The following is a 211,555-nucleotide window of genomic DNA, read 5'->3' on the forward strand; positions in this document are numbered from 1 at the left end:
AGCGGCTCAGGGCAAGCCAGGGGCTTCCTGCCTCCACCCCTCACCTGCATCCGCCTCGCCTAAGTATATAGAGAATGAGCTGCAGCAAGGTCTTTCCAGGGAGAAGCTGGGAAGTCAGGCTTTATCTTCCTCTGGTTTATATTCTACGTTGATGTTTTTCCTGCTGTCAGATCCGATTTAGGACATCCACCTTCTGCGTTATGATTATCACAGATGATGCTGTGGCCCTGCTTTACCAGAGAGCGGCCACGATACATCCCAGTTCTGTAGCTTAAATGCTCCACATCTGTAGATGTCTGTCAGCTGAGTCGGCCTCAGAAAATCCGTGTCCTTCTGTCCTGACTGGCTCCTGGACTCACTCAGCACACCTCAGGGTAGGGAGGAGTCAGGGTTTTTGCTGTGAGAGTCATCTTTCCCCGCTCAGAGGCTGAGTAAAAGGAGGACACTCTTGAATGTTCGAGTCATAAAATCTCATGTTCGATTTTATGTGGAAATTGATTCAGTAAAAATACACAGATGATGACATGATATTTTAAAGAGAGAATAATCTCCTCTAAGGTTATTCAAGAATTAGTCACCACCGAATCCTGTAAAACATACTACTTTATGTCACCTGCTGTCCAGAAATGACTTTGAGAAAATCTTCCTTGACATACACAATACTTTGTGTATTTTCTATTCTTTACTTGCTTGTAAATCTGAAGGGATGCCGTTTCTAAAACAAGAGGTTGGGGCCACCATGTCATGGGGGTTGGCTTGCTTGTTCCTTGGCTAGTTTTTCCGTATGGAAGAGGATATGTAAACCCAGCTTGCATCGGATATAAGAAAAATAGGAAACAAAAAAGATAGGCGGAAAAGAGTTAATTGTTTTATTGGTGCAAAGCAATGTCCCTTGAGTTCTCACAGTGCCCTCTCCCCCCCGAGAGGCTCATGACCTGCCAGGGGCAGTTCCAATCTGGGTCTCTTTGGGGGTATTTTCTCTGCAGTGCACTAACCAGGAATATTAGGCCCCACATGGCATCAGAGTTAACAGGAAGGTCAAAGGCAGAGTTGGAGGACAGAGAAAAATGCAAACCTGGCACAGCCCCAGGAGAAAGCCTCCTCTCCTGTCCACCCTGCAATGCACCCACGTTGCAGCTTAAAATACTGCACCTAAAAAGTACTCTAACCAGATCTTTACATATTCACAAACAACAGAGAGCTCCAACCAGAAGAGTAAACAGAAAAACTCATTTAGCTGAATTGTCTACATTCTAATTCTACTTTCATGTTCCTAAGCTCACATCTCTTGCTTTTTAATTCTCCTTTTTAAGCTGGGTATGGCAGCGCACTCTTGCAATCCCAGTGTCTGGGAGGCTAAGATAGGAGGATTGTGGATTCTCGGCCAGCCTCAGCTACTTACTGAAACCCTCCACTACTTAGTGAGACTCTGTTTCAAAATAATGAGTAAAATAGAGATGAGGGTGTAGCTTAGAGGTAGAATACCGCTGCATTCAGTCCTCAGTAACACACACGCAGACACACACACACACACACACACACACACACACACACACACATTCTCCTTTTTATGTTTGCAGTTCTTATAGAAAGGGCACATTCTTTAAGAAGAAATTGTTGAGCTGGGGGTATAGCTTAGCGTGTGAGGCCCTGGGTTCGATCCCCAGTGCTAAAATAAATAAATAAATAAATAAATAGGCAGTGTGGATTTAACTTGTACAACTAATTGCTCCAAAGGTAAGTTGTGCAAGGATATCGTCTTTTCAATACTCTAGGTCTTATTGCTTCATTCGGATTGAGTGTTTTCTATATGCTTGTCCACATAATCTCTGTCCTATTTTATATGAGGCAAGGATCACATCTCTTCCAATTATCAAGTTTTCCCATCTCAGCCTGCTGTGCCAGGGCTGCTGCTGGTCCACAGGAGACCCCCCCACCGTGATACTGCCTGGTGAGTTTCCCGACAGGGAGGCCGTTCACCATGTGAGAGGTGACTCCCACTTCCAGTCTTCTGGAAGGCTGCAGAGCCAGGCACTGAGGCAGACGTCCAGCCCCCAAACACGGGAGATGTCCAAGCTCCTAGCTAGAAGTCAAAGGCCGTGATGACCTGATGCAAATCACTGACGGAACCCATGTAGAAGCGAATCCTCCTGAGTTCCAAAAGAACTTATGTCGGGAGTGAGGCACAGTTCCCAAACACACTGAACAACTGAGTCATGTTTCCAAAAACGAATTGCTTAGTTTTCATCTTTTGTCAAATCGTGCAAAATTCAGGTTTTGCAAATGTACTTGGACACTGGAGATTGGAGGTGCATGACTACGGAGGGTCAGTGGCTATTACTCGTGACATTGAGAGTTACGGGACAATGAATGGTTGAATGAGTCATTCTGGGTTGCGATCACAACTCACCTGTTTGAAAATTACATACTCTAAGTTTTAAATATTGTTTGGGGATATAAAAGAGACAATTCATACATCTAAGATGGGAATTGGTACATTGTAATTATGGGAGGCCCCGCTTGAAAGTAACTGGTATTCAGAGAAGACTGTCAATGTAATCCATCTCATATTAGGACTGAAAACTTACTTTATGGGAATCGATAACAAGCTACTAGGCAAAAAGAATAAAATTATAATTGAGATTATAAAATAGTTTATAGATAAGATTACTTAGAGTATAACTATTAACAAGTCCGTGCTCCAATCCCCTGTGTAGATGGCCCAGGGGACAGGAAGCAGATAGGAGCAGCAGGTTGCTACTGCCCAATCCCAGACTCTCCACTTGCATGGAGATCAGGCAGACCCACAACAGCATGGCAAAGGTGAAAACCAAACTGATATTGCAACCACTATCCCCAAAATGAGAGACGGCTTATGGTCTGGACCTTCCTACAGATTTACCCAAGAACATGTAGTCAAATTGCTATCAAGTCAATGCCTTCATTGTTACAAGACATTCAGACTTGCTATCTAGAAAAATCTCCTGTTGATGGGGAAAGAGCATCCCTTTGACCGTAGTTAAGATTGTCTGCTAGGCAAATGGTTACTGCTTGAATATGGGCAATTCATAAAAAGAAATAACTTGTCAGATGTGATGCATTAAAATTATCATATAACGCTGGCGAGGAAAGGTTCTGCTATGTAAAATCAACTTGAGACCATCTTGTGAATTAACAATTGATTTCACAGAATACTCTCTGTAGAGTAGGGTAAAAATAAAAATTTATTATGCCTCATAGCTACAATATTACACAGCCATGATGGGAGACCATGAATGATAACTTTTTCTTAATGATATGTGAGAGGCACCAGCAAACCTCCTCTCAGGGTATATAATTCATTGTCCCTCCTCTCGGGGTATACAATTTAATAAACTTTACTTAATAAAAACTTCTCAGCAATTAGTGTCAATTGAATCAAGTTACAATCTCTACCTAAAAGTAAATTGAAGTAGAAGCATAATCTATCTAATTATAATCTGTCTATACCAACATAAATTTAGACAATAATCAGGACTTGTCTTTTTAGGTGAAAAACTTTTTGCTAATAATAATAGAGTAATTCTAATCTAAAAGTTCAAGTTAGTACTTGGTAACCTAATATGTGGACAGGCTCCTTCTAGGTATTTTGGAAACTTGGTTCTTAATAAGTAGCCAAATTGAGACATATAAAGATTCCTATTTTTTTCAGAAGAGTTGGAAAATGAATCTTGTTTATTTGTATGTAAATGTAGGCTGATGTGATAGAATAATCATTTTTAAAATTTTAAAAACACCTTTCAGATCCTGTGGTCTTAGTTTTATAGACTAACAATATGTTTTTATATGTAATAAACTTGATGATATTAACTTAATGATATTTTCTCAACTAAGTCATTAGCTAAAGCTTTCAGATGAGATGGATAACAGAAATCTACAGACTTGGTAACTCAGACAGACTCGCACCCCTCTGTCCTGGGTGAATACTGAGAAACCACTGGGATCTCAGAATAGCAATGGCTGCTTGACAGCTTCTCAGAATTCCCCCCTACCCCAGGATCAGGAATTGCAGCATTAATGAACTCAGGGAAAGCATGGGGATTAACCCAAAGAATAAGAAACACCCCGAACAGCTCAGCAATGACTGCATGGGGAAATGAGTACTTACTAAGCATGAACTGAGGTTTGGTAGTCAAGGCCAGACAAGTAGTGAATAGGAGAAACGAGATTTATGGCCAATACACTCCTTCAAAGCTGCGCAATCGTTCTGGCACATGGGCAGAGAACATACTCAGGAAACAGAATAGCAAGGCCAGAAGCAGACCTATCGACTTGCAAACTCTTATCATCTTCTTTTTATACCAGTAAGGAAAGAATGGTCTATTTACAGAAGTTGGCCTGGACACGTTTTCTTCAATATGAAATAAATGAAATTAGACTCCTTTCCCCACATCATACATAAAAATTACTTCCAAATATGAATTAGAAAGCTTTTAGAACATCTTCATGAGTATGGTGTTCAAGAGGATTTCTTAAGATCCACACCAAAAAAAAAGCCCATAAGCGATTAGATTAGCCACTGGCAAAATTAAAATTGCAATTTCCAACTTATCCAAAGATTTTATAAAAAGTAGTGGGGTAGAAGAACCTACAAAATGAAGATAGACCCTTCAAGTTCTCGTTTTATTCATTGTTCCAAAAAACAAATCTTCAGTTTCTCCTCCACATAAAACAAGAAAACTATGGTGTATAATAGTAATTCACATTTATATTATGAGTTAGAGAATAGTTCATAAATGCTATTTTATTGGATTTTCACAAATCTCCTGCAAGACTAAACAAAAGTCAGGGGTGGGCTTACTGTTCTTATTTTCACAGATAAAGAAACTGAATTGCTACGTCATTGTTCAACAGCCAGTATGTGCTAAATCCAGAGGAGAAATTGGGACTTGAAATTGCATCAATTTAAAAAAAATAACAAACAATGAACTAAAAAGATTAAAAAGAGTTGGAAATTCAAACAACTGCATTCAAACCCTGGTTCCATCAAGAACTCCTCATAGGATTGTTAGAAGAGAGTAGATAAAAAAAAAACTGTTTAAGAAAGGACTTAATTATAAGTCACTATAAGAGCAGCTATTAAATTTTTCCAGAATGGTTCTGAATTTGACAGATAAGTATTAAGTACTAGAAAGTAGAAGTTGTCTGTTTCTTTTATATTTCTCATAAAATAGTGCCGAACACCTATGGGCAGCTTAATAGGGGACAAATAGATATATATTTGCTTATGGAGAGCAGTTATGATATTAATAAGATGACAAAATGTTTTAAAGAAAAATAGGAACAAAAATTAAAGAAAAGGACAAGAAGAAACAAAGAAGGAGACACTGAGGGTTGTGCAGGGCTGAAGTGCTAATGAAAATGTCTGGCTCCCAATCAGATTCATTTAGCCTTTTGGGATGCCATAATCTCAGTACTCGGGAGCCTGAGGCAGGAGGATCACAGGTTTGAGGCCAGTCTCAGCAATGTAGGAAGACTCTCAGAAATCTAACAAGATCCTGTTTCAAAATAATAAATAAAAAGAGCTAGGAGTGTAACTCAGAGGTAGAACTCCCTTGAGCTCAATCGTCTGTACTATCAAAAAAAGAAAATAAGAAAAAAGTGGACTGTGATCCTGGATCAAAATGTCAATTGTACTAATTTCTCCCAATTCTCATATTTACTTACACAAAGACTCAGCCAATTAAGTGTTAAGCGTGCAAAGTGCTTAAGAACAAGGAAGATGGTTCACAGTCACAGACACAGAGAGAATAATAGACCACCCCAGACAAAATGTCTCCCATCTTAATGCCAACATACATGAGCACTCGTGTTGAACGGGCAAGATCCCCAATGCCCCCTCTGCGACGTAGCCAGGCGGCAAATGCAATTCCCATTCTCCAGTGAGCACAGTAACGGAGTCAGCTGAGCAGTCTTACTTGAACTTCATAGCTGTTACATTTTATTTCTGTGTAGTTCACAGGGAGATCAGAAATATTAAGTCCTCACTTAATGCTTTCCTAATTTACACAAAATAAAACCTGGGGATCACCAGTCAACAGAGAGAGCTCGGCAACTGTGATTTGTTGCTGGGGGAGCACCAGGCCACATATACTGTGCGAATGGCAGCCCTCTGGCTGTTAGATTCATCTGCCTCCATGGGGCCTGTGGCTCGGGTAAAGGACAGTCATTGCTCTGATCAAAGATGACTCCTTAGGATATAATAGCATCTGAAAATTAATCAGCTGGTGCTTGAGGGTATTCTGGCCACTTCAAGAAAAGAGCACAAGTCTGGGAGTCCCTAGCCTTGATCTCAGAGGAGAAATGTACCAATGAGAAAATGGGGACACAGATCTGTGTCCACTCTAGACAATGCTCCGGTTCCTGCCTCCCCGGCTGGACTGGTCCTGGCTTCCCCCAGCCTCTCTATTGCCTGCTGGGCTTGCTCACTCCTGCACTTCCCATGGCTTTGCCCTGGCCTCTTCCCAGCCGCACAGATTTCCCCCACTATTGGCATTTCTCTTCCCGCTGTTGAACTGCTGATTACTGTGGGAGGAAACTTCTTTTGTTGCTGTTGTGCTGGGGATTGAGCCCAGGGGCGTTCTACCTCCAACCCTTTTAAGTTTTTATTTGGAAACAGGATCTCACTAAGTTGCTGAGGCTGGCTTTGAACCTGTGATTCTCCTGTCTCAGCTTCTCAAGAACTGGGATAACAGGTGTGTGCCACCAGTGCCCGGCTGGAGGAAACGTGTTAACCCATGGTTGGGTTTTATCCAGCTGCTGCGCTGCCACCCTTCCCTTGTTACAAACCCCTTCTCTTCTCTACGAGTCCTCCTGCACAGCCACATGAGTACACACTCTTGCACATGAACACGCACATACACAAACACACCATCCCAGTGTAGACCTGGATGGAACAGTATTAGACTGGATTGGCCACCTGTTAACACTTAATGTTTATCTCTCCATTACAGCGCTCTCCGTCTTTTACTCTCTGAGTCTTCTGTGGCATGTCTCTGAAGATTCATAGAACCCGTCCAGGCCAGCAGTGCCCATGTGCTCAAGACACCCGGGTGCCTTCTCTTGAATCCAGGCCCCGCTCCTTCCTCATCTCCCTGTCTCTTGTCCAATCATCCATCCATTCGCCACACAGAACTTACCTGAGACCGAAGCATCCAAGATGGGAGAATAAGCCAATTTGTTGGTCTCTGCCTTTGACAAGACACACTCTAATTCAACAGGCTGAGAGCAGGTATGAAAGGTACAATGAAAGAAGAAAAAGTTCCTGTGCCTCAGAGTTGTTCTGAGAGCATTTGTGGAATACCAGTGGCACAGGGCATATCATATGGGCCTAATATGTGCCATGGTTTTTCAAAGACAGATTGGCACTTGGTTTTCAGTAACTCATCTTCCATTGGCTCATTTTGCTTGCTCTGATAAAAGCCTTTCTGTCCTCCTCCTCCTCCTCCTCCTCCTCCTCCTCCTCCTCCTCCTCCTCTTCCTCTTCCTCCTCCTCCTCCTTCTCTTCCTCCTCCTCCTCCTCTTCCTCCTACTAAACTGGGGACTGCACCCAGGTGGTTCTATCTCCAAGGGAAACACCCAGCTCTTTTAATTTTTCAGTTTGAAACAGGGCTTGCTAAGTTGCTGAGTATCTAAGTTGTTGAGGCTGGCCTTGAACCTGTAACCCTCCTGTCTTAGCCTCCCACATACTAGAATTACAGGCATGTAGCACTGTGTCCAGCTATCTTCTTCTTTTAATAGTTACACTATTTGATTTAAATTAGCTAATTTTTCTTCTTTTCCACCCTTTCATTTTAAAGCTATCTGTGACCTTGGATGAAACAGAAACCATCCCAGTGTTTGTAAACACACACAAAGCGAAATAATCCATTTTATAAACATTTTTGGACGGTGTTATTTATATGGATGTGTGTGCGTAATTTTAGAAACACTTGGTGAGAGTAATAATAAAGCATTTCTGTTATAGTATTTTAGGAATTTTTCTGAGCTGTTTTGAAGAAATACTCTAATCGGATCTGGTCCTTAGAAGATCTTTGTTTTGTTTTTTATCTTTTGGTGGTACTGGGGTTCCTGGAAGCCCTTCTACCTCCGGGCTACACTCCCAGACCTATTTTATATTTTATTTGGAAACAGGGTCTCTTAAGCCAGCGAGGCTGACTCCAAACCAGTCCGATCCTCCTGTCTCCGCCTCCCGAACGCGGGGATTACAAGCGTGTGCCACCACGCCCAGCCATGTAAGATCTTTGTAGATTGGCTGTGTTAGAAACTGTGTATGAAAGTTGGTTTGGACTTAAATTCATGATCTGAAGCCGTACTGAGTGGATGAATTGAGAGCACTGCTTTCACACCTCAGTACTGTGTGGGGAAAGAGGTACTCTCCACCAACACGTAGTCCTTAAGTGGGCTCTTTGGATGGGTGTGGGAATCCTATTAATAATAGAGCTAATTGACAAGAAAGAAAGCATAAATGTTATGTTAATTTTATATGTACTTGGTCATCTTCCTAAGAGAGTAAAGCCTGAAGAAAAGATTAAAGCATCCTGCTTTTATACTTTTTAGATAAACTAATAAATGTGTAAGGAATAAAAGGACAAATGAGACTATTAATTAAGATAGAAAATTTTAGAAATGTTTATAAAATGAATTATTTCGCTTTGTGTGTGTTTACAAACACTGGGATGGTTTCTGTTTCATCCAAGGTCACAGATAGCTTTAAAATGAAAGGGTGGAAAAGAAGAAAAATTAGCTAATTTAAATTAAATAGTTTAATTATTAAAATTGCTAAGAGATACATACAGGAGTGTTTAACACTCCTATAAAATAATGGCTACTTTTCTGAGTTTGTTTATTCAAGTTAATCACAGCCCTAATTATCATTCTCTAGTGATCATATTTTTCAAACTTGATATAAGAGTAATACATCTTCCAAAAGACATGTAGGGAATGGTTCTTTCTGACATTGCAGTTTCTCAGATGATTTCAGTGTGAAATAATCAATATCCCCACTTGCTTTATTTTGAGATGACTTAGCTCCTTCGATGTCATTTGCTCTAGTCAGCTTCTTCATTGACATGACTAAAATACCCGACAAGCACAACTTAGATGAGGAGAAAGGTTCATTTGGTTCACAGTTTCAAAAGTTCAGTCCAGGGGCCGGGATGTAGCGCAGTGGCAAAGTGCCTGCTTTGCAGGTGTGGCGCTCTGGGTTCGATCCCCGGTTCCAAAAAAAGACAGAAAAAAAAAAAAAAAAGCTAAAAGTTCAGTCCATAGTTGGCTGGTTCCGAGGCAGAGACATCTCCAGGTCTGGAGGAGGATGGCTACCTGGTTCATGGCAACCAGGAAGGTGAGGGAGGGAGGGAAGAGAAGAGAAGAGAAGAGAAGAGAAGAGAAGAGAAGAGAAGAGAAGGAAGAGAGAAGAGAGGAGAGAAAGTGAGAAGAGAGAGAGAGAGAGAGAGAGAGAGAAGAGAGAGGAGAGAGAATGGACAGATATAGTCCAAGGCATGCCCTCCCATCCAGTGACCTACTTTCCCCAGCCACACCCTGCCTGCTACAGTTTCCACTAAGTCTATTTAAACTATTAATCCATCAATGGGTTTATCTGCTGAGGTGGTTAGAGCCCAGATTCAGTTATTTGACCTCTAAATATTTTTGTGTTGCTAACACATGAGCTTTTCTAGAAGACATTCTATGTCTACATCATTATAGCAACAAATAAGTACTTTAAAATGGTTAGGGTCCTATGAAGAAAATATTTTTATTAGGGACATCTGGTTATATAGTAGACCCGTCTGAATTTACTTACACATTCTTTCCTTATTTTTCTTTACTTCTGCTTCTAATTTAGTCTCATGTATGAATTTAATGCATTAGTGTTCTTTTCTTCTACATTATTTAGTTAAAAAATTGGCAGTTTACTAAAGATTGTCCATATTTAAAAGTTCTTATTGTCATTTGATCAGATAATGGACAAGTACGTGAGGAGATAATGACTCATAATTTATTACTGTCTAGTTTATCTCAGAATACTGGATTTGAAGTGATTTTAAAAATTGCAGCTTTGGCTGGGTGTGGGGGCACTTGGAGGGTGTGGCAGGAATATCGTAAGTGTGAAGCCATCCTGGGCAACTTAGTAAGATTTTGTCTACAAATAAAAATAAAACAGCCTGGGGATGTAGCTTAGTGGTAAAGCACCTTGAGTTCAATCTCCAGTATCATAATGTCAAGTATTGTTAAAGGTTCATTTTTAAATAAATGAGACAATAGTAATTCTATCTAGTAATAGTAATAGAATTCCTATTGTATCATTGCAGATCTTTAGCTGCAACAACGTCTGAAAAGAAGTCTAATGATTTCCTAGATGAAATTTCATTTTAAATATTTAATTGTCATGTCAAACTCAGAAATAATGTTTGAATATCTCTGTCACTTTTTGAATTAAATCAAGTATAGGGAGCATCCTTGTCTGAGAATCTTAGAAAGTATTGAAGATAATAATACTTTGATTTCTCCTGTGAAGAAGATAGTGATCTTCATTTTTCAGCTATAAAACTGAGATACAGAGAAACAATCCTGCCCGATGTTTATGGGGTTGGAGGTAGAATGCCCCTGGGTTCAGCCCCCAGCAAAATAGCAACAAAGAGGTTTCCTAGGAAAGAGAATGGAAGTCTATCTTTTTTTTGGCATTTATTTATTTTTATTGGTGTATTGTCTTCATACATCTTAATGGGGTACAAGACGGTAGAGACATACCTGCACACATCACTCATTTATCCCTTCCCCAATTCCCACCCCATTCCCTCCCTCTCCCTCCTTCTCATGTTTGGCGTAGTGATTGACATGTTTGTTAATGTGCATTAAGGAGTTCCCCTCTTCCCCCTCTCATCCCCCTCAGCTAGGTGCCTTATTTGCTCATCGATGGTTTCTCCTTCTCCTCTAGAGCTCCTCCTATGACCCGTTTTCTCCCTGGCTTCCACATGTTGGGAAGAGCATCCAATTTTCACTTTTTGTGACTAATCTCACTTAGCATAATGTTCTCCAGTTCCATCCATTTCCCTGAAAATGACATAATTTTGTTCTTCTTGATAGCCGAGTAAAATTCCATTGTGTCCATACCCCATAGTTTTGTAGAGAATGGATAGACAACTTTAGTTTTGCAAGTTGAGAGAAGTCTTGTGGATGGATGGTGGTGATGCTGGCCCGATATGAACACACACTTGACACTGTTGTGTGAACTCAAAAAGAGTTCTTGTGAATTTGATGTTACGAGGATTTTCCCACAACCATCTTTGAAGGCAATCAACCATTCTGGCACATTGGCACCCTCCATTTCTTATCCGAAGTATTGTCTATTAAAAAATAGTATCCAAATCCCAAAATATTGCCATTGGAATGTATTAGTTAAGCCAGGCGTGGTGGGATACACCTGTAAGCCTAGCACTAGGGAGGCTGAGATAGGAAGATGACAGGTTCAAAGGCCAGCCTCAGCAACTTAGCATGACCCACAGCAACTTAGTGAGACCTTGTTTCAAAACATAATGATAATAAATAAATAAAAAAGAATGTATCACTTAGGCAACTTTCATAATAAGACAAGTCTTCCACACATCCCAGATTTTATAAAGTATACTGTGTATAAGTTACCACTCACTCCTGGGGCTACCACCACTTACATACTGCCTTTAATTAATTATACTTAACCTTTCTTAGCCTTAGTTTACCCACCTGTAAAGTGGGAATATGAATTTCTTTCTAGTAGTGCTCTTGTATCAGTTAAATACAGTGCAAAAATCCAGTAGGCACATGGCAGAAAGTCAGTGCTCACTCAGAACCTTCGTTTCCTTCTATAGATAGACTCCTTAAAGTGGCAATTGATTGCATCTGAGTGTCATGACTACAAGGATCAGAAGACAGGCCGACAGGAGGGAGTGGGGTGGGAGTAGAGGGGTCCTGTCCTTGTCTTGAGTATGATGGAGACTTTGTGGCTTTGCAGAATATAGATGTACCTTTCAGCCTTAACTTTGGGGTGTTTAAAGAAGCTTCATTTCTCTAGAGAACACTATGCTAGGTGAGATGGGCCAGTCTCAGAAAATAAAGTCACTCTCGTTCTCTCATAGGTGAAAGCTATAAAGAAAGTAGGGGGAAAGGAGTTGGATTAAATGAGGAGAGAGAACAGTCGAATAGTGGAAGGGGATTGGGGGAGGGAGGTGGGGAAGGGAAACTGAGGCTTGAGGAAGGAAAGAGTTCAAATACCGCGATGTCCATATATTAAGGTATCATTACCAATCTCACTAACATGTAGCAGAAGGAAGGGAGGACGGGAGGAGGGGGAGTACACAGGTGAATATAGACCAGTGTTAATCTGGGTCCTCTATTGGGACGGAGGGACATGGGGAGGGGGCACCAAGAGCGTGTGCATGGATGTCATTGTCAACATGATTTACACTATGACGTGAGTCCGTAGTGCACCAATAAAAGCACAAAATATAAAATAAAATACATTTTTAAGGAAGTATAATACAACACTTCTCAATATTCCCCACCCCCCACCCGTCCACCCTTCTAATCTGGATTCTGCCAGAACCGACAACTGGGGAAATCCCTACAAAGGGACAAGGCGCTAAAATTATTTGCTAATTTGCATTGCATGGAGCGTGGTCTGTGCCTGTTTTCAAGCACTATTCACCCAAAGCCCAAGGGTTTAAAAATTACATTCTTGCTGGGCTTAGGTAGAATAAAAAACAATCTATTGTTATCTCTGAAAAAGTTTTCTAACGTCAAGATTTCCTGCAAATGTGGATTTTGCTTTTCATTTATTTCATTTACATAGCTGCTTTTCCTGCTTTTCAAAGCTATCTGGTGCAGAATCTACCACCCGCATTACACTAATTGGCAATGTAAATATTTTAACAAACTCCGTGGGATTACCTTACCCTCAGCTTTAGGTAAATGTATAATTGAACACTACCAAGCCAACTTACACTGCTCCATCGATGCCTCTCAGCCTCCAGCGAATTAATTACATGGCAAAGAATTTTGCAAAACTTCTGTCAGCCCCATGAACCCTCAGAAAGAAATTTCATTGAGATTTTCGTTGGCATTTGCTTAAATCAAAGGGAACAAAATTCTTCCACAGATGAACATGCTCTGAACACTTGGCCTGTTAATTAACCATTGTGACCATGAAGAAGGATAATTACGTTGCTAATCTGAAGATCACCCTGAACCAAGACTGTTCAAAAAACTCTATTTCACGGTCATTAAACGACCCTGTGAAGTCTCTCTCCGCACTTCTGATAGTTCCAAAGGAAGCTTACTGTAAATGGGATATGCACAAATTATTTTCTCTGTTGATATATCCTTCCCTCCTTCTTTCCTTCTTGTTTTCCTCTATTCCTCCTGCCCTAAAATTGCAGTATTTATCAAAGTCAGTTTTAGCAGTAAAACTAGCAAACAAGAAAGAAATATGCAATGGTTTTATAAGAGTGGTTGCTTTCATTTATTCCATAAATACCTGTAAGAACTCAAATTGCTCCTCATTAACACCTATCAGTTTGGGTTTGAAATCCGGGGCTATTTTTCTGGGGCTCCAGCCTGTCTTTGAGTTTTGATGGCATCCGTTATAGGACTGTGATGCAGCTGGCGTCGCCCACATGGAGACTGTCTGACCTGCTCCTGTAGAACTGGAGTCTGAGGCTGTCTTTAGTAGCAGAGCCAGACCCCAAAGTGTGTTAGCACCGAACAGGAGCCAGGCAGCTGCTACATGGATTTTTTATTTTAGTGCATGTAGCATCTATCCCCGGAAGACAGGATTCATTGACTCAATTCAGAATTCCATTCAAGGCAAGCATATGACCCACATCAAATGATAGAGTCTCAGACACCACAGACACATTCTTATTTTGATTTCTGCGGAATACTCGATGCTGGGCAATTAAACAGGGAAATTATTCTATTTTTTTATTCCATATAACGGGCAGAGTTTGTTATCAAAAAACGTTAGTTAGTAGGTTTTGTTTTGTTAGTACTAGAGGCTAAACTCAGGGGCATTCTACCTCTGAGCTACATCCCTTAGCCCTATTTATTTATTTATTTATTTATTTATTTATTTTGCAGTACTGGGGATGGAACCCAGGGGCATTCTACCTCGGAGCTAAACCCAGCCCTAATTTTTAGTCCGTTTTATGTTTAAAACAGGGTCTCACTGAGTTGCGGAGGGCCTCACTAAGTAGTAGCTGAGTCCATCCATGAACCGCCATCCTCCCGTCTCTGCCTCCCGAATGCTGGGATTACAAGTGTGCACAACCACATCCGGCTTAAGTATGTACTATCACAGAAAGCACAAAATCCTTTTGACAGGAACTTTAAATTTTCTTTAAAATGTATCTTGAGCTGGGCGTGGTGGCGCACGCTTGTAATCCCCGCGCTTGGGAGGCAGAGACAGGAGGATCGGCAGGTTCGAAGCCAGCCGCGGTGGCTTAAGAGACCCTGTTTCCAAATATAAAAATGTAAAAAATAGGTATGGGAGTGTAGCCCAGAGGTAGAAGGGCATCCAGGAACCCCAGTACCACAGTAAATAAATAAATAAATAAATAAAGTATCTCGAGCACTGTTTAAAATTCCAGTTGCCAATAGGCTATATTTTTAAAGGAAAAGGCTTTTAAATGAAGTCTGAGATAGCTAGTCAGTACTGCCGAGAGCAGTTTAGAACTAACGGAAGGAGAATGCTAACTAAAGCTGTACGTGGCTAAGCAGCCTTGGTAGTTGAGTTCTTAGTTCTTATCAGCTGAACGTGTGCTCCATTGTTTTGGATATAAGACACTAATCTATTTTTTTGGCATTTTCCAGAAATAGCTTGATAATCCCTAGTAGAAATTTTGTTTGCTGTAGCAAGAGGTCTTGTGGTGACAATCCTCGGACTACTTCTAGGTTGAATTTGCGTGCCTGTGGTTTTGATTGGTGGTTTAAAAGCTGGATGGAGTGCGGAAGCAACACCTGTCAGCCGTCCATCATACCTTTATCTTATACCTGGCTTTACATCAATCATGGTGGAATCTCCAAAAACCCTCCCATCTTTGCTTAATAAGGTTTTCCACGTCTGCAGCTTATATTGATAGTAACAATACATATATACTTTCTTGTGCTATATACCACATATTTTAAGATATTTCCACTTTGTGCAAATTATAACATATAAGAATCACATGTTTGCAGAAACCCAAACACAGCCACCCAAGTGTCAAGGAGGTGGTGTAAAGTCAGAGAGTCTTGTGAGTATAAAAATGATTCGGCTGAGCAGGAGATAATATCATCTTTCATCAGCAAGCAATATTTTCTGGACTAAACATACTTTGCCCTGTTCAAAGGAGTAGTTGTACGTCCAGTAAGAAGACTGCATTACTGAAACGTTGCTCGTCTGTAACTTTAAGAAGTTACAGGTGTTGGTACAAGTTCTGGGCCGGAAATGCCATCATGGATGCGTCTAACTGGTGGAGATCCACTTTTACCTAAGGAGTTCATACAACCGGTTGTGGTTGTGTCTTCCCGTGCCTGCAAGTGAAGGTGGTCCTGTTTCCATCATGCAGTGAAGAGTCACTAAATGAACAAGGTCGTGAAGCCATAGAGGCGGAAAACTCCCCATTAAAAACCCAAGTAAAATCGAGGCATCTCCTGGCTTTGAGATGTGGGGGAATTCAGCAGCATTAGTTCGGATCTCAGCCTGGGTACCTGGGGTTCCATGGCGAAGGATGGCATCATACTGGTGGTAACTGTGCTTATCTGGGGACATTCCCAACCTAACATTCTATTCTAAAGTGGTATCGCAGGGGGTATATTTCTATCAGTTGTGATCGCCAATGTCCCTTTTTGCAAAAGCATATAGTTATCATAGGTTTTTCTTAAAAGGGAAAACAGCTAACAAATTATTATTTATTGAATCAACAATGTTTAGTCCCTTACATATTATCTTGTATAGTATCCATAACCTCCTTGAATTTAAGTAGTGACATCTCGCTGAAGGAATTCAGAGTGCCTATCTTGTTGTACAAAGAGAGAAAAATCAAGGTTCAGAGAAATTAAAACAATTGTGCAAAATTCATATCGTTGGTAATCGAATGAATCTCGGTGATAATAAAGGTCATTCTCTTTCCAAGGAGGTTACCGGTTTTCTTGATTGAAATAATTGGTATATTGGAAACAAGAGAGAGTTTTGTGGTAAGAGCCCTGTAGTCCTTTTGTGAAAGAATGATGATAATTATAACGATGGCACAACAGTAATAATTATAGCTAATATACACCAATTACACGGTACATACCATGCAATGTCCTGAGCCCTTATAATGACAATTTTATTTAATCCTCAAAATAACACTATGATGTAGACAATATTCTCTCATTATTCACTATTTTCTACAGGAGTAAATTGAGGCACAGATGTTTTAAAATACGTTCATTTTAACATAGCACGTAAGCAGTGAAGATAAAGATCAACTGACAATAAATTAAATTTAATTTATGCATATAGTATATTTTTTCTTTTTCTTGACAATTTAAAATAGGGGTTATGGTAGTTCATTTTTAATGTATACACTTCACTAGATGAAGAGTTGCCCAGTCCTGGTAAAACATTATTTCTAGGTGTGTCTGTGAGTGTGTAACTAGCCCCATATTTGAGTCAAGAGGACCCAGCCCCACCCATATGATCAGGTATCATCCAGCCCATTAAGGGCTCAAGCAGAACCAAGCTGGAGGGAAGCTGAATTCCATCTCTTAGCTGGAGCTGGGACGCCCATCTTCTTTGGGCCCTAGACTTCTCATCTTCTGGTTCTCTGGGCTTAGCATTTGGACTGGAGCATACGCCATTGGCTCCCCTAATTTTCAGGGCCTTTGGGCTTGGCCTGGAACTATATCACTGGTTTTGCTGGGTCTCCAGCTTGCAGATGGCAGATTGGGAATTTATCAGCCTCTGTAATTGCATGAACCAACCCCTCACAGTAAACCCCTTTCTCTGTATTTATGTATATCTTATAGGTTGTGTTTCTCTAACAGTCTTAAGTGATACAAGTTTCACAGAGGAAAAAAGAAAAGCCCAAGTAAGCTAATCAACTCTATTGAAATGTAAACAATGCGGAAAGAACTGGAGAGCTAAAATCTAGTAGGCAGTGTAGCGCCTAGAGGGTAGGCGTGAAGCATCCCCATAAATCCGGAGCACTCTCACAACATTCGGATATTTCTATTCTCTTCCAACCTTGTTATCATACTCCTGCCAGACTTCCAGCTAAGGGTCTTTCATACTTGAGACATTTGGTTGCCTGCCTGCTGTCGCCCAAGTGTGCGCAGAATTCCTAGAGATGATGGACACTGTCATGTTGTCAACAGGGCACAAAATCCCATGTAAATGGGGGCCAGAAAATCCCTCCCACCATGAGGCCTGCTCATGCAAAGTTTGCATACTTTGTATGCAAATGCTTAGTTAGTGTAATAAATAACAATGTTAGTTTCTACCTGGATTATCAGCTCTTATAGAAGGCCGTTCTGAATATTAGTTAAATAGGACAAATGTTGGCTTCAAATGCAATGCCTGAAACAGTTCTAGGGCTCAAAGCACTTACAAACTACTTTCTGAGTGATGGATAAAACACGGAGGGATGGGATTCCCTAGCCGGTGCCCTCTGTGTTTATTATTCGTATTCTGGCAAATGCTCTTCCCTAGGAAGGAAACAATCAAATACATCACAACTGAGATTATAAAAGTTTGGTAAGAGCCAGGTACAGTGGCGCACTCCCAATCCCAGTCCTTCGGAGGCTGAGACAGAAGGATGGCAGGTTCGAGGCCAGCTTCAGCAACCTAGCAAGACCCTATTTCACAATAAAAACAAAAAAGGCTAGAGGTGCAGCTCGGAGTTAGAAGGCCCCTGAGTTCAACACCCAGTACAGAAAGAAAGAAAGAAAGAAAGAAAGAAAGAAAGAAAGAAAGAAAGAAAGAAAGAAAGAAAAGAAAAGAAAGAAGAAAGAGAACAAAAAGGGGTTGGTAGAAGAGAGTAGGTACCCAGTATGCATAGCCGAGGAAGAGAAAGGTCCCTAGAAGTCTTTCAACCACAGCAAAATCATTAGAAAGCCAGTGAACGGTGTCTGGATCTTTTGGGGATGGAACCCAGGAGCATTCTACCTCTGAGCTACACCCCCAGCCCTATTTTTTATTCTTTCTTTTGAAACAGGGTCTCGCTGAGTTGCAGAGGGCCTCACTAAGGAGCTGAGGCTGGCCCTGAACCATGATCCTCCTGCCTCAGTCTCCCAAGTGCTGGGTTTGTAAGCGTGCCCAACTTTGGATCATTTGAAGTAGCACAATTTCATTCCTAATACATCTGATAGCATCACACTGTAATCTGAGTATTTACAGGGGTGGGAGCTTTTGGAATTTATTATTTTGAAAAGATTATAAAGATTGTGACATTTGAAAAGTCATTTATTCTGTATTTCAGTGTCCTTATTAGGAGATACAACTATCTTACGGATATTTTTATTAGAGGGCAGTATTGTACATGCACAATGAGACCAGGCGCTTGAAGAATGTTTGCACATTTAAAAGGGAGAGAACTCTTAGACCTACTGATGTTTCACTACATCTGCTTATCTGAGAGTCTCTGCCCAAGTGTACATACAAAGGGCGTGGGTAATATACCCAAGGATTTAACTTCTAAAGTTAAGAGGGCAGGCCAAAACGGATTAAATACTTTAGGATAGTAAAAACTTAAGGTGATATCGGTGGAATAGAAGGAAGATAAATATGCAATTAAAATGAACCTTGAACAATGCAGAAGTTAGGGCCTCTCAGCCCCAGTACAATAAAAAATACACAGATAACTTTGACTCCCCATAATATCAAAAGGGGGTGGCTATTAAATTATTATGATAGTATAATATGTACTGCAGTTGATTTTATGCAGTTTTGACTTAGTATCTTTACATTTGTTTACATTTTCTCACCGACAAATAGTGCCATGTGCAATCCGTAAATGTTTGCACAGGTAAGGTTTTATAAATTTTAACTTTTAAGAATAGATTCTTAGTTGGGTGTCGTGGTTCAGGCCTCCAATTCCAGTACGAAGGGAGGAGAGGGGAGCGGTGGGTCTGGAGGGAAACAAGTGACCTGTGCGTGTAACCAGTATCACTTGGAACCTCACCATGATGTCTAATTACAGTATAACTACAGTGCACCAATAAATTTTTGTATGGAATTTTTTTTTCCATACTGGGGATTGAACCCAAGGACATTCTACCTTCGAGCTACACCCCCCAGCCATATTTTTTATTTTTTTGTTATTTTTTATTTTGAAACAGGGTCTCAATGAGTTGCAGAGGGCCTCACTAAGTAGATGAGGATGGCCGCCAACCTATGATCCTCCTGTCTCAGCCTCCCAAGTACTGGGATTACAAGCGTGTGTCACCACACCCAGCTTAAAGCATATATATATTTTTAAACATTTGTTGTGCTTTGTTTTTTTTTAAAAAAAATAACTCAAGCTGGGCGTGGTGGTGCACACTTGTAATACCCTCGCTTGGGAGGCGGAGACAGGAGGATCTCGCTGGTTCAAAGCCAGCCTCGCTGGCTTAACAGACCCTGTTTCCAAATTTAAAAAAGTATAAAATAGGTCTGGGAGTGTAGCCCAGTGGTAGAAGGGTTTCTAGGAACTCCAGTACCAAAAAAAAAAAAACCCAAAAAATACTTTAAATTTTGAAGCTGTTTCTAATTAATTCAATTATTCTCCGTATTAATAATCCACTCTCCAATATCTAGATTTTAAAATTATTTTATGAGGAGAGGGTCTGGCTGTGCCAAATGACATTTGGCATCTATTCAAATAATCATATAGCCGGGCGTGGCGGCCATGCTTGGAATCCCAGCACTTGGGAGTTTAAGACAGGAGGATTGCAGTTCGCAGACAGCCTCAGCTACGTAGCCCTTTGCAACTCAGTGAGACCCTGTTTTAAAAATAAAGACTAAAAATAGGGCTGGGGGTATAGCTCAAAGGTAGAATGCCATGGGGTTCCATCCCCCATACCACAAAAAAAAAAAAAAAAAAAGGTGCACACTGATTAGACCTCTTTCTGGTCTTTTTAAATTCTTCTCTTTTTGACAGGATCGACAAACCCATTTAGATTATTAACAGATTCAAGGGACATTTTGATTGTGAATCTCACCTTTGGAAGGGAAGAAGCCAAGGACCCCAAATGTCCCTGGAGATTGAAGGAAATCTCGCTAGCCTGGACAACCTCCTCCAGGTGAGGTCTGTTTATCGGGACACAATAAATTAATTGAGCAGGGTACAGACTTCTAATCCCAATATTTGGGAGGCTGAAACAGGAGGATCAAGGTTCACAGACAGCCTCAACTACTAGGTAGTGAGGCCTTTTGCAACTCAGTGAGACCCTGTTTCAAAATAAAGAATGAAAAAACTAGGGCTGGGGGTGTAGCTCGGGGTAAAAGCCGCGGGGTTCCACCCCCAGTACTTCCAAAAAAAAAAAAAAAAAAAAAAAAGGAAAAAAGAAAAGAAAGAATTGGGCCCAGCAGTGAAGGAGGAAGCTGGCCAGTAACAGGTTCCCTTACAGAGAAAGTTCTGCTTCAACTTGTGGGATCCCAGCTCCCTAGCAGGCTGCCGAAGCCTGGGGCCCCGAGCCCTGGGTTGCTCTTTTAGCCACTTTGTCTAGCAGCCTGAACAGGTGCGTGCTTTCGGGGTCCCCACCCGCTGCCATCACGGTGGCCCCCCTGCGTATTTGGAGCCAGCTGCTTGGGGGTTAGTCACGGCGCATAGAGTTGGAGGAGGAGTCCTGAGACCTGGGGGCGCTCGGGGCCGGCCCCCTTTCCTGGGCGCCTGGCCAGGGGCGCGCCGTAGTCCTGGGGCGGCGATGGCTGCGGGCTGCGAGCTGGCAACCCCGGCCTGCGAGCTGGCAACCCCGGCCTGCGGCCCGCCAGGGTCGGGGAGGGGGGGGACCGCACCTCGGGCCACCGCGCCAGCGCCCCCAGCCCAGGACCGAGCCGCCCGCTGGGATCCCAGGAAAGGCGGGCGGCGGCGGGACAGACCAGGGGACTTTTTATCGGGGGTGACGGCATGTAAGGGCTGAGCTCTGGCGAGGACCCAGGAACCTGTGGCACCGCCCCGAGCGCACCCGGAGTCTGCCCACCGAGGGTGATCTCTCCAGGAGCAGGCGGCGGGCTGGGGTCCCCGCGCCACCGAGGTACCTGCAAAGGGGTTTTCCGTGTAAGAAGTGGGAAAGCTACAAGAGAGGTGTGGTTTGCGTTATAGAGAAAGAGAGAAATCTTGCCAGAACAGGGCCGCATTCCAAACTGCCCCGCGCTCTGCTAAAATTACTCCTTGAGAATTTTTTAGAAAAAAAAAAAAAGAAAGAAACAATTTTGGGGTAGTTATTGGCCATGCCTTGAAATAGCCGCATTGTAATGACACCAAAAATTGTAAGGAGTGTTTTTTAAAGTTAATTTAATTTAATATTATGGTGGGCCCGGGGATGGAGCCCAGGGGAGCTCCAGCATTGAGCTGCACCCCTGTGCTTTCTGCTTTATGTTTTGAAAACAGTCTTCCCAAATTAACCAGGCTGGCCTGAATTTATGATCCTCTTTCAGCCTCCCAAGTACTGGGATTACAGGTGTATGGCACGCACCTGGCTCTTAAAAAAAAAAGAAGGGGGGGGCTGTCAAAATCCAAGGCATCTTCATGTGTTTTCTTGCAATTTCTGCAGTTTTCTGAGTGAATTAATGGATTGTACAAATGCTCTGAAATCCTTTTTACAATTCACGTCAAGCCAAAAGCTTTAGAGTTGTTTTAGGCCAACGCAGGAAGTGAAGAGTTTTGTGTGAACTGCAGGAAGAAGTTACAGTCTTGTCTAAAATATTTCTAAGTTCAACTTGTGCGTTCTCTCCCCAGGTGCTGGATGCTCATCCCTCTAAAGCCACGGTTGCGGGGGCATCCTTTTGTCTCACAGGCCACGGCACAGCGCATCCTGGGCCCCGATTACTCTGTTCTTCGGCGTACAAATATCAGTATGCATTACCCTCAAGCTCTGCTAAAGGTAGGTGATAAACTTGACGAGTTTTCTAGATTTGTCAGAACCTAAGTACCAAGCTCTGACAGATGAGCGAGGGTGCATGCCATTCATGCTATACTGACTTTTATTTCATTATAAAAGAGAGCTGGTTCAGAATGGGAACAGTTAGAGCTGTGCACGCTTTCAAAGATAACTTGTTCTTTAGGAATAAATTGATGTGATGTCTAGCATGTGAAAAATGACTCTTATCTGTCTCAGTCCCTTTTATTATTGTTCTTGGGGACAAAAAGGCAAAGGAAAGGATTGAATTTGGTGATCTTTAATATGTTCATTTTGTGCATGTATGTGTGCGTGTGTGTGTGTGTGTGTGTGTGTGTCCAGGTATATGTTTATTTGGGTCAATAATTGCTTCAACTGTTCACATTTTTAAATTTGTAAAATTTATATCAATTCATATATATATATGCACACATGTACATATATATTTAGAAAGAGAGTTGATTCTATTCACATCACATAATACAATACCATCATCCTATCCTTCCTTTTTACACTGCATTTTTACACCCTTATATTTTTATGGCTATATTACTTGAAAAAATAACTTCCATGTAAAATATTTAAAGGTTTGTGAGTTGTTACTCATAGTTTTGATAAATATTTGAAACCTCAAATATACTTTAGACTGTGTAGTCCTTTTATGTAAATTATAAAGGCTTGATATAAAATGTTTACTATTTTAATAATTTATTCATTGCCATTTATAACCTTTTTTATGCAATGATCCCTTCCTTAATTGTTTTTATGAACTAATAATTTGAAAGATGATATTTACCAAACAAACTCCCTTTCCCTGCAAATAGGAAACAGCTAATCATTAGAGGTAAGTAGATTTCCGTGAGGTTTCCAAACTAATTTACAGAGGACCGTGTTTCAATTAGGGGGCACCTGGGGAATCCGGAGCCTCAGATGGAAACGCCTTACTCTTTTGAGCTGATCTGTTGCTGAACACCTTATTTCTTATTTCTTTGGCTTGGTTTGTTTCTTGACTCTAGCAATTCCAAGCATTATGACCTTCAAAACTTTCAAATCCTCAGTCCTCTTTTCTGTCATTAAAGTGACACTGAGATCTTTCTAAAAAGTTGGCATAATGCATATAAAACTATAAGCACACTAAGTAACCTGGAATATAGGAGCCTACAGAAAAAGGCTGGCCACTGTCATTCTCCGTTATTTTCTCTATCTGAAGGCACTTAACATTTGGAGGCAGGCTTGTGTTTATTGCCTGTAGTTGGTAAAGGCGTATGTAGAAGTGATGGACTGATAGCTTAAAAGCTGAATGTTTATTTGGATAGGTTCAGCACTTAAAAATAATTGATTTACTTACCTGCATTTTCAAGTTGGTGAAATTTGCCTAAATTCGCAGAGTCCTAGCTTTTTCTGAAAAATCAGGATGGGGTTTCCTGCTCTGAGTGGGGCACACAATCTCCAACTCACTGTGGTGTGGTCACTGCTGGTTTATTTACTCAGGACCAGTTTCGCTCGTGTATTTTGTCCTCTTTCTTGTTCCTGCAGACATTGGGATCTATGAGTTCTGACTCTGGAAACATCCCTTTCTAACTTGAACAATTGTGTCGCCAAAACTGTTACTTGACTTTCAACCTTTAAAAAGAGAAAGAGGGCAATCCCGTATTATCACTTACAAAGCATTTTCTTATAAATCTCAGGTGACACATGAACTCAGGATTTCTTCAGCAATGGATTATTAGCCCATTTTACAGAGGTGGACATTGACTCCTCGTGTTATACTGATCATTAAAATAATGATACAGAGACTTAAAGTTTTTTGGGTTCTGAGTAGGGACAACTTTTAAAGATGGAGATGTTTTTCTAAGAAATGATAGCCTTTCTTAGAGTTCCAGTGTTTATTTTAAGCAAGTATTTTTGCCCAATAATTACCAAGAGGGAAAATGAGTAGTGGAGAACAGGACACATACATCAATGCATGTAAGTAGACTGTTCCTCCCTTCTCCAAAAAATTTTTAAGCAAATAGAAGGGAATAAAACATGGTTTGTGGCTCACTTAAAACAGACCATGCACATAACTGGAAAAGTCTTCTTTTAAACTGTACTTTATTGCCCATTCTGTCGGGAAGCTAGGAGGAGGTGTGTTTAGTTCACTGGGTTTCTATTTAAACTAGACCAGTGACTTCTGGGGGGGCTGTGCTTTCTGAGAGAAAGAAGATACCTGAAACTCATTCGGCGATTCAGTCCGATGTTTGCTTTGTCAAATTTATATTTTTTAGGCTATTTTTTTAAACTAGGGAGGCTTTATTACTTTTATAACTAGACCAGGAGAGTAATCTGTACAATAAGTTAGAATAAGAGATGCTTAACATAGGTAACTGTGCATGATCTGACGATATGTGTCAATGTGAGAGAATTTCAATCCAGTCTTCCAGAACTTGGGAAAACTCTGGGTAAAGGTAACAGCAGGTCCTGAGGCAGGAGAGGGCTTCCCGTGGGTCTTGTGAAGCCAATCAGAAGGCAAATATGGCTGAAGTGTCTGTAGGGGTAAGGAGCATTGGAGGAGGGAGGGGAGGTCAGAAATGGCCAGATTATTCAAGTTCCAGAGGATATGCTAAGACTGTGGATTTTGGAAGATTTTAACCGGAAAATAAACCAATCTGGTTTCTGCATCCTTCTGCCTTAAAACATATCTTGCCTAATACTGATCTGGGCACATTACTTTGTTTTGTTTAGTATTTATATTCTACCATTATTTTATTTCTAAAATTTGTAGGTTTTTTGTTGTTGTTGATTCTTTAAGCCTACAAATACCAATTTCCACTTTCCAGTTTTCTTTTTTTTGTTTTGTTTTGTTTCAACTTTTGACTTTTCGTTGATGAGTTGGTCCATTAACAATTATTGAGATTACTGATATATTTATAATTATTTCCACAGATACTGTATGCTACAGCTCTCTGGAGATCATTCTAGCTGCTCCTTGGAGAGGCAGGTTCAGTGTCTGACCCGCTGACCTCCCAGTGTGTCTGTCTGTTCTATCACAGGCAAGAGCTTCTTCCGAGTCAAACTACAGAGTATCCGAGGCGGTTTACGCAGCTTGGCAGAAGTAGATTCATAGAGAAGGGTCTTCAAATAACACGCTACAGGAAATACATAATGAATTTTTATGAAAGTGAAGTCGTAGCGTTCAAATACCGCTTGGTTTTGCAGAAAGCTGGCTCCTGCTTTTATAGCACGCTTCAAAACATCAAACAACTTGAATTTTCATTGAAAAATTACATTCTCAGCAGGTGTCTTAGAAAAGTTAACAGCTAAATCGACTGATATTTGTACTAGGTTAGGAAGGTAAATGTGCTTATGTTTATTTTTGGAGCAGTTATTCCTAAATTGGGTTTTAAGGCCCTTCTATTGATGAATTTTGGATCATTACATAGGACATATTGAGATAGTTGGAGAGAGTGATATTTTGAGGGTTAATTTATATAGGCTTCTAGATGTTGTATAAGCCAAGGATTGTCTAGTGTTAGAGTATCAAGGTCCATTAATATAACCATTTCAAGAGAATGGCTTTTATTTTTCTTTTATAATATTTTTAGGAAAGTGTTCATTTAATCTATTTTTAAGTATATGTCAATAAGATATACAATTATATGTTTGGTCTTTATTCTAATTTGCTGGCCTTTTCATCTTTAATATTGATAATCTATACTTTCTTGTTTGTTCAATCTTGACAGAAATTTGTCGATTTTTTAAAAATTATCTTCAAAGAATTATTGAATTTATCAGTCTTGTAATCTTACTCTCTCTTTAAATTAACTTTCTTTAATTTCTAGTCCGGTCTTCCTTTTTTCTACATTCTTTGACTTTGTTGCTATATAATTTATAGTCTTCTTTTCTTACTAGAAAATTTTAGGCTATATATTTTCCTCTGTGTACTGCTTTAGCTGCATGCCATAAAAAAATTTTTTTTTGGAACTGGGGCACTCTACCTCCAAGCTACACCCCCAGCCCTACTTTTATTCTTTATTTTGAAACAGGGTCTCACTGAGTTGCAAAAGGCCTCACTAAGTAGCTGAGGCTGTCCATGAACTGCAATCCTCCTGTCTCAGCCTCCCAAATGCTGAGATTACAAGTGTGTGCCACCACGCCTGGCTGCATGCCATAAATTTTAATAAGTGCTTTTTCATTATTATTCAATTCTAAGTCTGTTTAAAATATTCATTATGTTCTTTCTTTGATTTTTTAATTGTTTAGTAGTGTCTTTTTGTAGTATCTGATTGTATAGTTTCTAAAAATTTATCTTTTAGTTTTTCAATTTTATTGCAATCATATATGCTCATAAATAATATATCTATCTTTTAAAAATACATGTTAATTTTTAAAATTTCACTTATTTATGAATTGTGTGTCCATTTAATAAAAATTCTGAGATGATATATTAAAACCTCCCAGTACAATTATAAATTTCTGAATTCTTTCTTTTCTTTCCATTTAATTTTTTATCTTCTGTAGCTCTCTTTGAGATTTTGTGTTTTTATGATGAGTTAAGTCTAATTATAAGATAGTGATCATTTCTTACTGCTAATAAATGTTTGCCTTAAAATATACTGTCTATATATTGTCTAATATTGATCTAGGCACATCATTTTATTTTTTTTAGTACTTACATTGTATCATTTTATTTCTGATATTTGTCTGTAGGATTTATATTGATCTCTTTAAAATAGCCTGTAACTATCAATTTCCACCTTTTATTTTTTGTTTCAACTTTTGTCTTTTAATTGGTGAGTTGGTCCACTAACAATTATAGTGATTACTGATATATTTATAATTATATATTTATAATTATTTCCACAAAAAATTATATTATTTCAACAGAGATGTTTTATGCTTTTTATTTCTGCTGCTTTTTATCTTTTTATGTTTCCTTTATTATCCTTTTCTGAGTTTTTGATTGAGTTTTTTTAATGTTTTTCATCAGATGTTTTGGAAGTTACACATGACATTTTAAGGTTCTGGTATTTAGTAGTAATATTTGACATGAATATCAATCTTTGTGTGTCGGGGGTACTGGGGGTGGAACCCAGAGTCTTTCTACCTCTGGGCTATACTCCCAGACCTATTTTATACTTTATTTAGAAACAGGGTCTCACTAAGCTGCTGAGAGCCTCACTCAGTAGCTGAGGCTGGCTTCAAACCTGTGCGATCCTCCGGTCTCCGCCTCCCAAGCTCTGGGATTACAAGTGTCTGCCACCACGCCTTGCTAAATTTCTGCCAAGCATACTTGCAATCCCCACGCTTGGGAGGCAGAGACAGGAGAATCGCGCTGGTTCAGAGCCAGGTGCGCTGGCTTAAGAGACCCTGTTTCCAAATAAAAAATATAAAATAAGGTCTGGGAGTGTAGCCCGGAGGTAGAGGGGCTTCCAGGAACCCCAGTATCACAAAAAAAACACTAAAATTTATAAATGCTTCCAAATAGAATACTTTAATAATAATATTTCTGCACTTTTGATTATTACCGTTCAATATTGTCATGCATCGGCCATTAATGCATCCTGTAGTCAGTGTTCTCTTAGCTTTAACACACACATGCTTAGCAATTTTATTTGCTGTTTTGGGTAATTTAAACTTTCCTCATGGAACCACTGTCATTACTGAAGGACATTTTTAGAAGTTCTCTTTCTTAGAGGGCACTGTTGTTAAACCCAAGGAATTTTTTTAGGAAGGAAATACCTTTATTTGCCTTTGATCTTGAGATATACTTATGTGAGTACTTTTATTGGCTACTAACCAGTTATTTCATCATTTCAATGTATTCTACTTCTATCTTTCATTTTTAAAGTAGCCACTATTCTAATTATTTTTCTCTGTAATAACTCTTTTCTGGCTGGTTGGTGTTGAGTTTCTCATTGTTCTTGTTATTCAATTGTTTTATTCTGGGGTGTATAAGTGAGGATTTTCTTTTCTTTTCTTACTAAATTTGATTCAGGAACACCCTCAGTCATTACTGATTCCTTTTCTCCATTCTCTGTATTCTCTCTCTCTCTCAAATCCTGATTACATGTATGATGGACACATCGGCCATGAAAACAGAATTAATGTCACATAGTTAAACAGAAGGAATTTAGTATAGGAAAACAGTTATAAGTGTTTTGGGCACATCTGAAAGTCAAAGAGGAGATAGGCAATTTAAAAGCTTAAAAAATGAACTAGGAGTGGTGACACATCCTGTAATCCCAGCTACTCAGAAGGCTGAGGCAGAAGGATCACAAGTTCCAGGGCAGCTTGGTCAACTTAGACTATCTCTCAAAATACGAAAGAAAGAAAGAAAGAAAGAAAGAAAGAAAGAAAGAAAGAAAGAAAGAAAGAAAGAAAGAAAGAAAGAGAAAGAAAGAAAGAAAAAAGAAAGAAGTGGCTGGGGATACTGCTCAGTGGTAAAGAGCCCCTGGATTCTATCATCAGTTTTGCAAAAATAAAATAAATACGAGGGTTCTGGCCTTCTCACACTATTAATCCCATTGATGGAATAATAACCCAAATGCATTCCTGGGTGGTAACTGCAGGCAGGTGGTATGTGACTGGAGGGAGTAGGTCACTGGGGAGCGGGGTGGGGGGCATGACATTGGAGACTGAATCTGTCATCTCTTCTCCCTCTCCTTCTCTCTCTTCTCCTCTTCTTCCCTCTCTCTCTCCCTCTCCCTCTGCTTCCTGGCTGCTATGAGCTGAAGAGCCTTCTTCCACCATCATGTTTCTGCTTTGGAGCCATCTGAGCATGGACTGATCTCTGAAACCATGAGCCAAAACAAACCAAAATAACCGTTTCCTCCTCGAAGTTGCTCTCGCTAGATGACTAGTCCATCAAAAGGATCGATACAGTGATAAGGTCAGAACCCTCGTAATCCAGTCATTTCGTCTCTGAACTTTGCTGCATTGAAGATCACTCTTTCAATACACGAGCTTCAGGGGATGTTCCAGATCAAGTGTTTGCCTGCTCTTTTTCTTTCTTTGATAATTTATTCTTTTATGGCCACAAGTTCCACTGTTTGCACTTCATCCTGTAAGTTTTGCTACCTTGTATTTTTATTTGTCCAAGACATTTTCTAATTTCCCCTGTGGTTTTTCTCTATGACTTATCCTTTAATCACCTTCTGTTTAATGTCTACATGTTTGTAAATTTTCTAGTTTTTCTTCTACTCTGATTTCTAGTTTTATCCCATTTTGACCAGAAATGATACTTTACACGTTTTTAGTCTTAAAAATTTAAGACTTTTTTTTCCTAACATATGGTCTGTCCTAGAGAATAGTATTTATGCACCTGAAGAAATATGTGTATTCTGTTGTAATCAACTGAGTGTTAGTGTAGAATGGCTGATTTCTCCTTTTAATTCAGTCAATGTTTGTTCATAAATTTTGGAGTTCTGATGTTTGATACATATATGCTTATTATTATTATTTTGCCTTGATGAATTCACTATTTCATCATTATATGATGTCCTTCTTTGTATCTTTTAAGTTTTTAGCTTACAGTCTATTTTGTTTGATATTAATATAGCTACCTTCTTTATTTCTTTTTTTTTTCTTTTTAGTGGTCCTGGGGGTGGAACCCAGAGGCTTTCTACCTCCAGGCTACACTCCCAGACCTATTTTATACTTTATTTGGAAACAGGGTCTCACTAAGTAGCTGAGGCTGGCTTTGAACCCTTGCAATTGATCCTCCTGTCTCAGCCTCCCAAGCATGGGGATTACAAGCGTGCGCCACCACGCCAGGCTGACCTTGCTTATTTCTATTCAGTTTTCAGCATATACTTTTCAAGCCCCTACTTTGTCAGGCATAGTTGTACAGTCTTAGGCATATTAGTGAGCAAATTGGACCCGAAAATTCAGCCTTCATGAGACCTACATTCTAATAGGGCATAAAAATAATATAAAACATGATAATGAGAAATGTCTTGGCTTAGGAGATTATAGATAGAGGTGTCAAGGTAGAGTGGGGTAAAAGAGACAAGGAGTTGGGGGCAGGATGAGGTAGAGGAGGGCAGGTTGATATTTAAATAGTATGACCAGGATAGGACTTACTGGGAAGGCGAGGACTGAAGGATGTCTTGAAGGAAGTGGAGCGGATTGTGTGTGTATCTGGAGAAAGAGCCTGCAGAGCAGAGGGAGCAGACAGCCCAGTGGGGGAACGGCCCTGATCAGTTTTACAATGAGCATGAGAGAGTTTGGTTATTTTTTTAAAGAATAATTAAGTGAAGGTTTATAAAAGCCAGCAGAATAGTTATTGATATGATATTAAGATATTAAGGTTCTGTGGAAGATACTTTTGTTCACCGTGGTAAGATACTTGTTTCACTATATATGTATATGTATATATATATATATATATATATATATATATATATATATATATATGTGTGTGTGTGTGTGTGTGTGTGTGTGTGTGTGTGTGTGTGTGTGTGTGTATATATATATATTTTTTTTTTTTGGTGTGTGTGTGTGTGTGTGTGTGTGTGTGTGTATATATATATATTTTTTTTTTTTTTGCGGGTCTGGGGATGGAACCCAGGGGCATTCGACCTCCAAGCTACACCCCCTGCCCTATTTTTATTCTTTATTTGGAAACAGGGTCTCACTAAGCAGCTGAGGCTGGCCGTAAACTGCGACCCTCCGGTCTCAGCCTTCCAAATGCTTGGATTACAAGTGTGAGCCACCATACCTGGCTTTTTTTCACTGTTTTATGATCTATTTTTTCTATCTTGGATAAAAACCCAAAAGTGCAATATACAACACATAAATTTAAAAGGATGTCTTCTTTTTAAATGTAGCTTTGTGAGTACCTTCTTGAAATTATATCAAATATATAACAAAATATATTATATATATGTTGAAAATAATTCTTTGGCTTGTGTGATCATATAATTAAAAACTTATATGTTTTCAATTTTATGGGATAGAAATTATTTTTTATTCCATGAGTACTAAACAGCTAGACAACACGCAGGAACCGCCATTGTTATGTAGAATGCAATTTACCATAGTATTTTAGTAATTAGTCGTTTACTAAACTGTGACATCTTACTTTACTCTTAAGGAATATATAATTTGGTAGTAGAAAAAGTATAATTTAGAAGTCAGAATATTTTCCTCTAGTCTCACTATTGAAATTCCTTAATATATTATTTAGAAGAAATAATTTTAAATGGCTTTTTTGACCTACTTGTTGGGAGTTACATTCATTGGTTTCAAATATGATTTAACTAGATGTATTCTGTTTCCAAAATCCTGTGTCTTCTTGTTATCCATGATTATTATTTTGTGATATTTTATAATATAGCGATGTACTGCTTCAAATATTTACCTGACTGAATACTGACTGTTAGGGAGAAAAAAAATCACATTTGTAGATTAGCTCCTGCTCATTTTTAGTTTCCAACTCAAATACTGTTTACTTTATGTCTATTTCTGATCACTTCAAAATTAATTACTTCTTCATTTGATCCACTGTGGCACTTTATGCGCATCTATTCCCACTTTCATTATATGTTATAGTTACATGCTTATTAACCTACCTTTGAGTTGCCTGCCTTTTTATCTTCACAATTCATTAAAACGATTTGTACGTGAAGCATTTTCTTGCTGAACTTTTGTACCTGTATATTGAAAAACAACAACAGTTAATTCCTAATAGCTACTATCTCAGAAATAAAAGTTGTGTCAATAACACTACTGCTTGAGAGGCAGTATTGCGTGTAATGGATGTTTCTTCTGGTTGAAAACTCCTATTTCAAACATTTAACAAGATGTAATTGGTCTCTTGATCTAACACTTACATTATATAGATGGCATAAATGCATATTTGCATGACTCAGACAGATAGGTGTAAGAAGTAGTTATTTTGTCACTGATTATGAAATCATTAAAGAGGATGATTATTCCTGATTACCTCTTTGCATTTTGGATCAAAAGCATAAATTTCATAAAGATGAAGTGTTCTAAGAACCATTGAGAGTGTCCTTTTATGCAGTGCTAGGATTTTTAGCAGGCATTCAGAGCCCTTTACGGCATGATGTGCCCGTAAGTATAATTAATCAGAATAGGATCCTTATTATGTTTTGTATTTCCATATTCTTTTCAGTTCTCCGTAATCCTTATTTTTCCCCCAACTTTAAAAATCTTTCTTTTTGGAGAACCATATTTATTTATTTATTCATTCATTCAATATCTATATACTTACCATCGACTATGTGCCAGGGAGAGAGTTAAGCATTATTAGATTTAGAAGTGAACAAGATAGATGGAATCTCTGCTGTTATAATTAACATATAAATAAACTTTTACTCATTCAACTTATATACACTGATTACCTACCGTGTTCTAGCCATTGTTCTAAAAATCATGAATATAGTCATAAAAATAACAAAATACATATACTCAAGTAGATTACATTCTAATAGAAGAATGACCGAGTAAGAGAGGAAGGCTAACTTTATGAAGGTTGATCGGAAAATGGCTTTCTAAGAAGGTCATAGTTGAATTGAAAACTAAAAAATGAAATAGAACCAAAGAGAAAGACCAGTTGAGGTCAAACAACAATTTCAGAGGGTAGGAATGAACTCACTGTACTTGACGGGCATTGGTTTATAGTTTTTGAGATGAGATGATTAAGGGATTTCTTACAGATTCCACTTTATTTTCAATTAGTAATGAATTGGGGGTGAAGTTTTGTGCGAGGAAGTAGACAGCAAAGAAGGAACAATTTGAGAAGTGATTTTGTTTTAAGTAGAAACTCCAGAGAAAAGAGAATATTTGAGCCAGGGGAGTGAAATAGGACTGCGAGTCAGTCTGGAAGATCAACGTATAGGCTTGTTGGTCAACATAGCGGTGCGGGTTTTTACCATCTACATGTGTGGGTGTGAAGAAGGGCTTAACGAGAGTTAGTCTAGTCGCCCCCCACCTTGGATACCATGGTGGGGAAAGAGATAAGAACGTGGAGGGCATTTGAAATAATACAAGCCGTAAGTCTTCTGGGGAAGGAGAAAGACCACGACAATAATTTATGAATCTAATAAAAGTGGAACACTGGTGGATTGGTGGTATAGATGAAAGGTGTGGGAATTCAGCCAAGTGAATTTCAGGGCTAATATTATGGGATACTAATACATATCTATTAGTAGATATGTTTCTATGTGCCTATGCAAACAAATACAACTGCGGTCAAATCTTTTTTTATTTTTTATTTTTGGTGGTACTGGGGTTCCTGGAAGCCCTTCTACCTCTGGGCTACACTCCCAGACCTATTTTATACTTTTTTTTTTGGAAACAGGGTCTCTTAATGGCTTCGAACCTGCGCGATCCTCCTGTCTCCGCCTCCCAAGTGCGGGGATTACAAGCGTGCGCCACCATGCCCGGCTAGGTCAAATCTTTAACGCTGCAAAGCCTCTGATTTTATATAGATAATTGAGAAAGTGTTGAGAGCACTTTCCTTTTTATTTTTGCCCCTCCCTGTTAAGTTCATAAAATAGTTGAGTAAAATATAGGGAGAACTTGTTCGCTAAGAGCATTTTTTTAGACATCACGAAATCTGGGATCTTACCTATAAAATCTCCATTATGAGATCACTTGACCCCATGGATCATATTTCCTTTCTTCATTGACTAATTAATTATTTCGACACTCTCCCAGATGCTAGGCTTCAGGGATGATAAGTTATCACTTATGTAAATAATATCTGTTGTCAGAAATGATATCTGATATGACTACAAGTACAGAAATGAGATCAGATTATTGATAATGATGTCAACAAATGGCCACAATGAGCATATTTGAGTTAGTTAATTAATAGGTAATCATCTTAGCCTCTGCAGGTGTTGGGCATGCTGGAATGATGTCAGATGGCAGAGCAGAGCGCTGGTAGGGCGCAGAGGTCAGGGAGCAACTCAAATAGGTCGGAGGGGCCCCTATCCGGAGGAATGACCTCGCAGCTGAGACGTCAAAGATCAGTAGGGGCTGGAATTTCACAAAGAAGCCACAGGAAGAGGTTGGAGGGAGACTGTAGAAGGATACCCTCAGGCAAGCAACCAGGGGCCTGGTAGATCCAGCATAGCTGAATCACAGTGTACAGAGAAGAGATGTTGAGAGGAGGCTGGGAAATTCAGCAGCAGCCATTTTCTAAAGGACCTGATAGACCATGGTAAGAAAATCTCACCCTGAGAGAAATGAGAGGACCATTATTGGGTTTTACAACAGAAAAGTGATATAAAACACGATCGCTTGTAAAGTGTAGAAAGTTGCTCACGTGAGGAAATTGAATTTTACCAACTCTGAGGTTATTAAAATTTTTTTGATTCACTGTAATACTTCAGTATAAAGAAATAAATCAAAGTGGTATGAATATATGTCTTTTATTTTACTCTGAAAAGAATTTGTAACAATTAATATGAGACTACGTTAAACAGAGATAAAGCTTTGCTTGCAAATCTTTATTAAACTCATACTGATCTGTTTGCAAAGGAGAAATTAAAGTTTTCGTTGACTCTGAAGTATGTTTGGTTTCTCTTGTATATTTTCCATTGTCTCGGTGAAGATATTAATTTCCCATGAGCCTATGTGAGCCATTTAATATCAAGTAGAGATGAAACTACTTTTTTTCTCTAGTGATCTAAACCTTTGAGATGCTTCCATTAATTGGAAAAACAATCATCTTCGATAACTTTCCCGATCCTTCTGATACATGGGAAATCACGGAAACAATCGGAAAAGGAACTTATGGGAAAGTTTTTAAAGTATTGAATAAGAAAAATGGCCAAAAGGCAGCTGTCAAGATTCTGGATCCAATTCTTGTAAGTCATTCTGGGCTCCCCCCCCCACCCAATTAACTTTATTTTTATCTCTATAAAACAGTTAAAATCTGTGAGTATCTTAGGTTGATTTATTTATCATAATGTTTATCCTGAAACCATTTTAAGAATGCAAAAGTTCACTTGTTTGATTTTCATAGTTTATGCAAATTGCCTATATACCAAGGCACAAAAATATTTGATACGTAAATGAAGAAGTGCTTAAGTCCATAAATAAATGCATCTTAGAGATTCATTCTGCATTGTTTTAGACTTAAAAAATAACCTGTAAAAATATAAACTAACAGGTCTCAAAATAACCTTAAAATATCATCTCAACCACAGCTCTTATTCCTGCATTTATTTATGATTCAGGCAGAATTTCTCCCAAGACAAACTGAAAAGAATTGATTCCTTCCTTCCTTCCTTCTAAATTGAATGCAGGGGCATTCTACCTCTAAGTTATACCCCAGTCCTATTCTATTTTTTTTCTTTTGTGCTATTGAGGATTAAACTCAGGGACATTCTACCTCCAAGTTACATTCCCCAGCATTATTTTTTATTCTTTATTTCAAAACAGGGTCTCACTAAGTTGCAGAGAGCCTAAGTAGCTGGGGCTGGCCACTGTAATCATCCTGTTTCAGCCTCCCAATACTAGGGTTACAAGTGTGCATGCGCCACTACGCCCAGGTTATTTTTTTAATTTGAAAAAGATTCTCACTAAGTTGTTGAGGGTTTTACTAAATTGCTGAGGCTGGGCTCAAACCCGTGATCCTCCTGCCTCAGCCTCCCAAGTACTGGGATTCTAGGTATGTGCGGATATAGACTCTAGGGTGGGGGAGTCTATTTTAAAGTCAAATTAGACAAACTGGAGGAAAAACATGAGAAGCACTGTGCCCAGTCTTAACTGATCCAGAATGTCTTTGTATTTCTCTGTTGGACATTTTTTATACCATGTAAACACAAGAAAGAGAGGCACAATTACGCAGTATCAGAACGTCTCTACCTCTTTCTCTCCTCTGGCCTTCGTTATTAAGGGTTGGGATTCTGGCAGCAAGAGACTTCCAACTTATTCCAATGTCTGGCCCCATAATTAGTGTATTCCTTTCCTCTTGATGGGGAAGAACTGTGTAGTACATGTAACCATGGTTTTTCATAATTTCTTTACATGTGGTATACTTGCAAAATTTATAAATCATATTCTCTACTACTGTTTTAATTAAACATTACTACAATATAGTACTCCGCTGCCTTTATTCTTATCACTGTAAATATTTTTTCTGAGAATTACTTATTTACTCTTCATTCATTATGTCAAAAGTCAAATAAAAATATTTATAACCGAGTGAGTCTAATCTTAAATGAATTTAAATACATCTACACATTTCGTGGGCTGGCTTTTAAAAAAAAAAGTGAGTGGAGCTGGATGTGGGAGTACTTGGGAGACTGAGACAAGAGGTTCCCAGGTTTGAGGCCAGCCTCAGCAATTTAGCCAGACCTTCAGCAACTTAGTGAGATCCTATTTCAAAATAAAATAAAATAAAATAAAATAGGGCTGGGGGTATAGCTCAGGGGTATCAGGGGTAGATTGCCCTGGGTTCAATCCTCAGGGCCAATAAACAATTAGGTGCTACTATTAAACATATTTAATTAGGAATATTCTCTGGAAGAGAAGGACAGAATGAGCAGGATTAGACGACAGGAGGTTGGAGCTGGACGTGTGGCACACGCTTATAATCCCAGCATTTGGGAGGCTGAGCCAGGAGGATCATGGTTTGCGGAAGCCTCAGCTACTTAGTGAGGCTCTTTGCAATTCAGTGAGGCCCTGTTCCAAAAAAAGAAAGAAAGAAAGAAAATAATAAGGAGCCAGGTGTGGTGGCGCACGCTTGTAATCCCCACGCTTAGGAGGCTGAGACAGGAGGATCGCACAGGTTCGAAGCCAGCCTCAGCTACTTAGTGAGGCTCTCAGCAACTTAGTGAGACCCTGTTTCCAAATAAAATATAAAATAGGTCTGGGAGTATAGGCCAGAGGTAGAAAGCCTCTGAGTTCCACCCCTAGTACCACTAAATAAATAAATAGAATAAAAAATAGGGCTGGGAATTGAGCTCGAAGTTAGAAGCCCCTGCGTCCCATCCCCATTACCACCAAAAAATAAAAATAGCCAAATAAGAAGACAGGAGGTTGAAAGTCCAGACCTGGATTTTACACAGAACATCTCTGACTCTAATTTTCCGAGCTTGACTTTCTTCCTTCACAGTTACAGCTCTGGTCTAAAGTTCTTTCTACCTTTGTGATTCCATGATTCTGCAGGGGAAAAAATGAGTCGCCTAAAATGAACCAATTTTATATTCCTAGAATTTTTTTTATCTCAAATCAATGTTGTAGTCACTGTAACCAAGTTACTAACACAAAGAAGGCAAAATGCAGGGATTAGCTCTCCAACTGTGTATAAATAACTTTCGTGTATTCCTTTTTAAGTTCAATTAAATTAGTATAATTTGAGATGCACTTCATTAGCATAAAAATCACAATCTTTCTTCTTAACGTAGTGAACTTTTATCCATAGTATTTAGCACAAGCAAAAGCTATTATAATTTTTCTCTGGCAAAGCTAAATTCCATACTTGCAAGTCTGTTTCTTTGACATCATCTATGTTTTTCTCACAGTCTTCTTGTTATTTTTGAAACTAGGATATTGATGAGGAGATCGAAGCGGAGTATAACATTTTAAAAGCTCTTTCTGACCACCCGAATGTTGTCAAATTCTATGGAATTTACTTTAAGAAGGATAAAATAAATGGAGATAAGCTATGGCTGGTTCTCGAGGTAAGTGTCCGGCCTCATTTCTGCCAGTGGAAATGTGAAATGTGGCCCTAGAATGACGTCATGCTCATGTAATGGACACCATGAAACTCTTCTAGTATATTCCCCACTTATGTGTCCCGGGCTGGGTGCTGTGTCCCGTGCTCCTTGTCATTTTAAGATACACATCCAGAAATTAAAAACCTACAAAAACTTCTAAAGGTTCAAAAGAAATAAAAGAAGTCCATAAAAAAAATACATTACTTTTCCTGCAGAAAAGCAATAATAAATAGGTCTGGGAGTATAGCCCAGAGGTAGAAAGCCCCTGGGTTCCACCCCCAGTACCCCCCCCCCCACACACACACACACACTGGGCTTCACTGTAATAGTTATTTATTCATCTACATTTTGTTCAGTTATTGTATAGCCAACACCGTGTACCAGGTGGTGGAGTATAAGAGAAAATTAATGTTCAGTGAAGCTTCATTAGACTAAAATAGTTCCATTTTCTTCTTTTGTCTTTATTGAGTGCTAATGTGAAACTAAAGAACCAGCTATTTGCATTTACAGAAAAGAAAATTTACTAAATATGGTGCCAATATTGAATACACCTCCCCAAATAGAATGTTTTTAAGAACCTTGTCATCGTTGAAAGCTGCATTTTATAAAGTTTTAAGCATCTTAAATAATCATTTATGTCCTTTCAAATTTGACAATTTGCTTCTGATTTCAAAATTATTTTATATTTCTCTAATTTAAGATAGATTTATATTTTTAATAAAATTACATACAGAACAAAGCTAAACTTTTACTCAGTTTAATGACCCAGGTAACAGAATACAAATTATTAACATAAACCATTTTATCTTACATTTATGGAGTTTGTGTTTCTGTATTTAAGATATAATGCTGTGAAAATTCTTAATGTCATCCTGATTAAATTTTTGCATATTCCTCAAAACAATTTTAATAATGCATTTTTAATTTTTATTCCATGTAGAGTAATGGAAAAATTAGCATTTAAATAGAAATTCAGGTCTGGCTAATGCAGTCCTAAATGGACAAACAAGGAAACAAGGTATAAATCTTTGCCCAGAGCTTTAAAATATCGAGTGAAATCAATCATTATCTTTTAGCCTATTCCTGTCCTGATTGTATTGTCATTTCTCAGTATTAGCCTTCGGAATTAGTAAGAGTTGGTGAATTCTAATCATAAGTTAGCTTTTTGTTGTTTGTTGCTGAGAGAGAGAAGGGGAAAGGGAGGGGGGGGAAGGGAGAGAGAGAGAGAGAGAGAGAGAGAGAGAGAGAGAGAGATTGATTAAAATGGTTTTGGAACTTCCAGTATAAATAAAGTGGCATTTTGATACAATGAATCAGTAGAGACTTCACAGTTTCTTTTAACTTCATCCTTATATTTTATAATCATTTAAAAAATACTGAAAATGTTCCCAAATGGCTTGGGAAAAACAAGTGTGGTCTAATAAGATGGTATTTCAGAAATCTAACCTCTACGACATGAAGTAGGGAAGGGGCTCAAGAAAGCAAGAAGTTGGCAAACTGCGTACAGGCTTGCTGATTTGCATATGTAAATTAGAGCAATTACACATACACCTAAGTGGCTAGAGTACAATTATCTGATTTATAAACGTGAATGGTGCAGGTGCTGCATTAGAGGCACTTTCTGGAAATTGGCTTGTGGCATCAATAGTTTGTGCTACAAAATGACTGTTAATTACACCTCTTCTCATAATAAAGTCCAAATAGATTATTTTGCATGACTGTATTAAAAGTGTGGCCGGAGAGGGGGTGATATTCCCCGGAGAGTCGTGCTAAGTGGGCTAGGCTTCCAGTGTGACTCTGCTTGAACAAGGGGCGCACCGGAAAGTGTTTTGGAGCCGACGGTGGCAGCTTCCATGATATGCCCGGCCCACGAGACTCTGCCTGGCAGCTTTTCACCGAGGAATAGCATTTTTCCTATATCCCAATCAAGAATTGAAATTGTAATAATGGGTTCCCAAATCTTGCTAGAAAGTCTAGTTTCTGTTGTAGTTTTTAAGTCTTCTTTATACTTTTGTTTGCAATTTTTCTCCTCCTGTATTTGCCCTTCGTTTTGTTTCTCTGTTAGTGTTTAGTGTGAGTGATGATGTTAAGATTCCGCTTAGTAGTATTTCCTTTCTTAGCTCTTTATATGTTTGTTTATAGGTTGTAAACGTTGCCTGGGTTTAGTAAAAGGAGCACCAATTGTCGGCCTTTGGAAATTCCAGTTACACACTGGAATGAAACTATTTTATGAGAGAAGGGGAAGACTGTTTTTTGCTGCAGTTGCTGATTTGTTTTTTTTTTTTTTACAGATGTCTAGGGGAATTCTTATTCTTATTGTCACATATGATTTTAGATTTCTTTAATGGCCTAGGGGGGAGGGAACGAGGGAGGGAGGGAGGGAGACAAAGAGAGAGAGAGAGAGAGAGAGGTGATCCAGTGTTTTCTGTTTTTATTAATGTTTCATTTTGATATCTCTTACATTTCTTTCTACCTGTTGACGCTACATCACTTGACTGATATACATAATAGGATGTAGGTGCTATTTTTGACGTGGTAGTTCCTTTAACTCGTAGTGTTTAGGAGTCAGTATCAAAGATGAGGATAGGTTGGGGCTAGAAAGATACGGGTTGGAATGAGTTTGTGAAAAATCTGAGCCGGAAGGCCAGAGAGCAGACTCTCCCCGTACATGACTACAGAGGGAAGAAGTGAGATCTACCTGTAATTTTCTCCTTCTTGGTTGGTTGAACAGCCACATTTGAACAATGTAAGGAAATCCAGACTTCTCTCTCAGGAGCTGTTTGCCTGGTATTTCTTCAGCCATAATAGAGCCAGAATTCAGAGTTAGGACATCCTTCTGTTAAAAGGCCCTTTCCCTCATAATCCACTCCTATCTCTAATTGCTCCTTACATGGTGAGGCTACTGAATACAGTCTGTGATTCATCTGAATTGGCCCTGATTCGATCACTCCTAATGCTGACATTACTTTCTCTCATTGCTTTCCAATTATAGCAATTTTTCTCTTTGAAATTATATCCCTTTCAGGAGATCAAAGATTGGCAATTACAGGTGGTAGCTAAAAGCACAAAAAATTAGCAAATAATCAGAAAGCCTCTCAACTGCACATTTTAGGTCGTCGAAGTGTTTTTCACAAGCATACACCACTACTTTCACGTGTCAGGTAGTATTTTGGTTATCCTGTTTCTCATACTCACAGCTAGTAATCTAGTAAGTAATAGAAAGCCTGCCATGAGGGAGAAAAAGATAAGACGAGTGAGGGTCAGCAGTGAACCCTTTCATGTGAGGTCCACAGAAGGGGCGGTCCTGTGTCTGTGTCCCTGGTGCGGGGACAGGCAGGATGGGAGCTAGGCTTCTGTGTCCTGGGGGAGCTTGGGGTTGTTCTTTACCCCCTTTGGCCACTCGTAATTACGAAGGAATAGCAGACTTACAGCGTGATTCCTTTTATGCGTTTAGGGCTGGAACCACCAATCCCATTTCTCATATAAAAGACTGTGATTTGGTGTGTTCGCAACAGAATAGATGGCCAATTATCAAGAGTCATTTTCCTTTAGATTTGTTTAAGGGGCAAGGTAAATAAATGGTCCAAATGTACTTCCTTATACTCTTTACCCTAGGAAATTTTGTATATGTGTTTGTGTGTGTGTGTGTGTAAAGAAATCTTACATATATGTGTATATAGACACACACACACACACAAACACACACATAAAACATGCCCTTTTGCTCTGCCAGTGTCCTCCAGACCACTCTGATAAGGATCTAATACCATCTTGAACTCACTAAATTAAATACCCCAAAGGATGAGGTTTTAGGAACTGTTATTTTTATTTTTTATTTATGTATTTATTTACTTATTTATGGCACTGGAGATTGAACCCATGGACATTCTACCTCTGATTTTCACTCCCAGCCCTATTTATTTTAATTCTTTATTTTGAAACAGGATCTCATTAAGTTGCAGAAGGCTTCGCTAAGTAGCTGAGGCTGGCCACGAACCTGCGATCCTCCTGTCTCAGCCTCTCAAGTATGGGGATTACAAGTGTGTGCCACCATGCCAGGTTTCTGTGTTATTTTTAAAAACACATACTCGAGTGAGTGATTCTTGTCAGAAGAAAGTTTGTGAAGCATTGTCAGGGATCCTCAAATTTCAGCTCTGCCTGAGACAGGATAGGTATGCCTATTTTTTTTTTTTTTTTTTTTTTTGGTCTCTGGAAAACTGAACAGAAGCACACCACTTTTCAAACACTGTGAAAGAGAGAGCTCAGGACTCTGGCATCAAGGAAAGGAAACCAAGAGGGTTAATAATAGAACCACCTCGTCTTTATCCTTAGAGGCAATTTCCAGACCACAGGCACAAGGACAACATCTCCGAGGAAATCAGAGCAATCTTGCTGAATGGAAAAAATTGGAAGGCGCAGCTGGCTGGAACTTCCAGAGGAGAGGGAGTATGCAGGGGGAAGGGGAATCTACATAAAGATGACTTGTATAATTGGAATAAAGACATAAAGGTCTTTCACTAAAAACCAAGCTACATTTATGGAAAGCAAGATTTCAGGCATTGGAGAAAGAATAACTGCCAGAAGAGAATTAATGTAGGGCTGTAATCAGCACAACTAGTAGGGTTTGTGAAAAGTGGAGAGATGCTTGAGTTCCGACCAATCAAAATGGGGCAACTTCATTGAATACTGAGATATTTAGTAAAGTGTAGGAGGAATTAAAGGGATAAAAAGACACTTTGCTGTGTAATGTACATGTCATATTTAAAAGTGAGCACTCATTTGTAATCCAGTGCAGTGGTATCATACCTTTGAATCATTGATAGTGAAATACCCTCAACTTAGAATTCTATCATTCCTATTATAGAATTCTGTGTCCGGTTAAAATTATATTCATAAATGAAGACAAAATAAGAACTGAAATTTTTATTCAGTGAACAAAATACATTATCATCAGAAATGTTCTATGAAAAATGTCAACGAACATTTTCAGGCTGAAGGACATTGATTTTAGGTGAGAATTCTGACTTCAGAAAAGGGTAAAGAGCAACAATGGTAAACATATGATTCAATATGAAGTTTTCTACTTTATGTTTTTAGTCTTTAAATCCACAATTTTAACTGTATGTTTAGGGTTCTAACATATGTAGAACTAAAGTGTCTGGCAATAATAACAAAACAGCAGAAGAGGAAAATGTGAAGCATAGAGTTTCAAGTATCTTGTATGTATAGTGGCAAGTTAAAGATGCCTATTATGAATTCACAAGTAACTGATACAGAATAAAACAAAGTATAGTGAATAAGCTAGTAGAGTGCAAAATGGAACGCTAAAATTGTTCAAACCAAAGAAAGTGAGAGAAGAGAGAAAGGAGAACAAGGAACACTTAAGGCAAATAGAAAACAAGTAGCAAGCTGGGAGATTTAAACCCAGCCATATTTCTCAACATTAAATGGAAATGCTTTAGATCCTACAACTCGAGTGTAGAAATTGAGGTTGGACCCTATCATCGAAGCACTTCCCCAGAGCCCCACTCTGAACACTGCTGTTTCAGGGACCGATTCTTCAACACATGAGAGTTTGGGGACATGCTAGATTCAAACCATATCAAATGTCAACTTCGAAATTCTTTCCTCAGTAGTTAAGAGCAAGTACAAAAGTATTAGTAATATAGAAGATATGACTATTTTATACCACAGAACAAATCTGGCAAGGTAGGTCCGCTAGCAACGAGTTTCCTCACCCTTCCTTACCAAGGAAGTCTCTATTTCTCCTTTGTTTTGGAAAGACAGCTTTGGTAGAGAGAAGAGTCTTGGTGAGCAGTGTCTTTTCTTCCTCACAGCACCTCTATCGCTGCATCCTCTGCCTTCTGACCCACATTGCTTCGGATGAGAAGTCAGCTGTTAATCTTATTAGCATCCTCTTACATGGGGCAATTTGTTTGGTTTTATGACTTTAAAAATTTACTTTCTGTCTTGGTCTGGCACCATTTCTACTATTATGTGACTCACTGAATCATTTATTCTGCATGAATTCCTTGAGCTTCTTTTTTTTTGGTGGTGGTACTAGAGATGGAACCCAGGGGCCTTCTACCTCCGGGCTATACTCCCAGACCTATTTTATATTATTTTCATTTGGAAACAGGGTCTCTTAAGCCAGCTGAGGCTGGCTTCGAACCTGCGGGATCCTCCTGTCTCCGCCTCCCAAGCATGGGATTACAAGCATGCGCCACCACGCCCGGATCATTGAGCTTCTTGAATGTATAGATTAATATGTTTCAGCAAATTAGAAAGTTTCAGCTATTACTTCTTCAGAGAAAGCTGTTTTGCCCCTGTGGCTCGTGTTGTCTCTTTTTCTCTGCTCCTGCCTTTACTTGTGTGCTAGTATGATTTTATTTCCCCAATTCTTCCATTTATTTTCATTCTTTCTTCTCTTTTTTCTTTATATTCCATGATTTTATCAATCTGCCTTCAAGTTTGCTGATTCTTTCTTCTGCCCTTTTACTCTTTTTTTTTTTTTTCTTTTCCAATACCGGGGATGGAACCCAGGGGCATTCTACTTCTGAGCTACACCCACACCCCTATTTTTAATTCTTTATTTTGGTTCAGGGTCTCACTGAGTTGAAAGGACCTCACTAAGCAGCTGAGGCTGGCCATGAACCACGATTCTCCTGTCTCAGCCTCCCGAATGATAGGATTATAAACATGCACCATTTGAGTAATTTGGACATATTTATAATCATTGCTTGCAAATCTTTCCTAAATCCAGCATCTGGGCCCTTTCACATGGGGTGTCTGTTGGCTACTTCTTTATTTTTTCATGTGTATAAATGTAGTCTCTTGGGGTATTGTGTTTGTTTGTTTGTTTGTTTTGTATGTCACATATATTTTTTTGGTTGCAACGCCTATGTATATAGTGGCCAGGCTGCACTCTTTTAATGACATCTATTTCCTCTCATGTCACTCACACCTCATAGTGCGTAGCTTAGAAATATACACAGTTACCCTGGAACGATTCTGGCGTTACAGGGTTTTCCTTGCGTCTTTCCTGGATCCTTCTGTTCAGCCAGTCTACCTGCCTGTGTTGGACTCACCCCTAGCTGTTAGGGTCCACCATGCATCTGCTGATTTCTTTATTATTTACAATAATGCCCTGGGCCACAAGGTGCTTCACAGTCTGATCCAGTTAAACCCAGGTCTTCTCACAGGGATGTTTCTGTGGCTAGTCTTTGAGGTTTGTTCTAACTTTGAGATAACAAACATTAGTTCTTTCTGTTACTCTGTCTTTTAAACTAGCTGCTCTATGGTTATCTTGTTGTTCTTACAGACTTACCAGTCTTTTTGTAATTACCAAAATCTCCACTGTTTCCGAGAGCCCTCTTATGCTTGACTTACCCCACAATTCTTTTCAAATAAAGTCAGGAACATGTTAAATGTTGGCACACATTTTTAGATTTTTTTTTAAATTGGATTCCATTAATGCATTTATAGTGCAGTGAATCATTAATGTTTTAACAAACTTATTTTAATGTTTAATATACTTTCATCCCCAGAATAAGCCCTGCTCAGTTATGATGTATTAACATCTTTACGTTTGTGGATTTAGTTTGTTAATATTTATTGTGAAGGATCTTTGCATAGATTTCACGTAGAATGTTAGACTCAAGTTTTCTTGTAATGTCTTTTTTTTTAGTGTGATGTTGGCCTCTTAAAATGAGTTAGAAAAACTAATTCAATATCCATATGTCATAAACACTCTCAATAGAGTGGGAATAATAAAAACTTTCCAAATAAAGTACATACATTCAATTCAAAAATAAATGAGGAAAAAATTTGGAAATGTTACAAAGTCAGATATATATATATGGTTTTGTATAATCTCTCTTATAGATATTCAGTGTTTTTAATCTTTGGAGAAATTTAAATTAAAACTATAGTTAGATACTATCACACACCTGCAAATGGAGTTAAAAAGGATGATGACACTGAGTATTGGTGAGATTGTGAAAAAATGTGTTCACTCATTTCTTATAGAAGTGCAAAATGGTGCAATTCGTTTGGAAATGTGTGGCGATGTCTTACAACTTTATACACACACCTAACATGTGACCTAGGAGTTTCACTTGTAGGTATTTGTTAAAGATGAATATCTAAAAAGGACTAACACTTGAATGTTGATAGTATTTTATAAAATGAACAAAGTAAAAACAAGAATGAGTGTTAGAAAATAAGAGCCTCTGCTTTTGAAGCCCCATGTAGAACGTGGTCAGACTAAGTGAATGACCTTTAAAGATTCTTTGAGAAAATCATAGTTTAAAAACATCAAAAGGGCCAGGCATGGTGGCGCACGCTTGTAATCCCCACGCTTGGGAGGCAGAGACAGGAGGATCGCGAAGGTTCGTAGCCAGCCGCGCTGGCTTAAAAGACCCTGTTTCAAAAATATAAAATAGGTTTGGGAGTGTAGCCCGGAGGTAGGAGGGCTTCCAGGAACCCCAGTACCACCAAAAATAAAAAATTAAAAAAATTAAAAAAAAATAAAAACATCAAAAGTTGCCAGGCATGGTGGCATATGCTTATAAGCCAGTACTTGGGAGGCTGAAACGGGAGGATCACGGATCACAGGTTCACGGCCAGCCTCAGCTACTTAGTGAGGCCCTCTGAAACTTAGTGAGGCCCTGTTTCAAAATAAAAAAATAAAATAGGGCTGAGGATATAACTTGAAGGTAAAATGCCCCAGGGTTCAATCCCTAGTACTTAAAAAAAGGCCCAGCAAAAATGAGACATTCTAACTATATATGTTGGCAATCCTTTTTCAAAAATTGAAGTATAACTCTCATATTTTTATCTTAGTACAATAAAGGCAGAATACATTAATAGAACTTAAAAGCCTGTCTTTGGAAGTTAATTGCAATAATTTGTTTATGGAACATTTTGACTTGGGGTTTTTTTTGGGGGGGGGCATTTAAAAAAATATTTGTCTACGCCACGGGAGAGAATTCATTTTTCATACTGCTCTGTTATGTAATTAGAGTAGCTTTGATTTAGGAAAATTGTACACAAATTTTGTCCAATTAAAGAACATTAAGGCTCTGTTTTAGCATTGTATTGCAAAGCTATATTTTAAGGGTTTTTTGGTCTCCTACTCCAAATTCCTTTGTAGTTTATCTTTGTGATTTAAAAATTGCATAGGCTAAAAATGCCATCGATTTACCTGAATACTATTATTTTTAAAGAGATTCATCAAGTAATTTTCATCTCTTATGATCTGTTGCCCAATTAAATAATATTTACATTTCACTCACTATACTTTAATCCTTCATATTCATTGAGAACAAGTTAATTCTTCAAATATAAGACACGTTAAAAGTAATTTTATGCTTTTGAGCACAAGTGAATTTCACCCAAACCATATTTAAAATTTTACAATTTCTCAGTAATGAATTATGGGGTTCCTGGCATGATCGTATCTAAAGTCTCTTTAGGAAGATATTCAGCCATGGAGTAATTGGTGATTTATTGAGTTTTATACCTAGTGTCAGTTTAATAACTTTTCTGTTTCCATATTTGCCTTCTCCTTCCCTTTGCTTTACATTTTTAACCCTACTCTTAAAGTTTCATTCAGAAGACGTTTCTCTATTCTGAAAATTCAACCACTGGTCCTGCTGGGCTGATGCTCAGAGAAATGAATTTCTTGCCCAGAAAGAGGACGAGCGGGGTGAGGCAGAGGCAGAAAGGAGGGAATTATTAAGAACTTAGGTTCCTGCTGGCCAGGGTCCATGTAAAGCCTCACCCAATGACTTTGCCTGGTGATTTCCTCCAATGATTTTCCCCAGTTATTTCCCTCAATTTCTCCTCCCCTTCTGTTATATATATATATATATATATATATATATATATATATATATGTGTGTGTGTGTGTGTGTGTGTGTGTGTGTGTGTGTGTGTGTGTTTAATTTTTTTTTTTTTAGTACTGAGGATTGAACCCAGTGGCATTCTACTTCTGAGCTACACCTCCAGCCCTATTTTGCTTTTTATTTTGAAGCAAAGTCTTGCTATATTGCTGAGGCTGGCTTCAAACTTGATATCCTCCTGTCTTAGCCTCCCAAGTGTAAGGCTTAAAGTATACACCGCCACACTTGGCTGAAAATACTTTACTTTAAAAATAGTTTGTCGCCAAGCGTGGTGGCGCACACTTGTAATCCCCGCACTTGGGAGGTAGAGACAGGAGGATCGTGCAGGTTCGAAGCCAGCGGCACGAGCTGGCTTAGGAGACCCTGTTTCCAAAAAAACCCGTAAAAATAGGTCTGGGAGTGTAGCCCGGAGGTAGAAGGGCTTCCAGGAACCCCAGTACCACCAAAAAAAAATAAAATAAAATAAAAATAAATAAATAAAAATAGTTTGTCATTTGTGATTTTTTTCTGTCACTAGTCTCTTAATAATTAACATAATTGGGATGTTCTTTTTTCACTATAACTTAAGAAATAATATGAAGGAATGAATAAACCCACATGTCTCTCAGCCACAGGTTTTATTCTCTCTGAAAAATGAAATCTAGGTTTACACTGACGTTTTAACATTTAGAACCCTAAATATAAAAGTTTAAACATCTTAATGTTTATTCTTTATAAAAATAGATGAGGAAAAAAGGAGTTTCCCATTCTTTTTAAATTTTTTTATTGGTGCATTGGAGTACATGCATACACATATCACCCAATTAGCCCTTACCCAGTTCCTGCACCATTTCCTCCCTCTGCCTCCTCCTCCTGTTTGGCTTAATGATCCACTTTGACGTGTTTGTGAATGTGCATCATGTACATGAGAGAGTTTCCCTTTCCACTGTTCCATCACCCTCACTTAGGTCTCCCTATTTGTTCACCTGTAGTTTCTCCTTCTTTATCTAGAGTTCCTCCTATGACCCATTTTCTCCCTAACTTCTGCATATTGAGGAGAGCATTCAATTTCTTATTTTTTGTGACTGAATAATCTCACTTAGATTAATGTTCTCCAGTTCCATCCATTCCCCTATAAATGATATAATTTTGTTCTTCTTTATGGCTGAGTAAAATTCCATTGTGTATATATCCCTTAGTTTTATAATCCATTCATCTGTTGATGGACATCTTGTCTGGTTCCATAGTTTGGCAGTTGTGAGTTGTGTGTCTATGAACATAGATATCCATGCATGTCGTTTTGTATCTATTCTCTTAGGTAGATACCCAGAAATGGTATTGCTGAATCATGTGGTAAGGTCGTTCCCATCTTCTGAGGATCCTCCATACTCTTTTCCAAAGTGGTTGCACTAATTTGCAACTAATTTGCAATCCCACCAACAATGTATTAGAGTTCCCACTTCTCCACATCCTTACCATCATTTGTTGTTTGTGTTTTTAATGATTGCCATTCTATTTGGAGTTAGGTGAAATCTCAGGGTAGTTTTGATTTGCATCTCTCTGATTGCTAATGATGTTGAACATTTTTTATACATTTATTGGCCATTTAGTTCCCTTGCCCTTTTTTTGATTGGGTTATTTTTCTTGAGTTCTCTGTATATTCTAGATATTAGTTCTCTATTGAAGGAATAGTTGGCAAAATTTTTTCTCCCATTCTGTTAGCTCTCTGTTGAGGTTCTTGAATAGTTTCCTTTGCTTTACAGATGCTCTTCAGTTTAATGTAATCCCATGTATTGATCTGCCTTTAGTTTCTTGTGCCTTTAGGGTCTTGTTGAGAAAGTTTTTACCTGTGCCTATGTATTGCAGTGTTGGACCTATGCCCTCTTCAAGGAGCTTCACGGTCTCTGGTCTAATTTCCAAGTCTTTGATCCATCTTGAATTGACTCTTGTGCAGGGTGAGAAAGGAAACTTTATTTTCATTTTTCTGTATATCGTTAACCGGTTTTGTCAACACTATTTGTTGAACAGGCTATCTTTTTTCTGGTGTTTTTGGCCCCTTTGTCAAAAATTAATTGGCTGTAAGTGTGTAGATTTGCTTCTGAGTCTTCTATTCTGCTCCATTGGTCTACGTATCTATTTTGTGCCAGTACCATGATGTTTTTATTACTATGGCTTTGTAGTATAGTTCGAAGTCAGGTATTGTGATGCCTCCTTCATTGTTTTTGTTGCTGAGAACTACTTTGGCTATTCTGTTTTTTTTTTTTTTTTTGGTGTTTCAAATGAATTTAAGGACTGAGTTTTCTATGTCTGTGAGGAATGACCTTGGTAATCTAATGGGTGTTGTGTTGAATCTATAGATCACTTTTGGAAGTATGGCCATTTTGTTGATGATATTCATTCATCAAAATGGCCATACTTCCAAAAGTGATCTTTCCATCTTATAAGGTCTTCTTCAATTCCTTTTTTCAAGGTTTTATAATTTTCTTTGTATAGGTTTTTTACTCCTTCGTTAAGTTAATTCCTAAGTATTTTATTTTGGGGGGATATCCTCAGTGGAAATGTTTTCTGGATTTCTTTTTCAGTGGACTTATGGTTTGTATACAAAAAGCTTCTGATTTTTTAAATATTAATTTTGTATCCAGACACTTTGCTGAAATTATTGATCAGTTCTATAAGCCTTTTGTTTGAGTTTTTTGGGTCTTCTAAATATAGTATCATGTCATCGCAAATAGCAAAAGTTTGAGTTCTTTTCCTACTTTGATTTCCTTTTCTTGCCTTATTTTTCTGGGTAGAGTCTCAAGTACTGTACTGAAAAGAAGTAGTGATAATGGACATCCTTGTCTTGTTCCTGTTTTTAGGGGGAATTCTTGCAGTTTTTCTCCATTTAATTTGATGTTGGCTGAGGGCCTCTTGTATATTGACTTTATGATGTTGAGGTATATTCCTTCTATTCCAATTCTCTGTAGTGTTTTTAGCATAAATGGGCTTTGGATTTTATCAAATGCTTTTTCAGCATCTATTGAATGATCATGTGATTTTTGTCTTTGATTCTGTTTATGCAATGAATTTCATGGATTGATTTTTATATGTTGAACCAGCCTTGCATCCCTGGGATGAACCCTACTTGGTCATGGTGTATAATTTTCTTGATGTGGTTGTGAATGCATGTTGCTAGTATTTTGTTTTGCAGGTGGTTTTTTTTTTTTTTGTTTGTTTGTTTGTTTGTTTGTTTGTTTGTTTTTGTCCAAGTTCATCAAAGATAAAGACCTGTAGTTTTCCTTCCTTTAACTGTCTTTATTTGTATTAATTTGATGTTGGCTTCATAGAATGTATGTGAGAGAGCCTTGTTTCTCTCTCACAAAATAGATTGAGGGGTATTGGGATTCACCCTTCTGTAAAAGTTTTATAAAATTCACTTGGGAAACCACCTGGTCCTGGGCTTTTGTTTAATGGTAGGCTCTTTATTGTTGCCTCAGTCTCTTTGATTGCTATTGATTGGTTTAAATTTTCTGTATCTTCTTGACTCAGTTTAGGAAGGTTATATTTAACTAGAAAGTTGTCAGTTTCTTTCAGGTTTTCCATTTTGCTGGAGTATAGTTTTTAATGTAGTTTCTGATAATCCTCTAGCTCTCTACACCATTGGTGTGGAAGCTTTTATTTCCCCATCAAATTTTAAAGATGGTTTTGCTAGGTAGAAAATTTTTAGCTGCAAGGTCTTTTCTTTCAGAGTTTGGAATATTTTATTCTTGGCCCTCCTGGCTTTCATGACTTAGTTTGGAAAGTCTGGAGCGATTCTAATTGCTTTGCTTATGAATGTCATTTGGTCTTTTGTTTTTGTTGCCTTTAATATTTTATCCTTGGCTTCTACCTTGGTCAGTTTTACTAGTATGTGGCGTGGGGAACCTTTTCTCTGATCTTGTCTAAAGGGGATCCTATAAGTTTACTGTTCCTGTGTATCAACCTCTTGTTCTATATTTGGAAATTTTTTATATATTACTTCTTTGAAAAGATTGTCAATCTTTTTAGTTTTACCTTCTATTCCCTCTTCTATGGCTATTATTCTTAGGTTAGCTCTTTTAAGATGGGCCCATATATCTTAAGTGTCCAATTCATGCTGTCGAATTATTTTTTTCTAAATTATATATTATGTGTTTGTTCTTGGAGTAGTCATCCTCTAAGAGCAAGATGCTATTCTCCATGTGGTCTAATCTACTTTTTATAGTTTGAATTGATGCCTTAACTTCAATGATTTTATTCTTTATTTCTTTCAGACTCTCTCTTAATTTTTTTCAAAAGTCCTGTATAGGCAGGCATTGTGGCTCATGCTTGTAATCCCCGCGCTTGGGAGGCTGAGACAGGAAGATCACACAGGTTCAAAGCCAGCCTCAGCTACTTAGTGAGGCTCTCAGAAACTTAGTGAGACCCTGTTTCCAAATAAAATATAAAATAGGTCTGGGAGTATAGTCCAGAGGTAGAAAGCCCCTGGGTTCCACCCCCAGTACCACACACACAAAAAAGTCCTGTATAATTCCTACAGTTACATTCCTAATTTGTCCTTCTGGGGATCTCTGCAATTCTATTTTGTCAGGTTCTGTTATAGAGGGGTTGTGGGAGCTCATTGTGTTTTTGTTATTCCTCCAAGGGGAAGTTGTGTTGTATTCAACAGTGAAGGTTGAGTGAGAAAGAATGCAAGAATAGGGAAAAGCCACTGATAGGGTCAAATAGAATGAGAGCATGAGTATGGTAAGGTAATATATAGTATAGATTAGAGACAGTGAATATGTTGTATTCTAGTAACCAATGTAGATTATTTCAGATAGTGATATAAAGTGGATTTAATACAAGACAAAGAAAGGAAAAAAAATGAAAAGTGATGGAGAGAGAGAGTAGGTATGTACAAGGAAAAGGCTTTTGAAAGGGGTGGGTAAGAGAGCAAACAAGCATACACAAACAAAAAAAACCCAAAAACAACAAGAAAAATAATACAACCCTACAAATATATGAATACTCAGCAGACTTGGCCTCTGCAGTCTCTCTGTGTGCAGATGCCAAGTGCCACCTCCACCTTTTCTGCTGCAAGCCTGGCTCTCTGGGTTTTTCTCAGTCTAGGAAGATGGTCAGTATCAATGGGGCAAGATCCAGTGTTACATGTCGGTCACCTTCCATGCTTTCTACAGATGTAGAGCCAGAGTCTTTTCCTGCCTGCATAAGCAGCAGGTGTCTCTGGGACCAAATCCAGGGTATACGTATGAGTCTCTGTTCTCCACACCTAGGGCTGGGCTGGTGTGACTTCTCCCCATTCACCACGATTGGGTGGTCTGCGGTGATCCAAGAGTTCCTACTAGTTGGATCTAGCATTAAGCATAGGTCTCCCACACACACACACACACACACACACACACACACTTTGCACTGATGCAGAGGCTAAATCTCCCTGAGTCTCTGCTTAGACCAATATCAGACTCCATCCCCACCTCACCAGGTTGAACCACAAAGTCTCATACCCAAGGAGTTTATCGCCTGGGGGCGCCATGCTGTGTGGTCTCCCACAGGGATGGCAGCTTCACTTATGGTGTTGCTGAGCACTGCTCTGGATCTCTAGAGGGTGTGGTGAGCTCAGGCACCACTGCTGCAAGTTGTAGCCAGTGCTTGTGCAGGTGGAAATGATGACTTACAACTCCAATGATCTGCAGCTGCTTACTACAAGTCCTTGGTTTTTTTCCTGTTCTTCTCCAGAGTCAGGTGTAGTTAGGCAAGATGGTGGTGCTGTGGCGCCCACAGCCGCAAGGCGGGTGGGTTTCTTTTCTGGTGTTGTTGAGCACTGGTCTGGATCTCTGGAGTGTGTGGTGAGCTCGGCCTCCACTGCTAGAAGTTGTAGCCTGTGTTTGCACAGGAGGAACTGATGGCTTACAATTCCAATGAGCTGTAGCTGCTTACTTTTAAGTCGTTGGTTGTTTTCCTGTGGGTCTTTGGCAGTTGGATTGGGTGAGGCAAGATGGCGCCACTGCAGTGCTCCCGGCCGCAGCTATTGGAGGCGAGCAGGGTCCTTTTATGCTCCCTGGTCAGCCTTCTAGCTTTTGTGTGTGTGTGTGTGTGTGTGTGTGCTCTTTTAAATTTATGGTGCTTTCTTTCCTTTGTCAGAACACTGTTGTTATGGCATTGAAGACCAAACATCAGCAGGACTGATATGCGCTGCTTCCCTCGGTCACCATCTTCCTGGAAGTCAAGTTTTCCTTTCTCCTTGTCTTTTGTTGTTGTTGTTGTTTGTTTGTTTGTTGGTTGGTTGGTTGGTGATTTTTTGGTGTGTGTGATGGCGGTCTCACTATGTTGCCTAGGCAGGTCTGGAGTTCCCAAGCTCAGGAGCTCCTCCATCCTCAGCTTCCCCAGTAGCTGGGGCTACAGGTGTGCATCAACATGCCTGGTTTCTCTCTCCTTTCTCTTTGTTACTCCTCTCACTACTGTTTATAGATAGAGGAAGAGATCTCCTGCTGAGATATCATGCAGGGGTGTCTTCTGATTTGGGGGAAAAGGGTAGGAAGGTTTTGTCTAATTTCAGTGTTACTGTCTCTTGGTAATTTTATATAGTTTTTGTTTTTTACCCTCAAACATGTAGTTTTTATGAATTATTTTTAATTTTAGAACATATAAAACAAATAGTATAATAGAAATCATTAAAGAAAAAGGCTTCTGATACTTTCAAAGAAAATTTGCATATCTGATTTTCATAACTTACACCAGTCCTTGTATATACAAAGCTCAGAATATGATTTTGAGTTTGTGTTAAAAGTGCCTTTTGTCTTGAAAAAGCAAAAGACTGTGTCTATTGGAAATAGGAATGAAGTTATATACCTCCTAATATTGTACTTCATCATTTGTAAGAAATATTTAGATAAGCAGGGTGGCACATGCCTGTAATCCCAGTACTTGGGAGGCTGAGACAGGAGAATCTCAGGGTTGTGGTCAGCCTTACGTACTTAGACTCTTTGCAATTTAATGAGGCCCTGTTTCAAAATTTAAAACAACAATAATAATAAAATAAGGCTTGGAGTATACAGCTCAGAGGTATAGCCCTTCTTTGTTCAATTATCAGCACCAAAAAATAAAAATAAAATAAAATAAAATAAGGCTTAGAGTACATCTCAGAGATAGAATGACCCTGGGTTCAATCCCCAATACACACACACACACACACACACAGAGAGAGAGAGAGAGAGAGAGAGAGAGAGAGAGAGAGAGAGAGAGAGAGAGAGGGAAAGAAATGCTTATAATAGTAAATTAGAATAGAAGCTAATTATAGAGCATATGTAGGACTTTACTTTCTTAATTGAATGGCTTAGGTCACTTTTAGGTAGTTTGTAAGGTACTTTCATAGGGAATTTATCAGGTATAATCTAAGCAACCAAATTTAAATATAATGGGAAAAGACTGTTTTTTGCCCTCCAATCTCTGGACTCCACTTTCCAGCTAGGTTTGTGATTTTACGCCTTTGATGAGAAGGTAACTGTTCGCACTGCTGACATGGGCCTATTATTCTGTGGTCTCCTGCTTACCACTTCACTGCCTGGAAATGTTTGTACTTTTTCCACGTTTACTTAGATCTATAAAATAGAAGATTATAGAATCATTTGTTCTCTTTTATTTTAATGCCACTAGCTTCATGGACTTACAGAATTGATATCATGTCTCACATCACAGTTTTGTGTGGCTATAATTGTCCTCTCTTTCTGAAGAAAGCCACATCTCAGAACAGCTGAAACCTGTGTTTCAGTGCACGATCAACTCTGAGGTTCTACCTTCTGCTCTACAAGCCAATGCAATGGCTTCAGCAATTAAAGTATAGTGTCCATGGTTATTAGAATGAGTGACTTAAAAAAAAAACATTAAAATGCTTCCTGCTACCAGGTGTATTGACACAGGACTGCAATCCTAGTACTTAAGAGGCTGAGACAGGAAGATCACAGGTTCAAAGCCAGCCTCAAGAGCTTAGAAAGATTCTCAGACCCTGCTTCTATAAAGGACATTCGCCTAGCAGGGTGTGGTGGCACACATTTGCAATCCCAGCACTTTGGAAGCTGAAACAGGAAGATTGCAAGTTCATGGCTAGCCTCGGGAACCTACTGAGGCCTTCTGAAATTTGGTAAGACCTTGTTTCAAAATAAAATTCAATAAATAAATTATGGTTGAGGGTATAGCTCAGCAGCAGAATGCTCCTGAGTTTAATCCCCAGTACCACAAATAAGCAAACAAACAAACAAGCAACAAACTAAGTATTCCCCTTCAGACAAAAATGCAGGTGTTCAAAGACTAGGCTGTGCACATTTCTGTATAAGCAGAAAGAAGTTTTTTTTTTTTTAAAGTGAAGAAAATCTCCAATTGTCAATGTGCTTCCGTCTCTTCCTCTTTAATGTGAAGATGATAATAACTACTTCAGAGAGAGTGAGGCTTAGAGATAATTCATGTAAATGGGTTAGAACTGTGCCTGGCATCAAGTAAAGTGCTCGGCGCCTCTCAGCTCTCACCACCCAATCCATAATGTGCCAGGAGGCTTCTGGCATCTAGGAACATTTAATTATCACACCAGAAAGAGGATTTGGGAAAATCTATTCACTGTTTCAAAGTAGAATGCTAAAAATATACTTAATCTCATCTTCTTTCTCTACCTGCACTGAGTTAGAAGAAGGTCAGGAAGATGAGGTTCATTTAATTGCAGGCATGGGTGGGTGGGTACCAAAGACAGCTGGACATGGAGGTCCAGGAAATCCAGATGAGGCGCAGAGACCAACGAGAGCCCTGGGAGGAGGGCCATGGCTGAAGGCAAAGTCTAGGTGATCAGACATCAGCTGGTTAAGACTGGTGGGTCCAGGACCATTTATTTAGTTACCTCCCATCTCCTGTTCACTGCTAATCTTGGTGTTAATCTGTTCCGTAAACAATGTAGCTTCTTTGATAGTTTATTTGGGGGGGGATTTAATGTCACTTAACTTTGAAGGGCCCAGATGTTAAAAATTCCCCCTACCATATTCATCTTTCTTGCTTTTTATTTAAGTTTTCCATGCTTTTAGAGAATAGGGAGGTAAGATAGGAAACATGATATTTTAAACATCTGTAAAATATTATTTGTAATTCTCGCTTTAATGTATGCTGACATTTTGCCAAAAAAGAGGTAATTTTTTTTCTTAAATTACTGCACAGAGCTGGGTGCAGTGGTGCACACCTGTAATTCCAGTACTTAGGAGGCCGAGACAGAGGATCACAGGTTTAAGTCAGCCATAGCAATTTGACAAAACCCTCAGAAACTTAGCAAGCCCGAGTTTCAAAATATATATATATTAAAAGGGGTTAGGAGTGTAACTTGGAGGTAGAATGCCTCTGTGTTCAATCCCTAGTATTAAAAACATGGTGCACATATAAAATGGTATATAGCTGTGTGCTGAGGCATAGACTCTCTGACAGTATCACATAAACTATCAGAAATCACTGTAACTTTTAAGCTATGAATCATGAAATTTTGAAATAATCTGTAGAATCATCATTTTTTCCTCTTCTATAAAAATTAACCCCAGTGCTTCTCCAAATTCTCTCCTAAAATTAATTTATATGCAAACTATAGTGCAATAAGCAGTGGAAAACAGGTACAAGTTTCTATGTTCATTTCATTTGTGAATCCATAAAGGTGATGAAGACAGTAAAACCAAAAATTGGGACAATTTTTTAAAAGCTGGTTTTAGGATAGCTTTTTATAACAAGAATTTAAAGCACTATATTCATTTTAATATTTGAAATATTCCTTTGTAGCTGTGCAACGGGGGATCAGTGACGGATCTCGTGAAGGGATTTCTGAAGAGCGGCGAAAGAATGAGTGAGCCCATAATTGCGTATATTTTGCGTGAAGCACTAATGGTAAGGCGCTTTTAATTCTGGGCACATCAATTATGAGGCGGTTCTAATTAAATAAAAATGTGGATTCTATTTTTAGAAAAATATCACTGCATTAGTATTTGTTGATGCAAGACTATATGCGAAGTCTGAAATGTCGAGGGCAGCTAATTCCTGCTATTAGAAATCCACTTCCCTCGCATCAACGGGATCCTGAATTCGTATCTCTTTAGTGTGCTTCTCAGTCTTCTTAACGATGACGGTAGAAAATGTATTTTTTTCGGAACAGGTTATTAGTTGCCAGTATCTTAAAATAATTATATACAATGGTTTAGTGGAAATGCACTTTGTTTTGGCATACTGATACTACACTTAATCTTAGCCAAAAGTTGGAGAAGCCATGATTTGGCTAACTGCTAAACATGAGTGTCACAATGTTGATTTTTCTTCATGTCTTTGCTATTAATTTTACATGCATGCATCCTCTGAAAAATGGGTTTTTTATTTGTTTGGTTGGTTGGTTGTTTGGTTTGACTCTTTCTCTAAGTCATTGCAATTCCCCAACTTCTAGGGTCTACAGCATCTACACAACAACAAAGCCATCCACCGTGATGTGAAAGGAAACAACATTCTGCTGACCACTGACGGTGGGGTCAAGCTGGTGGATTTCGGTAGGTCTCGTTTCGCTGCACGAACCTGAGCTGCATCATGAAGTGGTGTGATATCATCTGATCGTTTGCCAATAGTCTTGATTTTTCTAGACACTGAAAATAGGGAAAAACCTGGCATCTCTTGAGATAAGAAGTACAGAGATAATCTGACAGATGAGAGATTCCCTAAATAGAAAATTTTGGCAAATGAGCGATTCTCAGCTTCTAGGCCACCCAGCTTAGCTTTTCATAACCATATAATAACAACATGTGTAGTTTATCCTCCAAAGTAGACAGCATCCCACATAATTACCCTATGCCTGTGATTTTAGTAACTTCCTGGCCCCTACTAGTGATTGCTTTATAGATGAGCACACGTCCAAATCCAGGATTCTGAGATGTGAAGGGAAATCTTCAAGGCTCACTAGGTAATGTTTTCTCCCGCCTAAGAAGGGAAAGATGGTCTCTTTCTTCCTTGACACCTTGTGTGTCTCATGGCAATACCTGAGACTGGTGTGGTCCTCTTGTGACTAAAGCTCCCTGTCCTCTGAAGGGCAGAGCTAAGAGAAGGAAGAGTGGGGGTCCTTGCCAAAATTGAGCCGCTAAGTCAATCAACTTTGAAGCCTGATCTTTCCTTGAACTTTTTGTCGGGTGAGATACATACTTACTAAACAAATACTTATTTAAACGAATACTTACTAAACCAATTTGGGATTTCTGTGCAACAGCCAAAGGCTTCCTAGCTGGTAAACCTGCCCTTCATCTGGGTGGTTGATTTTCAATTATTTAAAAATATTCATTGGTGTGCCTATATTATACGTCATAGTGACATTTAAAGTGATTCATTCATACAGTGCACACATCACCTGGTGTATTTCACTCCACATTCTGCCCTCCTTCCCCCTCCTCGTACATGTTAGTAAGACTGGTAGTGATACCGTCATATATCTGGTCTTCTGCTCGCTCTCCTAGCATGCCTCTCTCTCTCTCTCTCTCTCTCTCTCTCTCTCTCTCTCTCTCTCTCTCTCTCCCTCCCTCCCTCCCTCCCTCCCTCCCTCCCCATTTTATTCAAGACCCTTTGGTTTCTGAATTTCTCTCTGGCTCCTATATTTGAGAGAAAACATATAACCCTTGACTTTCTGAGACTGACTGATCTCACTTAGCATGATATTATCTGGCCCCATTCATTTTCCTGCAAATGACATAATTTGATTCTTCTTGATGGCTCAATAGAGTCCTATAGTGTGTTTGCCCCACATTTTTCCCCATTCCTCTGTTGATGGACACCTAGGTTGGTGCCACAATTTGGCTGTTATGAATCCTGCTGCTATAAACACGGATATGCAGGTATCACTAAAGCATCTGGCTTTAGTTCTTTTGGAAGGATTCCAAGGAGTGGGATAGCTGGGTCATGTGGTTCCATTCCTAGTGTTTGGAGAAACCTCCACCCTGAACTCCCACACTTTCTCTGGTTTGATTCCTACCAATACAGTCCTGTGAGAGCAGGTAACAGTATCCCGGGTCATCTCGGCACCCTTCAGACATTCTTCTGTTCCCTTTTCCTGCACTAAAAAAGTTTCCCATTTTGTGCTTCTATACCATTTGTATGCTTTTCTGTTTTTAAATTTATCACAGCGTTATATGATATTCTTGGTCTTTGTAGAGAAACAAAGAAACTTAGAGATACGAATGGACAGGCTGAGTTTTTGAGAATCGGGCTGTTCTTGGTCAGCTTTGTAGACCTAGAGCCTTGGGGGCAGCAGTTCATTGAGTGTAGGTTGAATGAACAACCCTTCCCTTTTTTGCATTATAGAAAATGAAGTCCAGAAGATGTAACTGATTCACTTTAGATTAATTTTAAATTGTTTTAATATTCAAATGTATAGCACACTCATATTTTGGCTTAGCCCAGAAGTGGATTTCAGAGACCCCTCAGAGAGAAATGAACGAGTAGCAGGTCCTTCCAATACACAGCACATGTACATTGATTTTCTGACCAAACTGTTCAAATAGCAACGAGTTTGGCCACAAATACTTGGTTCTCAACTGGAGTACAGCCAGTCAGTGTTGCTAGTTGAGTTCAGAGCCGTATGCTTGAACAATCAGGCTGGGTTAGAATATGAATAAGGATTCTGCTTGAAATTAAAACAGCAGTAACAACGACCACAGAGCAGTCTTCAATGCTCCATGGGCAGGGCGGTTACTCTTCCCAGAGAAGATTTTTGGCTCTATGCTAAGACAGATACTTAATGTTCAAATGAAGAATATGATATTTAATTTAAGATCTCATAATTCTCTTGCTCTAAAACATGGCTGCAGTGAATGCAGACTAGATTGAAAACTCTTCAAACAAGTATAAATGAGTATCTTTTCCAGACATTAAAAAAAAAAACTTTGGCAAACAAGTAGCTTTGAGAAATTGACTTCCTGGGATATCTTCCATAATAAATTAGATTAAAAATGATGCCTAGATAATAAATAAGGTGACCTTCTATTATATACTTATTTTTATAAAATTGTCATAAGTTATATACAGCTACAATACACCAAAAAAGTTGTCATAAATTGAATGGCTAAAAAAATAAGAGCACTGACTTTAATTACTTGTTTATTTTTGTGTATGGTACTAGGTATTAAAATTGGGGGCATTCTACCTCTAAGATACAACCCCAGCCTAATTTTATTTTTTGTTTTGAAGCAAGTTTCACTAGGTTGCTGAGAGTCCCAGTACTTGCTAAGGCTGTCCACAAACCTATGATCCTCCTATCTCAGCCTCCCAAGTACTGGGATTACAGGCGTGTGCCACCATGTCTGACTGAGCATTGGCTTTAAGTTAGTTGACTTGTAGATTTTCTTTTCAGCAATAATTGGAAAAAAGAGCCAGTTTCCCTCTTAAATGCATTCCTGGTATCTAGTACCAAAATGTTATTCTTCATATGAGATAATCCTTCTATTTCTTTCTCTATGGTAAAAGGACAGGGATCTAATGGGTTTTTGTATGAATTAAAAACTGAAGATGAGGCCAGGCGTGGTGGCACACGCTTATAATCCCAGCATTCAGGGGGCAAAGACTGGAGGACTGCGGTTTGGGAACAGCCTCAGCTACTTATTGAGGCCTTTCACAACTCAGCGAGACTCTGTTTAAAAAATAAAAAGATTAAGGCTGGGATTAGAGCCCACCGTGAGGCAAGGCCGGTGCTGGGGCCTCCGAGGCCGGGATCAGAGCCTGCTGAGGGGTTAGGCTGGTGCCGGGGCCAGTGAGGCCAGTATCAGGGCCTGCCATGAGGCAAGGCCAGTGCTGGAGCCAGCGAGGCCGGGATTAGAGTCTTCCAGGTGGCCAGGCCAGTGCCGCGGCCATCAAGAATGGGATCGGAACTGGCAATGCGGCATACCCAGAGAAATATCACAGAAAATGAAAAAACAGATGCTTTTCCTAATATGCAAAAGCTAGGAAAAAATAGGTAATAGTAGGAGATCTAGTTGAAGAGAGGACTCTATAGAGGAGCAATTAAGGTGACCAATCAGAGGGAATGGGATGGGGGAGGATGGAATCTCTTTTAAACTCTTTATGTACGTAAACAAATGTATCAAAGTTAATCACCAATCAAGCATGGGATCGAGGGAGGGGGAAGGAATGGGATGGGGATAGGATAAAGGCTAATTGGATGATGTGTGCTTATATATCCTCACAAGTCTTGTATTCCATTGTGATGTTTGACTACAATGTATATATATATATATATATATATATATATATATATATATATATATATATATATATATATATAATAAAAAGATTAAAATATAGGGCTGGGGGTATAGCTTAGAGGTAGATGCCTCTGGATTCCATCCCCAGTACTGAAAAATAAAAAACAACTGAAGATAGCAGATGTATGAATGTTTACTGAATCTTATTAAGGGCAGAAGGAACAAGATGTGGTAAACCACAAACCACAGAATCTAATTTAAAAAATCAATGCCCATTTTATGTTTAAATCAGATTTTCAGAATAGACTACTGCTAGAGGTAAAGCATTTTTTAAAAAATTATATTTTAATTTCTCATCTCGTAAAATAGACCACAAGCTCATTATGGGATGCTGAGTATCTTAGCTGGCTGTCAGGCACCACATACTCAAAATTTCAACAATGGAATTCTTTCCCTCATCCATCCCCCAAATCTGCTATGCAGCGAGTTCCCCATCTTAGAAAAGTCACCTGTAACTACAAGTCAGGAATCCTGGGCTCTTCTTCTCATCTTTGCCCGTCATCAGCTAGACCCGGCTGTCACATCTTGGTGGGCCTCTGGCCACCTCTATTGAATTCCTCATCTACTCCCCTTCCCCGCTCACACTGCAGTGACAGGAACACCGGAAACATGCCTTGCACGCCACTTTTCTGATTCAATGGTTTCCTCTAGTGACATAAGATAAGCTCTTTATTATTATTATTTATTTTAATTTTTTTTCGGTACTGAGGATGGAACCCGGGGCATTCTACTGCCAAGCGACACCCCCAGCCCTATATATATTTTCTTTTTCGTCCTTTTTATTTTTTGGAAACAGGGTCTCACTGAGTTGCAAGGGCTTTGCTAAGTAGCTGAGGCTGTCTGTGAACCACGATCCTCTGGCCTCCACCTCCCAAATGCTGGGTACAGTATGATTACATGTTACAATATGTACACATGTACATGTGTACGTTACATGTGTACAATATGTAATATGGTCAAAGTGGCTAACATTTTTCTCTCCTTGAACATTTTCTAAAATGTTTTAATGTGTAATAATTGTCCACATTAGTGTGGCTCTGTGTGCTTTTTCAGTACCTATATATAACCGGTATCACTTGAATCAGGGTAACTAGCGTCTCCGTCTGCTTATTGTTACCTTGAATCGGGAGCCTTTAATATTCTAATTAAGACATATAATCGGTTGTCGTGAACTGTAGTCCCTTCTATGTGCTATACACAACACCTGAACTTATTTCTGCCTTACTGTGTTTTAATACTTGCTATCCTGCCAGGCGTGGTGGCACACGCTTATAATCCCAGCACCTGGGAGGCTGAGACACGAGGATTTCACAGGTTCGAAGCCAGCCTTAGCTACTTCTTGAGGGTCTCAGCAACTTAGTGAGACCCTGTTTCAAAATTAAAAAAAAATATATAATCCAGGCATGGTGGCGCATGCTTGTAATCCCAGCGCTTGGGAGGCTGAGTAGGAAGATTGCGCGAGTTCGAAGCCAGCCTCGCTGGTTTAGGAGACCCTGTTTCCAAATAAAAAAATATAAAAAATAGGTCTGGGAGTGTAGCCCGGAAGTAGAAGGGTTTCCAGGAACCCCAGTACCATATATATATATATATATATATATATATATATATATATATATATATATATTATAAGCCGGGTAGCATGGTGCACACTTGTAATCCCAGCACTTGGGAGGCTAAGACAGGAGGATTGCACAGGTTCAAAGCCAGCCTCAGCTACTTGGTGAGGCTCTCAACAACTTGGTGAGATCCTGTTTCCAAATAAAGTATAAAATAGGTCTGGGGTATAGCCTGGAAGTAGAAAGCCTCTGGGTTCCATCCCCAGTACACCCAAAATAAAATAATAATACTTGCTATCCCAACTCCCTCTCTTCCTCCTACTTTCTCAGCCTCTAGAATTTATTACTATACATTCTTATAACTATGATGGAAACATTCTTTGTATGTCTTCCTGCACCTACATAATGGCCTCCAGTCCCATCCATTTTGCTGCGGTCCAGAGGGTGCTCACCTTGTCCTTGTCCATCTGCGAGTGGAGAGTGAGTAGGCAGAGGAAAGACTCCAGCAAGGTTACCCCCGAAACCTTTCCTTCTAGTTTGCACAGACCCAAAAGTAACCGAGAATCTAACTGGAGCATGTCTAGCGGGGGTTCTCGGGGGACACAGTGCTGTGTGGCGAGGCCCAGGGCATGTGGCTGGGCCAGATCGGAAGGAATCAGAGGTGTGACCAGAGCTCAGGGTATTTATTCTCAGCACCTACTGGAGCCACGCTGAGCAACACTGTCTCAGGAGGCCCCCTCTGCAGAGGCCAGCAGGGGAGGCCAGTAGAAGGACAAAAGCAGACGGCCCCAGAGGCGAGAGGCTACCGTGCCCAAGGACCCTGCTCTCCAGACGGCCCCAGAGGCCAGGGCCCACCGTGCCTGAGGACCCTACCTCTCCTCCCGGCCACAAGGTGTTGTAGGGGAAGGAAGGACACCACTGGAGAAAGGTAGCAAGTATCCAAAAGAGACTAAACTCTGTGTGAAAGGACCTGGAGGTTCCCTGGGCCTGACAGGCTTTACTTCCGGCCCAGACAATGGGTGGAGACTTGAGTCAAAGCAGCAATAGAGTCACAGTGAAGAAATGGTGATTTCTGCCTGGATTCAAGAGTAGGGATTGGAGTTTTGACCATTTGTGGACATGCTACTACCTCTGTTTAGAAGCCTTCCCTTACCCCGCACCTCGCTAGCTTCTGTGAGCCGCTTTAGTGCACCCCCAACCCCTGCATTTCATCTAGCCAACCAGTTGTCAGACTTTGTTGTAACCATGTTTTACGTGGCTGCTGCCCTGCTAAGCTCTCGGCCGCACCATAACACAAGCTCTTTCTGTCCAGTCTGCCGCTTGGTCCCCAGAAGCCAGCGTGGCCTGCCATGTTGAACGTGCTTGATAAGAACTGCCGAGTAACACAGTGTGGCAGGGAGGAGTTCCCACGCCAATGTCTTTATCATCAGCATGGACCTCGATCTGTTCACCTATCAGCATGAAGAAGGATAGTTTCTACCCCATAAGGATGGTGCTGTACAGAGCAAATAGCGGGTAGAGAAAAGCTACTTAGCTATTTACGGACACGTGATAATTCAGAAAATCTAACTTATTATCACTGCCGCAAGATACTATTTCCACACGGCCTACTACTCAGTGCTCTACCTGGTAGGTCTATGATAAATAAATAATGAAAATCTGAAGTCCCGGTGCCTCTTTATGCTTAAAAATAAACAAGCTTGTAACCTGTTCACCAGCCACAAAGAAGAACAATATTATGTCATTTGCAGGAAAATGGGGGGAGCTAGAGCGTAGGATGCTAAGAGAGACTAGCCAAACACGGAGAGTGCGGGGATGTAGGTTGTCTCTCAAACATGGAAGCCAGAGAGAAACCGAGAAGCCAAAGAGACCCTCAATAAACGGGAAGAAGGGGACATGGAGTGGGAGGCGGGTGAGGAAGGAGGAGACCCATCGAGGGGATCCGTTCAAAACATCCTGTGTGCACCCGAGAAGCGATCAGTACCAAGTTCAATATTAGGCTGGGGGAGGGAGTGGGGCGGGGTCCCGAGAGGAGCACACCGGGTGCTGGGTGCTGTGGGTTTCGTTCATGCTGAACCCCAGCGTGATGTTTTCAAATAGTCCCCATAGCTTAATAAATACTGTTTCTCGATGGAATTCCAAATTTAATTACCTATCTAATTTTCCAAGCTTTAATTCCTTATCAGGTGTTTAATACTATTTGGGAAGCTACTTGCATTTTTTTTTTTTTGGTGGTACTGGGGTTCCTGGAAGCCCTTCTACCTCCGGGCTACACTCCCAGACCTATTTTATATTTTTGAAACAGGGTCTCTTATGCCAGCGCGGCTGGCTTCGAACCTGTGCGATCCTCCTGTCTCCGCCTCCCAAGCGCGGGGATTACAAGCGTGCGCCACCACGCCCGGCTAAGCTACTTGCATTTTAATGTAAGTATGGCATTCATATATCTGTATGATGTTATAATACAACAACCAATGAAAAGTAATAAACAGACCCGTGCTAGAACTGATTCAGTATCACCTTAAATATCAAGTAAATTAATTACAGCAAGATTCAGTCTGCTAACGCTAGTGTTGAATACAGCCTTTAAGAAAACCTCTTATTTTTTGTTGGGTGGGATCAAATTTTATAGAAAACCACCAGATACCTCCGAGAGCAAAGGGCAAGTGAGCTTGTAAACATTATTAATGAAATGCATTATCAGTCACCGGTACATGATCAGTCAATAAATAATATGACCTCCCAGGAGATAAACCCCTTTAGGCAAGTCACCGAGTGTCTAGAAAAGCAGCCCTTATCTTAAATAGAAAATCTAAGAGAGGCTGAAATTAAAGGGCAGCCCTCAGTCCTCGTTTCTATGGGTTTCTCCCTGGGGAGCCTCATTTCTAATAGGAGAGTTAACACTTCAATACAGAAGTACAGAGTGTACTTTTTGTGATTTATTTAGACATGGTTCTTATGACAGCATATTTTATGGCTTGAAATCTCTTATTACCCATGCACCCCATTTTAGACCAAATCCCCAATGCATCATGTAGGTCAAAGAAAAGTTGTGACTCATGCATTAATAACCCACTTTTGGGCATCCAGGGCCAGCTGCACCTGAATAGGAACACAAAGAAGTTATTCCTTCCTTTCTTGCTGAACGATTCAGTACTCAAGCCATTAGTGGGACAAGCAAGTGGGGGTACAGGGGGAGCAGCTCAGCAAACAGTTTGGAACCCGGCAGGGTGTGAAAGAGGTCGTGCTGGGGGGGGGGGGGGTCTTGGGTCCCCAAGTAGGGTGAGAAAGAGCATCCTCCTGGGGTGCCAGGGGTGATCCCAGGCAGGTCATGGGAGCCGTGTAAGGTGAGGGTGACTTCAGCATAGAGATTCGGCTGGAGGTGTAAAGTTGGGGTCTTCATGCTCTCAAGAAATAGACTCGGATCCTGAGAGCCAGGCTTTTACTCTTAGAAAAAAGAATTCGAAATATAAAAAGGGAGAAAACTGAACCCAGTGATGTCGGGTCAGAATTGGAGGTGCAATGTCAAATCACGGTTTTCAGTTTGTATAAACATAAATGTGGTATGTGCAGGCCATGTGTCTGTGTATACAGATTCCCTGGCTGTTTCTATCATGAGGCCTTGGGCATTGACATCCCAAGACAAAGCACACCAGCACTTAGCTCTTGGGGTAGAAATGCACCTCTCGACTAAAAATAAGCAAGGATTCTCGGGGGAAGGCTGATTTTTAGACTACATAAGACAGCCTGGAACTTCATTTTTGCCCAGAAAGTTAAAAAATACTCAAAGAATCATAAAGATTTGTCAAAGGACAGATACCAACTTCAAACAATTCTTGCGGACCAGATATGAGACACTTTGAACGTCAAAATAACGATTATGGTTATGGCAATGATGCTAACTTATTGAACAAAATAAAAATCCACTAATCCATTAATTCATACTGATTTATATATACATTTATACATACAAATATATATGTGTGTATTCATATATATGTGTGTATTCATATATATTCATATATCTGTTATATTCATATATAAACACATGAATGAAAGGAAGCATTCTTTTTCCTCAAAAAAGAATGCTAGTTATAAAGGTAAAAGAAATAATAAAATTTTAATTGTCACTATTTATAGGCAGCCATCAAAGAAATAATTAATTTGCCCCAAATGTTAACGGATACTAACACTAGTAGGTTAAGTTTTTATTAGATATAGGATAGTCTTATAGTCATAAATTACCTACCCATAATATTTATTAATTACAAAAGAAAACCTGGCAGGCAACCATTAATTGAGTAGCCAAAGTGAACTTAACCAGTAATGGGACAAGTGAAAGCCACATCACCTGGCAAGTTGAATGAGAAGGCTCAGGATTGTCCACAATATTCCCATCAAAAACAAAACATGAAAGATATCCACCAAACCCAAATTGGGCAACAGTTATAAAATAACTGGCCTGAAAGTTTAAAAAAAGGCCAACGTCATGAAATTCAAGAAGGAATTGAAGATTAAAGAGACAGGACAAGTAAAGACAATATGAATGTTGGGTCGATTTTGTGGTGGTTGTTGCTATTGTTGTAAAGGACACATTTGAGATAATCAGTGGGATCTGAATAGGTCTGTAGATTGGATAATAGAAATGTATCGGTATTGGACTTTCTGGTTCGATAGTTGTGTAGAGGAATGTCTTTGTTTGCAAACTATTCAGTGGTGAAGGGTCATCTCGCAGGCCACCTACTACCAAAGGATTCAGGGGGGAAAGTACTTTGCCTTTTTGTTTGCCAACTTTTCTGTAAGGTTGAAATGACACCATCTACAACTGAGGTCCCGATTAGGAGCATGGCTCTACAGAACTAAACGGTGCGGCTCGTAGGTAGAGCACTTGTCTAGCAAGTGCAAGGCCCTGGACTTTTCCATTGCATCCATTGCATGGTGGGGGGAATTAAATGGTATAGACAGCTCTAGGCACATAATTCATATGCCCAACTCCAAAGAGCAGGCAGCAAGCAGATCTTGACCTGTTTAGAAAAGGCACGGTGCTTTCTCCCACACAAGGCTGAGCCCCATTTCCTACACACAAGCACACTCTCTACCACTGAGTCACAGCCAAGCCCGAGTTAAGTCTTAAAGAAAGGGGGAGATCTAGAGCCAAGTGGGCTGGATCCAGGATGGATTTTCAAGGGAAATCATGCAGGGAGAGGTGGTGGGAATGAGCCAGCACCCTGAGTCATCTCATGTACTCACTGAGTATTAAAGCTGCAGGAAACTTAGCATATCATTTGATATGTTAAGTACAGGAATGGCAGAAAAATTTTAATCCCCTTCGGATGTTCATAAAATAGGAATTTGAACATCCTAGTGACAAAGGGTATAGTCTTCATGAGATGCACAGAGTAATGTTTGACCCAACAGTAATAATTATTGATTTATTCCAGTCTTCTCAATTAGTAATGAAGGAACAAAGGTTAGAGAAAGAAAAGAATTTGTTTAAAGGCACATTTTAATAATCAGTTTACTAGCGACGAACAGTGGTTTTGAAATATATTAACTTGAGCATTTTACGTGTTTACCAAATACTATTTAAATAAGATTCTCAGATATTGCATTCTGTTTATATATCAAAAGTGGCTATTTCTATACTTCCCTTACATCATTAAATAAAACAACACCTTCACATAAACATCCAGAATAATGTTTGACTGAATATGTACTGTGGTCCTGCCAAGTGGACACAAAATATTAACCATCCTAATATCTTAAACCCATCAACACAATGATTAGATGGTGCCATATGTTTTATGAACTCTTCATATTGACACAATTCTATATGTTTATCATTTCAATTCTCATTCCCATAGTGTTTTGTTTTAAAGAGTTTTTCTGTATAGATTTTAGGAAATTAGAATCTCTAAAGTTGTCTTAGAAACCAGGTATTTAATATTTCTGCCCTCTCCCTAAGGCCCCACGTGCACAGAAGCTGCATACTCCTCTCCCTAGAAGCAGGTTATGGAATAGGGAAGAGGGTGGCTGCACAGCCACCAAACGGCCCAGGAAGCCTTGCTGGACTGGCCTGAAATAGTCTGAACCTTCCCTAGCATGGCCAAAGGCTGAGGAGCCTTAACTGGAGCCTCTGTAATGCCCCGTGGCTTGGGCTTTTACTGACTGTTGCCCTCTCTTCTGGCCTGTTCTCTGTTCATCCTGATCTCTTTTGGGGCCTCCTGTTCTTTTCCATATCCTCTCCCTATCCCAACTTTCTGCCTGGAATTTTCCACCCGTCAGCATCTTGTCTCCTGAGATGATTATGTAACTACTTATTTGGTGACTTATTCTATTAGTTACTCTCTGGACGAAATGATTTCCCTAATCTTTCCTACTTCCTAAGGCTACCGAACTCATCCGTTGGATCCCTGTGGCTTTTAAAAGTCATTGACGTCAATCATTTTCAATCGAGTTTTGCATTTCTCCAGCTGCTTAGCTATTTTTCTTGTGGGAATTTATGCAAAGTAAAAATGCCATTTGTCCTCAAGAAAGTGGCTTTTCTCTCAGATTAATTTTATTAACCTGAAAGTGTACAAGTTACCATTTCAAGTCACCACTTACCTCTGAATCAATTTGGTCATGTTGGTAAAGAGAGCTTGAGGTCTAACAGGTGTTGCAGAAGCACCTAAAAAATAAGGAATTCAGAAAATGCCTTCTTTTGTCACACTTATCAAGTTGGATACGTGTCCTGCTTTGATTGTGATAATCATCTAATGTCCTAAAAATATTTCTTACCCTACCTGCTTGCACTCTTCACTTAATTTGGGTTTTTAAGTTTTCCTTCTTCACATCTGGGCTGAATGTTTCTTTCTGTCCTTCCATTTACTCCCACATTCGTCATCTTTTACACCAAGTGGTGTCTGAGGCTCCAGAGGTGTTTTAATCCATCACCCCAGCACCTTCTAGGCCAGTGGTCTTTGAAGGGAGCATCAGTACCAGGCTGTGTGCAAAGCACCACTGGCGTTCAGAAAGAAACGCTGATACCTCTACTAGGTTATTATTTTAATCTCTTCCTTTAAAATTATTGTCATTAATCATTGACAGCCAGGTATTTCTTGATGGCCAAGCATGGGGGCGCATGTCTGAAATTCTAACACTTGGGAGGCTGAGACGGGAGGATCACGGGATTAAAGCTAGCCTCAGCAACTTAGTGAGACCCTGTTTCAAAATAAAAATAAATAAAATAAAAATAAATAAAATAAAATAGCTTGAAGGTAGAATGCCTTTGGGTTCCATCCCCCCAATACCACAAAAAAGTTTCTTAATGTATATCTCTATGTTGGTCGATAATATTGGTCTATAATTGTATATATGAGTATGTCTGTTTTGCCTTACGGTATATGTACTCAAGAGGTTCTTATTGTTCAGGATGTTTGATTAAAGATCTTGAAGGACAGATGTTTGCTTTAAAACAATTTTAATCTTATATTAATATAAATCTGTAAATATAATTCAACCTCAATAAATATCAAGCCCAGTGACTTTCAGCCTTTATAAACTCATGCTTGGCTATTGCCCTTGTTAATTGACTCTTTTAGATGTCAAGTCCCCGAGGCTTTAAGTTCATGGTTCTTTGGCTTTAATAAGTGAAAAGAATTCTGAACAGCTTAGATAAGGCTCCTGCAAATGGCGCTGGTGGCCCACAAGATCAAGAGGAAAGCTGTGGATCTGTCCTGCTGAGCACAGAGGTCCCGTGGGCCTGGACTCCGGGGCGTCCCCCTCCCCACCCCAGGGCCTCGCTTCCCCTAACTTAGCTCTAGCTGCTTCCATCCATCCTTGAGTGTCTCCACTCAAAATGTGTATTTCCAAGAAACAGAGCGACAGTCTGCTTTGGGCACCGTGCCACACACCTAGAAATCTACTGTTGGCATTTTCTCTCGTGTATCTTCTGTGGAATGTGGAAAAAAAGATCCTTCCCATCCACGAGAGTCTGTAAATCATGACACCAGAACATGACTACTTGTCGAAAAATGTCAGTTCTAGTGATGTAATCTTCATCTTTAGGAAGAAGAAAAAAAATGATTCGTTTAAAATGTCACTTTTCTGCCAGGAGTGAAATTTAATTTTTATTCGGTTGTCAAGGTTTTCTGGTTCTCTTTTTATCTCATTTAAATGACATCAGAATTCTGAAATTATCTTTATAAAATTGAAACAAAAAATAGTCACCAGGGGTCAAATATAATTTAATATTTTTCAGAAGTTATTGAAAAGCCTAGAATAAATTTTAGAAAGTTTAAACCAAATTTATATTAAATTTTCTTTTAAAATCCATTTATTTCTCCCCTTTATATCAACAAATTGCTATACTTTGATATTAACATAAAAATCCAAGTTTTCTCACTTTGCTTTTAGTTCATAGGGGAAAAATAGCCAAAATATTTTACTATTTTTGCGTGAAATGCCTGGACTGGAAGTATAGGGTATGTTTTGAAAAAGAATGATATAAAGTACCCAGAGTTCTTCTTCAGGTACTCTGTTAGAAAATATTTAAGGGAGGGGCTTCAAACACTGGTTAAATATTGCCTGTGAAATGGAAAAATGACATTATAAAGATGTTTTATCTTTCAAGTAACAAACTTTGTGTGTGTGTGTGTGTGTGTGTGCAGTACTGGGGGTTGAACCCAGAGGCATTCTACCTTCACGTTACGCCCCCCAGCCCGATGTTATTTCTTATTTGGAAACAGGGTCTCGCTAGGTTGATGAGAGTCTCATTACTTGCTGTGGCTGTCCTTGAACTTGCGAACCTTTTTCCCTACTGAGCTTAACAGATAAGCAAATGTGCCATCTGGGAGCTATTTGGCAATGCAGAGAAGCCAGGAAGTAAAGAGTCATAGCTGGGGTCTCAGCCATCGAGTCCAGAGCAGGTGAAGTGCAGGAGCACTGGCACCCAGAGGTAGCCAGACCCCTGGCATGAGGACGAGAGTGTGGAAATGGGGAGGAGGCTCTTTATTCCAAATTCTCTTGAGGGAAGGGATGACTGCGTCTAACAAGGTAGAAGCCATGGGATGACTGGTGGGGATATTTGGTTACACAAACATCACTGTAGCCCTTCAGTTTGCAAACACTGAAGGGAAAAGACCGGCCCTAGATAGCGGTGGGAAGCCGATGTGTGATTACAGGGGTGGGACGCTCTCAGGTGACTGTAGATAAAGGTAACAGGCGGTGTATTTTGAAAAGCTAGAAGAAATGATTGTGAATGCTTTCACCATAAAGAAATGTTTGAAGAGACAAATATGCTTACCCTGATTTGAATGTTATGCAATGTGTGCTTGTATTGAAACATCGCACGATTCCTCATCAGTATGTATAATTTTTATGTTTCTATGAGTCAGTTAAAAATAATCTTAAATAACAAAACTGATTCTATTAATAATGTTGGTTTAAATAGATATGGTTAATTTGAAATTCCAATTAGATCACATGTGATTTGTCCATGGTTGAAAGATGGAAAATGCTTTTGTGCATACTTATAGCTCACCTACTAAAACATTCTCAGATATACTGGAATTCGTCATTGGAAGAGAGAGGAAAATACACACTAATCAAGTAACCATTTCATCCGAAAGTATTTAACATACCTTAGAAAAAGTAGTTTCAAATTGTAGGACATCAGAGGAAATGGAGATTCAAAGGCAACTTGGGGAAACTTGAATTGTGGTCTAAGGCATGGGCAGGATCTTAGTATAAAAATACAAAATAAAGGGCCGGGCGTGGTGGCGCACGCTTGTAATCCCCGCGCTTGGGAGCCTCGCTGGTTTAAGAGACCCTGTTTCCAAATAAAAAAATATTTTAAAAAATAGGTCCGGGAGTGTAACCCAGAGGTAGAAGGGTTTCCAGAAACCCCAGTACCACCAATAATAATAATAATAATAATAATAATAATAATAATAATAATACAAAATAAAACCGGACATGGTGGCACATAACTGTAATCCCGGTACTTAGGAGGATGAGACAGGAGGATCCAGGTTCAAGGTCAGTCTCAACAAGTAGTGAGACTCATCAGTCTAGCGAGACCCTGTTTCAAAATAAAAATAAAAAAGGCTGGGGTGTACCTTGGAGGTAGAATGACCCTGAGTTCAATCCCCAGTAACACACACACATGCACACACACACACACACACACACACACCAGAGAGAGAGAGAGAGAGAGAGAGAGAGAGAGAGAGAGAGAGAGAGAGAGAGAGAGAGAGAATAGAAAATAAGAGACCATTTGGTACTTTGACTTACAGAAAGATCCTTTAAATTAAAGCTCAAGTCCAGTAGAAACCTTGAGGGAACAGGATCTTAATATTCTTCTGGAAGAGGTTTGATAGCATTGGAATCTCTTTACTTGAGGAATAGATTCAAAACGGAATCTTTTCTCTTCCTTCCAGGTGTGTCTGCACAGCTGACCAGCACCCGGCACCGGCGAAATACGTCCGTGGGAACGCCATTCTGGATGGCTCCTGAGGTCAGACGGAATTTCCCCAGAAACAGCTTTCTGACTTTTCTTTTCATGTGTACTCTGTCTCGAAAAGTGTTTTGGAAAATGTCAGTTGTGTTTTTTTTTTTGTTTGTTTGTTTGTTTGTTTGTCTGTTTGCAGTACTGGGGATTGAACCCAGGGGCATTCCACCTCTGAGCTACACCCTAGTTCTTTTTTTATTTTTTACTTTGAAACAGGGTCTCACTGAGTTGTAGAGGGCCTCACTAAGTAGCTGAGGCTGCCCTTGAACCTATAACCCTCCTGTCTCAGCCTCCCAAATATTGGTTTTATAAGTGTGAGCCACCATGCCTGGCCAGTTGTGTTATTTTAATGTGAGATGTTTCTGTGTATGAGGAGAAACACAAGAGGATTCCTTTAATGGGCTGTGAATGAATGTATGTACCACTGGAAGGTGGACCGGGCATGGAGGCCCAGGCTGAAACCCCGTTACTTGGGCGGCTGAGACAGGGGGACTGCAGGTTTGAGACTAGCCTCAGCAGTTTAGCAAGGTCCTCAGCAACTGAGTGAGACCCAGTTTCAAAATAAAAAGTAAAACAGGGCTGGCAGGCTAGCTCAGAGGAAGAATCCACCAGAGTTCAATCCCCAGCACAATAAAACAAAACAAAAAATTAAAAGTAGAATGAGCTAGAGTAAGCAAGATGATATAAAGACATTACTTGCAGTTTTAATTTTTCATTAAATTTACTTGTAGTTGCTTAGTGTATCTGTGTTATATATATTCACATTTGTTTTTAAAAACTGTAATAGAAAAACTACGAGAACGCTGAGCTTTGTTAAATCAGATTTTAGCCCATCAACCTAGGTGACGCATTTTCACTTTAAGCCGCCCACCTTGGACCCAGGGTCAGCTTTCCTAGGCTCTTTCCACAATACATTAGAGAATCTGTAGATAAACTGCCAAAATCGTTAAGGGAAAACGATCTCAAGAATCACAGTTTCCCCACACAGGCGCTATTGAATGCTTTTAATCCTTTTAATTATGCTTATCAATACAAAATATTTATTTTTTAAAAATCTCTCTGCAGCCCTCGGAAGAAGTTCTGCTATTTATCTATAATCGTCTAGGGAGATAAAGGAGAAGTCATTCAAATACTATATTAATACTGCAAAATCTTCTAATTAAATTTATTTGAAGATTAAATCCTGGTGCACTTTATCTATTTGAATACTAATTCAATTATTACTTGTTAAAAAGTTAAAATGTAAACTTAATATGAAATGTGGAGAGAGAATAAATTACTTTAATAAACTTTCTAAAAATCCAATAGATTAAAAACTTCTCTCGTCTAAGAATAAAAGAGGGATGCAGTGTAGCTTGAAGGCTCCTGAGTTCCATCCCCAGGACCACAAAAGAAAAAAAGAAGTTTTAAAAATGTCTTCTAGGGACTAGATCTTAGAATAAAAATAGGAAATCACATAAGCAAGAACAAAACCAACCAAGAGATTCACAAATGAGTTTTAGACTTTGCTATATCACTAGTGGTTTGAAAACTTACAAAAAATTTACATAAATGAAAAGTTAGTAAAAATATAGTTCTATGCAGTTATATGCCAAATATTGCATCTTGTCTTCATGTATTAATAATTAATATGATTCATCCTATGATAATTATTCTATTTTTATAATAAATAGCCTGGATATATGTTTTATGTTAATTTACAGTCATAAAGCCATTATATATTTAATTTGCTATTTAGTAAAAATAACTTTTAATATGAAATTATTGGACAGTAATTATTTTATGTTATTATTAATAATTTTTTTTTTGGTGGTACTGGGGTTCCTGGAAACCCTTCTCCAGGCTACACTCCCAGACCTATTTTATATTTTTATTTGAAAACAGGGTCTCTTAAGCCAGCGAGGCTAGCATTCAAACTGGTGCGATCCTCCTGTCTCCTCCCGAGTGTGGAGATTACAAGCATGCGCCACTATGCCCGGCTTATTATTAATAAATTTAAGTTAGCACAAATAGTTCTTGAAAGATCTTTTCTGACTAGCAAACTAATAGATATTATAGAGAAGAAAAAAATGCTCATTGCAGGTTTTTCAAGTTGTTATATAAATACCTGCTCAAGAGTCTGTGCATATTATATCCATATCTCTGTAGTAAGTACTTTCTAATCCTAAAGAACATCTTTTTAATAACTATCTTTAAGATATCTTGTATATACCACCCCTGTGCCATCAATGATCTGCTTCTAAGGAGTCAAAATCAATAGATAAACAAATATAAGTATAGTCACCATAATAACAAGTAGGTCGGTGTTTTTAGGGCCTTGGAGGCAAGCCTGGTGAGATCATTTGTCAATTGAAAAGCAAGACCCTTGATTTGACTTTTTAAAATTTAAGTCTGCACCCAAGGCAGCATATCAATATGAAGCCGTCCTTTCCAAATTGGAGTGTATGTATGCCAAGATAAAGGAGTCACAATTAATGGAGACTGTGGCTGGTGACCACACGGCTTACTGTGGGAATCAGGACGTCTTGGGAATGCCCTGGGGTGGTATTTATGAAGATTCCAGATCAGCAAACACAAACCAGGAAAGTCCCAGGCAAACTGGGACCTACGTGCACCCGAACCTGTGAGGAGATGCTCTCAGACCCCATGCGTAAAGCCGCAAAAAAAATCAATTGACTTTTTACTAGAAAGAAAAAAATAAGGTTGGCGACATAAGTCAAAGATAGGTAACCGAATGGAAAGTTCCTATGTATGTACTTTTACATTTGCAATGGCTCTGTAGAGATAAAATGTGCGGTCCTCCCATCTCAGCCCCAAGTGCTGAGATTCTAGACATGTGCCGCCATGCCCAGCGGCTTCCTTCACTTTTAACTCTTTAGAGATGCACACTTCCTCTCTGCCCAGGTGGATATCTCCATTCTCTCATTAGCCTTCCCTGAGTGACTACCAACATGCCTGTGACCCCCTCCTCTTCCATTTGGGACACTTCTTCTTTCCACTTTTAGCTTTACATTTTCAAAACAAATCCTTTTCTTGGACTTCTTCCCTTATATTTGCAAACCTGTCGGGTTGGTTCTGTTCTCAGAACAAAATCGCTGCTGTCCGTCACAATTTGACCTCTTCTCTTTCTCCCGTAGCGCTACCTTTTTTTATTGTCGCTATCATATGTGCCCTGTTTGAATGCTTCGGCTTAGTTCTCAGCCTTGTGCCCGGGCTTCTTAAAGTCACACACTTCACCTCCCGCCTGCTCTGTCTAGGTGATTGCATGTGAGCAGCAATTGGACACCACCTATGATGCCAGATGTGACACTTGGTCCCTGGGTATCACGGCCATCGAGCTGGGCGATGGGGATCCTCCACTAGCCGACCTGCACCCCATGAGAGCGCTCTTCAAGATACCAAGGTCGGTCCGCAAACACTAGTCCCCGTCTCTGCAGCTCATTCTGCTCCCTCTGGCTTCTCCTCCTCCTCCTCCTGGAAATGGTCCCCTGGGTCTCAGCAGGTTGGGAGCAGAGGGCAAGTTCGGGATTTGCTTCACCTGCCGATCTAGAAAGTGTTGACTAATTGCTAAGACTTTTCTTTGTTCAGAACTTTAGCATGATATTAAGAAAGTGATAGATGAAATGTACTGGTAAAATAGCAATCATTTAAAATATGTCAATATAAAATAATATTTAAGTGCATACCCTTAGGGTTTTTTGTTGTTTGTTTGTTTGGGTTATTTGTTTTGTTTTTGAGGCACTGGGGATTAAACACAGTGGCATTCTACCTCCAAGTTACACCCCCAGCCCTTTTTTATTTTTTGAAAAGGGGTCTTGCTGGGCTGGGGGTGGGGGTGGCACATTTTTGTAATCCCAGCATTTGGGAGACTGAGACAGAAGGATCACAGTTCACACCAGCCTCAGATACTTAGTGAGGCCCTTTGCAACTCAGTGAGACCCTGTTTCAAAATAAAGAATGAAAAATAAAGAATAGGGCTGAGGTTATAGTTTAGAGGTAGAATGCCCCTGGGTTCCATCCCCAGTACTGCAAGAGAAAGAAAGAAAGAACGAAAGAACAAAAGAATGAACGAATGAAAGAAAGAGAGGGAGGGAGGGAGGGAGGGCCTTGCAAAGTTGCTAAGGTTGATCTCTAACCTGCGATCCTTCTATCTCAGCCTCCCAAGTACTGGAATTACAGGCGTGCACCACCTTGCCCAGCTAAGAACACCCATTTTGGAGGCAAGAAAATAATTTGCTATCTATGTAGACCTCTCCCATCCAGTGTGTGTATCAACAAACTTCCTTCTGCTTATCCTATTATTAATTTATTTAAATGCTATTTTATATATGTGTTGGTTAGTTTTAGATATTTCAAAAAATAAATGTGAGAAGATAAATTGATGATGTGTCATTTTTGAAGACCTTAAGGACTTTGCCTGGTACCTTAATCCTAATGGAATGCACACATATAGCCTGCAATGCCAGGCTCCATGGTAGAGTGGGCCAGGATAGGGTAATATATTACAATTTGTTATTATGTTCTCCATTAAACAAATTGTGTGACCTGTACACCTGAAGACACAGAATCGTAAGTACAAAGCCCTGGGGAGGAGTGTTCTAGCCCTAGAAAAATAAAGCCAGTGTGCTATATTCATTCCCAAATGGATCCATTTGGGATATTTGACAGGTAACTCAATTACGATGACAGTAAAGCATTTGAACTCATTACCCTTGAATTTTCTATCTATAGGCTCTGAAATATTACACTTTAGATATACATCATCATTTACATAAGTTTCATGTCTTGCTGTTTGTAAAATATATTACTTATCTGGTAAGTGAGGTGAAGGGATTATGGAAAAACCTTCCATATAACAGCTCCAAGACATTTTGTTAAATTTAAAGAAAACAGGAGAAAATGTATATTTCCTGACCTCTGTTGTCATTCGGCACTTAGAGATGAATCTCTGTACCTCCTGGGCCGTTTTTATTGTGAATTGAACTATCGCATGTAGCCTCATGTGATTATTATTCTTGGTGATCAGCCACGTGTAGGAAAGATGGCAGTTACTGTTCCCATGTGTATAGAGTTGCTGATAGCTCAGAGATACGCAGCATGCCCGTGACTCCACATGGTGTCATGTGAGTTCTTTCTTCTTTTCCTATCACAGTCTGTCTCCAAGCTGGAACTCTGAGAATGTTGATGATAGAGGTGTGTAGAAAACAGGAATCTGAACAGCTGTGAAATCATCAAAACATTGGGACAGGCCGGGCGTGGTGGCGCATGCTTCTCATCCCAGTACTTGGGAGGCTGAGACGGGAGGATTCCAAGTTCACGGCCAGCCTCAGCTACTTAGTGAGGACCTCTACAACTTAGTGAGACAGTGTGTCAAAATAAAGAATAAAAAATAGGGCTGGGGATGTAGCTCAGAGGTAAAATGCCTCTGGGTTCAATCCTCAGTACCATAAAAAAGAAAATGTTTGTGACACTCAAAGCAAGCCAATAAATTTCATACAAGGAAATGTTTAAAACCAGAAAAGAAAACAAGATGGTTGGTAAAAACAAACAAAAAAAAAGAACTACTTTTTAAATGTGCAAATCAGCAATCTTCAAATAGTCCTAAGGATCAGGAAATGAGCTTGTGTATGATCTAGGGTTGATGAGTAGCTGTGCTTTTCTTTAATGAACCTGTGCAAACTGTCCATTAATTTTATGATAAGCTATTTAAGGAGTAATGCAGAGCTGGACACAGTGTATTTCCATCCACTAATGAAAACAAAGGGCTGTTGGAATGAACACAAAACGGCGTTTCAGCAAATTCCGCTCTCGTGGCTGATCAATGCTGCCTGATTACAGAGTTAGATCAGCCTCATTTTCAAGCCACATTCTTTTGTATTTACGGGACCTGCCAAAAAAGATTTGTTCGGCTTCAAAAGGAAAAGAATTAATAACAGGATCTTTTAAGTGGCACTCAGAGCTTTGCAGCTAATAATATTTTCCAGTTCCTTGCTTTTGTGAGCCTTTGTAACACTTGTCTCCTGGCATGTATGCGGCAGCAGAACAAGAATTTATATATAAAGGTATTCTGTGTGCCCCTCACTGCAGCAGTCTCTGGGCAATGCCCAGAGACTTCTGCAAGATTCATAGGAAACAAAACAAAACAAAAAAAACATTACTCCAGCAGTCATTGTTTACAGTCTGTTAAGTATTGATGTTTTCTCTAAGGGCTCTCAGGTGAAAGCAGAAAGATTCTTCAAAGGAAAGAATTTGCAGTTGCAAAAATTGCTTCATATATTTAAATGCCTTCAGAGTAACCTGTCATTGAATATTGAGAATAATGAGTAACTAATTCTCTTTCTTTGGATTGGAAAACCGTGGCAATCTTTGATTCTACTGGCAGAAGCCATGGTTGCAGTAATACATCAGACTGTCTGAGTGTGCTTCTCCCAGGGTACTGACTGATCGCTACGCACAACCCAACCCTGATTCTTAATTTTCTAGGAATCCACCCCCCAAACTGAGGCAACCTGAGCTGTGGTCCGCGGAATTCAATGACTTCATTAGCAAGTGAGTAACAATAGTCTTTAAAAAAAAAAAAAAGCAAGTGATACCATCCTGCAGAAACTTTGAACTGTGCCTTTGCCAGCAGGGTCACTGGGCTTCTCTTGTGGTCAGGAGCTCCAGAGGTTTGCGATATTCTCTTCCAAAGAAGCACCATAGTGTCTTCTGAATGTTCAGTGAACTTGTCCTTACTCGACTATCGCTCTCAGGCTCTGTTTCTTCGCACGTCTTCAGCTCTGCTCCTGTGGACCTTCCCGAGCGCTCCCACCTGTGCCCTCCATCCACTGAGCCACTTGTTTAGCCTTCGTCTATCTGCACCACTACTTCTCATTACAGTCAGAACATTTTCATTGCAATCAGTGAATCATAAAATTATATTTAAAGAAAGCTTATGCATTTGAGAACCTGGGGACATTTTTAATTTGACAAATAGCACAGTGCGGTGCCTTCATCCAAGCACATAGGCACTGCAAATCAGCCATTTATTAAAATCTGTCCCACAAGCATGCATCTTTCATGATTTTACTGTGTCTCCACCTTCATCAGATAAGATAAAGCTGAACCCTGGTTGTAAAGGGGACAGAAGGGACATTAATATTTGGTGTGCTGCCCAGCATGGTGGTACACACCTGTAACCCCAGGATATGGATGGCTGAGATAGGAGGTCACAAGTTTGAGACCAGCCTCAGCAACTTAGTGAGACCTGTTTCAAAATTAAAAATAATAAAAAGTAAATAAATAATTGGCTGGGGTATAGCTCAGAGGTAGGATGCCCCTGGGTTAAATTGTCAGTGCTAAATAACAACAAAAGATAAACTCAGAAAATGTAAAACTGGCAAAGGAAGCAGAGGGACCAGCCCTATTCATATATACTACTACCAATATTTTTTCTACTAAGCGTATTTGCTTCTTCTAAAGGCAAGAGACTTACATATGAGTTATGAGGGCACAAGATGGATTGATAATCTTTTTTTAAGTTTTCACTGACCAGATATCATCCCTAAGCACATGCTTGGCACTACTTCTATTTAGTAAACTATAAATACATTTCTCAAATCTTTAGAAGAGTCTCTGTTAACTTTGAAGGGCCCCCACGATCCATATATTCTGCCTTCTATCCAGACCTTCAGTGGAACTTGGTTTCTTTGACATATTTCTTGTGGTTTCTCCCCTAAGAAACACTTCCTGAGTGATCATCTTCTAGGAGCAAGATTCTATTCTCCCTGTGGTCTAATCAATTGTTTATACTTTGAATTGAGGCCTTTACTTCAATGATTGCATCCTTTATTTCTTTTAAATTCTCTCTAAATTCTTTTTGAAGGTCCTGTATTATTTCTACAGTTATATTCCTGATTTGATCTTCTGGAGATATCTGAATTTCTGTGTTATCAGGTTCTGATGTTGTGAGGTTGTGGGCATTCATTGTTCCATTGTTATTCCTCTTTCCCATGATTTCAGAAGTTTGTGCCTTCTCTGGATTCTTCCCTGAGTCTCCACAGCTTCATGTAGGGTGCTCTGGATCTCGAGTCTGTGGTAATCTCAGTCACCACTACTCCTTTACTGGGTTGTATCACAAAGTCTCAGACCCAGGGAGTTAATCAAGACTGCACGAGACCATGGGAGTTTCAGGCTGGGTGTTTTCCCATGGGGAGCTGTGACTAGGGTGTGGTATCTCTGCCACTGCTACACCTTCACTAAGTTGGACTGCAAAATTTCAGACCCAGGGAGATTATCAAAGCTGATAAAGTCCCTGGGGATGTGGCACTGGGATTTCTCTTTTAGGGGCCACAATTTCACTTACAGTTGTTGTGTGTACTGATCTGGAGCTGTTGCAGGTGTGATGAACTCACCACCGCCACTGGCAATATGGTGCCGCTGCCACGCCCTCGGCCGTGAGGCTGGCATATTTCTTTTCTGGTTTTGAGCTCCATTCTGAGTCCCTGGAGGGCGTGATGAGCTTGGCCACTGAGAGTTTTAGACATTCTTCTCACTGAAAGAACTGCTGAATTATACCTGAATGATCCACAGTTGCTCACTTCAGGTCCTGGATTACCTTTCCTCTCTGGAGCCTGGTGCTGTGAGGCAAGATGGTGCCGGCGGGGCTCCATGCCACAATGTGGACTGGTTTCTTTTCTGGTCTCTGGTTGTTCTTCTAGTCTTCTTTTTCTCTGTACCTTGTATTTACATCTTTTATTTCTCTGCTGATAGTGTTTTCTGGCTATAAAAAAGCACTGATTTTGTAGCAATAGAGATTGAGTGTTAGCAGGACTCATAAACGCTGCTTTTCTTGGTTGCCATCTTCCCGGAAGTACCTTTTGTTGTTTTATTTATTTGTTTATGTTCAGTTTTTTCCTTATAATTCTAGAGCTGTGTGTGTGTGTGTGTGTGTGTGTGTGTGTGTGTGTGTGTTGTGTGTGTATGTGTTTTACTGGGTATTGAGCCCAGGGGTATTCTGTCCCAAGCTACACTTCCAGCCCTATTTTATTTTATTTTATTTGAATTTTAAAATAAGGTCTTGCTTAGTTGCTAAGAGCATCACTAAACTGCTGTGGTGGCTTAAAGCTGTGATCCTCTTATCTCAGTCTCCCAACTACTGGGATTGGAGGTTTGTACCACCACATTCAAATCTCTCTAACTTCTTTTTGTCAGCTTTGGAAGGGACTTGGAAAGTTGTCAAGCTCAAAATCATATCTGGAGCTTAAATCCTTCCTGAACATGTACACTGACTGACCATTTAGTCAGTAATTATCATGCTTCCCAAAGCAGCTAGTCCACCCTCATAAAGCTTTCTCAAAATTTTCTTCTTTATACTTACCTGAAAGCTGTTTTTGTCTTGATTCTACCAACCAATCCCAGGGTTTTTGCCCCTTTGAACTACTGAGTGCTAGTCAAATCCCTCTACCAAATATTTGAAGACAGCTGCCAGGGCTGTCAAACGTGGCAGTTTTGTTCAAATGCTCTTCCTGTGCTCTCCTTGAATGCAGTACACTCTCACCAGTCTTCTGAGTTGTGCTCTGATCACACCTACCAACAGGTGTGACATGCACTAGCACATCTCCTGTCAGAGTTCGCAAAACACCTGCTGATGAGGAGCACGAACATCCTTAGCAGCCTAACTTCTCAAATGGGTTGGCAGTTTTGTCCCTGGAAAGGAATAAATAGAGTGAGAAGCCATTAAAAAGCATTCATGACAGGTAGCTGCAATGTTTATGCTCATATTAGATAAGGCTTATGTCTCTAATGATGTCATGGTTGTTTATCGTTAGTTACTGAGACTTCAGTGAAGATAGAGCTTAGTTATCACAATGCTGTTGGTCATTTTGGCTGGAATTCTAGAGAAGTGGTATTGATCTGAGAGCTGGTACAATGACAGCATCACTCCTAGGCGTGTGGACTGTCAAATGTTCACTCCTCGGGGTGACGTGTAATGTTCTGGGGGATGTCCTTGGGCTGAACATTTGTGACAAGCATCGCTCTCTTAAGAGTAGGTTTTAGGAAGATTGTCATTGTTTCAAAGCTCTAACAACTAATAACTATGTTCATCTTTGCCAGTGCAGGTGCTTGACGAAAGATTATGAAAAGCGTCCAACAGTGTCCGACCTATTACAGCATAAGTTCCTCACTCAAATCGAGGGCAAGGATGTGATGCTACAGAAACAGCTGATGAAATTCATCGACATTCATCAATGCAAGGGAGGCTCAGAAAAGGCCAGGTAATCACCTCATGTCCTGCGTCTCAAATTCTAAAGATTATCTAAAGACCTTGCACTATTTCACCATGCAGTCGTCGCTAAGGCAAAAAAACCCAAGAGTCATTTTAGTCTCTGGTTGTGATTTGAAGCAATGGGCTTCACGCACGGAAAGAAAATGTCCCTTATTGAGTTGTAGCCCGATACTGATGCGTTAATAGCAGCTTAGCTTAGCTACTTACTTCAGCAGAACAACAACAAAGTAAACTTCAATAGATGATATAGATGATTAATATTGGTATATATTTTATTTTGTTTTCTGGTCTTCTATAAAATATCTTAGATGTGGGATTTTAAAAAAACACAAATTTACATAAAAGAACATTTTTTTTAAGTACTAGGGTTAAAACCCAGGAGCTCCTGCCTGCTAGGCAACTCACTGAGCTATATCTCTATCCCAAAGAGGAACATAAATCTCAAAAGACTTTTTGGCACTAGTTGTATCATTTTCTCTTGTTAAATTATATTTTAAATTCATTCATATCTTTCTTCTTATTTCCTACATGACTTTAGTAGCATGATTATTTTTTAGTAGCATCATTATTTTAGTGAATTTAGAACATATGCAGAAATGCACAACATAAAAATCAAGTATAACAATTTATAAGCTTTTAGTATGTTTGTGAATGAATATACACTTGCAAAACAAAATTGGAATACCATTTATAAGTCTTCTTTCACTGAATAGTAAATATTCGTGTCATTAAATGTTCTCTATGACACATTATTTAGTGACTGCATGGTATTCTTTTGTCTGATTATTCAATGACTGATTGAAATCATCTACTATGATGAGACATTTAAGTTGTCGCTAATTGTACCTTAACAAGTAACGCTAAGTAAGACCATAAGGACAGAGTTGTGCAGGTCTTATTGTTTCCATAAATTTCTATAGAAGGGGCTGTTAAGTCGAAAAGTCATCTTTTATAATTTAGATTTGTTCTTAAGAACTCTGTTAGCTTCATCTCAGAAGGGTATCAGTACTTGGGAAGTTAGGAGAAAATGGCATATGCCTTATTTGAATTCCTATTGTGAGATTACCTATTTCATTCCTATTGTTTCATGCCAACTAGGTGACAAATACAGTGTTATGACTTTATCTTATCTCGTGTGTTTTTACAACCACCCAGAGAAAAATATTTTATGATACCCCATTTTCACAGCTAATAAAAACTGAAGTTTATAGAGGTTAATTCACTTGTACAAGGCTACATGGGTAATGAATGACTGAATCCCAGAATCCAAGCTTTATCCATGAGTAAAAGGTGTAACAATTGTGGATAATATCATGCAATAATAATTCTTGCCCGTGTGAGCTTATAGTCTTGAGGCAGAGGCAGAATACATCTTTGATGAGTAAAATTTAAAGAAATGGATGAAATTAAATGACTAAAGGAAAGCAAGATGGGTGTAGTTTAGGGTGAGGAGGTAGCGGTGGGCCATTCTTTCATCCAGTCCTACCTACCAATTTCCAGGATTCCCACAACTCCATCCTTCCAAAAATGAGCAAAAAGCAAACAAACAGAAATTGAAGTGTACCAATATTGGGTGTTCGAGGTCAAGAACTTGGAATTACCAAAGACTTTTAGATTAGACTACTTGCAAACTAACAAGTTGGCCTTCCAGTTTTATGGATGCTAACAGAAGACACAAGGCTCCTGGACCAGAGACAAAGGACGTGACTGCTCAAAGGGCAGCCCTGGAAGCATGCATTCATTCTGTGTTCACACTGGTTGCCCTTGCCCCTGCAATCCCTGGGAGAATGTCAAACTCTCTATGTGGATTCCGTACACACTGTGGACTCCCTCATAGCTGGAGAACCCTGAGTTTGGGAGATTCTAACCTTTTAAAAGTTTGCTAGTATATCTGCCTAATTTTTCCCCTGGAGGAAACATTATCTTTACTATTCTGTTCAACAAATAAAACTTTCATCTGTCCTAGAGAACTTCCTAGGCTCTTTGCTAAACAAACATAGAAATTATAGTCTGGAACAAAAGATATTGAAAGAGAATTTTCTTCTATCATTCAAGTGTAGTAAGAATATTGAATCAACTATACTGTATTTAGATTCTATGTCTGGTGTTCTAAGTTCTAGTGATAGAAATATTTTTAAAATTTATTTAAAACTGTAATACATTAGACATTGTGTTAGGCTCAATATTTCTGACTCTGAATCACAAGACATGTTTTTATTTCTCCTGTTAGGAAGAGAATACACTTTCAATATTAGGACTCATGCCTTATTCAATTATGAAAGTTTTTCAGTTATTATTTTTCAAAAACTAGTCCCCTCTTACTCTTGTTATTTTTATTTACTAGAGACAAATGTTAAAATTTCTGACTTTACCATACTATGTATCTTGTAATTTCTCTTTCACATCTGTTATCTATTTATTAATCTCTCCTACATTCTGGATGAGCTATTCAGAATTATTTTCCAGTTGTCAAATTTTCTCTTAGAACCAAGCCTAGTCTATAACTTATCATATATATTATTTTTTTGCTATTTGTTGATAATTATATCTATATTTTTTGTTTCTAGAATTTCTCTCAGTTTTATTATTTTAATAATTTATGCTTTAGTCATATCTAACTTTTAAAGTCTGGCTAATTAGCTATTCATATATGACTATTTGACTATATTTCTCTTTGTTGTGAATATAACTCTGTTCTTTTTTACCACCAGGCATGGTGGTATATGCCTTTCATCCCAGTTCTTGAGAGGTTGAGACTGGAGTATTGCAAGTTCAAAGCCAATGTCAGCAACTTAGTGAGCCCTTTAACAACTTAGCAATACCTTGTTTCTAAATAATAATTTAAAAAATTTAAAATAAGGCTGGGTTTATAACTCAGAAGCAAAATACCCCTAAATTCAATCTCCAGTAACACACCCACACCCACACATACGCACGCACACATGCACACACAACAAAAAAAAGAAAAAAACTAAAAGAGACAATGAATGAAAGTGACTGTGTGTGTACGAGAGAGAGAGAGAGAGAGAGAGAGAGAGAGAGAGAGAGAGAGAGAGAGAGAGACAGACAGACAGACAGACAGACAGAGAGACAGAGACCGCGGATTAAGCCCTGAGGTGTTCTGTCTCTGAGCTACACCCTAGCTCTATTTTATTTTGAAACAAGGTCTCCCTAGGTTGATGAACATCTTACTACTTGCTGCAACAGTCCTGGAGATTGTCCTGTCTCAGGCCCCTAAGTACTGGACTACAGGTGGGCACCACCATGCCCCACTCTGTTTTGCTTCTTCTTTCTACATTATCTTCTACTTGGAAAGGTTTAGCCTCGCCATAATCTGCCCTCCCAGTGTCCCTGTGCAGAGCTCTTCTACTTGTCATAAGTTGAAGGGTATTGCAGGTATGATCACTGAGCTCTAGGCAAAAGCTCAGGGTGTGGAACACTTGACCCCACCTCGCTAGCAGTTTCTAGTGAGGGCCAGAGTCCTACTTCCCAAGAATTTTGGAATTTCTTCCCATATTGGAAGGTATTTTGTGCTGTGGAAGTAGTAGATAGTTATCCATTATATAAAATATTTAGCTAGGCGTGGTGGTGAACACTTGTAATTCCAGCATTCAGCAGGCAGACACCTGAGGATCATGGTTTACAGACAGCCTCAGCTACTTAGTGAGGCCCTTTACAACTCAATGAGACCCTGTTTCAAAAAACAAAAAAAGGCTAAAATATAGGGCTGGGGTATAGCTTGGAGGTACAATGCCCCTGGGTTCCATCCCCAGTACTGCAAAAAAAAATAAATAAATAAATAGATAAATAAATAAATAAATAAATAATAAATAAATTAAATTAAATATTTAAATAGGCTCCCAAAACTTTCTTTTATGTATATTTAATATATACATAAAATTATTTAAACTATGATTTATATTCTTTGTAAATAAAAGAAAAATCTAATACAACATCTACTTGAATAAAAAAATTTAATTTAATTTTTATAGCAGTTGAATTATTAACATGCTTATTTTTATTTTTATATTTATTTACAAAGAAAAGCAGAATAGCTTTGATATTTTACTGGATACCATTTGTATGCTGATGATTATTAATACTGATATGTTTTATAAAAATCACTAAGTTTTAACTACAATTTCATAGAGCAAAAGGGAAATACTTACAATAACTTAATTACTCAAATGGAGTTTTTTCTTAGACCAAAATACTGTGTTTGCAGCACTGTTGCAATCTCTCTTGATTTGCCGTATGTATGTATATATGGCTTTCAAGGCAGAATACAAACCGACTTTGATCTCAAATAATTAAAAGGGAAAGTCAAACAGCAGAATTCTTCAGCCAGTCAGTGTTAAAAGTGCTTGGCTCAAGTTGCCAGTTGTTTATTAGGTGTGAGACCGTGCAATGTAAATTCTCTCAAATGGGATTTTTATTTTACAAAATGGAACAATTAAAGGAGAAAGCAGAAAATCAATAGAAACTAATAAAAGGGTTCTTTCGGTGCAGTACAATGCTTGACTCCATTTTACATTCTGTTTTCTAGGCAAGATCATTTTTTTAAATGGCTTTGAAGATGTTGTGAGAATTATTCCCTCTTTGGCACATTTACCCGTTCTTTTAACATATGAGACTTTTAATGCTATCCTACCTGCTGCTCTTATAACAGCTATCTTTCCTATTCCCGCCTCTATGTGAATGTTTGAGAATTCAAACTCAAAGTCTCCAAAATTGAGCTTAAGTTACTCCACCCCAAATTATTTCTTTGTTCCATTTCTTAATAATGGAACCCACTTATCCTGTTATTCCAACTAGAAATGTAGGGATCATCTTGACTATTCATTTTATCTACTATTCATTTTTAATCCAAAACAAGATTGAATTTCATAGGTCTCCATTCAACCTAATGACAACTTTAATAAAATCTTTACTACCATAGGAATCATGAATTGAGATGACATCCATTTCATCTCAGTATTTATCGAGGCCATAGTGTAAAGCTCTGGAAAAACGTTCTACATAGAATCCTGAAAGCTAAAGCCTTTATAGATTCTGTGCCTGTGGGCGTACTTTTTAGTAAAATGAATAAAACCAGCATGTATAAGTAGCCATTATACAAAGTAGAGAGTTTTAATCCCACAGAAGGGATACAAAAAATGTCTTCCAAGAGTTCAAAAGGAGGATAGCGGTGACAGAGGAGCTTTTGATCAACAATGTAAGGATAAACTGGACCCAATCATGGGAAAGTAGAGTTACCATGAGCTGAACATTATTGATGGAGAGAACAGCCTGAGGGAAATGGGAAAAGTAAGGAGATATGCTGGGGGAAAGACACGCATTTGATCAGAGTTGTGAGGGGAAAGCTCAGTGGGATTGGAGAGCGATGCGGACACCACACCATGGACAGTGTTGCAGAGAGGTTTTTACTATAGATTTCCCTAAAAAAAATGTGTGTGTAAGTGTGTGTGTGTGTGTGTGTGTGTGTGTGCAATTATCCTTCAACACCCATCCTAGGGGATTTATTCCAGGACACACACACACACACACACACACACACACACACACACACAAGAGAAGGAGTTCTGTGAATGAACAACGCCGTTGACACCTTTAGTGGGTGGTAGGGACGATGGATCTGTCACTCCAGTTGTTGCCAGAGTTGATCTGGTCACCTGGTTGGCCAAGCTGGTGTGTTCTGTCTTCTCTACCATCTTGGCCAAAGGGGTCAAATTGCAGGTAAGTAAGAACTGGTTTTCCAGGACACCTGTGAGCTTCTGTATTCCTGTGACTGCCACCAGTTGTCTTTGTTACTGAAATTTAGAGATGGATAAGGAAACGTACACAAAAATATAAATGAGATTTGTGTTTAGCAAAGGATTTCTAGTCCACCCCAGTGGCTCCTGAATCACCTTAGATGATAGAGCTTGATATTTACACAAGTATTTTTAACCAAAGCAAAAGCAAATAAAGCTGTTCTATTACGATAGTACAACTAAATAGCAAGGATGACAATTTAACATCAGGCAAGCATTTCTTTTTTCTGTGTGTAGAACTAAAATACAAGTGAAGCTATTATAGCTACCCCTAAGGGTATTTATGACCTTTGACAACACAGAAAGAAAATATTTAGAGTCCAAAGCTATGTTTCTCTGGTATTACAGAGTAAATGGAAAATGGGATCTGGTTGACAAACTGTGCTTTTCACAAGGGGATGAAAATCTTACAGCTGGATTCTAATTTTTCTTCCTCTAAGTCTTACATAAAACAAACATTTAATAAAGTAAGAAGTATGTTAACCAATTCTGTATAACAAATGTCAAAGGAAAATAATAAGAATGTAACATTACCTCAAAATCTCCCTCTCTATATATGTGTGTGTGTATATATATATATATATGTGTGTGTGTGTGTGTGTGTGTGCGTGTATATATATACATATATATGTATATATATAATATACACGTATCTTTCATATATATATGGTATATATATACATATATGTATATATATGTGTATATATACATATATGTATATATATATATATATACATATATGTTTATTTCTTTGGGCATTTTATTTGTTCATGACCAGAGTTAAAAAAATAAAGATACAGCAGGGCATGGTGGCATACGCTTGTAATCCCAGCGCTTGAAAAGTGGAGACAGGAGGATCCCGCAGGTTTGAAGCCAGCCATGCTGGATTAAGAGACCCTGTTTCCAAATAAAAATATAAAAAATTAGGTCTGGGAGTATAGCCCAAAGGTAGAAGGGTTTCCAGGAACCCCAATACTACAAAAAAAAAGATACATTTATCATGGTCTCATAGTATAAGAACAGTTAGTAAATAAAAATATTCACTTCTAGAAATATAATTTTGAGCGCCTGCCATTTGCCTTACTCTGATCTAGGAGTATGAGGTATGTTTGTTAGCAAACTAAAACAAAACAAACAAACAGAATGCTACCCTTGTGGGGCTTACATGCCTATGGGAAGATGCAGACAACACACATAATACATTAGTAAGAGAAATAGGGTATTTGATAGTGATGCATGTACAGGGAACTCGAGAAGGCCAGGAAGATTGGGCGCCCTAAGGATGGCAGGTGGGGGAATTCCAATGTTAAAAACAGCTCAGCTGGGTGCAGTGGGACACGCCCATCATCCCAGTACTTGGAAGGCTGAGACAGGAGGCTTGCTTGTTCAGGACAGCTTCAGAAATGTAGTGAGACCTTGTTTCAAAATAAAAATAACTGGGGGTATAGCTCAAAGGTACAATGCCCCTGGGCTCAGTTTCCAGTACCAAAATAAAAAAGGTCAACTCAGACCTCCCAACTTAGGGTGGTACTCTCATCTCGTGGCTCTCCATCTGGCCATACAGAAGAGTCAGGGCAGAGCCTGGGAAGCGGCAGGATGTTGTACAGTAGAGACACTTCCAGGAGGAAGCCACTGGGCTGAGGAGTAAACAGAAACACAATGTTAGGAGATAAGGTGGGGACAGACAGTGGAGTGGGGCAGCATCAGACACGCCACCTTGCTTTAAACGGCATAGGTGTGGTACTCATGAGAGGTGGCATTTTTGTGTGGGGGGGTCTGGGGATGGAACCCAGGGGCATTCAACCTCCAAGCTATAACCCCTACTCTATTTTTGTTCTTTGCTTTTTGAAACAGGGTCTCACTAAGTTACGGAGAGCTTCACTAGGTAGCTGAGGCTGTTCACAAACTGCTATCCTCCAATCTCAGCCTCCCAAATGCTAGGATTACAAGCGTGCGCCACCACGCCCGGCAGAGGTGACATTTTTGATTCATGTTCCCAACCTACCATTCTCACTGTTTGCAATTGTCAAAAAATAGTTTCTACCTTCAAGCTTCCAAAATCTATTTGCCTTTTCTTCGATAGAAAAACAAACACACTTTCAACTGTGTTTATTTTCCCCATCTACTTCAAAATGAAAATGCATTTTCACCTAAACTCTTAGATGTGGAACTGGAGAAGGGCTAAGTGAGTGATGTGGACATGAATGTCTCTACTGTCTTGTACCACATTAATATATATGACTACAGTACACCAATTAAAAAAAAAAAGGCATGCAGCCAGGCGTGGTGGCACACGCTTGTAATCCCAGCACTTGGGAGGCTGAGACAGGAGGTTCTCACAGGTTCAAAGCCAACCTCAGCTACTTAGTGAGGTTCTTAGCAACTTAGTGAGACCCTGTTTTCAAATAAAGTATAAAATAGGTCTGGGAATATAGCCCGGAGGTAGAAAAGCCCGTGGGTTCTACCCCCAGTGCCACAACAAAAAATATATAGATTAAAAAGAAGACATGCATAAATAAATAATAAATAAATATATGAATAAATATTCTTGTGAAAATACAAGTGTACTTAGTCATTTTAAGAAATGTTCAATATTATACTGGGGAAAAAACACTTGAAGATTTTTTATTCTACCCAAATCTCAAAACATTCAGTTTGTTTCAGGCAAACATGTCTATCATATTAAGGGGATTATGAAGATTCAAGGCACCAACTGTGTGTTACACCTTTGTTTCCAGGAACAAAATTACAGAAAAAAAGTTAGTTTGGGCCCACATTATAGACCTAAATATGTAGCTTCTTGGCTTGTGGTGTATTCTCTCTGGAAAGTCCATCAGTTCAGATGGAACTGAACACAGAGCCTGGAGTCCTTGACCTACTGGGAGACGTTCTGTACAGAGCTCACGGGTAGTGATGAAGGGCCCTGCAGGGCTATGAAGGCCTTGGATTGCAGGCCAAGAAAATTCTATGTTGTGCCATAGAAAATGAGGAGTCACCCAGTAACTTAATCACTTAACTTTAACTTTTAATCACCACAGTAACCAAATCTTTGTTGAATTTTTGACAACTAAAACCAAAGGCCTTGTTTAAGATGACTTTACACAAGGAAGAGGAGGGTCCCCGCCAAGGAAATGTTGACCTCCACATTCCTCACTGTATACTTCCTGTCCTTCCTCTGGAAACTTCCCTAGCTGCCAATTAACCATAAAGGCATATAAAAAAAAAAAAATTCCGGGCCCCTCACTTCTGATAAATGGATCACTGGATTTCTTTCTCTATTTTCTTAAAAGGAGTATATCAAAAGAATTGTATGTGCATGGATCTCTTTGAAAAGAGGAGAATAAGTAAAATGATACCTGTTCAATTCAGCAAATGCAGAAACCAGCTGTGTACATCTTAGGCTAGAGTGAGGAAGTTTATGCAAGTAATGGGGGGAGGAACAAACAAACATGAATAAAGTAACAAAACAAGTTACAAAAACTAACAAATAAATCAAAGACAAAAACAAAAGAAAAAATTAGAAAGAAAAGAAAGGACAAAAATAGAACAAAATGAACTATCAGTAGTGAGAGAAAAACAAAACAAAACAACAAAAAGCAGTCCTGCTAATTTATGTGTATAGGGCCCAGCCTGTATAATATCTGTATATCTCTTCACTGTGTTAGATTCTGGAATATATTCCAATGTCTTTCATTTGCTCCATACCCTATTGTCAGCCTTTGGACCCTCTTTTTGAGTGTTTATGCCCCTCTTGCACCTCTCACAGCTTTGTGTTTAGGTGTTAGGGTGTCAGGTGTCACTGTTAATGAGTTCCGTGTAAGTTCAGGGTTCTGAACAGGGTGCTGGTCACTTAAAATGTTGTAACTCTGCGGCTACTTTCTGCACTTCAAGATCTTGGATTATTTGTCAGTATTTCTTGGGCTGCAGCACCAAAGCCATGCTAAAGCTGGTATTCATGGTTCGGGCCAGTGGCCTGAGATGGCACTGGTGACCACACCAGGTCAGTTGCATGCTCGAGTTTTTTGCAGTGGGTCTTGCATTCAGAGTATTGTGGTTCCCATTTGTGTTTTGATTTATATCTTCCACTGCTTTGTTTATTTTGTCAAGACATTGGCTTCTCGGTAGTTGAACTTTATTTGTTCCAGCTACTGAGGTGCGCTGTGTCCCTCAGTCACCATTTTGAATCGGAAAGGCATGATTTCTATCATTAGACACAAGTCCTTCATAGGTATGTGATTTGCAAATATTTTTCCACCTGCTTTTTTTTTAACAGTGTCTTTCACAGAGCAAAAATTTTGAATTTAGTGACATCTAATTTATTAACTGTTTATTTTATGGATGATGATATTGGTTTTGCATTTAAAAAATTATTGCCAAATACAAATATATCTATACCTTCTTCTGCATATGTTATCCTTTATGAATTTTCTATTTGAAATGTGGGCTATATTGAGTTAACCTTTGTGCAAAGGTAAAGCCAATGTTCTGAATCTTTTTTCCCCCCTTGTTTTATAAGGCTGCCCAATTGTCCCAGCACCATATGTTGAAGGGACATTACTATCCTAGAAAATGTACCATCTTGCAACCTGGTAAAAGGACTAAGACCAGAACACACATGAGTGGCCCAGATGACTAAGACTAGATCACACTTGAGTGGCCGAAATGACTTACCCAAAATATTTATCATGAAGGATGATTAGAATTATCCCAGGAGGTTAAAAGTGGTGATAGGTGAGGTGGACTATAAAAAATGAAGTTTTATCACACAGCTGGAGCTGAAGAGGAAATAAAAACAAAGGGCCACGTTGACCCAACCCTGGCCATCACATGGGAGAGGTAAGCCTCTACCACTGAGCTACATCCGCAGCCACAGAAGATTTAATTTTTAAGCAACAAGTCAACATTAAAGTTTTCTGAAGGAAAAACTGGGAATGGATCAACCACATGATCCAGCTCTACCCCTCCTGGGTTTCTTTACAAAGGGACTGAAATCAGAAAATACAACAGTATTTGCATATCCATGTTCATAGCAACACAATTCACAATAGCTAGATTATGGTACCAATCTAGGTGTACAGCAACAGATGAATGGATTACAAAATTATGGGATATCCACACAATGGAATTCTACTCAGCAAGAAAGAACAAAATTTTGTCATTTGCAGGAAAATGATGGGCCTAGAAAACGTTATGCTATGTGAGATTATCCAGTCGCAGAAAGCAAAGGGTCAAATGTTTTCTCTCATATACAGAACCTAGGGAGTAATTAGGATTCAGATAATGAAGGAGAAACCCCAGAGGAGCTAGGGCAGTGGTCTAGGAGAAGAGGGAAAGGGAAAGGGAAGATTAATGATGGAATCACTTCCATCTTCATCGACATTACATGTATGTGTGAGAATACCAATGCTGATCTTAATACCCTGATGGGGAAGGAGAGGAGAGAGGAGGGAGTGAGGGAAAGCCCACTAAGTGCTGTGTGCCTGTGTGTCAGTATCACTACGACCTGCATTATAATGTGAGACTATAATGCACCAATCAATGCATGATAATAAAATACATAAAACTATAAAAACAAAATAGAAAAACAATTCTGAAGGAATGCCATGGTTCCTAGTACTCCTCATAATCTATTTATTCTTCCCCATTTATGCCAATGGAAAAATCCAGATGCTTAAAATATACCCCAAAATAAGCACCAAAAATATGATCCTTCTCAAAATAAACTGGATATCCAGAAAAGTTTAAGCGAACCGTCTCATTTATCTTAGCAACTTTTCTAGCCTTTGGGCTGTGTCAAGATCTGTGTCAAGATCTTTTTGAAAGTAAGTGAAATGTTCCACTTTGAAAATGAACTTTATGACACCTGAAATCAATTTTTGCGCCCATTTAGTCTTTGGAAAATTATAATGTGGTATATTTAAATTATTTTGCTGGATTATAATTTTAAATCTCGCCATACTTGGACCCCCAGTGACCTAACACTACCACAGACAAAACTGGAAATATAATAAATTTGAGTCCTTCAGACTTATCACTTCGTAACAGATTGAATTAGAGACAGGGGGATTTAAATCTTTATGCAATTAAGGATAGTTCTTGAGAGAAGTTGTGGCCCTTGGATCATTCATAAAAAATGTTTTCTGTGTCACATTTTTCCCAATGGAGAAGAAGCAACAAAGAGTGAAAAGGAAACTTGTTAGGATGCTCCCTGGGATGCTGTCACTGAATTAGTGAACGGTGTCATAGGGGTTCTGGGTCTTGGGTATACTTCTGCTCTGATCAGCAGCAAGTTCTTAAATCAGAAATGGTTTTGCTCCACAGACATGAACGTATTCACACCAAGAAAGGTAACTTCAACAGATCGCTAATGTCCTATCTGAAGGATGTGGATGACTTGGCAACCCTAGAAGTTTTGGATGAGGTAAGAATTAAGTTTCATTATAATTATGGATTCTAGACTTTATTTGTATTTTTAGAAGCAAAGTGAACAGGGGATTTTTTTAATGTGTGTGTGTGTGTGTTGTGTGTGTGTGTGTGTGTGTTGTGTGTGTGTGTGTGTCTGTGTGTGTGTGTGTGTGTGTGTGTGTTGCTAAGAAATGAACAACCCAGGGACATTCCACCTCTGAACTATACCCCAGCCCTTTTTATTTTTTATTTGAAAACAGGACCCCACTAAGTTGCTAAAGCTGGCTTTGAATGTGCAATCTCCTGTCTCAGCCTGTCAAGTCCTGGGATTTCAGGCATGCACCTCCACGTCCGGCTCTGAATAGCATTTGTAAGTCTTATTTTAGCTCTGTCTCTTAACTTCCTGATTATCTCTTTCATTTTAAATTTTAGGAACTAGAACTAAGATTTTGAGATCTTTCCAGCCTAATGACATTTTTTGATGCTCAAATAACAAACCAATCATGAGTTGTTAGACCACAGGTTTTTAAAATATATATATATATATATAGTGTGTAAACAACTCAAGTGCTTCAACAAAATAATCTCTCTGAAACATCAACATCTTAGAATCAAATAGCATGTTTATTTTATCTTTTTATTTTCATTTTTATTTTTTGCGGGTATGGGGATGGAATCCAGGGGCATTTGACCTCCGAGCTACACCCCCTGCCCTCTTTTTTATTCTTCATTTTGAAATAGGGTCTCACCAAGTTGCAAAAGGAGCTGTTTAAATTCAGACATTGCCAATACCTTTCTGAATCCTTGCATATCAAATTTTTCAGCTAGGTGTGGTGGTACACGTCTGTAATTCCAGTACTTGGGAGGCTGAGACAGGAAGATTGCAGGTTTGAAATCGGCTCCACCAACTTCACAAGAGCCTGTTTCCAAATAAAAAATAGGAGTGAGGGTGTAGCTCAGAGGTGGGATGCCCCTAGGTTCAATCCCTAGCACCACAAAAAAAAAAAAAAAAAAATTAGTGATTTAAATTCCTAGGCTTGTGGATCATAAAGTTTCATTGGTTATGTTGCTAATCAATATATTAATGTATTAAATACTATATGTTTCTTTTTATTATCTGTGTCATATTTCTGTTTCTTTTTTCATATATTAAAAATGATTTTTGGTATTAAAATTAATGCATAAACTCACATGACTTATCAACTATGGAAGTTCTCTAAATTTTTCACTCTACCTCATAGGGCCAAATATCTAAACAAAAGATGAGGATAGTCCACAAAATCATCAAATCACTTTGATTTAGAATAAATACATATTTGTCATATTTTCTCTGCTGTTTTCTAGTGTTCTTTAACTCCATTAATTGCATGTGCTTGTTGCATTGAGAGCTCTATCACAAACATATTACACATTATACATTAGTGAATATACTAAGCATACAATATGTGACAATATATATATATGTTATATGCTGTTACAGTATATTGTTATAACACTATATCACACAGGTTATATGCACACCATGCCTACATTCATATGTAATAATGTATACATACATTATGCATGTCTGTTATATAATGCTATGGGTTGTGTTTTATATGGTGGGTGTGGCATACAATAGATAGCACACAAATATTACTTTGGAAAATGCAGCTCACAACAGTGACGTTCTGTGGCTCTCAAAGACCAGAGCAAGTGCCACTGCGTGAGCGACAAAAGATCTGAGGCCGCAGTGCTTGTTCTCAGTGTTTCTAACTACTCCTTAGTCCAGATTCCAGGTGTTTTATTTCTTACTATTTATTTTTGAACTGCATTTGACCACAAATGATTTTAAGACAAAGAAGTTACTTTTAGCCGGGCATGGTGGCACACGCACACTTACAATCCCTGCGCTTGGGAGGCAGAGACAGGAGGATCGCGCAGGTTCGAAGCCAGCCGCGCTGGCTTAAGAGACCCTATTTCCAAATAAAAATATAAAAAATAGGTGTCTGGGAGTGTAGCCTGGAGGTAGAAGGGCTTCCAGGAACCCCAGTACCACCAAAAAAAAGAAAAGAAGAAGTTGCTTTTACTTTGTTGCAGAATACAGTCTCGGAGCAGCTGGAGAAGTGTTACTCCAGAGATCAGATCTATATCTACGTGGGAGACATACTCCTTGCTCTCAACCCTTTTCAGAATCTGGGTCTCTATTCTACAAAGGTATGTATTGTAGCTTGTATTCGCTGACTTTGTACAAAGAGCTGTACTCTTCAGATTTTTATTTGAATGGATGCCAATAAAAAATTTGCACAGCACTTTGAATAAAGGTATATGGTGATTGTTAAAGCATAGGAAAAGTAGATGAATTGGTGCATTATAATCACACGTCTTGATGCAGTTCAGATCACAGAGGCAGGCGTGAACAGAGTCCTCAGTGAGTCCTGCCCGGTTCCCACCCCGCGCCCGCTCCCGCCTGACCTTCCTGTGCGCAACACAGACTGGCTCCCATAAGTTTGTGCGTGTACATCATGTCTAGTTGCAGTGTTTGGTTTTACTTTTCCAAAAAGCGTGTGTCAGAATGTCAGTGGCATCCACTTACAGCAGTACATAGCGGATCACTAACCAGGTGTCCAAAGTAACCTGTGTACTTAATGTCTGCCTCTGAACCATGCACTGAAGAGTCAAATTAAAACTACATTGTTTCTACATGTAATACATACTCAGTGGCTGCAAAACTTGTCGTCATGAGTTTAAGGTTTCCTTTTGACGTATTTATTAGCTTTATTACTATCACACAATGTGTGTTTTATGAGTATTTAATTATCAATTATCCAACCCCCTGATGGATTAAATATAGAATTAAACTCTGTTGTTTTTCATTTTTAATTGGACCCCTTCTGCTTTTGGTCTTCATGTACACTAGAAAATTTTTGACATTATACCTAATAGTTGTTTTTATAAGTGAAAAGTCTATATCTGTGACCTTCGATCACCAAGATGTATAAGCCTTGACTAGGTTACAGAAGAAGTCTGAGGGTAGTATCATTTCTCTTCCAATTAACTGAGTGATCTCGTACAAATCAAACAAGAAAATATAGGGTAAATGAGGTAAAAGGAAAAATGGAATAGGCAACATGTCAGATGTTGTTATACCCAAGGAGTAATCAACAAAATGATACCTGTCTCATTTATAAAACATTTTTATTATTGCCGGGCGTGGTGGCGCACGCTTGTAATCCCCGCGCTTGGGAGGCAGAGACAGGAGGATCGCGCAGGTTCGAAGCCAGCCGCGCGCGCTTCGCTTATGAGACCCTGTTTCCAAATAAAAAAATATAAAAAATAGGTCTGGGAGTGTAGCCCGGAGGTAGAAGGGCTACCAGGAACCCCAGTACCACCAAAAAAAAAAAAAAAAATTTTATTTAAACAAAAATAATATTTTGAAGCCTTAAACTCTGCTTTAGAATGATATGCTCAGTCTCTTCAATATTACTGCCCATAATATTGATATTATATCATCTTATGTCATACCATATTCCTGGGGTATTTAATGTCAGGTTTTTATTTTACACAATCATGCGTGACTTGTGTATGTGTGTAATGTTTTATTGGCATGACATGGTATTTTGATTTGTATTTTGCATTAAAAATTAGAATGATGTCTGTAAGTAATCTAGTCCTTAAATAAAAAGCAGAAAATAAAGCTAAAGAATTTCCTAAAAACCTATTTTTTAAGCTTAAGCAATTTTATTATTACAAAGATGGAAAGATATAAATAGATTAAAGCATTGCATTAAAGGAATAAATGCATGTTGTAAATAGGAAATAAGTTACTGAAGTTTTTGGACATAGAACAGTTTTTATACCAATAATCTTCTGACCCAATTAGATCCACCTATTTCATTGTCCTTCAGCACTCTAGACTCTACATTGGAGCTCGGAGGACTGCCAACCCTCCTCACGTGTTTGCGATGGCCGACGTGGGCTATCAGTCTATGGTCACATACAATTCAGACCAGGTGAGGCGAGTCTCATCACACTCGGAAGCTCCCGCCTTAGTTTCTCCTGTGCTGTGTGAGTCTCGTTGGACGCAGTGCCCTCAGTTTCCATTTCCCCCTCTGCAGTGCATCATTATTTCTGGAGAAAGTGGTGCCGGGAAGACGGAGAGCGCCCATCTTTTAGTTCAACAGCTGACTGTGCTTGGAAAGGTACACTTCATTTTTCCCCTGTTCTAACAAGTATTTATGTTCCAGAACCTTGTATAACTGGTTAGATTAACACTCACTAATTTCCACATTTAATAATGTCCAGAAAATGGGACACAGTTATGATCTTTGGAGAATAAAATAGAGGATATCTCTTTTCTCCATTTTCTCACTCTTATTAGATGAGCATTCATAAATGTGAATTTCACATTTATAGCACGTTAAAATAGAATCACAAAATTTTTAGCGATTTAAAGTAGTCATTGTACAAAAATCAGGTATATTCATATATGCATATGTTAGCGATTATTAATTACAAATTGAAGCTTAAAAAGTACCACTTACAAAAGCCTCAAAAATACATGATCTATACAAGATCTCGCTGAATATGGTGGTGCACACTTGTAATCTCCTCATTTGGGAGGCTAAGACAGGAAGATCAGGAATCATGGACTGCCTCAGCTACTTAGTGGGGCCCTCTGCAACTCAGTGAGACCCTGTTTTCAAATAAAAAATAAAAAATAGACCTGGGGGTGTAGCTCAGAGGTAGAATGCCCCTGGGTTCAACCCCCAGTACTGAAAAAATAATACATGATCTAGATAGATTTAAATCTAACAAAATATATGCAGGGTTTATATCCTGAAAACTTGAAAAAATGGTTTAAAAAAATCTAAGAACTAGTAAATATAGAGATATATCATATCTATGGATTAAACTACTCACTATTAGTAAGGTGTCACTATTACACAAATTGATCGATGCAATTTCAGTAAAAATCTCAGAAGGATGTTGCTTGGTCAGTAAATAAGAAAATAATCTTAACAAATTGCTGGTGCTCATACCAAAAAAATGAACTTTGATATAGATCTCAGGCATAAAAAATAGGGGAAAAAAAAACCTCAAAATGGATCATAGGTCTAAATATAAAAACAACAATTCTAAAACTTCCTTCCATGAGGCAAGGCCGCTACTGAGGCCTCCGAGGCTGCCTAGGGGTTAGGAGCCTGCCGAGGGGTTAGGCCGGTGCTGTGGCCAGCGAGGCTGGGATCGGAGCCTGCCGTGAGGTAAGGTCAGTGCTGGGGCCTCCGAGGCCGGGATCGGAGCCAGCCGAGGGGTTAGGCCAGTGTGGGGGCCAGTGAGGCCAGAATCGGGGCCTCCCATGAGGCAAGGCCACTGCTTGAGCCAGCGAGGTCTGGATCAGTCCACCAGGTAGCCAGGCCACTACTGGGGCTGTCAAGAGTGGGATCGGGCCGGGCATGGTGGCGCACGCTTGTAATCCCTGCACTTCGGAGACAGACAGGAGGATCGCGCAGGTTCAAAGCCAGCTTTGCTGGCTTAAGAGACCCTGTTTCCACATAAAAAAGTAAAAAAAATAGGTCTGGGAGTGTAGCCCGTGGGAGTGTAGCCCGGAGGTAGATAGAAGGGCTTCCAGGAACCCCAGTACCACCCCAAAAAAAAGAGTGGCATTGGTACTTGCAACGCGGAATGCACAGAGAAATATTTCAGAAAATAAAAACCAGATGCTTCCCCTAATCAGCAATAACTAGGAGGAAAGGGGCAACAGGAAGAGGTCGAGCTATAGAAAGGGCCCTATCAGAGGGTATGGAATAGGGGAGGATGAAGCCTCTTTAAAAAGCAGGAGGTACATAAACATATGTATCAAAGTTAATCACCAAACAAGCATGGGATCAAGGGAGGGGGAGGGGCTGGATGAGGGCTAATTGGATGATGTGTGCTTGTATATCCTCTCAAGTCTTGTATTCCAATGTGATATATGATTACAATGCACCAATAAAAATAAATTTAAAAAAGACTTGAAAAAAGTTCTAAAACTTCTAGAAGAAAACCTAGCAAAAGTTCTAGGTGATCCTGACTTAGTCAAAGAATTGTTAGATGCAGCACAATACACAGAATTCATAGAAGGGAAAATGGGATTTGAGCAAAACCAAGAATTTCTCATCTCAAATGTCACTGACAAGCAAGTGAACGGAGGAGCCATGGCCTCGGAGGGAAGGTTTGCAGGTCGCAAAGCTAGTTAAGTTGTCTCTACAGTATATGGGGAAAGCACTTAAACTCAATATTAATAAACCCAAAGGCAGGAAATGGACAAAAAATGTGAATAGGAACTTCACCAAAGATATGTCGATGGCAAAGAAGTGGAAAGTTTTCAACCTAAGTAGACATGTGGGAAATGCAAATTAAAAGCATGGTTAAACACCATTATACACTAATTAAACTATGTAAAAATTGATTTTAAAATCCAGACACAGTGCTAGAAAGAATAAGAAACACTTGGGATTCTCATGTATTACTACTAAGAAGGCAAAGTGGTGCAAACACTTTGAAAAACAGTTTGGATGTTTCTTCTAAAGTTAAACTACATTTACCATACAGCTTAGCCATCTTATTATTTTTCCATAAAAAATGAAACCCATGTTTACACAAAAGCCTGTAGATACATATTTATAGGGACTTCATTAATAAGTTATAGACAGTAGGAACTATAAAACTAGAGCAGAAACAAACTATAGTAGATCCATAAAATGGAATATTACTTAGCAATAAAAAAGTAAAACTTTAACACAAATGAGGAATCTCAGGGGATCAACCTCAGATGCATTATAGTAAGTCAAAGAAGCCAGATTCAAAAGACTAACATACTATAAAACTTAATTTATATGCCATTCTTACAATTTAAAATGATAGGAACACACAAAAAAATCCAGTTCACTAATTACCAGGAACTGGAAATAAAAGAAGAGGTTGATCACCAAAGGCCAAAAGATAATTTTCAAGGTTGAATGAATTGTTCTATGTGTAGATTATTGTGGAGATTAATTAATTGTATTTTTAAAATTAAAAGAGTTTTTGAAGACTCTCAGAGCCCTATACTATAAAGAGTGAATCTTACTGTATGTAAATTATACATTAACTTTTATAAAAGAAAAAATCTAAGATACTTTGATTTTCTAATAAAGCCCTTAAAATAAGAATATTCTCTCATTAAACTAATTGCTAAAAAATAATATGCAACTTATTCTTGTAAAAAATTATTATAATCTATCTAGTTATAATTAGAGATGTGTTAAAAACTTTTACCAACACTGTGATTACGGGAATCATGAGTTATGAGTTGCTGGTGGGTACAAAGCCAGGTCCATTCTCTCTATAAAAGGGCGAGGGTTGCTGGGTGTGGTGGTGCACACCGTAATCCCAGTACTTGGGAGGTTGGGACAGGAAGATCACAGATTAGTGGCCAGCCTCAGCAATTTAGTGAGACCCCGTTTCAAAATAAAAAATAAGGTAGGGCTGCAGTGATAAGTTAAAAGAAGTACGTCCTTTCGTTCAATCCCCATACCACCAAAATATAATAATAAAAAAAGATAGGGTGGCTGAATGTAAAACCACTACTTAATTGAGTCTAATTCATTTCCAAAATGATACCATAGAATGAACAGAGAAAGCCCGTGTTCTTTTTACAAGAGTTGGCTGGTTTTAATGTCTTCTATTAGCTGTGTTGGTAGGCAGTAGAAGTTGGCTTTGCTGACTGGGTTGATATATCCTCGACTTGCTGGGCCGATGGCCCTGGGGGACTGGATGAGCCTAAAGAGGCCAGGAAGATGTCGCTGCCCCAAGGCCAGCAGCCTTTCTTGCCCATCAACTCCCTCTCCGTTTTTCTAGGATATATATGAGTCTAAAAGGTTGAAGTTTTTAATAAGATGTAATTTGGTATAGGCAGTTCTCCGCTGTTACTTAGTGGGTCCCTGGTGTTTAGTAAAGTTGGATGGAGGTGTCATCTCACCTTTGCATGCAGAACCAGCCCAAACAACATTTTAGAAGAACCAGCGTTGTTCTCCTATGCTCTCCTCTCCTCTCTTGCCTCTGTCAGAAGACGCTCGAGGTCCTTAGAGAGCTTCCAAGCCTCACCGATTTTTCCCTCTAGTCCATTCAAATTCTAGAGTAGACCATGTTCCAGAAATAGCCACTGTGCCTTCCCCCATGTTACAGTGTCCATACTTTGGCACCGCTGACCTCAGTGAGACAGTACAGTCTGAGCCCGACAGCAATCTCCTTGGGAAAATTACTGCCAAGAGGTAAAGGCCTGGGAGCAGGAGGGTGGACGAGCCTTTCTAAAAGTTGCTGCCTGTTAACCCCAGGACCCTCTCACTTGGTAGGATTTCAGGTAACATGGTAAAGAAGAGAAACAAACCCCCAAGGCTTGTTGGAAGGGGTAGGAAAACAAAGGAGCCATGTATGGGCTCGTGGCCTAGACTGGAGTCCATCCTTTCTAGCCACAATTCTGAACCACTTTGGGTCACAATTCCCTCCACTTCTGAATTCTTTTACTGTCTTAGTTTTGGGTTTGGCAGCTTCTGGGGAAACCAGGGAAGTGGTTCTAGTTTTAGGGAAGATTTGGATGGGAGCCTGGAACAGTAGAATAGAAAGAACAAAATTAAATGTACCTTGGTACACATAGATGGCTTGTAGGTTGAATTGGTAAGCCAGGCATCGCGCAGAACTGTATTTGAATAGAAAAGTATAGAATATCTCTTCATCCCGTTTATATCTTTTTTTCCTACTAATTTTTAAAAACTTTTTATCAGTGCATTGTAGTCATATATCTTATTTACCTCTTTTTTTTTTTTTTTTTTTTTTTAGAAAGAAAGTGAGTAAAGGCACTATGGGAGGGAGAATATAGACCAGCTTCTAACATCTGGCACACTACCAAGAATATGCTCTTGGAATCTGTTTTTTGTTTTATTGTTTTGTGGTGTGTGTGTGTGTGTGTGTGTGTGTGTGTGTGTGTGTGTGTGTTACTGGGAACTGGACCCAAGGTATTCTACTAGCTTTACCTCCAGCCCTATTTTATTTTTTATTTTTGAAACAGGGCCTCACTAAATTAAGGAGGGTCTCACTAAATCAAAGAGGATCTCACTAAGTTAAGTACGGTCTCACTAAGTTACTGTGCTCTACGATTTTTGTGTCTACATAAAGTACTTGTCAAAGAACAGATATTATTGAAAAACTTACTTTTTATGCTTTTAAAATATATTTTCACATCTTTCTCCTTAGGCTAATAACAGAACCCTACAAGAAAAAATTTTACAAGTGAACAACTTGGTAGAAGCCTTTGGCAATGCCTGTACCATTATAAATGACAATTCTAGCCGATTTGGAAAATACTTAGAAATGAAATTTACCTCTTCTGGAGTTGTAGTGGGAGCACAGATTTCTGAATACCTCCTGGAGAAATCCCGAGTTATCCACCAAGCTATGTAAGTTCGAGTCGGATGTCTTCTACTGCTATTTTAATGGTGAAAGGTCTTTCTCCTTCAATGAGATTTCGTTGATAGCCTGCCGTGAGCAGGGTCCTTGATGTGATATCTACTACTTAGGTCTTGTGTTTACAGATGTCCTCTGGAGTTCTTACTTGTTTTAATATTTGCTATTATAAGCAATTGTTCATCATCACCACAAAATATCCCTTGGCTTTTCACGTGTGTATGTGTGTGGTGCTAGAGATTGAACCCAGGGGCATTCTGCCTCTGAGCTACAGCCCCCTAGCCTAATCTTGTATTCTTTATTTTGAAACAGGGTCTCACGAAGTTGCAGAGGGCTTCACTAAGTAGCTGAGGCTGTCTGCAAACCCGGATCCTCCTGTCTCAGCCTCCTAAGTACTGAGATTACAAGCATGTGATATCATAGCAGGCTCTGGCTTGTGTGTGTGTGTGTGTGTGTGTGTGTGTGTGTGTGTGTGTGTGTGTAACTAGAGATCGAACCCAGGGACATTCTACTTCTGAGCTATACCCCCAGCCCTTTGTATTTGGGGTTTGGAAACAGGATTTTGCTAGGTTGCTGAAAGTCCCAATATGTTGTTAAACCTGCAGTCCTCCTGCCTCCCAAGTACTGATTACAGGTGTGCGCCACCATGCCTGACCCCTTGTGGGATCCTAAAGAGCCTTATGGGACCCCTAGAGATGCTGCGCCCTGGTGTGCATGTGACTGGAACCCGTCTATTTCATGTCTGTTTACCTCAGTTTCTCATCTTTAAGATGTGAATAGCCTTAGCACTACCTAACAAGGAAATGCTGTGGTAAAGCATTCAGCACAATGAGTAAAGGACCCCGTAAGTTTAACCCATAAGAACAGTGTCGATGGTTGTAAAAATAGAAGTAACATCTAGCACAGACCTGGACCACAGAAGATGCTCATTGACGGCTTCTATTACTGATGTGTCAGGACCCCAAACCCAAGGGATATTGAGTGTCCTTGTCGTCCATACCTACAGGGACCTTGGGGGCTTAGGCAGATGGAGAGAATCAACTGGTCCCCAAAACTACTTGTTCTGCTCTCAAAGTCGTGTGAACCTCTCAGACTTCTGGGGGAAGGATGACCTAGAATAGCCTACTCGTATCTAGATGGGATCACCACCTTCCAGTGTCAAGGGACATTGCTCACAGCATGTTCTGCGGAGTGAACATCACTCAATAGAGTATTGTGTACACGGTAACCTCCAGAGTCATGCAGGCTGGGGTGGGTTTGCAGACACACACACACACACACACACACACACACACACACACAGCTCTTGACTATTGAAATACTGCAGAACATATTCTTAAAAAGAGCACAAAATTCAGTGTGGGTGATCCTCAAAAGAATGGGAATGAACCCATCAAATAAGCCAGCCATACCCACTCCAGGGTATCTACCTAAAGGGACTGAAACCAGACTACTACAGTAAGACTACTGTGTTTAAAGGATTATATTTAAGGCATAGTTTGCATTAAGCTTTTCCCCTGGATAACTAAGGAACTATTTTTTGTTTTGCTACACTGTTTATTGGGAGGAAAATAATCCAAGTCCCAAATTCACAATCAGGTTAAAACACAAGCCAGTTATAACTTGAGCACAACAGATACCTGATCATTGGTAATAAAACAATTTTTTCCATTTCTACATCTATTTTTTCTTTTACTTAATTCAAATTGCCTTTTTTCATTCTAGAGAAGCTGATTATGACCTTTGTCAATGCAAATACCAGACACGCAGTCATTATCCGTAGCCACAGTTTTAAAAATTATATATTTAAATGGACTGTATCAATCAGGGTTATTACTAAAGAAAGGAACAAGTTCAAAGGGTTTAACTGAAAAACCTATTTGCCAAGGTAGATTGGACATCAAAGAATCCAGAATGAATGGTAAAATGCCCCCGCACCAGATAGATGAGAAATCATTTGTACTCACAGGGCTACAGGACAGAGTGGGGACACCCCCAGAGGCTGCGAGGGCTGCCGCTGGCCAGGGCTGGCCTGTCTGTCCTTTGCCTTAGAGAAAGGCAGCATCTGAGGGTAAAGGATGGAGGCAGACACCCCACTCTCCCCTCCTCCTCCCTCCAGGCCCTCCATGTGCTTCCTAGAGACAAGGCCAAGAGGAAACCAGAGAGCGGCAGAGCTCGGATGCAAAGTCTAAGGCAGAGCAAGGATGAAAACACTGGAGGATGGATCTAGGACAGGAGGAACACGAGCAGACACATTTTTATGAATTTATACTCTTTTAAGAGAGGCGATGCTTTTCTTGTCCAGCTGCCCCTTGTCCATCCCATCCCACTGCGGTCTCTGACCCCACTTATTTTTCGATGATCTCTCTCATGGCGGCGCCGTTACAACTGAAGATTTCCATAATTTTCTAAATGTAGGTGATTTCAAAGAAGAAACATTCCTAAAGAGGCTACTTCATTTCGAGAAGAAAGTGAGCGTACTGAAGGCGATCCTGGCTAATTCTCGTAAACGTAAATTATAGCTGTTTCTGCGGCCGTTTTGTCCTGTTACGAGCACGTAGTTGGGCGAGCATTGATTGCGTTTCTGTCCCTTACCAGCCCTCACAGCTCTCAGAGTCATAAACAAAGTGGCAGGCACGGTGCTCTCTACTGCAAAGGGAAGGGAAATATATTTATGGAACAATTACCCCATGTCAAGCACTGTGCTAAACACCTTATGGCTGTTATGATTTTTAATCCTTATGGTTGGGCAACAGGGTCTTATCCACGAGGAGACTAAGAGAATTGTATTAAGTTGCCTTCATGTCAAAAAGCTAGCAAGTGGCTGGGCTGGAGTTGACATCCTCGTCTCTCTGGTGCCGTAGCCCAGCATTTATTCACCCGTGCATTCCTCCATTTGACAAATTGTGTGGCTACTGTGTGCAGAGTGCAGGTGTAGAGCCAGACTAGAGAGCTCCCTGGGCAAAGCACCCGGAGTCTCCTAAGAAGCCTGCGTGCGCACCCCGCCGCAAAGCTCACGCATCACTCGCCAGTCTCCAGTCTCTTAGGAAAGCAGGAAAAGAGTCTGGCTGCTAAGAATGAGCAGGTGGGTGTCAAAGAGAGGGATTGGGAGAGCCAGTCTAGGAGGAGGGAGCTATAGTTAAAAACAAAAACAGAAGCACCATTTCATGAGAACCCTCTGGAGCTCTAAGAATTCCAAGCCGCAGCCAGGAGTGGGGTGCACGCCTGTACTCTCGATACTTGGGAGACTAAGACAGGAGGATTGCAAGCTCGAGGCAAGCCTCAGCAATGTAACAAGACCCTCCGCAACTTAACAAGACCCTGTTTCAAAATAATAAAAAAATAAAACAAGGCTGATGTTGGAGCTTAAGTAGAATGCCCCTAGATTCAATCCCTACTACCACAAAGAAAAAAGAATACAACACTTCATCATTAGCCTTCTACTACCACAAAGAAAAAAGAATACAACACTTCATCATTAGCCTTCCTGGGCTGTCTCATCCCTGGCCACTTTGACAAAGGTTCAGAGGGTTCAGAAGTGAGTAAGATGCACCTTGCAAGCACTTTGCCACAGTTTCACAGTTGGCCCCAGGGTTAAAGCCAAGAGGACACTCCTGAAGCCACCGTGGAGCATTCCTGCAAGAAGCTGAGTGGAACTGTCAAGAGGTATTAGGGAATCCACACGTAGTTCCTGGGGCCTGAGCCAGAGGAAGACAACTTGGTAACTTGCTGAGACCCCGAATCTGCCCCCAGATAGTCACACTAATGTCTGTGGGATGCTGTGACACTGTCTTCTTTTTCCTTCGTTTTTTTTTTTTTTTTTTTTTTTTTTTTGTAGTAATGGGGTTTAAACCCAGGCACATTCTGCCTCCAAGCTACCTCTCTAGCCCTTTTTATTATTTTTGTTTTGAAGCAGGGTCTCACTAAGTTGCTGAAAGTCTCACTACTTGTCGAGGCTGTCCTTGAACCGACGACCCTCCCATCCTAGCCTCCCAGGTAGTGGGTTCCAGGAGTGTGCCGCCATGCTGTTCTCTCTTGCAGCCTCGAGATGGGGGATGTTTGGAGGTGATGGCCTTTCTCATTGTTTAAACTTGCCAGTTGTTTTCTCCACTGAAGGTCAGTAGATTTCCCAGAGTACCCCCGGGTCTCATCAAATTATCCTCCTCGGCAAATGAAAGCTGATGGTTAGAGAGAGATCCACTAATTTCATGTGTCTACATCGATGAGTCACGTCGCTAATTGCACGCCACATCACGTAGGTGTTAGCGATGGAGCAATCAAAGTGATTCCACTGGAACAAAGCTAACTAAATTATATGCTGTGCTAGTCGTGGAGGACTGTCGGGATCCCGTGCTGAGCAAAGCCGACAGCAAACTAAACGTGGAGCTCTTTGCTAACCGTGCTTGTGTGCACTGTGAATGTCTGCAGGAGTCTCGTGAGTGGCCGCAGTGAGGTTGGGGTTGGAGGGAGGATGTGCTGGGATGTCTTCACATCAGCATCTAGTTCATGGACCACCTCTTTATTTCTTGTGGTACCGGGGATGGAACCCAGGGGCATTCTGCTTCAAAGCTAGTCCCTACAGTCTTATTTTATTTTTTATTTTGAAACAGGGTTTCACTAAGTTGAGGAGGGCCTCACTAAGTTGCTGGTGCTGGCTGCGATCCTGTGATACTACTGTCTCAGCCTACCAAGTACTAGGATTACAGATGTGCACCACCACGTTCAGCTTGGACCGTGTGTGTGTGTGTGTGTGTGTGTGTGTGTGTGTGTGTGTGTGTTACTGGGGATTGAATCCAGGGGGATTCTACTTCCGAGCTATACCCCAGCCCTAATTTTTTATTCTTTACTTTTGAAACATTTTGAAACAGGTTCTCACTAAATTGCAAAGGGCCTCACTAAGTAGCCGAGGCCAGCTGGGAACCTGCGATCCTCCTGTCTCAGCCTCCCAAGTACTGGGATTATAGACATGTGCCACCGTGCCTGGCAGGACCGTCGTCTCTTTTTTAAAACCTCACTTTTTTTGGTTCGTGACTGGCTTCTTTTAATTTTTTTCTTACCTCTGAAGTTTTCTTCTCTGAAGAAAATCCATCCATTCTTAAAATGGGTATTTATCAAGATTTATCCCATATTTTCTTTTGACATCATGACCTCAAGAGAGTACTCCTTGAGATCAACCCCCAAAGATGTGCTTCTTTCTCTCCTAAATTTACCTCCTCCATTTCCAGCCACCCATCCAGCCTGCCACCATCTCCAGTTCAACTGGATTCACATCCAAACCTGTGCCTCCTCCTGCAGTTCCTGGCTTCTGCCCTCCTCTTGCCCTGGAAGACCTAGCTCACCTTCGCTGTCCACAGAAGTGTTTGTGGAGCATGCAGGGCGCATCTCTCCTCTCGCTGTTTTGTTTTTTCTCTGCTCTCTCTTCCTGAGTGGCTGCTTTACCCTCTTCCTCTGACCTGACACTTGAAAGATCTGGGTTTCCTGGTCACTTGAACCCTTCCAAGTGATAGCACTCTATCTCTTCCAAGGAAGTCATCGTCATTCCAAGTGATAGCCTTCCAGACCCAGGGCAGAACTCAACCCAGAAGCGGCACCCATCAATGACACTTTGAACTTTCACTTTTTAAAAATGCCTGACTTTCTTCCAAATCCCAAAAAGGAGAACAGAGATCCTCTTATTCACTCCATCGGGTTCTGTACGTTCATATTAAGCACTTTCACTTGTCAACTTTCAGGAAAGACCATGGCGTACCTGAAGAGCCATTGGTGCGGCACAGATATCAAGTCCTCAGTCATGATATTTTAAACCTACACGAACTGTGTGTTACATCTCCAAGTATGCTGCTATAAAAATTATTCTTGTGATGGTTTGGGAAAGAATCTTGAACCAACACTAGAGATTATAAAATAAAGCCACAGATGTTCTAAAACTCCAGACATGTTTAACTGTGTCACTGGGACAGTAAATCTTTGTGGATATGTTTAGTTTACCGTTGACTCTGAGGAAAACTTGTGCATACTGAAAGAATAAGTCATTTCTAACAAGACAAAAGGAAAAGTCTCTATCTCCACTGAGAGGATGCGATATAACAGGCAGGAGGGGGGGCTCCAGGAAAGCTTCAGAATCCTTTCTGATACATATATGTTGGTGGTACTGGGGTTCCTGGAAGCCCTTCTACCGCTGGGATACACTCCCAGACCTATTTTTATATTTTTTTATTTGGAAACAGGGTCTCTTAAGCCAGCGCGGCTGGCTCAGAACCAGCATGATCCTCCTGTCTCCGCCTCCCAAGCCCGGGGATAACAAGCCTGCGCCACCACGCCCGGCCCTTTTTGATATTTTAAGGAAGAGAATTTGTGTAGAACTATAAACATTATCACATGTGCTTTCAAAGACTTCCCTGTGCAAGTAAAAATATCGACATAATAGTAATCATTCCCTTTCTGACAATGTTCTGTGGGCCCCTGAGCTCATGGATACAGGCTCTGAAAGAAGTGGGGAAGGTGCTGGGTACCAGCGAGGAGCAGCTGCCCTGGAGTGAGGGGAGAAAGGGGAGGAACCCAAGCCCAGCTCCGCCATGGCCAAGGGCGGCAGAGAGGAGAGAATCCACAGCACCCAGGTAGGGTCTCGTTCCCCCCATCCCCATGTAACACCTGAAAGAGGATAAATAACAGAAAGAAATGAAGACAGCAAAGCCTTAGAGTTGGAGATTTATAATTAACTTAAACCTTGTAAGTAAAAGCCTCCCCTACCCCAACTCTAGTCATGAGCTGGGCGATAATGGAGAGCTTAGTCCAGTGGGGACTTGGGACCACCCTGAGGGGAGGGTCCAGTAGGAGGATGAGGAGAACATCACAGACAGATGAAGCCCCAGGCTCTCCCGCATGGCCACCAGGGTTGGCAAGAGTACAATAAAGCAAACGGGTGTGGAGACATACAACTGTAATCCCAGTTCTTGGGAGGCTGATAGAAGAGGATTCCAGGTTTGAGGTCAGCCTTAGCAATTTCATGAAACCCCTGGCAACTTAGTGAGATCTGATTTCAAAAATAGAAATAAAATATGACTGGGAGTGTAGCTCTGAGGTAGAATGACCCTGGATCTAACCCCAATACCAAAAATAAGTAAATAAATAAACAAATATATAAAATAAAGAGGAAAGTAAAGCTGGGCCAGGCGCGGTGGCGCACGCTTGTAATTCCAGCATTTGGGAGGCTGTGACAAGAGGATCGCAGTTTGTAGACAGCTGCAGCTAAATAGTGAAGCTCTTCACAACTCGGTGCGACCCTGTTTCAAAATAAAGAATAAAAAATAGGGCTGGGAGTATAGCTCAGAGGTAGAATGCCCCTGGTTTCCATTACCAGTACCGCAAAAATAAATAAATAAATAAATAAAGCTAGGCCAAAGAAGGGCCAGTGGAGGAGGAGCGTCCTCCACCTCTATTTCAGTAGGGAACCTGTGCACACCCTCTGTCCCAGAAACCCATCAGAGTTACAAGAAGACCCAGGGGAAATGGAGAAAGCCCAGGGACCGTGAAGTCAGAGCAGATAGGTTGTAAAAAAATCTGGAGCCAGAGAGTCAACTGGTGACCCCTCTTCCCTTAATAATATTATGCCAGCGTCTGAGAAATGTTGTTTACACTTAACAGCCACAGAGTCATGGAATTTGAGAATTCTAAGAGATTCCTCATGCGGGTGAGGAAACTGATGCCCAGGAAAATATGGTTAGAGACAGACTTGGGCTTTGGAGCCAGATAGTCCTGGTGTGAAGTCGGGGTAGGCGCCAGCTGTGACTCAGGGGACACGAGCAGGGCTAAGCCTCACTCTCCTGCGGTGTACAGTGGGGAAGCCAGGCCTCCTGCAAGGAGTCACGGAGGGCCCCGGAGACGCGTAGCACGAGCTGGCCCGGTAGGTCAACTGTTTGTCTCTTTTCCTGTCTGTTGCCACTGACAAGTAAACTCCAAGATGGGAGAGCCTTGTTGCATCCCTGTGCCTAGAACAAGGTCATAGGCCACTCATACAAGACAGAGCGGGTCCTATCCTGCGTTTATCGCTGTGTCTGGAGTTTAATGACAGAGATGGTTGGCAATGATGACAATGGTAACAGCGAGAAAACCAAGATGCTGTTCAGGGACGTCCATGTATGCGCTCAAAGTTGTTTTTGTTTTAACAACTGGATTGCTAAGTAATCCACAGATATGCTTACGAGACACACCTACTGAAAAATGTCTTATTTTTTTCAGCGGAGAAAAAAATTTTCATGTATTTTACTACATTTATGCCGGTTTAGCTGGAAAGAAGAAACTGGCCCTTTACAAATTGCCCGAAAATAAGCCTCCCAGGTAATCCACTACCTTGTGCTTTCAAAAGTAGCGCTTCCACTTAATTTTCGATTTTTAACCTTCCTTTCATACTATCTTTTAGGTACCTGCAAAACGACCAACTCCGAACAGTACAGGACTTGATGAACAATGGTTTCTATAAATCCCAGTTTGAATCGATTGAGCAGTGTTTCAAAGTCATAGGCTTCACGATGGAGGTAAGCAGGAGCGCGACGCAGGAGCCGCCTCAGCGAGCTCTTCGTCACCACTCGTGGTAGACTCAGCACTGCTGAGTGGTCAGTACACGCAGGCACGGTGTGGAGAGCTTTCACGTAGCGTCTGTCCCAGGACCTTTGATATTGAGACTTTTTATCACCTATGTTATTCTCCTACAATCATTATCTGTTCACATTTTTTTTCTTTTTGGGGTATCTGAATAACAGTAATCATCAAATTTGAGGCCATAGATTGGCTTGCTTAATTTTCTTCTAATTTTTTAATTTATTTTGTATCTTGGGCTTTTGCACTTGATATCTATCTATCTCTCTCTCTCTCTCTCTCTCTCTCTCTCTCTCTCTCTCTCTCTCCCCCAAAAGGGTTTTCAGTTGCTAAAAATAAAAAGCATAACGCTGGGCATGGTGGCGCACGCTTGTAATCCCCAAATTGGGAGGCGGAGACAGGAGGATCGAGCTGGTTCGGAGCCAGCCTCGCTGGCTTAAGAGACCCTGTTTCCAAATTTTTAAAAATATATAAAATAGATCTGGGAGTGTAGCCCAGAGGTAGAAGGGCTTCCAGGAACCCCAGTACCACCAAAAAAAATAAAAATTAAAAAAATAATAAGAAGAAAATAAAAAGCATAGCCAGATGTGGTGATACATACTCGTAATCCCAGTACTTGGGAGGCTGAGCTAGGAAGATTACAGGTTCAAAGCCAGCCTTAGTAACTTAGTGAGACCCTATTTCAAAATAAAAAATAAAATAGGTCTTGGGGCATAGCTCAGAAATAGAATGCCCCTGGCTTCAATCCCCAGTACTGCAATAAAATAAAATAACATAACATAACATAACATAAAATAAAATAAAATAAAATAAAATACAAGCATAAAGAAAAACAGTTGGATGGATTTATACATTCTATAATGTTTTCATTATTTATATTATTGATTTCAATTTTATTTTATGTTTTTATTAATGTAGCCATTTGGTTTCTCTTGTTATTTTTCATCAGGAGAATAGTTGGTGTTCCATCAGCATTACAGCTATAATTAAAGACCTGACCACATTACATACAGGAAAGATTTATTTTCTTCTCTCTCTCTTTTTTTTTTTTTTTTTGCAGTAGTGGGGATGGAACCCAGGGGCATTCAACCTCTGAGCTACACCCCCAGCCATATTTTTTATTCTTTATTTTGAAACAGGGTCTCACTAAATTGCAGAGGGCCTAAGGAGCTGAGGCTGGCCGAGAACTGCGATCCTCCTGTCTCAGCCTCCAAATGCTGGGATTACGAGTGTGTACCACCACGCCCGGCAAGATTTATTTTCTTATGGTTCCGAGTTCAGTCCACATGCGGCCAGGGACCATGGCTCTCAGGCATGGCAGCAGGAGGAGGAGAGAGGGAGACCACATGGGCTGCGCTCCTCTTATCATGGAGGCCGGAAGCCAGAGAGACCAGGGGGAGGAGGAACCACACTTAATCTCCAAAGCCGCACCTCAGGGGCCCTCCTCCAGCCTCACCCCACCAACCTGGGCCACACCCGGAGAAATTCATTCCCGTGGGTTTATCCACTCTGGATTACAACCTCCTGCCTCAATGACATCAGCTCCAAACATTAGCACATAAGCTCTGCAGGGGACATTTTACATCTAACTATAACACTTGGCTTCTCTATTTGTTTGTTTTCTAATAATGAAGTCATTTAAGGCTGTGAATGCCTCTCTGAGTAATAAAAATGTCTTTTTGTCCTGTAGGTTGTATGTTTTAATTTTATACCAAACCACCTTGTTTAACAGGGACCCCTGAGGGCTTATAAAGTAGCTTTTGACCTGCTCTTAGTGGTTTACTATTTTCTCTGCTGATTCAGATCCTGTGATAAAAGAACACTTCACTCTGAATGTGAACCAGTCTTTTAGATGCACCCTTTCAGGAAAGTACTACACCACTCATTGAATCCTTATAAATGACTCCCTGCCACTTTAAACAATTAATGTGTTGGCTTTAAAAGTATACTGAGATCAGATCTCTGCTAAGCTCAAACTAAAAATAAATAAATAAATAAAGCACAATTTTTTTAAGAAAAAACAATAGAAAATTAGAAAATGTTAGCAGAATATAAAATGTAGAGATGCTGATGGAAGTGAAGCTTTATAAATTTCATTCAAAATATGTGCAGTGAAGTTATTAAGATTAGACCTAATCACTCTGTAACCTCTTAGGGTGCTGTTGACTCTTGTGTTAGTCAGCTCCCCATTACTATAATGAAATAGCTGAGATAAGTAACTTATAAAGAGAAAAGGTTTATTTTGGCTCACAGTTATGATGGTTTGGGTCCATGAGCCGTTACACTCTGATGCCCATTGCTCTGAGCCTGTGGTGAAGAAAAGCTGCTTAAGTCATAATCCAGGGAGCAAAGAGAGAGAGAGAAAGGTCTAGCTAGAGTTGCACAGTCCCCTTCAAGGATACAGCGCCAGGGACCTGAAGACTTTCCCCACTAGCTCTCATTCCCAGGAGTTTCCCTAGCAACCAGGCCTATAACACATGGACTTTGGAGAAAATTCAAGATCCAAATTATAGCAACTCCCTTCTAAAATATAGGGCTATGAGCCAGGCATGGTGGTGCACGTTTGTAATCCCCGCTCTTGGGAGGCAGAGACAGGAAGATCGCACAGGTTCGAAGCCAGTCTCTCATGCTTAAGAAACCCTGTTTCCAAATAAAAAATATTAAAATAGGTCTGGGAGTGTAGCCCGGAGGTAGAAGGGTTTCCAGGAACCTCCGTGCCAAATAAATAAATAAATAAATAAATAAATAAATAAATAAATAAATATAAGGCTATGAACAGTAGTTATTTAGTCCTATAAACCATTTGCTTGTTGAAAAGTAAGATTTCAGGCCGGGCGTGGTGGCGCACGCTTGTAATCCCTGCGCTTGGGAGGCAGAGACAGGAGGAGCACGCTGGTCCGAAACCAGCCTTGCTGGCTTAAGAGACCCTGTTTCCAAAATACAAAATATATAAAAATAGGTCTGGGAATGTCGCCCAGAGGTAGAAGGGCTTCCAGGAACCCCAGAACCACACACACACAAAAAAAAAAAAAAAAAAGAAAGAAAGAAAAAAGAAAAAAGAAAAGTAAGATTTCTAAAGATATAAGTGTCCTTGGTATATGGCAGTGTTTTTTGTTTGTTTTTGTGGGGTATTTTTGTGGTACTGAGGATTGAACCCCGGGGCATTCTACCTCTGTGCTCCACACCCTGTCTGATTTTTTATTCTTTATTTTGAAATAGGGTCTCACTAAGTTGCAAGGGCCTCACTAAGTAGCTGAGGCTGACCGTGAACCTGCAATCCTCCTGTCTCAGCCTCCCAAGTACTGAGATTACAAATGTGCATCCCCCATGTCCAGCTACATCAGTGTTTTCTGCTAGAATATTTTCTCCAAATATGGGACTTCTGCCATTGTTCCTCTGGTAACAGTTGACCTCCAAGTTCTGCCTTGTATTTGAAAGCTTTGGGCTCCTCCTTGGTAATCCTGGACACAAGCCCAGGGAATGATATCTCAAGACCTGGCCTCTAGGGAATGAAGTGTGATCGGTAATTTCTGCCAACTGGTTGAGAATGAAGAACAGATAAATGGCTTTTCTTTTATTCAAAATTAGGGCCAAGACCAGGCATAGTGGTACATGCCTGCAATCTGAGTACCTGAGAGGTATCTCCTTCATCAGAGAACAAGATAATTGCAGGTTCTAGACCAGCATCTGTAACTTAGTGAGACCTTGTTTCAAAATAAAAAATAAAATGGGCTGGGTATGTATCTTAGAAGTAGAGTGCCCCAGGGTTTAATCTCCAGTATCAAAAAAAAAAATTAGGTCCTTAAATTACAAGAAAGATTTAGGTGAATCGAGTGTAATGTTTCTTCATCAAGGTTTTAGAGATCTCCTGTGGTCCATCTCCACCCTGAGATGAGCTAGAACAAGAAAATCTTGATTTAAATGGAGTTTCAGTTATTCTTAAGACTTCCCTTAATAGCAACTCTTTGAAAGGTTCTGCTTTGTACAATCTCTGTAAGACTGGAAGAAAGTGAAATAATGATATGACAAGTTGGCTACTCCAGCTGGAGAAATGAGAAATCAATATCGCTCTAAATTGGTCTCTGTTGACTTGGAAACCAGACAGTACCTATAACAATGAATATTTAGGGTGATCTGATGTGCCAGAGTCAAAGAAATGGCAGAGTAAAGCACTCCAGCTTCTAGGGTCAACTGTTCTAGTGTGGCCCTTCCCCTGAGACAAGAGGAATTGAGATTTGATGGGGAGACTTCTTCCTACTTAGCTTATTTGATAGCCTCAAAATATAGAGCTCCTGTCCTGAATTCTGATAAACATCACTGATCTGTTTTCACATTTATTAATTAGTTGTAGGGACAGGTTGAGAAGCCAGAGAGGGATCCAGAAGGCTCTTTCTAGAGCCATTTGGGGAGAATAAACTCCTCTTGGGACCATAGCAAACATTACTACAATGACTTCCTCCAAAGAGTTCTCTTTCTTCAGAACAGTGTGAATCATAAGAACAAGAGAGATCTAATTGCCAGCCAAGGTTGAGCACATCCTTAGGCAAACACTGTTCTCTCAGGAAGTCCTAAGCTGAAGCTGAGTGGCTTTTGGCTTAGAAGCTCCAAATTGACCACCTTCGTGTAGTCATACGTCTTAATGGTGTACAAGATGGTAGAAGCACACATCACTCATTTAGCCCTTCCCCAATTCCTACCATATTTTCTCCCCACCCCTCCTTCTCATGTTGGGCTTAGTGGTTGGTTTTGATATGTTTACTAATGCACATCATGTATATTAGGGAATTTGCTTCTCCCCTCCATCACCCTCTGTTAGGTCACCCTATTTGCCCATCTGTAGTATCTCCTTCATCTAGAGCTCCTCCTATGACCCATTTTCTCCCTGGCTTCTGCTTATTAGGGAGAGCATCCAACTTCTTACTTTCTGTGACTGACTAATCTCACTTAGCATAATGTTCTCCAGTTCCATCCATTTCCCTGTAAATGACATGATTTTATTCTTCTTCATGACTGAGTAAAATTCCATTGTGTACATATCTCATAGTTTTGTAATCCATTCATCTGTTGATGGACATCTTGGCTGGTTCCATAGTTTGGTAATGGTAAATTGTGCAGCTGTGTACATAGATACACACGCATTCGTTTGTTTTCCATTCTTTTGGGTAGATACCCAGAAGTGGTATTGCTGGATCATATGGTAGATTCATTCCCATTCTTCTGAGGATCCTTCATACTGTTTTCCAAAATAGAAATGATACAGTATTTTCAGCCATTTTCATTTTTGAAGAATGCATTCTCCTTTTCCCTGAGCTCTGGGCTGGCCGCTCAGGCTGTCCACCTGTAACCGCAAAACTGCAGCTGCAGTCTGGGAACACCAGGGCTGTGTGGTTCTAGCATAAAGAAGCTGTCTGGGGCCCTTCTTTCCGTTGATGCATTAAATAGCTTTTAGGTTATGAAACTAGAAACAGAAATGTATTGCTTAATAGTCAGTGTCTGTCTGTCTCTCTCTCTCTCTCTCTCTCTCTCTCTCTCTCTCTCTCTTCCTCCCCCTTTCCAGGGAGCAGGGCAGCTGAATGGATGTTGAGGGCAGGAGAATGTGTTCAACCAGTAACACCCTGTGCTTGAGAGCTGGGATGGAAAGGAGGCTGAGTAGGAGTTGGACAGTGAGGAGATCACCAGGCATGTGGGGTTTTCTGTGCAGACCTCATGCTTTTGTACATGCCGGCAGGGCTGGGGCTGGGCATCCTACTGTGCAGACATCTGTGCCTTCGACCTTACCTGAGTACCTTTGGGGAACAAGGTCTGAACTGTAGCATCAGGAATAAGAAACAAATCTGATACATTTGGGGAAACAGATTTTTGCATTACTAGTGTATGAATGCATTTGTGTATTTGTGATGACTATAATACCTCTGAGAGAGAAACTCCTCGGCACAGAGCAATTGAATTTCAGCCCTATGGAGGTGAAATGAGCCCCCCCCAGGTCCCTGAAGACTGTGGGGGAACCACAGAACACACCCAACAATTAGCCACATGCCACTCCCTTCCAAACTTTGTCCCACTCTTACGGCATTATAGGCGACCCCTTGAATCTGCTGCTCTTATTCTGGCTTGGGGACCAAGATCATATCTTCCCCTGGTGTTTCAGCACAATGTACATCCAATGTCAGCTGTGTCCAAGGTAAAAATAATATAGTGGCTGCTCTGGCCGCCCTAATGTTAGTCAGCTGTAATGGTTTGAATTGATAATACCCCCTAGCCTTCCTGGAGACAAGGTAGCAGTGTTGAAAGCAGGGCTTGTTTGCTAAGGAGATGTCCTAGGGTGTAGCCTTGGGGATTATCTGGTACCTCCAAGACGTGTGTTCTCCCTCCACTTTGACCTGAGCTCTGCAAACACTTGTCCTGAACCCCTGAAATCTCCAAAAACTGTGAGCAAATAAACTTTCCTTTCTTTAAGTTTTGTGGTCAGGTGTCTTGGATTACAAGTGTGAGAATGTTGACAGAGGCATCCATGTAACCGTCACACCGCCCCACCCCAACTAACTGCGTCTTTTTCTTGCTCCTTTGTGCCAAAATTCAAACCTGCTTTCCCCTCTTCCTTTATCATGTCCCCCTTCTAGCCTTTCCCCAACCTAGTCCTCACTCCCCCATAGCTTCGCCTGTAGACACAAGCTTATTTAGGCACCCAGGGTAGCCTGGCTTTTAGAACATGGCCAGATTATTTGGCATGCATTAACAGAGGAAAGAGCAGTATCTATGCTTTTCCTCGCTCTTTGGTCATGAGATCAGCGCTAGGAAAGGATGATCCTTTGGGACTGTTGGAAGCCTGGTTAGGGGAAAACAGAAGCTAACTGGATCTCAGGGTACTACATCCTCTAAACTGCAAGGATGCTGCACATCACTTAATGCAGCCCCTGCCTGTGACCAGGGTCTGGGTCTGTCTGCAGTTGTCTCCCCTACAAAAGTAAATCTGCTTCTCACTAATCCACTCCGCCACAGGCTGCTATCTTGGAAGCAAGGAGTCATTTTTAATTGGTTTGTTTATTTCCGAGTTCCACTCAGTAGAGGCAATGTTTCCCCTGTATCTGGCTCAACTGCTTTCTCTTTCTTGGTAGAACAATGTTTAGTAACACTGCAGTGAAACCAGTTCTGCAGTTAGCAACTACCAATGAACTTAATTCATTTGTTTCACACCACGGGCTCCGAATTTAAGCCTAAATTTATTGAATGTGTAAACACGCAGCTTAGGACAAAGGAGACTGTGGCATCTGGTTCTGGTTCTGAGGTATCACCACCGTTAGGTATTTTTGAGGACATTTTTTCCAGTCAGGATGACCTTCCTAGCATGAGGTGGACTCCCATCTCCAGCAGACTCTGCGAGGTAACAGGGCAGACTGGCCTGCTTTGGAGACAGTAGGATGAAACAGTAGGTGTGTGTATTTCCTTTCTGCTCCAGTCCTGAGTTTTTGTGCTGTCTTTCTGGTTTCTTTGGTCTGTGCTTTGTCAGTGGCTGTTTCAAATCCATTTTGGAAGAACGAGACTTTCAATATCAAGTGAAGTAGAATTTTCATGTCCTCCAGCTCAGTGCCCTCTCAGTTCCCTGCATAGAGTTTCCCTGATTCTCCAGCATGGAGTCTGTTTCACTCTCTCTCCACCTTCCTCTCTTGGGGGTTGTCGGCACCCACAGGGTGTCTGTGTCCCTTTAAACCATCCCGGGGACTACAAATACGTGTGTCACTTGGGTTTCAGCATGCTCCCAAGGAATGACAGGCAAATCAAAATTAGAAATTCTCTAAAAATAGCATGAATCGGAAAACTCTAGAACTTTTATGACATGTGATTTCCTAAACCATTTTCCTGCCAGCGCTTTAAAATAAGTGATTAGCAGTTTGGTGATTCAACTCATTCAGAGACCATTTTTAGCACACCATTTAGACCACATCATGGCAGGAATTTTTGCCTTGCTTTGCAAGACTCACGTGTCTCACGTCTAGGGTGAGAATGCCCTTTTTTTTTTTTGCTTTAATATTGCTTACATTTTATATGCTAGTGTAAAATCACAACCTGGCATGTTTTTTTACATTATCAGTTAGGACCAAATAGTACTTGTAAAAGAAATTAAATAGTTTAAAGAATCACACAAAGCATTAAATTCCCATGAAATTGTATCACCTCATTTTTTATGTCAGGCATGGTAGCGTATGTGTTGTAATCCCAGTACTTAGGAGTCTGAGACAGGTTTGAGACCAAGCTCGACAACTTAAGGAGACTCTTAGCAACCTAGTGTGACCCTGTTTCAAAACAAAAATAAAAATAAAGAGCTGAGGGTATATCTTAGAGGGAAAACATCTCTGGGTTCAATCTCCAGTATCACAATACATAGAAAAATAAATAATAATTTTTGGTCAGGTCAGGAGGAGTATGCATGTCTATTTTAATCACTTAATAATTTTTAATAATGTACTTTTCTTGGTGCATTATAATTTCACATCATAATGTAACGATGTTGACAATGTTGACAATCATGCATGCACAGGTCGCTTGGGGTCCCCCCGTTTCCTCCTTCATCTTACAGAGCACTGAGATTGATGCTGGTATAATCACTTACGTACATGTCGTCGATCAATGGCAGTATTTCCATCAATGAACCTCCGTGTTTCCCCTTCCCTTCCCTTAGACCAGCTCTCTGGCCCCATGAGTTACTAATAATTTTAAAGCAATAATATGATACCTAGTTGTTGTTTTCACTTTAGAAGCATAAAAAGAGTTCCAGTTCTAGAATATTGTGAGTCAGCTGACATTGAGGACTTGGCAGAATGCTAGAACCAAGGAGGAACTTGGTGTGATAAAAATAGTTCTGTACTAGGGAATCAAAGTCCGTGGGTTACAGTCATTGGCCCTGCTTGTTTCTGGCTGTGTGTCTTTAGACCAGGAACTAAACCTCGTGGTCTACGTTTCTTTACCAGTAGAAGGAGAGGAGAGGGATAGTTCATTTCTGCATTAGGTTCAACACTCACTGCCTGTGATCTGATGGGTAAAGCTGAGGGCCGTTTAATTTCGGTCTACCCTCTGCAGATTGTTCATGTGAGTCCATTGCTTTGAGGATTTGCAGAGAGAATGTCTTATCGCTCACATACCAACCACTGCAGATGTCAGTCACAGAATTCCACCTTCCGTTTCCTCAGATCCTGCTGTAGCTTCCATTCCCAAAACAACATCAGAGAGAGGGGCATCATGCCTCTCATGGCTTGCCATTCTGAAGAGTTTATTGGCTTTTGGAAGAAAGCAACTTGGTTTCATACTATTTCGATGTTCTCATAAAATCTAACTACTGACACAGGTTGCAAACCTGAGACCAGAATAAAGGGACATTTAGATTAAAAGAAATTCTAGCCTGGTGTGGTGGTGCATGCCTTTAATCTCGGTACATGGGAGGCTGAGTCAGGAGGATTGCAGTTTCAAGGACAATGTCTCGGCCATCTTGTGAGACCCTGTTTCAAAATAAAATCAAGAAAGGACTGTGTGGTTGTAGCTTGGAGGCAGAATGCCCCTGGGTTCAATCCCCAGTACCACAAACAAAAAAAGAAAAAAAGAAATAAAGGAAGGAAGAAAAAAAAGGAAAGGAAATTTTCAAAAAGTTCTGAGGAAGACAGAGACTGTGGGACACAAATTAAGAGGTTTATAGCGGTGTCTCATTTCATATGAGACAAATAACGGAAAGACTCTATTTTGAAGGTGGAGGAAATTTTACTGTCACTTGACTGACATAAGACACAACAGTTTGACAGGCATATATTAAGTACCAGCTGTGTACCAGGCCCTGCGCCAGACATTCAAGACTAGTCACGGTCTGTATCCTCAATGAGTTTATAATGCGATAGGAGAGAGAGACATAAAACACCATTGCAGAATTTCAGGAAAATGAAGTTAGTCCTGTGATGGAAGACAAAATGTTACAGAAACACGAAGCCTGGGGTTGATCAGTGAACGTTTTGGAGATGGTATGTGTGAAGAATGGAAAAAGAACAGCCAGAACTGCAGCATGGGCACAAGGGTAGGGATCCTGGGAGCCCACAAAGAGTCTGGCTCGCAGAAAATGTGAAATAACAGTAGCTGGAAATGAGAAGAGAGAGAGAGAGAGAGAGAGAGAGAGAGAGAGAGAGAGAGAGAGAGAGAGAGAGAGAGAGAGGCCTGCCTTGACGAGGAGCTGGAACTTTAGCCCCAAGGGAACAGGGCCCACTGAAGGGTTATAATTGGAGACACAGATGACCTGATTTTCCCACTAGAAAGATCTCTCTGAGATCCGTGTGGAAGATGAACTGGGGAAAGGCAAGACCAGAGGCAAGGAGACTGGCCCAGAACACAACTCCAGAGGCGAGTGTGTGCACTAATCATGTGTGTGAGTCTAGACGTGACCTTGGTCCGGAAAAACAAACACAAAGCAAAGTACCAGGCTGTTCACCTGGCTGTTGTTTTTGATGTTCAAGAAGGCGTGTTTGTGCCCAGAGAGGGCTATCGACAGTCACTTCTGTTTACTTAATTCAGTATATTAATTACTCTGAAACCAAGTACTTAGCTTTTTCCTTGAGCTTCTATTCTGCTTGCTTACACATCTTTTTATTCAATGAGTAAATTTAACAATCTTTTTCTCTTTTGCAGTACTGGGGATTGAACCCAGGGGCATTCTACCTCTGAGCTATACCCCCAGCCCTATTTTATTTATTTATTTATTTATTTATTTATTTATTTATTTTTGCGGTACTGGGGGTGGAACCCAGGGGCATCCTACCTATTTTTTTATTCTTTATTTTGAAACTGGGTTTCACTGAGTTGCAAGGGGCCTCACTAAGTAGCTGAGGCTGGCCAGGAACTGTGATCCTCCGGTCTCAGGCTCCTGAATGCTGGGATTACAAGTGTGTGCCACCACTCTCGGCTTTTAAATCTTTTTTTTTTTTTTTTTTAAAGCAAGGTCTCACTAAGTTGTGCAGGGCCTCACTAAAGAGCGAAGAGTCTCATTAAATAGCTGAGGCTGGGCACAAACCTGCGATCCTCCTATCTCAGCTTCCCAAGTACTAGGATCACAAGCATGCCCCACTGTGCCCAGCTAAGTCTAACCATCTTGATGTAAGAATAGAAGTAACTTTTTCAATTCTTTGTTCACTTAACTCACAAATATGACTTAAAATTGCCCCAGGCAAACATAATTTATTAAGTTCTTTTAAACATCCAAAGATATTTAAAAATGTACAGATCTCAGTCTTTCACTCAAAATGACTGAGAGAGCTGGCTTACATGACTGATTAGCACTTTCTACACTTTCTATCCATGTAACTAAATCTTCTTAAGCACTTAGGCCTATTTGCCCTAGAAACCTCATGATTCAATATTAGTAAGACAGTAAATTGCGTTATATTTACACATTCAAATGCAACTTGCAATCAAATTATGTTATACTTTCAAATTGAAAGCATAAGTGTAATATCAAGTAGGCATGTAAATTCAAGTCACAAGACAAATAGATTATTTACTATGTCTCCAATATTTTCTTAAAAGTGTCAGACATTTCAGAATAAATGTATTAATTATCCATTATCCAAAATCATATATATTATTTATATATTTAACAACAACAACAAATCAATATTGTGTTGGTTTACTAGGGTTGCTATAACAAACTGCCACAAAGAGAATGGTTTAAACACCAGAAATGCACCACTCACAGTACAGGAAACTGGAAATCCAAGATGAAGATGTCGGCGGCTCCTCTGGGGAGCTGTGATGGAGTCTGTTCTTTGCTTCTCCTGGCAGTTCTGGCTGTCGTTGCTCTTTGTACTGCGGGTACCTCATGCTGGTTGCTGCCTTCAGCCACCTCCAGGTGGCGCTCTCCCGCATATCCATCTCTTCACATGACTGTATGGCTCACATTGACGTAGAGCCTCACTCTTCTCCAGCATGACCTCTTCTTAATTCCATCCACAGTGGCCCCATTTTCAAATAAGATCCCCCCTTTTTTGTGTGTGGTTCTGGGGGCGGAACCCAGGGACTTTCTACCTCTGAGCTATACTCTCAGACCTATTTTCTATTTTATTTGGAAACAGGGTCTCACTTAGTAGCTGAGGCTGGTTTCGAACCTGTGCGATCCTCCTGCCTCAGCCTCCCAAGCACAGGATTACAAGCGTGCGCCACCACACCCAGCGATCCTGCTTGTTTCTATGGCAGTTCCTCAACCTCAGGCATATTTAGGGCCAGACAATGTTTTGCTGTGGTCTCTTCCATGCAATGTTGGGTGTTTGTTTAACAGCATCCCTGACCTCTACCCACTAGTGGTCAGTAGCACTCCACGCCCATTTATGATAACCTGGCTTGTCAGATGCCTCCAGACTTTGCTGAGTGACCCCTGGAGGCAGAATCATCCCTCCCTCCCCAACCCACCAGTTCTAGAGCCCCCACTGTTCTAGAGCAATTTAATTCCAGCCACAGATCTAGATCGTGGCTCGCCTCTGCTCTCTCCTCTCTGCTGATGGGAGTCCCAGGCTCTGCCCTGCAGCTGGTATCTAGTCCAACCCAGTGACTCACACACGCTTCTCTGGGCTCCTTCAGCTGTTGCTCCCACTCAAATACCATCACAGCCTCTTTGAACAGTTTTTGTGCAGATTCCAGTAAGTAGGATTTGACACCACATATACAAAACAAACCACTATGTGACTGAATTCAACCATCCAGTGTGGTGTGTGTGTGTGTGTGTGTGTGTGTGTGTGTGTGTGTTACTAGGGATTGAAGCCAGGAGCATTCTACCTCTGAGCTATACCTTCAACCCTATTTTATTTTTTATTTTGAAACTAAGTTCCTGAGGCTGGCTGCAAACCTGTGATCCTCCTGTCTCAGCCTCCCAAGTACTGGAATTAGAAGCAGGCGCCAACGCACCCAGCTTAGATCCAGTCATTCTTTCTTCTTTATGATGGCCGCATGGTTTTCTACAGTTTCAGCCTCAGAGTTTCATTCTCATATTAATAGCACCCCATATCAGAAAAATTTACATTTTTAAATTAAACTAGACATAAAATAGATAATTATTTTTGCTAACTATAAGAGCTTAGTTAGAATAAATTCATTGACTTGAAAAAGTATAAAGGACTTACATGTGTATACATGTTTCTGAATATATATATTCAATGTACTTAAGAATTCAGGTTAAAGAAGTGATAACTAACTGTAAACTCTAGGCAGTAATCCAAAGTTGTCAACATATACTTATACCACATACATACATTGATTGGAATGCTGGGATTTTTTTCCTTCACTGTACTAAAAATGCACACATAGCTTCACTTTTAAGATGTCTAGTAATAACCACACAAAATGCTGAACTTTCACATGAATAGATCTGTCCAGAGCCCAATGAATAGTCTAGTTACTCTGAAGAATTCTCCTCATTTCTTTTATTTGGGGGGAGGGGGAGTACTGAAGATTGAATTGAGGGGCATTCTACCCCTGAGCTATATACCACCAGACCTGTTTTTGTTTTTCAAACAGAGTCTCACTAAGTTAGTTACCAGGGCCTTGCTAAGTTGCTGAGGCTGGCCTCAAACCTACATTCCTCCTGTCTCAGCCTCTCAAGTACTGGAATTACAGGTGTGCACCACAACACCCAGCTTCTATGTTATATTTATATTTTCACCCAGAAAATGTTTTAAGCACTCACTGAATAAGAGGCGCTGATCTCGCCTGTAGAGTTAATAACTAACCAGTGCAGCCGACCTGCAGGACTCCTTGTCTACTCGCATCTCTTATTGGACAAGATGGCCGGTGCAGTGACCTTACGCTTGTCCCCCAGGCTGCTTCCCCAGCCATCTCCTGCCGTAGTTGCCACCTTGCTGGAGTCAGGAGAACAGTGCTAACGTTTCTACGATGTGTTTCAGCAACTTGGAAGTGTCTACAGTGTCCTCGCTGCGATCTTGAATGTGGGCAATATTGAGTTTTCATCTGTGGCAACTGAACATCAGATTGACAAGAGCTACATTTACAATCACACGGCCCTGGAGAACTGTGAGTTTCATTATCTTCCATTCAAAATTGAACCCTCAAGTCTTAAGCTGTACCTGTCACGTAACGATAATTCCAAGAGACTGGACGTGTACAGAGTCTTTGGGAGAATGTTCAGATTCGATGTGTAAAAAATGAAACTCAAAGTCCGCTATTTAAAACAAATCTTCATAAAAATAAATAAATAAATAAATAAATAAATAAAATCTTCATGCATGCAAACTGATTAGTTTTGTAAAAGACATTTCCAAAGACTAGGCTTTTATTGATTCGGTTAAGGGCTGCTTCCATTTTAATGTGAAAACAGAAAATATAGCTAAAATTTAATTAACTAATATGAAAAAATTGAAGTTGTTATCTTACAGGTTTAAGTTGATCAATTTAAAAGAAAACCTGTATGCTTCCTTACAGAATGAATTTATCCTGGGTTAATTAATTTTTCTGTCATTACCATGCAATAGAGACACATCACGGTACTTGCTCCAAATCGTATTTTCTCCTCAGAGCAGAAGCTGGTGAATTTAAGGAATCCCACTGTTACCTCCAGTGGCATGGCTGTCTTTCTACTTAGATTATAACATATTCTTTCATTTGTAACACTAGCATATATCCCCATAATTCTGTATTGGGGATGGGGTACTCAGGATTGAACTCAGCGGCATTCTACCTCTGGTCTACATCCTCAGCACTTTTTTTTTTTTTAATGGGATCTCACTAAGTTACAGAGTCTGGTCTTGAACCTTCAAGGATCTTCTTGTCTCAGCCTCCCAAATACTGGGATTACAGGCATGCGCAATCCTCCTGTCTCAGCCTCTCAAGTACTGGGATTACAGGCATGCGCAATCCTCCTGTCTCAGCCTCTCAAGTACTGGGATTACAAGCATGCGCCACCACACCCGGTCTCACTCTTCTAATCTGACCACGGTTAGAAGAGTTACCACGCTCACTTAAATGATGCAGCTACTGTGCATCAGCTGGCGGGCTGATGTGGCAAATACCTGGCCACATCGTCTTGAGGGAATGTTTCATTTTGGCTCAAGTTTCAGAGGTTTGGGCCATGACCACGCTTGGTTCACTGCCTTGGGGACACAGTGAGGCAGGACATAATAGCAGGGAGAATGTGGTGGACAAGGCCGCTCCCCTCACCATGGCTGGCAAGCAAAGGAGGGAGAGATCGGGAGTTGGGGTCCCACTGTCCCCTTCCAGAGCAAACCCCCATGACCTAACTTCCTCCCACTAGGACCCACAAAAGGTTCCACCACCTCCCAGTACACCACAGGCTGTGACCAGGACTGTGATGGGAATTTAAGATCCTTTGGGGACATTTTGGGGGAATTTAAGATCTAAAAAAATCCAGACATGGTGTCTCACACTTGTAATCCCAGCAAATGAAAGGCTGAGGCAGGAGAATTCCAGGTTCCTGGCCAATCTTAGCAAGTTAGTGAGACCTTGTTTCAACAACAAAAAAACAACAAAAAAAAAACAAGACGGAGCTGGGGATGAAGCTCAGCGGTAGAATTCCCCTGGGTTCAAGCTCCATTATCACTAAAAATGAAAAGTAAAAAAATCTAAATCATAACAGCCATAGATAAGAATACACTTTGAAGCCAGGTGTGATGGCATATGCTTGTAATCCCAGTACTTGGGAGGGTGAGACAGGAGAATCACAAACTCCTGGCCAACCTCAGCTACTTAGTGAGGCCTTCCCCAACCTATTGAGATCCTGTTTCAAAATAAAGAACAAAAATAGGACTAAGGGTATAATTCAGAAGTAGAACGCCCCTGGGTTCCATGTCCAGTACTAAAAAAGAAATACACTTAGAAGCAACCATATTAAAAGTGATTCTGGTGATTGAGAATATGCATTTCTGTATAGCAGGAGATTCATATAGGTCACAAAAGGTTAATATTAATATGAAGATATTTAAAACTAATTGAACCATTTTCTGAATAGCCACCTATGGAGAAAAGAAATTTTACTAGTTGACATTAAAATGACTTATAGTTAAAAGGATTTATCAGCAAACGCAAAGCCAGGTTCACAGGTGGTTTCAAAGACGCACGCTTTCAGTTGTCGGGGCACTTAGTTCTGTCCATTCCTTCCTGTAAATATCTCTCAAAGCTGACTTTTATTTATTTTTATTGTTTTATTTATTTATTTTCTTTATCTTACTTCCATTTATCATCGTCTTCTCTATCTTGTCCAAGTCAACATCACCTGTTGCCTGAACTAAGTGCCCCCAGTTGTGCAGTCCGCGTCAAGAGCTGATCTTTTCCACGTGGTTTGACGCAGTTCGTCCAGACATCTAAGGGTCTCTCTCTCGATCTCCCTCTCCTCCTCCTCTCCTCCTCTGCCTTCTCCCTCCTACTCGCTCCCTCCCTCTCTTCCCTCCCACTGCTCATCCCTCTCCTCCTCCTCCTTCTCTCTTCTCACTTAAGTGTCTTGATTATCTTCCCATTCCTTCTGGATGAAGCCCATCAAGACGGGAACTTCGTTTTCCAAGTTCTGTACTTAGCTCTACGTCCCTGGGTAAAACTCCTGGCGTGTAGTGGGCACTTGTAGCAATATGTCGGATGAGAGGGCGATATGGAAACAGAAATAGGCATGCAGACCAAAGCGAGGCAGCTCAGAAACCATCCGACATTGCCCCGAAGGACATCACCAGTCGGCAGGGAATCGGTGTTGCAGGGATCGCCAACTGGCTAAGCATTTGGGAGAAGGGGATTTTGAATCCTTCTCGAACATACGAAAGCGAATTCTAAGTGTATGTGAATATAAATTTAAATGCAAAAAAAATCATGTAAGCACAAAATGCGTTTATGTAATTCTGAGAAAGGACTTGAAAGAATTTCTGTTCAGAAAATCAAAAACCAGAATGATTTTCTTAAAAAGTAGATATTTGACTACATAAAAGCTAATGCTCTTTTATAATAAACAAAGAAAACATAAAGAAAATTTTAATACAAATAAAAATGTGACAAAATATTTGCCACAAATAAATTAAAACGTTATTCTCTTTAAGTTATAAAAAAAAACTCTAATAAATTGATTGGGAAAAAGATGGACATATCAATGTTAAGAACATGATTTATAAGAACCACAAATCATAAATTAAAATATGAAAGAAGAAAGTGTTCACTAGAAATCAATTAAAAACAATTTTTTTTTCATACTGCAGATTGAATCCAGGAGCATTCTGCTTCTGAGCTACAGAATTTTTTTGGGTGGTACTGGGGTTCCTGGAAGCCCTTTTACCTCTGGGCTATACTCCCAGATATATTTTTATATTTTTATTTGGAAACAGGGTCTCTTAAGCCAGCACAGCTGGCTTCGAACCTGCGCGATCCTCCTGTCTCTGCCTTCCAAGTGCAGGGATTACAAGCGTGCGCCACCACGCCCGGTGAATTTTTTAGTTTTTAAACAAAGTATAACTGAACTGCCAAGGGTCTTGCTAGGTTGCTGAAGCTAGCCTTCAACCTGTGATCCTCCTGTCTCAGCCTCCCAAGTGCTGGGATGGCAGGCATGCACCGCTGTGCTCGGCTTCTTTGTCATGTTTATTAACGGATCACAATAGTATTGAAAGCCGATGGCTTGACACTTAACTGTGGAAGGTTTATCTTTTCTGTAATCCCTGCCTACAAATGAGAAATGCTGCCCTTTTAAAACAAAATAAAAATAAATTGCCAAACAACAATAAAATAAAATGACAGAAAAATGTCATATTTTGCCTTTCAAAATGGCTATTTGTTTTAAATGGCAATCCCTGGTAGCCTGAAATTGTGTTGAAGTTTTGGTTTTTTATATGGCTAATTAGGAGTGTAATTGGTTCAGTTTTTGGAAAGTGGTTAAGTCATATATGACAAAAGCTTAAATATGTTTATAAAATTTGAACCAACTGCTGTAGGCAAGTATTTATGCCCCAAATATTTACCCAATGTTTTTGATCATTGGTAATGCATAGAAACACCTCTAACACCCAGAAATTTAAAAATAATTGATATATTATTGATATGATATATGCCACAAAGTTATGCAGCACATTAAAATCATGTTTGTAAGCAATATTCAACAAAACGGGAAATACTCAAAATTTTATATTAAGGTGAAATATTTGTGCATAAGAATGGCCATAGAAGGAAAAACAGGCCTAGAAGGAAAGAAATAAAGAGAATTAACTTTGAAGGTAGAATATCTGCAGTGAGCTTAGGTAATTCCTACAATATGAAAAAAACATTTTGTTCAAGATAGAGTTCAATAAATTTTAGCCATGTAACCAAGAAATGTCTTGTCAAAATAGCTAAAAGTAAATTAAAAAGAATATATATATATATATATGTATGTATTTATTTATAGTACCGAGGATTGAATTTAGGGTCATTTTACCTGTAGCTAAAGCCTAGCCCTATTTTTATTAATTTTGGAACAGGTTCTCTAGGTTAATGAGAGTCTCAGTACTTGCTGAGGCAGCCCTCAATCTTGCAATCTTCCTGTCTCAGAGTCCCAAGTACTGGGATTACAGGTGTGTGCCACTATGCCTGGCTTAAAAATATTCTTAAAAGAGAACAACTGATTTGAAAAAGTAGCTTATCTGTCATGCAGTAATTTTGGTTAAAGATTTTTTATTAGATTTAGAAATGAATTGTGTTCGCTGAATTTAAATGTTACCGATTTAAAATTCTCCATGAAATTCAGGCATCAAACATTTGTTTTCCTTTATTTTATAGTTCTGGGAATTGAACCCAGGGTCCTCTGCAACCTATGGAATTGTGCTCACCTCTAAGCCACATCTTCAGCACAGGCATCAAGTTTTTACAAAATTGAGTAAATCCGAAACTAAAAGAAATGATGACAAGAAATACATAAATCTCAATATTAGAAAGTATATGCTCTTTCAGCTGTATGTTACGGAACATAGTTCAGATCTACTTGTTTATGTATACTCCCAAAGTCTAAGTAGCCTTCCGATTAACTCTTACATTTCAAAAATAATTGTATAATAATGATGATCTCAAAACTCACCAAATTAGCTCACTGTGCTTTTGTATTTATTTGTTTGTTTGTTTGTTTAGATAATGTGGATGGAACCCAGGGGCATTTTACTTCTGAGCTAAACCCCCAGCCTTTATTTACTTATTTAGTTATGCATTTATTAGCGTATTTATTTATCATTTAAACAGGGCCTCACTATGTTGCTAAGGCTCACCTGGAACCTGTGATCCTCCTGTCTCAACTTCCCAAGTACTGGGACCACACGCCTGCATCACCTCGCCCGGCTTCGCTGTGCTCTTAAACTCTTTAGCATCACTCATGAGGTTATGCTGGACATCAGTGACCAGCCGCTCGTGTCGCTGTCCCCTCTGTGGACCAGTTGGGTGTGGGTGGTGGCGTGTCACACAACAGCCACCGCTGGACTGGGGAAGATTCGGAGAGAAAAGATCATCCAGGAAAGACCCAGGACTAGTGTTGGACAGTAACTTACTTTCACATGACAAAACCTCTGTATGTTCCCTGGGAGCCACCCGAGGAAGAGAATTAAGCCATTTCCATGTTCTGGAGGTGGTCTTGTTGCCGTTGCTCCTTGAAACATCTCTCTCTCTTTTTTAACAGCTGCCTCTTTGCTGTGCATTCAGGCGGACGAGCTACAAGAAGCGCTCACCTCACACTGTGTGATCACCAGGGGAGAAACCATCATCCGACCCAACACCGTCGAAAAAGCTTCCGACGTCAGAGACGCCATGGCCAAAACGTTATACGGCCGTCTCTTTAGCTGGATAGTCAACCGCATTAACAGTTTATTACAACATGACACATCGCCAAGGTAAACAGGTTCCTACAGTTTTTTTTTCCTTCGGGTATCAGGTGATACACCCATTTCATAATTTTTGATTGGCATAAGTCCTTGGAACATGCTTCTAATTGATATGATTTAATTGTCAAAGTTATATTTCCGTAGATATGGTTCATTTCCTAAGAAATGAGTGGAATATTACCTTATGCCACTCAACTGTAAAAAATGTTCATTGCTGCAATATAGAAACTGCAGTAACATGAATAATTGCAATAGAAGTGATTTTTTTTAATGTACTGTCCTACTATCAATTAATGTTCCTTTCATGAGAAGATGTTCAACGAAGTCTATGTCATTCTATACTTCTGTAAAATGTCAATTTGGCAATTTGGGGGATTTTTTAAAAGGTTTAAATTATATATGATAAAAATAAACTTTTTTTGTAATAGAGATTTTGCTCAGGAGGATTTTACCTTTAAGCAAAACCCCCAGCCAGCCCTTTTTATTTTGAAGCAAACTCTCAATAAATTGCTGAGAATCTCACTAAGTTGCTGAGGCTGCCCTGCAATCCTTTTCAGCATCCCAAGTACTAGGATTACAGACACATGCCACCACAGCCTCACTCTTCAAATTTTAACTCTTACTTGACCTCGTAAGGGTAAGTGTTATGACCCCCAAAAAATGTCTCAGAGATTCACTAGGATGCGATGTAGTAAGTGGTAAGCTGGATGTGGTGGTGCACACCTGTAATCCCAGCACCTGGGAGGCTGAGAAAGGAAGATCTCGGGTTTAAGGCCAGCCTCAGGAACTTAATGAGGCCCTTTTCCAAAATGAAAAATAAAATAAATAAAATAAAATAAAATGGGGCTTGGGTGTAAGAGTGTATATTTCAGAGGTAGAATGCCCTTAGGTTCCATCCCCAGTGCTACTACATAAAGTAAATGTTAAAGCAAGGGTATGAGGATTTGAGTGCTGATGATATCTGATCCAAAATCCATGTCCTCTCTGGTACCTCACCTTACAACCAAAGAGAATCTACGGCTCAAGCCTTTAATCTATGCTTGGGAGGCAGAGGCAGAAGTTTGCAAGGTTTTGTTTGTTTTTGTTGTTTGTTTTTGTGATGCTCGGGATTGAACCCAAAGGCATTCTACCTCCGAGATATATCCCCAGATGTATTTTACTTTTTATTTTGGAGCAGGGCTTTTAAAATCTTTTTTATTTCGAAGCCTTGCTAAACTGCTGAGGCTGGCCTTGAATCTGCGATTTTCCTGTCTCAGCTTCCCAAGTACCAGGATCACAAGCATGTACCACTGCTCCCAGCTGGGTTTTGCAAATTTAAGGCCGGCCTAGGCAACTTAGCAAGATCCTGTCTCAAAGTAAAATACAAATTAAAGAAAGATAATCGTGGCCACCATTGACTAGACTGTGCAGAGATACGAATTCTCATATTTATATCTAAAGCTCTGTTCCCCCCATAACTATACAAATTTGGGGAAATTTGTGTGTTAGAAAGCAAGATGGAGGCCTACATTAAGATGACCTGATTCACAGCTGGTCACCAAGCATGAAAGACCATTTTATACACATTTCTAGTATATAGTTTCTCCTTATTTTATCACTAAAATTCATCCTACACTATAATATTATCCAGACTCTCTTGAGAGCTAATCCATTATTCCTCCATGTGTTTAACCCTTTGTCCCTCGACATTGTCTCTGCCCTCCCCTACTGAATTCTGCCTCATCCCAGCTGAGTGCCCAGCCCACAATCCTGCTCACCCACTATGGCTCTCATGGTCAAAATGGTTTGCATGTTCCTGTGTGGCTCTCTGGTGTCAGGCATGCAGAGAAAAGTGAGAAAATTCAGGATTATTTTTTTTTAACACATGTGCATTCTATGTAATGGAAATGGCGCATAAGAGATTCGACCCACTTGTTAGTCCTCGTCTGCATGTTTCATTCTAGACGACCCCCGGCAGGGTGATCCGCCAAAAACTTCACTCCAGCCATCTACTAAATTAGCTTTCCTTTCCATACACTAATGAAAACGATCCCAGGCTTAGATTTATTTATTTTTTTAACAGAAAGCTTAATGAACTAGAGCGTGACCAATTTGAACAGTTTGGTTCTGTTTTGTCAAGATGAACATTGAGATTTGGGGGGAGCTTGTGTTCCCTGCCAGGCTTTGCCACCAACTTATGTGACTCTGGGCAAGGGATGGAGTTTTTCTGGGTTTTATCTTGGCATTGAATACAGAAGTCATGGGGCCTTTTGGTTTGGGTCTACCTGCTGTTGTCTTGCTTTTGCAATACTGAGGATTGAGCCCAGGAGCCTTTCATCCCTGAGCTACAGCCCTTTTAATTTTCCACGTTGAGACAGGCTCTCACTAAGTTGCCCAGGCAGGCCTCGAACTTGCTGTCCTCTGGCCCCAGCCTTCCTAGTATCTGGTTTTACAGCTGTGTGACACTGCACCCAACTAAGTCAAAGCCGTCCATTGTTGTGGGCATCTTGGAGCCTTTTAAGAACCCTCTGAAAACTGTCTAATGCCCTTCACTCCAAAATAAAAAATGAATACATTTGTATACACCCATCCACCAGAATACTGCACACAGTTATGATTCCAAACCCCTCAAAGGCCAGAAATAGATCCCATTTTAAGAATCCCTGAACCAGATTACTTCTAAGGCCACCCTATATCTAACACACTATTATGGAATAAGTCAAATATTTATCCCAGTGGGACCCTGTGGGGCAAAGAAACTGGACAAGGATAATACTGTGGACTAACCCAGCAGAAATCTTAATTAAATTTCTTGCCCTGGCATATAACCACAGACAAATATATCACTGTGCAAAATAGGAACTTTCAGAAATACATGGCCTTCCTTTGGCCCACCCATCACATCTCCCCCCATCCCGCCCCTTGGTGGTGGTACAAAGGGTTGAACCCAGGGCCATTCTGCCTCTGACCTATACCCCCCCAGCCCTTTTTCATTTTTGTTCTGAAACAGGGTCTCACTGTGTGGATGACAGTCTTGCTAAATTGTGGAGGCTGTCCTCAAACCTATGATGCTCCTGTCTCAGCCCTCCAAGTACTGAAGTTACAGGCGTGCGCCACCACGCCCAGCTCACCCATCACAGCTTTCAAATGCTTTCTATGAAGCCAGTCATTTTCTCCAAATGGGGAGAGTGGCTTCCTTTCCAAGTTTCTTCCTCACACAGCACTGAGTAAGCTCTATGCTACCTAAATGATAGACATGAACAGAGGTTTTATACTTATATTTTTTGGGGGGGCCTGGGGGGTGGGGGGGGTTACTGGAGAAGGAACATTCTACCTCTAATCTACACCCCCAGCCCTATTTTTTTATTCTTTGTTTTTGAAACAGGGTCTCACTGAGTTGCAAAGGGCCTCTCTAAGTAGCTGAGGCTGTCCTAGAACCACAGTCTTCCTGTGTCAGCCTCCCAAATGCTGGGATTACAAGCGTGCGCCACCATGCTGTACTTTCCTTTGTAAAATAAACATGAAAAAGCAGGGCGTGGTGGCGCACGCTTGTAATCCCAGGACTTGGGAGGCTGAGACAGGAGGATCACACAGGTTCGAAGCCAGCCTCCACTACTTAGTGAGGCTCTCAGCAACTTAGTGAGACCCTGTTTCCAAATGAAATATAAAATAGGTCTGGGAGTGTAGCCCGGAGATAGAAGGCCCATGGGTTCATTTCCAGTACCACAAAAAAACAAAAAAAATGCACATGAAAATAACTTTCTTGGGGGAGGAACAAACTCTCTGACCATGTTGTTTTAGTGAATAAACATAATCACATAGAATAGCAGAAAATGCATTAGAAATATCTAATTACAAAATTTATTGCATATCATTTTAGAGCATTTAATTATAAACTAAATCCCTGTATATTTTACCTGTCTCCATATTACCATTTGTTCTATATTTAAAATACCATAGAAGCTGGGCGTGGTGGCGCACACTTGTAATCCCCGCGCTTGGGAGGCGGAGACAGGAGAATCGCGCAGGTTCGAAGCCAGCCGCACTGGCTTAAGAGACTCTGTTTCCAAATAAAAAAACATAAAAATACATCTGGGAGTGCAGCCCGGTGGTAGAAGGGTTTCCAGGAACCCCAGTACCACCAAATGAATGAATGAATGAATGAATGAATGAATGAATGAATGAAATATACCATAGCCGTGAGTGGTGGCGCACACTTATAATCCCAGGATTCAGGAGGTGGAGACTGGAGGATTGCAGTTTGTGAACAGCCCCAGCTCCTTAGTGAAGCCCGTCACAGCTCAGTGAGACCCTGTTTCAAAAATTTTTAAAAGGCTAAAATACCAATAGCAGCCAGGCATGGTGGCACGTGCTTGTAATCCCAGTACCTGGGAGGTTGAGACAGGAGACTCTCGGGTTCTCGGCCATTCTCACCTACTTAGTGGGGCCCTCCACAGTTTAGTGAGACCTGCTCCAAAATAAGAATTAATAAATAGGGCCGGGCATGGTGGCGCACGCTTGTAATCCCAGCATTCAGGAGGCTGAGACCGGAGGATCGCGGTTCGCGGACAACCTCAACTACTTAGTGAAGCCCTTCGCAACTCAGTGAGACCCGGTTTCAAAATAAAGAATAAAAAATAGGGCAGGAGGTGTGGCTCAGAGGTCAAATTCCCCTGGGTTCCATCCCTAGACCTGCAAAAAAAAAAAAAAAAAAAATAGTGCTAGGGATATAGCTCAGAAGTTGAATGCCTCTGGGTCCAAATTTCCAGTACTGCAGAAACAAACAAGTAAATAAATATAAATAAAATACTATAAGTAAGTAGTCCAAAAATTAACAATTCTTCAAGTAATTGAGATATGTTCGTAAGATTTTGAAAATTGTTTTCTAAAATGAAAGATAGTACTCAACAGAATTATTGCTTTTCTGGTTCAGTTTTGATTGAAGGTCTGCCGTATTCTGGATGCCACTGGGTTGTCTCTATATTTTCTAACAAGGGCTTTAACTTTGTACTTATAACATGGGGGAAAGTTTCCTTTAATATATAATAGCCTAGAAGTGATTTTTGTAGTATAAGGAAAATATTGTTCTATTTACATATTCAAGTTAATTTTTCCTCCCTTATTCTATGGAAAGAAACTTTTCAACTAAGGAAGCTTTACACTGAAGTGCATGAGCTGGCAGCAGTCCCTTAGCCAAATCGCCAGTGGAAATTCTGAGGCCCTCGGCTTTGCAGTACCTCCTAAGGAAATATATAATAACTCACAGTACTTCCATTCTTCCAGTGGGAATGGTGATGAGCTGAGCATTGGCATTCTTGATATATTTGGCTTTGAAAATTTCAGAAAAAATTCTTTTGAGCAGCTGTGCATTAACATCGCCAATGAGCAGATTCAGTACTATTTTAATCAACATGTGTTTGCGTGGGAACAGGTAAGCCAAGTCTTTCCATTAAAGACGCATGCATGTGTGTGTCATGTGTGGAGTTGTACAAAGCAGAGCCCAACCCATAGACTTAAAGCTATGAGCATGTAAAAAGACAAAGGAATGCTTTTCTGTTCTCTACATCCCTAGCAAAAAAAAAAAAAAAAACGCCTAGAATAAATTTAATGTAATTTCATAGGTGATATTAGTCAGTTTGAGCCCTTGCAAAGAAAGAAATGTCCATGGAAAATTTAAGCAAATGGATATGTCTAGCAGTTTTTCTCTCTAGAAGGCATAGCTGAAATTCTGTTTGAAATTTCAGAATCCATCTAAATGTGCTAAACTTCAGAAATCCAGTAGCTAGGCAACTGAACGTAAGATAATGGATTTGATGCAACGCCGTGAAATGGCAATTTTGTCAGGGTACAGTGTGTAATTTATGAGTCAGCTTCAAGAATGTTCTTCCTTCGAGAAAAAAGCAGAGTCTTACTTGAATTGCACTTGGCAAAACTGTCATATTAAGATTCTTTAAATTATTTTACGACGTCTAAAAGAGTCCAATGTAATATCACTCGGAATGTCATTTGTCTCTTTAAATTGCATTATTTTGCTCTGTAGTTACTGATTAGAACTGATGCTTTAATTTAACTTCGAGATAAATTAGAGGTGCCTGAACCTCTTTATCACTAGGCTTATTGAGAATATTTTTATTAGGCTTATGGAGAATTTATTTTAAAAGTGCATATTGGAAGCAAATTTTTTTGGTTTGGTTTTGGGGGTCCTGGAGATTGAACTCAAGGCCTCAACCGTTCAATGGCGCTCCACCATTGAACGACACCCCCAGACCCCCACATCCTGACATTTCTTAGGCCAAAATCAGAATCTAAATGTAAGACTGTGTTTCTTCCAGCTCTCTCCCACCTACCACAGGACCCTGCTCTGTCAAATATCCATTCCATCTCTCTCTTTATCCCTTTTCTCCTTTTCTTGCATAGTCCATTCACCCATAGCATAGTAGACCATCTCTTTCAAGTATTAAAAGCACACAGGAAGAAACCCCACAAACACTTCTGCGCTCTGCTTAGCTCTACAGACATGCTCTTTCTTCCCCAGAGCCAAGTTCCTGGGACACATATTCTGCACACTGCGTGACCTTGGTTTCTCCCCATGGGCACACTTGAGGATATGGCTCCTGGTTCTAAGCTCTCCCACTGGGCTGGAGTGGCCCCAACCCCATTGGTCATTAGGGCATTTCCCGCCTTTCTCATGAGGCCACACATTTTCGGTCCATGATCGTGTCTTTGTTCTTTTTGTATTGCTTTTGCCAGCACTTGCTGAGACATGTATCAAGTATAGTATAGATTTTTAGTATAGATCTATTAGGATTACCTACTTTATGGGGCCAGGTGCAACCCCATGTACCTCTCCCCCGATTAGTTAATGACATGCATTGATAGACCTCTGAAGTTCTCCTTAAAACCAGGTTTTATTGGAAGTAGTCTTAAGTCAGTGGACAGATATTTCAGTGCATTTTTTTACATTTTATAGAATGCTAAAATTTAAAAACCACTTTGAATGACCTCCTTGGGTTGCATCCATGATCCTAATGTTCTTTTGTCTTTGGGATCACTACAAAAACTGTTCTATAAGGCTCTTCAAAACATTCTTGAGAGAGTTTTTTTAATAAAAACTCAAAATTTCTCACAATAAAATTAAAAATTCAACTAGAATGCAAGATTACACAAAGCCCTTCAAGGAATTAAAACCATTTCCAGTCCTGTCCTGTGCTCTTTCTAGGATAAATCCATGCTCTATAATCTCATGGACAAGACATTGGTGGCTAAGTATGAACAAGCAGATGTTCGTGTGATCTGATGAACACAGGATTACTCAGCATTTCCCTGGATTTTAGCATGTGGTGGCACATTTTCTTCCCTTTCTCTCTGTCACAATCTCCAAAGCCAACTAATATAAGAAATGCTAACTCTAAGTTATATAGTTATATATAACTACATATATAGGTACAATTATATATAACTATTTATGTAATTATAGTTATAACTATAGCTAAGAAGTGCTAACCCTAATTCGATGTGTTAGTTATCATAGTTAATGCACGCTTATTTTCCATAAATGGGAAAAAGCTATTAGAACAAATTGTTAAAGTCACGGTCATATCTTTTTTTGTCAAATATAATCCCAGGTTTGACCTGAGAGCTCCTTAGCTTTTTAATAGAGCTGTCATTGCACCTCAGTAGGACATGGTATTCTCAACTTCTAGTGATGTCCACAAGACCTATTATCTTTGGACCATCAGCAGGATGTGTTCCTTGAGTAGCTCCTTCACAGGGGAAACACTTCAGTCCTGCTTCAACCAACACGCATTATCTTTGTAGACAGGTCGACAACACTGCAACATAAAAAATAGTCTTCTGAGACGCTGGGCGTGGTGGCGCACGCTTGTCATCCCAGCATTCGGGAGGCTGAGACAGGAGGATCACGGTTCGCGGACAGCCTCAGCTACTTAGTGAGGCCCTTTGCAACTCAGTGAGACCCTGCTTCAAAAATAAAGAATAAAAAGTAGGACTCGGGGTGGAACTGAGAGGTAGAATGCCCCTGGGTTCCATCCCAGTACCACAAGAATAAATAAATAATAAATAAATAAATAGTAAATAGTCTGCTGAAAGAACTTCTTTACTGGCCCAAGTTTTTGTTTTGTTTTGTTTTGAGGTTTTTGGGGGTTTTGTGGGGGGGTGGGTTTGTTTTTTTTTTTTTTTTTTTGGTGGGACTGGGGTTCCTGGAAACCCTTCTACCTCCAGGCTATACTTCCAGACCTATTTTATATTTTTTATTTGGAAACAGGGTCTCTTAAGCCAGTGAGGCTGGCTTTGAACCACTGCAATCCTCCTGTCTCTGCCTCCCAAGCGCGGGGATTACAAGCGTGCGCCACTACGCCTGGCATTGGCCCAAGTTTTAATTTAATATATAGTGGGATACTCAAGCAAAGGTCATTGCAAAGGCATTTTGGATATAATTTTCCCATTGCCTTTTGTTGAAAACAATAATCAATAGACTACAGCAAAATGTTCTTTGTGAAGGAATTTATGTTGCTGACCTAACCTTTCAATTGCCCAGTAGGTAATTTTATATTTCTTGGAATGTTTGCCTCCAACTAGTCTTTTGTATTACTTTCAAAAACATTTTTCGAAACCTGGAAATCCCTGTTGACCACTCACTGATAGTTCTGCGTCTCCACAGCTTCCTTTCCTATGACACAGGTTAAATGCCTAAAATCTCTTAAAAAGCCAGGCGTGGTGGTGCGGTGCACACTTGTAATCCCAGCATTTGAGAGGCTGAGACAGTAGGATAGTAGTTCATGGACAGCCTCAGCTACTACTTAGTGAGGTCCTTTGCAACTCAGTAAGACCTTGTTTCAAAATAAAGAATAAAAAAATAGGGCTGGGGGTGGAGCTCGAAGGTAGAACACCCCTGGGTTCCATCCCCTTTACCGCAAAAAAAAAAAAACCTCTTAAAAACCAAACCAGTCTGGAGCATCCAGAACGTGTATCTCTTTCTTCTTCTTATGACCTACACATTTACACAATTAGAAGGTTAAGATAACTTTTCTCAGCCAGGCATGGTGGTGCATGCTTGTAATCCCCGCACTTGGGAGGCTGAGACAGGAGGATCATGCAGGTTCAAAGCCAGCCTCGGCTGGCTTAAGAGACCCTGTTTCCAAATAAAATATAAAATAGGTCTGGGAGTGTAGCCCGAAGATAGAAGGCCCCTGGGTTCCATCCCCAGTACCACCAAAAAAATAAAATAAAAAATAAAAAAATAAAGATAACTATTCTCTTTTTTAGCATTATTCTCCTAGTAGATGTGGTATACAAGCCCTGAATCTTGCCTGGTGTGTGATATTTCACAGTATTTTGTTTTCATACTTGCCCAGTCTTTGAAGAACAGTTTTTTGCATATTGATCTTAATAACATTTCAATCAATTTGCATATTGAAACAATAGTGTGATCATTAGATGATTATCTGGGGTACCCACCCCCGTAAATGGAAGATGATTAGCAAAGGAGTCTAGTTGTAATTGTTTTAAAATTTGAAACTCCAACTTCCCAGATGAGCTGCACCTGAAACACATAGAATTTCCTTTCAGTTGTATTAATTCCCTAAATATAATATTAATCTTTCAGCTTTCCCTTTTTTTTTTTTTTTGGTGGTACTGGGGTTCCTTAAAACCTTCTACCTCCGGGCTACACTCCCAGACCTATTTTTTTATATACTTTTTTATTTGGAAACAGGGTCTCTTAACCCAGCGCCGCTGGCTTCGAACCTACACGATCCTCCTGTCTCCACCTCCCAAGCGTGGGGATTACAAGCGTGCACCACCACACCCGGCTTCAACTTTCCCTTTTAACATTTGCAGAGCGTCACTGACTTTTGTACACACTGTTGACTCCCATATTGACTCAAAGGGCCCCAAGCAAGTTATCCCATTTCTGATGAGTGAGACTCTTTTTTGCGATAGGCTTCAGTCTGAGTCTCCACAGAAAATAGATAGCCAAGGTGTTGGTTGTACTTTATCTGTTAGCCTTTGTTTTCTGGTTCTCTTCCATGTGAAAGAGAGCCCAACAGTAATAAAGTATGGCAGAGCTAGGAGTGGCAGCACACGCCTGTAATCCCAGCACTTCCTAGGCTAAGATAGAAGGGTCACGGGTTCAAAGGCAGCCTCAGCAACAGAGCAAGACTTTCAGCAACCTAGCCAGACTGTTTCAAAACTAAAATAGTGAGCCGGGCGTGGTGGCACACACTTGTAATCCCCACGCTTGGGAGGCGGAGACAGGAGAATCGCGCTGGTTCGGAGCCAGCCTCGCTGGCTTAAGAGACCCTGTTTCCAAATAAAAAAATATAAAATAGGTCTGGGAGTGTAGCCCAGAGGTAGAAGGGCTTCCAGGAACCCCAGTACCACCAAAAAAAAAACTAAAATAGTAAGGGCTGAGGATGTAGTTAGGAGGCAGAATGTCCCTGGGTTCAATCTCCAGTACCAAAAAAGTATGATAGAAAGTTTAAAGTTCTATAGAATTGCACTTCTCACAGTAAGCACAATTGGATAATCACTGTGGTCGAGAATATAAAAAAGAAATGAACCCTGCTTCCTAATATTTCAAAATAAGGGAGCACACAGCAATCTCGGATTGGTTGGTCATCCCTGGGAGTGAGTTTGAATTGAGGCAAAGGCCAGTTGTTCTTCAGGACATCCAGGGTGTATGCATGGTGCTGCAAAACATTGTTCAGAATTCTGTCGATTCACTCTTCTTCCAGGTGGGTCTCTTTCTACTTTTTCATGAGCTTTCTTCCTAGATCAAAGCAGCACAGTTGCTGTTAACTGGACTAACGTTTGTTTTTAAAGTGGGTACCAAGCACAGTCTGAATGTGTGCTATTTTCAATATGATCCACATAAAATAAAAAATAAAAAATAATAAAAAAGAAAAAAGTGGGCTATTAATGTTGTTTCTGCACAAAGATGTGCTTCAACATATATCATTTACATATGCACTCGTGGGTTTAGGACTGAGTCAGGAGCAATTTTATAATCAGGAAGCCATTCACGACACATAATAGAAACAGCCACTGCAATCATGACTCCACTACCCTGCAGAAAACAATGCACACGGCTTTCGTCTTCAGCTGTGCCTGCCCTGAAGCTTAGCGCTTCGGAGATTTCCAGTGTGGGAGCCCACTCATCGTGTGTGGCAATTACAAAGAAAAAAAAATCATTCAATATAGAAGACTTACATTTTCAACTTTTTTAGCATTGTAAAGTAAAAAGAACCAGTCATCTGATAAAAAACGGCATAGGCAATTAAAAACAAACCTCTCATAAATGTCTTCAAACTATTTTTTGATTTTTTTTTTTAATTTTGTATCCTAGTCTCTTTCCTAGGAAGCCCTCTGTGTGAGATATAGGTAACATTTGTCTTATTTTAGCTCTCCACGTGGGAAAGTCAATTTTAAAGTCAGGAGTGGGGGCACACACCTTTAATCCCAGTACTTAGGAGGCTGAGACAGGAAGATAGAAGGTTCAAGGACAGCTTCAGCAAGGCAGTACATGACAATCAAAAATCTAGAGAAACTCTGTTTCAAAATTAAAAAGTAAAATGCGTTGGGGTGTGGCTCAGAGGCTCAATCCCCAGTAACACACACACACATACACGCCCATTTCTACATGCATTTTCTTTAAATGTTAATGTAGTCTAATAAGCTCAAGTACCCCAGGAAGAGCGCCCCCAGGAGAACAAGTCATCATCAGTGGACCACTAGGCCATCATCAGTTCCCCCGACCACTGAGTCAGCCATGAAGAAGAGAGAAGATAACACACTTGTCTTTACTGTGGATGTCAAAGCCAGCGAACACCAGACCCAACAGGCTATGAAGAAACGCTATGACATTGACGTCTCCGGGGTCAACGCCCTGATCAGGCCTGTTGGCGAGAAGGCGTATGTTCGACTGGCTCCTGATTCTGATGCTTTGAATCTTGCCAACAAAACTGGGATCATCTAAACAGAGTCCAGCAGGCTAATTCTAAATATATATTTTTTCATTATGTATAAAACCAAAAAAAACTACTTTTACAAGAGTCCAGAGAGCTGAGCCTATCCATTTTCTTGGGACACGATAAGAAATGTCACAGGCTTCAAGGAGGTCAGCTTAACCAACAGAAACGAGTTTTCTCTCAGGTCTGAGATGAGGTGCTGGCAGAGTCAGTCTCCCCAGAGCCCCCTCCAGGGTTGTCCTCACTTCCAAGAACCTGTCCTCACATGGACTTTCCTCTGTACCCCAGGGTCTCCGCTGTCTCTTTCTCTTCTTACTAGGAAACCAGTCGCCTTGGATTGGGGCCCCACCCTAAGGACATCAGTTCACTCCAGTTACCTCTTTAGCGTCTCTCTGTCCAAGGACAGTCACATTGGGGCTTAGAGCTCCAGCACAGGAAGTGGGGGTGCAGGTGCAAACACTCAGCCCAGAAGTCTCGGTCCTTTGCCCAACATACCCAAGTCTCCCCGGATACAGAGGTGAAGAACTCAGAGCTGCTTCATCCTAAGAGCAGAGATGGAGAGTAATAAACAAGCAAAAATGGTAGAAATACTACGAACAAATACAGTGTGTGCACAGAGTGGCCAGTTGGGGAAGGGCGGTTGTTACCTCACTGGGGAGATGGGAAGGAGGTCTATCTACGGAAACACTAACAGCTAATGGTTACTGTTCTGCTAATCTGTGCTGAGGAAGCAACACTAAATGTGCACCTGCCTTAGAAGACACGTGGGATCTGGAGCCTCTCGCAGGAAGAGACCGCCATGCCGTGCTGCTGTGCGAGTCTCGCGACTCAGAACAGTAGTCTTGATTCTCTCCTGAGTGGCACTTTGACCCTAAATACCTAAGCTTCTCGTTAAGACATGGCCATGTGGATGCACCTGCTGGGGGCTTTCTTGCTACTGTGACTTTTCACCATTCATACTCAAATTTTAATTTAAAAAAAGCACAGAAGAACTTTGGTCAGGTATGGGGTTTGCTAACTTGGAGATCTTCTGATTTCCCTAGCTCCTTGGTATGCGTTTCAATTAATTATTTAAATTATTTATTTATTTAAATGATGTATTTAGTCTGCCCATTTCCAAAAGAGAACTCTGGCAATCTGATCAGAGTAGGGATTCTATAGGCTAAACACTTCTTCATTAATGTAATTAAGAACTCCACTCATCTTCTGCTTTCGATGTATTTTTAATGTGCAGGGCAGAGCAAGGACTTTTAGAGGAGATATAAGCTTTGTTTCTTCACAGATATTTAAAAATAATTAGGCATTTTGCTACCATAATGGCTATAAAAATACATAGCATATTGTTTTAGGCATGATTACTTTGCTATAAGTGCTTTGTAAGCCCTGAAAACAGCACTATTACATTTTTTTCCATTGGTTTGCTTGGAACCCATAATAATGGCAGATGTCTTTAAGGGGAGCCCCTTGTTTTCCAAATTACTTATCTCTGCTCTGTATGACCTGCCAGAGAAGCATTCCATGGATTTTGACACAAGCAAATAGAAATGACAGATACATTCGTTTAGACCTTAACCCTGTGTGCTTTTCTATATAAAACACACACAAAAGTTCCTTTGAACTTTGTATTTGTGATTTAAGCTATTATATGCTGTCAGCCTAATGTGTCTAGGAGTAAAATGATTCTAGGTCTACAGGCTTCTCCCAAGGTTACCTTCAAATAAAAAGGCGTGCACCTTCGAGATGTGGTTTTTGGTTTTTGTGGGGGGTTTTGTTGTTGTTGTTATTTTCAGGTTCTGCACCTTTTAGGTCATGGGTTCTGCCTCTTTTTATGCATTAGATTTTATTTTAAAAGTATATATTGGACTGAGAATGTAGCTCAGTGGTCAGTGGGGTATGCTTAGCATGCACAAGGTGCTGAGCACCCCTACCCAGCAACACAAAAACTAAAAATTAAAATACATTTTTTCCCCTATGGTACTCTTGAAATACGATTGCCACTTATAAGTCTGCTGTCATGGTGTTTAAAAGTGTCAGCTCATCAAATGCCCCACATGCTGTTGGCTAGACTCTAAAGTTGCCAGAAATAAGTTTGCCTTCTCTGAGCTCTTACGGCATACTCTATGTAGTGTCTGTCATGTGCTACCTTGGGTTGTCACCCAAATTTACATCTGTGGAGACAAGGAGCTTATTTTACATGTCCCATGATCTTGCACCAGGGTGCCTTGTTATAAGTTGTTCAATGAGTATCTTTGATGAATTAAAGTTTATCGTAAAACAATCATGAAAATAACCTGTAATTTCAACATGTAATTTCAAAGTGCTACGGGACATTCTGCCCAAGTCGGAAGTTAGTTTTTCCATACACTTGCCCCCTAATAATATTTGTTTTGTCCCTGAAAACCAGCGACTCCCCTCCACAGGCATCACTAGTAAGCCCACGTGTCCTCTTTTGTACAGTCGTCAGCTCTGGGATGGGGCGTGGTGTGAGTTATACAAACATCTGTGGTCCAAGCCTTCCCAACCGGCTCTTTTCTAGAGTCGACCATGAACCTGTGCTGTCCTGGTACCATGGTCCTACAGTCATGGTCTCTGGTTCATTATTTTTATTCCACTCATCTTTTATCATATACTCAATGTCAAGTGATATACCACATACTTTGTTTTGTGAGACAGGTATTATTGCCCCCACTGAAAAGATGAGAAGAGGGAAGCGCATAGAGTAGGAAAATCCCAACGGCTGTGTGGCCAGCTAAGCAGCAGAGCCCAGATGGGAACCGTGTGTCCTTGGTTCTAAACTCTTTGGTTGTGCCCATCACCCATAGCTGTCTATGCTCCTGATGTAAATGTCCAAAATCCTGACCGGAAAGTTGTATAAATGTTCAGGAAAGCATGATTCTAAGCTCTACCTAATTCATATCCTATAAATTCTGGGACATAATTTATTACTTTTCTCTAGCAATTATCTTTTCCTCCACCTAGAAAACTGGAGATGACTATAATTGTAGGATGGAGACTAGACTAGAAATTCTTCTATTTCTCTCCTGAGTTCAGTTGGTGCTAATTTTAATGAACTAGTTGTTCTGTGAAGAGAAAAAATAAAACAGCACCCTCAGCCTAGACAGCAATTTATTATAATGCATGCAGAGTAGAATCCTAGGAAATTACTATCAACCTATGTGTTATTCACACAGTGTTAAGTGAACATTTTTGTTTGTATCATGACCTACTGTAGAATGAATACCTAAATGAAGATGTTGATGCCAGAGTCATTGAATATGAAGATAACCGGCCCCTCTTAGACATGTTTCTGCAGAAGCCAATGGGTTTACTGTCCCTACTTGATGAGGAAAGCAGGTTCCCCAAGGCCACCGACCAGACTCTCGTAGGTGAGCTTAAAATCCAGAGGACTTCATGGTGTCTCGAATGTGGTGCGTAATCCTGAATGACTTAATATTTCAAATTATCTGGAAGTTGTCACAGAACCTCCGTAGCTGACTTTAAAGAAGAGACTTTGACGCTCATACCTGGATCGGTGAATGTTTATAACAGGTCAAAGTACTTAGTGATGAATTAGACACGATTAGATATTGGATTTCTCCTTACTTTATAGTAGAACCCTAACTATAGAATCCTAGATTAGGAATGTCTTTAGAAGCCTGGCACTATGGCACACACCTGTAATCCTAGTACTTGGGAGCTGAGACAGGAGGATCACAGGTTCAAGGCTAGCCTCTGAAACTTAGTGAGATCCTACTTCAATATAGACATAGAAATGTAATTATATATAATTGTATAAATATATAAATATAAATATATATAACGTATATGTATTTTTAAGGGCTGGGGGTGGAGCTCAGTGATAGAATGCCCTGGGTTCGATCCCAGTACAAAAAAAAAAACTGAAACTACATTAGAAAATACAGCCCTAATTAAAAGTTGGTTGGAAGAGGATCAATAAAGCTCTGGAATAGCAAGTAGGCAGGAAACGAATTCATCTGCGATGTTCCAGCCATTTATTTAATAGAGGCAAATAGCCTTAAATTCCTTAATGACCTCTGAGTTACAGTACATTAATAAATGTTCATGATAATAGCCCTGAGTCATCAAGGGGAATTTAATGTATTCAGTTTTTTTCTACTGGAGAAGGCAGAGATGTCTATAATATATTTAAGAAGATCACCCAAAACAGTTAAAATGGGAAGGCCTCACCTAAATTAAAAAAGAAAAGACTTCCGAGTTTCCAAGTAAGTGAAAAAGCCATTTTAACGTGGAATGCCATGTTCCCCGATGATAGAAGATATTCATTCCATATTACAGGTGCTCACGGTAAACTTAGATTAGCATTTTTTCCTTACTTTTGGTTATATGCACAACCTGTTTCTCATCATTAATTCTGTGCTAGTGCTTCCTCCTGACCCACTGAATGGCTTATTTTTTTTTCTAATTGGACAATACTGGGTAGAAAAGAAAATACCCAAACAGTGCACATAAAATGATTTTAGAGCAGTCACTTGATATCAAAATATTCCTTCTAGAACTGGAACGACAGGTTTTCTGGATGTGTTAAAATCATTATCGAAATTGAGCTGCCTTTCTGATCCCGTTGTGCTCCTCAGATACAACAGCCATACCATCAATGTTTTAGGCTCATGGTGTGGCATCCAACTGTCTCATAAGCCTCTTTGGCCAGTCTCAAGGAGTTTCTTTCTTCTCAGTGGTTTTCAAAATATGGTACCCACACCAGGAACATCAGCAGGACCTAGGAACTTACTAGACGTGAAAATCCTTGGCGCTTTCCCCAGACCTCTGGAGTCAGAAACCCGAAGGCTGAGATTTAGGAGGCTGGGTTTCAACAGACCCTCCTGGCAGCTATCCTGCATGCTAAGGCTACAGAACTTCTCTAAATCACAGCGCCATGGTAAAAGCTTACGATCATGAGTTTTGTTTTACTTAAAATTAATAGTTCCATTCCAGGTCTGTGTAAATTAGCTCTACGAATTTTTTTTGTTGTTGTTGGCTCCACATTATACTGAAATAAATGGTCCCAACCATCAGTATCCTTTGAGGATCTCCTGCATGCTTGATGTTGAAGTTCAGTTTTCTTTTTCCTACAGAAAAATTTGAGGGTAACCTGAAATCACAGTACTTCTGGAAACCCAAAAGAATGGACCTTAGTTTTGGAATTCATCATTATGCAGGAAAGGTAAGAAAACTTAAGAATTTCCACTGACTTGCACTTTAACTTTTATTGAATAATAAGTATAAGCCTGAAATTATATTCTAAAATATTAGTTGACAGTTATAACGAGGTGGCCATGTGTTTCTGCCCTGGTCTGGCTTCATTCTGCCCTCCTGCTCCCTAGTCTCTGCCCTGGCTTGCACTAGCCTTTCTCTGTGGAGGCTGCTTCCACTGCGGGACAGACACAGAGACTCTAACCTGAAAAGGTTTTTAAAACTCCTTCTTTTAGTTCAACAAATATAAGATTATAATTTTTCACCCGGGTGTGGTAGCTCACACTTGTAATCCCCGCGCTTGGGAGGCAGAGACAGGAGGATCATGCAAGTTCGAAGCCAGCCGCGCTGGCTTAGGATACCCTGTTTCCAAATTTAAAAATATATAAAAAATAGGTCTGGAGGTAGAGGGTTTCCAGGAACCCCATTACCACAAAAAAAATGATTATAATTTTCCAGCTGGGCATGGTGGTGCACACCTGTATTCCTAATACTTGGAAGTCTGAGACAGCAGGATCACAGGTTTGAGGACAGCCTCAGCAATGTAGTGAGACTTTCAACAACCTAGTAAGACCCTGTTTCAAAGAATATAACAATAAAGTAGAATAAAAACAGAGGTAGAATGCCTCTGAGTTCAACCAATCTCACACACACACACACACACACACACACACACACACACACACACACATCATAGTTTTTCTAGAGGAAATTTTTACCAAGAGAAAAAGGAGAAAAGAAAGTCAGCCAAGTATGGTGGTGCATGCTTGTAATCCCAGTACTTGGGAGGCTGGGACAGAAGGATCTGGGTTCACAGCCAGCGTCAGCTACTTAGTGAGGCCCTCTGCAATGGCTGGTTGGAAGCAGAGAACCAGACAGGAAGGGACCAGTGCCTCCAGCCACAGCCTGCCTGCCTCCAGGTACCACCCACCCAGTAAACCCATTCAAGTTATCAAGTTATCAATTCAAATTATCCCTATCATTCAAGTTATCAATAGATGGATGAGGTTAGAGCCCTCATGACTGGTTATTTCACCTCTGAAGGTTCCTGCAATACCAATACATGAGCTTTTGGGGGCACATTCCGTACTCAAACAATAACAAGGAGGATTGACTATCATAGAATAGGACTTCCTCGTAGCCAAGTAGAGAAAGAAAACATTCCAAATTTCCATTATAATGAGAAGACCCAAAGCCCTTTGGTCATTTCAAGTCAAATAAAATCAGTGAGACATAGCCGGGCGTGGTGGCGCACGCTTGTAATCCCCACGCTTGGGAGGCTGAGACAGGAGGATCGCGCAGGTTCGAAGCCAGCCTCAGCTGGCTTAAGAGACTCTGTTTCCAAATAAAATATAAAATAGGTCTAGGGGTGTAGACCGGAGGTAGAAGGCCCCTGGGTTCCATCCCCAGTACCACAAAAAAAAAAAAAAAATCAGTGAGACATATGTTTTTCTCAGATGTACTAAATCAGCAAGGTCTGTTTTTCTAATCAAATTGTAAGGGGTTTCCTCTGTCAACTTCGTGTCGCTGTTGCTCAGTACAGGGTAAGTTCTGTGAATATCTATCGATGGTGAAGGTAGTGATACACACCGTGACCACTCCAGTGGTGTGTTCTGCCCACAGGTCCTCTACAGTGCAAGTGGGTTCTTAGCTAAAAACAGAGACACTGTGCCCACTGATATTGTGCTGCTTCTGAGATCCTCAGAAAACAGTGTCATCCGGCAACTAGTTAACCACCCTCTGACAAAAACAGGTAAGGTGATTTTCTTCAACTGCAGAGGTCCCTCAAAGCTCCGTTGGGTCGTTTTTGTCTCTGTGATTTTTGTGACTATAATCCTTAATTTTGCATTTTTGTTTGTTTTAACTCACTAAGTACTCATTTATTCATATCCCAGATCATCTGAGGAAAATTTAAATATGAGTATGAACAAACTAGGTTTTTAGTAAAGTGTTTGAAACACTCACCAAAAAATATGGTGGTATTCTAGTTGCTTACCGAAGAGTTCACCGTCAGAAGGCCACGTTTAGATGTTCCTTGAGGTTCTTCAAGTTCAGCAAACTGTCTTAAAAATTCACATGACTAGTCAGGCCCAGCGGTGCACACCTCGAATTCAAGTATTTGGGAGGCAGAGACAGGAAGATGGCAGGTTTGAGGCCAGTGTAAAATAACTTAGCTAGACTGTATTTGAAAATAAAAAAAATATATAAAAAGACCTGGGGGTGTAGCTCAATGATACCTTCAGTATCCCCCCCCAAAAAATGGCGCTGGTGGTACTGTGGTACTGGTTCAATCCTCAGTAACCCACAAAAATAATTGACATGACTTTGTTTGCCCAACCACGATAGGAAAAGTATAGTTTGGGTTGTTTTTCTTTATGAAGTTTAAAAAATATTCTCTGTACTTTTTATAGTTTTAACTGAAATATACTTGAGATACTTAACAAAGAACGATGAGTTTTTATATATATAAACACCTGTGCAATTATCACCATGATAAACTGAGGCCTGAATTTTTCATTCTGCAAATATTTCAACAAAACTGACACAAGTGGATTAAAATAGGTTATAAACACCAAGCGTGGTGGGCACGCTTGTCATCCCCGCGCTTGGGAGGCGGAGACAGGAGGATCGCGCAGGTTCGAAGCTAGCCGTGCGCGCTGGCTTAGGAGACCCTGTTTCCAAATAAAAATGTAAAAATAGGTCTGGGAGTGTAGCCCGGAGATAGAAGGGCTTCCAGGAACCCCAGTACCACCAAAAAAAAAAAAGAAAAGAAATTATATATAGCTATATTAATTAATGTTAATTAATATTATATTATATCCTTATTAGTAAATGGTTATATGGTATATATTTACATATTATATACTATCTAATTATGCTATATAACATACCACATTATTATATAGAATATAGTATATAACTATACAACATAAGTATATAATATGTACTGTATTTAAGTTTATAGGTGTTTCACATCTAGGACAATGGAAAAAACTGAATAGTTAACAAGTTCATCATTGCAAAGGATGAACTCCTAGCTCTTTATAATATTTTCCTCTGATACTCACCGCCCTCTTCAAATGTTCTAACAGCATTTCTAGAAAATATTATTCTTTTCACCCTTGACTCCTTTACCACCCTTAAAATGAGTGTATATAAAAGTTTATTTCTGTTTCTTCTGTGTATGTCATTGATATTTATTTGCCTTTACACCAATATTACACATCTTTTTGTTTTGTGGTAGTGGGGACAGAACCCAGGGGCATTATACCTCTGAGCTATACCCCCATTCCTATTTTTTATTCTTTATTTAGAAACAAGGTCTCACTGAGTTGCGGAGGGCCTCCCTAAGTAGCTGAGGCTGGCCGTGAACGTGCGATCCTCCTCTCTCAGCCTCTCAAGTACTGGGATTACAAGCATGCACCACCACACCCGGCTAATATTACACTTATTGACGACGATAGCTTTTATAAAAAGTCTTCCAATAGGGCAGTTTCAAGTTACCTAACTTTGTCCTCTTTTAGAGTTTCTTAGGTAATTATGAACAATTTGTTTTTCTCTGTTTCAGAATGAGTTTGTCAATTTCTACCAAAAATCCTAGTGAGAGTTTGATTGGGATGTATTGAAGCGATGGAACAATTTTGGGAGAATTGATATCCTCACAGTATTAAGTCTTCCAGTCGGTGAACACACGCAGCACTTCATTTTTCCTTAATTTCTCTCCGCATTGTTGTGTAGCTGTGCGTGTACACATCTTGCCCATCTTTTATCAAATTATCTGCTAATGTATCGCATTTCTTAGGCCATTATAAATAGTTCTCTTACCTCAAATTCTGTTAGTTGCTAGAATATAAAAATCAAGTTGACTTTTTCATATCGATCTCTTGCCCTGCTGACCTTGGCAACCTTATTTATTAGAGGAGAATTTTTCGTTTTCCTCCTTTGTAATAAATCCTATAGGGTTTTCTACATAGGTGCTCGTGCCATCTGCAGAGAGTTTTCCCCTTTCTTTTATGTGTACTTTTGATCCTCTTCCTGATTGGTTGTGCTCCCTTGTATCACTAGTGCAATATTAAATGCAAGTGTGTAAAAGTGGACATTCTTGCCTTTTTCCTGGTCTTGCTCCTCTTACTTTTTCAGTTAGTACCTCTGTTTTTATCCCAGGATTGCCCTGGGTTCCTCCTGTCTACATGGCAAGGAAATCTCTTAAGGCAGAAACCTGGTGTAGTCAGAGGGCTCGCCCATCTGTTTCCTCTCTCTTGGGGACCAACATCCTGTATTGCTTGATGCACATTGGATGGTACTTGTTTGTTTTATCTCACATGTTTTGGGTGTCATTTTTGTTCAGGGTATAAAGGTTAATCCAGTCTGTGTTACTTTATCTTGCCCAGAAGCAAAAGTCTTCAGTTTTGATTTTAACAATTGTCATTTCTTACCATACCCATGCATCTAACCTCATGCTTTTCTTTCTTATAAAAATATACAACAAGGCTCTAAGCACTGTCCTGTCTCTTAACTGTCAATGTCTGGTTGGCCAGGAAGAAAAGAAATTAAAGAAGGCATTTTAGTAAATTCAGAACCTCAGACCTATCGAAGATAGTTGGGGTTTACATTCATGCAGGTGTGCAGACAAATAACAATTGATCACTGTTTAGAAATTGCAACATTCTAGGCACTGTACTGAGCACTTTCCTTTAACCCTAAGAACAACAGTGTGAGGAGGTCCTGCAGGTAGAAACTTTGAGCGGCTTTCCCAAGGTCACCCCATTATCAGTGTTAGAAATTGGCTCAAAAGCCCAGGTTCTTTAGGTCCACATTATACTGTCTCTACAATTCTAAAATAATCCACAGCCCTGTGCATATATGGCTTTAATTATGAGATTTAGCTCATCCATAATTAGGGGGAAATGGATTATAATTTATCTCTGCTGACTTCTCTAGTTTGGTTTATCACAGTTTTGTTTTGTTTTTTTCTGTTTTCCATCAGATCAACTATAAAAGCAAAGTGGTTATGGTTTCGAAAATTAAGATACCCATGCATTCTGGCTTCTATTCTTCTGCACAGCTGAAAATTTTAAAAGGCTTTATATATTTTGTTGTTAATGTACTTTGGTGCTAGTATGCAAATTTTGTTAAAGTAAAGTTATTTATTCTTTAGTAAATTTTCTCTAGTTGTTCTCTCTAGTTGTTTAAAATTTGAATTATTTGGTTAAAATATTAAGTAATGATGTCTATTAAGTTATAGGTTCAGCTTAATCAATGTGCTCCTAATACTTTACATGTATATCATGTTTCTGAGAAATCTCAGAGTCTGTGACAAATTTTTTTTAAAATTTTCTCTGATTTCCCCCCCAAAAAAGGACAATAAGGGAAATCCATGAACGATGGCCCATTAGATCATCTCTGCCACCTTGCTCTAGGCAGCCAAGTTTCACTTTTGGAAAATGGTTGTTTCGTAACATTCTCTCTGCTGTGATCCAAAGCAACCGACCACACAACTTATAGGAAGGAAGACTTATTTGCTAATAGTGTTTTAGAAATTCCAGAGTTCAGTCCATGTCAGGCTGGGGCTTCAGAGTCCAGCCAATGGTGACAGGAAGCAGAAAAAGGGAGAGTGAGGACTCTGCTGTCCATCCTGGAGGCTGGAAAACCAAGAGAGCAAATAAGCAAAGAGATTAAAAGACAAAAGCACAATCTCTTAGGCCACACCCCCTGGAACCCACCTTCTCCAGCCTCACCCCACCTGCCTAGGCCACCACCCAGTAACCCCATTGCGATGGATTTATCCACGGATGAGGTTACAACCCCATGACTTAATTACATCAGCGTGAACATTCATACATGAGCCCTTCAGGAGACATTCTACATGTAACCATACCAGTGGGCAAAGCAGGATGTAGTTTCATCACAGGAGAGAAGGGTACCCCACATACCCATTTTAGCCCTTTCCCCCCAAAAAATGAGGAAAGGAGAAGAAAGCAGATCAGAGGCATTGGCAGCCACGTCCCAGGGGAGTTCGGCCCTGTCCTCTCTTCTCAGGCTGACCTTTTACAACAACAACAAAACAGGAAGGATTGGCACCAAAAAAAATTTAGTCTCTAGTTATCACTTTAAAGAAGGAGTGAAAAGAGACACTATTTTTCTGAAGTGGTGCTGAATTTTGGAGATGTTTTGAAAATTACTATTGGGAGTATAATATAAACTCTTAGATTGTAAATTGTTTAGCTCATCGTGCTTGCAAGGGAATGGGAGAGCAACATAAGTGAACTGCGTTTCCAGGGATCCAACATGTGTCAAACAAACTACCACGTGCCTTTACAATCCTGCAAGGTAGACATCATTATGCCTATTTCATTATTGAAATCAGAGACCCGAGACTAAGTAAATGCCCCAGTGGCGATACAACCGACGCACACAGCTGGAGCCAAACCCAAGTCTTCACAACTTCCAAGACCGTCTCTTTTCATTACATTATAATTCTTTGACTCCTTGGGTATGCATTTGTGCAGTCTCCAGCACAAAGCACACGTTTCTCAGTGTTAGATTAAAAGCCAGGTGTGCTGGCACACACCCATAATCCCACTTCTTAGGAGACTGAGACAGGAGGATTATAGAGTCATAGTCAGCTTCAGCAACCTAGTGGAGCCCTCAGCAACTTAGCAAGACCTTGCTTCAAAATAAAAAATTAAATATGGCATTCAATCCCTCAGTACCACCACCACCACCACCACCAAAAAATGGCCATTTCTTCACCACACTTGATTTGCTTGTAAGCACCTCATGTGCATTAATGCTACCTCCAAGCTACACCCCTGGTCTTTTTCATATATATATATATATTTTTGAAGCAGGGTCTCACTAAGTTGTAGAGGATGACCTCAAATCTGCAGTTCTCCAGTCTCACCCTCCCAAGTACTGGGACTCAAGCATGTGCCACCACACCTGGCTCTCAGAGGCCATTTAACACACACAACACATAAAATAAAAAACAAGTTGCTCCACCTCATATTTTTTCTTAATTGAAAGGAAATTCAGTGCCTCTATTTTTTCAATTTTCCAGGCTAAATTGTATATTTTTCTTCTGAATATAAGATTTATTATAAATTCTTACATATTGTTTTATCTGTGCTTGAATAAACAGTCACCCAAGCATCTGGATCTAACTATTGCAGGATCAGTAATGCTTAGCTTAAGTAAATTAGAAAAATCATCTAGCCATTAAGGATTTTAAAAGGTAAATTAATTTTATCTACATTCTCATAGGTAATCTGCCACTTTCTAAAACTAAAAATATAATAAACTATCAAATGAAGACTTCAGAAAAATCAGTTAACTTGACAATGGTAAGCAAAGGCATGTTTCATGGAAGTGATTCTGGAATCTAACCTTTGGTGATATTTGTGTGCTCCTAAAACCGCTAACCACTAGCTTTTCCTTAGTTTTTCTTTTTTTAATTTTTCTTTTCTGTTTAAACCTTCTATGTTTATATTATGATCATGCTACTGTCCGTAGCAAAAATATCACTCATCACTAATATATCCCTAACTCTTCTAAAAGATCATTTTTCTTGTTATATTAAGACCAACTAAAAAATGTACATCTCAGCTAGAGTAAGAGTCACATTCTGTGCAAAACCAATCAAAATACCAATGCGACCAAGAAAAAAGTACCTCAAAGTGTGAATATCAACCGCATGTTGTGGCTTTATGTACTTGAATACCCAGACTGAGATAATGTGCAGGAAAAATGCCACATGGTCCCTGTAGATAGTGATGCCTGTGGACAGGTATTGAGGTCTTACTGTCTACCTTGGTCTTTTTAGGGTGAGACTGGAGAAGCCACACGTCATCCCTGTGAAACAACCAACTTGAAAACACAAACTGCTGCATCCTATTTTAGAGTAAGATATTAAATTATAATATGCATGCTTAGGGATGGTATTAATTTTCCATGAGTGACATATCCAAGACTGGTAACAGATATCAGAGTGCCATTATCAGAAAAAGAATGTTTATCCCATTTACTGTTTGTCAGATATAGGATGTGTTAGAATGTACAGTTAAAAATCTGTGGATAAGCCAAGCATGGTGGTGCACGTTTGTGATCCCATCATTTGGGAGGCTGAGACAGGAGGACTGTGGTTCGAGGACAGCCTCAACTACTTAGTGAAGTTCTTTTCAACTCAGTGATACCCTGTTTCAAAATAAAGAATAAAAATATGGCCCGGGGTGTAGCTCGGAGGTAGAATGCCTCTGGGTTCCATCCCCAGTATTGAAAAAAATAATCTGTGGATAGATTTACTTTGATATTTTATCAGTAAAAATATTGTATCCCTCAACATTCTCAGTGGAAATCTATACCTTGATTTAAATTTGTTGATAGAACCAAATGCATTCCCACTAAAATGAAAAATGAAAGAGTATTTTAATTCAATGCTAAGGCAACTACCAATTCTCCTTGCCCTCCTAAATGATTTTAGGATGGACAGAGGAGGCAAGTTTAAGAATCCATCACTGGTCCATATCTCCCTGCACATACCTGACACCTCAGCAGAAGTAGAATCCAGTGTGGGAATGGGGCAGGGGAGAAAGTCATATGGGAGACACCACAATATACCAGGAAAATCCTTAGCAGAAGACCAAGGCAGCATCCCTTCCTTGGGCAATATGGGAGGAGGAAAAAGAAAGAAGCCTTTTATTTTCTCTGTGCTTTGGAGAACTCTTGATAACCCACCTTTGCTACATGTCCAGTTCCCTAAGAGAATCATGAAACACCTTTTAATCTGAATACTATAAAATAGCTGGCAAGCTCTGAGCTCATGTGTGCTCAATCGTCCTTGAGTAATGTACAGTATCTAAGCTTAACATCTTATGTGGCTGCTGATATATTCTCTATCTCCCTCCCTTCTCCCTCCCCCCTCTCTCTTTTTCTCTTTTTCTCTCTCTCCTTCTCTCCCTCTCCCCTCCCTCCCTCTCTCTCTCAACTAAAACAATGCTTTTTATTTTAATATTTTATAATTTTATTGATGCAATGCAGTGAGATTCAGTGATACATGCGTACACAACATCTCCCGGTGGGTTTTCCTCTGCACCCCACCCTGCCTGCCCAATACGTGTTGGTGACACTGGCAGGGGAACCTTCATGTATGAACTCAATATAATTTGCTGTGTTTTCTTCCTCGAGCCTCCTCCTCCCCTCCCCCACTCGTTCCCACCCTTCTCCTGGTTTCTCTCCTCGCTCTTCGCTGTCTGAGACTGACTGACCTCACGTAGCATCTTATCTTTTAGTTGCACTCAGTTCCCTACAAATAGTGTACTTTTTGTTCTTTCTGGCTGAGTAGAACTCCGTGGTGTGGACATACCACATTTTTGGTCCATTTGTCTGTTAATGGACACCACGGTTGGCTCGTAGCTGGACCATTGTGAGTTGTGCTGTGTGAAAGTGGGTATACATGTATCACTAGAGTGTGCTGCCTTTGATTCTTTTGGGAAGATGCTACGGAGAAAGATAACTGCACCATGGGGTGGTTCCATTCAATACAACCTCTTTATATCAGGAAGGCAGCCTGGGTGAACCACTGGAAGTATTTATAAACAGATTATTTTTATTTTTAAGTGAGCTATCCGGAATATTATCTTACCACTGTTGTTGACATCAAACATGGTGTGTTTTTTAAACCACATTCATTCCTGAAATCATTTTAGTCTTTAGGTTGAAGTGGAAAATGATAGGAGATAATTCCACACAGCATTTAATATGCTTTAAAAGCTGGTTTTCATTCTGCAAACAAACAAACAAACAAACAAACAAAAACCACTGTGTAACTCTGTGCCTTACGTCCCTGAGAAAAGTCCATGCCTACACTGCAGTACACTCTTGTTCAGAAGCCACCCAGCGTGGGATCCCTTTGGCTCACCAGTGCCTGGTAGTTATTTGTGGTATTTAAGGAGTGGGGATTCACAGGTAAATGTCACGCAAGGGGCTCCTCAGTGAAGAGACCCAGCTGTTTGGAAAGATTGCGTCTGAGTCTCAGTGCCCAAGAGGAAGGCATGAAAATTCAGTCCTTTGTCTCTTGTCCAATTCCAGTGTTTGGTTTGCACGGCTTTGTGATAATAGACTTCTATTTTTCCAACACTAAAAGAGGCCAATGATCAACTGCTATCTGTGCATTCAGGTTACCTTGCCAATGAATTGTGATCCTTGTTCTTGAGATATTAGTCTGCTGGGATTCCAAGTGAAACGTGATTATCCTGAGGTGTTATGTTTAGTTTTCCAATGATTAGCTACTGTTTTAATAAGATATTGGTGCAGAACACAGATTCTTTCTTTCTTTCTTTCTTTCTTTCTTTCTTTCTTTCTTTCTTTTTTTCTTTCTTTCTTTGTTTTTGCAGTACTGGGAATTGAACCCAGGGGCATTCTACTTCCAAGCTACACCCCCAGCCCTATTTTTTACTCTTTATTTTTGAAACAGGTTCTCACTAAGTTGCTGAGTCTGGCTGCAAACCTGCGATCCTCCTGTCTCAGCCTCCCAAGAACTGGGATTGAAACCGTGCACCCCCATGCCCACCTCAGAACACAGTTCTAATATCTACATAAATAAAAAGCATCCTGAAATAAGTGAGAAAATAAACAACCTGGAGCAGATTGAACAGACCAGGAAATTTAAGTAAATACCACTTTGCTTATTTTTATTTTTAATATAATATCTGTCTCTATCAACATTCTCGCCACTGCAATTCAAAACAACTTAGAGAAAGGAAGATGTATTCACAGTTTGGGGAGATTATAGGGTTCAGCCCACGTGAGGCCAGAGTCTCTGGAACTTGGGGCATGAAACAGAGAGAGGGAGAGCGAGGACTCCGCCTTCACATCCTGGAGGCTGAAAAACCAAGAGAGCAAAGGAGCAGGAGGATTCTAAGACAAAGCACAGCCCCAGAGACCACACTGGCGGGCACCGGCTCCTCCAGCCTCACCCACCTGCCTAGGTTACCACCCAGTTAATCCATTACAGTGGCTTGTCCACTAATGAGATCGCACCCCCATGACTTAACAATATCAGCTCAACATGAATACATGAGCTCTCCCGGGCACGTTCTTCATCTAACCATTACACTTTCATAGGTGCATGATGATTTTACAGCTCAGCGAGGGCAAAGCAACACAAATAGACATGCACAGCCCTCGGTGTGTGTCCCCCAGATCCCACCCGCTCCCTGCCCCTCGCGCCATACGTGTTGGTGAGATTGTAGGGATTTCTGCATAATGGACACAGCGTGACCTGAACAACTTTTTTTGGTAATTCTCTCTTCCCCCTTCTGACCTCCCTCCCCAGTCCTTTCCCACTACTCTACTATTCTCTTTCCTTTGACTTTCTGAGACTGGCCGATTTCACTTGGCATGATATTCTCTATGTAGTTCCATCCATTTTCCTGCAGATGACATGATTCTGTCCTTCTTTATGGCTGAATAAAATGCCATTGTGAGTATATAGCACATTTTTACTATTTGTTCATCTGTTGATGGACACCTGGGTTGGTTTCATGATTTAGCCATTGCGAATTGCGCTGCTATGAACACAAGATATTTTCATTGATTTATGGTATTGGGGCACTATAGTGTCACATCATAATGTGGATCATATTGACAACGGTATATATTCACACAGTACCTGCTGCCTTCCCCACTTTCCCTTTTTCCTCCCCACCAGTACTGAGTGTCCAGCTTAACAATGTTATATTCACATGTATACACATATTCAAATGTAGCTTTTCCATTAATGAGCTTCAGCCTTCTTCCTCCCCTGCTCCTCCTTTCTGACTTCACTGAGGTTTCCCCTCCATTGTCTGGAGTCCCTCTGGTATCCCTGACACTCCCTAGCTTGAGCATATTAGAGAAAACATATGTTCCTTCTTTCTGTGCTTGGCTAATCTTAACATAATAGACACAAGATATTTTTACATCTAGGTCTCACCATTTGAACTACATCAACTTCTCTGTCCTTATTTCAGAGTACAAGATGATATTTACAGGGATTAAAGTGTTTACTTTTTCACATTCTATAAAGAGAGAGTTAGATAGGAAGTTAGTATATGAGCTAGAATAACAAGATTGTGTGCCTAAATATTGTAATTCGGTAAATTTGCTTGAAATAATATAATTACTTGCAAACTATACATTATATATATTATGTTATATATTATATATCATGTGATATATATGTATGTATGTATGTGTGTGTGTGTGTGTATATATATATATATATATATGTGTGTGTGTATATAAAATTTTATCTACTGAGCATGGTGACACATGCTTGTAATCCCAGCATTTGGGAGGCAGAGATCAGATCATGGTTTGTGGACAGCCTCAGCTATTTAGCAAGGCCCTTTGCAACTCATTAAGACCCTGTTTCAAAAAACCAAAAGACTAAAACATAAAACTGGGGTATAGCTCAGAGGTAGAATGCCCCTGAGTTCCATCCCTAGTAATGCAAAAAAAAATAAAATAAAATAAAATTTTAAAAGACTAAAAAATAGGGCTGGGGTGTAGCTTGAAGGTACAATGCCCCTGGGTTCCATCCCCAGTACTACAAAAAACTTAATAATAATAATAATAATAATAATAATTTTATCTTTTAATGTTGCCTTAAGAAATTTTAGGCAACCTTAATAACTACACCCCAAGTTATTGCCTCTACATTTTTATAACTGTATCTGTAATTTTTGAAATATAAGTAAATTTTCATTAAATCACTTCCCTCCACCTACTGTGATTAGCATGAATATTTAAACATTTGCTTTTCAAATTTTATCTGTGTAGTAAAAAGAAGGGCCAACAAGCTCTTGGGTCTCGTATTCCACACTGGGAAATCCCTTTGTGTTCCCGTTCCAGTACTCCCTGATGGACTTGTTGTCTAAAATAATGGTGGGCCAACCTCATTTTGTGCGTTGCATCAAACCAAATAGTGAGCGTCAGGCAAGAAAATACGACAAAGAGAAGGTTCTGCTCCAGCTGCGCTACACGGGGATTCTGGAAACAGCGAGAATTCGGAGGCTGGGATACTCGCATCGGATACTTTTTGCCAACTTTATAAAGCGGTATGAGAATTTCTATTTAAGTTTCCATTGTACAGTTCGTATAAGAAAACAACCTTCAAGAGAATTATTAGGGGGTCTAGGAGGGAGCATTCTGTTCCCACAGGTGATTATGCATTGAAGCGAGAAGGCAGGTGTTACCTGGGGCTGGGAGACTCGTGGGGGGGGGGGTGCTCTGTGGTAGCGGGCACCTGCGAGGAGGAAGGCCAAGGGGCCTGGGGTCTGCGCTGAGGAGCTGTGAGACTCTGGTTCTCATCCCTTCTCTGCCACTTGCTGTATGATCGCGGGTCAATGCCAGAGATTCTCAACTGGGATTGAGCGTCTGTCTCTCAAAGACACTTGGCCATGTCAGGAGACTGTTTGATTTGTTAGCCCTGGAGTGGGAGAGGTTCTGCTGGCTTCTAGTGAGCAGAGGCCCAGGATGGTGCTAAACATCCATTCTACAGTGTACAGGACACCACCACACACACCCACACACACCCACACACAATGAAGAATCGTCCAACCCCAAATGGCAACAGTGCTGGGGTAGAGAAATTCTGGCCTATATGGAACCTCATTTTTCTCACCTACTAAATCTCCATGACTACCTGATAAGATAAAGATCAAAGCAGGCAGTGTCTCTGAAGGTGACTTAGCACACAGAAAAAGTCTATTAGGGCCAGGCTTGGTGGCCACACCTATAATCGCAGTACAGGAGGATTGCAGGTTCAAGGACAGGCTCAGCAGCCTGACAAGACCCTCAGTAACTTAGCAAGACCGTGTTTGAGAACAAAAATTGAAAAGGGTTGTCAGTATAGCATGGAAGTAGAAAACCCCTGGATTTAATTCCTAGAAACACACACACACACACACACACACACGCACGCACACACACACAAACATACACACAGAGACTACTAGGTTTGTCATTTTAAAATTTTAAATTAAAAAATAGTCCACTGAGTATAAGGAGATCTTTTAAAATTTGTGATCAATGTAAAATTAAGCTATATAGTAAATGTATTTTATTAAGTACCACATCAGTGGTAATATAGAGATTCAATATCTTACATTTTAAATATTTTTTTCTTTTTCTTTTTTTTTTTTTTTTGTCTTTTTGGACTGGGGATCGAACCCAGGGCAGTACTTTGCCACTGAGCTACATCCCAGCCCACATTTTAAATATTTTAAATGTCCATGTTTATAATAGCTATTAATTTTGTGATTTCTCTTGGGCATTCATTAATTGTAAAAAAAAATTTTAATTTTAGAAAATGGAATCTACTCTAGTTTTCAGGTGAAACCTAGTTTTTAAAGTTTCCACTTCCAACACTAGCATTTTTTCAAAGTGCGCAAATGAATATTAAAAGCAAAACCAAGTCTTATGTCATGATTGAATAACAGACCGATTTCTGACTGTTTTCTCCCCCCCAAAAAAAATACCCAAGTCACGTCTTCTTTCAGCCATTATTTCACTTAATAAGATTCTTATTAAATGTAATAAAATTCTGATTCTTTCTGCAAATTTTCATATCTCCAACAATCCATGGTAGTTCTTGATTCCTTTTTCTTTAGAGACCTTGAAAAGAATGGAAAAGTGGAGTGCCTCAGACTCAAGAGATCCCTGCCCATTTTTTCATGATGGATATAAAAATTACTTTTCATACTGTAGCTATTATGTTAGAAAATGTGTAGAGTAGCTTAAGACCAATTTCAGAACTTTCACATTTTTACGTGCAGAAATACAGCCAGCATCTAATCATTGACTTTACTTCCTACAGATTAGACCTAATTCTATACCCAAACTAGGAAATTAAAAGCATTGAAATTTCCTTTTGGAGCTGGCCGTGGTGGTGCACGCTTTTAATCCCAGCATTTGGGAGACTGAGACTGGAGGATTGTGGTTAGCAGACAACCTCAGCTACTTAGCAAGGTCCTTCGCAACTTAGTGAGATCTTGTTTCAAAAAAATAATAATAAAAAGACTTAAAAATAGGGCTGGGGGTATAGCTCAGAGGTACAATGACCCTAGGTGTCATCCCCAGTACTGCAAAAAAAAAAAAAAAAAAAGAAACAAATAAAGAAACAAAGAAATTTCATTTTGGCCAATAGGTAAATTATCCATTCTTTCCATGAAAGCAAATAACCCCAAAATACTAGATACAAAAGGGTTTCAAATTTCAAATTAAAATTACAAGTTGACCTGGTTATCATATATTTCATGTTTTAGGAGAACAGAAGACCTGTAAGTTGCTTAAATATTAATATAAATATTAGTGGTATTAATATAGCACTTTTAAATTATAATGAGTGTGTGTGTATGTGTGTGTGTGTGTGTGTGTGTGTGTGTGTGTGTAAGTCATTAATCTAAGAACGATGGGCGACACGTATATATATTTTGTGTGATACTGAAGATTGAACCTAGTAACTTTCCACTTCCAAGCTGCATCCCCAGCCCTAATTTTTTTTTATTTTTATTTTGAAACAAGGTCTTGCTAGGTTGATGTAAGTCTCACGATTTGAGGCTGTCCTCAACCTGAGATCCTTCTGTCTCAGCCTCCCACACTAGTAAAGGTGTGTGCCACCATACGCAGCTTGACCTTCAAGAATTGAAGATTCAGTTAGGACTATCAGAGCTATAGACATGGTAAGTTGGCAACCATGTAATAAATGAGGAGTCTAAGAGACTGGAAGGCACAGTGTTAAGAGTTGAGGGGAGGGGAGAAGAATCCCCAGAAGTAAGAGAGGATGTCAAGAAAATGGGCTCCAACTGTGATCGGGCAGTGGGTACGTTTTGTGGAGAAGACAGGAAGGAACTTTCTTGGTTTACAGAGTGGTTTGCCAATGACAAGAGGATCAGATGGGGCTGGACTGGCAGAGTGGACATTAGGGAAGGGACAGAAGATGAAATTAGAAAAAAATAGATTAAAACTCTGAGTCCTTCAATGCCAGGATGATTTTATATTTCCAAAAATAACCATGATTTTATAATATGGACCATAATGAAAACTAAATCCATTGTTTTGATCATGTTATAGTTGAAAAAGGCTTATTTATTTAGAAGTTTAGAAATGAAATAAAATCTTAAATGTATCTCAAAGTCCTTTGCTACTATAGAAGAGCAAATTATTTTTTTGGTAAATAAGGAGGACAGGAGAAAAACTAAGTATATTGGAAACACGTGAATAGCTATTCCAAATAGCAGGAAGTCCCTGAAAAAAAAAAAAAAAGGCTAAACCTTTTCTCTGTTATTAGTTTGAAAGCTGTCATCCAAATTGACATCACTCTTAGGAAAGAACAATTGGCAAAGGTCTTGTGGGGGTATAAGTAGAACTTAAATAGCCCTCCTCTGCCCTGTCTTTGAAACCCTCCTCATAGGGTGCGAAAATTGTCAGACCTTTTGTCTACTCCATTGTAGATAAACTCTTTGGTTTTGTGATAAGAAAACAGTTTTAAGGGAAGATACCGTTTACTTTGCACATGACAGTAGGTGCATTAGTCAGCTTCCAATTACTATAACAAATACCCAAGGCAACGAACTTATAGAGAAAAAAGGTATAAACCCTTGGCTCACAGTTTTGGAGATTCAGTTCACGATCAGTTGCCCCCTTTGCTCTGGGCTGGACCAATAATACCACTTACCTCCTGGGAGCCAGGGAGCTTAAGGGGACAGAAAAAGGAAGGCGTTGGTGTTCCAGCATTCCCTTCAAAGACACACCTCCAAAGACCTAGAAACTTCTCACTTGGCCCCACCTCTTAAAGGTTGTTCAGCCTCCTGATAGCGCCACTTCAGAGAACAAGGCTTCAACACCTGGGCCTTTGCAGGACCTTTAAGGTCCAAATTATAGCACTGTTTTTACTGTAGTTGAGTCAAATGAGCCCACACACTAAGAATGTGCTGAATTTAGCCTCATTTCTCACTCGGCACTTACGCACATGGTTTGCCTAAGCTTCAAGTTCCAGTTCCCTCATCTGCAAAAAGAATGGTAGCAATATTTTCTACTTTAGAGCCAAGCATGGTGGCACATGCTTGTAATTCCAGCACTTGGGAGGCTTAGACAGGAAGATCAGATCACAGGTTCAGAGCCAACCTCAGCTACTTAGTGAGGCCTTCCATAACTTAGTGAGACCCTGTTTCAAAATAAAAAATAAAAAAATAGGGCTGGGGTTGTAGCTCAGAGATTGAATGCCCCTCCGTTCCATCCCTGGTACCACACACACACACACACACACACACACACACACACACAGAGTATCTACTTTATACACAGTTATGAACACTATGTGAATAATATATATCAAGTTGATGAACAGAACCAAATATTATTAGATTGCTCTTAAAGGAAGTTGCAGATTGTGCCCAGGTTTTCGCAGGTGAGGAGCTTGGCTGGAGCTCTGCTGCCCTGATTCTTAGGGCAACATCTTCTTCATTTACTAGTTAAAACTCAAAACCCACCAAGATTTGCTGTTTTGTTTCCACTGGACTTGCCCCGTTAATCTTGCACCTGGACATCAAGTAAAAATAAGGGAGTATCGTGAACTCTAGTAATCTGATTTTTGCACAGGGCTGTTGACAGTTGATAGCCTGTTCTTTTGATTAACTCGTTTCTCTAAGACTGTGTGTGGCTCAGTCTGAGGACCACCTGGCCTCTTTCAGTCCTTTCCTGCATTAATCTCTTCCTCTCTTCCTCCTCCAACTACTGATGGAGGATAAACCGAGAGAGAGCTGAAGACTCCAGCAAGAGACATAGTATACCTGGGGGGGAAACATGGCGCAGCCGGGCGTGGTGGCGCACGCTTGTGATCCCAGCATTCAGGAGGCTGAGACAGGAGGATCGCGGTTCGTGGACAGCCTCAGCTACTTAGTGAGGCCCTTTGCAACTCAGTGAGACCCTGTTTCAAAATAAAGAATTAAAAAATAGGGCTGGAGTGTAGCTTGGAGGTAGAATGCCCCAGAGTCCAAAGTTTCATCCTCAGTACTGAAAAAAAAAAAAAAAAAAAGAAATGGATTCAGTGGTGGGAAGGTTGGGTAGAAATAAACTCCTTCACCTAATTTTAAGATCAGTTTTTAATGTTTTTAGCCAGGTGACAAAAGAATAAAAGCTATCCCTCTGCTCCTTGCCACAGCAGTCAGAGAAAGGTTTCTTAAAACAATAACTTTTTAAAATAGGACATAGCTGGGCATGGTGGTGCATGCTTGTAATCCCAGTACTTGGGAGGCTGAGACAGAAAAGTCACAGGTTTGTAGCCAACCTCAGGTACTTAATGAGGGCTTCCACAACTTAATGAGACCCTGTTTCAAATTTAAAAATGAAAAATAGTGTTGGAGGTGTAGCCTGAAGGTAGAATGCCTCTGGGTTCAATTCCCAGTACTGCAAAAACAAAATATAATAAAATACAAATAGGATGTAAACGTTTATAAGTTCATAAAATTAGCAGTCGCTTTGCTTGACAGGGTTTTTGCGAAGGATTTCAGTATTGTAAAACAGACACAAAAGTGGAGTAACAGTATTCTCACTGTTACAAATGGATGGGTCTGGGTTTGCCTGGGTCTGGAATTGAGAGGTTCTGGGTTTGTTCTGAGGGGGCCCCAAGAATCCCCTGCTTTGAGCCTCGGAATGTTTTCCCTTTCTGGGACAAAACTGGGCTGCAGAGATGCCAGACCGTTATGTGATTCTGCCCATCCTCTTTCTCTATTTGTAGGTACTACGTTCTCTGCTACAAGTCCAGCGAAGAGCCCCCCGTGGGCCCTGACACCTGTGCCACAATTCTGGAAAAAGCTGGTCTTGATAACTGGGCTCTTGGAAAAACAAAAGTAATGTTTTCATGGGAAAAGTAAACCGTTCTGCTAGGTTTACTAAGACTTGGGATATTTTACAATGAAGAGAAATAGTACAGGACTGGGAATGTAGCTCAGTGGTGCTTGCCTGGTATGTTCAAGGCCCTGGCTTTGATCTCTGGCACTGCAAAAAAGAAAAAGAAAGAAAATATTATGACTTTTTATGCTACGGAATCTCTGTTTTAAAATTGGGCATGAAAATTTATAAATTCATAAAAATTTACTTCATCAAAATTAAGCACTTTGCTTTTTCTAAAAGTTTCTTTAAAAACTTATAAAAGTTTCTTTCATCAAAATTAAATGCTTGTAAGCTGGATGTGATAGCACATGTTTGTAATTCCAGGACTTGGGAGGCTGAGACAGGAGAATCACAGGTTTGAGGACAGCCTCAGCAAGTCCTAAGACTCTCATCAACACAGCGACCTTGCTTCAAAATTAAAGTAAAATAGAGCTTGGGGTATAGATCAGAGGTAGAAGGCTCCTGGGCTCTATACCAAGTACCACAAAATAAATAGTAAATAAATAAATACATACATATATACATACATACACACATACATACATACATACATACATAAATATTAGACACGTTTGTTTCTCATTAAAGTTTCTTTTAAGAAATGCCAAAAATTATCGTAAAGACATCCAAAATTGATCAAATTTATTATGATAATACGCTTTATTCCAAATGGTACTGAAAATAAATTGAAAATTTTTCTCTTTACAATCATTACCACATGCAGTCAGAAAACTATAGAGAACCATAAAGACCTAAGTAGGATTCCTGTTGCTCATTTTTTCTTTTAATTCTTAAAGTTTCTTCTATTATAAACTTGAAATACAATCTGGAGTAAAATATTCACCGTCTTCCTAGACTCACTCTATGTGTTTGGCTATCAGTCTGTTTATTTTAAGCTTTAAAACCTGTATGTCGTATTTAGTCTCATAGAGAATAAAGCAAAACATCACGACCGGTCTTGAATTTGGAAAGGATACAGGTTGTCATTTGGAGAAAGCATCGTCGAGGTTTGAGACATCCACATAGCATCCTGTGGCAGGGATGAGGGACCGACGGGTCTCGGTGGGCACCGATGGTTGTCAGGATGCGCTGAGTGAGTCGCTAGGGAGGATGAGGGAAAGGACCGAGCTGAACTGAAGAGACACCTGTAGGCTGGCCACGCGAGAGTCACCACTGTCAGCCACACCATGGCGGTGCCAAGACAAACTTCCCCATTTACAAAGAGATGCAGCTTATGTGTACTGGGCTAGGAGGATTGGAAGAGAATTTCATAATGTTCAGATGAGGCTCTAGTCCTGTAACAAGTTAAGGGTTTAAAGAAATCTTTACATGAGTGTCCCATATAATCCCTATATATTTTAATTCTTAGCAAGGGGAAATTAGGGGCTTCAGAAAATGGTTTTTACTCATACTTCTTTCTTTTACATACAACAATGAATTCCAGCAGGCTGAAATTCCATCATTTATGGTCTGAAATACATGCTTAACTTCAAATGGAGTTTTAACTTGTAAAATGGCCCTTTGCTACATGATATTTAAGTAGCATTTTAAAACTATTTGTATTTTTCCACTTTACCTTTTCCAGCTCATTAACTTGGATAAAAGTATTGAATATAAAAACGTTTCTAATGCTATGCAAAAAAAGATGACCTTTTTAAACAGATTGGATTTTAAATGAATTGTCAACAACAGAATGGACTAAATATATTAACATCTAGAGTCCTGTAGAAACTAAAACTGAATTCGATCAAAATCTATAATGTGGTGTCAAGCTTTCAGGTTCAGTGAAACAACGAGAAAATTCTACAATCAAAGCGACCGGGTATCTTGACTCGGCCATAAAATTTGGATTCAACTAGATTTTATGATGGGTTCAAAACACTCTTTCAAGTAACTTTACTAGTAAATCTATCCATTGAAATAAAAAACGCTTTCTATTTTCTTAGAGGACAGACTGAACCTAACGCTCTTACATGAGACGAATACCCCAGGCCTTCATGCTCTGGCCTTGCTCTGGCTAATGTTGATTTTCTATTTATTTATTTATTTATTTATTTATTTATTTATTTATTTATTTATTTTTTTGGTGGTCCTGGGGTTCCTGGAAGCCCTTGTACCTCCGGGCTACACTCCCAGACCTATTTTTTACATTTTTATTTGGAAACAGGGAGGGTCTCCTAAGCCAGCGCGCGTGGCTGGCTTCGAACCTGCGCGATCCTCCTGTGTCTGCCTCCCAAGCGCGGGGATTACAAGCGTGCGCCACCACGCCCGGCCAATGCTGATTTTCTAGAATGATCCACAGCCAGCCCTCCCTTCTATAATGTGGCACTTGGATTTAGTGAGAACATTATTAATTGGTTAAGTCTCATTGTCGCAGATGTGGGACACATATAAACACTTAAACAACAATTATACCACTTTCAAGAACTTCTGAAATTAACATTGTGTTTTCAAATCTATTCTTTTGAGAAAATAGTAGGTTAACAATTAAAGCCTTTGAAAATATGTACTTTTCAAATATATGTCACATATATACATATATTTATATTTATATTTTTATGGTGCTGGGGATTAAGCCCAATTTTTATTTTTTATTTTGAAACAGGGTCTCTTTGAGTTGCAGAGGCCTCACTAAGTAGCTGAGGCTGGCTGCGAATCCACAATCCTCCTGTCTCAGCCTCCTAAGTACTGGAATGACAAGCATGCACCACCACGCTGCCCGGTTTATATATTTGTCTAAGGACATAATACACAGAAGAATGTAAAAAATATATAAAATATAAGCTGCTGTGTCTTATAAGCTTAGATTATGATTTCCAGCCTGTTTTAATGCACTGTTGTCCATTTTGTTGAAACACAGCAGAATGGAAAACTTGAGACTTAATGAGTTACTGAAATCTGCCTGGGCCCCCCGCCCGCCTTAGCTCTGTTGACAACTCTGTGAGCCCAAAAAAACAGTCTTCAATCAATTCATATCCCCAGCAGATTAATATATGCAGTAGTAGCCTCAACAAACATTTGAGAAAAATTCATAAACTAGAGTTGTCTTCGAGAAGCATTACTATCCTTTAAAAACAAAACATTTTTTGTATGTGATACGGGAGATTAAACCCAGGGGCATTCTACCTCTGAGTTACACCCCCAGACCTATTTTATTTTTTATTTTGAAACAGAATCTCACTAAATTGCCGAGGGCCTAAGTTGCTGAGGCTGGCCTCGAACCTGAAATCCTCCTGTCTCGATCTCCCAAGGATTAGGATTCTAGGCATGCCCCATCAGGCCTGGTTTTCAAACTCTTTTTAAGGCATAAAAATTAGCCCAGAGTGTAAGATCCTAGAACTTTGCTAAAAGCGCTCTCAATATCCCTGTGTGTTCTTATCCCAGCCAACAAACCCTAGTTGCCCATTGTAAATAAGCAATATCACCGCTTCCTTCCCAAAGAAAGGTTTTCTGCAAGCATAAAAATCTATGCTAGCAGAAAGTCACCCTGGTCAAAGAAACAAAAGAGAGTGGTTTCCAGGCGCTTCTGGAGCGCCTTGATCTGGCGTACAGTCTCTTTGTTCTTGGGAGCATGGCGTGTGACTGTTTTGTGCCTGGGCACCATGATTTTATTATCTGTGCTTTGCTTTTAATTCTTTGTAAGGTGTTCCTCAAATATTACCACGTGGAGCAGCTGAATCGAATGCGGAAGGAAGCCATTGACAAGCTGGTTTTGATTCAAGCCTGTGTCCGAGCCTTCCTGGCTTCCAGGAGATACAAGAAAATCCAGCAGAAAAGGAGAGAAAGCGCTGTCATAATACAGTCAGGTAAGCAGGCCGTCCCGCAGTGTAACAGGGCGCAGTGTTTAGACACGAGCACACTTCTTACATACAAACCTCCAGTTCTCCTGTAGCTTTTGGGGTTACCCCCAGCCTGTGTAGCGTGGATACTTTCTCTGTTCTGAATCTAAATCATATTTTTTTTTAGTGATTGACGCTTTTAATATTTTAATAAGTGTCTGGATTTAAATAAAATAATTTAATTTTTCAAGTTTCCGTCAAGGATTAGTGTAACACAATTGACCTATCGTGCCAAGTATGGCCAGTGATTGAATTAACATGTTCAAGAATCACATTTCAAGGCTATAACTCATCAGACAATGAGATTTTTCCTCCTCTGTTCCAAAGGTTATATATGCCATACCTTTTGACAACTTAATTACATTTTATTTTGTTAAAGGGCATCCGTTTTTTTTTATTAACTCCAGGGGAATAATGTCTATAAGCATACTTTACTTCACAAATTTTTATTAAAACGTACTAGTAGACTCTGGCTTTTGCTTTCTATTGCTGTACAAAAAAAACTAAAATAAAATAGAACCCAGTAAAGCTTGGCCCAGTATCTCAAAATTTTTTGACTGATACCCATAGAAAAATAATAAATAGCTGGGTGTGGTGGCACACGCTTGTGATCCCAGCATTTGGGAGGCTGAGGCAGGAGGATTATGGTTCAGGGACAGCTTCAGCTGCTTGGTGAGACCCTTTGCGGCTCAGTGAAACACTGTTCCCAAGTAAAGGATAAGAAATAGAGCTGGGGTGTAGCTTGGAGGTAGAATGCCCCTGGGTCCCATCCCCAGTACCGAAAAATAAATAAATAAATAAATAAATAAATAAATAAATAAATAAATAAATAAATAAATGGCATTTACTTGATAGCTGATACATATACTACAAGCACTGTACTCTGATGTTTTCTATTCTAGCCCATTTTATGCCATTTCTAGATGCTAGATTTTTCTCACTAAATCAATCTTATAATCCTCCAATGGTGCGTGGCTGAATTCTGGGGAACATCTGACTGACATTTAAGAGAATCACATCCCAGGCCTGGGGTGGTGCTACACTCTTGCAATCCAAGTGCTTGGGAGGCGGGAGGGCCGCAGGTTCAAGACCAACGTCAGAAACTATAGACTCTCAGCAACCTAGCAAGACCCTATTTCAAAACACAAAAAATAAATTAAAAAGGCTGGAGATGTAGCTTGGAGGTACAACATCCGGTGGTTCAATCCTGAGTACAAGAGAGAGGGAGAGGGAGAGGGAGAGGGAGAGGGAGAGGGAGAGGGAGAGGGAGAGGGAGAAAATCACATTCCAGGCCCAGTCTTGATCAGCGAGGGCCACCATGCTCTCTTTTGAAATTTTAAACTATTAACTTCTCATTGAAACATCAAAATATGGTCTTTGTAACTTGGGATCTCATCCTTTATCTATGATTTCTGAGATGCACAAAGCTCTAAAAAAGGCAGTGAAGCCTTTCCTAATACAAAGTAGGGTTGTCCATCCCATTTAGTTAAAACGTCCTGTGTTCTGAAGAAATATTCATAAGCTCAGTTATGGGGGGCTGCCCTGAGATGAGGAACGTTGCATAACTATGTTTGTTTGGTGCTGTGTCTCTAAAATAAAATGTTTTCTGTTTTTTGTTTTTGTTTTTGTTTGTTTTTGTTTTTGCAGTACTGAGGATGGAACCCAGGGGCATTCTACCTCCAAGCTACACCCTGAGCCGAGCCTTATTTATTTATTTTTTTATTTTGAAACAGGCTCTCACTGAGTTGCTGAAAGTTGCTGAGGCTGGCCTTGAACCCATGATCCTCCTGTCTCAGCCTCCCAGGTACCGGTATTACAGACACATACCATCCATCGTGCCCAGCTAGTCTTCCTCTTACTATGAAAGATACTTCCATGATTGTATTGCTTTAGCTTGCATCTAGAAACATCTTATTACTGAATCCAATTTAAAAAAAATACTGTTCTGGCCAAGCATGGTGGCGCACGCTTGTAATCCCCGCACTTGGGAGGCGAAGACAGGAGGATCGTGCAGGTTCTAAGCCAGCCGCGCTGGCTTAAGAGACCCTATTTCAAAAATAAAAATATTTTAAAAAAATAGGTCTGAGAGTGTAGCCTGGAGGTAGAAGGGCTTCCAGGAACCCCAGTGCCACCAAAAAAATTTAAAAAATACTGCTCTACTTGGCTCCTTTAATTTCATTATCCCCTTTGACATTGATGATCAAAAGAGCTTGTTTCTACTTCACGCACTGTTCTTTCATTTTCTAATGATGAGCACTGCTTTGGGCCTCGTGTGTTTCAGCTACAAGAGGACACCTAGTCAGAAAACAAAGAAAGGGAGTTGTGGACATGAAAACTACAGCCGTAACGAACATTCAGACTCACGATCGAGAAGTGGATTCCAGGAAAAACACTGAAAATAAGAGGTATACTGATGCTCTTTTTTAGACCATTTCCACAGAAAGGTTTGCCCCGTCGCTAAGGCCATAGACTAACCTTCACAGTCTTTCTCACACCTAACAAGGATCCTGGCCGGTGCGCACCCCGGGCCGCCTCGGTGCCCTGGTCTTATTGGGAGTTTGTGGCATCTCACACTGCTGGCCACACCTTCCTTGCCAGAGTTCCCCCTTGGCCTGCTCTTTGGGAATGGTTGTGCTCCCAAGTCTGAATTCCTCCTCTTCCCACAATCCAGTCCTCCTCTGCATCCCAACATCCCTAGGCCTGCGATTCCATCCCTGTGGTCTTCATAGCCAATGGGCCAGTGGGCCCTAAGTCATAACCAGCTCTCTTCCTTCTTCTTAGTCTTTGTATATGTATTTCCGTATGCCTCTGAGCAGATTCACCCAAATTTATTTATTCAGCTGGCTTCATGCTTGGCAATGGGCACGCACAGATAAATAACACAAAATTCTTTCTTTAACTTTTTGGTGCTAGAAATTGAACCCCAGGGTCATTCTACCTTCGAGTTATACCACCAGCCTTATTTTATTTTTATTTGGAAACAGGATCTGGCTAAGTTGCTGAAAGCTTTACTATTTTGCTGATGCTGGCTTTGAACCTACAATCCTTCTGTCTCGGCCTCTCAAGTAGCGGGATTCAAGCATGCGCCACTAGCCCCACATGAAACAAAATTAGCATCCTCAGATTGCTCACAGCTCGTGGAAAAGAAGTATGACTAATCAGTATATTGATAGTGAAATTGATTGACTTTGCTATGAAAATATGTAAAGGGTTTAGCAAGAGTGAGGAGAGATTAAAGCAAGAAAAAACATCCAGGTTTGGCCTGAGCTGTGTAACACTTGAACCCATCAATAGATAAAGATGTGGTTCTGCAGGGAGGTAAAGATTATTCCAACCCCAAACCCAGGGCCCTTGTGTTTAGCATCAGAATGGAGAAAGGGTGGGGAAATGGGATAGAAGAAGAGCTGGAGTCTTCTCCCCACCTACCCACATCTGGAACTCTCCAGCCCATCTCCCAGGCCAGGGGTGACCTCACAGGTGGACATCCACCATCTCTTCCCCTCACCTCCGTCCACACACCACCCCACCCTGTGTCACCCAGGCTGGCCTCGTCTCCTTATTTGACAGACTCTGGTGTTTATCTGCAGTGTGGAGCCATCTGGGGTTTGAAGCTCTTTGTGAATTTCGAAGCCTACATACACGCTGTCTGTCTTTGCCTATAAGGGGCCAGATAATTTGTTCCTCCTGTTACTGGTTCTAAAACAGTCCAGGGAACCTCAAAGTGACCACATCGTGCCAAGCCTCAGGGCAGGAAGACGATGCCATTTGTCATAACTGTCCCCCAGGAGGCCAGAGAAGTGTAAGCTGGTTGCATATTGGAAGAAAGGCAGACTGGTTGTACCAATTTAAAAATCACTACTTGTAGAATTTAAATTATTATCCATGAATGTTATTAACGAGGAAATCCAGTGTTCTAACTTTCTGTCACATATCTGCTGAGGACTCCGGGGATTGGCTGTCACTCTAGCAGATACTGAGCATCTACCGTAGATAACAGCCACTTGAGGGCACAGAAAATGTGAATAAGAAACTATCTCCCCCTCCAAGTCACGGCAGGGGAAATTTCACATCTATTGGGTTGTCCTAGAAATTGGCCCACAAAGCCAGACATAGAAGGCAGAAGAAGGAGGAGTTTGAATGTTTTCGCCACCAAGAGATGATAATGTTTGAAGAGATGGATGTGTTTAACCTGACTGCACAATATCTACACATAGTGGAATATTGACGGGTATCCCATTAATTTATGCAACTTTTACACATTAGTTAAAAAAAATTTAATTTAGCCGGGCGTGGTGGCGCACGCTTTGTAATCCCCGCGCTTGGGAGGCGGAGACAGGAGGATCGCGCAGGTTCGAAGCCAGCCGCGCTGGCGTAATAGACCCTGTTTCAAAAATATAAAATAGGTCTGGGAGTGTAGCCCAGAGGTAGAAGGGCTTCCAGGAACCCCAGTACCACTAAAAAAAAAAAATAAAAAAAATAAAATAAAATAAATTTAATTTAAAAAAAAATAGAAGCAGAGAGCCAAGGGAAACTCAGAAAAAAAGAGATCAGGAGAAGCAAGAAGCACACCCAGGCACACGCGTACACACACACTTCTAAGATCTGCACTCGGGCGCCCTCCCCCCTCCACAGCTCCTGGCTTCCCCCTCCCCCAGCTACCTGAAGCCCTTGCTGTCTTCACCCTTCTCTGAGCAGCACCTGAGCTGTGATTAGCAGACCACAGCAGGGGAATGCAGGAAGGTGGTCCCGCCCACCTCCCTGGGAGATGTAAGAAGAGCTGTCCAGCCTTCCCAGGCTGGCGCTCCGAAAGGTTCTCCCAGGAAGCATCATTGCACATGGCCCTTAGGTGCTCCAGGTGCTGCGCCAGCCTCAGGGACAGGTGGAGTGGCCTGGGGCATGAATTCAGATGCATGACAGATGTGGATGGGTCTGCCAACTCCAGCAGCGTGTACCTCTAGGTCTCTCCAATAAGATGCATTTAAAATCTCAGAACTGACTTGTAAGGGATCTGGGGAATGTAGCCATTTGGAGACCACATGCTTATCTTCTCTGATTAGTTGCATCTTGGTTAAGTGTAAATAGTCTCATGGAGTGTTATGGAGGTATACAAATGACTATCCTGGCCACTCTCCAAGATGATGAGAAGTTACGATTCCCTATTTACTCTTCTGACTGATCCTACAGGATTCTGTTAGGCCTCCGATATGGACCTGGGAATGACATAGTAGACCTAAGAAGTGAAAAGCAGAATTAGGAAAATGGACCAGGCATGGTGGCACATGCCTGTAATCCCAGTACTTGGGAGGCTAAAACAGGAGGGTCACAGGTTTGAGGCCAGCCTCCACAATCTGAGAGACCTTCAGAAACTTAGCAAGACTCTGTTTCAAAATAAAATTTAAAAAAAGGTGCTGGAGAGTGTAATTCAGAGACAGAATGCTCCTGGGTTTTAGCCCCAGTACCAAAAATAAAACAGGAAAAATTAGGAAATGAATACCTTGAAGATTTTTCTACATTTGACTCAAAGAATAGTCCCACTTCACAGATTTCAGTAGATCAATCAAAACTCCCTGGCCCACATTGAAAGTTTTTGGGGAAAGCCCTCCAGGGGCAGGGAGAGCTGGTAGAATGTCAGGTTTGGACTTTTTAACTCCACTGAGATGGCCTGCTCATGGCACAGTGCTCTTGTGAGAGTTTTGTCCTTGGCTGGGGAGAGAAACGAGATAGAGATAGAGATAGAGATAGAGATAGAGATAGAGATAGAGATAGATAGAGAGAGAGAGAGAGAGAGAGAGAGAGAGAGAGAGAGAGGTGAAGAAGACCTTATCTCCTATCTTCGCGCTAAGGGGTAATCATCTTAGAAGGATATTGGTAAAGCAAATTCAGGCCAACATACCGCACAATCATGAACTGAATCGGAGACACTGCTGGGACTTCAATTTCACAAGCTATTTCCTGTGTTCAATAAACTTAGTGCTTATTAAAGTACAATATATGAGCCCAGTGAATATATTCTGCCCACTAGTCTGAAAACCAGGAATGGTTTCTTCTTTTAGTATGTTTTTGGATGCACTGTAATTACCCAGCATATTGAGATTCTGTGTGATAGAAACCCAGCCGCATAGCACCCGGCATGTTCCCCCTGGGTTCCACCCAGCTACTTCTCCTCTCCATTCGCTGAAAGTGGTGTTCATGGATTCACGTGTGTACGTAGGATTGAGTGAACTGATGAGGCTTCCTCAAGCCTCCCTTTTCCTCTACCCCAAAACTAAGAATATTTTCTGCAACTGCAAACCACTGCGTTTTGCTTTAAAAAAAAAAAATATGCTTTGCTGGGTCTGGTGGTACATGTCTGTGATCCCAGCGCTTGGGAGGCTGAGACAGGAGGATTGCAGGTTCGAAGCCAGCCTCGGCAACTTAGCGAGGCTCTCAGCAACTTAGCAAGACCCTGTTTCCAAATAAAAAGTGAAATGAAATAGGAATTTTTAGATTTCCGGTACCTCATTCAATGAAAATATCATCTTCATAATCTTGCCAGTTTCTTGAAACTGGTTTTAATCACTATTCAAATCAGCACCATAGCTGTGAGGCAAGAGGAGGAAGCCCATTTGGGAACACACTTGATTCATTCTTATTTTGAGCTTTCTTGGTTCCTCTTCTTTCTCCCCTCACGGAGCACGCAGCTACTGCCCCAAGAAGTAATGAGCCCTAGTTTAGTTTCCCTGTGTGTTCAGACGGACCGTATTTCGTGCAGGGATTCTCTTGTGAAGAATCAAACAGAAAGCGCAGTGTCTCCTACAGAAACAGTGACTCCAGCCGCAAATAACACAGGCAGCCCCTCCGTGGGGAAGACTCCTGCTTTCCGAACAGAAGGGGAAGCCACTCGTGCTATGGAGAGCAACCTCAGAGAGTACAGAACTGAGAAGAAAGGGAGTGATGCGGATGGGGAAGAGGTGAACCAAGAACCGGGTCTGGTGGGGGGCCCATGGGCAGAGGGATGCCCCAGACAGAAGTGCCTCAGAGACCTGGAGGAGACCAAGATAAAGACAGGGGCGAAGGAACACACTGTGATCCAGAGCTGCTATCAGAGGCACGCAGAGGAACGGAATCTGGAAGACCTCACAGCCACTAACGAAGAGAAGACGGGCACCTGGGAAAGGCCACACTACCGAGGCCTGGGCTTAGCCCAGGAGGAGACTTCCTTACAAAAACCCTGGGAACCGAGTCTTAGCCACAGGTCAGTTTCTCAAAATACAGACAGCTTAGAAAAAGAAAAGACGACATCTGTAGTTACCCAGAATGCACCGATGTGCACCCAGGAGAGGGGCCTGCAGAGGCACGGGGCAGTCAAGGAGAGGCACCCGGAACCGGTGGTGCAGGCCCCTGCACAAGACGAAGATAAGGCCGCCCTGTTTATTCAGAGCAAATACCGGGGCTTCAAGCAAAGGCAGCAGCTAAGGAAGGACAGGATGCCTCCTTCCGCCAAGACTCAGAAGGTTCTTACAACACCAGCAGACGTAGCGAGAGACACTCACAGTGTGTATTCCTGTCCCAGAAAACACGAGGAAATCCAGAAAATCGAGATAAAGGATTGCAGAGGCCCAAAGGCAGCTTCCGAAAAAGGCGCATACGACCTGGCAATCTTTACAAAACAGGTAAGTTGATAGACTTATTTCTTGGTATAAATCTCTGGGAACTACCCAAATAGTTGGATTAAGCAAATCATCTGTAGCTGGTACCTTGTCCCATCTGTATTTATAGGACCTTGTCATCAAAATGTTTCTAGGATTAAGCTATCTGCATAGCCTTGAAGCTGGGCATGGTGGCACACGCCTGGAATCCCAGTACCGGGGAGGCTGAGGGAAGAGGATTACAGGTTCGGTTCGAGGACAGCCTCAGCAGTGTAGTGAGATTCTCAGCAACCTAGGGAGACCCTGTTTTAAAACAAAAATGGGGTGCAGGTGTAGCTCATTTTCAGAGGTAGAATTCCCCTGCCCCTGGATTTGATCCCAGTACCATAAAATAAACCAATTTACTTTTAAACCAATTTACTATGATAAAAAATAGCATGAAATATGATAGGGAATTTATGTAGTAAGGATACTAGAGATGGGCTTATATAGCATATAAAATGCTGGGATTAGATGGTACAAAATTTCATATGTCTATAAAGCCTTTTATTATTGCTGAAAAATAAAATTTTAAGTTTTCCAAACACCTTAAAATTTATGCTTTTACCCTATGTCTGTTTCTAGTTGAAAATACATGAATAGGTATCAGAATTAGGTATATAGCCATAGTGAGGCATGTATTTTATAAAGCCAGTCATGGTGACACACACCTGTAATCCCAGGACTTGGGAGGCTGAGACAGGAGGACCGCAGGTTCAAGGCCAGCCTCAGCCACTTAGCAAGGCTCTCAACAATTTACTGATATCCTGTTTTGAAATAAAAAATAAAAAGGGCTGGGGGTGTAGCCCAGGAGTAGAATGCCCCTGATTTTAGCCCAAAAGAAAGGAAGGGAGGGAGGAACATTCTTAAGCCAATAAGAAGTTATGAATGATGAGGATCGTAAGGAAAGAAATGCCGTGGGGAATCCGCTCTTGGAGTGGTCTCATGCCACTGAGCCCTGTCTCAGCGCTTCTGGAGGAGCCCAGGAAGCCATTGATTGGGGGGCTTCCCGTGATCCTACACGGACCTCTGACAAATGGGTGCATCGGAGCAATCACATTTCATATGTCCATTCCCGCTCCTCTCTCTCTCTCTCTAGTATTTGACCTGAAGAAAATGGTACTGTGTGTGTCCCTACTTTTACTTAATCCTGTGCAAAGTAAAAGATTTCAATTTCCCTCCAAAATCCATGAATTACTGGGCTCGGCCATAGTCCATAAAATAAAAGAAGAAATAGCATAACGCGGCGGTTCCGGGAAGGAGTGTAATGCCCCTGAGTCCCTGAGCTCTGCTTCTGTGTCTGGCGATGGCTGAGCCACAGTGGGGGGGAGATCCCGGGGGAGCCGGCCACTGAGTGATTTGCCTAGCCCCGTGCCCGTCTACCTTCCGTAAGCATCTGGGAGTGGTCAGTTTTCGGTGTAGCCCTTGCTTTCTTTGGTGCATAAATTTGCTGACTCCCCAGATCTAATGGGGGATTAAACCCCAGACCTGCTGTTTCCACTGAGACACAGCAGAGAGGTGGCATCACCAGGCCGTCCACCAAGGGCTGGCTAGTAACGCCATGGGGTTCATCGCTCCAGAGGGACCCAGCAACACACAGCAAAGCAGGAGCCCCGGCTCGCCCAGTAGGACACTGGGGTGCCCACGAGGCCGCGCAGAGGCGGCTGGGAAGAGGGACCAAGTCAGGCTAGAAGACTGGAGAGGAAAAGAGGGGCTTTGTGCAATGAAAGACCAGACAAGCGGGTCAGCACAGCAGCATGGTCGGGCCGGAGCCAGACCTCAGGGACCCCGGGAAGAACTCCCGCAGGAAGGGAGGCTGCGCCACAGTACGGCATACGGGGATGCTTTTCATGAAAAAAAGGAGATGGGAAAGTAGGGAAAAGTGGGCGGGATGTTAGGTGAGGGCCTGATCAGACCTCGCTGCAAGGGTCAGGGTGGGTCCTGGAGAACAGAGGACGTTCTGTCCAAAGGAACCTTAGTAAAAAGGTATCAGACCCCCACCTACCTCTGGAGCTCACGGAACTCTTCTTCTTGGTTTTACCTGACGTATGACTTTTTCTAGATATCAAGGTTATCAGAAGAATATTTCCTTCTGCAGAAGAAACTGAATGAAATTATTTTGTCACAGCGACTGAAGCCGCTGTACCTGGGTGTCTACTCCCGTAAGCCAGTTGGTAGCCGGGGTTCTTCTCAGCGGCGTCTCTCAGGTAAAAATCAGTAGAGCTAGAACTTTCTAAAAGGAAAGGAAAATAGAGATACTTGGTTTGCTTTTTACTTTGCCACCTGTATTCTATCGGGATTTGAGATTAACATTGTCCTGTCTCTGGGGGAACCTCTCTTTAATTCCATTTCTTTTAAGCAGAGAACACATTTTCCCAGAATGTTCTGTTTGTCTTCTACCTTCTCTAATATTTTCTCCCTGTTGTCTTCTTTTTCTTCTTTACCCTTTCACATTCTTTAACTAGAATTTGGCTTATGACATCGGAAGGGAATAAGAAGTGGTGGTAGCAGAAAAACATCAGGTTCATCACTCAGCAATTTAGCAAGGTCACCTGAAACTTAGTAAGTCTCTGTTTCAAAATAAAAAATTGAGCCAGTAATGGTGGCACGCACTTGGCATCCCAGTACTTGGGAGGCCGAGACAGGAGGATGGTGGTTCGCGGCCAGCCTCAGCTACTTACTGAGGCCCTCTGCAACTCAGTGAGACCCTGTATCAAAATAAAGAGTAAAACATAGGTCTGGAGCCAGGTGTGGTGGCGCACGCTTGTAATCCCCGTGCTTGGGAGGCTGAGACAGGAGGATCGCGCAGGTTCGAAACCAGCCTCGCTGGCTTAGGAGACCCTGATTCCAAATAAAAATATAAAAATAGGTCTGGGAGTGTAGCCTGGAGGCAGAAGGCCCCTGGGTTCCATCGCCAGTACCACCAAAAAAAAAAGAAGAAAAAATGGTCTGGGAGTATAGCTCGGAAGTAGAATGCCCCTGGGTTCCATCCCCAATACCTAAAAAAAAAAAAAAAAAAAAAAAGGAAAATAGAAGAAAAGAAAAAATAGGTTAGGGTTTAGGGGGCAGAATGCCCTGGTTCAATCCCCAATTCCTTAAGAAAAAGAGAAAGAAAATAAAAATAGATAAAGATGTTAAAACAACAATTTTTCATGCCATTTGAGAAGTTTCTAATTGATATAATAAGACAGTACAGAAGAGCTTGAGAAGTATAATTATCAAAAGAAAAAAAGAATTGTCGAAGTATTACTAGATAATGTAAACTTTATGTTACATATGTGAAGGATGGGCCAAAGTAATGATTTGCTCGAGCAGTAGGATTCCATAAAGATATACATATATAGTATACAGATATAGATATTCTTTCCCAGAATTATTTAATTACAAAAGAACCCATTGGAAGGAATAGCAAAAAAAAATTAATGCCTTGTAAGAAAGCTCGCAAGAAAACCACTAAAAGACACAAAGGAAAGAAGCCTGACAAATGACACATAGAGCCTCAAGATGGGGAGATCCGGTATTGTAAACAAAACGTGACCATTCAAAAACTAACTTTTATAAAACTGCACTCAAAATCCCTGTGACATTTTCTTTGGAACTTAATAAATTTCCCCAAAGATCATTTGTACATTTCAGGAGAAAAAAAAAATAATTGTAAATGAGGACTTTCCCTATTAGATTAGTAAAATGAGTTAAACAATGCTATAGTAATTAAAAATATATCTCTGTTATAAAATTGAGCACAGATTAATGGAGCAGAGTAGCCCTAGAATTGACCTGTGTATTTACAAAAACCTGTCACAAAAAGATGTATAACGTCCCATAAGAAACAAATGGATAATATTTAAATTTTTCTTTGATCTGCCAGATGTGGTGGCACAGTTTGTAATTCCAGTACTTGGAAGTCTGTGACAGGAGGATTGCAGGTCTGAAAATAGTCTCAGCGAGTAGTGAGAGTCTCACCAACCTAGCAAGACCCTGTTTCAAAAATAAAAATAAAAATAAAATAGGGAGCCGAGCCGGGTGTGGTACTGCACGCTTGTAATCCCAGCATTTGGGAGGCTGAGACAGGAGGATCATGGTTTGAAGACAGTCTCAGCTACTTAGTGAGGCCCTTTGCAACTCAGTGAGATCCTGTTTCAAAATAAAAAATAAGAATTAGGGCTGGGGGTGTAGCTTGGAGGTAGAATTCCCTGGGGTTACAACCCTGGTACCACACACACACACACACACACACACACACACACACACACACACACACACAAATAGAGTTGGGAATGTAGCTCAAAGTTAGAAGGCCTCTGGGTTCAATCCCCAGTACCACACAAAAGTAATTTTTTCTTCTATTTGGGGAATAAATAAGATTCCTTTATACTGAATACACAAGTATTTTCCAGATGCATTAAAAAAGAAATGAAAGAAAGACCTTAAAAATGGAAAGATCTTCCATGTTCATGGATAGGCAAAATAAATATCATCAAAATGGCCATACTTCCAAAAGTGATCTACAGATTCAATGCAAAACTCATTAAATTACCAAAGCCATTCCTTACAGACATAGAAAAATCAGCCCTTAAATTCAATTGGAACAACAAAAAAATTTTAAAGATAAAAAAACAAGTCTATGAATTGAATATTTACAATCCTTGCATAGAAAAAGATGAATCATAAGAAGTAACAAGAAGGAATTACCAAAAAAATGGTGAAATATTTAGACTACACAAACATCAAAACCTTCTAGATATTAAAAAGCATCATTTAAAAAGCTAAAGATAGGCTGGTTTAAATATTTATAACAAATGTATGCAAGCTTAACTTGTATAACAGAGAAAGAGCTCTTATAGGTATTAGGAAAAGCATTAATACTTTTTTTTTTTTTTGGTGGTACTGGGGTTCCTGGAAGCCCTTCTACCTCCGGGCTACACACCCAGACCTATTTTATACTTTTTATTTGGAAACAGGGTCTCTTAAGCCAGCACAACTGGCTTCGAACCTGCGCGATCCTCCTGTCTCCGCCTCCCAAGCGCGGGGATTACAAGCGTGCGTGCGCCACCACGCCTGGCAGCATTAATACTTTTAATATAAGAAATGGGCATAAAACAATTTGTTTACAAAGAAATGCAAATGGAAAATAAGCATATTTATGAGCACTCTAGGAATAAAGAAATACAAATGAAAGCAACTTGCTATTTTTTTTTTTACTTTCCAAAATGGCAAGTATAAAAAGGAGATCTTAACAGTGATGAGAATGTGCTAACCTAATTACCCAAACATAATGGTGAGACTGTAAGAGTCAATATTTTGAAAAGCAATCTGGCAATATAAGAAAATACTGAAAGAGTTTCACATCATTGACCCAGGATACCCACTTATGAGAATGTAGCCTAAGGAAATAAGCTGGAGAGGAAAAAAAATTATGTACATGGCAAGAAACAAAATTAGACAAGGATTAATAAGTAATGATACATTCATAGGTAGAATAGTAACAGCCCCAAAAATTTACTTTTCAAAGAATAACCTCAACAAACCACTACTAATGTAAGGACAGGATAAAATATTATAGGGTGGGACTTAGAATACTGTAAACATCACCTTCCCAGGAGGGAGGTGGCTCGGTAACAAGAGCTCCATACAGGCTGAGTGAGGATGGAGCGGGAACCAAGCCCAGTCCCCAGCCCACTGGACACTCTCTACCCTGGCTGACTCGGCTACCATATCAAGTAAGAATCCGATCGATGCTGTTTAAACCTGGTCCTGGTACAAAGATCCCACAGCCGTCTGTGCTAGGACTAGCTCGTCATCTCAGGGTATGTCATCTGTAATCCCAGTGCTTGGAGGCTGAGACAAGAGGATTGAAGGTTCAAGGCCAACCTCAGCAGCTTGGCCAGACTCTCAGCAACCTAGCAAAACCCTGTTACATAATCCAAAAATTGAAAAGGGCTGAGGATGTAGCTTAGAGGCAGAACACCTCTGGTTTCAAGCCTCATTACTACCCGCCCCCCCCCCAAAAAAAAAAAAAGATATATGATCTTTGCAGCCAGGCTATTTCAAGCCACTTAAAGGTCGCTGGATATCTCTTCCTGCAGCTCCTGACTGGACATATTCTACCAAGTATTGTAAATATTGGTATATTTCACCTGGCCTTGATAGGAACCCTAAACTCTTACCTGTGTGTTGTAAGGTGGTAGCAGAGAAAAAGAGAAAAGTAAATATTACTATTTGTGTTTGGAATCAGAGAATGTTCTTCTATTATTTGTTTCTAAAAGTCCAATTTAAGAAAATGTTTATGAACAGTCAATAATGTACCCGTTGGCTCTCTCGGAGTGAAAGTTAGAATGCTGTAGTGATCCATGCTTACACATGCTTATGGCAGCACGGTGCACAAGAGCCAGATCATGGAACCAGCCTAGGTGCCCACTGACAGATGAAGGGGTAAGAGTGCGCGTACACACAGTAGAATTTTACTGAACCATTAGGAACAAAAGTATGTCATTTGTAGAAAAGCGGACGGGACTTTATGCTAAGTGAGACCAGCCAGCTCTGTAAAGTCAAGGGTTGTATGGTTTTCTCTTATATGTGGATGTTACAGAGAAAATGGGTAATGAAAAGGAGTTTAGATCAAAGAGGTTAGAAGTAAAATAGCGGAAGTGGAGAGCTGAAGAGGTAAAGGAGGTCGAGGGGTGGAGAGGGAGAAAGGGGGCTTCATACCATGTTCTTATGTGGAGGTCTCACTACCAACCTCACTAACGTGCACAGGGAGGGAAGAAGGGAGCCGGGGGATATCCAGCACTAAGGAGATTAAGTGCATCTCTGAATCTTACGCTGATGTAGAATTACAACGCGCCGATAAGATTATGTTTAAAAGACTATCTATGGGCAGTGAGTCGACACCTTAGATTTAGTACTGCCTATGAAATCAAGCAGCTGTGTTTCTTTTTAATGTGACAGCTTTTTTGTGTGTGCTTTTATTGGTGCATTATAGTTTCACATCATTTTATAAATCATGTTGACAAAGACATACATGCATGCGCTCTTGGTACAAACAGCTATGTTTTTTTTTCTTTTATCTCTGTTTGGCATAAGTACATCACATTGCAAAAACCAATAATGCTACATCCCCCCCAAAAAAAAAAGAATAACAGTTGGCTCTTTAGAAAAAGTAACATAAGCCGGGCGTGGTGGCGCACGCTTGTCATCCCCGCGTTTGGGAGGCAGAGACAGGAGGATCGCGCAGGTTCGAAGCCAGACTCGCTGGCTTAAGAGACCCTGTTTCCAAATAAAAATATAAAAAATAGGTTTGGGAGTGTACCCTGGAGGTAGAAGAGTTTCCAGGAATCCCAGTACCACAAAGAAAGAAAGAAAGAAAGAAAGAAAGAAAGAAAGAAAGAAAGAAAGAAAGAAAGAAAGAAAGAAAGAAAGAAAGAAAGGAAGGAAGGAAGGAAGGAAGGAAAAGAAAGAGAAAGAAAGAGAAAAACAGAAAAAGTAACATAAATTTTATCGCAGGCTATCTATCCCAATATTTTTTCAGATGAATTAAGATTCACATTAGTTTGAAAAAGAGGCAAGATGCAATTAGGGACCTTAAATGCCCCTGAGTTTCCCCGCAACCCCTTATCCTCACCCTCTAGACAGGTCCTCTTTCTCCTCCTTTTCCTCCTGTGATGACACTAAAGAGTCATGAGAGAAGGCTGAGGAAGCATCACCTAAACCTAAGGGGGTAATTAAAAAACTACAAGCTCCATTTTCAAGGTTCTGGGTTCCCAAAGCAGCCAGACATGGTGGCCCACACTTGTAATCTCAGTCCTTGGGAAGCTGAGACAGGAAGATGGTAGGTTAGAGACCAGCCTCAGCAACATAATGAGACTCTCGGCAACCTAATAAGACCCTGTTTCAAAAGAAAATCTAAGATTGGACCTGTGGTGTAGCTCAGAAGTAGAATGCCCCTGAATAATTCAATCCCCAAGACCCCACACACAGATAGATAGATAGATAGATAGATAGATAGATAGATAGATAGATAGAATCTCCAAATTAGAAAGTAGGAAAAGCCAGAAGTTCATGCCAACCCTGGGCACTGGTATCCACTTGGAAAACAAGAACCAAAGAAATGGGCTGCGCAGTTCTGAGTGGGCAGTGGGAGCCGGGAGCTGCCTGCTGAGATGGTCAGAGATCCTGAGTCAGACTCACCAACTAGAAGAGCATCCCCCAAGGGCCAAGGACCCTCAGAGCAGGACCCACACTCGCCTGCCTTCACCCTGCACCTGGGTCAACTCAGGAGAACACAGAAACCACACAGCCCAGCGAGAGGTCAAGTCAGGGCGACCTTGGCAACTGTGGGATCACCGGGGCAACAGGAGGGAGGCCATGGGAGCAGGAGGCGCCCTTTGAAGTGTCTGCTTCAAGCTCAGAACCCCTTCGTTTAGTGCTAGCCTGGCTGAAGGGCAGATGAGGTCAAGGGGAAACAGTAGCTTCCAGGAGGCAGGTTGCAACCCTGACCGGGTGAGTCTGCCCTGGAGGACAGGAATGCCAATTCCTCCCGCCTAAGACCTCCTGGAGGTCACTGTATTGCTTGAAGGTCACAGTCAAGAGGAAATGGAAATTTACAAAAACTAAAATAATTGGCTTCGTTAAAAAAAATTAAAAACCACAGGAACATAAGAGTTTTTCTCTTCTGCTAATATCTGATATAGACATGTGATGTTTATGCAAATTATACTTTGCATATATACTTAAGTAAAATAGTGCAATTATCATTAAAATGGGAATAATACTGAACTTTAATTTTCTAAAGCAAATGTTGGCAATGAGTTTTAAATCTCTTTCCTGTCTTCTGAATACAAAATGTTGAGATGTTTGTCAATTCATTATCCAAAAATGTGCATTTCTGATTTAAATATTTCAGGAAATTATTACCAGAACTACAATATAAATAAATGTCTTACCTCCTGGCTATGACCTTTGCAAGCTAATATTTATCATGCACTTCACACCAAATAGCCACAAACCCAATTTTGCCGGTGCCAACATTGATATGCTGATGATAATTTGTGATTATAAATGTTTATGTCACTTTTGTAATTAAGGGATTAGAATGATGTTAGTAGATGGGGTTTGTATTTCCCCAAAGGAACAACATTCCAGAAAGCCATTAGAGGGCAAAATAAACGTATGCCTCTCTGAAATATTGTTTGCTGATAAACTCATTGGAAGCTTACTCTTAAAAGTTTAATAAAAAAAATAGTCCAAGGAAATATTAGCAAAGCAACTAGACCCTGTTAAATATATTCATCAATAATTTCTATCTTCTGGCTACCTACTTTGCATGGCAACATCTTAAACATCCTTTAAGAATATTCAGCCCTCTGCTTTAGACTACCCTGACGAAGAAAAAATAGTCAGTAAACTAACCTAATGAAAATCTGAAAGAGGCAATAACTAATCTGAAGTTCTGAAAACTCTAAGCATTTGACTTTTTCCCTATAATATAAACATACCCGCATGTATATTTACAGTCTTACATAAATATGGCCTTATTATATGCTGTAGAGTGTGTTTTAGTGCAGTACATTTCTTCTTTTTCTTTCTTTTTATTTTGTTTTCTTTCCTCTGTTTCCCTTTCCAATGCACGCTGCTCTCTCCTCAGGAAACCCTTATGATAAAACTGTGTATTCTTTCCTACCTTTACAGATGTTACATAAATGCGTTTATACACACATAACGGAGCGTTATTTTATGTAAGTGGGATCGTAATAGAAACACTTAAGCAACATGCTTCAATACTTTGGCAAGCATCCCTGACCCTCAGCTACTATCGCCACAATTGATTCTTCTTCATAATATTCTATCTGGGGATAACTATAATTACATAAATTTTTCTCCGCACTTGTCTCTCACATTTTTGCTATGAAAAATGTTGTAGTGAATATTTTTGAAAATGTTATATACCAAGATTTAATTTTACAGAATAAGCCCTCGGGGTTCGGGTCACTGAGTTGAACGATATTTTAGATTTGATAGCTTGCTTCCCTAAAAGGTTCTAATAAGCCAACATGGTGGCACATGTCTGTAATCACAGAGGCTGAGACCGGAGGATCATAGGTTTGAGGCCAGCATTAGCAATGTAGGGAAACTCAGCAACCTAGCAAGACCCTGTTTTGAAAAACAAAATAATAATAATAATAATAATAATAATAATAATAATAATAATAATAATAAAAAGGCTGGGAATGTAGCTTGGAGGTAGAAGGTCCATGAGTTCAATCCCCAGTACCCTAACAACTGACATTTCCTTCAGCAGTCTGTGGATACACACTCATTCTGCCATCCTGCCCAGAGCACTGTCCTTCCCTTTTTGGTCTTTGCCAATGTGTCTGCCCTAAAGTGGCACGGGATCATGACCTCACATTCCCTCGTCTGTCTGTCAACTTCAGCGCCTTGCCAGGCCCACTTGCATTTTTACTCTGTCCGTCTCGAATGCCCCGTCTGTCTCTCTTGCCCATTTTTCCTATTGGCGATTTCATGTTTACCTTTGTAGTCTTTGCTTGGCACTCTTTGCCAAGAAAAAAAAATCACCAACCCTCCGTCTGCTGTCTGTGTCCTCAGCATAGATTTCCAGGCTTACCATGAATCTTCTCACTTCAACTCCATAAAAGGTTTTCACTGTTTTTTCTTCTCCCTTTCTTGTGGTCCCAGGGATGGAGCCTACGGCTCGGAACACTGGAAGCGTGCTCCATCCCCGCCCCTCATCAGTTTCTAACACGCAAATACACATGACTTTTTTATGACTTCTAAGTTTTGATAAAGGGATTTATACCCTTAGATTATTTATGAATTTCCCTGAATTTTCTCCCAACAGTTTGATTCTTTCATTTGCATTCATCTTTAAAGTGTTGGGAAATTATTTTTATATGTGGGGACAATGTAGCGATAGGCTAGTTAACACGTGTATAATGAGTATCTACGGTTTACTTAGCCCTGTGCCTCAGATCTAAAATGGAAGCAAACTTCTTGGCATCTTCAGATACCTAAAGCATATAGACCACCAGTGAACGTGCAGGAGGACATAAAACCAAAGTCATCACACCCAACTGGCCAGAAACTTCTGTTCCGACTATCTTAAAAAAAATCATAGGTAGGAGCCAGGCATGGTGGCACGTGCTTGTAATCCCAGTATTTGGGAGGCTGAGACAGGAGGATAGCAGGTTTGCCACCAACCTCAGCTACTTAGTGAGGCCCGCCGCAAGTTAGTGAGACCCTGCTGCTTCAAAATATAAAAGAATAAAAAATTGGGCTGGGAGTAGGGGACTGGAAGGTAGAATGACCCTGGGTTCCATCCCTAGTGCCACACACAAAAAAATTATAGATGAAAAATAGTATGTGGTATGAAGTTTGGGGTTCTGTTGGAGGTTAGTTTTCCAGGGGTGCCATAACAAAGGATCATAGACTAAGTGGCCTGAGCAGCAGAAACTTCTTTTCTCACAATTCCAGAGGGTTAGAAACCAAGATCAAAGGATCGTCATTGCTGGTTTCCATGGAGGCCTCTCTGCTTGGCTGGCAGATAAACATCTTCTCCATGTGTCTACCTGGGGCCCACCCTCTGTCTATGTGGCAGGTCCTGATTTCTTCTCTTTTTAAAGACATCAGCTCTAATAACCTCCTTTGAACTCTAGTGCCTCTTTTTTTAGTATTTTTTATCGAGGCATTGTAATTTTACATCACAATGAGGTTCCCTGTGATAGAAATGGACATGGTGTGTTTCACTCCAGATCCCACCCCACTCCCTCCCCTCCTCATGCATGTGGTTGAGATTGGTGTTGGTAACTTCATAGACATGCAGATACATACATGGCATAGACTCTGCCTCTACATACAGTCACTCACAAAGGTCCTGGGATTAAGACTTCATCGTGTGTATCCCAAGGGGAAACAATTCATTTCATAGCAGGTTTCAAACAGTTTGTACAACCAGCCAGGGCTGTTTCCATTCAGCGAGAGGGGGACCCAACTCGCAGAAGAAACAGGGCAGGAGTTGGGCGCTGAGGATGCCAAAGAGTTCAGTGCGGCTGGGGAGCACTGCTCTATGAGCAGGTGAGAGCAAAGTGATAGCTGTGCGCCTGGTATGTCAGGGTTCTAACAAGGTCCCCCTTACTGAATGGGAGAGCTAAAACTGGAATTGATGAGATTGCAAATACCTCAGTGGAAAAATTGAAAAAATTGAAATTGAAAAAGAAAAAGAGCCATCATCATAGATTCTTTTAAGTGGAATTTCATGATTGAACTGATACTTAAGAAAGAAGAATCTGGTTTACATGTATAAGGTGAGTTGGAGACTGGATTAAGCCTACCACAATTACTCAATGAGTGATTTGGTCCAGAGCGGCGGTGGAGGTGACAGAGAAGGAATGGGGGTTGAATAGTAGACCTTTCTGTCAAGATGGTGGAAGCTTTCTTGTCTGTAGATAAGAAAGGGGAGGCAGAGCTATACCTAGAAGACGTAAACAGTGGTGCCACTGAGGTGTGCCGAACGAATTTAGACGAGGAAGAAAGACAACCGCCGGTTCATTTGAGCTTTGAGATGGGAGTGTTGCTTAGGAACAGCAGGTCAGGGGACAGGAGTTACGGGAAAGAGAAAGTCAAACCTGAGGTTACATTAGGAGGCCTTCAGCCAAGAGGAGCCCGGAATGAAATGATTTGATCCAAGAGGCAAAGAGAAAGGTCACTGACTCATCCTGAAAACTTTTATTAAGCATTTGTTATATGCTGGACATTTCTTAAGGGCTGGGGATGCAAAAGCAGACGAGATACTACGGTGCCTGCCTTCGGAAACTGCCTCCTCTGACATGAGGGCGGGGGTGGTCAGTACTGCTCGGTGAAGAAGAGGCCAGAGAAGTGACCATTGGCCTTCTAAAGGCATTTCCAGTCCAGTCGTTGCAACCTAAGTCAGATCGAACTGGAGTCGTTTGATGAGGAAAGGGAGACAGGACCACGAATTGCTTTACTCCCCCGAATCTGCGTTGGTGTTCCCTCTCCGTGTCATTCATCCGGGTTGCTTGCCATCTTCCATTTGATTTGTGTTGCCGTGGTCATGCTCTGATATTCTAATCCACATTCACTACTGTAGGCAAATTAAAGTCTAGTCACGGGCCGCTTTCAAATGTGTCTCAAGTACAACAAACATATATATATATATATATATATATATATATATATATATAACAAATATATAACAACTTGATACCATACTCTGATGCCTCTTTTGTTAGATAAGGGGCTATGACTAATACACCTTGAAAATGATAAGATTTTGTAAGAGTCAATAGAAGCTGCTTAATGATCAGTGCTGAAGGAGACAGTAAATGGGAAGGACAAAGGAAAAGATATCATCTGTGGCCGTGGCGGGAATTCCGGCTTTACCTTCTTGTGCCTATGACTGTCTCAGATGGGATCCAGAAATGGCCTTGGGATCTGGACTCCTTCACCTACTCTGTCTGTTCCTGTGGAGAAGGGAGAAAGAGTTGACGAACCTCCACAGAGGGGTTAGGAGCATGCCGAGGGGTTAGGCCGGTGCTGGGGCCAGCGAGGCCGGCATTGGAGCCTGCCGTGAGGCAAGGCCGGTACTGGGGCCTCCGAGGCCAGGATAAGAGCCTGCCGAGGGGTTAGGCCGGTGCTGGGGCCAGCGAGGCCGGCATCGGAGCCTGCCTTGAGGCATGACCAGTGCTGGGGCCTCCGAGGCCGGGATCGGAGCCTGCCGAGGGGTTAGGCCGCTGCTGGGGCCAGCGAGGCCGGCATCGGAGCCTGCCTTGAGGCAAGGCCGGTACTGGGGCCTCTGAGGCCGGGATCGGAGCCTGCCGAGGGGTTAGGCCGCTGCTGGGGCCAGTGAGGCCGGCATCGGAGCCTGCCGTGAGGCAAGGCCGGTACTGGGGCCTCCGAGGCCAGGATAAGAGCCTGCTGAGGGGTTAGGCTGGTGCTGGGGCCAGCGAGGCCGGCATCGGAGCCTGCCTTGATGCATGACCAGTGCTGGGGCCTCCAAATCCGGGATCGGAGCATGCCGAGGTGTTAGGCCGGTGCTGGGGCCAGTGAGGCCGGCATCGGAGCCTGCCTTGAGGCAAGGCCGGTACTGGGGCCTCTGAGGCCGGGATCGGAGCCTGCCGAGGGGTTAGGCTGCTGCTGGGGCCAGTGAGGCCGGCATCGGAGCCTGCCGTGAGGCAAGGCCGGTACTGGGGCCTCCGAGGCCAGGATAAGAGCCTGCCGAGGGGTTAGGCCAGTGCTGGGGCCAGTGAGGCCGGCATCGGAGCCTGCCTTGAGGCAAGGCCGGTACTGGGGCCTCGAGGCCAGGATAAGAGCCTGCCGAGGGGTTAGGCCGGTGCTGGGGCCAGCGAGGCCGGCAGCGGAGCCTGCCGTGAGGCAAGGCCGGTACTGGGGCCTCCAAGGCCAGGATAAGAGCTTGCCGAGGGGTTAGGCCGGTGCTGGGGCCAACGAGGCCGGCAGCGGAGACTGCCGTGAGGCATGACCAGTGCTGGGGCCTCCGAGGCCGGGATCGGAGCATGCCGAGGGGTTAGGCCGGTGCTGGGGCCAGCAAGGCAGGCATCGGAGCCTGCCGTGAGGCAAGGCCGGTACTGGGGCCTCCGAGGCCAGGATAAGAGCCTGCCGAGGGGTTAGGCCGGTGCTGGGGCCAGCGAGGCCGGCATCGGAGCCTGCCTTGAGGCATGACCAGTGCTGGGGCCTCCGAGGCCGGGATCGGAGCCTGCCGAGGGGTTAGGCCGGTGCTGGGGCCAGCGAGGCCGGCATCGGAGCCTGCCTTGAGGCAAGGCCAGTACTGGGGCCTCTGAGGCCGGGATCGGAGCCTGCCGAGGGGTTAGGCCGGTGCTGGGGCCAGCGAGGCCGGCATCGGAGCCTGCCGTGAGGCAAGGCCGGTACTGGGGCCTCCGAGGCCAGGATAAGAGCCTGCCGAGGGGTTAGGCCAGTGCTGGGGCCAACGAGGCCGGCAGCGGAGCCTGCCGTGAGGCATGACCAGTGCTGGGGCCTCCGAGGCCGGGATCGGAGCCTGCCAAAGGGTTAGGCCGGTACTGGGGCCAGCGAGGCCGGCATCGGAGCCTGCCTTGAGGCAAGGCCGGTACTGGGGCCTCTGAGGCCAGGATAAGAGCCTGTCAAGCGGTTAGGCCGCTGCTGGGGCCAGTGAGGCCGGCATCGGAGCCTGTCGTGAGGCATTACCAGTGTTGGGGCCTCCGAGGCCGGGATTGGAATCCTGCCAAGGGGTTAGACCGGTGCAGGGGCCAATGGCCAGCATCGGAGCCTGGCGTGAGGCAAGTTCACTCCTGCGGCCTCCAAGGTCGGGACTAAAGCCAGCTTAGGGGTTTGACCGGTTCAGGGGCCAGCGAGACCAGAACTGGGTCCTCCCATGAGGCAAGGCCGCTGCTTGAGCCAGCGAGGTCTGGATTAGTCCACTGAGTAGCCAGGCCACTACGGGGACCATCAAGAGTGGGATTGGTACTTGCAACGCAGCATGCACAGAGAAATATCGCAGAAAATATAAATCAGACGCTTCTCTTAATCAGCAATAACTAGGAGGAAAAGGGCAACAGGAAGAGATTGAGCTATAGAAAGGGCCCTATAGTGAAGCAACTAATGTGACCAATCAGAGGGTATGTAATACTGGAGGACGGAGCCTCTTTAAAACGCAGGAGGTACATAAACAAATGTATCAAAGTAAATCACCAAAGAAGTGTGGGATGGAGGGAGGGGGAGGGAATGGGACGGGGGCTGGAGGAGGGCTAATTGGATGATGTGTGCTTGTATATCCTCTCAAGTCTTGTACTCCAATGTGATTGATATATGACTACAATGCACCAATTTAAAAAATAAATTAATTAAAAAAAAATTTAAATGCAGAAAAATATTGCTGAGATCAATATTATGTCATTTTTTCTCATGTCCTTTTCTAGACATTTTAAAGTTTCAGGTCTTAAGTCTTTATTCAATTTTTAGTTGACCTGTGCATATGTGTGAGATAAGGATCCATTTTATTCTTTTCTATGTGAATATTGAGTCTACCTATCACTGTTTATTGAAGAGAATGTCTTTTTCCCATTCTATATTCTTGGCCCTTTGTTAAAAACTCAATTAGACTTACATGTGTAGTTCATTTCTGGGCTCTTTATTCTATTCTATTGGCCATTGTGTTTATTTCTTTTTTGTCACACCATGCTGTTTTGATTACCACAGCTTTGTAACAGAGTCTGAAGTAAGGTACTGTGATGCCTCTAGCTTTGTTCTTTGTGTTCAAGATGACTTTGACAATTCATTGTCTTTTGTGCTTTCATATAAATTCTGGAATCGTCTTTATACTTATGTGATGAATGCCATTACTATTTCTGATGGAGTTTACATTGAATCTGTATGTTAGTCCAATTTTATCCATTGTAATAAACACCTGAGCTAATCAACTTAAAAATAAATAAATAAATAAATAAATTTGTTAAGACTTATTTAATAATAAAAAAATAAAATGCACTTTGATGAAAAAAAAAAAAAAGAAAAGTGTTCTGTCTACTACTCATCTCTATCTACATGATCTCATTCACAATCCCCTCGTTTTCTTTTGTTTTATTAAACGAAATGGCGGTAAAGTGTGACTGTTGTGATTTTTCTCTGATTAGTGTTGGTCCATGTATTCTATTTTTATGCTGTCCTCTCAACTAACTGGTCTTCTTTGCCATCTAGAAATTCCTCATAATTATGAAATAAATGAGCTGGATAATGTTAGAATATGAAGAATAGGAATGCTCTTGTGATCAGTATGCTCCCCTGCAGCCAGAAGTGATCGCACATGCCTATAATCCCAGGACTTGAGAGGGTGAGATAGGAGGATGGAAGGTTCGAGGACTGCCTCAGCAAGTTGTGAGACTCATCAACTTAGCAAGCCCCCGTTGCAAAATAAAAATAGTAAGATAGGGCTGGGGGTATAGCTTGGAGGTAGAGTGCCCCTGGGTTCAATTCCAGGTATCATGGTGAAAAGAAGGAGGGGAGAGGGAGAAGGAAAGGGAGAGGGAGAGGGAGAGGGAGAGACAGAGACAGAGACAGAGACAGAGACAGAGACAGAGAGAGAAGAAGGAGGAGGAGGAGGAGGAGGAGGAGGAGGAGGAGGAGGAGGAAAGAAAAGAAGGATGGAAGGAAGAAAGGGCAGATTTGAATGGTTGGGCAGCCTCCTGAGTCTGGTAGAAAGAAGCAGGCAGAGATCCTGTGAATATAATCACCCTTCCTAAAGTTTTTCTAGGAGGCTGAGCACTCAGGTTGAATCTAGTGCCAATAAATCAATAAATCCATCTCACGAGCTGGTTCACTCTGCTCCACATTACTAAACTTTTTGTTCCTTTCTTCCTCGTCTCTTCTCCCCCTTAACTCTCAAAGCCCTAAACTGCTGGCAATTGAAGCTAAGCCCATGAAGAGGACTATAACAAGGGTTGGTTGTGAAAACAAAGGTTTTTCCTCTTTCTCCCAGCTCTCATCTGAGCTGTATGCATCATTTCTTTTTTTACCCCAAAAGGGAAATATTGCATGGAGGTCATCTTTGGAATTAAACACAGTTCTGATCACCTTTCTCACAGGTGTCTGTAAAAGAGAAGAACCAAAAATACTGAGACCCCCAAGACGACCCCGGAAGCCCAAAATGTTAAATAACCCTGAAGACTCCACATACTACTACCTACTACACGTAAGTGGCGCAATCTTTGGGAAATGTGCTTTTACTGGTGCACTGTAAGCATACGTCACATTGCGGTTCGGTGCGATTGAAACACGCATGCGCGCAGCACCGGTGCGTTTCCCTCCAGATCCTGCCCCTCCCCCTCTTCCCCCATGTTCGTAACACTGAAATCGGTATTAATAACTTCATGAAGATACACAGGACCTTGCAACTGCTTCCTTCATAAGTGGCCTCCCGCGCCACCTGCCTCCCTCCCTCAATCCCCTTCCACTATCCACTGGGCTCTGTCCTCATTTATTTGAAGTTCCTTTTGGTTTTCAGTTTCTTTCCAGCTTCTACAGATGGGAGAAAACATCTGACCCTTCACTTTCTGAGACCGGCTAATCTCAGTAGCATAGTATTCTCTACTTCCGTCCATTTTCCTACAAACGACACCACTTTGTCCTCTCGGAGGGAGCCATGGAATGCTCTGAAGGCAGTGTGGGACCTGGGGCTGCCTGGGGCCCGGAGGAAGGCCTGGCAAAGCCAGGTGCCCTCGGCCTCCTCTCCGCGGGCCCTCCCCTGAGGAGCGGGGCCGCTCTGCTCTCTGCCTCTGGGCCTCTCCTGCGCTCCGCACCTGCCATGCCCTCCCAAAGGCTTCTCTGCGGGCTGTTGATCTGAAATAATATGCAGACACACCCCAGGAAGGGAAACCCATCATGACAGGAGCTCCGTAACACAGACGTGCAGGTGATGGCGAAGGCAGAAGGGGAAGGAGGAGCTGCTTATTGAGCAGCTGTTAAGCTCCAGGCCTGGAGGGAGGAATGTTTATATTCCCTGTGCTACCTCATCCTAGAATCACCCCTTAATGTTGTATCCACAGCTCACAAGGCAGGATTTGGAGAAACAGACACCTGTCTTGGCGGTCATGCCCCTGGTCCTGTGGCTCCACCCCCAGCCTGCCCTGCCTCCCACATCCCTGTTCTCCAGGGATCTCACCATCATCTGCTTGGCTTCTGAAGCCTGGAACCAGGGAGCCATCCTGCATTCTTCTCTCTTCTCTCTTCTCTCTTCTCTCTTCTCTCTTCTCTCTTCTCTCTCTCTCTCCCTCTCTCCCTCTCTCCCTCTCCCTCTTTTTTTCTCTCTCTCCCTCTTTTCTCTCTCTCTCCCTCTTTTTTCTCTTTCTCCCTCTTTTCTCTCTCTCCCTCTTTTTTCTCTCTCTCCCCCTCTCTTCTCTCTCTCTCTCTCTCTCTCTCTCTCTCTCTCTCTCTCTCTCTCTCTCATTTCTCCCTCCCTCTCCTCTCTCTCTGGCTCCAAACTCAAATATTAAACTGCCTAATCTTTCTTACATTTTCTAGATGGCTATGCACACAGATGCTTCAATACATGAATGCACACACTTAGCTTTGTTGGAATCTAATTCACATGCTATACAAGTTACCTCCTCACCTCAATCAACTTTACATTTTCCTCTCCCCAAAAGGAAACTCTCCCCCACTTCTCATCCCTACAGCCTGAACCAGCCCTGGGCAGCCATTAGTCTAATCACGAATCAGTGGCCTCTCTTCTGAGCGCCATCGCAGACAACTGGAATCGCATACAATTATCCTGACTCCTCCTCCTCTCCCATCTGCCAATAAGATTATACTATTATAGATTATGATCACATATTATTATATAGGAGAACTTTCTAATTCTTTGATTTTCTTCAGAAGTCAATCCAAGAAGACAAACGAAGACCAAGGAAAGAGAGGTAATCATTGTTCCTAGATTTCAAAAAGTCATCTTGCTTAAACAAAAATATAGATCTATATGTTCAAATAAAGACCATGCGGTTTATATGGATGCTTTTGGAAAGTAATAGGCTCTCAATATATGATAAATGTACAATTGGCGAATCAATTCTAGTATTTTGCCTCTTGGAAATGTGTTGAGCCAACACTTTAGGAAGTGTTTGATAAGAATTCAAATATCTTTTGAATAAACCATACTGTCCCCAAATAAATTTTTATTTCCTTAGTCCATCGAATGGTTTTAATTGGGCAATATGAACATGTCCCTATCCACAGATTTTCTTTCCCTGAGCTCCTCCTTGCTTTTTGTCCTTCAACGGGTGCTAAACTGTTTTATTATTTTTGTGGATTTGTTGAGACAAGGTTTGTGTTCCCTGAAGGTGTGATGCGTTTGACTTCATGTGATCCTCCTTTTTCTAGATTTCAGTCCATCAGTAATTTTTGGGTTTTGTATTTTCCGTGGTACTGGAGACTGAGCCCCAGGGGCTCTATCTCTGAGCATCAGAGAACCAAGAATATTTCTTTTTAATTTGAAACATAGAACCAAAGCTATTTTATTTGAAACAGGATCTCACTTAGTTGCTAAGGGTTTTGCTAAATTGCTGAAGCTGGCCTCAAACCCGCCATCCTCCTGTCTCAGCCTCCCAAGTACCGGGATTACAGGCATAGGCCACCACACCTAGCTCCATCAGTAATTTACCATCTTAATATTATACCACTATTTAGCCGGGCGTGGTGGCGCAGGCTTGTCATCCCCGCGCTTGGGAGGCGGAGACAGGAGGATCGGGCAGGTTCGAAGCCAGCCGCGCTGGCTTAAGAGACCCTGTTTCCAAAAATAAAAAGTATAAAATAGGTCTGGGAGTGTAGCCCAGAGGTAGAAGGGCTTCCAGGAACCCCAGTACCACCAAAAAAAAAATCATACCACTATTTTAATCAATAATAATGTCAGCTAATTTCTAGACAATACTAATAACAAAAAAGAATTTTTCTATTTAGAGTGAATGGTACACAAAATTTCTATTTACAACTCAGCATCCTGGAGGTTCATTTATAAACTAGTGTCTCTAACTTGAAAAAAAAATATCTTCCATGAATCACTTTCTGATCTACCTGTTAACCTCTGGGGTAACCGCATCATACCACAGGTGCTGAGCACAGAGAACCAGATTGAGCCCTAAACTAAAGAACTAAAATGGTTGGGCCACACCCCTACGTGTGTGTCATGTGCAGGAATTAAAACCCAGCACAGAAAAATTAATCCCCTGAATACCAACCGGCAGGAGGAGGACAGACAGTTACCTCTGAAGGAGGTCATTTGAGGTCATGAAACTTTGTGTGTATCAATGTACTGACAACTGATAACATTTATAAGTGTTCTGTGTCCATGCATAAAGGCCAGATTTTTTTATAGTGGTCCAAAGGTCCTTCGTGAACTCTGACATAGTCTGGGAAAATTCAAATGCCTTTATCACTAGCATTTTAATAACTACTAGTTTTGTGCCAGGGTGAGCCTGATAGAACCAGGAAAAGCTATTATAGCTAATGCTTTATCCAGGGTAAGACATAAGGGTTGTCCTTTGTTTATTGTTTGGTATGTAATATTTGTGCTCCTTTTAAAGACTTTGCTTATTTCTATTGACACGTGTATGTTATTCTTAAATTATAGCAATCACATTTAAAAAAGAAATCAAAGTATCCCGTGAGTTTGAAAATTAAACTGATATCACGTCATGTTTATGCATTCATTTGCAGTCAGGGAAAATTATTAGATTTGGGAGATTTCTATTATAAGGAATTTTTGCCTGGTTATTCTGGAACAAAGAACCATAAGCCTAGTTTGAGAGAACAAAGACAACAACAAGAACTTCAGAATCCTGGCTTGAAGGCTACTGAAAGGTAATAAACCACGGTTTGACATACAGCGTGTTCAACTATGAATTCACAATTTCATCTTAAGCACTTTCATTTCACATATGGACAAATGACAAACTATTCTTATTGAATATTGCATCTGACAAGTGATACACTGTCTAGAGGTAAAATCATAAATATTACGGTAGCATAAAAAGGCATCCCAGCTTTCGTAGCAAAATCCCGCTGTAAACTGTTTGGATATTAAACTACATGATCATCCTACTTATAAGCAATATATTATACCAGAAATCAATGTTAAGATCCAAACAGTTTAATTTTAATCACTTATTGGTTCCTTAATTATGCTTATAATTTCTCAGAATCAAGGATACCAGATCAAAAACTATGTATTTTGGAGAAAGATTTGTAGAAAATATGTTTTGAGGATTTGATTTCTTTCCTTACCACCAACTCTGTGGTATTAAAGAACTTACTTTGCAGCTTATTTATTACTTGGGAGATATTTTTTCTCTTCCTAAAAATTATTTTGTGAGGTTTTGAGACCGAGAGCATATAATAAGATGGAAACATGTAATGTGGCAGTTTACAGCAATCAGTGGCCAACAACTGGGAATTTTTTATCCAAAACCCTGAGCCAGCATTCTACTGCGTAGGGTACGGAACACCCTCACCCATCCCTTGCACAATGCAGTGTGATGGCTTTAGAGTCAGAGTCCTAGACTTGAATTCTGATTCAGCCATTTAGTGATTGAACAACCTTCCTCTTGTTACCCGACCTCTTTGATCTGTGGTTCCCACATCTGCAAAAAGAGTTGTCAACAACTTTCTCAACTTTTTTGTAGAGTTTCTGCAACCTTTTTGTTGCAGAGATGAAACAATGAAGCACTTAACGCCCTGTGACAGAGGAGAGGTGCTCCATAAATCCCAGCTATTTTCATCTCTATTTGCTTTTGCAGAATCCATCTGAACTCTGATTTCTACCCCTTGTCTCTAAAAAGAAGAGGGCTTCTTCCATCTTGGAAAGAGCTGTAACATGTTGGCGCTAAGAGGTGTTCTAGTCTACCCACACAGTGCTGTACAAGAGAACACCAAGTGCCAGGAAATTAAAGTGACTTGTCCAGGGAAACAGAAAGAGTTAGTGTTTCACTGACTATCTAGTGCATATTTTAATATCCCACTCTGCTATTACTTCAATATCTCCAGTATCTTTTTCTTCTTCCTCCTGCTGGTAGACACACCTGTGCTGTAAAAGCATTATGCTCCTGAAATACTGCCTGCCTTCCCAGTGATGTCTACAGATATCTATTCAGTATGCACTAGAATAAGAACATTGGCGGTTACTGTGGGTTCATGCTTGATTTGTTCAAGGCACTAGGCTGTTCACTTATTTAATCTTTACTGCATCCTCATGAGGCAGCTACTGTTATTGCCCCATTTAGAGATGAGAAGGCTAAGTCCAGAAAGTTTAGAGACTGCAGCTAGTCACTTACATAATAAGTGAGGGAACCAGGAAGCTTGAACACAAGACCTTGCTTTTTTAGAGTCAAAGTCTCTAACCACTACGCAGTATTGACAATATATGCAGAGCACCATGCTGGGCATTTCAGGAAAGGATGGGTACAGCAGTACATAAGGTGTGGGCCCTACATCCAAGGAACTTTATGACAGAGGGAAAATATATTGACATAACTAAGCTCAGCATCTCTGCCTGCACCCATATAGCTGCCCATGGCTAGAGAGAAGCTCAATTTTATCTAAAGTTCATCTCATTTGCCTAGAAATCTATTACGCCATTTTCCAATGGCCACTCTTTTAGACTTTCTTCTCTCCCCTCAAACCTACAAAACTTCCTCACTCAGCTAACAACCTTCCTTTCTGTGTTGTGAAGAAAACAGTCGCAGACACATCTCTACCACCACATCTGTCAGCCTTCCTACCCCACACCAGTGTCCTTCCTCCAACTGTCTGCAGACCACCCGTCTGGCCTACTAGCTAAGGCCAAACCTCACGCTGTGACTCAACCCCAGACCTTCTCCCTACTCAAGAACATCATCCTGCCTTGGTCCCTCCCAACTTCCCCTCAGCCAGATCTTTTCTGAGTCATTTTTCCACTCCAAGCCCTTCAGTGTTCTTTCACTCTAAATTAAATTTAGGTCCCCGCCATGGTATCAAAGCACTAAGTCACCCATTACCCTTTATCCTCATTTCTTCTGTCCCCTTGACCACTCCCTTCAACTCATGGTGGTCCCCTTGCTGTTCCTCAAACACAGACTGTGCACGGTTCTTGGGACCCTCCCATTCATTCCTCTATCATCCTCGAATGACTGCTGTTTCCCCCCAAGAAATCTCTTCCTTCAGGTCTCTCCCCACACGTCCTGTTAGCGAACAGCCCTTTCCTGACTACTGTGTGTGATACAGTTTGCACACCCACACCATCGCTGCCCCCAGGCCCCTGCCTTCCTTTTCTGTATAGCACCTCCCATCATCACCTGATGTTTTAAACTGGTTTGTGGCCCTCTCCCACAATCGACTTAAAACTCCATGAATGCAAGGATTTTCATTCACCCATCACCTACACAGTGTCTGGCACTTAGTAGGTGCTTCGTGAGTGAAGTGAGTGAATCTGTGTTACTGCCTGCATCTTTAGGGAAAAACCCACTTCTCTAGAGGCCTCACTGAAAACACTAAAACAATGAAAAGCTATCAGGGTGGCTAGTTTCTGTGTCTCTAACAACAGACAGACTTCCCAGGGCCTTGCACATGCTAGGAAAGAGCTATACTGGTCAGATTTAGGGGACTCTTTTAAGGAAACATCTGAGCAATTTCACAGTGCAACATGTAGATGTCTATTTAGGCACCTTGAGTTTTCCTGCTTGGCCAAAGTGTATTCAAAATTAAGGTACTAAAATAAATGTGTTTATGGGTTGTGAGTTTTCTATCCAAAGGAAACTCACCTTTCTGATTTCCACTCCCCTGATGCTTTACTTAGCTCTCATCCAAACACAAACGCATTGTGTTCCATTTTGAAAACCATAGTATGACATTTTGATGGTGCTGTGAGGTTTGGGCTTTTTGTTACTGTTGTTGTGCTTTGTGTTTTGTTGTTGCTTGATTGTGGTTTTTGTATTGGAGATTAAACCCGGGACATTCTACCTCTGAGCTATATCCCTTCCCCCACCCCTATTGTTTTTTATCCTTTCGTTTTTGAAACAGAGTCTCACTAAATTGTCAAGGGCCTCACTAAGTACCTGAGGCTGGCCCAGAACCTGCCATCTTCCTTTCTCAACCTCCCAAGTCCTGGGATTACAAGTGTGAGCCACCACGCCTGGCTACCCCCAGCCTTTTTTACTTTTTTATTTTGAAACAGTGTCTGATTAGGCTGCTGAGCACATGGCTGAATGGCTGAGGCTGACCTGGAACCTGCAATCTTGCTGTCTCAGCCTCCCACATGTGCCTTCGAGCTTGGATTGATGATGGCTTTCTTTCTTTCTCTCCTTCTTCCTTTATTTTAATACAGGGGGATAGAACCCAGGGGCATTCTACCTCTGAGTTACACCCCGGTCCTATTTTTTATTCTTTATTTTGAAACAGGGTCTCACTAAGTTGCAGAGGCTTCACTAAGTAGCTGAGGCTGTCCATGAACCCGCAAACCTCCTATCTCAGCCTCCCAAGTACTGGGGTTACAACCGTGCGCCGCTACTCCTGGCTTGATGATGCCTTTTTTAAATCCTCAGGGTTGATAGAATGTGGGGTACCGGGGGTGCAGAAATGCACAGTGCTCCTTAGCGCTGCTGACTGGGTCTCCTTGCAGGTGCAGACCAGCAGAGAGCCCCCAGGAGGAGGAGCAGGAGAGCAGCCAGGCGGCCAATCCCTATGACTATAGGAAGCTCCTTCGCAAAACCTCCCAGCGCCAGCGCCTGGTCCAGCAGCTGTAGCCCAGCTACAGGGCAGCCACAGCCCAAAGCACCAGGAGCCCGCGGGGCTACAGGACCGACGCCCGGGGTCTGAAGCTGCTGCCTTGGCTTCTGCAGTTCTTGTCCACTGCCCTCCTCCCTCAGATGCTAGGGCCAGAGGGTTCCGAAGAACTTTAGCCCTTGGGGACCCTAGTGTGGTGCCCCCCAGACACAGCACCCTCTCTCCAGACAGCCCACCAGCTGGCAGTGCTCCTCGGTTTTAATGGGGCCCTTATTTCCCTTCTTTAGTGTATTCAGCTGCACCTGAGATGTCTCCAGCCCCCTGTCATTCCGAGTGACTTCAAAGACTTCCTCTTTCTTGCAAACAGCTTTCCCAAGCCCAGGAGACACTCCTGAATCAGCCGAATCTCCTAGAACAAAGCTGGGGTGGGGGTGGGGGAAAACTTTGAAAATGAACCACATCTCATATTTGAGCATTCCCTTCCCTTGGTTATTATAACTGTTTAAATAAAGGCAGTGTTGGAGGACAGTTGGTGGTGTGCAGGGTTAGCCTCGGTTCCCTTGGGGGCCTGGCCTCTGATGTCCTGGGCGTGTTGGTGGCAGAGCCAGGGAAGTGGAGTTGGGGTGCCTGGGGTCTCTGTCAGCAACCCCTGGCCCAGCCACCTCATACAAACACAATGATCTAAGCTATACCCCAACTTGCCATACAAATGTGACCTCCAAACAAATCTCAGATCCTTAAGTGTCTGTTCTCTCTCTCTCTCTCTCTCTCTCTCTCTCTCTCTCTCTCTCTCTCTCTCTCTCCCTCTTACACACACACACACACACACACACACACACACACACACACTGCCTTCCTAACAAATGTGACTTTCCTTGGTCTCCCCTAGAAAAATCCCTATCTTGCCCCTGAGCACAAACGTCGGGTTTTAGGTCCTGCTTGGCAGATGTGGGCGATCACCACCGCTCTGAATTTGGGTGTATTTAAGGCAAGGGGCAAGAGGAGTGTGTGGGCAGAGGTTTGCTCTCAGGTGGCTGTTGCAATGTATTTTTTAAGCCCAGTTAAGCCTCTCTCGGTGGAAGATATTCTCTGAGCAGTCTGAAAAGGATGGGGAAGGTAGCTACGTGGTTCTGGGGACGCCTGAATCCAAAGAAGGGACCTGGTCCTCCTGTCTCTTCCGTGGATGTCCTGGGCTCCTGCACATGGGAGGGGCCCAGCCAAGAAGACTCTGGGCCAGGCTTGCCATTAGATGAGGTGTGTGCCCCCTGGTCCTTGGGTTGGAATACTCTCTCCAGAGTTGGCTCAGAAGGCTCCCTGAGATAGACTTGTGTGATCTTGCTGTTTTACAAAGGAGAATCGACCCCAGGGAAACCCCAGTTGTACAGGGGTCCGACCTCCGGTCCAGGAGCGCGCCAAGCCCTGCCCTTTCCCTGAGTCAGCTCTGCGTCCTCGCTGGGGGTTGAGTCAGTGGGGACCGGTGCCCTCCGGCTGGTGGGAACCGACTTGGCCAGCTCCGGAACCAACGAAATCAGCGCTCTGGGGCGCCTAGACTGGTCTAGGGCCAGCGGGAGGGTCAGTAACGCCGAGGAGAGCCGGCGCCCTCTGCGCCTACCAGGTATCACCGCACCCAAAGGAGGCCGGTGAGCCCGCGGCGCGCGGGACCCAGCTCGCTTCCCCGCAGGCCCGGTCCTCAAGCCAGCCGGCCGCTTACTTGTTGCGTGGAGAGGCAGCAGCCTCTTTCCCAAACTTGTCGCCTTCCCCGTGCCCCAGGTTTTCCCTTGAGACTGGAAAGGAGAATGACGACCGCTGGATGGAAAGTTTATTATTTTTGTTTCCATTATATTTCTTTGTTTTCTCTGTTTCCTTGTCCCGGTTTCTCAGCATCCCTCCTTCTTTTCTCCAACACGCCACATTTTAAGCACTGGAAGGACGCGAGGGAAAACTTGCACCCGATAGTGTTTCTCTGGCCCGGCCTGCGACGCGATCTCTGCCTAAACTATGAGCGAGAAATAGGTCGCGGGCGGAACCGTTCCGGGCGGGCAGCCCCCGGGCGCAGGGCTTCCAGGAAGGGCCTGCGGAAGCCTTTGCCCGGCGCCGCCCGCCTTCCCCGCCATTCAGCGCGGTCTCTTTTGTGAACTAATGACTGTAATTACTACCTCCCCGGACTCTTTTGTCTTCGCCAACCCGGAGCCCCAGGGAGGGGGGAAATGGGCTCTTGAGAAATCAGTCTTTACAAAGCAAATTGCTGTCTAGAGAGGCAGGCTGGAAGGGAAGACTCTCCAGACCCCGTTTGCATCTGTAGGAGGGTGTGTTTGAATTTTTTTTTAAAAAAAAAAATGTAAATACCACCATCAGATTTAAAGTGCTCCGAGAGGGATTCAATGTCACTTAAACAGAAGCGATTTTAGGTCATTGCGTTGCCCTCCAAAAATAATCAGTTAAATTCAGGTGTTTGAATTTCTCTTTCTATCTTCGTCTCTCTCCCTTTTAAATCCATTTTCGCTCGGGAATTTTATGTGTATTGTTAAAACGTTTATTTTAAGAATCTTTATATTTTCCGCCACTCGGCCATAGTAAAAAAAAAAAAAAAAAATCTGCAACACCAGCTTGCTGACTTGAGATTTTATTTTCAAGAATTTGGTGTGAAATTAAACAAAGAACCAGGTTCTGAGAGTGGGCCACGCCAAGTCTGCGTTCCTGAACTTGGACCTGGGTCGAGCGCAGCCTGGGAGACCCCAAGTGCCGGCAAAGGCGTGGGGCTGAGGCTGGGCTCAGGCCCCTGCACCCCGGGCCGGGCCCAAGCTTCTGTCCCGAGCCAGCTCAGCGCTGAGCCCCTCAGGACCTCGACAGGGCCCACCCTGGGGTTCTGCAGGGCGGCGGAGAGGCAAAGGGCCTGTATGGGCCACCCCAGGTCCCGCGACGTCCCGCTAAGCCAAGCTCCAGGGTAGCATTGAGGATCTGAGGGTCTCTGCCTTGACGACAGCTACCGTGAGTTTGGTTCGAAAAGCAGAGAAATAAGGGCTGGTGGACGCTTTGGAAACGGCAGGCGCTGGCCCAGGGCGCAGGAACCATCAGGACGCCTGAGGGAGGATGAACGTGGTCCTTTCCTGCCGGGGTCCTTCGCCCCCTCCTTGCAACCCCTAGCTGAGAAGTGTGTGTGAAGTTGCACCCCACCTCCAAGAGAAGGCCAGGGGAACTGAGGGAGCCCCGATGCCTCCGGGTACCACCCTGGTGTTTATCAACAGCTATTAGAGAAAGGAAAATCTTCCGACAGAAAATATTCAGACTTTTTCAGACTCATTAGAAAAGGAAGGGGCCCCCTCCCGCCCCCAGGCATCAGAGATAGCCAACCTCAGGCTCCCGGTACCTCCCTGCTTTGAAGAGTTCCTTGGGACCTGGGAGAGGTGCTTGGTTTGAGGCCCCCTAAAAACCAGGGTCCAGCAGGCGATACCTGGTTTTCTCTTCGCATGTGGAAAGCCCAGATTGCCGGGTGGCAATCCTGCGCGCCCCTCCCACGGCACAGAGCCGAGTCACACGCCAGCAGCCGGCCCTTCGCGCCTCTGCTAGCCAAGGTCACCAAAGCACCGGACTTCATCCCCACCGGCCATCAATCCTGCGGGCTCTGGCCGCGCGCCCCCCTCCCGTCCGAGAAGTTTCAGCACGTTTTATTTTTAATTCATTATTCACCCACCCTCCCCCCCCCCAGCCCGAGGTCCTTGGTGATAAGGCTCCAGCGTGGATTTTAATTGCCTCAATCAGCAGCCTTTTTTCTCCCCAGCCGTCACTCAAAACCTGGACGGCAGCGGTGCCGAAAGGCAGCTCTCGATTGCACAGAAGCCGCGCGCCCGGGCCGGCGGTGCGCTCTCGGGGAGTCCAGATGAGCCCCGTTACACCCGCGATTCCCCGCCATACCCTCCCCAAGCCACTGAGATGGCTCTTGATTCCGGTGGCTCGGCTTGGGCTCTGGAGGTCGCCGTGACCTCGGCGCCGGGGAACCGCTCCGCCTTGCCGGCAGCCGGAGCCAGACCTCGGACGAGGCGCCCGTGGGGGCACCTGTGAAGCTGCGCGGCGGCCACCCCTCCCGCTCGCCAAGGTCCCCGGGGTCGCCCCGGCCGAGGCCCGCGCTCAGCCCGCGGCAGCACCCTGGACAGCGCTCCGGGCGGGCGGGGCCGCTCGCGGGGGCGTCCACACGCCTGCCCCCCCCCCAGCCTGACTCCGCC

At 41.1% G+C, this 211,555-nt stretch overlaps 1 protein-coding gene across 1 annotated transcript; it reads left to right on the forward strand.

Moving 5' to 3' along the window:
* Positions 1–34,790: 34,790 nt before the first annotated feature.
* MYO3A (myosin IIIA) lies at positions 34,791–207,355 on the forward strand (the record flags this gene model as incomplete). Its single annotated transcript, XM_080717187.1, has 33 exons — positions 34,791–34,958; positions 37,647–37,781; positions 57,497–57,601; positions 58,149–58,248; positions 73,970–74,046; positions 77,298–77,443; positions 80,524–80,589; positions 84,141–84,296; positions 96,442–96,541; positions 98,605–98,721; positions 100,413–100,517; positions 100,623–100,706; positions 105,778–105,980; positions 114,226–114,324; positions 114,407–114,521; positions 128,502–128,628; positions 134,234–134,444; positions 139,698–139,845; positions 149,634–149,787; positions 151,516–151,604; positions 153,257–153,386; positions 158,897–158,976; positions 159,456–159,533; positions 164,525–164,730; positions 170,412–170,523; positions 174,210–174,372; positions 176,687–176,810; positions 181,157–182,057; positions 184,135–184,279; positions 199,676–199,782; positions 201,465–201,505; positions 203,298–203,441; positions 207,232–207,355. The coding sequence occupies 33 exons, from the start codon at positions 34,791–34,793 to the stop codon at positions 207,353–207,355; spliced, it is 4,860 nt and encodes a 1,619-aa protein (XP_080573313.1).
* Positions 207,356–211,555: the final 4,200 nt, after the last annotated feature.

The sequence above is a fragment of the Muscardinus avellanarius genome (genome assembly GCF_963383645.1).
Source record: "Muscardinus avellanarius genome assembly, chromosome: 20".
NCBI classification, from domain to species: Eukaryota; Metazoa; Chordata; class Mammalia; order Rodentia; family Gliridae; genus Muscardinus; species Muscardinus avellanarius.